The 268,090-nt window shown below is 44.0% G+C and overlaps 2 protein-coding genes across 7 annotated transcripts; both read left to right on the top strand.

The window, feature by feature from the left end:
- Positions 3,965-93,600, top strand: TSGA10 (testis specific 10). The gene is made up of 20 exons (XM_013967441.2): positions 3,965-4,222; positions 16,461-16,589; positions 26,842-27,057; positions 35,233-35,298; positions 36,392-36,559; positions 37,204-37,359; positions 40,004-40,174; positions 40,265-40,342; positions 41,293-41,444; positions 56,242-56,357; positions 58,606-58,760; positions 62,417-62,472; positions 63,565-63,733; positions 66,137-66,247; positions 68,122-68,307; positions 79,669-79,878; positions 82,622-82,824; positions 88,057-88,161; positions 88,326-88,475; positions 93,270-93,600. The coding sequence occupies exons 1-20, from the start codon at positions 4,166-4,168 to the stop codon at positions 93,292-93,294; spliced, it is 2,679 nt and encodes an 892-aa protein (XP_013822895.2). The 5' UTR covers positions 3,965-4,165; the 3' UTR covers positions 93,295-93,600.
- Positions 130,028-255,652, top strand: KIAA1211L (KIAA1211 like). Of its 6 annotated transcripts, none has more exons than XM_018054906.1 (10): positions 130,028-130,377; positions 205,847-205,926; positions 217,414-217,582; positions 227,200-227,335; positions 227,665-227,829; positions 233,380-233,607; positions 237,709-239,272; positions 252,355-252,527; positions 253,502-253,646; positions 254,871-255,652. In XM_018054906.1, the coding sequence occupies exons 2-10, from the start codon at positions 205,857-205,859 to the stop codon at positions 255,011-255,013; spliced, it is 2,793 nt and encodes a 930-aa protein (XP_017910395.1). In that variant the 5' UTR covers positions 130,028-130,377; positions 205,847-205,856; the 3' UTR covers positions 255,014-255,652. The 6 variants fall into 6 exon arrangements, with proteins under 6 accessions (XP_017910395.1, XP_017910396.1, XP_017910397.1 ...); XM_018054907.1 differs by lacking the exon at positions 130,028-130,377 and adding an exon at positions 130,851-131,041; XM_018054904.1 differs by lacking the exon at positions 130,028-130,377 and adding an exon at positions 186,019-186,347 and having other exon boundaries at positions 254,874-255,652.

Raw genomic sequence — 268,090 nt, 5'->3', positions numbered from 1 at the left:
CATAGCCTTGACTAGACAGACCTTTGTTGCCAAAGTAATGTCTGTGCTTTTGAATATGCTATCTAGGTTGCTCATAACTTTCCTTCCAAGGAGTAAGTGTCTTTTAATTTCATGGCTGCAATCACCATCTGCAGTGATTTTGGAGCCCCCCAAAATAAAAGTCTGACACTGTTTCCACTGTTTCCCCATCTATTTCCCATGAAGTGATGGGACCAGATGCCATGATCTTAGTTTTCTGAATGTTGAGCTTTAGGCCAAATTTTTCACTCTCCTCTTTCACTTTCATCAAGAGGCTTTTTAGTTCTTCTTCACTTTCTGCCATAAGGGTGGTGTCATCTGCATATCTGAGGTTATTTGATATTTCTCCCGGCAATCCTGATTCCAGCTTGTGCTTCTTCCAGCCCAGCGTTTCTCATGATGTCCTCTGCATATAAGTTAAATAAGCAAGATGACAATATACAGCCTTGACGTACTCCTTTTCCTATTTGGAACCAGTCTGTTGTTCCATGTCCAGTTCTAACTGTTGCTTCCTGATCTGCATACAGGTTTCTCAAGAGGCAGGTCAGGTGGTCTGGTATTCCCATCTCTTTCAGAATTTTCCACAGTTTATTGTGATCCACACCGTTAAAGGCTTTGGCATAGTCAAAAAAGCAGAAATAGATGTTTTTCTGGAACTCTCTTGCTTTTGCCATGATCCAGTGGATGTTGGCAATTTGATCTCTGGCTCCTCTGCCTTTTCTAAAGCCAGCTTAAACATCTGGAAGTTCACGTATTGCTAAAGCCTGGCTTGGAGAATTTTGAGCATTACTTCACTAGCGTGTGAGATGAGTGCAATTGTGCGGTAGTTTGAGCATTCTTTGGCATTGCCTTTCTTTGGGATTGGAATGAAAACTGACCTTTTCCAGTCCTGTGGCCACTGCTGAGTTTTCCAAATTTGCTGGCATATTGAGTGCAGCACTTTCACAGCATCATCTTTTAGAATTTGAAATAGCTCCACTGGAATGCCATCACCTCCACTAGCTTTGTTCGTAGTGATGCTTTCTAAGGCCCACTTGACTTCACACTCCAGGATGTCTGGTGCTAGGTGAGTGATCATACCAACGTGATTATCTTGGTCGTGAAGACCTTTTTTGTACAGTTCTTCTGTGTACTCTTGCCACCTCTTAATATCTTCTGCTTCTGTTAGGTCCATACTATTTCTGTCCTTTATCGAGCCCATCTTTGCATGAAATATTCCCTCGGTATCTCTAATTTTCTTGAAGAGATCTCTAGTCTTTCCCATTCTGTTGTTTTCCTCTATTTCTTTGCATTGATTGCTGAGGAAGGCTTTCTTATCTCTCCTTGCTATTCTATGGAACTCTTCATTCAGATGCTTATATCTTTCCTTTTCTCCTTTGCTTTTGGCTTCTCTTCTTTTCACAGCTATTTGTAAGGCCTCCTCAGACAGCCATTTTGCTTTTTTGTATTTCTTTTCCATGGGGATGGTCTTGATCCCTGTCTTCTGTACAATGTCACAAACCTCCATCCATAGTTTATCAGGCACTCTGTCTATCAGATCTATTCCCTTAAATCTATTTCTCACTTCCACTGTACAATCATAAGGGATTTGATTTAGGTCATACCTGAATGGTCTAGTGGTTTTCCCTACTTTCTTCAATTTAAGTCTAAATTTGGCAATAAGGAGTTCATGATCTGAGCCACAGTCAGCTCCCAGTCTTGTTTTTGCTGACTGTATAGAGCTACCCATGACCAAGGTAAGAGAAACCCAAGTAAGATGGTAGGTGTTGCAAGAGGGCATCAGAGGGCAGACACGCTGAAATCATAATCACAGAAAACTAGGCAATCTGATCACACAGACCACAGCCTTGTCTAACTCAATGAAACTAAGCCATGCCGTGTGGGGCCACCCAAGACAGACGGATCATGGTGGAGACGTCTGACAGAATGTGGAGAAGAGAAGGGAATGGCAAACTGGAGAAGGGAATGGCAAGCCACTTCAGTATTCTTGCCTTGAGAACCCCATGAACAGTATGAAAAGGCAAAATGATAGGATACTGAAAGAGGAACTCCCCAGGTCGGTAGGTGCCCTATATGCTACTGGAGATCAGTGGAGACATAACTCCAGAAAGAATGAAGGGATGGAGCCAAAGCAAAAACAATACCCAGTTGTGGATGTGACTGGTGATAGAAGCAAGGTCCGATGCTGTAAAGAGCAATATTGCATATGAACCTGGAATATTAGGTCCACAAATCAAGGCAAATTGGAAGTGGTCAAACAGGAGATAGCAAGAAACATCAACATTCTAGGAATCAGTGAACTAAGATGGACTGGAATGGGTGAATTTAACTCAGATGACCATTATATCTACTATTGTGGACAGGAATCCCTCAGAAGAAATGGAGTAGTCCTCATGGTCAACAGAAGAGCCTGAAATTCAGCACTTGGATGCAATCTCAAAAACGAAAGAATGATCTTTGTTCGTTTCCAAGGCAAACCATTCAATATCATGGTAATCCAAGCCTGTGACTCAACCAGTAATGCGGAAGAAGCTGAAGTTGAATGGTTCTATGAAGACCTACAAGACTTTTTAGAACTAACACCCAAAAAAGATGTCCTTTTCATTATAGGGGACTGGAATGCAAAAGTAGAAGTCGAAACACACCTGGAGGCAAATTTGGCCTTGGAATACGGAAGGAAGGAGGGCAAAGGCTAACAGAGTTTTGCCAAGAGAATGCACTGGTTATAGCAAACACCCTCTTCCAACAACACAAGAGAACACTCCATATATGGACATCACCAGATGGTGAGCACCGAAATCAGATTATTATATTCTTTGCCACCAAAGATGTTAAACATCAAGAAATGCTAAGAAGACTAAACATTTCTTTTCCAGTTGGCAGAATAATGCAATTTTCATTCTTTTTCACTAAAAAGCTCCTTTCTTCACTTTTAGCTAATATGGTCAACATTAACATAGTTGGATGGCCAAAAACAATATTATACCTGGTTGAGTTAAATGAGTGTTCCAAGACTGAAAGCTCCTAATAGAGAGGAGACAAGTTTAAACTGTATTAAATAGGAAAAGAATCGATACAGTATTAAATATCAAGTGAGATACTGTACCCTTTCGGTTTTTGTTTGTTAACCGTGATCAGTGTTTTGCGGGGGCTTGGAGAAGGCCTGGCTTGTGGAGAAGGTATCCAGGTCAGGAATCTGCACTGTCACTTTTCTCTCCCTGTCATTCCCATTTTCAACTCAGACTGGATGGTACAGGGCGGTCAGGGCTCCCCAGACTGTGCAGGCTGCGGCCGCTCACCCCAACAGGCCGGCTCTGTCTCGCGGGGCTGCAGCAGCAGAACCTCATCAAAGGAGGCTCCCCGCACAGCAGCCCCTCACCGTGGCTGGAGAGCGCACCACCCTCCCAGCGCCCAAAAGCAACTCTGCGGAGTAACGAATTCACTGATCTGTCCAGAATGGCGACCGACCCCTGTGAAAATAGCACACAAAAGCGGCAGTAAAGCAGCAAGCATCCTAGAGTTAAGGGGAAGACAGCCAGAGGGGGGGGGGAAAAAAAAAAAAAAGAGCTCTGCGCATGCGCACTCTACTCAGTTAAGGCGGCCACCCTCAGGAAGTAGGGAAAAAGTCTTGGAAAAGTGGGTGGAGGCTGGTTACTAGGAGACGGGACGCTCTGGAGGGTCGTCTAGGCGCTGCGTGGGCTTGCGCCTGCGCGGCGCGGATGGACCAGGAAGAAGCCTTTTCAGGGCGCCCTGTAAGGCAGACAGGCGGACGTACGCGACGCTACGTGCGTGTGTGCGCGCGCACGGCTTGTAGTCCCCGCGAGAGGGAGGGTCGAGCCAGGTACGCGTGCGCACAGGGACTTGGGGCGCGCGGGACGGAAGCGGAGTGAAGGCGCCGGGGAGGTGGAGGACGAGCCCCCTCAGGTACAGAGCGTGAGGGCGGGGCCGACGGCGACGCCGGCCGGTGCTAACCGCCCCCGCCTCCTTCCCGCCGGGTCCCGCCTCCCTCCTGTCCGGTCCCGCCTCCCACCGCCCCCGCGGGGCGGGGCCAAGTCGATTTGGGGCGGGAAGGGAGGAGGGGGCGGAGGATGGAGACCTTGAGGGATTCTGGATCCCAGGCGGAGACCGAGTCCTGGTAGTCGCCGGGATGAACTCCGGGGAGGACGGCGGGCCAAAAAGCCCGGGGAGGGACCCACCGCCCCAGGTAGAAGCACGGGGATGCGCCGGGTTGGGGTAAAGCATCTCCTGGGTCAGCAGGCCTTTGAGAGGGCAGCTGCAGGAGGCGGCTATGGCGGGGATTAGGGTCTGTGGGCGACCCCTGAGGTGGATTTCGGCTGCTGGCGCCGCCGTGAGGGGCGGTAGCGGGCAGAGTTGCGGTCCAGGGAAAGTCTCCTGGAACAAACTTTGCGCGTGTTGTCGTTTCTCGGGAGCTTAGGGTTGAGTTTATGTTCCTATGGTGACCGGTTCGCTTCCCGCCGCAGCTTTCGGCTTGGTTGTTGGGGGACTGTTCTGTTTAGAAACGCTCTGGAGTGGCGCTGAGGAATTTGGAAGTCAGAGATTTGGGGGTTCAACCAGGGTCTGCGTGATTTCCCAGATTCTCATTTTTGAGCCACTTTATAGACTTTGGGAAGTAAAGGGCCGAGATTACGTAGGCATTTGCACGAAAAATCTCGTATAATTACAGTAGAAATTATACACAAGAAAGGCAGGGTAAGCTGGCTTTCCTTTGAAAAAGTGTTTGAGATTTAAACTGAATAACTTTGCTGCGCGCATGGACATGATACCTAAACACGCAAAGGAATACCCTTTTTTTATTCTGTAAGTAAAGTCAAGGAGAGCGATTTCAGGAAACATTGCGTAGATGACAGTATCTCTGTGTTTGTTTTCCTTCTTCCAGTCTAGGTCATTATATCTCAGGATATTCGTTGTTTTAAATTTCCTCTAGTGGTTTTCAGAATTTCAAATAAACTTTTTTCTTTAACCCGTAAGGAAATAAATGGAATAATAATCGAGTTGAAATTATAAGAAAACAGATTAATTGTAACTATGAACTAATAGTTATAACGAATCTATTAGTTTCAGTTCAGTTCAGTCGCTCAGTTGTGTCCGACTCTTTGCGACCCCATGAATTGCAGCACGCCAGGCCTCCCTGTCCATCACCAACTCCCGAAGTCCACCGACTCACGTCCATCGAGTCGGTGATGCCATCCAGCCATCTCATCCTCTGTCGTCCCCTTCTCCTCCTGCCCCCAATCCCTCCCAGCATCAGAGTCTTTTCCAATGAGTCAACTCTTCGCATGAGGTGCCCTTTAGGACATAACTAATCTATTATAGTTTAGGAGAGGGATGCCTGTGCTACTGTTCATGGGGTCTCAAAGAGTGGGACACGAATGAGCAACTGAAGAACAGCATGACTATGAAAGCAAAGTGTCTATTGAAATCTGCCTCCAGGATAAAACTGATATTTTGTTCCTATTTGAATTGATCAAGTAACTAGACCATTTAGTCTTAATTAGTGGGTAATAACTAGGAAGGTACATTCATGAAATACTTATTTTAAACAATATACACTAGCAGTATTTAATGGCAACTTCCAAAATATATCTTGTTTCAGTTCAGTTGCTCAGTCGTGTCCGACTCTTTGTGACCCCATGAATCACAGCACGCCAGGCCTCCCTGTCCATCACCAACTCCCAGAGTTCACTCAGACTCATGTCCATCCTTCTGAAAAAAGTCACTGCTTATGACTCCTCTGAAGTAGACATTCTCAGTCTCTCTCAGTTTGTTTCAGGATAATTTGCTTTTAAAGTACTCCAGTTAAAAGCGATTAGAGCAGGTGTTTTGATTAAAATATTTATGTTTGTTTATTATTTATTTTCTTGGCTTTGACGGGTTTTAGTTGCAGCAATGCGATATAGTTCCCCTACCAGGGATGGAACCCACATCTCCTCCATTGGGAGTGCGCACTCTTAGTCACTGGACCACCAGGGAAGTCCTGGAGCAGGTGTGTTATTATTCATTCCCTTTTCCCAGCATGCATGCCTCCACGTCCCCAGATGGAGCCCCTATCATGACTTCTGTGGTAGCCACTTCTTGCTTTTCCTTAGATTTTCATTGTATGTGAAGTTGCACTTTCTAGCTTGGCTCGTTTTGAACTTTGTGTACATGGAGTTGTACTAAGTTCTCCTTTGTATTTAGCTTCATTACTCAACATTGTTTTTAAGGTTGATCCTAGTTACCACTTGTAATTAGTTTGTTGCTTGTTGTTCCATTGTAAGAGTATACCACAGTTTATCTACTGTGCTGTTGGTGAATGCTACAGTTTCTACAGTTTTTGGTAAATATGAACAGCACTGCTGTGAATTTTCCTACACATGTACCCATGATAATCTTTTGAAGTGAGCTAGTTAGTAAGGTGGGCTTCCCTGGTGGCTCAGTGGTAAAGAACCCACCTGCCAATGCAGGAGATGTGGGTTTGCTCCCTGGGTTGGAAAGATCCCCTGGAGAAGGAAACGGTAATGCACTCCAGTATTCTGGCCTGGGAAATCCTATGGGCAGAGGCACCTGGCTGGTTGCAGTGCATGGGTCGCAGAGTCAGACATGACTTAGCAACTGAAGAGCAAACAGAGTAAGGTGGTTCTGTTTGTCTTAGTTCTGTTGTTAACATCAAGTTACATTATTAAATGCTTTTGGTTCAGAAAAGCCTCTTGACAGCAAGAGGAAATGATAAGTGATACTTCTCCTAAGGCCTGTTTTAAGCTCCTTAAAAAAAGCAGGTTATTTCTTTACAGTAAGGTCTGGATTGGAGAGAAATGAGGAGCTTGGGCTTGGATGGAATGACTGGAGAGATTATTTCTTTTTAAGAAAAGTTATCAACTGACCTTACTATTTCATTTGAAGTGAATGCCTAAAACATTTATTCACTTATTTATTTCACTTACTGAGAATCTATCTCAAAATTATTCATAACATTTTATGTGGTTTTCTATGTCCTTCTCTGTTAGTGAAGCTATTCTTTCTTAACTCAAAGTGTCTTTCAGCCTAAACTTTTGGAGACAATTTTCTTCAAAGAAAACGAGTTGACCTTTTGTGGAACCAGACTTTAGAATCCCATATAGGATAACTCCAGTGTTTTCAATTATTCAATCAAAATATTTAATAGGCTTTTGTTGAACACATATTATATGCCTGATATTTTGCTCAATGCTGATGAATACATTTTAAATGCAACTGATTTTATTTATTTATTTTAAAATTTTATTTATTTTTAAATTTACTTTTGGCTGTGCTGGGTCTTTGTTGCTTTGTGGGCTTTCCTCTAGTTGCTGCGATTAGGGGCTGCTCTTTAGTTGTGTGAGGGCTCTCTTTGTAGCAGCTTCTCTTTGTATGGAGCACAGGCTCTAGGGTGCACCGGCTTCAGTAGTTGCAGACGTGGCCTCAGCAGTTGTGGTTCCTGGGCTCTAGAGCACAGGCTCAGTAGTGGTGGTGCACAGGCTTAGGGGCTTCGTGGCACGTGGGACTCTTTCCAGACCAGGGATTGAACCCATGTCTCCTGCATTGCCAGGTGGATTCTTTACCAGGGAGTCGCCAGCAAAGCCCCGATGATACTTTTAACACATGATCTTAACTCCTGTTTCACTGAAAAATTAAAACTCTGCCAGGCAGGAACTTCAAATTTCTACCCCTTCTTATTTAAATCTTCATTTGACCTTGCTTTTTTCTGTTTTGTCCCAAAGGACAGTGCACACCCCTTACCTGGTTTCCTCTTATTAACTCTGGCCTTTCTTCATCAACCCATATCTTAGGAGTCTTCGCTGTGTTTATACTGTAAGAATTCTTATCCTGGAGTACAAGAATTTTGGGGAATTCTTGAACCCCCTGGAATAGTTTGTAAACTTTTCTATGTGTCTGCATTTTCCTGAGATCAGGACTCAGGTGCAGGCTAAGTTGCTTTAGTCATGTCCAGCTCTTTGTGACCGCATGGACTATAGCCTGCCAGGGTCCTCTGTCCGTTGGATTTTCCAGGCAAGAATACTGAAGTAGGTTACCATGCCCTTCTCCAGGGGATCTTCCCAATCCAGGAATCAAACCTGCATCTCTTAGGTCTCCTTCAGTGGCAGGCAGTTTCTTTACCACTCACGCCACATGGGAAGTCCTAGGGCCCAGGGCTTTGCTTATTCCTGAAAGGGGTTCTTGACATACAGGAAATAAAGAAACAAGTTTTTCTCCCCTTGCGTTGGCCCTTCAACCTTTCTCTACCTCTTTTCTCACAGTCACACTTTGTAAAAGAAGTCTACATTTTCTATTTCTTTTTCTTTACTACTCCTTCATTTGTTAGTCCTCCTACCATTGAAACTACTTTATTTGAATCATCAAAATTGATTATTTGGGAATGGTTTTTTTGAGTGCCAACTTTGTGCTAGGCATTCCTCTAGACATTAGGGACGTAACAGTGACCAGACAAGTGCCTAGAATACTTGGAGCTTAATTCTGGTAGAGCGTGACAGACAGTAAACAAATGAAGGTATAAATGATATAATTTCAAATTGTGTTAAGTATGAATAACCTAATGGGAGAGTAAATAGGAGAGAGGGTACTTGAGGTAAAAAAAAAAATCAGGAAAGGCCCTTTGAATATTTGAGCTGAAGAGCTGAGGGTAAGAAGTAGCCATTCATACAAAGGGCTGGGGAAGAAAATGCTCTCAACAGAGGGAAATCAAGGGAGGAGGCCCCGAAGTGGAAAGAGATTGGCATGGTAGAGGAACAGGAGGAAAACCAATAAAGCTGGTGCGTGAACAAACAGGAGAGTAGGAGCTCTACTCTGGCATGTGAAGGCAGTGGCCAGATCAGTCAGACTTTAAAAAGTTTGCTTTTTATTCTGATTACAGTGGGGAGCCATTGGGGTGTTTTTACACAGGATCTCATTATTTTAAAGTGATTGTTTTGATTTTAGTTTGGAAAACAGTAGAAGCAAAAAGATCGCTTAGGAGACTACTTCAGTCATCCATGTGGGAGATGATGCTGATTTGAACCAATAAGAAGGCAATAATTAAAATGTACAGAAGTGGATGGATTGAGGATATATTTTGGAGATACATCCAAAAGGGCTTGTTGATGGGTTTGATGAGGTTCAGGGAAAAAAGAAACAAGGACAACTCCTCGGTTTTTTACCTCAGTTGCTGCACAAATGACTGTGCCATTTGACACAGGAAAGACCAGGAAGGAACATGGTGGAGGCAGGGTTGAGAGCAGGAGTGCAGGTGGGGAAATTAAAAGGTCTGCTTAACATGCTGAAGTTGGGATGACGGAGGACTTCCAATAAACCTAACAGTGTTAAGAGCTTCGGTAGGAATACGTTCACAGTTGGAGGGAAAGTGGAAAATATGTGCTGAGTCTTTTGGGGGGGAGTGAAAAAGTGAAAGTGTTAGTCATTCAGTCATGTCCGATTCTTTGCAACCCACGTTCCTCTGTCCATTGAATTCTCCAGGGAAGAATACTGGAGTGAGTAGCCATTTCCTTCTCTAGGGGATCATCGCCATCCAGGGATTGAACCTGGGTCTCCTCCACTGCAGGCAGATTCTTTACTGTCTGAACCACCAGGAGTCAGAAACACTTTTTTTGTAGTCCTGTATTGCCTTGTGTAGGCTTCCCTGATAGCTCAGTTGGTAAAGAATCCACCTGCAATGCGGGAGACCTGGGTTCGATCCCTGGGTTGGGAAGATCCCCTGCAGAAGGGAAAGGTTACCCACTCCAGTATTCTAGCCTGGAGAATTCTATGAACTGTATAGTCCATGGGGTCACAAACAGTCGGACACAACTGAACAACTTTCACTTTCACTTTTCATTCCCTTGTGTACATGTATTTGCATTTCTCTCGGATGATACCAATTATGCTGTACTGTAATTTCCAGTTTATTTGTTCTGGATTCTCTGGATTCACTATGGGTTGAAACTGTAAGTTTTTGCTTTCCATCTCTCTAGCTCCCAAATGTAATATAGTTCATCGTTTCCTGAAAGTGAAATTCGCTCGGTCGTGTCCAACTTTTTGCAGCCCCATGGACCATACAGTCCATCGAATTCTCCAGGCCAGAATACTGGAGTGAGTAGCCTGTCCCATCTCCAGGGAATCTTTCCAACCCAGGGATCAAACCCAGGTCTCCCACATTGCAGATGGATTCTTTACCAGCTGAGCCACAAGGCTGTTTATAAATTTGTTTGATAAGTGAATAAAGGTCACAGTCTGACAGTATGAACTGAAACAGTGATGGTCATGATGGAAGGCAGGTGTTTGAGAGATTTTGGTGAAGAGATCAGTAGGAAATGATGGCCAATTAAATAAGTTGAGTGGTGAGAGAAATTATTAATAATAGTAATTGTAAATAACAGTCAATATAACAATAATATTTAGTAGTTATTATTTATTGCCAAGCCCTATTCTAAGTGCTTTACATAAAATAAATCCTCACAACAACTCTGTGAAGCAAGTACTGTTATCATTCCTATTTTTATTCTTTAGATATTTATTTGTTTATTTGGCTGCTCTGGGTCTTGGTTGCGGCGTGTGGGATCTTCCGGTGCAACATGGGAACTCTTAGTTGCGGCGTGTGGGATCTAGTTCCCTCATCAGGGATTGAACCCACTCCCCCTGCATTGGGAGCACAGTCTTAGCCACTGAACCAGCTGGGAAGTCACTATCATCCCTATTTTAGAGATAAGGAAGCTGGGGCCAGAGTAGTAATTTGCCCATGGTCATGCAGCTGACAAGGGGCAAAACTGACATTATGAACCGAAGCAGACTGATGCTACAGAGCATGCTCTTAACGACCGTGCTGTGTTGCTTCCCCAGTGAGAAGGATTGGGATTCTAGCTTGGGTGACAACTGCTGCTCGGAAAGTACTCTGTACTTTACTTACATGCCTTCTCTGACCTCTGTTCCATCCAGAGGTCGTGGGAAGGTGGAAGATATTCAGGTGGCCCGAGGTGGAAAAACTGGCAGGCCAGGCATGGCCATTTCAGGTAGACTGATTCCTCTCCCTCTCTATTGCTTCCAAAGCTAGTCCAGGGGAAGCAGCAACTCTAATATGATGGCTCACAATTGTCAGGTAAACTCTTGGTCTCTATACTTTTAATTTCTAGACCTGACTGACAGTAAACTTGACTGTCCATCTTACCAAAAGAAGAGGGAAGCTTCCTTTTTTTAAATTAATTTTTATTGGAGTATAGTTGCTTTACAGTGTTGTGTTTCTTGCTGTGCAGCAAAGTGAATCAGTCACATGTATACACATATCCCCTCTTTTTTAGATTTCCTTCCCATTTAGGCCACCACAGAGCACTGAGTAGAGTTCCCTGTGCTGTACAATTGGTTCTCATTAGTTATCTATTGATACTTTGTACATCAGTTCAGTTCAGTCGCTCAGTCGTGTCCGACTCTTTGCGACCCCATGAATCGCAGCATGCCAGGCCTCCCTGTCCATCACCAACTCCCGGAGTTCACTCAGACTCACGTCCATTGAGTCCGTGATGCCATCCAGCCATCTCATCCTCCGTCGTCCCCTTCTCCTCCTGCCCCCAATCCCTCCCAGCATCAGAGTCTTTTCTGATGAGTCAACTCTTCGTATGAGGTGGCCAAAGTACTGGAGTTTCAGCTTTAGCATCATTCTTTCCAAAGAAATCCCAGGGCTGATCTCCTTCAGAATGGACTGGTTGGATCTCCTTGCAGTCCAAGGGACTCTCAAGAGTCTTCTCCAACACCACACTTCAAAAGCATCAATTCTTCAGCGCTCAGCCTTCTTCACAGTCCAGCTCTCACATCCATACATGACCACAGGAAAAACCATAGCCTTGACTAGACCGACCTTAGTCGGCATAGATATTTTGTACATAGTTGTGTATATATGTCAGTCCCAACTCCCAATTCTGCCCTTCCACCCTGGGAAAGTTCCCTTTTGTCTGCTTTAGTACACTGCTTCATTATCAAGCTCTACAAATTAGTATTGACACCTTCCTGTTATCCAAAGAACTCAGTGCAGATTTTGTGGGCATACAGAGAGCTCTAGCATATTGCTTGCTCTTAAGATACTAATCAAATCCCTTATGATTACACAGTGGAAGTGAGAAATAGATCTGATAGACAGAGTGCCTGATGAACTACGGACGGAGGTTCGTGACATTGTACAGAAGACAGGGATCAAGACTGTCCCCAAGAAAAAGAAATGCAGAAAAGCAAAATGGCTGTCTGAGGAGGCCTTACAAATAGGTGAGAAAAGAAGAGAAGTGAAAAGCAAAGGAGAAAAGGAAAGATATACCCATTTGAATGCGGAGTTCCAAAGAATGGCAAGGAGAGACAAGATAATGACTCAAAATTCTCCAAGCCAGGCTTCAACAATATTTGAACCATGAACTTTCAGATGTTCAAGCTGGTTTTAGAAAAGGGCAGAGGAACCAGAGATCAAATTGCCAACATCCGCTAGATCATCGAAAAAGCAAGAGAGTTACAGAAAAACATTTATTTCTGTTTTATTGACTAGGCCAAAGCCTTTGATTGTGTGGATCACAATAAACTGTGGAAAATTCTGAAAGAGATGGGAATAACTAGACCACCTGACCTGCTTCCTGAGAAACCTATATGCAAGTCAAGAAGCAACAGTTAGAACTGGACATGGAACAACAGACTAGTTCCAAATAGGAAAAGGAATATGTCAAAGTTGTATATTGTCACCTTGCTTATTTAACTTATATGCATCATAAGAAATGCTGGGCTGGATGAAGCACAAACTGGGATCAGGATTGCTGGGAGAAATAATAATCTCAGATATGCAGATGACACCACCCTTATGGCAGAAAGTGAAGAAAAACTAAAGAGCCTCTTGATGAAAGTGAAAGAGAGTGACAAAGTTGGCTTAAAACTCAGCATTCAGAAAATTAAGATCATGGCATCCGGTCCCATCACTTCATGGCAAATAGATGGAGAAACAATGGAAACAGTGACAGACTTTATTTTTTTTGGCTCCAAAATCACTGCAGATGGTGACTGCAGCCATGAAATTAAAAGACACTTACTCATTGGAAGAAAAGTTATGACCAACCTAGACAGCATATTAAAAAGCAGAGATGTTACTTTGGCAACAAAGGTCAGTCTAGTCAAGGCTGTGGTTTTTCCAGTAGTCATGTATGGATATGAGGGTTGGACTGTAATGAAAGCTGAGCACTGAAGAATTGATGCTTTTGAACTATGGTGTTGGAGAAGACTCTTGAGAGTCCCTTGGACTGCAAGGAGATCCAACTAGTACATCCTCAAGCCAATCAGTCCTGAATATTCATGGAAGGATTGATGTTGAAGCTGAAACTCCAATACTTTGGCCATGTGATGTGAAGAACTGACTCACTAGAAAAGACCCTGATGCTGGGAAAGATTGAAGACGGGAGGAGAAGGGAACGGCAGAGAATGAGGTGGTTGGGTGGCATCACCAACTCAATGAACATGAGTTTGAGTAAACTTCAGGAGTTGGTGATGGACAGGGAGGCCTGGCGTGCTGCAGTCCATGGGGTCGCAAAGAGTTGGACACGAATGAGCAACTGAACTAAATGAACCAAAATATACTAATAACTATGTGAGGAAGACCATAGAAAATGCATAGCTACATAAATTGAATTTATGTAGCCTAACCCATAAAGGCCTATCCAGTATCTTGGATGTCTCAAGGAAGAGGTGATCACTGTTTGATAGAGAAGACAGAGAAAACCTCCTGGTGAATTTGGAATTCAAGCCTTAAAAGTTTCTTTTACTTCGGTGGAGAAAAGGGTGAGGGCAGGTCTCATGAACAGAAGATAATATGAGGGCTTCCCTGACGGTCCTGTGGCTAAGACTTAATGCTTCTAATGCAGAGGTTCGATCCCTGGTCAGGGAATTAAGTCTCACTTAGCGCAACTAAGAGTTCTCAGCCACTCTTTTTTTTTAGTGTTTATCGGAGTAGAGTTGCTTTACAGTGTTCTGTTAGTTTCTGCTGTACAGCAACGTGAATCAGCCAAATGTATATATATCTCCTCTTTGTCACTGAATAGAGTTCCCTGTGCTTTACAGTAGGTATACAGTAGGTTCCTATAGAATAGGTTCTTATTAGTTATCTGTCTTATTCATAGGGTCAATAGTGTGTGTACGGTTTACTTGCTAAGTCATGTCCGACTCTCATGACCCATGGCCTGTAGCCCGCCAGGCTCCTCTGTCCATAGGATTTTCCAGGCAAGAATACTGGAGTGGGTTGCCATTTTCTTCTCCAGGGGATCTTCCTGACCCAGGGATAGAACCCAGGTCTCTTACGTCTCTTAGGCTTGCAGAATCTTAGTTCCCTGAACAGGGATTGAATCCCAGCCCCCTGCTTGGAAATAAGCAGTCCTAACCACTGGATCACCAGAGAATTCCTGCTGAGCAGTTTCTTGAAATGCAATATTTCAGATCGACTGTCAATTAAGAAAAAAAAGTCTGCATTTTTAACAAGATTCCCAAATTATTCATGTTTACTAAAATTTGAAAAGTAGTGAGGAGTCATTTGATTGTTATACTAAGTTGCATGTTTATAACTAGGAATATGTTTTTCAACAGAAAACACATTTCTTACAATTCTATGTAAGAAATGGTGGTTAGGATTTCAGCGTAACCCAGAAAGGCCTAAAATGATTCATAATTAGAAATGGTGTGTGAAAAATCTAACGCTTACGTTCTAGGACAGGCAGGAACTGCTGGACTGGAGAACAGAAAAAGCAAATTTGTGTCTTGGTTAGAGAAAGGGAGAAAGAAAAAACCTATCAGACTGCTGCAGACTGGTTTGCAGAGGGTGTGACACGAGGTCAATGACTGGGGATTCTGATCCTGTAATTTCCCAAGAATTGGATTCTGGAGCACAGCGTCTGTGTTGCTTTGCTTGTAGCAAATTCTCTCTTAACATAATGGCAGCCTTATGGAACAGATTATTTCCATAAATGATACAGGTTCTAAGATGCGTAGTCAAGTGAAAAAAGGCACGTGAAGAGTAGTATGCATGCGTGCGTTCCAAGCTTCAGTGCTGGCTGCCTGACTCTCTGCGACCCTGTGGACTGTGGCCTGCCAGGCTTCTCTGCCCTTGGGATTCTCCAGGCAAGAATACTGGAGTGGGTTGCCATGCCCTCCTCCTGGGGATCTTTCTGACCCAGGGATCGAACCCACGTCTCTTACGTCTACTGTATTGGCAGGTGGATTCTTTACCACTAGTGCCACGTGGGAAATCCCATGTGTAGTATGCTAAAGTGGAAAATCTTTAACACTTGTTATTTTCCCCATGTGTTGGGAAGATCTCCTGGAGGGATCTTCTACATACATATTTATGTATGTAGAAAAATTCCTAGAAATGGAATTATTTGTACAGAAGCTATGTGCATTTGTAACGTTGCTAGATTTTACCCAGTTGTTTCCATAAATATTGTATCTATTTACACTGCTACTAGTGATATTTAAGAATGCTAAGTTATATAGCCAACTTTATGATCTTTGCCAATGCGGTGGTTAAAAAATGGTATTTCATTGTTGTCTTAATTTGTATCCCTCTAAATGGTGAGATTAAATATCTTGAAATGTATTTAAAAGTCATTTCTGTGAAATATCCTGGTGCATGGGTGCTTGCTTAGTCGTGTCCAACTCTTTTCGACCCCATGAACTGTAGCCTGCCAGGCTCCTCTGTCCATGGGATTTCCCAGGTAAGAATACTGGAGTGGGATGCCATTTCTTCCTCCAGGGGATCTTCCCAACACAGGGATCGAACCAGGGTCTCCTGCATTGCAGGTAGATTCTTTACCACTGAGCCACCTGGGAAGCCCCTTATTCTTGGCCAGTTTTATGTTAGAGTATTTCTTTTTTTTTATTTATAGTAATTATTTATATATTAGGGAAGTTAGCCCTTTGTGATATGGGTAGCAATTCTTTTTGTTAATACACAAAAACAGCAATGAATAGATAGTTAGTGGCTGCTGTATTGAATATCATAGGCCTGGAAGTTGACCATATAATTTGCTGCTGACTGTAAGGAAATGGCAACCCACTCCAGTGTTCTTGCCTGGAGAATCCCAGGGATGGGGGAGTCTGGTGGGCTGCCGTCTATGGGGTCACACAGAGTCAAACACGACTGACGTGAGTTAGCAGCAGCAGCCTGTTTCCTTAGATAAGGTGGGGTATGTCTTTTTTTAAAATTGTGTTCAAGATTGTAGTTCCATATATAGGAGACACATGGAAAAAGTTTTGTAATATAAAGTTTTAAGAAACTAAAACTCGATGAAGTCCCTTTACCTGGTGGAACAAGGTTAAAAACATTTTTTTAATTGAATGGTACTAAATTTTCAAAATTTTAATTGTTGTGGGAAATCACATGGCTGTTTTAAACCTAAATGTCTTGATATTATTCTCATTCTTTCCACCAGGTTACCACCAAAGAACATGATTTTGGTCTAGGGGCTCCAGTTTCTGAAGCTGAAAAATACCAGAATATTCTCCAGCTAGAGCAAGAAGTGAGAAATCAAGACAAATTCATCTCTACACTGAAATTACAGGTTACACGTAGTTTCTGTGCATATGTCCCTAAGTTAATTTGGGATGGGGGCCTATATTAAAATAAGATAGTGAATAAATTCTCATTCAGTACTCATTTAAATTGTATGGGTCTAAAATCATTCCATTTTTATCTTAACCATCTTGAAAACACACAGGTTCAGAGTGAGTGAGTACAGATTATGTGCCAGGTATCGGATCAGATGCTTTTAAGTACATAATCTTACTTCATCATCCTGACCTTGTAAGACTGTGGTGTCATTCCCATTTTACAGATGTGGAAGCTAAAGTTCCAAGAGGTTAAAGAATTATTATATTTTGGCTAATGAGTGACAGAGCTCGGATTTCCCTGAACTCCCAGTTTAGCTAGAATTTGATTCCAGTTCTGTGAACTCCCAAATTCAGTACTGTTTCTGGTCTCCTGGTGTCTGACCTGTGGAATAGCTATTAATGAAGTGAAAAGTTAGTCACTGAGTCGTGGCCAACTCTTTGCAACCCCCTGGACTGTGGCCCACCAGGCCCCTCTGTATTTGGAATTCTCCAGACAGGAAACTGGACTGGGTTGCCATTTCCTTCTGCAAGGGATCTTCCTGACCCAGAGATTGAACCTGGGTCTCCTGCATTGCAGATAGATTCCTTACCATTTTTCCGAGCCAACAAGGCTGTTAAAAGAAACTTCCTCTTCTAGGAAAATGGAGTAGACTTGGCTTTTCCTTACTCTTCCCACTAAGTACAGCCGAAACCCTGAATATTATGTGTGATGCAAACCTAAAAACACTTTGACAGGTGAGCAGAAGGAAGACTTGCTAGGGATCTCAGCTCACAGTGACTGTTAGGATGTGGTAGGAAGTTTCTGGTTTTTCTTTGTGTTCCAGGTATCCCAGGCAGAGTGCTGGAAAAACTGGCAACCAGAAATAAGGGATGCAGTTTAAAAAAGGTGTCAGAAAAGCCATGCCTCCTAGCCAAAGGACTAGGAAATGGGCAGTCTAGGAAGGCAGATTACTCTTAGATAAGAACTGCCCACTCTTAGCAAATACCAAGGAGAAATCTAGCCCCATTCCTGCCAGCAAAGGCTGAATGAATAAGGAGCCTAAATGTCCACCCTTCTCATACTATAGCAAGGAGCCCACCTTGCCTCATCCCCTGCCACCCTGTCCCCCAAGGCCCCCATCCCACCAGTGTTGTATCAAAGAAGGCTGAGTGGGGAACTAAGGCTTTAGCATCCAGCAGGCAGTAAGGAAGTCCCCAACCCCACATTGTCAGCAGAGGCCATGTGGGGAGCCAGGAAGTCCACTGCCACTTGGTAGTAAGAGAAGCTTCCTTTTTCTGTTTGCCGGGGTGATAGCACAGGTGACCCAATGCAGAGTCAGAACCTTGACCACCCTACAGCAGTAACAAGTCCACCCACCCACAGTGGCAGTGGGGAGTACGTGGGAGCAGTAATAAGATGCCTCTGTTCCTGCTCTCTCTGGTAGAATCAGCCGAGGATGAATTCTCATCCCTGCCTAGCAGTCACAAGAAGCCCCACGTTTCCTGGGTGTTACCTGAGGCCTTGTGGAGAGATTGGATTTCCGTTCCTATCCACAGTAACAAGCCAGTGTCCCTCTTTTCCTGCTGGAGCAGTGTCACAGGAAGCCTCCCAAAAGGCACAAGTCGGTGTCTTAGACTACCAGACCTCAATAAAAGGAGGTCCCCTCATCCCCCAGATGCTCTCAACCTCTGTGAGAAAAGATAATGAAGAGACACCAATGCAGAGATGAATCAGATATGACAGTTATCTGACAAAGATTTTAAATTAGCCCTCAAATAAATGCTTTAACAGGCAATTTTGAGCGTGCTTGAAGCAAACAGAAAATCTCATCAAAGAAACAAAAGATACAAAGTATCTTTTAGATACTTTTTTTAATAGAGCCAAGTGAAATTTTGGCAGCAAATAAGATGTTCTTCAATAGGTGAATAGATAAACTGTGGTACACAGTAGAGTATTATTCATTGATAAAGAGAAGTGAGCCATCAAGCCATAGAAAGACATGAAAGAACCTTGAAAGGATATTGTGAGGTGTTAAAAGCCCATCTGAAAAGATTATGTACTCTGTGACTACAACTTCAGGACCATCTGGGAAAGACAAAGCAAAGACATTAGAAGATCACTGGTTGTCAGGGGTTTGGAGGGAGGGGTGAATGGAGCACAGTGGATTTTTAGGGCAGTATATATTCTGTATAATACAGTAACAATAGCCGCATGTCACTATACATTTGTGAAAACCCACAGAATCTACAGCCCAAGGAGTGAACCCTAATTAAACTCTGGACTTTAGTTAATAATAATTTATAATGTTGGTTCATCAGTTGTAACCAATGTACCACACTAAAACAAGATGTAAATAAGGGGAAATTGGGGTGAGTGGGAGAGGGGAGAAGGGGTGTGTGGAAACTCTGTACTTACTGGTCAATATTTCTGTAAACCTAAAACTGCTCTAAAAAAGTAATGTCTGTTAAAAAAAAAAACACATAGGAGAAAAGATTTCCAAATTATGTATCTGATAAGGAGTTAATATCCAGAGTATATAAAGAACTCCTACAACTCAACAACAAGAAAACCCAAAACACCTCAGTTCAAAAATGGGCAAAAGACTTGAGTAGGTGTTTCTCCAGAGAAGAGATACAGATGGCCAACAAGCACATGAAAAGATGATCAGCATCACAGTCTTTAAGGAAATGCAAATCAAAACCACAATGAGGTATCACTTCACACCAGTTAGGGCCACTAGCTATCATCACAAAGCAAAAAGTAACAAATATTGATGAGGATGTGGAGAATCTGGAGTTATTTATGCATTGCTAATGTAAAATGGTTTAACAAAAAAGTTTGATAATTCCTCAAAAAATTAAGGATAGAATTACCGTGTGATCCATCTATTCCACTCCCAGGAATATCCTCAAATGATTAAAAGCAGGGACTCAAACAGATACTTCTGCTCCAAAGTTCATGATAGCCAAAATGCAGAAAAAACCCAGATCTCCATCGACAGATGAATGCATAACCAAAGTGAGGTATACACAAGCAACGGAACTTTATTCAGCCTCAATTCAGATGGGAGACAAGAAGATGGATGAGCCCTGAAAACGGTGTGCTAATTGAAATAAGGTGCAGGGCAAATATTGTATGAGTCCACTTACCAGAGTTAGACAGATTCATAGGTGATTATTTAACGGGTACAGTCTCTGTTTATGATGATGAAAAAGTTCTGGGAATTAGACATGGGATGGTTGCACTGTGTTGTGAATGTACTTAATGCTACTGAATTTTACACTTACAAATGGTTGGAGTGGTAAATTTGGGGATGTACTATTTTACCACAAAAAAAGTTTTAAAAGTACAGTAACTGAAATTAAAAACTCAACAAACAAAAGCATGGAGAAGAGAAGAATGAATCACTGAACATGAGAGTAGAAGCAGAGAAATTACCTAATGTGAACAACAGAGAGAGAATAGATTGAAAAGAATGTGAGCAAAGCCTCTGCAACAGATGGGCCTGTAAGAAACACTCTGCGTTTGGATGGCTGGAGTCCCAGAAAAAGAGGTAAGAGAAGGTGGGGCTGAAAAAATATTTGAAGAAATAATGGCTAAATATTCCCCAAATTTGAAAGAAGGTGAGTGAAAACCTACTAGGGGTCTCCCAAAGAAATCTACCCTGAGACACTTCATATTCAAACTGAAAAGTAAAGACAAACAACATCCTGAAAGAAATAAGAGAAATAATTCATAATTTATAGGGGAACACCGATTTAAATGACTGCAAATCTAAAACCATGGACGTCGGAAGGAAGTGGCACATCTGTTCGTAGGTGAAGAAAGCTGAGTTTGTTGCCAGCAAAGCTACCCTAAAAGAATAGCTAAAGGAACTTCCCTAATGAAGAAGGAAGTGATAAAAGGTGTAGTCTTGGAAGGACAAGAGGGAAGGAGAACAATCCATAGAGCAAAAATAGGGGTAGCTTTGATAGAATTTCCTTCTCTACTTTCTGAATCATGTCTATCAAATGTCTTTCTCAATGTATGCAAAGGGAATATTTAAGACAATGATTTTATTAATAGAGGAAGGTAGGGAACATAAAGGGAGGTGATAATCTTCACTTCACTTGAACTAGTAGAATGTAGGCTGTGATGTGTGCTCAGTCACTCAGTTATATCTGATTCTTTGCAGCCCTGTGGACTCTAGCCCACCAGGCTCCTCTGTCCATGGAATTTTCCAGGCAGGAATACTGGAGTGGGCTGCCATTTCCTCCTCCAGGGAGTCTTCCCTACCCAGAGATCGAACTCGTGTCTCTTGCATTGGTAGGCGGATTCTTTACAAATTGTACCACCTGGAAAGCCCGTGGGCTGTGATAGCTTATGAATATAAATGAAACACCTAGAGCAACAACTAAGAATCTCTACAAAGAGATACACTGAAAATTGCTATGTATAAATCAAAATGGAATTCTAAAAAATGTTCAAGTAACTTAGAGGAAAGCAGGCAAAATAAAACAAAAATTAAAGAAACAGAAAATCACAAAAAAATCACACTTGAATCTTAGCATAAAAGTAAATACATTAAATATATGTAATCTAACTACACCAATTAAAAGATAGAAATTGTCACAGTAGATTAAAAAGAAACATGACCTAGCTTTATGCTGTCTGTGAGAAATCCACTTCAAATATAATGATATAGCTATCTTGAAAGGCATTCAGACCCGAATGAAGAAATAAAACTTTCCCTGTTTACAGATGATGTGATCTTTTTGCTGGAAAATCTTATAAAATCTACAGTGTAGAAACTGGAACTAAAAAATGAGTTCAAAAGGTCAGAATACAAGACAAACATTATATATTTGTATATTATAATTAAGTAGTAGAAATTAAAAAAAATGCAATACCATTTACAATCACTCAAAAAGAAAATGTAATCTTTGGATATAAATCTAGCTAAACAAGTATGCACTTACATTCTGAAAACTATGAAATGTTAATAAGAGAAATCAAAGTAGATCTAAACAAATGTTCAGGGATTGGAAGCCTCAACCTAATAAAGATATCAATTCTTTCCAAATTGATATATAGATTTAGTGTGAGTCCCATCAAAATCCCAGGAAAAAAAAATTTTGAAAAAGAACAAGGTGGGAAGAGTCATTCTCCTTGATTTCAAAACTTAACATATGGCTATGATAATCATGATTGTATGGTATTGCTAGAGTAATAGACACAGATCAATGATACAGAATAGAGAATCCAGAAATAGCCTTACACAAGTACAGCTAGATGATTTTTGGCAGAGGTACAAATGCAGTCTAATGAAGAAAGGGAGTCTTTTCAACAAAAGTTGTTGGGTATCTTTTAGGGAAAAAAATTAGCCTAGACCTAAAACTCATACCTTACACAAAGATTAACTCAAAGTGGATCAAATATAAAACAAAAACTATGAAACTTTTAAAAGATAACAGGAAAAAAATCTTCCGGATCTTGGACTTGCTGAAGAGCTTTTAGACATGAGAGCAGAAATATGATTCATAAAAGAAAAAGTTGATGATTTGAATTTCATCAAGATTTAAGCCCTTTGCTCTGCAAAAGACCCTGTTAATAGGATGAAAAGATAAGCCACAATCCCTGTTTCTGTCAAAGGACTCATATTGAGAAGAAATGTGGAGAACTCTCGAAACACAACAGGTTAAAAAAAAGCAAGCAATCCAAGTAGAAAGTGAACAAAGGATATGAAGATATATTTCACAGAATGAAATATTGTAGACAAACAAAAAAAATGTTCATCTTTTCTAACAGGGAAATACAAATTAAGACCATGATGATATAACAATGCATACTGTTGAGAGCAGTTAAAATGAAAAACAGTGACAATACGAAAAGCTGGCAAAGATGAGGATCACTCATATATTCCTGATGGCAATGGGGAATGGTACAGCCACTTTGGAAATAGTTTAGTTCTTAAAACACTAAACGTACATTTACCATACAACTCAGAAATTTTTCTCTTGGGAATTTTTTCCAGAGAAATGAAAATTATGTTCACTGAAAAACCTGTATACAGTTGTTCATAGCAGCTTTATTTGTTATAGTCCCAAACTAGAAACATCTAAAATTTTGCTTAATTGGTGAATGATTAAACAAACCACGGTAATCCATACTGTGAAATATTATTCAGCAATGACAAAGAACTGTTGCTCCACATAGCAATCAAGGGCACTGTTTTGAGTGAAAAAACCAGTGTCAACAGATAACGTACTGTGATCTGTATCACATGACTCTGTTTATGTTATATTGTTGTTGCTAAGTTGTGTCCAACCCCAGAGATTGCAGTGCGCCAGGCTTACCTGTTCTTCACTGTTCCTGTAGTTTGCTCAAACTCATGTCAATTGAGTCAGTGATGCCATCCAACCATCTCATTCTCTGTTGCCCCTCTCTCCTCCTGCCCTCACTCTTTCCTAGCATCGAGGTCTTTTCCAGTGCGTCGGCTCTTCACATCAGGTGACTGAAGTATTGGAGCTTCAGTTTCAGCATCAATCCTTCCAGTGAATATTCAGGGTTGATTTCCTTTTGGATTGCTTGGATTAATCTCCTTGCAGTCCAAGGAACTGTCAAGTCTTCTCCAGCACTGTAGTTCAAAAGCATCAATTCTTCGGCACTCAGTCTTCTTAATGGTCCAACTCTCACATCTGTGCATGACTACTGGAAAAACCGTAGCTTTCACTCTGTGGAATTTTGCCAGCATTTATTTATGTTATCTACCTATTTATGTTGCATTCTCCAAATGACAAAATTATAGAGATAATGATTGTTGACATTTAAGGGTGAGGAGGGAATGGCTGTGACTGTAAAGGAGTAATGGGAGGGTGATCTTTGTGGAGATGGAATAGTTCTGTATCTTACAGAGGTGGTAGTTACAGTAGTTCACACGTGATGAAATGATATAGACCAATAGACACACATGGTTCCAACGTCAAATCTCTGGGTTTGATACTGTGCTGTAATTATTTAAGATGTAACTGTTGGAAAAACTGGATTAAAGGCACATGAACCTTTCTGCTACCTTTGCAGCTTCCTGTGAACTTTTAGTTATTTCAAAATAAGTTTTGTTTTTTTTTAAATAAAAACTTTTGTTTGATTACCTGTCATCTGCCAGCAATTTTACTTGAACTTTTAGATCTTTCTAACTTTCCTTGGAAATTTTAGGTATTCTTCCCATTTAACAGTTGAGACTTAGGAGGCTTCATTGTTATTTTCTGAAATCAGATGCATCTCAGGATCAAGAAAATCTGGTAAATTGCCTGAGGTCAAGTGAGTGGTGAAGAACTATAGCAAGCGTTAAACGTGGCTGCCTTAGCCCAAAAGTTCATGTCCTTTCTCACCTCCTCCTCTAAGTACTTGTGTCTTGGAATTAAGTAAAAGTAGGGCTTAATGTTGAGATGAGGGAAGTATTTATTTATTTATAATGCTAAATAATAATTTAGCATTATAGGCTAGATATATGATAAATGATACAGAAATGAGAGGTATGTTGATCCAGAAATTAGAAACATGAGCCCTTTAAAGTTACTTAGAATTTAGTGGAAGGGTCAGGGAAGTAAAGACATGATTATAATACATCTTATAAAAATACTAAGATAAAACTATAAGAAGCTTTTTATATATATAAGAGGTTACAGATTTCTCCTCTTTAGAGGACAGATACCTGTAACCTCTCCTGGGGCAGTGGAAGGTTAGCAAACAGGTTTAGCATGTTCTTGTTGCTCAGAGACATGGCACTATAGAAGCCGTGAACAGAGACAAAAAGACAGACAAATTGAAGTTTGTTTGATTATCCCACATCCTATAGTTTAAGAAATATACTAGTAATGAAAGTAGGTAATGAGAGCAGGGGGAAAGGAAAGAAACTTAGTGCAATCATAGATGATTGCACAGGATATCATTGCCTGGTTTCTGTGCTAGTTACCAAAGGTGAGCGGCAGGTCGTTTTATAGTTCCTGGAGGCAAAGGCAACAACGAAATTGTAGTGAAATAATTTATGGTCCAAAGGATAAAAACAAACCAGGTATACAAAGAAGTACATTTTTTCCTGAAACTGGAGACCTGACCAAAGTTCTCCCTGAGGGTTCTGTCTTTTTTTAATTTATTGAAGTATAGTTGATTTATAATATGTTAGCTTCTGATGTGTACAGCAAAGTGATTCAGTTATATGTATATTATTTTTCAGTTTCTTTTCCATTATGGTCTATTACAGAATATTGAATATAATTCCCTGGGCTATACAATAGGGCCTTATTATATATCCATTCTATATCCCTGAGGATTCTTACAAAGAGGGTTCTGTAACATAGTATATAGCACTTTTCAATAAATTCCCTAATAGAGGTTTTGAAATCAGTTTAGCGAGATTGTTTCTTTTTTTTAAATTAATTTTTTTGGAATATAGTTGCTTTACAATGTTGTGTTAGTTTCTACTATACAGCAAAACGAATCAGCCATCCATATACAGGTATCTTCTCCCTTTTGGACTTGCTTTCTGTTCAGGTCACCACAGTGCATTAAGGCAGAGTCTGTGTGAGACTGTTTCTTACAGCCTGCCTAGAAGTTAGGTATATATTGAAGATGGTAGAAAGGGCTTTACAGGCAGTAGGCCTTGGATCACAGATGGAATTTGTTCGTCTCATTCTCAGTGCAATGAAGCACCATAAGGCTACAGGATTTACCTCAAATTTGCATTTTCAAAGAATTTTTAGCTGTAGTTGGGAGAAGACCCAAAAAGAAGAGAGTAGGAAGTATTGCTGCCATTCAGCCTGGTTGTGATAAAAACTCAACAAATAAGTGCATCTACAGTTACCTTTTTGCCTTTTTTTTTTTTAAAGTTTCTTCACATTTTTTCTCATGTCCTGGGTTTGACAACTTAAATTCTTTACATGTAAATCTCATAGGTTAAGGCGCCTTGTTTTGCTGTTTAGTTGCTCAGTTGTGTCCGACTCTTTGCAACCCCATGGACTATAGCCTGCCAGGCCCCTCTGTCCATGAGATTTCCCAGGCAAGAATACCAAAGTGAGAGTTGGGTTAAAATAATGACTTTTCTCGTCGTCTTGAGCATAATAAACGTCATTGTACTACACTTAGTTATATGTAACTCATGACCTTTAGGATGCTTCCTTATATGTGTGACAAATATTACAGTTTATATTTTTAAAGAAAACTTTGTTGATTTTGATGGTTTGGAAAGAGCTGTCTCTAGTTATTTGAAAAGGCCACGGTTATAACAATAAAAAAATAATGCTAGAGCTAAGAGTAATGTTAGATAAGGGGGTTAGCAATTTTAGATGCTCTTTAAGGACCCAAATTGTTTTTTCTTCTGTTTACGTCTTACACCAACACAGTACCTTGGATATAGTAGGTACTCAGTAAATATTTGTTCAATATACAAGACAGATCTTGTGGGAAAGGACCTTTGTGCCACCACTTTATCTCAGATATTTCTTTTATGGCATTTACATACTGTATATGTGTTTTCTTAAGTAAACAATACATTCTCCTTGAGCAGATACTTAACCTATCTTTGTATCTTTCGAAGTTAACGAAATTCTTAACGTATTATCCTTATTCAATGAGTCTAACATATTTTTTTTCCTTTAAAGGCATTTGGATACCTTCGTGATAGAAAAGGCCCTTTTCTTCATCCGTTGATGGTTTGCTAGTGGGCTGGGAAAGGAAGCTGTGGTCCTCCACTTTAGTCAGCAAATACTTGATTGATTTGGTATCAGTATTTAGCTTAGTCAAGTAAGTTACTGATATGTTCAAAAGAATTTTTCTAAAGAGTTAACATTTTGATAACAATAATTAGAAATTCAATATTAAAGAATGCCTAATTGGTGATTTTAATGATAATAAGATAACAATAATTACTTCAAGACTGGTTCCTTGTCTGCAGATACAAGTATTTGGCAATTTTTCTAAAAAATCAACAGTAAGTTTTTTTTGTTTCTAAGCTGAAAATTGTCTTGAGAGTTGTAGCTATATAAACCTTAAAATATTTATTTAGTATATATTTTTCAGATAGATAATATAGTCACATGGTACAAAATTCAGAAAAAAGATACATAGTTAAGTTTCCCTGCCAGGGAAGCAAACCTCCCTTCCTGAATCCAGTCACCTAGTTGTTCTCCTCAGAGGGAAGCTAAGGAAATCTTTTAACGTGATTATTTTCTTTCTCATTACAACAGATTGAAGATCTCAAACAGACAAATCATGGCTTGGAAGAATATGTTAAGAAACTCTTGGATAGTAAGGCGGTGGTAAGCAGTCAAGTAGATGATTTAACCAGCCACAATGAGCACCTTTGTCAAGAATTGATTAAAATTGACCAACTAGCAGAGCAACTGGAAAAAGAAAAAAATTTTGTGGTGGATACCGCTGACAAGGAACTTGAAGAAGCAAAGGTACTAGATTTGTCACTAATCAGGTTTTTTTTTTTTTAAATTGAGGTATAATAGACATATTCTGGAGAAGGCAATGGCACCCAACTCCGGTACTCTTGCCTAGAAAATCCCACGGACAGAGGAGTCTGGTGGGCTGCAGTCCATGGGGTCACTACGAGTCGGACACGACTGAGCGACTTCACTTTCACTTTTCACTTTCATGCATTGGAGAAGGAAATGGCAACCCACTCCAGTGTTCTTGCCTGGAGAATCCCAGGGACAGGGGAGCCAGGTGGGCTGCCGTCTCTGGGGTCGCACAGAGTCGGACACGACTGAAGCGACTTAGCAGCAGCAGCAGCAGACATATTCAGTTCAGTTCAGTTCAGTCGCTCAGTCGTGTCCGACTCTTTGAGACCCCATGAATTGCAGCACGCCAGGCCTCCCTGTCCATCACCAACTCCCGGAGTTCACTCAGACTCACGTCCATCGAGTCAGTGATGCCATCCAGCCATCTCATCCTCTGTCGTCCCCTTCTCCTCCTGCCCCAATCCCTCCCAGCATCAGAGTCTTTTCTAATGGGTCAACTCTTCACATGAGGTGGCCAAAGTACTGGAGTTTCAGCTTCAGCATCATTCCCTCCAAAGAAATCCCAGGGCTGATCTCCTTCAGAATGGACTGGTTGGATCTCCTAGCAGTCCAAGGGACTCTCAAGAGTCTTCTCCAGCACCACAGTTCAAAAGCATTAATTCTTCGGCACTCAGCCTTCTTCACAGTCCAACTCTCACATCCATACATGACTACTGGAAAAACCATGGCCTTGACTAGATGGATCTTTGTTGGCAAAGTAATGTCTCTGCTTTTCAATATGCTATCTAGATTGGTCATAACTTTTCTTCCAAGGAGTAAGCGTCTTTTAATTTCATGCCTGCAGTCACCATCTGCAGGGATTTTGGAGCCTAAAAAAAATAAAGTCTGTCACTGTTTCCATTGTATCCCCATCTGTTTGTCATGAAGTGATGGGACCAGATGCCATGATCTTCGTTTTCTGAATGTTGGTTGAACTTTAAGCCAACTTTTTCACTCTCCTCTTTCACTTTCATCAAGAGGCCTTTTAGTTCTTCTTCACTTTCTGCCATAAGGGTGGTGTCATCTGCATATCTGAGGTTTTTGATATTTCTCCCGGCAGTCTTGATTCCAGCTTGTGCTTCCTCCAGCCCAGCGTTTCTCATGATGTTCTCTGCATAGAAGTTAAATAAGCAGGGTGACAGGATACAGCCTTGACGTACTCCTTTTCCTATTTGGAACCAGTCTGTTGTTCCATGTCCAGTTCTAACTGTTGCTTCCTGACCTACATACAGATTTCTCAAGAGGCAGGTCAGGTGGTCTGGTATTCCCATCTCTTTCAGAATTTTCCACAGTTTATTGTGATCCACACAGTCAAAGGCTTTGGCATAGTCAATAAAGCAGAAATAGATGTTTTTCTGGAACTCTCTTCCTTTTTCCATGATCCAGCGGATGTTAGCAATTTGATTTCTGGTTCCTCTCCTTTTCTAAAACCAGCTTGAACATCTGGAAGTTCACGGTTCATGGTTCACCTCAAAAACAACAGGAATATCTTCTACAGTTTTAAGAGTTTTAAGATATATATATATTTAAAGTTTTAATCCTTCTGGAATTTCTTTTTGTTCTAGTATGAGATAGGGTTGATTGATCCTCTCTTCAGTCACTGATTTGAAGTGCCATTTTAACAGCCACTAAATTCTTATATGTGCATAGATATGTTTCTGGACTTTTTGGTTTCATTGATTCAGTTGTCATTTTCTATGCCATTGCCATATTATTTTAATAACTAGCTTTATGATTTTTTTAACATAAAAACATTTATTTATTTATTATTTTTTAATTTTGACCTTGCTGGGTCTTCGTTGTGGTACACAGGCTTCTCTTATTCTGGAGCATGGGTTCTAGAGCACATGGGGTCAGTAGTTGCAGTGTGCGGGCTTAGTCGCCCTGTGGCATGTGGGATCTTACTTCCCCAAATAGGGATCGAACCTGCATCCTCTGCATTGGCAGGCAGATTTTCAACCCCTGGACCACCAGGGAAGTCCCGTGATATTTTGATAAACATTTTATTTCTTGATTAAATTTTGATACTCCACCATGACCTTTAGAAGCTAGGAATTTAAGCAGTATTATAAACAGAAATTTTCATTTCTCTTTGCTGTCTAATAGCTTATAGGCAAGACACGGAGTATGTCTGAAAGCCAAAAACCAACCTATTGAATTTTTAAGTGAAAATGTGATTGATTTATTAATCACTAAATTAATAAATTGTGTCTGTGAGAGGATAATTTCCCAACGCTAATTGCTGTTGCATGTTAGTTCTTGAACATCCTTTTAATGTATTCTTGGTAGCATATGATAAAGCACTTAGGTAAATAAATGATCAAGCTGTGAACATAAGTTATTGAAGGCATTATTTATTATAGTAATTTGAAACATAAGAGCTGGTTATGAACACTAGGCTGGTATTTGTTTATCTGCAGTAACCTCACTTACTTCAAATGTGTAAAGGATAAGTAAGTCTGTAGTAGTAAAAAGTCTGAATAATGGAATACTCAAATACATGAAGTTTATTACACAATCTTCTTTAATAGTGTTGCCTAGAGGAGGTCCTTAGAATAACTACTTGAGAGAGTAGATAAGAATGATTTGATTTGTGTTTAATTTGCAATTTATCTTATAATGGTTGCTGCCGAAGTCTTGGAGGATATTTAAAAGTAACTTAGGACTTCCTGGCAGTCCAATGGTTAATACTCCTAGCTTCCTAGCTTCCAAGCTGGGAGCATGGGTTTGACCCCGGGTGGGAGAACTAAGTTCTCTCATGCCACATGGCCAAAAATATAAATAAATGTAGCTTACCTATTTTGTTATTTAAACATTCTTAATAAATGCTTTTGTTTGTATTGTTTCTTTTAAAATAATAGTTATCCTTCATTCACAGTTTAATGGTAAATTGAGTTCAGTCTTAATTATAAAAATTATCAAAAAACACTAAATTGATGTTTAATTATGTCTTTCTTGTTTTCTTCTTCAAATTTAAAATTAACAGCACTCCTTCCCAGACTGTGGGAAGCCTAGTTGGCCAAATTATTCTATAAGGAGAATGTCTAGTTTTGGAGTATTGATTTTAAAGGGTTGTTAGAGTCTGTGTTCTAGAGAGAGTCCTCTTTCAGAATGAACCTTCTGCTATCAGAAAAGGAGAATTTCAGGAATGGAAAACATCTAAAGTAAAAGATCTTGGATTTATCTAAAACTGAAAATATTAAATTTGTAAATGGAAATTCTGTCCATCTCAGAAGAGAGTGTCTTTAGGAAAGAGATATCCATATATGTATTATGTAGAAGGTCTGGTGTACTTGAGAATTAGAAAGCTATTTGTAGAAGAGGTGGGCTGCAGTTTTAGGGAAGAGAGAACATTGTTGATACAGGGAAAGTATTAAAAAGTTAACAGAGAAAGGACAAAATGGAAATAGGTCCTTTGTGTTGGTGAAAGATCGTGAAATGAAAGCACCATCCTCGATAAGCAAATGTTCCTCGTAGAATGGGGATTAGAAAAAATGCATGACCTGTGCTGGGAATACCAACCCCGGTGCATGTTGTCATCATCAAGTCACTGGGTATACAGTTTAGGCGTCCAATCCTTGGGGAGAGAGTCTCTGTCTGATTTGTGAGATGATACTTGAAACGAGAATTTCTAATCTGAGAGATGAGAATGTTTGGGTTCCTATACTGTTAAAAGATGGTGCTTTAGGTATGTGGAAGTAGAGTCTGAGGCTAAAGCTACTGTTAGTTCGTCTAGAATTGAGATAGTATTGAATTTATTTACTCAAAAGAGTTTACTTTTAGCTATGTTTTAAAAGTCCACTGAGTAACTTCTTCCATCATTTATTCCATTAAAATGTTTTGAGGGACTTCCCTGGTGGTCCAGTGGTTAACACTTTACCTTCCAGTGCAGAGGTTGCAGGTTCAATCCCTGGTCCAGGAGCTAAGACCCCACATGCCTTGAGGCCAAAAAACCAAAACACGAAACAGAAGCAGTATTCTAACAAATTCAGTAAAGGATTTAAAAATGGTCCACCTCAAAAAAAGTCTTAAAAAATAAATTAAAAAATGAAATGTTTTGTTTCTTCATACAATTTATATTTTTAATTAAAAATGAGGCCATTATTGGATAGCATGACCGATTCAATGGATATGAGTTTTAGCAAACTCCAGGAAATAGTGAAGGACAGGGAAGCCTATTATATTATCTATAGCCATATAACAAATTGCTATTGAACTTTAATGACTTCAAACAACAAATATGTACACCTTACAGTTTCCAGTGCAACTTAACTGAGTAGTTCTGGCTCACCATTTCTCAGGAAACTGTAATCAGATGATGGCCGGGCTTCGGTCATGGGTACTGGTAGATTTGCTTTTAAGATGACTTAGATGACTCTTGGCTTTTGGCAGGAAACTTAGTTCCTTGGGCTTCTCTGGTGGCTCAGTGGTAAAGACTCCATCTGCAATGCATGAGACTGGGGTTCGATCCCTGGGTCTGAAAGATCCACTGGAGAAGGGAATGGCAACCCACTCCAGAATTTCTGCCATGGACAGAGGAACCTGGCAGGCTACAGTCCACAGGGTCACAAAGAGTCGGACACAACTGATCAACTAACACTTTCACTTTTCACTTAGTTCCTTGCCAGGTGGACCTCTCCCTAGATTGTTTGATGTATTCTTTTTTGGCAGCTGGCTTCCCTCTGCCACAGTGATCCAAAAGAAACAAAAAGGAAGAGTTTCTAGTCTCAAAATTGACATGCTGTCTCTCCCACATATCTTGTTCATTAGAAGAGAGTCCCCAAGTATAGACAACACTTAAGGGGAGGGGAATTCAGCTCCATTTTATGAAGGCAAGAGGATCAGAATTTTGAGACATATTTTAAAGCTACCATGACCATAAGCCTCCTTTTATCTTTTCACCTTGAGTTGTTTATCATTCATGACTTAATGCAGTGTTTCCCAGAGTGGTGAACATGAGTTTCTGAAACATAAAGAAACAGAACTGTAATTTTATCATCACTAGTTTTGTCATATAATTTACATTTTTAATTAACATAGGGCCATTATTAGACTGGATCTCTGGTAACTCTTGTCATTACTGTTACTTTAGAACCTACCATGTGGAAGACAAAGCATAAAGCCTGTGTATGTGTCTAACCCACGCCCCCAGCCACACACACACTGATTCCCTCTCTCTCTCCCCTGCTTCATTTTTCTCTGGCACTTTCCTCCTTCCTCCCTCCCTCTGCTGTAGCCACAGTGACCTCCTTACTGTTCCCTGATTTAGCAAACAATCTTTTCCCTTTTGCTATGGCTGTATGCTTTGTCTGGAATATTTTTCTTAAATTTTTCAGTGGTTGACTCCCTCAATGTGGACTTCCCTGATCACCCCATTTTAAATTCTATTCTTTGTAAACACTCCTAATATTCTTAAGAATATTGCTTCTTTTTTGTAATGTACTGTATAATTTATTTTTAGGTTTATTTTTTGTCATCTACCAACTAGACTATAAGGTGTCCAAAGGCAAGGATCTTTGTCTATTCCATTCCCTTTTTAAAAATCTAAAGTATAGAGCAGGTGTGAGTGCTCATTAAATTTTTTCTTGAATGACATATTCACTATCTGATATATACTTTGCCTGTTATCTTTTATTTATCTCTTTTAACTAGAATGTTAGCTCCATGAGGGTAGAGGTTCCTGTTTTATTCCATGCTATAACCAGCATATGAGACAATGAGACACACAGTAAGATCCTCATTAAACAGTTGTCAAGTAAATGAAGGCAGTAGCATCTTTTCATTTGGGCCAGTTGTAAAATTTTTTTTCAGAGTGGAATAAGCATTAAATTTTTTATCTTGATAAAAGTAATACATTTTTTTGAAATAGAAGAGTATAATGAAGAAAACTCCAGTACTTTGGCCATCTCCTGCGAAGAGTTGACTCATTGGAAAAGACTCTGATGCTGAGATGGATTGGGGGCAGGAGGAGAAGGGGACGACAGGGGATGAGATGGCTGGATGGCATCACTGTCTCGATGGATGTGAGTCTGAGTGAACTCCGGGAGTTGGTGATGGACAGGGAGGCCTGGCGTCCTGCGATTCATGGAGTCACAAAGAGTCGGACACGACTGAGCGACTGAACTGAACTGAATGAAGAAACTAATATGTACCATAATCACACCTTGCTATACCTAGACATAATCTGTCTTGCTCAGTTTACATACTATTGATTATATTCCGTCTGTATTTGGGGATATGTATGTATAAATTCATTTTTTACCAGAATGTGTCTTACTAGATAAAATTTTTGGCAGTGTAAGTTTTTATACTTAAATTTTATGGACACCTTTACACATGCTATGGTTTTTCCAGTGGTCATGTATGGATGTGAGAGTTGGATTATAAAGAAAGCTGAGCGCCGAAGAATTGATGCTTTTGAACTATGGTGTTGGATAAGACTCTTCAGAGTCCCTTGGACTTCAAGGAGGTCCAACCAATCCATCCTAAAGGAGATCAGTCCTGGGTGTTCATTGGAAGGACTGATGCTAAAGCTGAAACTCCAGTACTTTGGCCCACCTCATGCGAAGAGTTGACTCATTGGAAAAGACCCTGATGCTGGGAGGGATTGGGGGCAGGAGGAGAAGGGGATGACAGAGGATGAGAGGCTGGATGGCATCACCAACTTTATGGACATGAGTTTGAGTAAACTCCAGGAGTTGGTGATGGACAGGGAGTCCTGGTGTGCTGCAGTTCATGGGGTCGCAAAGAGTCAGACACGACTGAGCAACTGAACTGAACTGAACTTACACATATATAGACCTATACCAACAAAGTTCCATCTAGTCAAAGCTATGGTTTTTCCAGTAGTCATGTATGGATGTGAGAGTTGGACTATAAAGAAAGCTGAGTGCCAAAGAATTGTTGCTTTTGAACTGTGGTGTTGGAGAAGATTCTTGAGAGTCCCTTGGACTGCAGGGAGATCAAACCAGTCAATCTTAAAGAAAATCAGTCCTGAATATTCATTGGAAGGACTGATGCTGAAGCTCCAATACTTTGGCCACCTAATGTGAAGAGCTGACTCTTTGGGAAAGGCCCTGATGCTGGGAAAGATTGAAGGCAGGAGGAGAAGGGGATGACAGAGAATGAGATGATTGGATGGCATCACCGACTCAATGGACATGAGTTTGAGCAAGCTCCAGGAGTTGGTGATGGACAGGGAAGCCTGGCGTGCTGCAGTCCATGGGGTCACAAGAAGTTGGACACGACTGAGTGACTGAACTTACACATAATCCAGAATAGATCCATATCTTTTTAGTGTCTAGATAGTAGTGAAAATTAAAGCATTGAAAATTATTCAAAATTATATATAAGCTTATCCAAAGTGTACTTGAGTTATATTCCATATTATAACTAACCCTTTAGTATTTCATAAACTAAAATATAACTGCTGGAGAAATCTTAGAATTTTGGTCTAAAAAATAAATGAGAAACAATAATTCCAGAAAATTCAAATTTTAATGGGAAACATTTTAGTCTGGAATAACAAAGAAGGAGGTTTTGCAGAGATCTATAGCTTTGCATAAAAACATAATCACTATTCCCTAGGAATGTATAATCTAGTCATAGCTAAATATATGACTACAAGGCTGTTAAGACTGTCATAAAACTGATACAAAAAGTATTTTGTTGGTTGGATTGAATTAAACTATTAAAAGAGTTCACAGGAAAGAGCAATCATTTCTAACTTGGGAAAACTTAACTTCATTCTAGTCATTCTTTTGACTTCCTTATTCTCTTCTTCAGAATTATAATTAGTATTAACATTTTCTTTCAGTTTATGAGGAGTAGTTTGACAAAATGAAATCAATTAGTATTTTATACAAAACATTAAAGGAACTGCTTCATTTCATTCTAGGTTCTTTTACCATCAAAAGTAGGTAAATATAAAGGAATAAATTATCTTTTCTCTCATAAAATATTTACTGTCTGCATGTTTTTAAGTGACTTCTGTTTCTGATGCTCTCTTTCCAACAAATCAATTTAGACATTTTCCACCTAAATAGCATTTTTTTCTGGCTTGTTTTTCAGATTGAACTCATTTGCCAGCAAAATAATATAATAGTATTGGAAGATACAATAAAAAGGCTTGGATCTGTAAGTACATTTTTCATAAATAAATGTTAAGGAATCACTTTCATTCTGTTAGTAGGACTGCAAAAAAGTATACTTATGTTTTGGCTCTCATGTAATTTGTGAAAAATAAAAAGTGTTTTGTTTTCTAAAATCAGCACTCTCCCTGGTGGACAAGGGTCCTCCCATCTGTAAGAACGAATCTGTTCTTGCTCCGTTTCCTTAGTCTGTCCTTTCTTAGAGCTGGAGAGAACTTTTGCTTGGTTTTATTAATGTCCTTAGCTGTTACTTGATTAAAATGATGTCTGTGAGTAATTTAATTCTCAAAATGTAAGCTGTATTTGTTTACACATTAACTCTCATCCCTGTTAATAATAAATATTTTAAAGTCAAATGTTGTTACTTAGTTCTGAGTAATATGTTCTCTTTAACAATGTGAAACGAAAGTCGCTCTGTTTAGGCATTTTAACGTTGTCACTTAAAATATTTGAAACACCCTCTCTAAAAGTATGTCTGTACTTTTATCCCAATAAAGTATTGGTAAATAAATGTTGTAAAGCAAATGCTTCTAAATATATTAAAGTGAATGGAAATGCACGAAAGTATATACAAACATAGAATATCCCGCATTCATTTAATTTATTCAATTAGTTTATTTTGTTCAGTAAATTTATTAAATTAATCCAACATTTAATTAATTTATTTGTTGAACAATTATTGAATAAAACTTGAAACTATGAATAGATGCTTTAATAGTAGCATACAAGTTTCTCTTAGCAAATTAATTTTATTTCTAGAACTTATAACTAGATCTCTTATAAGAAACAATTCAGGCCTCTGAAATTTTTTCTTAAAAATTATTGTGTCAACATAGGGACATTTTCAGTGAAATAAAAATACAGTACATTCAGAAATCCTGGAAAAGAAAGGCATCTAACTGCTTTTAATTTTTTTCTAACTGCTTTTTAGAAAGTATTGCTGAATTATTATATTTTGAATTATTTCAAAATACCAAATTTATTATTTTTAAGGATCCTGTTTGCTTTCAACTTTCATTTAGAAAATGATAATATAGTTTAGCTTGAAATAATGGCCTAATTTTTTCCTCCTTGGCAAGATAATTTTAGAGACTGAAAAAGCACAAAATAAATCTCCTTCCAGACTTGATTCCTTTGTCAAAACTTTAGAAGCAGACAGAGATTACTACAAGAGTGAAGCTCAAAATTTGAGAAGGATGATCAGAAGTAGATCTAAAAGCCCACGACGCCCATCTCCATCTTCTCGGGTAGGTTTCTGGAAACTTGTAAATGTTTTGGAATTTGTTGCTGAAGCAGTGGATTTTATTTTTGATTCACCTAATCTGGATATAATTCCTTTTAATTTGGCATGAATTGGTATCTCAAGGAAAATGGGAGATGGAGCTTTCTTTGGTGGCACCATGGACCATCAAAATTGGTCCTTTATCCCCAGCATTAGTAGTGGTTGGGGGGTAATCAGACAAATGTGGAGCAATTTGGGATGATGTTTAAAAGAGAAGTGATTAAAAAATTTTTTTTTCATTATTTCATTATATAATCATGTTTGCTTAACCAGAAATTGTGTGCTGCCATCAGTAGGACATTTCTATTAGTGTGTGTGTGTGTGTGTGTGTTAGTTGCTCAGTTGTGTCCAACTCCTTGCAACCCCATGGACTATATTAATAACACATGTCAAAGAAGAATTTCACATTTTAAAAAAAATTTTACTGAAGTATAGTTGATTTACAGTGTTGTGTTTAATTTCAGTCTGTACAGCAAAGTAACTCAGTTATACATACATATTTTGTTTTTCGTATTTTTTTCCATTATGGCTTATCATAGGATATTGAATGTAGTTTACCTGTGGTATATGGAAGGACCTGTATTCAGATTTCTCATGTAATAATTATAGGGTACAAACTGTGATGTAGAGCTTCTGAAGACAACAAGAGACCGTGAAGAACTCAAATGCATGCTGGAAAAATATGAGCGTCATTTGGCAGAAATTCAGGGCAATGTCAAGGTTCTCACATCTGAGAGAGACAAGACCTTTCTTCTGTATGAGCAGGTAAACTTACTTATACGTAAACAAGATATGTAAGTACTAGCATTCAGTTCTGCGTGCGTGTTTGTGCGTGCTCAGTCACTTCAGTTGTGTCCAACTCTTTGTGACTCTATGGACAGTAGCCCGCTAGTCTCCTCTGTCCATGGGATTCTCCAAGCAAGAATACTCGACTGGGTTGCTATTCCCTCCTCCAGGGGATCTTCCTGACCCAGGGATCGAACCCATGTCTCTTATGTCTCCTGCATTGGCAGGTGGGTTCTTTACCATTCAGTCCACCTGGGAAGCCAGCATTTAATTCCTAGAGATGGGTAAATTCTTTAAGTTCTGTGAGAATACTTAAATCTATTAATCAAATTAATCTAACATTTGAGAATTACCTTTGTTCTTATGATGTTCTTAATGAAGTATGAAGTATTTGTGTATGTGTACACACACGTGTTGTCCTCTTATCCTAGAAAGATGATATACATGCATAGAAATAACCTAATTTTTGGAATAAGAAATGAGAAAAGTAACCAGATACAGTGAGTTCATGGTGAAAAGATTTGGATATGGAGGTTAAAAAATATTAACACATAGCTTGTGGTGTACTGTCAATCACTTTAGGAATTGCCATAAAATTTGTTTAATTTCAGAGAGTAAAGTCAATTTGTTGTTTATCTGTATTTTTAGCTTACGATTGTACAACCCTTATTAAACAAATAGCTTCTTTACTCAATTAAACCCCATGTATCACCAACATAATTTTTTCAAAAATATCAAATTTTATTAAGAATTGCAGCTACTAAGTGTAAGGTTCTGGGCTTGTTACTCTAAAAGATAGAAAAAATAAGACACTGTTTCCTATGTTTACATTCTAGGTAGGAAGAGAAGTATATTGTGTTGTATCTATTTTTTGTTATTTTAGCATAAGTAGTCTAGAAGATATTATAAGAAATAGAAGAGATAGGTATTTTTTAGTTATGGCAATTAAGACCTTTGCTGGACTATATGGAGTTTAAGTCCTGAAGGAAAGATGGGGTTTCTCTTATCTTGAAAGGGGTAAGAAGGAACATTCAAACTAAAGGAATGACCTGAAACAAAGGGTAAAGGCAGGAAAAACAGTATGTGAATGAATCCATTTATGACTAGAACAAAAGGTGTATGTCCGTGGAGTGAGGTGGGAGCCAAGGCTTGAGAGGTGGATTGGACTAGAACAGAAGTTTTCAAACTTTTTCTCTGAAGGCCCGGGTAAAAAGCAGCCTGGGCCTTGCAGGCTGTGTGACCTCTGACACAGCTCTTCAGCTCTGTTGTTGTAGTGCAACAGCCCCAGTAGGTACGAACAAGAGAACGAGTGTGTTCCTGTTACTCAGTCGCTCAGGTGTGTCCAGCGTTTTGCAGCCCCATGGACTGCAGCACGCCAGGCTCCCCTGTGCGTCACTGTCTCCCTGAGTCTGTTCAAACTCATGTCCGTTGAATCAGTGATGCCGTTCAACCATCTCATCTTATGTTGTCCCCTTCTCCTCCTGCCTTCAATCTTTCCCAGGATCAGGGGCTTTCCCAGTGAGTAGGCTCTTTGCATCAGGGGGCCGAAGTATTGGAGCTTCAGCTGCAGCATCCGTCCTTCCAATGAGTATTCAGGGTTGATTTCCTTTAGGATTTGGCTGTGTTACAGTATAATTGATTTATAGAGACACAAGTACTTGAAATTCCATAGAGTGGTGGGTGTGGGAGCCAGGTTAGACTGGAGTAAGAGAATGGATGATAAGGAACAGGCAGGGTGTACAAACCATGACACTTTAAAAAAAAAACTGTCGAAGGAAAAAGAGACAGATGATGATAAACGGGACAGTAGGACTAAGTGACAGTTTTTCAAGATATGGGAGCCATGTGCATGGTTGAAGAAGTAGAGGAAGAGCCAGTGGAGAGGGTGGTATTTAAAGTGAGACAAGTAGTTAAAATTGAGTTAGGGGTATCTTAAAAGACACTTCAGAAAATGAGGTCCAGGAGTCTGGTCAAGGCTTACCTATGGAAATTGGAAAGTAATATTTCTTCTTCTGAGACTTAGATACTAGCTGAATAGTGAGCAAAATCGAGAGAAAGGATGATAAGGGAAGGAAGTAGCAAAGCAGGGTATGAAATCACCTGCAGATATGGAGTAGACTTGGAACCCAAGGATAGTTGTTGAACAAGTGTGTGAAGCATAGGTTGGGTTATCAGTAAGGATCAGTAGGCCTTTCTGTTGGGGTGAAAGTAGTCAAGACATGGAAAGGGCACATACGTTTTTGTAGAGAAATACTGGAACACTATGATAATATTTATTAAGCCAGTGTTCTGTCTAAATTGTACTGATTTCAAATTTATCACAAAATGGATGATATATATCGTAGATACCTCTTAGTAAAACACTCTCTCTTGCATTAACTGCCTCCAAATTAATTTGTTTTAATTTTCGGCAAAGATAGTGTAAACCAGACTTCTGTTTGTAGATATTTATTTACATTTGGGGCATCATTTGCATTTATTTGTGTAAGTTCATTAACGAATTATATCATTATCCTGCTGCATGCACATTAATTAATATAGGCTTGCATTTTATCTGGCTGGATAGAAGATAGCTGTCCTAAAGCTTGTTTAACAGAAGTCTATGTATGTATTTAAACAATAGGCACAGGAAGAAATTGCCCGACTTCGACGAGAAATGATGAAAAGCTGTAAGTCTCCTAAATCAACAACAGCACATGCTATCCTCCGGCGGGTGGAGACTGAGAGAGATGTGGCCTTCACTGACTTGCGAAGAATGACTACAGAGCGAGATAGTCTGAGGGAGAGGCTAAAGGTTTGAAAGAATTTTATCTCTATGAGGATCTGTGAAATGAAAAATAGCAACATTAAGAGCACCTTTGTTTTGTTTTTGTTTTTTAAACAGATTGCCCAAGAGACAGCGTTTAATGAGAAGGCTCACTTGGAACAAAGGATAGAGGAGCTGGAGTGTACAGTTCATAACGTAAAGAAAAGTCACTTTTGCACTTTGGGCTATAAACTGTCAGTGGCTCCCCACTTTCCCCTTTTTCTGTGTTCAGAAAAGTTGGTTTTCTCAGATAGCATTTGCAGTCCTAAAGATGTTTAAGGTGGTGTATATACTGTAAATTATCACTTTTTCATTATTTATTTTCTTCTAAAAAATGTGAGTAAAGTCTTTTCTGTGTTAGGTTGTGTATTCTTTTTGTGTATGTTCTTTAAAGAAAAAGCATTAGGGATGCATTCTCAGTGATTTTAACACTTATTCATCTCCCTGTTTCATTAATGATAGCATTGCCAGGGACAGAGAAACTGGCTTATTCTTCCTAAAGAGTAGCTAAGATAGAGAAAATTATAACAGAATGAAAACGAATGAGAAAAATATATTTAAACTAAATTTAATTGTGAAGCATCACCTTGTTACTAGTTAAGGCTTTGAGATGCTGTCCGTATATATTGGAGATATTCTGACTATATAAACAGAATTAAGGGAATCCAGCTTTCCATTACCAACTTTAATTGACTATATTTCTAAATTCATCTGTTTTATGTTATAATGAGTTGTTTTTTTTTTTAAGAAATCGACAGGAGTAGACAGAAAAAAACAGAGTTTTTTTCATGATCCCAGTTTGTATGTATAACTTGTTCATATTGAGCAACAAATAAGAAAGCTTCTTGCAGACAGGCTATGTGTGCTGTAGTCCAGCTGAACCAGATTGGAAATGTGGATCTGCTGTGACGGGCTTCATGGACAAGCCATGTGGCAGCGTGCCCAAGTTCCTGCTCTACAGCGCCTTGTCCATGCAGCCTCCCACAGGGTTCAAGTCTAACCTGATCATCTCATATACCAGTTTCTACAAAGACAGAATGTCTCTCCTGAAAGATTACTGAGATGTTTTTAGTGATGGCAGTAACCTTGTCATTCTGCTTGTATAGCTTGATGATGAACGTATGGAACAAATGTCAAATATGACTTTGATGAAGGAAACAATAACCACTGTGGAAAAAGAAATGAAATCACTAGCAAGAAAGGCGATGGATACTGAAAGTGAACTTGGCAGACAAAAAGCAGAGAATAATTCTTTGAGGTAAAGTCAATTACCATTAAACCAATGGTTTATTATAAATAGTAGCTCTGCTTTTTGAAGGATATTTTAGGGTGATAATTGAGTTATTTGTTGACTTTAATTTTTGAAAGGATTATTATGAAACAGTAGTGGACACCTCAGCACACATTAAATGATTTCCTAAAGGTCAGTCACAGACTGACAGACTGGGAGTGCCGCACCTATAGGAATCAAGCTTCTACTACTTTTAATCTTGTATTTGCAGGGAGCTTCAGTATTTAGCTGACATAGCTTTTACAAAGCCCTTCTGGGTAAAGAGCATATTTGACCTTGGCCTTTCACTGTTTAATTTACCTTATAACTTAAATTACGTCCTAGGATCTGAACAGTGTAAGAAAACACAAAGCACAGGTTTGACAACAGCTTAGAAAAGGGGTGGTTTGACATACAATAAAAGCCATAGCAAAGAAATAAGAACATGTAACAGAACTTCTGTTAACTGGATGCCACGTACTGTGTTTAGCTGTTCCTATGTACTGCTCTGTAGCAGGAAAATCCCAGTCAAAGCAACCCACAGGCAGTGGAGTAGGGGAACAAGTTTCTGAAGACTTCCATGTTAGCAGTTTCACTTGCAGTGTCTATTGACGTGAGAAACAGAAATTCTACACATTCACTCAGGTTGAATTTCAGTGTATCTATGAACATATGAAAAATAATAGTTCATGAGGGTGTGAAATACATTATTTAGTCTACAGATAATACTTGGTTCATATACAAATTCCCAAAGTCGCCTCTTTGGTCTTTCAAGGGTCTGTGGTATGTACTGATGCATTGGAATCACTTGTCAGGACAGAGAATTACTCAAATTCTTTCCCTTCATTTATTTATATATTTTTAATTAATTTATTTGTTTTAATTGGAGGCTAATTACTTTACAATATTGTAGTAGTTTTGCCATAAATTGACATGAATTAGCCATGGGTGTACATGTGTTCCCCATCCTGAATCCCCCTCCCACCTCCCTCCCTATCCCATCCCTCAGGGTCATCCCAGTGCACCGGCCCTGAGCGCCCTGTCTCATGCATCGAACCTGGCCTGGTGATCTATTTCACGTATGGTAATATACATGTTTCAATGCTATTCTCTCAAATCATCCCACCCTTGCCTTCTCCCACCGAGTCCAAAAGTCTGTTCTTTACGTCAGTGTCTCTTTTTCTGTCTTGCATACAGGGTCATCATTACCATCTTTCTAAATTTCATATGTATGCATTAATATACTGTATTGGTGTTTTTCTTTCTGACTTACTTCACTCTGTATAATAGGCTCCAATTTCATCCACTTTATTAGAACTGATTAAAATGCATTCTTTTTAATAGCTGAGTAATACTCCATTGTGTATATGTACCACAGCTTTCTTATCCATTCATCTGCCAGTGGACATCTAGGTTGCTTCCATGTCCTGGCTATTGTAAACAGTGCTGTGATGAACATTGGGGTACATGTGTCTCTTTCAATTCTGGTTTCCTCGGTGTGTATGCCCAGCAATGGGATTGCTGGGTCGTATGGGAGTTCTATTTCCAGTTTTTTAAGGAATCGCCACACTGTTCTCCATAGTGGCTGTACTAGTTTGCATTCCCTCCAACAGTGTAAGAGGGTTCCCTTTTCTCCACACCCTCTCCAGCATTTATTGTTTGTAGACTTTTGGATAGCAGCCATTCTGACCAGTGTGAGATGGTACCTCATTGTGGTTTTGATTTGCATTTCTCTGATAGGGAGTGATGTTGAGCATCTTTTCATGTGTTTGTTAGCCATCTGTATGTCTTCTTTGGAGAAATGTTTGTTTTTTGATTGGGTCATTTATTTTTCTGGCATTGAGCTGCATGAGCTGCTTGTGTGTTTTTGAGGTTAATTCTTTGTCAGTTGCTTCTTTTGCTATTATTTTCTCCCATTCTGAAGGCTGTCTTTCACTTTGCCCTTCATTTATTTTTTACTCTCTTGCTTGAAAGGATATTGCAGGTTCAGGTAAAATAAAAATAAAAATAATAATAAAATAAGAACAACAAAGAAAACCTTGAAAAACAGAGAAAAAGTTTCCAAGAAGTTTAAATCACCCATAATTCCATAGCCCAGTGAAAATGCAGTAAAATAGATTCGTTTTTCTAGCCAGAAGTGTTTATGTCTGTATATAAGCTTTCTATGTAATTGATATCATCCTATATTAAGTTATATATTTGGCCAATTTCACTTAATCCCATACCATAAATATTTTTGCATGTAGTTGGAAGTTCTTTGAAAGCATTTTAGTGGTTTATTAAAAATATTCTAAAAGATAAATATATAATAATTTTGAGGGCTTTGTGTACATTTGTTTTCTTCTAGCAGTATTCGTAAAGTGTAATTGACATACACATAGTAAAAATTGCACATACTTAAAGTGTTCAGTCTGGTAAGTTTTGACATTTGTTCGTACCTGTAAGGCTATCACCACACTCAAGATAGAGGCCCTGTCCATCACTCTCCAAAGTTTTCTCATGCCTGCCTATCCTCTTCCCCAGGCAACCACTGATTTGCTTTCTGTCACAGAGGTTTATTTGGATTTTCTAAAATGTTATTATATAAGTGAAATCATGCAGTGTATATTCTTTTATAGGGCTACTTTCATCAGCATAATTGTTTTGAGATTTATCCATGTTGTCACATATAATCAGTAGTTTACTCCTTTTTACTGCTGAGTAGTATTCCATTATATGGATGTACCACATAAACATTTCCATGTTTCCAACCTGGAACTATAATGGAAACCATTATGAGCATACACATATGAGTCTCTATATGGATGTGTGCTTTTACTTCCCTTGGCTAAATACCTGAGACTAGAGTGACTGAGTTATATGATGGAGGTATGTTTAACTTCTGACAAAACGATTAAACTGTTTTCAAAGTGGTTGTACTGTTTTATTCTACATTTTCACCAGCAATGTATGAGTGTGCCAGTTGTTACCTATCCTCATCAATACTTTATATACAGTATCTTTCTGGTTTTAGCCCTCCTAATAGGTATATACTGTGGTTTTGATTTGCCTTCTCTAATAACTAGTGATTTTGAGCATCTGTTCATGTCATTTTGTGCCATACATGTATCTTCTTTAGTGTCTGTTCAAAACTTTTGCAAACTTTTATTGAGTTATATGTACTAATAAGTTGTAAAAATCCTTTCTATATTCTGGATATAAATTCTTTGTCAGGTACAATATATGTTTGCCATATATTTTTTCCCAGTCTGTGGCTTGCCTTTTTATTTTCCTAAGCGTCTTTTAAAGAGAAAATATTTCTGATTATGTGAAACTTACTGCTTTTTAAAAATTTATTTCCAGCCCTTGTATTCTTTTAAAGAAATTGTCAAGCCTAAGGTGAAATTTTTCTCCTGGATTTTCTTTTAGCAGTTTTATAGTTTCAGTTCTTACATTTAAATCTATGATCCATTTCAAGTTAATTTTTGCATGTAGTAGAAGGTGTAGTTCAAAGTTCACTTTTTTTGCATATGAATATCCAATTGTTCCAGCACCATTTGTTGAAAAGCTTTCCTTTTTTTCACTAGATTGTTTTGTAGCTTTGTAGAATGTGTCAGTTGTCCATATATGTGAAGGTCTATTTTTTGAGTATCTGTTTCATTTGGTGGGTCTATTTGTATGTCTTGATGCCAGTATAACATTTCCTGATTACTTTTTTTGTCCTCAAATTAGGTAGTGTTAGTCCTCTAACTTTGTTCTTTCTTAAAGTTGTTTTGGATATTTTGGTTCCTTGCATTTTTGTTTAATTTTAGAATCAGGTTCATAGTATAAACAGAAAAGCCTTGGCAGTTTGGAATTGGTGAAAAACCCCTACTCATGAACACTCTCCATTTCTTTCTTTTTTTTTTTTTTTGGCTATGCTTAGTGGCTCATGGGGTCTTAGTTCCTGGACCAGGGATCGAACCTGGGCCACTACAATGAAAGCAGCAAGTCCTAACCACTGGACCATTACCAGGGAACTCCTGTCCATTTCTTTATTTAGATCTTCAATTTTTCTCATAATGTTTTATAATTTTCAGTGTATAGATCTTGTATTATTTTTGTCAATTTATCCCTAAATATTTTTTGCTTTTTGATACTGATGTAAATGGAATTTTAATTTCTGATTGCTTATTGCTTATATATGAAAATACAGATTTTTAAAAATAAAACTTTGTGTTATAGAACAGTTTTAGATTTACAGAAAATTTGTGAAAACCATGCAGAGTTCCTACATACCTCACACCCAGTTTCTTCTGTTAATAACATTTTGCATTAGTATGGTTCATTTGTTAAAATTAGCTGATCAGTATTGATACACTCTAATAAGCTAAAGTCTGTAATTTATTCAGATTTCCTTAGTTTTTCCATAATGTCCTTTTTCTGATCCAGGATCCCATATAGGACACCATATTACATTTAGCTGTCTTGTCTCCTTAGGCTTCTCTTGGCTATGAAAGTCTCAGACTTTCCTTGTTTTTGATGACCTTGACAGTTTTGAGGAATACTGATCACGTATTTTGTAGAATGTCTCTCAATTGGGGTTCGTCTAATGACTTTCTCGTGGTTAGACTGGGTTATATTTTTGAGAGGTCACAGTAGTAAGGTGCCGTTTTCGAGTACACAGATATTCAGATGTCATGAGTACATCTTATCAATATGATTTATCACTGTTGATTTTGACTTCAGTTGCCTGGCTGAGGTAATGTTTGCCTTTTCCAGAATGTCATATAATTGAAATCATATAGTACATAGCATTTTCACACTGGCTTCTTTCACTTAGTAATGTGCATTTAAGGTTCATCCATGTGCTTTTCATTCCTTGATAGTTCATTTCTTCTTATTGAATAATATTCTATCATGTATATGTATCACAGTGTGTTTATCCATGCACCTATTAAGAGTCATCTTGGTTGCTTCTAATTTTTGGCAATTGTAAATAAAGCTGCTATACACTTCCATGTGCATGTTTTTGTGTGGACAGAAGTTTTTTTTTTTTTAATCTAAATTTTTATTTTGGCTTCTCACAGTTTGCAGGATCTTAGTTCCCGACTAGGTGTTAAACCTGTGCCTTCAGCAGTGAAAATGCAGAGTCCTAACCACTGGGCTGCCAGAGAATCCCCAGAACAGAATTTTTTAGATCAATTCAGTAAATACCTAGGAGCACAACCGCTGAATCATACAGTAAAACTGCATTTAACTTTGTAAGAAACTACCAATTTGAAACTACTCACTTTCAAAGTGAGTATACCGTTTTACATTTCCATCAAAAGGAATGAAGGAGACTTTCTGTCAGCATTTATTATTGTCAAATTTCTGTATTTTAGGCATTAAAGTATGTGTGTAGTGATGTCTTGTCATAATTTGCAATTCTCTAATGACAAATAATGTGGAACTTCTCATATTGTTGCTTGCCATCTGTGTATTTTTGATGAGGTGTCTATTTAGATCTTTAGCTCAATTTTTCAATTGTTTATCCATTTAGTGTTGAACTGTAACATTTCTTTATATATTTCGGGTCATGTTTTTATCAGATAAAGTGAAAGAAAGTGAAAGTGTTAGTCACTCTGTCGTGTCTGATTTTTGCGACCCTATGGACTGTAGCCTGCCAGGCTCCTCTGTCCATGGGATTTTCCAGGCACGAATACTGGAATGGGTTGCCATGCCCTCCTCCAGGGGATCTTCACCGCCCAGGGACTGAACCTGGGTCACCTGTGTTGCAGGCAGATTCTTTTTGGTTAATTGAGGAAAGCAGGCCTGAAGAGGAGGATGTAGGGAAGCCTGCCATCAAGAAGAGAAACAGAAATGGGACAGTGGAGACGTTCAGCGTCTCTGGCATCTGCAGCTACAGCGGACATGGGCCAGAGCCCCAAATTTAGAAGCACACCAGATGACCTTGGGCATGCTGGTTACTTCTTAGATGTAATACTGAAGGCACAATCCATGAAAGAAATAATTGACAAACTCTACTTCATTAAAATTGAAGACTTAAGAGGCTCAATTGGGCGGAACAGAGCCAGGCAGCAAAGGGGAGCATGCCAAAGACTCTGGGCAGTGGCCCAGACGACGGAGCCCACCACCCTTCTTCTACTGACAGTGCTTCGTGTGAGGCACTTGGCCCCCAACCAGCAGCAGCCCACAGAGGGCAAGGATGGCATAGAACCCAAAGAGATAGCCCTGTTGGAGGAGACCAGCAGCAGGGCTTAAGCGGATACCCCCACCCAGATTCTGACCCAGGTAGTAAGGGCCTTGCCACCCCAGGCCACCCTAGCAGGCCACCACAGAAGGTGGGGGTGATGAGACCAAGCCCAGCCAAGGCCCCATGACAGCTCCCATCCTGAGCCCCAGCGCCCATGAAACTGCCCCTACTTCCAGCGGAGACTGCAGCGGTCCCTGGGACCCAGGCAGCCTACCACCCCAGAGGCCTCAGCACCCATCAACAGTGGGGACCCCCAGCCACCATCCTGGAGTGATTCCAACTCAAAGGACACCCAGAGTCACCATCTGGTATCTGCCAGTTTTTCCCACTGACCTGTATCCTACCTAGCACTTCTTCTGCTCTTTCCCATAATTCATGACATCAAAACGCTCGCTTTTCCCTCCTTTCCTTGAGACTCAGGAGGGCCAAAGCAACACCCTTTTGCTTTTTTTTTTTCTCTCTCCCCTACCAAGGGTTGAAGGAAGGGATCCATCCTTGTTGTTCAGAGGCACCAACTCCTTCCCCTAAATCAGGCTGAGAAGGAACCAGCCAAATCTTCCCTCCTCCTGGTGGTTTTTCTTTCCCACCCCAGTTTATTTTTTGTTTCCCTGCTCCTCCCTACCTCTGAAGCCATGTTATAAACTGTCATGTGCCACCTGAGCCTCCAGTAAAAAAAAATGGGGAAAAATATTGAAGGCTTAATACTGTGCTCAACATGATATCAAGTATATGAGAAGACAAGCCACAGACTGGAAGAAAATGTTTGCTGAAGACACCTCTGATAAAGAACTGCTATCTACAACTTAACTTTAAAAAGATAACCAACTCAATTAAAAAATGGGCAGAAGAACTTAATGGATATTTTTCCAAAGAAGACATACAGATGGCTAACAGGCACATGAAAAAGTGTTCAAAAATGTTGAACATCAGAGAAATGCTTATTAAAACCACAATGAGATACCACCTCACAGCTGTTAGAATGATTATCATCAGAAAGACCACAAATAACAAATGTTGGCCAGGATGTGGAGAAAAGGGAACGCTTATATACCGCTGATGTGAATGGAAATTGATGTAGCCACTGTGGAAAACAGTATGGAGGTTTCTCAAAAAGTTAAAAATAGAGCTACCATATGACCTAGCAATTCCACTCCTGGGTATTTATCTGAATAAAACAAAAATACTAATTTGAAAAGATACATGCAACCCAATGTACATAGAATCATTATTTACAATTGCCAATATATGGAAACAACCTAAATGTTACTCATCAACAGACAAGTGAATAAAGAAGATGGGTGTATAAATATATACACACATACAATGGGATACTACTCAACCATAAAAAAGAATGAAATGTTGCCATTTGCAACAACATGAATGGACATTGAGGGTATTATGCTAAGTGAAATAATTCAGATATCAGTTCAGTTCAGTCACTCAGCCATGTCCAACTCTTTGCAACCCCATGAATCACAGCACACCAGGCCTCCCTGTCCATCACTAACTCCCGGAGTTCACTCAAACTCATGTCCATCGATTTGGTGATGCCATCCAGCCATCTCATCCTCTGTCGTCCCCTTCTCCTCCTGCCCCCAATCCCTCCCAGCATCAGAGTCTTTTCCAATGAGTCAACTCTTCACATGAGGTGGCCAAAGTATTGGAATTTCAGCTTTAGCATCAGTCCTTCCAAAGAAATCCCAGGGCTAATCTCCTTTAGAATGGACTGGTTGGATCTCCTTGCAGTCAAAGGGACTCTCAAGAGTCTTCTCCAACACCAAAGTTCAAAACCATCAATTCTTCAGCACTCAGCTGTCTTCACAGTCCAACTCACATCCATACATGACCACTGGAAAAACCATAGCCTTGACTAGACGGACCTTTGTTGGCAAGGTAATGCCTTTTGAATATGCTATCTAGGTTGGTCATAACTTTCCTTCCAAGGAGTAAGTGTCTTTTAATTTCATGGCTGCAATCACCATCTGCAGTGATTTTGGAGCCCCCCAAAATAAAGGCAGATATACATGGCATATAACCTTTAAAAATTGTGAATCACTATATTATACACATGAAATATATAATATTATATATCAATTGTACCTTCGTAATAGATAGGTTATAGCTCAGATGGTAAAGCATCTGCCTGCAATGCAGGAGTCTCAGGTTTGATTCCTGATCTGGAAGATCCCCTGGAGAAGGAAATGGCAACCCACTATAGTATTCTTACCTGGTGAATCCCATGGGCAGAGGAACTGGTGGGCTACAGTCCATGGGGTCACAAGGAGTCACACACGACTGAGAAACTAACACACACATCCAAATTATATTTAGGGCTTTTAAAAAACTCAACAATAAGAACTCCCTTCAGTTCAGTTCATTCACTCAGTTCGTTGTTCATCACCAACTCCTGGAGCTTGCTCAAACTTACGTCCATTGAGCTGGTGATACCATCCAACCATCTCATCCTCTCTCATCCCCTTCTCCTGCCTTCTATCTTTTCCAGCATCAGGGTCGTTTCCAGTGAGTCAGTTTTTTGCATCAGGTGGCCAAAGTATTGGAGTTTCAGGGTCAGCATCAGTCCTTCCAATGAATATTCAGGACTGATTTCCTTTAGGATTGCCTGGTTTGATCTCCCTGCAGTCCAAGGGACTCTCAAGAGTCTTCTCCAGCACCACAGTTCAAAAGCATCAATTCTTCGGTGCTCAGCTTTCTTTATAGTCCAGCTCTCACATCTGTACGTGACTACTAGAAAACCCATAGCTTTGACTAGACAGACCTTTGTTGGCAAAGTAATGTGTCTGCTTTTCAAAATGCTGTCTAGGTTGGTCATAACTTTTTTTTCCAAGGAGCAAGCGTCATGAAATCTCTCACTGTTTCCATTTTTCCCCATCTATTTGTCGTGAAGTGATGGGACCAGATGCCACAATCTTAGGTTTTTTAATGTTTTTAAGCCAACTTTTTCACTCTCCTCTTTCACCTTCATCAAGAAGCTCTATAGTTCTTCTTTGCTTTCTGCCATAAGGGTAGTGTCATCTGTGTATCTGAGGTTATTGATATTTCTCCCAGCAATCGTGGTTCCAGCTTGTACTTCATCCAGCCTGGTGTTTTGCATGATGTGATGTACTCTGCATATAAGTTAAATAAGCAGGGTGACAATATACAGCCTTGACCTATTCCTCTCCCAATTTGGAGCCAGTCTGTTCCTGTTCTAACTGTTGGTTCTTGACCTGCATACAGATTTCTCAGGAGGCAGGTCAGGTGGTCTGGTACTCCCATCTCTTTCAGAATTTTCCACAGTTTCTTGTGATCCACACAGTCAAAAGCTTTGGCGTAGTCTATAAACCAGAAATAGATGTTTTTCTGGAACTCTCTTGCTTTTTCACTGATCCAACAGATGTTGGCAATTTGATCTCTGATTCCTCTGCGTTTTCTAAATCCAACTTGAACATCTGGAAGTTCACAGTTCATGTACTGTTGAAACCTGGCTTGGAGAATTTTGAGTATTTGCTGGTGTGTGAGATAAGTGCAATTGTGCGGTAGTCTAAACATTCTTTGGGATTGGAATGAAAACTGTTCTTTTCCAGTCTTGTGGCCACTGCTGAGTTTTCCAACTTTGCTGGCATATTAAGTGCAGCACTTTAACAGCATCATCTTTTAGGATTTGAAATAGCTCAACTGAATTCCATCACCTCAACTAGCTTTGTTCGTAGTGATGCTTCCTAAGGCCCACTTGACTTTACATTCTAGGATGTCTGGCTCTAGCTGAGTGAACACACCATCATGATTATCTGGGTCATTAACATCTTTTTTGTATAGTTCTTCTGTGTGTTCTTGCCACCTCTTTTTAATATCTTCTTCTGTTGGGTCCATACCATTTCTGTCCTTTATTGAGCCCATCTTTGCATGAAATGTTCCCTTGGAATCTCTAATTTTCTTGAAGAGATTTCTAGTCTTTCCCATTCTATTGTTTTCCTCTATTTCTTTGCATTGATCACTGAGGAAGGCTTTCTTATCTGTCCTTGCTATTCTTTGGAACTCTGCGTTCAAATAGGTATATCTTTCCTTTTCTCCTTTGCCTTTAGCATCTCCTCTTTTCTCAGCTATTTGTAAGGCATCCTTAGACAACCATTTTTGCCTTTTTGCATTTCTTTTTTCCTGGGAATGGTCTTGATCACTGCTTGCTATACAGTGTCACAAACCTCAGTCCATAGTTCTTCAGGCACTCTTTCTATCAGATCTGATATCTTGAATCTATTTGTCACTTCCACCATATAATCGTAAGGGATTTGATTTAGGTCATACCTGAATGGTCTAGTGGTTTTCCCGAGTTTCTTCAATTTAAGTCTGAATTTTGCAGTAAGGATTTTTTGAATTTTGCAACAACCCACTTAGAATGGGCCAAAGACCTTAACGAACATCTCATCAAAGAAGTTATAGAGATATCAAATAAGTATATAAAAAGATGCAACACATCATATATCATCTGAAAATGCAAATTAAAACAAGATATTAAAACATAGCTATTAGAATGGCCAAAATTGGAAGCACAACAAATACTGGTAAGAATGTAGATCAACAGGAGCTGATGGGAATTAAAAGTGGTACAGTCACTTTGTAAAGCTATTTGGCAGTTTCATACAAAACTAAACATACAGTTACATATGATCCACCAATCATGCTTATTGATATTTACCCAAAGGAGTTGAAAACGTCATGTACACACAAAAACCTACACATAGTGTTTGTAGCAGCTTTAATATAATTGCCCAAATTTGGAAGCAACCAAAATCTATAATAGGACTCTGAGCTAGAGATGGCAACTGTATGTCAGATCCCATATTAATGTTATACTGAGAACCTTTACTATCTGAGTTCTGGTCAGACAAGTTACCTGTCAAGACGTTTTTCCAAAATACTCTAAAAATCTATCATTTGGTTCTGATTATGTCATTTTGTGAAGGAAGCATTCTATTCTGTGGACTGAGTTTTATAATAGGTACAGATTTCTCATTTTGAATTTGAAGTCTTAGAGTCATTCTGAGGTAGCAAAGCATAAATTTCAGTCTCTGCTGTCAAACTTGCTCATATTATTTGGTAAAATGCTGAATGGAAACTATAAAACGCCATCACTATACACTGTAGCTTGGTTTATGAGTGCTGTCATCTGTAGAATTTTCTGTTTCACTAGTGTGAGTTTCTCTGGAGAATCTACTTAATTATAAACAATTATCTATAAAGGCATTATTTTGAGTGTCTCTGAGTGAGTGTTTCCTTAGAACTGGGCACTGATGGGGAGTGTAGTCTGAGAACCAAGTGGGAATTTGTTTTGAGAATAAGACCTTAAAGAGAAATCAGGAGAATTGCACGATATGCCAGAACCCTGATTTTTAACAGCTCCTGAGGGTGCACAGAGGAGTTGGTTTTAAGCTCCAAAATCACCATTCAAAAAAAGTACATCAGGTAGTTTATAACCTAAGCCCCTTTGGGCTTTGGTATAAAAACCTCCTAAACATATCTTGACTCCAGTACTCTTGCCTGGAAAATCCCATGGACGGAGGAGCCTGGTAGGCTGCAGTCCATGGGGCCGCTGAGAGTTGGACGTGACTCAGTGACTTCACTTTCACTTTTCACTTTCATGCATTGGAGAAGGAAATGGCAACCCACTCCAGTGTTCTTGCCTGGAGAATCCCAGGGACGGAGGAGCCTGGTAGACTGCTGTCTATGGGGTCACACAGAGTCGGACACGACTGAAGCAACTTAGCAGCAGCAGCAACAATGTAATAGGATTCATCTTTCTCCACACCCTCTCCAGCATTAACTATTTGTAGAGGTTTTGGTGATGGCCATTCTGACTGGTTTGACATGATGCCTGGTTGTAGTTTTGATTTGCAGTTCTCTAATAATTAGCAGTGTTGAGCATCTTTTCATGTACCTGTTGGCCATCTGTATGTCTTCTTTAGAGGAGTGTCTATTTAGAGATTCTGCCTAGTTTTTTTTTGCATTGTTGATGTAGAAATCTTGTCTCCCTTTAAGTCCTTTTACCCTCCCCCATTTACTAGATACAGATTTGTTTTCTGTTCTACCTATGATTTACATTCCCTTAAAGCTGGTTTTCATGTTTTTTATTGATATTTCTTTAGTGTGAGAGTTCATGTGTGAGATCAGCCATTGTTTCTTTGAATATTGTGTTTGTTCTTTCCTGGAATCCCTATTAGGTGAATATTGGACCTTTTCATTCTGTTGTTTATATCTCCTAAACTTTCCTTTGTATTTGTTCTGTCTTTTTATCTGTGCTCTATTATAGATAATTTTCTCTAATCTGGCTTTTTTTTTCTAGCTTACTAATTGTCTCTTTAGCTGTATCTATTTTATTTTTTTTTTTCTTTTTTTTTTTTTCTTTTTCTTTTTCTTTTTTTTCTTTTTTCTTCTTTTCTTTTTTCTCTTTTTTTCCTTTTTTTTTCTCCACAGATGTGTATACCAGACTTTTGGACTCAGAGGGAGAGGGAGAGGGTGGGATGATTTGGGAGAATGGGAATTCTAACATGTATACTGTCATGTAAGAATTGAATCGCCAGTCCATGTCTGACGTAGGGTGCAGCTTGCTTGGGGCTGGTGCATGGGGATGACCCAGAGAGATGTTGTGGGGAGGGAGGTGGGAGGGGGGTTCATGTTTGGGAACGCATGTAAGAATTAAAGATTTTAAAATTTAAAAAAAAAATAAAAAAAAATAAAAAAATAAAAAAAAATAAAAAATAAAAAACAATGACAACAAAAAAAAAATTAAAAAAAAATATTTTATTCTTAACCTTGTCATTTGATGTCCTTTTAAAATTTTTATTTCAATGCCTTTAGTTTAATTTCCTGAAGTTCTCTTTGGTTCTTTTTAAAATCTGCTGGCTCTTTTTATTATGAATTTGTATTACACTTTTTATGTATTAGTATTTAAAATTATTTTAAAATTTCTGTTTAATAAGGCTATAATCTGAAATTCTTTGAGTCTAATTTAGTTTGTGTATCTTTTGACTCCCACTAAGTTTGGGTTGTTTCTTAGTATGTTTTTAAGATTGAATTGTGAGCTCATTTTTTTTTAATTTATTTTTAATTGAAAGATAATTACAATATTGTGTTGGTTTGTGAGCTTATTTTCAACAGACCCTTGTCTGGGGTTTGGTTTTTGCCTGAGTTGAAGTCATGTCCCTCCAGAAAACTTTCATGTGTATTTCTACCAAGTTTTCTAGATTATATTACCATCCTGGAACCAGATTTTATTTTGATTTCTTATCTTGAGATTGAGATTGCCCAACGAAGATGTTTAGTTATTTTTGTTACCCTGCTTTAGCAATGTTTGGCAAGCTGACTTCCTCTAGTCTGGCCTCTCCACTAATAGTGTAGCTCTTAGTGGCTTAATGTGGGGGGATCTTATTTCTAAAACTTGTGTGGCAGACATTTCTGTGGCCTCATCTTCTGTTTCTGAGTTAAAAGACAAGACTCTAAGCTACTGAGACAGGTAAACCCCAACCATAGCTGATATGACATCAGTTCATAGACTTACTACTCTGATTTGGCACCAAGGGACTTCTCTTACAGATTGTTCTGAGTTTTGCTGTACATTTTAAAGGATGTGTCTTACATCTTGTTTAGTATGTGTGTTTTGTGGTGAGAGGACTTTCAGATTATCTAGCTTCCATATTTCCAGATATTATAGTCTGTCTATTTATTTGTTTATTGACTATGAATTGCATGAGATCAGGGTCCCTGCCCATCTAGTTCACCATAGTGCCTGCTACATACTTAGTATTTGTGGACTCAGTGAAATACTGTTCATTGTAGATTTATTTATACTAATGAAAACCTGAAATGAACCCAAATGTCTAATATTAGGGGAGTACTTTGGAGGGAATGATGCTGAAGCTGAAGCTCCAGTACTTTGGCCACCTCATGTGAAGAGTTGACTCATTGGAAAAGACTCTGATGCTGGGAAGGATTGGGGGCAGTAGGAGAAAGGGACGACTGAGGATGAGATGGCTGGACAGCATCACGGACTCGATGGACAGGAGTCTGAGTGAACTCCGGGAGATGGTGATGAACAGGGAGGCCTGGCGTGCTGCAATTCATGGGGTCGCAAAGAGTCGGACACGACTGAGCGACTGAACTGACTGAACTGACTGACTTAAGTAAATGGTTATATTTACTTGAAAGCAAATGCTATTGCTCATAGTTTTTCAGCAGAAAATGATAATTCGAAGGGCTAAATTATAAGACTGAAAAATGTTAAAGATTGAGTATAGGTGAAAAACATCTGAACTCAAGTTTGAATTTAGATTATGGTAACTTTATGCAAAGCAGAAAAATACTAATGAATACTAAAGTTGTTTATGTTACAGTGGTAGATTGAGTATCCCCTTTTACCCTTTATATTTCAAACCTCCTATAGTTTGTTTTTATGATGAAAATACTAAGAACAAAAAATGTGCATTAGTTTCCTTAAAAGTTCTTAGATTTAAATACACTAAAAAGTTGATAAAACATAAAATTTCAGAATTAGTTTTATTATTAAAATGTTTACAGACTTTTATATGAAAACACAGAGAAAGATCTTTCTGATACTCAGCGACACCTTGCTAAGAAAAAATATGAGCTACAGCTTACTCAGGAGAAAATTATGTGCTTGGATGAAAAAATTGGTGAGTTTTTCCTGATGTTCCTTTTTGTTTTTTAAGTCTGGAAAAAAAAGTTTTCTTCTCTTCAGTTATAACGTAGAGAAACTTAAAAATAGATCCTTAAGTTAAAAGTTTTTAGTCAAAAATCATGAGAATATGTATTTTTCTTTGATAGTAAAATATTTTACTTAAACTTAGATCCATAAATACTTAGACATGGCTTCATATTTTTCAGTGAAGGAATAGCTAAACAAAGTAACAGTACTTTGTAAATTTATGATGACCAATTTTAAATTTATAAGCTTTTATATTATGTCATGCCCATAGCTGTTGTAATGAAATGTATTACACGTATACTATTTTTGGTAGAAAGTATACATAGATTTGGATATATCTGTAGTTCATTTGAGTTTATAGAAAAAAATATTTTTATGAAGTCTCTTATTATTGTTTCTTACCAGTGTCCTTTATGAAAATATGGTCATAACTTAATCTTCTTATAACTTTAAATTAAAATTTTGGTCAGGACAATAAAAGTGCTCATTTTAAAACTGAATAAGATTTTTAAGGTTTGCTATTATGCAGATCAAAAATATCTGACATAAGCAATTAGGTGGGGTAGGGTGCTTTTTACTGAGGTAGAAAGCGTTAAAAGAAAATATAAAAGGAGAATATTGAGGAACTCATTTTTGGATTTTAAGTTCAAGTGAAAATGTAGGGTAAGTAGGTAAATAGATAAGTTAGTATCTCAGAAGAGAAATCTAAGCTAAAGATATACATTTAGGACACATCAGCATGTAAATGATATTTTAAAACCGTGAAATCACCTAGGGAAAATGTAGAGAATGAGAAGAGGATCCAGGACTGAGTAAGAAGAGCCAAAGAAGTAGGAAGAAAACCCGGAAGTGAGTGTCATTTGGGGAGGCAAGAGAGCAATATGTTTTAGAAAGGAGAATATGATCAATTGTCAGATAGTTTCAAGATGCAAAATAAGATGAGAATGAAAAAATATTGATTGGATGGACAAATTGGAGGTTTTGGAAACATGGGTCCCCCAAAAATTTGAATTATAGTGTTCGATGTGAAAGATGGAGTAGTCTGAGGAATGATTGGGAAATGAGATGGTGGAGACAGGAGAGAACAGAAGTCAAACAGAAGTTTGGCTATTAAGAGTAGCAGAAAAATGGGGTGGTAGCACAAATGGGATGTGGGGTTGACTTTTTTTTAATCTAGGAGATTCTAGAACTGGCTTAGAGTGTGTTTTCTGCCAATGGGAATGAACTCAGATATCGGAACACCCCAAACAAGCGGTTTGCCTGGAAAAGAAACAGGATTCATCCCTTTTGCATACATCACCCTCTGTGGTATGGAATTCTGCTCTCAGTGCTGCACTGGGTGGCCCTGGCAGTCATTTACCTAGTGGTCTAGTCACACTGAGTTTCTCTGGGTAGAGATGGTCTAGACCAGTGCTCCTCAAACTTCAGGAGAGCTAAGCTCACTGGAGCCGGGCTCCTCAGAGCAGGATATGCCAGGGCTTTTGTATCTTTCCCAGGGTGCTTGTTGAAACATAAATTGCTCTGCCCACTCAGAATTTCTAATTCAGTACGTCTAGCATGGGACCTAAGGATTTGTGTTTCTCACAAGTTCCCAGGTGATGCTGATGGTTCTGGTTGAGAAACCACCATTTGAAAACCACTTTTCTGTGCCAATTATACAAGACTTCAACACTGACACTGGCATCCCAGCATACTTACAAAGCAAATCAGACTTCCTGGGATGACTTTTGTCTAGGAAAGTTTGTGACAGTGCTGGGGAAAAAATCAGAATATTAGAAGATATTTGACTCCGATGATGACTTAACTCAATGTATTTTTAAGATCTGGTAGTTACCAATTTATATGCAACAGTGATTCGAAGCTAAAGGAAGGTGAGATTAGGAGAGGAAAAAATCAACATTCCATGTACTTCCTCCACACACCTTCCCCTCTCCCACCACACATTCTACTCTGAGAACTTGTTATATAGAACTTTCCTTTGCTGTTCTAATTCAGATGTGTTAATTGTGCTTTTTCATTTACAAGTCATTTAGAATGATTAATCTTCATTTTTAATCACTAACAACAAAAGCCATTTTAAAATTTGGGATAGAGTATTTTATCTTTAGTCATTGAATATAATATAGGAGAATTTACTTTGAAAAGTACTTCACTCTGCTTGAACTGGAAAAAATTTTATCTTGTTTAAAACAATGCCTTTATGATTACACATTTAGATAATTTTACAAGACAAAGTATTGCCCAGCGAGAAGAAATCAGCATTCTTGGTGCAACCCTCAATGATTTGGCTAAAGAAAAGGAATGCCTGCAAGCATGTTTGGATAAAAAATCTGAGAATATTGCATCCCTTGGAGAGAGTTTGGCAATGAAAGTATGTTCTGAGAACTGTGATTTAAAAGAAATGTTTGAACTTGAATCTGAATAAAATAATAGGATTTTCCCAATTTTTTTTCCTTAGAGAGGAGAAACTTTAAATCTAATTTTGAAATATTTCAAGATAGTCTTAGGAAATATATGTTCAAATTCACTAGCTAATATTTTTAAATAAATTTTTCTCTCATCAATTTCTACTTTGATCAACTTTTACTAACAATAACTAATTCAAACATCTCAAAATGTAAAGCATAATTTTAAAAAAGCAGTGAAACTGATTTCTTTTTAAAGGCACACCAGAACTTATATTTTCAAGTAGCCACCTTGGGAGGCAATATATTTCATAAATATAATGAAGTTTATATTCAAAATGAGGAGCGTGTTTCTCCATCATCTTCAGCCTTTGAGAGTAGATCATATGGAACTTGTGAAAAAGTTGGGTGATAAACTTCATCCCACAGTTTTGTTGTTCAAACAATAACAAATAAAGGTGTTTTATTTGTCATTGAAATATTGACCCCCTTTCTAGCTCATAAACTGATTCTGAAGGCAATTCCTAAGCTGTTTTCTACAAATGTCTTAAGCAAAGGCAGCATCCCTGGCTTAGGGTCTTTCCCCTCTCTAAGGGCACTAACTGAGTTAGAGGGTCTTTCCCTCCAAGGGAGCTAGTCCGTTCACTCGTTCACCCATCCATCCATTCAACAAACATTTATGGACATGTATCAGGTATTATGTTGAATACTGAGGCTGAGTGGGCATACCTTCCAAAGGCCGATGGTAAAATTCAAAGCAAGATAAAGAAAGATGCTGTTATGATGGAATATGCCAAGCGCCATAATGGCACATACATAATGTATGAGTGAAGTTTGGCAGAAACATCTGATTCAGGCCCGGGGGTGGATTAGGGGAGGAAGGAGATCTAGGAAGCCTTCCACACAGTGATGGTGCTTATACTGCCCTGAAAGATGACTAGAGATTAGCCAGGAAAAGATTTAGAGAAAGGAGTGATCCAGACAGGTAGAGCACTGTTTAGAGAAAAGGTACTCCAAACAAGTAGAACAACTTATATGGAAGCCCAGTGGCTTTCATAAGAGAATGTGGTGAGATTTCTTGATAGTTTAGTATGTCCAGAGAATAGAGTGCAAGGAGGGGAGTATGGGGCATGAAGGGGGGTAAAAGATAAGATGGGATAGACAAGCAACAAATAAAATACATGAGATGTTGCGTTTAGATACCATCATCATGGATGTATAGGATCATTGAAATCATGTAAATGAAATGTTACAATTGGATCTTTAAAGCATTATCCTGTCACTTGCTAATCCATGTAAAAAGTGGGCTGTAGGGAAATGAGAGTAGTGACAGGACACTAGTTAGGAGTAAAGTGAGAAGGACTGTATAGGAAGTGACAGTGAAAGAAACAGCTCTCTTTAGGAAGCAAGACTGACAGGGTGTGCTTTCTGACTTAGGAGCCAAATGGCTAGTTCCTGTGCGTGAAGTAGGAAACACAGGACACAGAGCAAGCTTAGTGAGGAAGGTTATCAACATGCCTTTGTGACATGAGTTGAATCTTGGATTTTAAGGTGTGGAGAGAAAATTGAAGTTAACAGATTGGAATAGCATGCGCATAATTGAAGCTATCAAAGTACACGAGGTAGTGAATTTTGGCTTAACTGGAAACGTCTGATTGATTAATTCACGTCTTCTACTCTGCTAACTGTACCAATGTTATCTTCTCCTTCACGAAGAATATTGAGTTGCAAGTCCATATCAAAACTGAGTATTATATAGGATTATGAATGTAAACACATCCATCCTATGAAGGGAAAACAGTGTTACACATTCAAAAGAGGAAATGTTCAATACAGTGGTATTACAGAGCTGAATTTATAATACCTTTCAGTGAATAATAGTAGTTTTATTAGTTTAATCTGGAGATTATATCAGAAAAGTAATTACTATGGAAAAGTCTATATTATAGTGAATAAAGTGAATTTTGTCTGGTAATCATAGTTTTTTAAACGTTGTTTTACTACTTGATACCAATTAAAGTTAGAAAATTCAATAGCAAGCTCACAGATTTTTGAATCATAAAAGTCAGAATTATTTGTATAAAATTTTAGTTTGTTTCTTTTTTCTGAGTAGATTTATGACCACCCTGTCCAGGTTGAATTTAACAATTAACTTGAATCTATGTCTCTGATTGGACAAATATATTGAGATTATACAAGGATTATCAAGTTGGTAATGATATAAATTTTAAGAAATGGTACTATCAGGGTCACATTAAGAGGAAAATAGTCTAGGAGGATATGTTATTGGATTCTATACAGTAATTTTGTTTGCCCTGAATACTTTTGCAGTATTTTTAGAGAATCTTTCAAGGAATTTCTGTTGATAAAAGAGAGATCTTTTTAGGCTTATAAGCCATGTTTAAATATTAACCAAGTAATAGCTGTCAGAAAAACTAGAAATTCAGTTAGCTTGTCAGAATTTATTTAGAAGTGTGTTAAGTTGTATTTCCAAAGCATTTGTAAATATTCCGTAGTAAGCAGTATTTTCTCTTTGAGTTTTTCCTCCATAGACTGTGATTCTTTAAGGGGTTTAACAGTTTTGCTAATGGATATTTTAACCATACTTCAGGATCCATTATGGCCAGATATGGAATCTGTGCAACCAGAGCTAAAAATACCCTAGAGAGGAACACAGGAGTAACGGAGGAACACACACACAGAGTTGTCTCTGATGGTAGGAGCAGCACTGGCTGGGAAATGCAGGCTTAATTTTCGTCTTGTTGCTTGGTTACTAGGATCTGAAAATTTAAAAGGCAAAGTGAAATCTGGTTATTTAGTGGAAGAATAATTTGTCTACTTTTTAAGGACTTATGTCAGTGCTAAGTATCTATGTATAGTATCTGTTACTAGTTCAGGATCAGCTAGTTTTTAAAGGAGGACATCTGGAAATGGCATTGATGGCTTTAAGATAGTCCCCCTCATCTCAGTCTTGATTGATTCCACTAATTGTGCTCCCTCTCCACACCCTTAAAAAAGAAAAATAGAAATAATTTATTTCTTACGCTTTTGCTTTACGCCTGCTTACTAGCTTACACCCAAAATCAATAGTACACTTCTATAAGTAATCCCACTGTAACAGCTTTTTCAAGGTGATGTTGATGACTGATATATATAGTGTCCTTTGTCAAGGTCATTATTCTTAATAACTAAATTTAGTTTTACATGATTCACTTTCCTGGGTTTTATAACGTGAAGAAGTAAATCAGTCCTATTTCCAGTAGAGAACCCAGTGCCAAATCATTGGGTTTCCTCCTAAAACAGGGTGCTTAAGGGGTTCTTCTGTTGCTGGGTCACTGCACAAAATATCTTTTAATGGTATTTGATGTGATGATCTCGTATCAATATACCTAAGTATAGTCTTTGTTTTGAGGAGCAAAATCAATTGTTTTTATCTAGTACATATACTCACATTGATATATTAAGCATTAATTTTAAAGTGTAGCAAAGAAGAATAGAACACAAGTGTTTAAAAACAACTGTAAATCAAAAAGGAGGTGGGAAATTCTTCTAATATATTCACTTTTAACAGAAATAACAGTTTAAGATAATTTTGTATTTAATACTTATATTATTTTTCAAGGAAAAGACCATTTCAGGCATGAAGAATATCATTGCTGAGATGGAACAGGCATCAAGGTAAATCACTTACTCAAGAAAGATTTGACCACTTTTTGGGGGGCAAAGTACTGTATTAGGTACGAAGATAGAAACAAGGGGCTTAGTGCTATGTATAAGATGCTAGCTCTCTAATGTTGAAAGGAGGCCTGAGTCTGAGAAAGTAAAGGGAAGATCTGGTGTTTGCCAAAGATAGGAAAGAGAAGAGCATTCAAGATAGAAAGAATAGCAAAGAGCCACAGAAAACCACAAGTGGGGTTCAGAAGTCTCTGGAATGACAAGTAGGTGAATATGTTGGAACCCAAAGCATAAGGAGAGAAACGAAGGAGAGGCTAGGCAGGCAGGCAGAGGCCTGTGACACAGACAGAGGAGCCTGTGGGCAGTGAGAAATCACTAAAGGCTGGTGAGATTCTTTTTGTCAGAGAGATTGCACAGGCTGAGTAGGTGATGAGAGACTGGCTTGGGAGGCTGAGGGACAGGGGTGTGGTGTTTGTGAGGGAAAGAATCTAGGAAAATGCCAAATGCTAGTGATGAATACTAGATATAATGAACCTACATGGAAAAAGATTTTTCTTTGAAGAGTTTACAAGACCTTCTTGTAGGTATGTCTAGTAAGCAGTCAAATATAAGAGTCTAGAGTGTAAGGAAGAGGCTGAGGCAGGGGTGATCATTTCAGAGTTGTCTGAGTGTAGATAGGGTTGGGAGCCTCGGATATGAATAGGAACTGTCAGAGGGAAAGAAGGGCTGGCATGAGAAGAATCAGGAGGCTAAGGGTTAAGCCCTGAGAACCACTCATTTTTACAAGGGCAGAGGAAGAGGAGCATCTAGCATCTAGAGGTAGGGCGATGACTTTCTTATATGTGAGCATCAGAATTTTTGAATCTGTAACAAATTGTTGACTACTGTGTATATTTATTTGGCATCTTTTTCATAGTGTAATGTTGGCAACACAGAGAAGCTTCAATGCACTATCTTTGCAAGTATTTATTCCTGGAAATCTAAATGTGTTCAAAACTCTTTAAATGTTTTCACGCTATCTTCTTTCTCATGAAAATTTGTTATTCTGTTTCGGTAAAATGTCTCTTCTCGTGTACTGCCTGATTTGTGGAATAGACAGTCTACTGAGGCCCTCATTATGTGTGAACAAGATATTTCCAGAATGCGCCGGCAGTTGGATGAGACAAATGATGAGCTGGCTCAAATAGCCAGGGAGAGGGACATCTTGGCTCATGAGAATGACAATCTCCAAGAACAGTTTGCTAAAGCTAAACAAGAAAACCAGGTATACTTGTTCCCAGAATCTTTTTCTCTGAGAAGGATATGTTTCTTCTGAGCCACAGCCCTCATTTCATTTCATAGCAAAGCTCAGGCTTTGGAACCAGCCATTTAAAAAATCTTTATTACGTAGAATATGCCATGTGGTTTCTAAATGAAATTTTCAAACATACAGTTAAATATTAGAGAAAAGAGAGAACAGGGTGTAACATTTGTATTAAATCTTAGGAAGTACTTCCTCAGTGAAGGATAAATATTGGAAAAACTAGCAAATGAAGATAACCTTCACAAATGGTTAAGAAAAGAGTAGGTTTATTTGATGGACTATTAATATGAGTGTATTGATCATGCCACGTTATTTGGTCCTCTTTAGAACTGTGATTCTTTTTAGGAAAATTTCTCTTATAATTAGTTCCTCTCTAAGCCAGTACAGTTCAGTTTTATCAAGAGCTCTCATTATCAGTATCACTTTTAATTTTATCTTTAGAAAATTTTCCTTGAAAACTTTCTTCCCCCATTGAAATTCTTCAATACAAATGATTTCCTTCACTTCGCTGTCACTCTCAATGTGTTCAGTTTGCATCATAAAAGTCTGTATTTTAAAACTGTTAAATGATTTACATAATCAGATATAAAGATGCCAAGCTTTGTTAATTATTAAAAGTTGTGTGAAGTGTTAAAGTAGTTTGTTCAAAAGTTGATGAACACTGGGATCCTGGAACAGAAAAAGGACATTCCATAAAAATGGAAGGAATAGGAATAAAATATGGACTTCAGTTAATAATTATCAACATTGGTTCATGAATTGTGACATGTAGTATACTAATATAAGATGTTAATAATAGAGAAAACTAAGTATAGCCTATATGGGTACTCTATACTATTTTAATAACTTTTCTATAAGTCTAAAACTTTTAAAATAAAGTTTAATTTTTAAAAGTTAATAGCAATAAAAACAAGAGATGTGAATTTATAGAATCTACTTTTGTGTGCTCTATTTATAGATAAAGCAAATAGGCTAAAGCTAACTATAAATAATATTTATGAAAATTAGATGAAAAGCTTTCATCTTTACCATGCAGTTATATGCTGTTAACATTTTTTTAACTGATTTTCAATGTAGTTTAAAAACTTTATTCTGTCTTTTACATGAACTTTTTAATGTAGCTGAGATAAAACCTCATACCACTTTACATTATGCTTTGTTCTACATGAGGAGACAACAGAGTGAAGTATTTAAGACTCACATGAGTGCAAGTCCCCCTCCTGGCTGTGTGATCATATCAACTGTGGAAATGGAGAGTAGACGAGAATATGCCTAGCAAGAACTTGGAGCATCTAGCATTATCACTTGATAAATATTTTGTAACTGTTATTAGCTTACTATAACATCATAGTTGTTTGTTATACCTTAATAAACATGTTTTATAATCAGAAGAAAATTATTACCATAACAATATACAAATGTTCAAGAGTAAATTTTTCCTATGTTTGGGTCATAGGGCCCAAATGTAGAATACGGACCCCTCTGTGGACTGCAGGTTGTTAAAAAACCCATATCATAGAAGATTTGGGAAACAGAAACCGTAAAATAATTTCTTGCTCAATACCATGATTTTAAACAAATTGAGATGTTTTTAGTGTTTAATCCTGATTTTTTCAAATATACATTAACATTTTTCTCTGTTACTAAAAATTTTTCCAAAAGTTTTCATGGGTATATAATATTCTGTGTGGTTTTACCACTAGGTGGATACTGTTATTTATTGCATCATTCACCTAATGAATAAATACTGTCACATAGCAAATAATTCCTTAGTAGACATTCTTTTTCATTAGATTTTATAGATTTGCTTTCAAGTGGAATCAAACGCTTATGAGGTGTCATTTTTAAATTAAGAAACCTTCTGAGTGGACATGAGCATAGTTAATACCAATGTATCCATCTCTTACCTTTAACAAAAAGCAGCATATTTGTCTTTCTTGTTTTTATGAGCTTTTAAAAATGTCTCTTAATACATCACCAGGTAGAAGATCACAGATTTGCTTTCCTCAAATTTACATTTATTCCAACAGTGCATCAAAATGTACATTCCTTGCCGTATCTTTGATTGCTAGTAAATTTTAACTTTAAGTATTATCCATTTGTGGTTCCTTTTCTGTGAATTGTGTTTGGGTTCTTTGTGCACTTACTTTTTGGACTCCTGTGTTTTCTCACTGTGTTTATATGAGATTTATGTACTAAGTATATTAATTTTATTTATCATCTTGTAAATATTTAAATATTTATGGTGGTTTTGATGTAGAACAATTTTTAGTTTTTTGTAAACTCTAAAACATTTAAATATTTATGGTGGTTTTGATGTAGAACAATTTTTAGTTTTTTGTAAAATCTGTCTTTTTCTCATAGGCACTGTCTAAAAAATTGAATGATACTCATAATGAACTTAGTGACATTAAACAGAAAGTTCAAGACACTAATCTGGAGGTTAATAAACTGAAGAATATATTAAAGTCTGAAGTACGTATATATTTATTTTCCCTTTGGCCCAAGATAGCTGAATTTTCACGAGAGCTATTGGTTGGTTGCACTCATAGGAATGGCTGCATCGAGTGCATTTCTTTAGTGCATAGCATATTCTAATGTGGACAGTTGCGTGTTAACTATATATTTAGAAGGTCACCAATATTCAGAAAGGTAACTCAAGGATGCACCCCTTTTGTTTTGCCACTTAGCCATTTTAGATAAGTAGAACCCTCCTACCTGGATGAAGGACAAGGGGCCAGAATCAACATGGGCTCACTTATATTTGGAAATGGTAATTGACAATTACAAACCTTTGACAAAAGAGGCTTCACCTGATTGTGTAGCAAATCAGAATTGATCACTCTGCTGTGGGACCATCTATTTCTTAGGGCCAGAGTGCAATGGCTGTCTTCTCCATTTCTCTGTTAGTAACCAATTGACATAAAGCTGTAGGGCAGTTTTAAAAGATTGATATACAGTAAGTGTTACAGAAAGTTAAAGAAGGTAAAAATTGATGTGAGTAAAATCCAGTTTATGTATACTGTACCATGTACCTCCCAAGTACATACTCTGTACACAACTGTTATTTTTAGTACAGCAATAGGACACACACATCTGATTCCTACTGGCACATTGGGAATATCTGAATCTTAAAAGCCAATACAGTAGATTAGTATGTTAACTTGTTAATCAACAGACTTGGCACAGATCCTTCCTATTGGTCAAGCTACCATTAGACCGCAAAGAGTCAGACACAACCGAGTGAGTTCACGTGACCTCTTCACCATTAGACCACAAGGTGGCGATATTAACTGAATTTCTACCGATCTCATGCTTAATCATATTTGTGAGAACTGAAATCTTGATTTGAAAGTCTTATACAATTAGAGGTGTTGTTTATTGTAATTTTGGCAATAAATTTAGCCCAGTGTTTCTGAACTGTTTACTAACAAGAAGGAGAGAAAGAGATCTAGGGTCTTTTAATTAATTACCAGAATTATAAATAAGTTTTTAGAATGAGTCAAACCATACTATTAAAATAATTTTTTTTAATATATTTTTAAAAAGTAGCTTCATGATTATTACTCAACATAGTATATTGTTTGTGGAGCTGATTGTTTTCTTTTAGAAATAAGCTCCTACTTTAGTCAGTCTATAGGGTCTAACAACGTGTTTCTTTATTGTATACCCAGTATATACCTGAATGTATATGTATGAAGAGTGTTTATCAGCATAGGTTTCATATTTTACTTCTGAGCAACTTCAGGCAAGTTGTTAGAACAGAGAGTAAAAGTGAATCATAGAACAACAGCCTGTGGTGGAGAAGATTAAGGCTTGGGTTATGAATGAAAGGCAGGAACCAGATAGGAAATACCAAACCCAGAGAATTATCAGAAGTTGATGCTTAAGATATGCAAGTGGTCAGAAGCTCTGTAGTCACCACAAGAGCAGCCAGAACACCGGAATACATAGATACAAAAGGTCAGGTCAAGGCAGAAACTCAGAAACCAGACCAGCAAGGAGTCAGCAAGCAGATATATAGGGAAAAGAGGCAATGAGCAGTTCTATTTAAACAAAAGCAAATGTAAAAACATATTCATTGAGGTCTGGAAGATAAAAGTAAAACCATAACCTTACTAGAGTGTGTGTGACTCAGGAACCAGGGCAGATCCTGGGCCCATTCCCTTTTGTTAATTATTGATTGACCAATTTTCTAAACTGAGAGTATAGACAGGATTCCTTGAGGTTATGCTATAGATGGTCCTCTTGACAAGTAAATTCCTAGTGACCTGGCAAATAATGTTTAATTTGCATCATATGCTTAACATTTTATTCTTTTAAAGTAACACCTAAGGTTTGCTTTTTAGGAATCTGAGAACAGGCAAATGATGGACCAACTCCGAAAAGCCAATGAAGATGCTGAAAACTGGGAAAATAAGGCCCGTCAAGCAGAGGCAGATAACAATACCCTCAAATTAGAACTAATCACTGCTGAGGCAGAGGGGAACAGATTAAAAGAAAAAGTAGATGCCCTCAATAGAGAGGTCGAGCAGGTAAGATTGGGAAAATATGCTTGTTGTACATCCTGCATCATATTTAAAGGAGTTTTGTTTGGCTTTACATAAATTAAGTGTATAACAAACACTTAGGTTGTCTAAGTATACTGTGAATTGTAGTCTCCACACTGGTTCTCTAATCTCTTACCTAACCTGCAACTATTAATAGAATAATCTTTAGCATTTTTAAAAATTAGAAACTATTTCAAGCACACAAAAACAGTGGCCTCCCCAAAAGTAATACAAAAGGCCCACATAAGCCCATGTCCAAGGATGGAGAACGCTAACATTTTGCCATATTTGTAAAGAATATATTTATCATTTAAATAAAGTGTCTTTATTTAAAGAAACAAAACATTGCAGACCCAGCTCCGCATCCTTTTCCTCCCCCGCTCTTGTGGTTGGTGTGTAGAACTTTCATGTCAGTTCTATAACTCTCTTGCATATGTTTGTACTTTATCTACATACCGATCACCCACAAATGATGTATAATGTTTTGTGTGCTTTGAGTTTTGTGAGGTTTGTTGTTTTTTAAAAAATTTTTTTAGGGTATAGTTGCTTAACAATGTTTTGTTGGTTTCTACTGTACAGCAGAATGAATCAGCTGTACGTATACATAGATCCCCTGTTTTCTGGATTTCCTTCCCATTCAGGTCACCACAGAGCACTGAGTAGAGTTCGCTGTGCTCTACATTAGGTTCTCATTAGTCGTCTATTTTATACATGGTGTCAGTGGTATAGAAGTGCCAATCCAAATCTCCCAGGTCATCCTATCTCCCCCTTTTCCCCCTTGGTACATATGTTGTTTTCTTTACATCTGTGTCTCTGTTTCTGCTTTGTAAATAAGATTGTCTATACCAATTTTTTTTTCAGATGCCACAAATATATGTTAATATATATTTGTTTTTCTCTTTTTTACTTACTTTGCTCTATAATAGGCTCTAGGTTCATCCCCCTCATTAGAACTAACTCAAATGTGTTCTTCTTTATAGCTGCGTAGTATTCCGTTGTAATATATGTACCACATCTGCTTTATCCATTCCTCTGTCAATGGACATTTAGGTTGCTTCCATGTCCTGGTTACTATAAACAGTGCTGCAGTAAACTCTGGGGTGCATGTATCTTTTGGAATTAAGATTTTATCTGGATATATGCCCAGGAGTGGGATTACTGGATCATATGGTAGCTCTATTTTTAGTTTTTAAAGGGAACACCCAAACTGTTTTCCATAGTGGCTATACCAATTTATTGAGATATTCCCTCCAAAAGTGTAGGAGGGCTCCTTTTTCTCCATACTCTCTATAGCATTTATTGTGTATAGATTTTTTTAATGATGGCTATTCTGACAGGTCTGAGCTGATACCTCATTGTAGTTTTGATATGCATCTCCCTAATAATTAGTGATGTTGAACATCTTTTTCATGTGCTTTTTAGCCATCTGTATGTCTTCTTTGGGAAAATGTCTATTTAGATCTTCTACCCATATTTTGATTGGGTTAATTGGCTTTTTTTTCTTTTTAAATATTGAGCTGCATTAACTTCTATATTTTAGAGATTAATCCTTTGTTGGTTGCTTCATTTGCAAGTATTTCCTCCCATTCTGAGGGTTGTCTTTTTGTTTTGTTCATGGTTTCCGTTGCTGTGCAAAAGCTTTTTAAGTTTATTTAGGTGCTACTTGTTTACTTTTGTTTTCATTTTCACTATTCTAGGAGGTGGATTGAAAAAGATCTTGCTGCAATTTATGTCAAAGAGTGTTCTATGTTTTCCACCAAGAGTTTTATAGTATCTGGCCTTACATTTAGGTCTTTAATCCATCTTGAGTTTACTTTTGTCTATGGTGTTAAGAAGTGTTCTAATTTCATTCTTTTACATGTAGCTGTCCAGTTTTAACTTCCTGTTTTAAATTTCATAGATTTTTTCCCTTATTTTTTTCTTTTCTTCTCCATCCTTTCAGTTTGCTTCTTTTCCAGTTTCCTAAGGTGGAAGTTTAGATTATTGACTTTAGAGCTTTCCTCTTTTCTAGTAAATGCATTCACTGTTACAAATTTCCTTTAACTACTGCTTTCACTGCGTGCCACTAGTTTTGATAAGTTATATTTTACTTTAGTTAAAATATCAAAATATTTCTCTTGAAATTTCTTTTCTGAGCCATGTGTTATTTAAAACTGTGTTGTTTAATCTCCACATATTTGGGGATTTTTCCAGTTACCTTTCTGTTATTGATTTCCAGTTCAATTTCACTGTGGTTGGAGAGCATACTTAATATGATTTAAATTTTAAAAAATTTGTTAGGCTGGAACTTTCCTGGCAGTCCAGTGGTTGGGACTTCACCTTCCAAAGTACAGGGAGTGTGGATTCAGTCTCTGTTCCAGGAGTTCAGATCCCACATGGCTCAGGGCCAAAATCTAAAGCATAAAAAAAGCATCAATGTTGTCACAAGTTCAATAAAGACTTTAACAATGGTCCACATCAAAGAAAATCTTTTTAAAAATTGTTAATGTATGTTTTATAGCCCATATGTAGTCTACTTAGAGAATATTCCACATGAGCTTTAGAAGAATGTGTATTCTGCTATTGTTGAATGAAGTTTCTAGACCTGTCAGTTCCAGCGATTGGTGCTGTCCAGTTGAGCTGTGTACGTATTCATTTTCTGCCTGCTAGATGGGTCAGTTACTGATAGGAGTGGTCAGTTGCTGATAGGAGCGGTCAGTTACTGATAGGAGCGGTCAGTTGCTGATAGGAGCGGTCAGTTGCTGATAGCCCCAGCTGCAGCTGCAGCCTGGCGTGCCTCTCCTTGCCATGCTAGTGCTCCTTCCTTTACGCGTGTTGACATATTGTGTTGTTAGATGCATACACGTTACGGGTTGTTATGTGCGGTGAATTAAGCTTTTTAATCATTATTTATTGTCTCCTCTTTATCTCTGGTAAGTGTCCTTGCTCTGAATCAGCATTGTTTAACATTCATCTGACTATTCCAGCCTTCTTTGATTTGTGTTTGCATCTTTATATTAAAGTGAGTTTCTTGTGAATACATATAGTTAAGTTTTGTTTTTTCCCCATTCTGACAGCCTGTATATATAAGTCCATTCACATTTGGAATGATTATAGATATAGTTGGGTTAATAATTATCATATTTGTGATTGTTTTCTATTATTGCCCTTGTTTTATATTTCTTTTCTGTCTTTTCCTCATTTATTGCTTTTCTGGCTTTGGTTGAGTATCTTTTATGATTATATTTTATCTTGTAAATTAACAGATCACTATACTTTTTTAAAACTTTTTAAGTAGTTACCCTACAATTTTCAGTATACACGTATGACTAAGTCTGCATTTTTAAATAGCTCTATATGACTGCAGGAATAGTGCAGGTGTCTTTAATGTTTATTTGAAATTCCTCTCTCCCATCCTTTATAACATTACTGTCCATCATTTTACTTAGCCATGAGCTATAATCACTGAATAAACTGTTGCTATTGTGTTGAACCCACTGTTTAACTAGTAACACTGTTATCTAGTGTTTACTAGATAACCCACTGTTATCTAGTAAATTAGTTAAAAATAAGAAAAATAAAAGATTTTATTTTACCTTCATTCATTCTGTCTCTAATGTCCTTCCTTTATTTGTGTAGATATGTTTCTCACATATGTTATGTTACTTATTTGAAACTCTTTTTTCAACTTTTCTGGCAAGGAAAAGTCTACTAATGACACAACCCAGGGATTGAACCTGGGTCTCCTGCATTGCAGGCAGATTCTTTACTGTCTAAGCCACCAGGGAAGCCCATGACCACCATCAGTTCAGTTCAGTTCACTTCAGTCCCTCAGTCATGTCTGACTCTTTGCAACCCCATGGACTGCAACACGTCAGGCCTCCCTGTCCATCACCAACTCCTGGAATTGACCCAAACTTACGCCCATTGAGTCGGTGATGACATCCAAACATCTCATCCTCTGTCATCCCCTTCTCCTCCCATCTTTTCCAACATCAAGATCTTTTCCAGTGAGTCAGCTCTTCGCATCAGGTGGCCAAAGTATTGGAGTTTCAGTTTCAACATCAATACTTCCAAGGAACACCCAGGACTGATCTCCTTTATGATGGACTGGTTGGATCTCCTCGCAGTCCAAGGAACTCTCAAGAGTCTTCTCCAACACCATAGTTCAAAAGCATCAATTCTTCGGCACTCAGCTTTCTTTAAAGTCCAACTCTCCCATCCATACATGACTACTGGAAAAACCATAGCCTTGACTAGACGGACCTTTGTTGGCAAAGTAATGTCTCTGCTTTTTAATATGCTGTCTAAGTTGGTCATAACTTTTCTTCCAAGGAGTAAGCGTCTTTTAATTTCGTGGCTGCAGTCACCATCTACAGTGATTTTGGAGCAAAAATAAATAAATAAATAAAGTCTGTCACTGTTTCCACTGTTTCCCCATCTATTTCCCAGGAAGTGATGGGATCAGATGCCATGATCTTTGTTGTCTGAATGCTGAGCTTTAAGCCACCTTTTCCACTCTCCTCTTTCACTTTTATCAAGAGGCTCTTTAGTTCTTCTTCACTTTCTGCCATAAGGGTGGTGTCATCTGCATATCTGAGGTTACTGATATTTCTCCCAGCAATCTTGATTCCAGCTTATGCTTCCTCCAGCCCAGTGTTTCTCATGATGTACTCTGCATATAAGTTAAATAAGCAGGGTGACAATATACAGCCTTGACATACTTCTTTTCCTATTTGGAACCAGTCTGTTGTTCCATGTCCAGTTCTAACTGTTGCTTCCTGACCTGTGTACAGATTTCTCAGGAGGTAGGTCAGATGGTCTGGTATTCCCATCTCTTTCAGAATTTTCCACACTTTATGGTGATTCACATGGTCAAAGACTTTGAAATCGTCAATAAAGCAGAAATAGATGTCTTTTTGGAACTCTCTTGCTTTTGTGATGATCCAGATGATGTTGGCAATTTGATCTCTGGGTCCTCTGCCTTTTTCTAAAACCAGCTTGAACATCTGGAAGTTCATGGTTCATGTATTGTTGAAGCCTGGCTTGGAGAATTTGAGCATTACTTTACTAGAGTGTGAGGTGAGAGCAGTTGAGCGGTAGTTTGAGCATTCTTTGGCATTGCCTTTCTTTGGGATTGGAATGAAAACTGACCTTTTCCAGTCCTGTGGCCACTGCTGAGTTTTCCAAATTTGCTGGCATATTGAGTGCAGCACTTTCACAGCATCATCTTTTAGGACTTGAAAGGGCTAAACTGGAATTCCATCACCTCCACTAGCTTTGTTTGTAGTGATGCTTCCTAAGGCCCACTTGACTTCACATTCAAGGATGTCTGGCTCTAGGTGAGGAATCACACCATCGTGATTATCTGGGTCATGAAGCTCTTTTTTGTACAGTTCTGTGTATTCTTGCCACCTCTTTTTAATATCTTCTGCTTCTGTTAGGTCCATACCATTTCTGTCCTTTCTGGAGCCCATCTTTGCATGAGGTGTTCCCTTGGTATCTCTAATTTTCTTGAAGAGATCTCTAGTGTTCCCCTTTCTATTGTTTTCCTCTGTTTCTTTTCACTGATCACTGAGGAAGGCTTTCTTATTTCTCCTTGCCATTCTTTGGAACTCAGCATTCAAATGAGTATATCTTTCCTTTTGTTCTTTGTTTTTTGCTTTTCTTCTTTTTCACAGCTATTTGTAAGGCCTCGTCAGACAGCCATTTTGTTTTTTTGCATTTCTTTTTCTTGGCGATGGTCTTGCTCCCTGTCTCCTATACAGTATCATGAATCTCCATCCGTAGTTCTTCAGGCACTCTATCAGATCTAGTCCCTTGAATCTATTTGTCGCTTCCACTGTATAATCGTTAGGGATTTGATTTAGGTCATACCTGAATGGTCTAGTGGTTTTCCCTACTTTCTTCAATTTAAGTCTGAATTTGGCAATTAGGTGTTCATGATCTGAGCCACAGTCAGCTCCCGGTCTTGTTTTTGCTGACTGTATAGAGCTTCTCCATCTTTGGCTGCAAAGAATACAATTAATCTGATTTCAGTGTTGACCATCTGGTGATGTCTATGTGTAGAGTCTTCTCTTGTGTTGTTGGAAGAGGGTGTTTGCTATGACCAGTGTGTTCTCTTGGCAAAACCCTATTAACCTTTGCCCTGCTTCATTCTGTACTCCAAGGCCAAATTTGCCTGTTACTCCAGGTGTTTCTTGACTTCCTACTTTTACATTCCAGTCCCCTATAATGAAGAGGACATCTTTTTGGGGTGTTAGTTCTAGAAGGTTTTGTAGGTCTTCATAGAACTGCTCAACTTCAGCTTCTTCAGCGTTACTCTTCAGGGCATAGACTTGGATTACCATGATATTGAATGGTTTGCCTTGGAAACAAACAGATCATTCTGTCGTTTTTGAGATTGCATCCATGTACTGCATTTCAGGCTCTTTTGTTGACTATGATGGCTACTCCATTTCTTCTAAGGGATTCCTGCCCGCAGTAGTAGATGTAACGGTCATCTGAGTTAAATTCACCCATTCCAGTCCAGTTTAGTTCACTGATTTCCTAAAATGTTGACGTTCACCCTTGCCATCTTGTTTGACTACTTCCAATTTGCCTTGATTCATGGACCTAACATTCCAGGTTCCTCTGCAATATTGCTCTTTACAGCATCGGACCTTGCTTCCCTCACCAGTCACGTACACAACTGGGTGTTGTTTTTGCTTTGGCTCCGTCTCTTCATTCTTTCTGGAGTTATTTCTCCACTGATCTCCAGTAGCATATCAGGCACCTACTTACCTGGGGAGTTCATCTTTCAGTGTCCTATCTTTTTGCCTTTTCCTACTGTTCATGGGGTTCTCAAGACAAGAATACTGAAGTGGTTTGCCATTGCTTTCTCCAGTGGACCACGTTTTGTCAGAACTCCCGTCTTAGGTGGCCCTACAAGGCATGGCTCATAGTTTCATTGAGTTAGACAAGGCTGTGGGCCATGTTATTAGACTGATTCATTTTCTGTGATTGTGATTTTCAGTCTGTATGCCCTCTGAGGGAGAAGGATAAGAGGCTTATGGAAGCTTCCTGATGGGAGAGAGTGACTGAGGGGGAAACTGGGTCTTGTTCTGATGGATGGGGCCATGCTCAGTAAATCTTTAAATCAATTTTCTGTTGATGGATGGAGCTGTGTTCCCTCCCTGCTATTTACCTGGGGAAAGCGTCTGCCTGCAATGCAGGAGACCTGGGTTCGATCCCTGGGTTGGGAAGATCCCCTGGAGAAGGAAATGGCAACCCACTCCAGTATTCTTGGCTGGAGAATTCCATGGACAGAGGAGCCTGGTGGGCTACAATCCACGGGGTTGCAAAGAGTCGAACACGACTGAGCGACTTCACTTTCAAACTATGGTCGAGGGCTTCCCTGGTGGCTCAGAGATTAAAGCGTCTGCCTGGAATGTGGGAGACCTGGGTTCGATCCCTGGGTTGGGAAGATCCCCTGGAGAAGGAAATAGCAACCCACTCCAGTATTCTTGCCTGGAGAATCCCATGGAGGGAGGAGCCTGGTAGGGTACAGTCCATGAGGTCACAAAGAGTTGGACACGACTGAGCGACTTCACTTCACTTCAATGAAGATAGTGGCGACTCCCTCAAAAGGTCCCCTGCATGCACTGCTGCACTCAGTGCCCCCAACCCTGCAGCAGGCCACCGCCGACCCACGCCTCCACTGGAGACTCCTGGACACCCACAGGCAAGTCCGGGGCAGGCTCCTATGGGGTCACTGCTCTTTTCTCCTGGGTCCTCGTGCACAAGGTTCGGTTGTGCCCTCCAAGAGTCTCTTTCCCAGTCCTGTGTAACTTCCAGCAGCTCTATGGTGGGGTTAATGGCGACCTCCTCCAAGAGGGCTTATGCCATACCCAAGTCTGCTGCATCCAGTGCCCCTGCCCCTGCAGCAGACCGCCGCTGGCTGTACCTCCACAGGAGATGCTCAGACACAGTTCTGTCTCAGTCTCTGTGGGGTCCCTGGGTCCTGGTGCGCACAAGGTTTGTTTGATCCCTCTGAGTGTCACTGGTGGGAATGGGGTTTGATGCTGAACGTGAATTCGCCCCTCCTACCATCTTGCTGGGGCTTTTCCTTTGCCCTTGGATGTGAGGTATTTCCTCACAGCCACTCCAGTGCTTACCGTCTTACTGGGGTTTCACTGACCTTGGACGTGGGGTATCTCCACATGGCTGGTCCAGCGAAGCACAGCTGCCGCTCCTGACCTTGGACATGGGGTATCTGATTTACCTAATTTGTTTTCCTTCCCAGAGATCATAGTTCTATGCTACCTTTTGTCTGTTGTCTGAAAACAGATTTTTCCCTCCTATATTTTGTTCATTTTTCTAGTTGCTTTTGGCAACAGGGTAATTCAGACCCTGTTAATCCCTCTTGTCTAGATAATAGCTGTTTTAAGGCCATGGTCTGCTAATACCATCTTTTGTCATTTTCCATCTGTTTACATCAACTAATTTGGATGCTCGTGGATCACTTTTCCTGTATCTTTACATGTCTGATATATATATTTTTAAACTGAATGCTGGACATTGTGGATTTTACTTTGTTGAATGTTAAATTTTGTTGTCTTCCTTTAGAGAGCGTTGGATTTGTTTTGGCAGGCTCTTAAATTACTTGAATATTAACTAATACTTTCAAGATTGTTTTTAAGCTTTGGTAGGGCAGATCTTAAGTAGCCTTTCCTGTAAGACTAGTTTAGCCTCACCCCTAGGTTGTGACCCTTCCAGATTCTCTATTAAATGCCCAGTCCAGGGTGTTCTACACTAAAGAGTTTCTTAATAAGGGTGAAAGAAGAGAGTGAAAAAGCTGACTTAAAACTCAACTTAAAAAAAACTGAGATCATGGCATCCAGTCCCATCACTTCATGACAAATAGAGGGGGAAAAAATGGAAACAATGGCAGATTTTATTTTATTTGTTTCCAAAATCACTGTGAACAGTGACTGAAGCCATGAAATTCAAAGACGCTTGCTCCTTGGAAGGAAAACTGTGACAAATCTAGACAGCACATTAAAAAGCAAAGACAACACTTTTCCAACAAAGGTCCGAATAATCAAAGCTATGGTTTTTCCTGTAGTCATGTATGGATGTGAGATGTGGACCATAAAGAAGGCTGAGTGCTAAAGAATTGATGCTTTCAAACTGTTGTATTGGAGAAGACTCTTGAGAGTCCCTTGGACTGCAAGGAGATCAAAGCAGTCAATCCTCAAGGCAATCAACCCTGAATATTCATTGGAAGGACTGATGGTGAAGCTCCAATACTTTGGCCACCTAATGCAAAGAGCTTACTCATTGGAAAAGACCCTGATGCTGGGAAAGGTTGGAGGCAAAAGGAAAAGAGGGTGGCAGAAGATGAGATGGTTAGATAACATCACTGACTCAACGGACATGAATCTGAGCAAACTCCAGGAGATGATAAAGGACAGGAAAGCCTGGTGTGCTATAGTCCACGGGGTCGCACAGTCGGCCACGACTTAGCAACTAAACAATGAACCACCAGGGTGTTCACTAAGAACTTTTCACTTTCACAGGCTCAAACTTTGTCCCTAGTTTTGGCACATTTGTTACCAGCTGACCTTGACTCATTTTCTTTGTTTTTGGCATGTGAGAATTTCTCTTTCTTACCTACAAGTTCAGCTATAAATTGCAAAAATAATTTTTTATTCTATTTTATCCAGAAGATTTTCCTCTTAGCTTAATCAGCAATTTTACTAGAACCTGAAACATTCCGTACATTCTTTTCAAAACTGATCGCAATAACCTCCTCTGTAAGATCTTTCAGTGGAGGTAAAGACCTAGATTTTGTTGATACCTGGGTTACCAGGCTTTGTTTTGTAAGTTGTATGTGTTTTCAACTGTGTCTCTTTTCACTCTTTTCTGTGGTCTCTGAGCTCGAGACATAGGAAGGAGCCTTCTCTCTGCTCTTGCTTCACACTTGGCATCCTCCAATTTGAAAAGCCACCTTCCCCTCACACATTGTGTATCCATTTGCTTTTCAGATCTCGGTTCAAGTGTCACTGACTCAGAGAAGGCTTTCTTGACTTCCCTGGTCCTCTCAGTCTAGGTCCCTTCCCTGTGTTACAGTTTTTTCTCTAGAATGTTTGCCTAATCTGTATCTACATAGTCATCTTTATGATTATTTTATTGACCGTGATTCCCCCATAGTCTGGAAGCCTCATGAGAACAAAGACCATTACCATTGGCTATGCATCTAGGCACATTGTTGGAACATAGAATATACATAAAAAGTATGTATGGAATGGATGGATAGGTGGATTAGTAGGGTGGATGGATGGATAGAAGTTTGTTTGAAGAATGTGTGAGTAATTGTATGAGTGAGGAAGGAAGGAGAGGAGAAAGGAGTGTATTTTGGCCAAATAACTTATTCCAGGAGCAATTTTTTGTGTGTTGTACTTGTGAAAACACTTATAAAATCAGAAAAATTTCTTTGCTTGCCTCTTAGTTCTCTTAGCCTCATATAATAGCAAATACTTCTCTGTAGGTGGCAGTGCACTTACATAAGAACTTTTTCTGAAAAAAAAAAGGGGGGGGATTATCTTGAATATTTGAAAGCATTTATATAACTTGAATCTCATATTACAGTGTTTAAAACATGCTCTCATTTTCTCTAATATGGATATATCCTTAATTTATAGTTATCCAGTCTGTTTCCCTCAGAGGTATTAGTAAGTGTTAGAGAGTTACCAGTCCTCATTTTATGAAATTATGATCCATATCAGCATGTCATTCAAGAATGGAAAAGTAGGCATAGTGAATGAAAGAGTGGCTAATGTTTTATCTTTAATAGCAACAATATTTACATTATAGAATAATTGTAACTGTGGCAAATATAGACAGAACTACAAAGATACATATATATCTCAACTAGCTTTGGGGCTGAGACTTCTAAGTTGTTTTCTGAGTACATTAAAAAGAATGATCAGCTGACCACTTTACTCATGGATTTTGTATATGAAAATTTGAAACCGGAATTTATCTTTCCCAGAATGTTTTGTACATACTCTTACCATCTATATCAACTATAGTTCTTTATAGGGACTTCCCTGTCCTTTGCCACTTCATGGAATGTCCTTTACCATTCCCTGTCCCGTGGTTAAGGCTACACGCTTCCACTGCAGGAGGTGCGGGTTTGATCCCAGGTTGGGGAATTAAGATCCCGCAAGCTGTTTGGCAAAGCAAAAAAAAAAAAAAAAGAGAGAGAGAGAGAAAGTTCCTTGTAATCTAAAAGTACTGTCATTAAAAGATTTGCCTCGCTTTGTTTTCTGTGTTGTGGGTTTTTCCCACATTAAAAAAATATATAATAATTTGTCCTTGCAGCACTTAAATGCAGAACGGTCTTACAAGTCCCAGATTGCTACTTTACATAAGTCTGTTGTAAAGATGGAAGAGGAGCTTCAGAAGGTTCAGTTTGAAAAAGTGTCTGCCCTTGCAGATTTGTCTTCTACAAGGGAACTTTGCATTAAACTTGACTCAAGCAAAGAACTTCTTAATCGACAGCTGGTTGCTAAAGATCAAGAGATAGAAATGGTACGTCATACATTTTTAAATGGTTCTTTTAATAATGCTATCACTGTAAAATTTTTATTTTAAGAAAACAAACTTTTTTTTTTAAACAAAATGCTACAGCAAAGGTATGTCTTTCAACTTTAGATTTTATTTTTAAAGTCCAGGGTATTAATTTCTGTTGTGTTTCAAACCATTCAAGACCATAACAGAGACTCTTCCTTTGTGTGCTCTGCATTTACTTTCAGTCAAAAGAATGATAAAACACACTGACATATCAGTCAGCAAAGAACCACGAGGTTGAGGTTTATATAGCTAAATTATAATTTTAATGATATTGTTTTAAGTTAAATTTACTATTTGGCTGAGTTCTTTTCAACTGTAATTCACTTCATTTTATCTATCGTGTGCCTGACGCCTGCCATCATCCTTGCCATGTGAATATAATGCTCAAAAGGTATAGTCCCCCTCCCTCAAAGACCTCCTGGTATTGACATACAAATAATTTGGGGTGAATGTGATACTAATAAGAAATACTGAAGGTTTCAGAGAGGAAATTCCCATTGGCCTGTGGGTGTCAGAGAGGAGTTCATAAGGGTGTACTACTGAACTCAAGAGGAATGAGGGAATAGCTTAGGCAATGGTATGGAGGTATAAATAAACTCTGGAGTGAGCAGTAAGTCATTTGCAGTGGCCAGTGTAGCATGCACAAGTGACTGAGATGCATCTGAAGAAATAGATGGGACCTGAATCCTAAAAGGATGTATGGTTAAGTTGCATAGTATAATTGAAATATCAACACATTTTGGCTATGTTTACATTTCTGTTATTATCACACTGAGTTGAACTCCTTATTTTGTTAGCCTACTGCTTGTTAGGAGGATATGATGCATTCGAGAATGATGTGTCTTGTTGGCTTCTGTAAGAAGTTCCATGTAAAAACGGATACACAATTGTCCTTAGCAGCATTCTTCATAATTGCTAAGAAGTGTAAATAACTCAAATATTCCTACATCTATGCAAGGGAATATTATTTGGCAGTAGCAGTAATGAAGGATTGATAGCTGCTAAAACATGGAAACTCTTGAAAACATTACACTAAGTGAAGGAAGTCAGTCATGTAAGACCACACACACACACACACACACACACACACACACACACACACACACAGAGTATGTTTCCATTTATGTGAAATGTTCAAAATAAAGCAGATCATAGAAAATAGATGAGTTACTGCCTAGGGCTAGTGCTGGGGCAGAGGTAAGGGAATGACTGCTAATGTGTACTGGGTTCCATTTTGGGATGATGAAAATGTTCTAACAATAAACTGTGAGAATGCGGTATGATCACATAACTCTGTTAATACTGTGTTGGCCGAAGAGTTTGAGTTTTTCCATAAGGGGTGTTACAGAAAAACTCAAACAGACTTTTTGGTCAACCCAATATACTAAAAACCATTGACTTGTACCTATTTTAAATGGGCGAGTTGTATGGTATGTGAATTACATCCCAATGACGCTGCTGCCAAAAAAGTGATGCTCCGTTTTGTATTCCGCCAGCATTGCCTATTTTAATGTTAATCAACACGCATTAAGACATTTGCCAATTTAATAAACTGCAGCATTGGTTCAACTGAAAGAGGTTTTTCTCCTCTGAATATTCAGCAATGTCTGGAGGTATTTTTGAATGTCACACCAGGGTTGAGGGGTGCTGTAGACCTCTAGTAAGTAGAGGCCAGGGATGCTGCTCTGCATCCTGTAAGGCACAGGGCAGCTCCCTATACCAAACAATTACCCAGCACAAAAGATCAGTAGGGTCAAGGTGAAGAAATCCTGGATTACAGATACCATTTTGCTTTAAGTTATGTTTCTTTGATTATTAATACAAGATATATTATTCTCTATGTTTACTAATTAGCTGGCTATATTTTGTAAATTTTCTGTTCATATCATTAATTCATATTTCTCATGAATTAGTTTATATTCCTTTTATTAGTAAGCTATAACTATTTACTGAGTTTATTTTCATCTGTTTTTTTTCCTCATAAATTTTGGTTGTTTATAATGACTGTAGATATGTTTATTTTTGCTATGGTCAGACATCATTTTTAACTGTATCTAGTCTAAAAAGTTGTTACCCTACCTGCCTGCCCCTCTCCTAATAATTCATTTTTATTAAACTTTCTTTTCTCAGTTTTACAGTAAATTTTTAAATATATATAATTTATTATAATGTGTATTATGAGATAAAGAATTTTTTTTTTCTAAATACTGATGTCTGGTTTCCCTCCTTTTGGAGAAGCATTTGGCTTACAGAATATATTTTAGGCTCAAGATAACCTTCAAAAAGTGAAGTGTTCCATAGGACCATACAAGAGAGGGAATGTGTGATTACTCCTTATCTTTCTTAACCATGGAGTATGATGACATTCCATCAGGAAGTTAGGCATTTATAACTCACCCAACTCAGACAAAGCAGTAGTCACAGATACTACCATGTCAGTCTTGCAAAAATATAAGAAATTTCAAAGCTGGACATAGAAATTGTTTGACATTTGGGATTAATAACTCTTAAATTAACAAACCTTCTGATACTATCAGAGAGTTGGGTAGTGATACTGTGTGTGTGTGCATTTATCTGCTAAGAAGGACACAATTTCAAATCTAGAAATTAAACGTGATTGTCAGTTCATAACAGAGAAATTAATACATGAGTTAAGTGAACAAGTGGGAATAAGTATAGATATCTTCTTATCATTGTGCAGATGGAAAATGAGTTGGATTCTGCTCGTTCTGAAATAGAACTCCTCAGGAGTCAGATGACAAATGAGAGAATCTCCATGCAGAATCTAGAAGCTTTGCTGGTGGCCAATAGAGACAAGGAATATCAGTCTCAGATAGCACTTCAGGAAAAAGAATCTGAAATTCAACTTCTCAAAGAACACCTTTGTTTGGCAGAAAACAAAATGTGAGTTGATTAGCACATTAAGTCAAGTTTCTTAAGTTTTCAGTACCTTATAGGTTAGTGGAATTTTAAAGCTGAAATGTAGACCATTTAATGTCATAGTTTGCTATTAATTAAACTGAAGACCCAAAATGTTGTAACTTGTCTAAGATTTAGTACCTATTTCTATTATGTGTCTCTAATGCATCTAAATTTAAATGTAACCATCTTTGTGTTGATTGTTTCCATTGGAGTTTTGGGTGCAATAGAACATTTACTGGAGAAGGGAATGGCAAACCACTTCAGTATTCTTGCCTTAAGAACCATATGAACAGTAGGAAAAGGCAAAATGATAGGATACTGAAAGAGGAACTCCCCAGGTCAGTAGGTACCCAGTATGCTACTGGAGATCAATGGAGAAATAACTCCAGAAAGAATGAAGGGATGGAGCCAAAGCAAAAACAATACCCAGTTGTGGATGTGACTGGTGATAGAAGCAAGGTCCGATGCTGTAAAGAGCAATATTGCAGAGGAACCTGGAATGTTAGGTCCACGAATCAAGGCAAATTGGAAGTGGTCAAAAAGGAGATGGCAAGAGTGAACGTCGACATTCTAGGAATCAGCAAACTAAAATGGACTGGAATGGGTGAATTTAACTCAGCTGACCATTATATCTACTACTGTGTGCAGGAATCCCTTAGAAGAAATGGAGTAGCCATGCATGGTCAACAAAAGAGTCCTAAATGCAGTACTTGGATGCAGTCTAAAAAATGACAGAATGATCTCTGTTCATTTCCAAGGCAAACCATTCAATATCACAGTAATCCAAGTCTATGCCCCAACCAGTAACACTGAAGAAGCTGAAGTTGAATGGTTCTATAAAGACCTACAAGAACTTCTAGAACTAACACTGCAAAAAGATGTCCTTTTCATTATAGGGGACTGGAATGCAAAAGTAGGAAGTCAAGAAACACCTAGAATAACAGGCAAATTTGGCCTGGGAATACATAATGAAGCAGGGCAAAGGCTAGTAGAATTTTGCCAAGAGAACACACTGGTCATAGCAAATACCCTCTTCCAACAACACAAGAGAAGATTCTACACATGGACATCACCAGATGGTCAACACCAAAATCAGATTGATATATTCTTTGCAGCCAAAGATGGAGAAGCTCTATACAGTCAGCAAAAACAAGACCAGGAGCTGACTGTGGCTCAGATCATGAGCTCCTTATTACCAAATTCAGACTTAAATTGAAGAAAGTAGGGAAAACCACTAGACCATTCAGGTATGACCTAAATCAAATCCTTTATGATTATACAGTGGAAGTGAGAAATAGATTTTAGGGACTAGATCTGATAGACAGAGTGCCTGATGAGCTATGGACTGATGTTCATGACACTGTAGAGGAAACAGGGATCAAGACCATCCCCATGGAAAAGAAATGCAAAAAAGCAAAATGGCTGTCTGAGGAGGCCTTACAAATAGCTGTGAAAAGAAGAGAAGCAAAAAACAAAGGACAAAAGGAAAGATATAAATATCTGAATGCAGAGTTCCAAAGAATAGCAGGAAGAGATAAGAAAGCCTTCCTCAGCAGTCAATGCAAAGAAATAGAGGAAAAGAACAGAATGGGAAACACTAGAGATCTCTTCAAGAAAATTAGAGATACCAAGGGAACATTTCATGCAAAGGTGGGCTCCATAAAGGACAGAAATTGTATGGACCTAACAGAAACAGAAGATATTAAGAAGAGGTGGCAAGAATATACAGAAGAACTGTACAGAAAAGATCTTCACGACCCAGATAATCACGATGGTGTGATCACTTATCTAGAGCCAGACGTCCTGGAATGTGAAGTCAAGTGGGCCTTAGAAAGCATCACTATGAACAAAGCTAGTGGAGGTGATGGAATTCCAGTTGAGCTGTTTGAAATCCTGAAAGATGATGCTGTGAAAGTGCTGCACTCAATATGCCAGCAAATTTGGAAAACTCAGCAGTGGCCACAGGACTGGAAAAGGTCAGTTTTCATTCCAATCCCAAAGAAAGGCAATGCCAAAGAATGCTCAAACTACTGCACAATTGCACTCATCTCACATACTAGTAAAGTAATGCTCAAAATTCTCCAAGCCAGGCTTCAGCAATACATGAACCATGAACTTCCAGATGTTCAAGCTGGTTTTAGAAAAAGGCAGAGGAGCCAGAGATCAAATTGCCAACATCCTCTGTATCATCACAAAACCAAGAGAGTTCCAGAAAAACATCTATTTCTTCTTTATTGACTATGCCAAAGCTTTTAACTGTGTGGATCACAATAAACTGTGGAAAATTCTGAAAGAGATGGGAACACTAGACCACCTGACCTACCTCCTGAGAAATCTGTACACAGGTCAGGAAGCAACAGTTAGAACTGGACATGGAACAACAGACTGGTTCCAGATAGGAAAAGGAGTATGTCAAGGCTGTATATTGTCACCCTGCTTATTTAACTTATATGCAGAGTACATCATGAGAAATGCTGGACTGGAAGAAACACAAGCTTGAATCAAGATTGCCGGGAGAAATATCAATAACCTCAGATATGCAGATGACACCACCCTTATGGCAGAAAGTGAAGAGGAACTCAAAAGCCTCTCGATGAAAGTGAAAGAGGAGAGTGAAAAAGTTGGCTTAAAGCTCAACATTCAGAAAACGAAGATCATGGCATCCGGTCCCATCACTTCATGGGAAATAGATGGGAAAACCGTGGAAACAGTGTCAGACTTTATTTTGGGGCTCTAAAATCACTGCAGATGGTGATTGCAGCCATGAAATTAAAAGACGCTTACTCCTTGGAAGAAAAGTTATGATCAACCTAGATAGCATGTTGAAAAGCAGAGACATTACTTTGCCAACAAAGGTCCGTCTAGTCAAGGCTATGGTTTTTCCAGTGGTCATGTATGGATGTGAGAGTTGGACTGTGAAGAAAGCTGAGTGCCGAAGAATTGATGCTTTTGAACTTTGGTGTTCGAGGAGACTCTTGAGAGTCCCTTGGACTGCAAGGAGATCCAACCAGTCCATTCTAAAGGAGATCAGCCCTGGGCGTTCCTTGGAAAGAATGATGCTAAAGCTGAAATTCCAATACTTTGGCCACCTCATGCAAAGAGTTGACTCATTGGAAAAGACTCTGACGCTGGGAGGGATTGGGGGCAGGAGGAGAAGGGGACGACAGAGGATGAGATGGCTGGATGGCATCACCAACTCGATGGACATAAGTTTGAGTGAACTCCGGGAGATGGTGATGGACAGGGAGGCCTGGCGTGCTGTGATTCATGGGGTCGCAAAGAGTCGGGCACAACTGAGTGACTGAACTGAACTGAACATATTGCCTTTGAGAAATATTATAACCAGATTAGAAAAAAAAGGAATTCTGAAAGCAGAAGGATTTTCCTATTTATGGGCCTGCTTGGTATTGCTACCCAGTCTTCTCATTTGTCACTTGGTATTTCCCTGTGTGCTGGGGACCTGGAAGCACTACTGCGTTCACTGAGTGCTGGAGACTTCCCCCAGAGCACTGATTGTGACTTAAAAAAAAAAAAAAGCCTGCCTAGCACTGCTAGCAGCTTATTACACCTCTGGAGAATTGGATGGGAGTGCCTGCCTGCGCGTGTGTGCTGCGCGTGCTTAGTCGCTCAGTCAGGTCTGACTCTTTGGGACGCCATGGACAGTGGCCCGCCAGGCCCCTCTGTCCATGAGGCTCCCCAGGCAAGAATGCTGGAGTGAGCTGCCATTCCCTTCTCCAGGGGATCTTCCCGACCCAGGGATCAAACCCCAGTCTCCTGCATTGAAAGAGGATTCTTCACCTTCTGACCCACCAGGGATGCCCCCCTGCCTGCATAGTAGATATTTCATCACCTTTGTCACCTGTCACAAAACCTGATGGGGACCCTGAGCCTCTGTTCTTATCCATCCCACCTGTAACACCTTTTCATCCAGCCTCAGCTCTGCCTTCCCGTCTGAGTAGAGAATGTGGGGAAGGTCAGGAATCATGGTCTCAGGAATTGGCCACTTGTGGGAGCCCCTGACTGAGCACAGACTGCGAAACCAGGGCTGATTTCCTTCAGAGACTGTTTTTAGGTTGTGGCAGCTGTAACTGAGTCACTCTTTCAGTCACTGCAGCTGGGCTTTAGACTGGACCTTCAGAATGATCCAGTTCTGTAGGATCATTTCCTCAGGCCACAGGTGGAAATTGCTTCAGTGAAGTATGCCAAAACTCCCTCCTTAAGGGGGTACACTCTGTTTTAGACTGGCTGGTGGTGATAAACTCTTGTGTTCCTAGTCTCTAGAGTTTAGCCTCCAGCAGTCCATATTGCAGTCCTGAAAGCCAGCAGAGAGGACAGAATGTTCTGGCAAGAGCGGTCACCTGTCATTATCTTCCTCATGGTAGTGTGCTTATCAGGGTTTTGGAGGCATTGTTTAGCCCTAAGGAAGATCCTGTTAAATTGAACAGACTTTTTGTCTTTAACAGTTGGATATATCAAATTTCATTATACCCATGTATAAGGCATTTGGTCAATTAGATATACATTTATGTACCCACTGCATATTCATCATGGTGTTAGTGAATTCCAGTGTTATATGCATTGGAATATGCACATCATACAGTGAAGTAAATTGTAAAAATGATCTGCAGTGAATTGATAATATAGGTAGATAATAGTATTACCATATCTAAAAATAGGGAAAATTAAGTTTAACTAATTGAATAGGGCTGAAGGCAATGGCACCCCACACCAGTACTCTTGCCTGGAAAATCCCATGGACAGAGGAGCCTGGTAGGCTGCCGTCCATGGGGTCATGAAGAGTTGGACACGACTGAGCGACTTCACTTTCACTTTTCACTTTCATGTATTGGAGAAGGAAATGGCACCCCACTCCAGTACTCTTGCCTGGAGAATCCCAGAGACGGGGGAGCCTGGTGGGCTGCCATCTATGGGGTCGCACAGTCGGACACGACTGAAGCGACTTAGCAGCAGCAGCAGAGACAGCTTAAAGGGCTTTTAGTAGACCATTTTGCACATTTACTGCATCTAAAGTTGGCATTTTTAATTTATTTTATTTGTGTGAAATTGACCTATTTTAGATGCACCGATACATCTGTAAAAACCAGAGTGTTGCTTGGCTTCAGCTGAGAAACCATGGCCAACATGGTTTTAGGTACCCTAGGAATACTTTGGTATTCTAGCTTTAATCAAACATCATTCACATTCTCTACACAGGGCCATCCAGAGTAGGGACGTGGCCCAGTTCAGGAACGTCGTGACGCAGCTGGAAGCTGACTTGGACATTACAAAGAGACAGCTAGGGACGGAGCGCTTTGAAAGGTAAGTTCAGCAGCCTGGAAAGCACTGTTTCTGGGATAACAACAGACTTTGGTTATTTCATGGTGATTAGATTTTAAAGTATGATTTAAACTGCAGTTTTACAACAGTGTTAGTAATGTTGCTGGATATAAAAGTTCAATTAAAGTGTCCCTATTTTGCTTTAGGGAGAGGGCTGTGCAAGAACTCCGCCGCCAGAATTACTCAAGTAATGCTTATCATTTGAGTTCCACAATAAAGCCAAATACAAAATGTCACTCACCAGAACGTACTCACCATCGATCTCCTGACCGAGGCCTAGATCGATCATTAGAAGAGTAAGTGGTTTAAGGATCCATTCTTTGGGGAACCATATAGCAGTAAGCACTGAATATTTGAGGGAGTAAGAAAACTCAGTAACCATCTACCATTAATAGTGCTATGTAAAACATCATTACATAATTGGATATGTTGACATTTTAAAAAAGTATTTTGATTATTAGTGTCATATAAATATGTTAAAGAAAGATGTCTATTTTATCTAAAGTTTACATAAATTATAATTTAAAAATCTGATTTTCTTTAACTTCTGTAACATACATTATTATATACTTTCATAAACAAACTATTGGTTAATTATTGTAGCACCAAAAATACGTACACTCTAAGGAAAGTAATAGGCTAATTTTTCAAAGGAGAATATTTTAGCTATATTCCTAAATGTTAGACATTTTGTAAAAACATTTCTATTTAGAAATAATTTCAAACTTATAAGAAGTTAAAAATAAAACAATGCAAAGAACATCTGTGCACCTTTTATGCCTACTCACTGTAATAAAACTTTCACTCCGTTTGCTTTTTCTGTGTTTATGAGGCAGTGGGAGCTGTCTCACGCATTCATGCTCCTGCATTTTCTGCTCCCTGTCTTTCTCTCTTGGCTTCCTCCTACCCGCCCACTCCCTGCAACAGACATTTTTAAACAATAACCAGTACCTCCAGTTGGAACCATCCTCATAGGTTTCTCCCTTGCCTCCTTCCTTTCCGTATTTGTATGACGTCCTTTTTTCTCCAGTGAGAGGCCTGGTCAACATTAAAATATTCACTCAACAACGGTAACACAGTTATTCCTTCGCTCAGTCCCAGAGTCTATCTAAAGTACTTTCAAGATTTCTTCACCTATGTCACTACAGTAAACAGGCCAACTTAGAAAAAAGTTCAAAATCTATTTACAATTCTTCCTTCCTGTTCCATACATGACCTTTCCAAAGTCTTGAGGGCATACAGTCAAATACTGTATTCATAAATTACTTGGATTATGTTTTTTCACTCTCACTGTGGTGATGGTATACATTTAAAATAACTATTAGATTCACTTGTTACAATTTGCTTTCATTTTTCTTTTTTCCTTATTATGCTGAGATGTCCTAACCAAGAAGAAGAGATGTCTTTCCATTGTTCAAATTTTGCTTTGTGTCTTTAAGGAATGACTTGTAGTTTTTCTTTATACAGGTTTTGAATATTTCTTGTAAAATTCACTCCTGAATATTTTATTACTTTTTTGTTACTATTGTAAATGGAGTTTCCTCCATATATTATGTCTTCAAATGATGCTACTTTTGCATGTTAATTTTTAAAAATGTTATCTTGCTTTTATTTCATTAAATTTCCTTATTAATTCTTTAGGGGTTTCTAGGTATGCTGTCATGTCATCTGCAGAAAGAGATATTTATTTCTTCTTTTCCTATTTTTATCTCTTGAATTACATTCTCTGGTTAATAGCATTTGTTAGTATCATCAGAATAATGACAGATAGTTGTGGCAAAAGTGGAATTCCTGTTTTAATTCTGACCTGTAGTAGGAATACCTCTTTTTTTTTTTTCTTGTTAATTAAGATACTAGTTTTATGATTCAGGTTTATGTATTTTATGGTATTAAGGAAATACCACTTATTCCTATTTTTTTTCAAGATTTTTTTTATTAGGAAACAGTGTTTGTGTCAAGGATTTTTTTAGCATCTATGAAGATATGGTCTTTCTCTTTAGAATTATTAATATGTGGATATATTAATTGATTTTTCAACTACTGAACCATGTTTGAATTTCTGACATAAATGAGAAATTGGTCATAGTCTGTTATTTTAATAGTGTTTGGTAATATTTTATTTATTTTAGATTTGTATATCAATATTCATAACTGATATTGACCTGTGCTTCTTCTATTAAGTTTAGATATCAATGTTTTATCTGCTTCTAAAAAATAATTTGTAAGTTTTTGTTTACTGTAGTTTGAAACAAGTTATACAGTTGGGGATTATCTGATTTCTGAGGAGCCTTGGCTCTTTTTTTGTGGGGTGTACTTCCTTGGTAGCTTTTTCTATTTCTTCTTTGGAAATTAGTCTTTTTAAGCTATATGTGTTTGTCTAAAAACTATCCAGGCTTTTAACTCTAGGTTTTCAGCTTTATTTGCATAGAAGTAACCGATGCAGTATCTTATAAACTTTTAAGTTTCTTCTGTGTCAATAGTTATATCCTGTTGCCATTTCTTATTTGTATGCTTGTGCTTCTCCCTTTTGTTTGTTGATTATCTTAGCCTGCGGTTTGTTTACTTAGTTCATTGCTTCAAAGAACCAGCATTTGATTTAATGATTTAATCTATTTTCTTTCTCTGCTTATTAATTTCTGTTTTTATTTATATTAGTTCCTTCCTTGTGCTGTTTTTTCATTTACTTTGTTGATTTTTTTCCCCTAGGTTTTTGAGTTAGAAATTTAATACATTTATTGCTGTTCTTTAACTTTTATCAATGTAGATATTCAGGGTTATAAATTTTTCTATGATTACTGCTTTAAATATATCCCACAGATTCTGATATATAGTGTTTTTGTGATCATTATTTTTAAGAATTTCTTTAATCTTTGTTTGTATTTTCATTTTTACCCAAGAGTTATCTGATAGAAAATCTTTTAATTTTCAGTGTGAAGTTTTTTGTTTGATTTGGTTTCATTTTTAATTCTCAGTGTTATTATGTATATTATTTGTAATATTTCTATTTTATGGAAACTACTGATGTTTTCTTTTTTAAATTTTTTTATTGATGTTTTCTTTATACTTTACTACGTGTTCAAGTTTGGTGAACAGTTCATGTACACTTGAGAAGATGTATTCTTTCTTATCAGGGTACAGTGCAATATATCCAGAAGATTTACCTTTTTAATTTTACTTTGTTCTTTTATAATGTCATTTAATTTTGTTCACTTGACTTGTTTTACTAAGAATGGCATTTTTAAATTTCCTATTATTGGTATGTTTTTATTCTTATATCTCCTATAAATTTTGTTTTATATAGGTGGTTTGCTGTTTTATCTGTTGCATAGATATTCTGAATTATCATATCTTCACTGTGAATGTGGCTTTTACAAAGTGTTATTTTCTGATGCACTTAATTTTTTTGGAAGGAGGAAGGACTTGTCGTCTACTTTGTCTGGTTTTAGAGTTACAACTCCTATTTCCTTATTGGGTCCACTTGCCTGGTAAATCTTTGTCCATCTCTTTTTTTAAATCTCTGCATTTTAAATGTCTCTCTTTAGGCAGTATGGATTTGAGTTTGACTTTATGAACCATTTTGAAATTCTTTTTTTTTGAAGTAGGTGAGTTAAGCTCCTTAACATTATTGATATAACTGTTAAATTTGGTCTCAACTCTGTCATATTATATTATGATAACTGTTTACTATGTGATATTTGCTCTAATTCTTTCTCTATTTGGTTATCCTTCTTTGCTTGTAACCATTTCTTTTGATATTCAGGAAGTTTTGTGTCTTATTATAATGGTTACCTTTCTATTAATACTTTTAATAGTGTCCTTAAAGTATCCCTTTAAAAATTTTTAAGCTTTAGCTGTTCATTTTAAATGGTACCTTTTGACTGCCATCTAATATCTAGACATGGGCTTCCCTGGTGGCTCAGCAGTAAAGAATCCACCTGTGAATGCAGGAGACGCAGGTTCAATCCTGCCTAAGTCGGAAAGATCCTCTGGAGAAGGAAATGGCAGTCCACTCCAGTATTCATGTCTGGGAAAATCTCATGAACAGAGGAGCCTGACAGATTACAGTCCATGGGGGTCAAAAGAGTTGAACACAACTTAGCGACTGAACAACATCATCTAGACAACAGTCAATGTGCTTAATTTACTTTTCCCAACAGCTGGTCTGTTTCCTGTTACTATAGTGTTGTCGTTTCAGGTCCATATAAATGGAATCATGTGGTATATAGTCTGCAGTGGCTGACTTTTACCCAGCCACTGGGTAAAATATTAGATTTTTATATTAAAGATTTATCCAGGTTGTTGTATATATCAGATATTACTGGATATTGCTTTTAACTGCTGAATAGTATTCCATTGTATGGCTGTAACACAGTTTTGTTTTGCTCTGTTTTACTCTTTATTTTGAAATGATTAGTCTCACAGGCAGATGCAAAAATAGTACAGAGTCCCACATATCCTCCGCCAGCTTCCCCAGTGGCCATGTCTTACAATCCATGAAATTGGCATTGGTATAGCTAACTAACTAGCAGACACACCTTATTCAGTTTTTGCTAGTGTGTGTGAAGTTTTGTTCTTTTTTTTTTTTTTTTTTACATACCACACTTAGAACAACACGGCAGTCAAGGTTCTGAATTGTCCCATCAGCCCCAGGGAGCTCATTCCTTCACGATACCCTTTCATGGGGACATCCTCCCGTCCTCCTCCCTGTCCCCTAGCAAACTCTACTTTCTTCTCTGTCTCTGTAATACTGTCTTTTTGAGAGTGTTGTGTAAATGGAATCACACACAGGATGTAATTTTGTGAGAGTGATTCTTCTCTCTTAGCACAGTGCCCGTGAGATCCATCCAGGTTGCTGTATAAAGTCAATACTTCTTTCTTTTTTATTGTTGAGTCCATATTATTGCATGATATAGATGGTTCACAGCTTCTGAAAACTGGGTGATAAAATACATTATATCTGATTTCCTTCACAGAAGCTGAGGGGAAAAAATTCCAAGTATTGCCAAAGTAACACTAGAATACATTTTTTAATATATCATAAAATCATTGAGTTAAAATATTAATCTACATAACTTTTTTCTCTCTTATAGGAATCTTTGCTATCGAGATTTCTGACACGTGGAAAGATTCTTCACATCCTTGGGAGAGGTCAAAGTTTCAAACTGATTTTTTTTTTGCTATATGATTGCATTTATCTTTTGAATGCTTGACAATGTTAAATGAATTTATTAACGTTGTGCCTCTGAATCTCTGTTTTCATGTGCCATGCCATATCACAGTGATCTGAGATGACTTATAAACAAAAATGTATATGGCCCTTTCTATCCATACAGTAATAGTGAGTGTAAAATCTGCTTACTTCACTATTGACAACTGTTGTGTTAACTATCCGGAGTAAATAAAGAAGCTTATAAAAAGAGGGCAAAGTGTTTTAACAAAACTGATTTTTTTTCCTTTGTGATTTATGCTTTCATGGCTGGACAAATTGTGCCAAAAGAGGCGCAGTTTACCACTCCTGGCCTGGGACCCCATATTCCATTTTGGAGCCAACCTGACATGAACTCCAGGCCATACTCTGACTCCAAAGCAGTATAGTAGGTGTGTGTCAGGGTTTTTAAATCCTTAGTGTTGTACCATTAATTAGCATACATTTTCTACAATTGTTTACCCCTACTGTTTTTAGAAGGTAGGTAATACTATCTCTGTCAAGAATGTAAGATTATTTTTTAAAATCTGTATTTTTCATACGTTTTCCTTTAAAATATTAAAATACTGCAATCAACTTAATTGCCATTTTATTTATTTATTTTTGCCCGTGGCAGCTGTCTATAATGTAGCGTAACAAGTTTAGTGATGTTTCCTTTTTTGCCTCAAAGTCTCCAAAATCCCTTACCTTTTCTGTCCATAGACTTCGATTTCATGTTGATATTATAGTCTGAACACTATTGTATTTTACTAATACAAGTTATTTGTACTCTTGCCATTTTAATGAAAAAAAAAGCCCTGTCATTAATAGTATTCATATGATGTAGACAGTTTCTCATTTTATATAGTCACTGCTCATTATGACTGCAGTAATGCAGGACAGTGCCCTGATTTAGGTTTTGTTTATTCGTTAGCACTCTGTTTCACCATAAATTCATGCTATATACTCACTTTACTTTGATTTTTAAAAACCTTGAGTTTTACTCTTCTACTGCAGGACAGTCATTATAGATTGGTTTTAAAAATTGAATAATTAAAAACATGTCCTTTTATAAATGTTGTATAGAATAATATGCAAAAAGTTGTTCTTGCTAGTATTAAATAATATACCAGTGAATATGCAAAATTAACCTTTGCTAGGTAGCAAAGCACTAGGTCATCACAGCAGTCATTTTAGTCTCTCCACCTCCTAAGAGGGCTGGCAAGGAGCTGAGTGTCAATCTGTTGTCTGCACTTAACACAGATTTTATGTGGAGAGGACAGTGTGAGGGATGGGGGCATGACAGAAAAAGGAAGATGTTTCCATGCTTGATGAAAAGTATACTGTACTTGACTTGTGCCATCAATTGCAGAATACTTAAAAGGAAAATTATATGGTGAGTATAAAGGGGCCAATGCTATCCAAAGGTAGGGAAACATTAACTGTATTCCATGTTAAAATTCAAAGAAAAGATGATTTCTTATGGTAATATTTAAAAACATTCTTTGTTTTAAATGAGATTCTAATTGCTTGAGGTAAACATATAATAGCCTATTGATATGGTAAATATGCAATGCAAAAAATGCAATAAAATTCACAATACAAAAGCTGTATCAAACATATTCTTTCTTGATGACAAAGAAGTCTCCTGGAAAAGAGCTCTCAGTTTTGAAATGCCATGTTTAATACAAAACATACACTTTTGCTGAAGTCAGTTCATTCAGTCAGTTCAGTTGCTCAGTCATGTCTGACTCTTTGCGACCCCATGAATTGCAACACACCAGCCCTCCCTGTCCATCACCAACTCCCAGAGTTCACTCAAACTCACGTCCATCGAGTCAGTGATGCCATCTTAAAAGAAGATTAACTATCTGGTCTCATAGGCACTGAGTCTGAATATGCCTAAACTCAACTCAGCAATGTTTCCTCCTATCAGTCTCTACCCTGGTTTCCCACGGTGGAATGCCACATCAGCCAGTGTGACAGATGCCTGAAAGTCCAAATGCCATCCCAGGTCACTCCCTTTCCTTCTCACTCCACACAGTCAACCTAAAGATCACTTCCTACTTTGCAACATTAATGAAAGAAATTAAGACCTAGATAAGTGGAAAGACATCCTGCATTCATGGATTGGAAGACTTAATATCCTTAAGAAGAAATATTCCCCCAAACCTGTTATTTTTGCAGAAATGGAAAAGCAAATCCTAAAACTCATGTGGAATTGCAAGTGCTGAAGTTATAGAACCCTTTGAAGAAAATATTGAAACAAATCTTCATGACTTTGTATTTCGTGGTGGTTTCTTAAATTGATGAACAACACCAAATACAGATAAATTGGACTTAATCAGAATTAAAAAACCTCTCCATCAAAGGACAGTATCAAGAAAGTAAAAGGGAACCCAAGTAATTTGAGCACATATTTGCAAATCATGTATCTGGTAAGGATGTCCTCTCCAAACTATATAAAGAATTTTTACAACTCAACAACAAAAGACAGGTATGCTTTCAGTCATACTTCCATCTAGTCCATTCTCCACACTAATCAGAGTTTAAAAGCACACGTAAGATCACTTCCCTCTCCACACATACATACTATGAGTACCAGATTTATCATTAGACTATAGTCCAAGCTCTTCAACATTTTATACAGACCTCTCTGATTTGTTGGGTTTTTAATCTCTTCAACATCATACCTCGCCATCCCCCGCTTAACATTATGTATTACAGTTTTTCTCAATTGCTTTCGGTAACAGTTTGTGCATTTTGTGCTCTTTTATCTCTTGGCCTTTGCACATGCACTCTGAATCACTCCTTTTTCTCTTTCCTATTCCCCTCCCAGCCTGGAAAATTCTTGTCTTAACACTGTGTCCTCAACACCAAGTACAGAGCCTGGCACCGATATGTGTTTAGTCAATATTTGTTTCTAAAAGTGAAAGTCTTTATTTATTGTCTGATTTCTATGTATTATTCTATTTACTATTAATGCACTAAAGAATGCATGTGCTCCATTGCATTCTTGTTTGTGTGTCATGCCATCGGACTGTGAGCTCATAAAGGCAAGAATAATTTGATTTAGTTGTCATGGTACAAACCATGCCTGACTAAAGGTGGCTGCCAGTTAACATATGTTTACTGAAAGAGGTTGAATTTTAGGTGGTTATGGTCATAGTTCTTGAGTCCCACTGCTTGACTTTACATAACTGTGTAGTTGGGCAAGTTAGCACTTTTTATACTTTATTTTCCATAACTGTAAAAAGTGTATTTATAATAGTACCTAATATCAGTTTTCATTCCAATCCCAAAGAAAGTCAGTGCCAAAGAATGCTCAAACTACTGCACAATTGCATTCATCTCATAAGCTAGTAAAATAATGCTCAAAATTCTCCAAGCCAGGCTTCAGCAATATGTGAACTGTGAACTTCCAGATATTCAAGCTGGTTTTAGAAAAGGCAGAGGAACCAAATATCAAATTCCCAACATCCACTGGATCATCAAAAAAGCAAGAGAATTCCAGAAAAAACATCTATTTCTGCTTTATTGACTATGCCAAAGCCTTTGACTGTGTGGATCACAATAAAGTGTGGAAAATTCTGAAAGAGATGGGAATACCAGACCACCTGGCCTGCCTCTTGAGAAACCTGTATGCAGGTCAGGAAGCAACAGCTAGAACTGGACATGCAACAACAGACTGGTTCCAAATAGGAAAGGAGTACATCAAGGCTGTATATTGTCACCCTGCTTATTTAACTTATATGCAGAGGACATCATGAGAAACGCTGGACTGGAAGAAGCACAAGCTGGAATCAAGATTGCCGGGAGAAATATCAATAACCTCAGATATGCAGATGACACCACCCTTATGGCAGAAAGCAAAGAAGAACTAAAGAGCCCTTTGATGAAAGTGAAAGAGGAGAGTGAAAGAGGAAAGTTAGCTTAAAGCTCAACATTCAGAAAATGAAGATCATGGCATCCGGTCTCATCACTTCACAGCAAATAGATGGGGAAACAGTGTCAGAATTTATATTTTGGGGCTCCAAAATCCCTACAGATGGTGACTGCAGCCGTGAAATTAAAAGATGCTTACACCTTGGAAGGAAAGTTATAACCCACCTAGACAGCATATTCAAAAGCAGAGACATTATTTTGCCAACAAAGATCAGTCTAGTCAAGGCTATGGTTTTTCCAGTAGTCATGTATGAATGCAAGAGTTGGGCTACAAAGAAAGATGAGTGCCAAAGAATTGATGCTTTTGATCTGTGGTTTTGGCGAAGACTCTTGCGAGTCCCTTGGACTGCAAGGAGATCCAACCAGTCGATCCTAAAGGAGATCAGTCCTGAGTATTCATTGGAAGGACTGATGTTGAAGCTGAAACTCCAATACTTTGGCCACCTGATGTGAAGAGCTGACTCATTTGAAAAGACCCTGATGTTGGGAAAGATTGAGGGATGAGGGCAGGAGGAAAATGGGATGACAGAGGATGAGATGGCTGGATGGCATCACTGACTCAATGGACATGAGTTTGGGTAAACTCCGGGAGTTGTTGATGGACAGGGAGGTCTGGCGTGCTACAGTCCATGGAGTCACAGAGTCAGACAGGACTGAGCGACTGAACTGAACTGAATATAAAAATAGAATCACGTGGTTTAACTGAGCCAATACATGCAAAGTGCTTAGTATCAGTAGAATGCCGGACATACAGTAGGTGGTCAGTTGATGTTTTTATGATGTTGTTGAATTTAAAAAGAAATCTGTAGGCCTCAGTATCAAGAGAGAAAACTTGGCTAGAAAAAGAGATCTGTTAGTCCTCAGCAGGTATGGTTCAGTTCAGTTCAGTTCATTCGCTCAGTCATGTCAGACAGGTATGGTAGTGGAGATCAAACAAATGAAAAGATATGGAAAAGGAAAAGCAGTTTAGGAAGGATAAGATTATTCATGGTTTACCAGATGGCTCGATTATAAATAGTAGGTCACAGTCTTAATAATGTAAACACTGAAATATAAATCTAGGCAAAATTACAAAATTAATTAATGAGAGGGTGAAGGAATGGGGAGGAAGCAATGTGTCATAAAGGCCTTGGAAATAAAACAAATTCTCTTTTGTAGTGGTAAGTTAATGCTAACACCTAAAACTGTAAAGCCAAGAAATAGTGATGTAAGTATATTATTTTTAAAAAAGGAAGCAATCAGCTAAAAGAGGTAAAACTGGTTGCCTCTGGGAGGGAAAAATGCAGGGATGGAAATGAGGCTGGCTGGAGTCTCTTCTTAACCTTGGGGAACTATCTGAATCTTTTGTGATTTTGATAAAAATTAAAATACATAAATATTAAAGTTTTTGTTCTCTTTTGTTTAAGAGAGAAGGTGAGAAACAGATCAGTAGCTGGAAGGCTTTTGAAATCTTCTCTAATTCCATTAGCCCTAAATTAGTTTGCCCTTCTCTGACCTCCCATTAAAATGTTTATCTTTTAGGTATTTATCACATAATGTATCATACCTATTTGTGTACTTGTTTTCATTTTCTAATATTTGAATATTTTTGAATATTTTAAGGAAGGGAATATAGTTTCACCCATTTTAATTTTTATCCCCAGGCTTCTCCTACTCAAAACAGTCCTTTGTACATCATAGGTAGTCTTTAAATATATGTTAAATGGGTGAAATTGTATTTAGCTAGGTTCCCGCTCTGTGTACCTTTGCTTTGTTTCACCAAATATAATACTGGGATCCAGTTTTTGTGTTTTTCCATCTCTAACCATCTGAAAATGTAAGTGAGTACTTAATAAATGCTAGGATGGTTCACAGAAGCAGTATCAGAGCTCTAAATTTTGAACAAGATAAGATTAATCAGTATGCCAAAACTAATTTTCCAAAAACAACCTACATTGCTCTAAAGTGCTAGAGATATAAAGTGGAACACACACCTATTATCCATTTACAGCACTTTAATTATCATTTAACATTCTTTCTGTTAATTTTACACATCATGATCTGTTTGTGGTGTTCTCTGGTGCTGAGAATATACACACTTGATTCCTGTCCTTCAAAACATTTCCTTTGAGTCAAACCTCCAGTTCCTCCAGCCCTCCTCTTTCCCTCCCTTTATCCTTCCTTTTAATGGCCTTGGATGTGAATGTGAGTGAATGTGAAGTCGCTCAGTCGTGTCCGACTCTTTGCGACCCCATGGACTATAGCCCACCAGGCTCCTGTGTCCATGGGATCCTCCAGGCAAGAATACTGGAGTGGGTTGCCATTTCCTTCTCCAGGGGATCTTCCCGACCCAGGGATCGAACCCAGGTCTCCTGCATTACAGGCAGATGCTTTAACCTCTGATCCACCTTGAGGTATAATTCACCTGCCATACATTTCACCTATTTATAAAGGATATAGTTTGATGATTTTCAGTCTATTCATAGAGTTGTGCCACCATTGTCACAATCTAATTTTAGAAAATTTTTGTCACCCAAAAATAACACCATGCCTGTTCCCCCATTGAATTCTACACACTCAACCCCCTGCCCTAGGCAGCCTTACTAATCATCTTTCTGCTTCTCCAATTTCCCTATCATGGACATTTCACATAAAAGAAACCATATAACACGTGGTCTTTTGTGGCTGGCTTCTTTCACACAGCATGTTTGTAAGGGCTTTTTGTGTTATAGCGGGTATTGGTTCTTTAACTTTTATTGCCAAAGTATGTTCCATTATATAAACATACTGTACACATTATCCATGCATGAGTTGATGAGCACTTAGATTGTTTCTAGAATGAACATTCATGTACGAATCTTTGTGTGAATGTGTGTTTTCTAACCTCATAGGTGTCTTTCTAGGTGGCACCTTTCTAGGTGTCTTTCTTAGTGGTGAAGAATCCACCTGCCAGTGCAGAAGACACAGGTTTGATCCCTGGGTCCGGAAGATTCCCTGGAGTATGGAATGGCAATCCACTCTAATATTCTTGCCTGGAAAATCCCATGGACAGTGGAGCCTGGCAAGCTATACTCCACTGGGTCACAGAGAGTTGGACACACTGAGCATACACATACAACCTCATAGGTAGGAGAGAACTTCCTAGTTCATATAGTAATTTAGGAAGAGCGACTGAACTGAACTGAACTGAACTGAATCCGTTTTCCAAGCAGCTGTGCTATTTTACATTTCCACTGGCAAGGTATAAGAGTTGCAGTTTCTCTGTATTCTCACCAACGCTTGTTATTATCAGCCTTTTTTTTTTTTTTTGCAATCATCGAACATTTTATTTTAAACTCTTACTTTAAATTTATTTTGTGTGTTTAGTTGTTCTCTTACCCCTGATGAAATTCAGGGCAGGTCACAAAACTGAGCATTACAAAATTATTTTTATTTATTTTTCTTTTTAAAAAATTTATTTTAATTGGAGGTTAATTACTTTACAATATTGTATTGGTTTTGCCATACATCAACATGAATCTGCCACAGGTATACACGTGTTCCCATCCTGAACCCCTCTCCCTCCTCCCTTCCCGTACCATCCCTCTGGGTCATCCCAGTGCACCAGCCCCAAGCATCCAGTATCATGTATCAAACCTGGACTGGCTGGATTCGTTTCATATATGATATTATACATGTTTCAATGCCATTCTCCCAAATCATCCCACCCTCTCCCTCTCCCACAGAGTCCAAAAGACTGTTCTATACATCTGTGTCTCTTTGGTGTCTCGCATACAGGGTTATCGTTACCATCTTTCTAAATTCCATATATATGTGTTAGTATACTGTATTGGTGTTTTTCTTCCTGGCTTACTTCATCTGTATAATAGGCTCCAGTTTCATCCACGTCATTAGAGCTGATTCAAATGTATTCTTTTTAATAGCTGAGTAATACTCCGTTGTGTATAAGTACCACAGCTTTCTTATCCATTCATCTGCTGATGGACATCTAGGTTGCTTCCATTCCATATTATAAACAGTGCTGAGATGAACATTGGGATACACATGTCTCTTTCAATTCTGGTTTCCTCGGTGTGTATGCCCAGCAATGGGATTGCCGGGTCATATGGCAGTTCTATTTGCAGTTTTTTAAGGAATCTCCACACTGTTCTCCATAGTGGCTGTACTAGTTGGCATTCCCACCAACAGTGTAAGAGGGTTCCCTTTTCTCCACACCCTCTCCAGCATGTATTGCTTGTAGACTTTTGGATTGCAGCCATCCTGACTGGCGTGAAATGGTACCTCATTGTGGTTTTGATTTGCAGTTCTCTGATAATGAGTGATGTTGAGCATCTTTTCATGTGTTTGTTAGCCATCTGTATGTCTTCTTTGGAGAAATGTCTATTAATTCTTTGGCTCATTTTTTTATTGGGTCGTTTATTTTTCTGGAATTGAGCTGCAGGAGTTGCTTGTATGTTTTTGGGATTAGTTGTTTGTCAGTTGCTTCATTTGCTATTATTTTCTCCCATTCTGAAGTCTATCTTTACCTTGCTTATAGTTTCCTTCGGTTTGCAGAGGCTTTTAAGTTTAATTAGGTCCCATTTGTGTATTTTTGCTTTTATTTCCAATATTCTGGGAGGTAGGTCATAGATGATCCTGTGTGATTTATGTCGGAGAGTGTTTTGCCTATGTTCTCCTCTAGGGGTTTTATAGTTTCTGGTCTTACGTTTAGATCTTTAATCCATTTTGGTTTATTCTTGTGTATGGTGTTAGAAAATGTTCTAGTTTCATTCTTTTACAAGTGGTTGACCAGTTTTCCCAGCACCACTGTTAAAGAGATTGTCTTTAATCCATTGTATATTCTTGCCTCTTTTGTCAAAGATAATGTGTCCATAGGTGTGTGGATTTATCTCTGGGCTTTCTGTTTTGTTCCATTGATCTATATTTCTGTCTTTGTGCTAGTACCATACTGTCTTGATGACTGTGGCTTTGTAGTAGAGCCTGAAGTCAGGCAGGTTGATTCCTCCAGTTTCATTCTTCTTTCTCAAGATTGCTTTGGCTATTCGAGGTTTTTTGTATTTCCGTACAAATTGTGAAATTATTTGTTCTAGCTCTGTGAAAAATACCATTGGTAGCTTGATACGGATTGCATTGAATCTATAGATTGCTTTGGATAGTATACTCATTTTCACTATATTGAGTCTTCTGACCCATGAACATGGCATATTTCTCCAGCCTTTATTTTTAATAGCCATTATGAAGTGATATTGTTTTGACTTACATTTCCCTAATGGCTACTGACTGGTTCCAAGTAGGAAAAGGAGTATGTCAAGGCTGTATATTGTCAACCTGCTTATTTAACTTCTATGCAAAGTACATCATGAGAAACGCTGGGTTGGATGAAGCACAAGCTGGAATCAGGATTGCCAGGAGAAATATCAATAACCTCAGATATGCAGATGAAACCACCCTTATGGCAGAAAGTGAAGAGGAACTAAAAAGCCTCTTGATAAAAGTGAAAGAGGAGAGGGAAAAAGTTGGCCTAAAGCTCAACATTCAGAAAACGAAGATCATGGCATCTGGTCCCATCACTTCATGGGAAATAGATGGGGAAATGGTGTCAGACTTTATTTTGGGGGGCTCCAAAATCACTGCAGATGGTGACTGCAGCCATGAAATTAAAAGATGCTTACTCTTGGAAGGAAAGTTATGACCAACCTAGATAGCATATTAAAAAGCAGAGACATTACTTTGGCAACAAAGGTCCATCTAGTCAACGCTGTTTTTTCCAGTGGTCATGTATGGATGTGAGAGTTGGACTGTGAAGAAAGCTGAGCGCCAAAGAATTGGTGCTTTTGAACTATGGTGTTGGAGAAGACTCTTGCGAGTCCCTTGGACTGCAAGGAGATCCAACCAGTCCGTTCTAAAGGAGATCAGCCCTGGGTGCTCTTTGGAAGGACTGATGCTAAAGCTGAAACTCCAATACTTTGGCCACCTCATGCAAAGAGTTGCCTCATTGGAAAAGGCTCTGATGCTGGGAGGGATTGAGGGCAGGAGGAGAAGGGGATGACAGAGGATGAGATGGCTGGATGGCATCACCAAATCAATGGACGTGAGTTTGAGTGAACTCCGAGAGTTGGTGATGGACAGGGAGGCCTGGCGTGCTGCAATTCATTGGGTCGCAAAGAGTCGTACACAACTGAGCGACTGAACTGAACTGAACTAAGTATCTTTTCTTGTGTTTATTGGTCATTTGTATGTCTTCTTTGGAGAAGTGTCTATTCAGATCCCCTGCTCACTTATTAATTAGGTTATCTTTTTATTATGTTGTAAGTTTTCTTTATGTATTCTAGATATCAGACCCTTATCAGATGTATTATTTGTAATTATTTCTCACATACTGTTGGCTCTCTTTTCACTCTCTTGATGGTATCACTTGTAGTACTAGGTTTTAATTGATCAAGTCCAATTTATCTATTTATTTCCTTTTGTTACGTGTACTTTTTGGTGTTGCATCTAAGAAGATACTGCCTAACTCAAGTCTTGAATATTGATTCCTATGTTTTCTGCTAAGAGTTTTATAGCTTCAGTTCTTAAGGTTAGTTCTATGTTGTTTTTCAATTGCTAAGTCACGTCCAACTCTTTTGCGATGTCATGGACTGTAGCCCACCAGGCTTCTCTGTCCATGGGATTTCCCAGGCAAGAATACTGGAGTGGATTGCCATTTTCTTCTCCAGTTCTATTATTAAGTTTTTTTGTGTGCAATGTGTGTGCACATTTTTATGTGTGCACATTTTTATGTGAAGTGTGAAGAAGGCATTTCGATTCATTCTTTTGCTTATGGATATTCAGTTGTCTGGGCAACGTTCATTATAAAGACCTTTCCCCTTCAAATTGCCTTTGTATCCTGATGAAAATAAGTTAACCATAAATGTGAAGGTTTATTTTTGGACTCTTCTGTTCTGCTGACCTATATGTCTCTCTATATGCCAGCACCACCCTGTCTCAATTACCAATATTGAAACCAGGAAGTTTGAGTCCTACAATTTATTTATTCTTTTTTAAAGACAGCTTTAGTTACTTTAAGTTGCTTTTACTTCCATATGAATTTTAGGATCAGTTTTTCAACACCTGCAGGAAAGAGTACCTTTTGATAGGCAGTGCATTGAACTCATAGATCACTCTGGGGAATATGGCCATCTTAACAATCTTCTGACCCATTAATATGTGATATGGATACCTTTCTGTTTATTTAAGTCTTCTTTAAGTCTTTCTTTTGACAGTGCTTTGCAGTTTTAAGTGCAGTCCTTTTGAAAAATTTATTCCAAATTTTTTTTGTCCAGTTTTATTGAGAAATGTAAAGAAAGCTAAGTGCCAAAGAATTGGTGCTTTTGAACTGTGGTGTTGGAGAAGACCCTTGCGAGTCCCTTGGACTGCAAGGAGATCCAACCAGTCCATTCTAAAGGAGATCAGTCCTCGTGTTCTTTGGAAGGACTGATGCTAAAGCTGAAACTCCAATATTTTGGCCAACTCACAGGAAGAGTTGACTCATTGGAAAAGACTCTGATGCTGGGAGGGATTGGGGGCAGGAGGAGAAGGAGATGACTGCCAGGAGCCAGCACAGGAGATCCCACCCATGACAAGGTCATGTGAAGGAGACCTGACAAGCAAGGCTTCAGGACTCGAGGGACTCCTTGGGCCGATCCCCCCTGAGACAAGGTCATGCGGAAGAGACCTGAAGAGCAAGGTGGATCAGGGCTCGAGGGACCCCCTGGACCTGTTTGAGCATCTACCCCAAAACCAGAATCTGTGTGTCTTACTATTTTATGCCTTTCACCAACTCTTCTGACATTAACAGGGGGCTATCCCTGACCACCTTTCTCTGGAAAAAATCAACTTAGGGCTCTAGTTGATAAATCTCCTGGGTATGAAAGGAGTATTTCAATTCAAACCCCCTGTTAGCATTCTAGCTTACTTGGCAGGTTTATCCAGACTCTTGCAACATTGTTGAGCCAATGCTTGCTGCCAAGTTCCCGCATTCTTTATCCACTGTGTTCCTGGGAGTGCATAGAGTTAGGATGTAGAAAAAACAAGTAGTAGCCTTAGCATTAGCAACATTAAACTTTGAGTTAATAAGTTCTTCTTTGCTGTAACCCACTGAACCTTTGCTCCATAAAAATGTAACTCTGTACTTTAAGGGTGACGCAGGCTAAGCAATTTAAGAAAAAACATTTCAAGGGAAAGTAAGTGTTCTAGCTGACCAACCGTTATCAAAAAGGGGTCATAAAATGTCAACAAGCCTCTGGGCCAGAAGATAATGTACAAAAAATAAGACCCTTGTTTGTGAAACGGTATGCAGGAAGAAACCTGGTATTGATAAAAGTTAATACTGATGGAATGTTGAGCTGATTCTGCATGACTCTGCATTTTTCACTTTGCTCAATGTACCACTCAGGGTATAAAAGCTCCCTCTGAAAATAAAGTGACGGGCCTCGCTCACCGAAGGTTGGTCACCCTGTGTCATTCTTTCTCTCTCTCTCTCTTCGCCAACGCTGTCCATCCTGAGGGTACCCCTGGATCCTGCTGGGGCTGGACCCCGGTAGATGACAGAGGATGAGATGGCTGGATGGCACCACCAACTTGATGGGCATGAGTTTGGGTGAACTCTGGGATTTGGTGATGGACAGGGAGGCCTGGTGTGCTGCATTGAACATGGGGTCGCAAAGAGTTGGACATGACTGAGCGACTGAACTGAACTGAATTGACATAATCACTATAAAAGTTTAAGGTATACAGTGTGATGGTTTGATTTACATATATTACATATATTGTGAAATAATTACCAAAATAGGCTTAGTTAACATCCCTCACTTCAATAAAAAGAAAAAGTATCCCCCTGTGAGAACTCTTGAGATGTACTCTCTTAACAACTTTCCTATAAATCATGTAGGAGTGTCGACTAAGGTCATCATGGTTGTACATTGCATCGTTAGTGTTTATTTATCTGGTCCAACATCTGTTGGATCATCGAAAAAGCAAGAGAGTTCCAGAAAAAACATCTGCTTCCTTGACTATGCCAAAGCCTTTGACTGTGTGGGTCACAACAAACTCTGGAAAATTCTGAAAGAGATGGGAATACCAGACCACCTGACCTACCTCCTGAGAAACCTGTATTCAGGTCAAGAAGTAACAGAGCCAGACATGGGACAACAGACTGCTTCCAAATTGGAAAGGAGTACGTCAAGGCTGTATATTGTCCCCCTGCTTATTTAACTTCTATGCAGAGGACATCATGAGAAATGCTGGGCTGAATGAAGCACAAGCTGGAATCAAGATTGCCGGGAGAAATATCAATAACCTCAGATACACAGATGACAGCACCCTAATGGCAGAAAGTGAAGAAGAACTAAAGAGCCCCTTGATGAAAGTGAAAGAGGAGAGTGAAAAAGTTGGCTTACAACTCAATATTCAGAAACTAAGATCATGGCATCCAGTCTCATCACTTCATGGTAAATAGGTGGGGAAACAGTGACAGACTTTATTTTTTTGTTCTCCAAAATCACTGCAGATGGTGATTGCAGCCATGAAAGAAAAAGACACTTGCTCCTTGGAAGAAAAGCTATGACCAACCTCATCACCATATTGAAAAGCAGAGATGTTACTTTGCCAACAAAGGTCCATATAGTCAAAGCTATGGTTTTTCCAGTAGTCATGTGAGAGTTGGACTGTAAAGAAAGCTAAGCAGCGAAGAATTGGTACTTTTGAACTGTGATGTTGGAGAAGACTCTCGAGAGTCCCTTGGACTGCAAGGAGATCAAACCAGTCAATCCTAAAGGAAATCAGTCCTGAATATTCATTGAAAAGACTGATGCTGAAGCTGAAACTCCAGTACTTTGGCCACCTGATGTGAAGAACTGACTCATTGGAAAAGACCCTGATGCTGGGAAAGATTGAAGGAAGGAAGAAAAGAGGATGACAGAGGATGAGATGGTTGGATGGCATCACCTATTCGATGGACATGAGTTTGAGTAAGCTCTGGGAGTTGGTGATGGACAGGGAGGCCTGGCGTGCTGCAGTCCATGGGGTTGCAAAGAATCAGACACAACTGAGAGGCTGAACTGAACTGAACTAATCTGGAAGCTAGAAGTTTATACCTTTTGATTACCTCTCATCAATCCCCCCTCCCCCAACCCTAGCCTCTGGTAACTGCAAATCTGACCTCTTATTTCTATAAATTTGTTGGGGGTGAGGATTGGAGGGTTTTTTTGCTTGTTTGTTTTGATTTTTTAAAATATTCTACATATAAGTGAGATCATTCTGCATTTGTCTTTCTCTGTCTGACATTTCACTTAGCACAGTGCCCTCAAGGTCCATTGTTGAAAATGGTAGAATTTGCTTATTTTTTATAATTGAATGATGTTCCATTGTATATTCATGCCACACTTCTTTATCCATTCATCCATTCATAGACACACAGGTTGTTTCCTTGTCTTGACTATTGCAAATAATGCTGCTATGAACATGGTTCCAATATCTTTTCGAGTTAATGTTTTCATCTGGATATATAGTCCCAGAAGTTGGATCTTATGGGAGTTCTATTTTTAATGATAAACCTTCAGAATATTTCAAAGTAGATTTTTTTACTTCTTCTTTTTATAAAAAGGGTATTTTGCTACATCTACTGCTTCCCTGATAGCTCAGTTGGTAAAGAATCTGCCTGCAAAGAAGGAGACCACAGTTCGATTCGTGGGTTGGGAAGATTCGCTGGAGAAGGGATAGGCCACCCACTCCAGTATTCTTGGGCTTCCCTTGTGGCTCAGCTGCCACCTGCAATGTGGGAGACCTGGGTTTGATCCCTGGATTGCAAAGATCCCCTGGAGAAGGGAAAGGCTATCCACTCCAGTAGGGGTCACAGAGTCAGGCCCAACTGAGCGACTTTCAGTTTCACTAATAAAAATAGAGGAATGAAACGATGGTGAGTTTCGGCTCTTGATGAGAAGTGAAAAGTGTTAGGCCTTTGACAAGTACATGCACTCAGTTCAGTTCAGTCTCTCAGTCGTGTCTGACTCTTTGCAACCCCATGGACTGCAGCATGCCAGGCTTCCCTGTCCATCACCAACTCCTGGAGCTTACTCATTCATGTCCATTGAATTGGTGATGCCATCCAACCATCTCATCCTCTGTCATCCCCTTCTCCTGCCTTCAATCTTTCCCAGCATCAGGGTCTTTTCCAATGAGTCAGTTCTTCACATCAGGTGGCCAAAGTACTGGAGTTTCAGCTTCAGCATCAGTCCTTCCAATGAATATTCAGGACTGATTTCCTTTAGGATTGTCTGGTTGGATCTCCGTGCAGTCCAAGGGACTCTCAACAGTCTTCTCCAACACCACAGTTCAAAAGCATCAGTTCTTCAGCACTAGCTTTCTTTATGGTCCAACTCTCACATCCATACATGACTACTGGAAAAACCATAGCTTTGACTATATGGACCTTTGTTGGCAAAGTAATGTCTCTGCTTTTTAATATGCTGTCTAGGTTTGTCATAGCTTTTCTTCCAAGGAGCAAGTGTTAGATGCGCACAAAAAGAAAAGAACCCAGATTCATGAATAATAGGAGTTCCTTTCCTTGAGAAGAGCTTATTATTTTACTTTCTGTTAAGGTGGGCAGAGGTGTGGCAAGGACAGTCAGACAAGGGGCTAGTGAAGCCAATTAAAGAAGTTCTAGAGGCCCCTGATGCATGGGGAAGCTCTCCTTGTGAGAAAGTTCAGCTTTTCAGCTGGAAACACACTCTTGGTGTCCTTGCTCAGCCACTTTTCTTTCTACAAGTCTGTAATTTAATGTTGGGGAGAAGCCTATGTCTCTAAAAATGTAGGTATAATTGATATATAGCATTGTATTAGTTTTAGGTGTGCAATGTGATGATTCATTATTTGTGTACTTTGTAAAATGAGTACTACAGTGAGTCTAGTTAACATCCACCACCATACATAATTACTAAAATTTCTTTCCTCATGATCAGAACTTTTAAGATTTAGTCTCTTAGCGACTTTCAAATATGCAGTCCAGTATTATTAACTACAGTCACCAGGCTGTACATTACACCCCCACGACTTATTTACTTTATAACTGAAAGTTTGTCCTCTTTGACCCTGTTCATGTATTTTGCCCACCCCTTCCCTTGCTCCCCACCTCTGGCAACCGCCAGTCTGTTCTCTTTATCTGTGAGCTCTTTTCTGTTTTGTTTTAGATTCCACATGTAAGTGAGATCATGCAGTATTTGTCTTTCTCTGATTTATTTCACTTAGCATAAGGCACTCAAGGTCTATCCATATTGTTGCAAATGGCCAGATTTCCTTCTTTTTATAGCTGAATAAGATTCCATTTTAGATATATACCACAACATCTTTATCCATTCATCCATCGGTGGACACTTGGGTTGTTTCCATATTTGGCTACTATAAATAATGCTGAAATGAACATGGGGGTTCAAGTTAGCATTTTCACCCCATTGGATAAATACCCAGAAATGGAATTGCTGGGTCATATGCTAATTCTGTTCTTAATTTTAGTATCTGCACCAATTTACATTCCCACCAACAGTACACATTCCTTCCCTTTTCTCCACATCCTCTCTAGCACTTACTGCTAGTCTTTTTGATAAAAGCTATTCTAACGAGTATGAGATGATATCCCATTGTAGTTTTGATTTGTATTTACCTGATAATTAGTGGTGCTGAGCATACTTTCATGTACTTGTTGACTATTTGTATGTCTTCTCTGGAAAAAGTGTCTATTCAGATCCGCCTTTTTTTTAATCAGGTTTTTTTTTTTAACTGTTAAGTTATATGGGTTCTTTATGTGTTTTTCATACTGACCCCTTGTCAGACATATGATTTGGAAATATTTTTTCCCATTTGGTAGGTTGCCTTTCCATTTTGTTAATGGTTTCCTTTGCCGTGCAAAAGCTTTCTATGTTTTAAATTTCTTGTTGCTATACTTACAGGAAATTTTACGTCTCATACTTGCACATTTAAGTGTAAAAAGAAGACCAAATTTCATAAAGCCTCAACAAACAAGAAAATACAAAATATATAAATATTTCACTTTTGCCCCTCAGGAAATTAATAATTTTTATGTTTATTTTGCTTTTGGCGAAAATGTTAATTATATGCATGGTGACATGAACTGTTATCTATTAGGACAAAATACAGCATCCTGTTTTAGATTTAAGGAAAAATTCTATCTTTTGCTTGCTACTTCTTTATATGTGTTTTGTTGAACTGGACTTGAACCAGTTTTATCTCAGTAGGAAACAGACAGTACAGTAATTATTAAGGCGTTTGCATCATCTCTTAGGCTATGGCATCTGATATAATAAAGAGGTCATTTTATAATATTCTGAATTAGAAGGCTTCAGACTCCTCAATAAGAAGAAATCTCTTCTGCTTCCTCAGTTTTCTTAACAGGCTATGGAATGTCAAAGATTGCTATTAAAGAGAGAGTTTCTTTAATGATATTTCCATAAAAGTCAAGGCAATTGAAGTTAGCCTGGCTGAAGGGAAGCTAATGAACTCCGTCTGTGCTTGTCTGTAATTCAGGATAACAGCCTCTGGACTAGTGGTCCCCAACATTTTTGGCACCAGGGACAGGTTTCATGGAAGACAGTTTTTCCTCGGACCAGAGAGAGGGGTGGTTTTGGATTAACTCAAGCACGTTACATTTACAGTGCACTTTATTTCTATTATTATTACATCAGCTCCACCTCAGATCATCAGGCATTAGATCCCAGAAATTGGAGACCCCTGCTCCAGACAAATAGACCTACACCTTGGCTCATTACTAATGAGAGTGATGGAGAGAAGCAGGGATATGCCTCATGGTCATCTTGTTTTCAAAGGAAAATGTTTTTATCTGTATTTAAGTGTAAGTCTAATTTGGTATTCACTTTCGTATAGTTCTTCCTACTTTTCTTTCATTGTACTGTTGCAACACTTTTCACCAATTCAGACTCAAGTACCAGTGACTCTGATCTAGCAGTGAAAGTGAAGCAAAGTGAGATGTGCAATAAATATTTGCCAAATGAACAAATGAGTGAAACCCATTTTTTACATTCATGAGGGTGAAAGGTTTACCTCAGAACTTCCCTGTAACTCTGAGAGCTCACTGGAATTGCGCTGCAGTACAGGCAACCTTCACGTGTTTCCCGAACTTCTGCCAAATGGCTGGTAAAGACTATGCTTAGCTGAGGGATTCTCTTCAACTGTACTTACATTTTTGAAACATGACCTATTTCTCTCCACCTTTGAAAAATTTCTAGCTAAGCAAAACATAGCTTAGGTACATCTATGTAGTTGTTGTTCAGTCACTAAGTCGTGTCTGACTCTTTGTGACTGGCTCTAGGCTCCTCTGTCCATGGGATTTCCCAGGCAAGAATACTGGAGTGGGTTGCCATTTCCTACTCCAGGGGATCTTCCCGATCCAGGCATTGAACCTGTGTCTCCTGCATTGGCAGGCGGATTCTTTATCACTGAGCCACCAGGGAAGCTCATCTAATGTAGTTACGTATTTAATACTTTCCTCAGAAAAAAGCAGACAGTGGGTCTTGGCAGAAGTGAGTGCTGGAGGCAGATCTGAAGAAGATGGTCACAGACAGGAAACAATTCAAGAATGCTTCCTTAGTGGCTCAGGGTTGTAAGATTCAGTAATCAAGCTAACCTATGATGAAACAAGTCCGTGACAATTTTCAGATCTTCTGTGCAGAAGCAGACAGTTCATCCTAGGTTTTGTAGGCACTGATGCAAGGATTTGATTGCCTCTAGTAGAAAAAAGCTATATTGAATGCCTTAAAAAAACACACACAAAAAACACCTTTAGTAGCTCCACAGACAAGTGAATACTTTTATAATAAGTAATTGAAAGTTTTGGTTTTCTGTATGAACTCACATAAATTTATATAGTATGTGTCCACATAAACCCACAACTTTCAGTTTCCTCTTGCAAGAACTTTCCACGTGTTTCCGTTCTGTGTTTGGGGTTTTTGGCCATGAGGCATCTGGGATCATAGCTTCCTGAACAGGAGTCGAACCTGCATTGGAAGGCAAAGCTTTAACCCCTGGACCATCAGGGAAGTGCCCTTCCATGTGTTAAAAAGTTCTAAGCTGTGTAATGGTTAGAATTTTACACTTGGTCCACGTAAAAGAAAAAACATTTTTTTTCTTCCAGTTCTGTCCCTTGATTGAATTATGGTGGCTGCTATAACTGACCTTTCATTTGATTATTGCACCCCCCCCAGCATCTTTCAAATCCCCCTGCTTACCTACACACCTCAGTCATTTGTGAAGTTTGAATTGTTCTGAGACAAGAGTTTTCTGCAAGTAGATCAAAGATAAATGACATCAGGTTTCACCAGGCTCCCATCTGGCAGTAGGTTAGCCTTCAAAGGTTTTGAAATAAACACCTTCACTGGGGCAAGTGGTTCATTCATACATGAAGCAAAAGAACAGTATCTCCCTTTGTAGCCGTGAATGGAAGATTTATGCAGGTTAGTTCTGATGAGAATGAATAGGAATCGCCTGTTTGAGGAGTTGTCACATCATCAGAACCAAACAGGGAAGACTGTCTCTCTCTGGGTGCTTCTCTGTGCTGTTCTCTTTGTTGCTTATTGTTTCAGAACTCTCTGGGTAAAAGGGAGCAGACATCTCTGGATTCTACAATGAGAAGTAGGACTTTTTCCTTTTCTGGCAAACAATGTCTTTGTGACCATGATCTTATAGGATCATAAGTCTAGTATCTGATAATGTCAGATATACTTAGAAAGGCTAGAAAATGTCACCTATAACAGGGGTCCCCAACCTCTGGGATCTAATGCCTGAGGTGGAGCTGATGAATAATATTAGAAATAAAGTGCACAAGAAATGTAATGTGCTTGAATCATCCCAAAACTATCCCCCGACCAACACCCCCACCCCGGTCCATGGAAAAATTGTCTTCCATGAAACTGGTACTTGGTGCAAAAAAGATTGGGGACTCCTGAATAGGGATGAGGGAAGAAGTATTTGATTCCACTTTTCTGTATTTCATTATTAGAAAACTCTAAATTAAAATCTTAGCAATACTTCATAGAGTGCATTTTTAGCTATAAAGTATAACCATATAGAAAAGAACAATGAAAAAATACCCATAAAGTCACTGCTTGGCTGGGTCAAGATCCAGGGAGCATCAGCATCGTAGCAGTTTCTGTGATGCCCTATAGCAGTCACTCTTCCTTTCTCACCAAGTAACCAGGGTCCTGATGTCTAAGACTCCTAGTTTAGTATAGCAAATTTGGAGACTTGTATAAATGGAATCCTAGTGTATGTATTATTTCCTTTTCTCCACTCAGTATTTTGTTTCTGAAATTTACTTACATTGTTAAACACAGTAATAGTTTCCATTTTTCATTTTCTTTGTTGTGTATTATTCCATTGTACAAATATGACACAATTTATGCATTCTCTGGTAGAGATATATGGATTGCTTCCTGATTGGGGCTCTTAAGAATGATGCTGGGGACTAACCTGAGGTCCAGTGGTTCATACTTCACTTTCCAATGCAGGGGGTATGGTTCGATCCCTGGTCAGGGAACTAAAATCCCACATACCTTAAGGCCAAAAACCAAAACATAAAGCAGAAGCAATATTGTAACAAATTCAATAAAAGGCTTTAACAATAGTCCACATCAAAAAAATCTTAGATGTGGTACATACATACAATGGAATATCACTCAGCCATTAAAAAGAATGAAATAATGCCTTTTACAGCAACATGAATAGTCACAGAGTGTCATACTGAGTGAAGTAAGTCAGACAGAGAAAGAGAAATACCATACGACATCCCTTATATGCAGAATCTAAAAATAAATTATGCAAATGAAGTTATTTACAAAACAGAAACAGACTCATAGACTTAGAAAGTGAACTTACAGTTGCCTGAGGGGAAGAGATAGTTAGGGAGTTTGGGATGGTCATGTACACACTCCTGTATTTAAAATGGATAAACAAGGACCTACTTGGAACTCTGCTTAATGTTATTTGGCAGCCTGGATGGGAGGGGAGTTTGGGAGAGAATGGATCCATGAATATGTATAGCTGAGTCCCTTTGCTGTTCCCCTGAAACTGTCATGACATTGTTAATTAGGTATACCCTAGTACAAAATTAAAAATTCAAAAAAATAGCAATACAAAACAAAAAATAGATATTAGAAAAAAAAGAATGCTGCTATGTGAACAGGTATGTACATGGCTTTTGGTGCACATATGATACATTTAGAAGTGGCATTACTGGGTTAAAGAGTATGAGTATGTTCACTTTAGTAAATAATAAGTAAAAACTTATTCAAGGTAATTGCACTAATTTACACACCCACCGACAGACCAAGGGAATTCACAGTGCTCCACAAGGTTGGTGGTATCCATCTTTTTATTTTTTGTCATGGTGGTGGGTATAAAGGGCTCCCCAGGCGGCGCTAATGGTAAAGAACACGCCTGCCCATGCAGAAGACATAAGACTCGGGTTCGATTCCTGGGTCGGGAAGATCCCCTGGAGGAGGCCATGGCAACCCACTCCAGTATTCTTGCCTGGAGAATCCCATGGACAGAGGAGCCTGGTGGGCTACAGTCCATGGAGTCACAGAAGAGTCAGACGAGACTGAAGCAACTTGGCAGCAACAGCAGTGGGTGTAAACTGGTATCGCACTGTGGCTGTGATTCACAATTCCCTAGGGACTTAATGTGGTTGAGTCCCTTTTCAGATGCTTATACCCAACTGGTTCTACTTGATTTTCTGTTGGGTTTTCTATCTTATTAATTTACAGTTCTATATATATTCTGGAAACAAGCCCATATATGTGTTGCAAATAACCTTCCGTTAAGGCTTGGTTTTTCGCTCACTTAATGGTATCTTTTAATAAACTTTAAAAATTTTTAATAATGCCCAACTTATCAATAATTTACTCTATGGATATGCATTTTTTTCTGCCATGTTTAAGAAAATTTTTCCTACCTTAAGGTTATACTGGTGTTTCATATTTTCATCTATAAACATTATTTTCTTGTTAGTTTTAGATATCTGGAATTGACTTTTATGTAGAATTGAGGTGTAAGTATTGAGATTTTTTAAAACTTCATATAGATGTCCAGTTAGCTCAGCACTGTGTGTTGAAAAGACTGTCTTTCTATTACTACCTCGTCCTCTTAAGTGCCTCAATGTATGTGTCTTTGTTTTGGGCTCCCTATACGATTCCAAGGGTCTGTTTTTCTACCTGGCAAACATCTCATCTTTATAATTATTGTATCTTTACAAAAAAGTCCTGCTACCCACTAGAGCGGGTCCTATCATATTGTTCTTCTTCAAAAGTATCTTGACTTTTACCTTCACATTTCCATATAATTTAAAAATCATTTCATGACATTCCATATAAAATATGTTATGATTTTTAACCTACTACATCAAATTATGGATACATTTGCGAGAATAGACATCTCTCTAATACTGAGTCTTCTAGTCCATGAACATATGTTCTTCTATTTATTTATTTTCTTGGTAGTATTTCATAGTTTTCTGTGTTAAGAGATTGATACACTAAATTTTAAGTATTTGTCACTAGGTATTTGAATTTTTTGATGCATTTATACATGAGTATGTGTCATTTAAAATGTTTAATTTTTAAATTCTTGCTGGCATATAAAATTCATTTGGATTTTGCATTTTGACCTTGTACTGTATTTAGCAACGTTACTAAAAGTCACTTACTCATTCTGATAATTTAGTGGTAAATTCTTTAGAACTTCATATATATTCAATCATATCATCTGTGGAAAAAAATATTACTCTGTCACAATTCTTATACATTTAATATTTCCTGATCGAGTACATTAGCTAAGACCACCTATATGAAGCTGAATAGAAGTGATGATAATGGATGTCTTTGTCTTTATAATCACAAAGGAAAAATTTTCAGCATTTCACCATTAAGCATGATACTTTGTGGGTTAATGTTCTTTTCTTTTTTTTTCTTCAAAGATACTGTTTATCAGATTAACAAAGTTAACTGCAGTTCCTAATTTAAGAGATTTAATCCTTGAATGGATGTTGAAATCTGTCAAATATTTTTCTGCATCTGTAAAAATATTTTGATTATCATATCACTTTCTCCTTTATTATGTTGATTGAGTTTCAGACGTTAATTTAACCATGTAGTGAACTTGGTTTTCACGTGGAACCTTTATATATACAGCTAGATTCGATTTGTTAATATTTAATTTGATAAAACTGAATGAAGTTGAGTTGTGTAAAATTTCATCCTTATAATGGCCTTGTCAGATTTTAGTATTAAGATTAAGCCAGGCTCAAAGAATAAATTAGGAACTTTCAGGAAGAGATCAGAGTGAAGTGATTTCTGCCTTAACCGTTCAGTAGAATTACAGTGGTGAAGCCATCTGAGCCTATAGTTTCCATTGTGGGAAGGTTTTCAATTACAAATTCATCTTTAATAGTAATAGGACTCTTGAGATATCATTCTTCTTAAGTTGGTGTTAGATATTTGAATTCCTTTAATAGGAATTTGACCACTTAATTGAGACACATTTTTAGACATAAAATTGTTTATGTGTGCATTTGTGTGCCCAGTTGCTCAGTCATGTCTGACTTTGCGACCCCATGGACTTTAGCATGGCAGGCTTCCCTCCCGTGGGATTTTCCAGGCTGGAACACTGGAGTGGGTTGCCAATTCCTCCTCCAGGGGATCTTTCCCACCCAGGGATCAAATCCACATCTCTTGTGTCTCCTACATTGGCAGGTGGAGTCTTTACTACCGCACCACCTGGGAAGCCCAATATTCGTAAAATCCTGTAATCATCTCTTTAACAGGATCTACATATTCCCTTTTTCATTCCTAATATTGACTATTTTTGCCTTCTGTCATTTTTTTTCAGTGTCACCAGGAATATATCAGTTTTATTGATCTTTTCAAAGAATCAAGTTTTAGCTTTGTAAATCCTTTCTACTGTGTTTTTTGTTTTCTATTTCATTAATTTCTCTTTTTTTCTATTTTCCATTTTCAGTATCATTTGCTAATATTCTGCCTAGATTTTTGAGGAGGGATGCTGAAATCAGGTTTTCAGTCTTCTTTTCTAACGTGTTTTGAACAAGTAATACTTTTCGACTAAGGCAACGTATTTAGGTGCATCTTATGTTTTGACATGTCATATTTTCATTAATGACTGGTTAAAAATAATTTCTAACTTCCATTGTGATTCCACTTTGACCCATGGATTATTTTATTTCTTAATTACCAAAGATCTAGAGGATATTTTATTATACCCGTTCTTTTTATTTAAAAAAGCGTTTATTTTTGGCTGTGCTGGGCCTTCGTTGCTGTGTGTGGGCTTTCCCCGGCTGCAGCAAGCAGGGGCTTCTCTCTAGCTGGGTTGTGTGGGCTTCTCATTGTGGCGGCTTCTCTTGTTGCAGAGCACAGACTCTAGGCACACGGGCTTCAGCAGCTGTGTCTTGCGAGCTCCAGAGCTTGGGCTTCAGTAGTTGTGTTGCATGGGCCCTGTTGTACGGGCTTAGTTGCATGGCAGGTGGGATCTTCCTGGACTAGTGGTGAACCCATGTGCCTGCCAGGCAGGTTCTTAACCACTGGACCAACAGGGAAGTCCCTATTATACCCATTCTTGTGCATGGGTAGTGGCTTTGATTTGCATTTCCCCAATGAAGAATCATGTTGAACATCTTTTAATATATTTATTAGCCATTCATAAAAGGAAATGACTGTTTAAATCTTGTGCCCACTTTTAATGGGGTTACTTTTTAAGATAGTGAATTATGAGTTCTTTTAATATTCTGCATGTAAATATTTTATCAAATATATAATTTGCAAATATTTTGGTTGCTTTTCTATTTTTCTGAATTAATTTTTTGGGATTCTAATGGCAGTTTACTGAACAGAGGTTCTGGTGATGTCTGTGGTATGTTACGAAATTCTGAGATGAAGAGGTAGTTTTGGAAGCAAAATTCAGCTGCTTAGTGGCCAGTACTTCCTCAAGATCCTTTTATGCAATATTTATGTAATGTTTTATATCCAGGAACTAAATAAGCCTGCTTTATATGCATTCATATAGTTCTATTAAAATATATCTGCTACAGTGGTTTCTGTACAATATGGTACAAAGAGTAAAACATAGTTTTAAATATTTTTTACATATTTACTTTTAAGTCAGATTTACTTAAAAGTAATATATATCACTTTTTACTTTCTTGATGGTGTAGTTTGAAACATGGAAGTTTATAATTTGTGATGAATTCCAACTTCTCTTTTACCACTTGTGACTTCTGGTGTCATATTTAAGAGATCAGTTCATAAATTAAGGTCACCAAGATTTAACTGTGTTTTCTGCTAACAGTTTTACAGTTTTAGTCTTACATTATGTCTATGATTCACTCGAGGTAATTTTTGTGCCTGATATGAGGAAGAATCTAAATCCATTCTTTGGCATATGAATACCCAGTTGTTCAGCAACATGTGTTGAAAAGACTATTCTTTTCTCATTGAATCATCTCAGCATTGTTGTCAAAAATAAATTAACCATGAGTGTTTATTTCTGTACTATCAGTTCTGTTCCCTCAATATATATGCCTGTCCATTGCCAGCACCACACCGTCTTGACTTCTGTAGTTCTGTAGAAATTCAGAATGAACTTAAAAAAAACTGAGCTATGAAGTCACCTGGGTTGATATAAAATTCACAACTTTGAAATGTCTTTGGAGCATGGACTCCTGGTTGTGTTCCTTGCGCATCACGGCTCAGCTCACAGAACGGCAGAGCATCTTCTGAGAGGTTCACGGGGGCTCATAACTGACCTTCATTGCGGGTTTTCTCTCCATCATAGTCTGTTTGTGGTGAGTGAGCAGAAATGTGTTAGTTTAGTGAAGTCTCTCAGGTCACAAGGGAAGACAAGCCACAGGACAACGCACCCCTTGTACCACTTTGTATGGGGCTTCCCAGGAGACACTAGTGGTGAAGAACCCGCCTGCCAATGCAGGAGACGTAAGAGATGCAGTTTCGATCCCTGGATCAGGAAGATCCCCTGGAACAGGAAATGGCAACCCACTCCAGTATTTTTGCCTGGAGAATCCCATGGACAGAGGAGCCTTGTGGGCTACAGTCCATGAAGTCGAAAAGAGTCAGACATGACTGAAGCAGGCATAGAAGCAACATGGATCAAACCATAGGCAACTAGATTAAAAAATACAGTCAATAGGGGCTTTCCTGGCGGTCCAGTGGTTAAAACTCTGTCCTCCCAATGCAGGGGGCACAAGTTCAATCCCTGGTCAGGGAACTAAGATCCCACATGCTGCACAGTGCAGCCTAAAAAAAAACCAAAAAACAAAATACAAGTAAAATGCAATCAATAAAACTTTCAAATATGTATGAAATAAATCAGATTCAAGACATGCAGAATAGCAAGAGATCGTAGAGCTGGCAGTGAAATGATGAGCAGCTGCCTAGAGAGTTATCATGTCAGAAAGAGGCCCTCCCATTCTTTGAAGAAAGTCTTCAGATCCACGAAGGCCTTGCAAGCCCATACATCATTCCCACTTTCCTCTTTTTCCATGGAAACAACGAAGAAATTAGTCCTCATCCTATTTTCATTCTAGACACTATTTTTAGTGTTACCATTTGCTATAGAAACACTCCCTTCATTCTTTCACCTGAATGTCATCATTTCACTGACAGAGCCACGGAAGAGCTGCTCTGGCAGTTAGCAGAAGAGGGTTGCCTTATGAACATGTTTTCGTTCTAACTCAAGCAAAAATAAGGAGCTACCCAAACAGTGACAGTTAGAAAATCTTTCTGTAATTAAGAAAAAAAAAAACAAACAACCTCTATGGTGGATGAACCTAGAGCCTGTTGTACAGACTGATGTAAGTCAAGAAAGAGAAAAACAAATACTGTATATTAATACATATATGTGCAGTCTAGAAGAATGGTACTGATGAACCTATTTGCAGGGCAGGAATAGAGACGCAGACAGAGAGGACAGACTTGTGGACACAGGGGTGGAAGGAGAGGGCAGGAGGAGCTGAGAGGGGAGCACTGGCATATCTGCACTACCGCATGTCAAGCAGCCAGCCCGTGGGACGCTGCTGTATAACACAGGGAGCTCAACTCGGCTAACAGCCTAGAGGGCTGGGAGGGAGGTTCAGAAGGGCGGAGATATATGTGTACTTAAGGTTGATTGGAGTTGTTGTATGGCAGAAACCAACACATTTAAAGCAATTATCCTCCAGTTATAAATTTTTAAAAATACATAAAAAACCTCCTTTACCTATTTATTATACTTTATTTATATTTACAATCTGTCAAATGAATAAGATGCTGCTGTCAAATAGTAAGCTCCTATTAAATGAATAGGAGTGTCTCTCATTTGTCCTACCAAGAAGCTAAGCTCTCTGTCAAATTTTGCTGGTGATTTCCAGAGATTCAGGAGGCTACAGAATCAGGCAGAGGTAAGCAGATGCTGTTAACACACCTGCCTTTAGCAAAGTCCAGCCATTGGCATGTAACCTTGGGCTGTTCTCGCCCCCTACAGCATGAGGTTGAAGAGTCTGATCACTAAGATCCTCGACAGATCTCATCTTCCAAACTGGAATTCCAGTCACGTAGCACATCGTGCTGGGGAGGCAAGACCAGCCCCAGGGAAGCTTCATCTAAATGAAAGTCGTGAACTGCACTGGGTACTCAGAAACACAGCAGTGTGTTCATTGGCAGGAAGGATCGCTCTTATTCAGTGCCTTGCATTTATACTCCCACATTTGTTCTCCTTGCTTCTAAATTAGTCAGTGTAAAGACTTTTAAAAGATTAGCTGGTTTAAAGCCACATTTGCAAAAGGAGCTATGTGGGCCAGCACATAAATCAGATACATGCTTATTTTATTTCTCTGGGATAAAACCAAAAGAAAAGTAGTGGTTTAGACTTTTTCTTTCTAAGAGTAATTAAAGTTCTCATTTTTCTTATGGAAAATATCATTCCATATAAACACAGCATCAGCACCAGGAGGGTTTCCAAAATAATCTTCCAGATTCAACCCCAGTCCAGAAAGCTGATATCTTTGGATAAGAAATTCTTTTGGGGTTAGAGTAAGGGTTAAATATGAAAGTGCAGAATTTCATGGAAAATAACATAACTACTGATTTAAAAAACCCAACAAAACTATGATTCTTAGAAGCTGTTACAAGAGAACACACTTTAAAAAAAAGGGAATAATTTAAAATAAATCTTATAAAATTGGGGTGAATTAAAATGGGAAGCATTTTTGAGTTATCAGAAGATACTGTTGTGGACATTACTGAAAGGTCTATAAATTGCTGTCTGTGTATGCTCAGTTGCTCAGTAGTGTCCAACTCTGTGACCCCATGGACTGTAGCCCACCAGGCTCCTCTGTCCGTGGGATTTCTCAGGCAAGAATACTGGAGTGGGTTGCTGTTTCCTTCTCCAATAAATTGCTGATGGTATTCAAATGACTGCCCAAGGCTTCAAAATTTCAGACTGTCAGTGTTCCGCATTTGCCACCTCCCCCCCAAAAAAGTGCATGGAAGAGCCTTAGTTAAGAGTCTGAAGCCTAGTTTGAATGATAACCTCCATTTAAAATATTAAGCCTGGAACTTCCCTGGTGGGCCAGTGTTAAGACTCCACACTCCCAATGCAAGGTGCTCAGGTTCAATCCCTGGTTGGGACACTAGATCCCAATTTTAAAATTTTAAAAATATTAAGCTTATGCAACTAGGCAGAGAAGGCAATGGCACCCCACTCCAGTACTCTTGCCTGGAAAATCCCACGGACGGAGCCTGGTGGGCTGCCATCTATGGGGTCGCGAAGAGTCGGACATGACTGAGCAACTTCACTTTCACTTTTCACTTTCATGCATTGCAGAAGGCAATGGCAACCCACTCCAGTGTTGTTGCCTGGAGAATCCCAGGGGTGGGGGAGCCTGGTGGGCTGCCGTCTATGGGGTCGCACAGAGTCGGACATGACTGGAGCGACTTAGCAGCAGCAGCAGCATGCAACTAGGATTCAGTCAATGCATGTCTAATGGGACCTCTTCTCTAGACTGTGCCAATGAGTAGGCATGGAGAAACAGACTTTCCAGCAAAAAGACAAGGGGATTCTAAAATAAATTGAGTATTAGTATCCTATTGTAGTAACAGATTGCCACAAACTTAAGAGGTTTAAACAACACAGTTCAATAACTTTACAGGTCTGGAGCGCCTTACAGGTCTGAACTCTGCTGTTTGTCTCATTAAGCTAAAAATCAAGGTGTCTGAAGGATTCTGTTCCTTCTGAATCCGGCAGGGGAGAATCCACTTCCTTGCCTTTTTCTTGAGCGTCTAGAGCCCACTTTTCATGGCTTGTGGCCCTTCCCTCCACCTTCAAGGTCAGCACTATTGAGCTGAGACCATCTCAGGCTCCATGCCTCTGGTCTCCACTGCCTACTTCCTTCCGTTTAGCACCCTTGTGATGATACTGGGCCCACCCAGGTCATCCAGGAAAATCTCCCTGTGCTAAGGCCAGCCGGAGCAGACTTACTTCTATGCCTGGTAACTCTAATTTTCTGTGGAACAAAGAAGCAGAGCCATTTGTTTGAAAGAGTGTGATGGGTGGTGCATGAGAGTGCTAAGAGCTATTGCTCTGAAGAACAGGAGAAGCTGCTGCCCAGGGAAGAATGGAAGTACTGTTCAGTTGTGTCATTCAGACCCTACAGCCTAAGAAGCCTTCACACCCTGTGACTCAGTAGTGCCTTCGACCCATTCACAGCCTTGGACCCAGGAACTCCTCTCTGGATCTCCCCTAAAGATGTAAATGCAGACAAATTATGGACAAGGCATTTGTCAGATAATTTTGTATTAGGCTTTCAAACTGGAAAACATGCAAAAGAGAGATAGTAAGATAAATGATGACATGTCTATCTAATGGATATCAGTCAGTTATTAAAAAGTAAATTTATGAATACCTGGTGATCACATGGGAAGATACTTGTGTTATGATGCAGCTGAAAAAATGAAGACACAAAATTGTATTGTATTTGGCTTAATCTCAACTAGGTAGGAGACATCTGAGTCTGCAGGCTAACCCTAGTGTCTTTTTATAAAAGAAAAATTGGAAGGAAAAACAATAAAATGCCAACAGCATTTTCAATATAAGAATTGAAGTTAAATATAAGAATCATATCTAGAATATATAAAGAATTCCTACTGCTATGGAAGTAAAAGATAGTCCAATAGAGGAGCCAAAGGCTTGAATAAGCACTTCAAAAACAGGATATCAAAACAGCCAATGACAAGATGCTCATCATTAGTTATTAGAGAAATGGAAATTAAAACCACAACGAGATAGCACTACAACACTGGAATGACCAAAATTAAACAAATGGACACGACCGTATATGCAAGGATGTGGAGAAACTGAAACTTGTGTGCATATCATGGTCACGTGAAATGGTCCAACCACTCCAGGAAAATGTTCGGTAGTATATACTAAAATTCAACCTACGTATGTCTCATGGTCCAGGATTCCACTCTTGGATCATAACCAGCAAAACTGAGTGCTTATGCCCACTAAAACATCTATGAGAATGTTAATAGCAGATTCGTTATAACATACCAAGCTTGGAAACAATCCAAATGCCTAAGAAGAGTCGAATGTGTAAGTTGTGGTATATCCATACAGTGGGGAACTGTGCAGCAATGCAAAAGGAATAAACTGATACAACACGGATGAATCTCACAGACATCATGGGGAATAACAGAGGCCAGATGCCAAAAGAAGACATGCTGTGTCAGTCTACATAAACCTATTCATGAGCCTTAACACCATAGGTCCCTAATCTGTGCTAACAGAACATGAGATAGTGGTTAGCTTAGGTGAGTACACTGACCGCAGAAGGGTACGAGGAAGCGTCCCAGGGTGCTAAGAATATTCTAGATCTTGATGTGGATGATGGTTGCATGAGAGAAATGATATGTAACTGAAAATTCAAGCTAAGTACAGAGATGTGTGTCCTTTAGGTCAGTTATACCTCAGAAAATAAAAACAAGATCAAATCCTGCAAACAACAACAGCAAAAACCACTGGCAAGATTTAGCCCACCCTGAGACTGTATACATGAACCGTGAACTTCCAGATGTTCAGGCTGGTTTTAGAAAAGGCAGAGGAACCAGAGATCAAATTGCCAACATCCGCTGGATCATCGAAAAAGCAAGAGAGTTCCAGAAAAACATCTATTTCTGCTTTAGTGACTATGCCAAAGCCTTTGACTGTGTGGATCACAATAAACTGGAAAATTCTGAAAGAGATGGGAATACCAGACCACCTGACCTGCCTCTTGAGAAACCTATATGCAGGTCAGGAAGCAACAGTTAGAACTGGACATGGAACAACAGACTGGTTCCAGATAGGAAAAGGAGTACGTCAAGGCTGTATATTGTCACCCTGCTTATTTAACTTATATGCAGAGGACATCATGAGAAATGCTGGACTGGAAGAAGCACAAGCTATAATCAAGATTGCCGGGAGAAATATCAATAACCTCAGATATGCAGATGGCACCACCCTTATGGCAGAAAGTGAAGAGGAACTAAAGAGCCTCTTGATGAAAGTGAAAGAGGAGAGTGAAAAAGTTGGCTTAAAGCTCAACATTCAGAAAACTAAATCTGGTCCCATCACTAGATGGGGAAATAGTGGAAACAGTGTCAGACCTTATTTTGGGGGGCTCCAAAATCACTGCAGATGGTGACTGCAGCCATGAAATTAAAAGACCCTTACTCCTTGGAAGGAAAGTTATGACCAACCTAAAGAGCATATTAAGAAGCAGAGACATTACTTTGCCAACAAAGGTCCATCTAGTCAAGGCTATGGTTTTTCCAGTGGTCATGTATGGATGTGAGAATTGGACTGTGAAGAAAGCTGAGCACCGAAGAATTGATGCTTTTGAACTGTGGTGTTGGAGAAGACTCTTGCGAGTCCCTTGGACTGCAAGGAGATCCAATCAGTTCATCCTAAAGGGGATCAGCCCTGGGTGTTCATTGGAAGGAATGATGCTAAAGCTGAAACTTCAATACTTTGGCCACCTCATGTGAAAAGTTGACTCATTGGAAAAAACCCTGATGCTGGGAGGGATTGGGGGCAGGAGGAGAAGGGGACAACAGAGGATGAGATGGCTGGATGGCATCACCAACTCGATGGACATGAGTTTGGGTGAACTCTGGGAGTTGGGGATGGACAGGGAGGTCTGGCGTGCTGCGATTCATGGAGTTGAAAAGAGTCGGACACGACTAAGCGACTGAACTGAACTGAACTGAGACCGTAAGATTTTATGAAACTTATCATCCATGATCAATTTCTAGCAGAAGTGTACCCTCCCAGCCCCAGCTAATGCTAAGCCAGAATTATCAAATATTCCTGCCTCACTAAACCTGAAATACCTTCCTACAGATCAATGAACTGGCCAAAAGGATAAATAGTATCTACATTAGGAAAAAAACATTCCATCAGGGAAAAAAATCAGAATTCCCTGAACTTGTTCTGAACATAAGCCCACTTGGTCTCTTAATGTGACATCTAATTTACAAAATAAAATGTTTTATATATTTATGAAAAAAACATTCAGAACCACTGAAATAAAGGTGTGATTTCACAAGGCTCTTGTGACTCTTGTACTGGTCTTGAAAATAGTTAATCACTAGTTAGAGCGAAAATGCACAAATGCATGAAGCTGCTTGATTGTGTGGACAAAAATGTACCTGACTGGGTATGTGGTGGCGGATGATGCCATGTGAATAACAAGCAAGGAAGGAGGACAGTGAGGCAGTTCAATTCCACTTCTGTCATCCAGGCTCACCCAGGCAACGGGCTTGTTGTCATGAGAAAGTTGACATCTTTTTTGACTAGTTGGCTCTTGGCTGGTCCTTGACTTGCCCAGATTGGGGGGGTGGGTCTGTATTTTTGGAACCCAAGGGGAAACAGGCAGAATGCGTGTCTTATGAAGACCCCAGAGCAGAAGCCTGGGGTGAAGCCGTTTCCTGCAGAAGAGTCTCTCGGTACCAGCCTGGGCTGATGAGCCTGGCGCCTCTGGTGGACCCCCTTCTCCATCCCACCAGTGACAGCCCTCTGGTCTAAGTGATTATTCAGTAGACAGCAGACTAGACTTAAATAATCTTTCTTTCTGAGATTTCAAAAGATGCTCCTTCCTGAGAGTGGGGAAGGGTGAATGTCCTTTCTTTTTTAAGCATTTTCAGTTTGCAGCAGTAGGTGCCATTGGTGGAAAGGTGGGCTTCCCAGGGGGCGCACTGGTAGAGAATCCTCCTGCCACTGCAGGAGACACAGGAGATGCAGGAGACACCGATTTGATCCCTGGGTCAGGAAGACCTCCTGGAGGAGAAACCTGCTCAAGTATTCTTGGCTGGAGAATCCCACAGACAGAGGAGCCTGGCGGGCTGCAGTCCACAGGGTCGCAGAGTTGGACATGACTGAATGACTGAGCACACAGCAGAAAGGCAGCCTATTCAGTGCCAGGACTGCAGACTGTGGCTTCAAATCCTGGCTCTGCCACTTCCTTCCTGCCCGACCTTGGGCACCCACCTTCTTTCTCCACAACAGGGAGATGATGGCAATGCCTCTTCTGTAAAGTGGGATAATAGTAGGTCTTGTTTGATAGAAATGCGTTCCCAAGTGAGATGCAACATATTCACTGATTGATACGGACCACATTTGAAGTTTTTTTTTAAATTGAATTTGTTACCATATTGTTTTTGTTTTATGTTTTGGCTTTTTGACTGTGAGGCATGTGGGATCATAGCTCCCCAACCAGGGATCGAACTCAGACACCCGTGCATTGGAAGACAAAGTCTTCACCACTGGACCACAGGGAAATCCTGAGATAGCACAGCTTTAGCTGTTTCTTTTGCCTTATCAGTGAGGTTCTCCTTCCCCAGGAGGGAGCGTTCAGGGATAGATGAGAGAGATTTTCCTGGAGTTCCAGGAAAAAAAAAAAAAAAGAAAAACCAAAACCAACCCTCTGCTCTTTGCTTTATGGTTGTCTGTGCAAGATTTCAGAAACTCTACGTGGGGGCCGTTTCCTTGAAACCGTTGGCAAATGGTTACTGACATTTTAGCCTTTTCTCAACCTGGCTTCAAGGTTTGGTCCAAGAGGCATTATAGAAGAAAAGAGCTCCCTTGAAGGGCACTGGAGGAGCTCAGTGGGCTGAGGGAGGGGGAGTGTATTTTTCCTTCCAACACTTTTAAAGTTTGCTCTACCAGGACCAGATATTTTCCCATTTTTCTAACATGTTCACAAAGTTCTCCTACCCTTGCTATTTTGGGTGTTGACACCATGTTCTTTCTCAGCCTTAACTAACCACCAAGAACTTTGGGTTTTGTCCTCTGAAAACCTCTAGGAACTTTTAAGCCACCCACAGCACACACAAATAAAGCCAGAAGTTTAAGATACTACAGAAACAAACGAAATCTTACTTAGAAAGGCAGTTTTATGGAGTCAGTAAATATTTAGGAGTTACAACAAAATAAATGCGATTTTTAACAGCAAGGAGCAGAGGCTCAGGATGGGAGAGAAGAAAAGAGGGTGCAGGTTTATTTGTAGTTGTTCAGTGTAATTTGAGGATTCTCAAAAAAGCACACACCCCCTAACAGTCCTTGTCTCTTATCTTCATGAGGCACCTATCCATTGTGAATGCAGGTTATTAAATTGGGGGCTATAGACTGATTCACAATATATTTTTATTCCTTCCACACAGGAAATTTAAGGCACTTAACAGCAAAAGGGGTTTTTAAGAGAATGGCTTATTCCAAAGGGATTATACAAATTTTATTTTCATAAGTAAACTTCTCTTTATTTGTTCAAATAACTGCAATCTGTCTTTAACTTCTTTCTGTGCCCTGAGTTGCTCAGTCGCTTTCAGCGTATCCAACTCTTTATGACCCCATGGGTTGTATGTAGCCCACCAGGCTCCTCTGTACATGAAATTTTCCAGGCAAGAATAGTGGAGTGGGTTACCATTTCCTCCTCCAGGGGATCGACCCGATCCAGGGACCGAACCCATGTCTCCTACATTGCAGGTGGATTCTTTACCACTGCACCACCTCAGAAGCCCCTTAACCTGCTTACCCTGCCTCTGATGCTTTTATTTGGGATTTTGCTCGAGTTAAAGCCAAGAGTGGAGAGAGACCCTTCCAAGCTTGTCCCCAGGCTCTTTGCAGATAGCGGTACAAACATGGGCTCCTTGGGTCTTCAGTGCCCGCAGGGAAAATCCCCAAACCCACCACCTAAGATGTGGTGCAGATTCCGAGTGTGCCCATATAAAGGCGCCAACATAGTTGAAGACTCGGACGTTGGTCATCAATCGAGGGCTGCTAGCATGAGCTCTTCTAGCTGGCATGGAAGCTTCTCAAGCGTCAGCAGCAGTGGCCTCCGTTCCCCGCGGGTCACAATTCACGTGGGTCTTGGTGGCTCAGACGGTAAAGTGTCTGCCTACAATGCGGGAGACCTGGGTTCGATCCCTGGGTCGCGAAGCTCCCCTGGAGAAGGAAATGGCAACCCACTCCAGTACTCTTGCCTGGAGAATCCCGTGGATGGAGGAGCCTGGTGGGCTGCAGTCCATGGGGTCGCAAAGAGTCGGACACGACTGAGCGACTTCACTTCTTCCCGCCCTGCGGATTAAGCTCCCTGCTCTTGTAGGCACGTGGCCGGGGCGGGGGCGTCTGGGGCTGTGTGACTGGCAGGCCCAGGCTTCCGGGCTGCTCTCTGGTCGCCGCTGAGCGACCGTCCGGGGCCAGCACGTTTCCTAAGACAATCTCCTTACCCGGACCGGCCGGCCTCCACAAGAAAGTAAGGAGAGGCTGCGAGGCCGCCGGCAGCCTTCCCCATCTGCAGTGTCACAGCAATGAGCTCACCCCACGACAGGGCGGCAGTTTCCCTAATTAGCCTGGAGACGCTCCGGACACACAAGGTTATAGAGAAAACAACTTTTACTTTTATTCAAACACACAATTCCCACTCGCGGCGCCCTCCCCCCGGCCCGTGGCCGCTTGGCGAGGCGAGTGATGAGCATCCCAGGCCTAGCGCCGTCGGCAGCGGAGCCCTCAGGTGACCCCCGAGGACGAGGGTGCAGTCGGGGCCGCAGGGCGCGGAGCGGGGGCACCTCGTCCGCGGGGCCGTCGGGGTCGCCTGGGGGAGGCGGCTGGAGGGGCTACGCCAGGCCCGGAGCTCCGACAGCGCCCCCGCGCGGGCCGGCTTAGGCGGGCTCCGCGCGGGCTGGTGAGGGGGGTCCCCGCCGGCAGCCGGGCCCGCGGGCGCCACCCCCACGAGCTGGCGGCCCAGCGCGGCCGGGCGGCGGGAGCGGCGCGCCGCGGGGGAGGTGCGCGCGGCGGGCGAGCGCGCGGAGCGAGAGGAGTGAGGGGAGCGGCGTCCGCCCCCGCCGTGCCGAGAGCCGCGGAGCCGAGCCGGCGCGCCCGGGCCGGGGAGCGCGCCCGAGGCCCCGCCAGCGCCCGCGCCGGCGCCGGAGGGTCGTGCCCGCGCCCGCGCCCGCGCCCGCGCTCGGGTCTCGGGGCCCCGACCCGGCGGCGGCGGCGGCGGCGAGGCCGGGCGGCCACCTGCTGCGCCGCGTGGGCCGCGCGTCCGCGCTCCCGGGGCCCCGCCGCCCCCGCCCCGCCGACCGAGAGCCTCCGGCGCTTCGCGGAGCCGCCCGCGCGCCCCTGCAGGTACCGGGGCTGGGGCCTGGGGCGCGGGTTTCGGAGCCGGGGAGCCCCTCAGCCACGCGGACGGAGCGCCCTCCCCGCGGCCGAGTGCGGCCGGACGCGCTCCCCCAAGTGCCCGAAGTTTCCCTTTGCTGACTTCGCCGGACTTAACTTTGAATCGTGAGGTGACGCCTCAGAAAACACACGAGGAGGGGAGTCGGTGTGCCGGGGGAAGTTGGTGGTGGACGAAGTGTCGGTGCCTCCTGGCGCCAGAGGCCGCGGCAGGGGAGAGGAATGGACGGTCGCTAACTCTTCTTCTGCTTCAGGTAATGCTTTATTTGTTATACGCGTTTTAGGCTTTGGTTGCCAGTAAGAAATGCTCACATTTTTAATCAACACTTATTTGTTGAACGGACGCTTCCTCTCAGATGGGGCGTTAATACGAGGTGAACAGTGAGCAAAGCCTGGGTGGTTGGTTACTCCAGTGGAGTAGTTACCAACCAGGCTTTGGCTTTTGAAATGCAAAGTGTAAAGGAATACCACCGTTGGGGTTAGACTCGTGTCGGTACAGGCGGCAGCTGGCACGATGTCCGTGCTGAATACTTAATTTTGAGCCATAAATCTATCAAGTGGGAGACGAGCAGCTGTGTGAGCCTCTCAGCGCCCACCCCACACCTTCCTCAACTGATAGCTTAAAATATCCCCACTCCCTATTCCAGCCGGCACGCTTCCTTCATTTACATAATTCGGGCACGTGACCGTGGAATAGACTCTGTTTAGACCCTGGTCTCCCTGGAGCTCACACCTGGATGATGGAGCGCCGTGATCACTCCTTAGAGCCATGTGAGGCGGTAGGATTGTGGGGAGCAGCTTATCTAGAGCCTGTGCGGTAACATCAGCGGTCCCTGACTGTGGGGCCTGTGGAGGACTGAGCTGGGCTGGTTTCTTCTCTCTGCCCCAGTGTTGTGCTGAGCCATATTGGAGCCTAAGGTAGAAGAAAAATCAGTACTACAGATCCTGTCTTTATTTAAAACTGTGGTGTGTTTTGTGCAGTGTGGATTCTGTGTTCATTTTGATGTTTTGAAACAGTCCATTGTACCATTTGTCTCCAGGAGTCTTTGGTACTCCCTGAAATTTTGTGCCTGGAGCGAGGGCCTCCCTTGGTCCAGACTTGCCTCCTGGTCAAGTTTCTTAGCTTCTCTGAGCAGCTGTTCTCAGTGAACAAATTAAAAAGTGGCACCTCCAAGGCTGCTGCGTGGCTCACACACGGCATATGGCCGCTGCGTGGGACCAGGCCCCTCGGGCTCAGGGAAGGGTGGATGTCCTATTCATATTGCTGTTCAGCTTGGTCATCTTGAGCCGGTCACTGAAGCTTGATAAGTCTTGGTTTGACTTAGCAGAATGCAAGTGCCGGTCGCCAGCTCAGGGGGTTAAATGAGACTGTGGGTGAAGGTGCATTGCCCTCCTGGAGGGTAAGTTTTCTGAGGTGGCACAGTAGGCTGGGTTTGCCTGGGCAACCTTGCAGCCATCTGCTCTTCCTTGGGAGGTTAGCTACGTGTCTGTGTGCAGACACGCTTATAAACTCTGCTTGTGTTGCATGGAAACCCCGAGGAAGCCTTTTGATCCGAGTGGAGATGTTTCTTGCCCGGGGTTTATTGTGGAGGGCTGAAGGTCACCAGCTTCCCAGTTGTGATGTGCAGAGTTTTTTAGGTCAACTTACTTTTTTAGGTGAACTTAATTTCACTGCTCTGAACAAGGGACTTTGGTTCCCTGTGATATGTCTAGTCCTAGGTCCTGATCGTGATTTTCCTGAGCCTAATTCAAAGGATTTTATCTGAGTCGCTATCTAGCTTATCAGTCTGCGTCTCCCCAGGTCACTGTCTGGGGCCCTTTCTCACTGCAGGTAGTTTCTGGGCTCCAGGAGAAGGTTGCAGCACCTCAAGGTGTGGGGAGCGTGGCTTCTTGCTGTCATCTGATGGCTTTCCCACCACAGAGCCTCGTTTTTCTGTTTCCATTGAGCATTGTCCAGCTGGCTGTCACTGGAGTGAGACACAGTTGGGGACCCGGCTCCTGCATCCGGCCCTGAGGTCTCCGCACCCTGTGTCTCCAACAGGTCCCTGCTGGGCATCTGGGAATCTGCCCAGTTTGTGTGGAATAGCCCAGGTCCCTAGTCTGAGCAGTCCTATGTTCCTAGCAGTAAGCAGGACAAACTCCCCCCAGCCTTCCATGTCCCTCTCAATCCCCTGGGGGTTTTCTTCCCTCACTAACCCCTCTGCTCCAGGCTGTGTGTAAAGGGGCTGGGGGCTCCAGGTTCCTCTCTCCCTGTATCGGAAGAGCTTTTTTTTTTTTTTTTTTGACATGAAAGGTAGGAATCTTTCTTAGGTTGTATCTCCTGTCCTCTGGACCTGGGGGCTTAGAGTAAAGCTCTTGATGTGTAGAGGGAATTTCAGCATCTTGTATATCTTAACTCCTCCCCTCCCTGGAGAAACCAGATGCACCCTGGAGATGTGGGAAGGAAGCAGGGGGCAGCAAACTGGGGAAATCGACTAGAAATTCCCTTTCCCCACCCCCTCATCTTCTGGGCAAGTCAACCTCCATTATCTGCACTGGACTTCTTATTACCTGAAAAGGACCGGAAAGACTGTAGGGCCTGTTGGAGTTACCAGTCAAGGATGGGGAGGAAATGGGGAAAGAGTAGCTTTGAAGCTTTGGTGGTTGGAGGACAGAAGAGTTGTCTGCCTACACACTCCCGAGCCCAGCCCAGTAGACCAGGTTCACACGCTTCGGTGTTTTCCAAACGGTCACGCTGTTTATGCCGCTGCTTCTTCATCATCACAACGATCCACTGTATGCTTGGCATTTACCAAAAGCAGCAGGAAAAATACCTAAAAATCCAAGTTGTAATTGAGTCTTCAGGATCCTTGGGAATTGTTTGGAGAACTTGATTAGCCCTTGTGAAGCCTAAAGCTTCACAAGTCCTGGGTTTTGTTCATACTTTGCGGGTAGAAGGCAAAGTGGTCAGGGAGGGCTTCTCAGAGGAGGTGGGACTTTAAGTAACATTAAGACCTGGCCACGTGTGAGATTAAAGAGAACTTCCCATGCGGAGGACTTTTTTTTTTTTTTCAACTTTTTAGTTTGTATTGGGGTATAGCCGATGAACAATGTTGTGATGTTTCTGGTGAGCAGCACAGGGACTCATATATATACATGTATCCATTCTCCCCCAACTCCCCTCCCACCCAGGCTGCCAAATAACATTAAGCAGAGTTCACTGTGCTATACAGTAGGTCCTTGTTGGTTATCCATTTTAAATATAGCATGTGTACCTGTCCATCCAAAACTCCCTTACTATCTCTTCCCCCCACTGGGAAGGACCTCTTGAATCCATAAAGACAGAAGACTCCCCAGGAGTGGTCTTTTGGGGCTCACCTCTTAGTTGACTCTTCCTGGTGTCGTGTTATCCCTTTTGTTGTCATGGTACCTGTATCTGTACGTTGGACCATAGGCACGGTCAGCTTTCTAAATGCCTGGCATTTTCCCCCAGCCGAATGGAAATCAGAGGAATTCTCATCTAATCCTGTTATTCTCAGTTATCTGCACCTGGAAGCGCATTTCAAACTTTCAGGTCAGGTAAATGGTCCTTAAGGCCCATCGATGATTCTGAGGAATTACTCTAGCATCCTTTGTATTCCTTTAATATGCTATGACCCATAACCCTGAGCTCAGTAGGACACTAACCAGTAGGTCCCAGGGAATGGTCAGCGAATTTAGCGGCAAATTGACAAGAAATGATCGGACAGGGTGGCCATGCAACCAGGGACACCCCTACCTGTGTCGGCTCCTTGTGGACACCGGCACTGTTCCTGTGCAGACCTGGGTAGGAAGAGCTCCCAGATATGTTGCTTATGATTAAGCTGTTTGTGAAAGAAATTGCAAAAGAGCCTTTTGAAAGGTGAGGAGTAGGATGTTGTTTATTTGCTCAAGTGTGTTCCTAGCCCCACTGTGGGATGGGCTTTTGAATGTATGAAGTTTGAGAACTTCTGGAATACCCACTCACCTCTGGGGTCCAGACAGTAGTCCCTCTTTTTTTCTGTCCCCAGATTTGCACGTCTGTGGGAGGCAGCAGAAGCCTTAGGTCAGGTGTGCGAGTTTCCCAAGAAACTACTCTTAGCATGGCTGGCTTGAGTGGGGGTCGTGAAAATGTCAGAGGTGTTTTGCTTTCTTAAAGCAAGTGGTCCAGCTGAGCGGGGCAGTCAGGGCTCTGGTTTCCACTCTGCCACCTAGAGTCCCTGTGACCCCATAGCATGGGGGTGGGGATTCACGTATACCAGCATCACTTGAGATCCTGTATCAGCGGAGAAAATGCCTCATGAATTATTTGTAGTGGTTACTCTTCCATTGTCTTTCTTAATAAGCAAAAGCGCATTTATTTTGATCCCAATTAGGACCCCCAAGGCGATGGCACCCCACTCCAGTACTCTTGCCTGGAAAATCCCGTGGACAGAGGAGCCTGGTAGGCTGCGGTCCATGGGGTCATGAAGAGTCGGACACGACTGAGCAACTTCCCTTTCACTTTTCACTTTCATGCATTGGAGCAGGAAATGGCAACCCGCTCCAGTGTTCTTGCCTGGAGAATCCCAGGGATCGGGGAGCCTGGTGGGCTGCCGTCTATGGGGCTGCACAGAGTTGGACACGACTGAAGTGACTTAGCAGCAGCAGGGGCTTCCCTGGTGGCTCAGATGGTAAAGAATCTAACTGCATTGCAGGAGACCTGGGTTCAATCCCTGGGTTGGGAAGATCCCCTGGGGAAGGGAATGGCAACTCACTGTAGTATTCTTGCCTGGGGAATTCCATGGACAGAGGAGCCTGCAGTTCATGGGGTTGCAAAGAGTCAGACACAGACTGAGCGACTAACACTATTACACATAAGACCCCCTGATAAAGGATCCTAAAGCAATGAAGGGTCTGAGATCTGATGGTGATCCAGGACAACGAGCAAGTCTGCTGTGTAGAGCACTGCTGAGCAGGGCTAGTGGTAGATGTCCTGTTGGGAATGACCTTATTGTGCTCAGTCATGTCCGACTCTCTTGTGACCCCATGGACTGTAGCCCGCCAGGCTCCTCTGTGCATGGGGTTTCCCAGGCAAGAATACTGGAGTGGGTTGCGATTTCCTCTTCCAGGTGGGAAATGAGCTTGATGCAGTTTCAAGTGAGAAGCCGGGGCAGAGAGATGGGGCAGGTAACAGAGGTAGGGAGGGTGCGAGCAGGGGGGATCCCCCTGGGGCCTGAGTCCTGGGGCACACAGGGCTCGCATGCTCTGTCTCCCTCTGCAGTGTCAGCTTTTCCTGCTAACATGGTTACAAGTACTAGCAGCCAGGCCACTGACAGGAGGTGCCCTGGACTAGTCACGTCCCCACCGCACGCACGCACGCACGCACGCACGCACGCACACGCACACACGCACACACGCACACACGCACACACACACACACACACACACACACACACTTGTTCCGCAGGCGAGATGTAGGGCCTGCTGCATCTGTGACCGGCCGATGAGCATGACAGACGGCGGTGGCTCCGAGGACCACTTTGAATGTCGCCCGTGGGTAACGGAATTACAGTCAATATCAAGTCCCTGTTGTATATTTAGTCTCCTGTAGATGAATATATTGTGAATATTTAGTACCTTTTCAGCACTGAGTGTATCATGAATATTTACTGCCCAGCTGCCTGGGTATATTTAGCGCCTCATGAATATCAGGTGTCTGTCTGTCCTTCCACGCCTCTCTGTCTTGCAGGCACACGTGCTCTCCTTACTGAGTGTTTGTCTCTGCTTAACCTATCTTATGAGAGTCCTTCATCCTGTTTCCTGTCCTCTCTGGACACGCTGCTCCGAGCCTGTGCAGACTGCTCTTGGCTCTTCTCTCTCTTGTTCGATGTGCAGCTCTGGGGCCAGGCACAGCCTCAGTACCTCATGGGGCAGGTGTGGTGGGTGTGGAGGCTTTGACCTGGGTTACTTGAGTTCCCTTCAGGGCTCTGCAGCCCAAGTGGCAAGTGCAGCGAGCTGCTCTGAAGCAGCGTCTCCACTGGCACCAGCTCGTCTAACCTGGGTTGGATACTTAACTCCTCACCCCCATGTTCCATCAGCTTGCCTGCTTAATTATTCATTCTTCCTCCCACCATGCTCCCCAAGGAGTGGTGGTTGGTCAGTCGCTCAGACGTGTCCCACTCTTTGTGACCCCATGGACCGCAGCATGCCAGGCTTCCCTGTCCTTCACCATCTGCTGGAGTTTGCTCAAATTCATGTCTGTTGAGTTGGTGATGCCATCGAACCATCTCATCCTCTGTTGCCCCCTTCTCCTCTTGCCCCCTATCTTTCCCAGTATCAGGGTCTTTTCCATTGAGTCGGCTCTTTGCATCAGGTGGGCCAAGTGTTGGAGCTTCAGCATCAGGCCTCCCAATGAATATTCAGGGTTGATTTCCTTTACGATTGACAGGTTTGATTTCTTTGCTATCCAGGGGACTCTCAAGAGTCTTCTTGAGCACCACCGTTTGAAAGCGTCAGTTCTTCAGCCTGGTAGCAGGAACTTTCTCTTGGGTTCTCCTGTGTGGAAGGTGCGTGACTTAGAAGCTGCACGGAGAGGAGCAGGCGGAGGATGGGGTTTGTTGGAGGTTTAGCCCCACCCACTCGATGTCTGAACCTGCAACACTCCACCTGGGGATCCACCCTCCTTGCCCTGGGGTCATTTCCACGGGGATAGACTCAGCCCTGTGTATTTGGTGTGTGTTACTGGGTGTCAGTTGTATGCACCATTGGAAATCAGATCTTTAAATCATCGCGTATTAGCGTTTCCAGTGTATTTTCAGGGTGTAAATGGATTCTTAATATACGAAACGTCTTGCAGATGTGAGTCACCTGTTTTCTGAGACTCAGCAATGTCATCTTAGCGAGTGTCATTGCACTGCGTCGGGCCTTCGTGGGCAAAGTCGAGTCTGTGCGTCAAGGGGTTCTGGTCAGCACGGCTTATTGGGCACCATGTTCTAGAGCTGAAGTTACCAGGAGCAGTTCATGGGCAACCTCGGGGTCTCTCGGTGGCAGCACAAGCACTGTAGACAAGACTTGGCCAGGCTGGCAAGCGGGAAAGGCCTGGAAGTTGGCGAGCCTGGCTCGGGGCCAGCCTGCCCGCTATCTGGGGCCCTGACCGGACTTGTGATTGGGCTCCGTCCTGGCAGCCTGCCCTTTGGCTGCCCCCCCGGGTGGCCCGAGGCCCGGTGTCGCTTCACAGACAGTCTCTTCCATCCGGCAGACCAGGAGGCAGAGCGTGAGCAGGTGTAGCAGCGACGTCTGCGGGCAGCGTCTCCTCCCGGTCTTGGTGCGTGCTGTGCCAGATGCGCAGGTACACGTGTGCCCACAGGGGTAGGTGTTGTTACGGTGGCCAGTAGGGAAGGATGGGAAGAAGGGATAGTTAGGGAGTCTGGGAGGGACGTGTACACACCGCTGTGTTGGATGACCAACAAGAACCTGCTGTGCCGCGCAGGGAACTCCACTCAGTGTTATGTGGCAGCTTGGAGGGGAGGGGAGTTTGGGGGAGAATGGGCACGTGTATGCATGGTGGAGTCCCTCTGCTGCTGACCTGAGACTACTGCAGCACTGTTAATCGGCTGTGCCCCGATACAAAAGAAAAAGTTTTTTTTACAAAGTATATATTAATGCAGAGAAGGAATGTCTACATTGTTTACTGGGCCACCTTTTCATGTGTTGAGTCTCCTCCACGCTATTGGATACACTTCCTATTGGATACACTTCCGTAGCACCAACTCTTCTGGCTGCAAAGGACTCCACGGGCAGGGTGGTCCCCACTTACTCACCCACCCTCTGTTGGATGGACGTGTACCTAGGCCATTTTCAGCCTTTTGTCCTTTAGCCCCATGAGAATGAAGGTCATTGTCTGTGCTCTTTTGTACATCTGTCTGGTTGGTTCCTTCCAAGTCCATCTCGAAAGATTGATTTCCTGTGTATACACAAGCCTCTTCCGTTGATATGTCCTGCCCAAAGTCTGTCTTTCTTTTCACGCTGAAGTTTTTTTCCCATGAGATTTCATGTATTTTGGTCAACAGCGTCTTCAGCGTTTGTGCTATTCTGGATTTGCTCCAGTTCCTTTAAGCAGAAGAGGATTTAGTGCAGGAAGTTCAAAGATAACAGAGTTATTGAAAGCTCAGCCTCCAACCAGACCTGCAGGGCTGTCCTGCTGGGAGCTGCCTCCCTCCTCAGACCTACCACACGGGGGGCAGGGGAGAGGAGATGGGGGTCCCCCCTGAGGCTCAGCGTCCATCCTGAAACTGTGGCCGAGGCTCTGGGACCCCCTACACCCCCTCATAAGAAAATGGATGCATCCACTGTGGTGCCTCTTAGCAAAGCAGGACAGTGGACTCTCCCAGGTGGGCAGTGTGGCCTGGACAGAGGCTAGAAGTGAGGTCTTGGTTTTCTAGCCTCAAGCAGGCAGTGAACAAGCCAGGTAGGGTGAACTGTATCTCAACCTCTCTCTCTCTCTTTTTCTTTTCTTCATAATTTGTACATTTTGTCTTTGATTTGATGCATACAGAGGTGAGATTCACAGAATTTAGCCTTGGATTCCAAGGGCCTGGTTCCTGCCTCGCAGAATCAGTCATTCGTCCTCTCCAGAGAATGTCAAGGTCGTTTCCCAGATAAGATTTTCATTTCAGTCCCCTTCTCTTCAGAGCTCTTTTGGCGTGACCCTAGCCCCCTTCCTGCTCTCTCTCAGAAACCAGATTGGAAGCTTTCCCAGCCTGAGCTTCAAATGGATTAAAAAAAAAAAAAGACCCACTATATATCTGTATCTGTATAGCTGTGTCTATCTCAAGGTAAACCCACATAGAAATAATTCTTGTAGACTTGCCTTTTAGCTAGACCAGGTATTTGAAAATCAACCCCCTGACCCCAGGCCTGCCTGCAGGATGGCATGGGCCAGGGTAGGGGCAGGGGCCATCTGGTTCTTTTCTCTTGTTGGGGAACGCTGGGTCGTGTTGCCCCTTCAGGCAATGTCACACTCCCATTGAACAGCCCTGAGCTCTCAGGCGTGGGTTGGAAGCAGGAGTTAGCTTACTGCTAAGTTAATAGCCAATTTTTCCCATGAGCCATAATTGATCAGCAGGTAATGTATGAACCATATTTCTCCCTGCCTTTTCCAGCAGGCTTTTGTGTGTAATTAGTGTGAATTTAGGTGTTTGTAGAGTTCCAAACTCCCCCTCTGAGTCGTTTCTATATTTTCAGTTGTTCCAGGAAAGGATTCTTGACGAAGGATTCCAGGAAAGACTACGTCCTTAGCAACCCAGAGTTCACCGGGGCGGGGGCGGGGGTGGCAGTGTAAAAGGTGTTTGGGTGACAGCAGGAGGGTAGCCACCAACCTGGGGGTGCACGCTCTCCTGACCCTCAACAGGTCCTCCGCCCCTTGTGGTCCTTGCCTGTCATTAGACAAGCACTGTTTAAAATGAGCTGATGCCCCCTAGCTGAAAGCTCTGGGGTGGAGGGGTGGTGAGGAGGGAGCCTGGCCCCCTAACTCCAGGTGGGAGCTAGCCCTTGGAGCGTCCAGCAGGTCATGCTGTCAGCAAGGCGCATCAAAGAACCCATGTCTTTTATGTATTATTTTCCCTTTTCTGTGGTTGTGCTGGGTGCTTGTTGCTGCGCTCCGGCTTCCGTGGTTGTGGCTCACAGGTTTAGTTGCTCAGTGGCAGGTGTGACTCTTAGTCCCCCGACCAGGGATAGAATCCTGTCCCCTGCATTGGCAGGCGGATTCGTAACCACGGGACTGCCAGGGAAGTCCTCCCCCAGGTCTTTTTTTTTTTTTTTTTAAAGGCAAAAATAACAGTGATTCACTCTCTCCCAGATGATGTGCCTTAGCTCTCAACAGCACCTGCTTTCCATGACTTATACGTGATAGGTATTTGCCGTTCTTGAATTTTAGGGGGTTGTACGTTGATTGTGTATTAGGAAGTACACTGAAATAATTGTTTTAGTGGCAACAGATGCTTTTCTTTCAGTTTTTTCTAAGCACGTACAGTGAGAGTCTGAATGGTGTGTGTAAGGCATATGATCGCTGGACAATTCAGGCTGCGCATTGCATGACCCCCCCCCCCGCAACCTTGTGCTTTCAATAGTTACTGAAGTTTGAGTCTGTGTGTGATCAGAACAGGCTCTTTCCCACCCAGAGAACAGGTGGTGTCGAAGCCTGTTCAACACCACGCATCATTTTGGGTCTTTCATCTGCAGCGTCTCATTCAGTCCTTGCGATCACCTTGTGCATTTTACAGAGAAGGACACTGAGGCCCAGGAAAATCGAGTAACTTGGCCAGGGCGCCTCAGCTAGTGAGCCGCAGAGACGTGAACTCCCCTCACTCTCCCTCCTCGCAGGATGCACACGTGCTCAATCGTGTGCTAGACTGTGGCCCGCTGGCTCCTCTGTCCGTGGGATTCTCCAGGCGAGAATGCTGGAGGGGGCTGCCATGTCCTTCTCTGGGATCTTCCCAACCCAGGGATCGAACCCGCGTCTCCTGCATTCGTAGGCAGATTCTTTACCACCGAGCTACTGGGGGAAACCCCTCAGGAGATGATTTCCTCCTGGAAATAGGCCGTTTGCTCATTAGCAGGTACTCCAGGTGCTGCCAGAATTGCTCCATGCCCCCGTTTTTACCCCCGATTTCCAGAGGAGCACGCAGGCACAGAGCGGTTATGAGCCTTACCGCGACAGCGGGCCACGCACTGGGGATTTGAACCCTGTGTCCTCTCCTCATCACCTGTTTTAACCTGTCTGGAACTCTTAACTTAGAAATGGCCAGGAAGTGTCCTTATAGCTGGCCCACTATAGTGTCCTATAGCTGGTTTCACTCAGTGGGAGTGAACATCCCTGGGCAAATTCCCCCACAGGGTGTGCACAAGGTCTGGGCACCTCCCCCCACAGTCACCGCCCTGATTCCCACCCAGGACTGGAGTCTCTGGGGACCCTCCTTTTTCTCTCCTGTCTGCACCACCTGCAGCGGCTTCTGCAGGACAGCAGAGCAGGGAGGTGGCCGGGAGCCAGGCTGACCCCTTGGGCCTTGGGCTCCCTTTCCTGCAGGGCTGTTGTAAGAAGCAAAGGCAGTTTGTGTGGAAGTGGCAGATATCTTGTGACCAGTGGACGAGAGTGAGTTAGAAAGGCTGTGTTATTGTAACTGAGCCTCACTTCTGTCTCTCTCTTACACAGCTATTTATTTATCTAGTTTTGGCTGTGCTGGGTCTTGGTCGTTGCTCGGGCTTCTCTTTAGTTGCGGTGAGTGGGGCCTCCTCTCCAGCTGTGGTGCTCCGGATTCTCACTGTGGTGACTTCTCTTGTTGCAGAGCACAGCCTCTGGGATGCATGGGCCCCCGTAGTTGTGGGACATGAACTCCGGAGTTGCAGTTCATGGGTTTAGTTGCTCCATGGCATGCGGGATCTTCTCGGATCAAGGATTGAAACAGTGTCCCCTTCATTGGCGGGTGGCTTCTTTACCGCTGAGCCACCGGGGAAGCCCACTCTCCCCCTCTCCCGCTCTCTTTTAATGTTAAAACGTTCCAGTTAAAATTGAGCAAGACCTCGTGACTGGGAGCTCTGGGTGCAAAGTCTGACTCTCCCGTTCTCCAGCTGTGAGGCCTCTCAGCACCTCTGTTCACATCTGGAAAATGGGGATGTGACGAGCCCCCCACCCCTGAGGGCCGTCGTGTGGGCCAGCTGGAGTCCTGGTGCCTGTAATGTGCCATCGGAGAGGGTAAAACCTGAACGAACTGGAGCCCCCAGGTAGCCGAGCCTGGGCTGTGCTCCAGGCACTCTTGGGTGCGTAAGGAATTACATGATCCCGCTGGTTCTTCCTACAGCTTTAAAGAATGGAGAGGATTATCCCTGTTTGGAGGTGAGGAACCCAAAGCTCAGGAGGTAGCTGTGGTGTGTGTGCCTGTCTCCATCCCGGGACCCCTGGCGGGTGTGACCATCTGAAACCTGGGGGTGGTGAAGGGCTCCAGAGCTCTGGGGGCCAGGCCCCCTGTCTCAGCACCACATCAGTGGTTGGGTGGCATCAGGGTGGCTGCCTCTCGAGTCTCTCTGGCTCCAGGGGGCAACCCCAAGTGAACTGTTCACCATGTGCTGGCAGGATTGGCTGAGGGAGCAGATACTGCCCAAACATCATCTGTTCTTGTTCCACCCCAATTCCCAAATAAACACTTCTGTTGTAACATCAACATGATATTACAGCAGTTCTTTGCTCTCCTCATGGCCATAGAGTCTTGTGTGCAGAGCTGCAGTTTAAGCTCCTTGCTGTCCATCAGAGTGGAATTCCCATCTGAATTTCACTTCAAGACACAACATCCAGGATGGCCAGCCGTGGTGTTTGGTTTCTTAAAGGTTGTCAGTTCTCCCCTAAAGCCAGGGTCCCTTTGTAACACTGAACAAGTAGAGAAACATTCAGCATGACAGCAGCTACATTTTCAATATATCAGTGTATCGATGAGGAAAATACATACAAACAAAAAGACAGTATGAATTTTGAGGCTCATCTGGATGACTTATTTTATTGATCACATCTGCATGTATTTAAGGGCTTCCAGGTGGTAAAGAACCCCTGCCAGTGCAGGAGACACAGGAGTCCCAGGTTCGATCCCTGGGTGGGGAAGATCCCCTGGAGGAGGGCATGGCAACCCATTCTAGTATTCTTGCCTGGAGAATCCCCATGGGCAGAGGAGCCTGGTGGGCGACAGTCCACAGGGTCTCAAAGAGTTGGAAAGGACAGAGCAACTAACACTTTGACTACTTTTTCACATGTATTTAAAAATAATAACCTGTGTATGTGTGTGACTTAACATTGATGCCATTTATAGATAATGCTTGTCCTTCAGGGATTCACATGTCAAGAACTGAGGATTTGTGTTTGGAGATTTCATTATTTATAGGCTTTCAAAAAAGTAGAAATGCCCTTTTGCAGTTTGTTTTTTCCTCCTGGGTACTTTGCTTGTAATTTCAGGAGGTTCCACCAGGGGGTGCTTGGGCTCATGATGCTTCTGCAGTGGATGAAGCTCCGCTCCTGCTATAAGACAAAGTGTAGTTTTCTACACCCAAGTGTTTCCTTTTTAGGACAAGCAGTATTCTTGCCTGGAAAATCCCTTGGGCAAAGAAGCCTGGCAGAGTGTATAGTCCATGGAGTTGCAAAAGAGTTGGACACTATTTAGCAACTAAACAACCTTAAATAAAAGAAAACATGATTTAAGCAAATGCAGTCTAAAAGAGTTGTAACTGAACATGAAGACAAATTTAAAAGATGTACTAGGCTAAATAATACTAAAATTCTAATTAATTACTGCTTAGTTTTCTCTGTTTCAGGCTTTATTTATTTGTCATGCCACGTGGCTTGCAGGATCTTAGTTCCCCAACCGGGGATCAAACCCAGGCCCCCAGCAGTAAAAGCACCGAGTCCTAACCACTGGACCAACCAGGGAATTCCCAGGATTTATTTTTTAAAAAGCAGTCCCTGAGCATCAGCTACCGCACTCACTTCCAAAGGGTCTGAAGTGTCACAGCCCAGAAGAGATTTAGGATTAGAAATATACAGGCTGCTTTAGCCGCATAGTGACTGTGAGGCACCGTGGACCCCACTGTTTTTCACCTGGACCCTAATAGAAGGTTCTGAGACTCTTGCAGACACATCCTTCTTTCAGCAGCTCTGTCTCACAGGCCGTCTTGGCCTGTTGACCTGTGAGGGAGCTGAGTGTCAAACTAATTTGAATATGATATATAGAGCCAAGAAAATCAGGCAAAAGCTCCTCAGACCACCTGTTGGTTCATTTAGTAGTCCCACTGATAAAAATTCACCGCTAATCCCTCTATTCCTGTTCCTTCAATACACGTTTATCAAGGTTCATGGCGCGCACGGGCTTCCTTGGTAGCTCAGCAGGTAAGGAATCCATCTGCAGTGCAGGAGACCTTGGTTCCGTTCCTGGGTTGGGAAGATCCCCTGGAGAAGGGATAGGCTACCCACTCCAGAATTCTTGCCTGGAGAGTCCCCATGAACAGAGGAGCCTGGCAGGTTACAGTCTCTGGGGTCACAAAGAGTTGGACACGACTGAGCGAGTAAGCAAAGCACAGCACGTGGCTCTCAGTCGACACAGCATCGGGATATCAGCGTAAGGGCAATGAATGACGGATGGGGGCAGCAGACGCTCTGGGGCGGGCCGTGTGGGGGCTGGGTCCTAGAGACCCTGGCCGTGCTGGAAGCTGCGTACCCTGGGGAGAGTCCAGGGAACCCTGTGGGGCTCATGGTGGGGCCGGGCCCACTGGCCCAGTGGACACATGGTTCTGAGGGTCCATCATAGTTCTAGGGGCCCACAAAATGTCTTCATTTCTTTTCCTTTTTTTAATTGAAGAAATTTAAAAAAAAATTTTTTTTTGGCTGCACTGGGTCTTTGTCGCTGTGTGCAGGCTTTCCTCTGGTTGCGGTGAGCAGAAGCCACTCCCCAGTTGCGTGTGTGGGCTCCCCACTGCAGTGGCTTCCCGGTGCAGAGCGCAGGCTCTGGGAGCTCGGGCTTCAGTAGCTGGGGCTCGTGGGCTTGTGGGCTGCGGCCCACGGGCTCAGCTGCTGCTCGGCACGTGGGAGCTTAGTTGCTGGACCAGGGTTCCACCTGCGTCCTCTGGGTTGGCAGGTGGATTCTTAACCACTGGACTACCAGCAAAGTCCCCAGAATGGTTTAACCTTTTAAAATCAGAAGGAAAACACGAACTTTAGGGTAAAGAAGGTGTCTTAATATACAATAATATATTCACCTTTATATCAAAAGATGGGCTTCCTTGGTGGCTCAGTGGTAAAGAATCCACTTGCCAAGCAGGAGACATGGGTTTGATCCCTGGGTTGGGAAGATCCCCTAGAGAAGGGCATGGCAACCCACTCCAGTATTCTTGCCTGGGAAATCCCATGGACAGAAGAGCCTGGCGGGCTACAGTCCATGGGGTCCCCAGCAGTTGGACACTACTTAGCAACTAAACAACAGCAACAAATTGTAAAATATATTTAAAGGAGGTTTTTAAATCGAGGAAGGGACCCACAAAGGCAGAAGTGCTTAGCGCCCCAGAAGTCACAGTGCAGTGTTTGGGAGTGTGACGAGGGACCTGCTGACCCTGGGAGATGCCTCAGCAGAGTCACAGAAGCGGGGCTGACCCAGGCAGGACGGGGCTGACCCAGGCAGGACGGGGCTGCTTGGTGGCTTGGCTTACCCACGCCCAGGTGCAGAAAGGGCCTGGAGAAAAAGCAGGGACCCTGAGAAGAGCCCCCCACACACACACCTTGCCCCAAACCTTGGCTGTAGCCCATTTGATGAAGGCAAACAACCCCTGTTTCTCAGGTTCAGGACCAAGTGCTTGGGTGCCTGAGGCTTCAGTGTCATTGGGATAGACACCCTTGGCACTCTTAGGCCCTTCAGAGTCTTAGCTAAACCAGAGAAGGGTGTATTTCTCAATTATGGGATTTTTGTTGTTGTTGTTGTTCTGGTTCCAGGCTGGTTGCTTGGGGCTGTGACTGCACCTCTGAATCTGTTTCCTCATCTGTAAGTTGGGGCAGTAACTGAATTAGACTGTGCATGTCAGGAGCCTTCCTAGCCCAGTGCCTGGCTTCCAGCCATTGTCAAATGTTTCCTTCTCCTTTGCTTGTCCACGTCACCTCATTCAAGGGAGGCCAAAGAGATGGAAGGCGCTGGCCTGGGCCATACGTGGTCTTGGTATCAGCCCGCTTGTGGCTGCCCTAGCTTCACCTGCCCGGATGACTCAGGAAGTCTGGGTGGGACTGGACTTTGTGTGAACAAGCTTTGCACGTGGACCTGCCCTGTGGCTGAGCCTGAAAGCCTTGGCCTTCACCTGAGCGTGTCTGGGCCGTGGTTGGGCAGATCTGATTTCTCAGACCGGAGCTCCCACTTTCCTGTGGGAGGGAGGAGCGCAGGTCCTCGTCTGGGGAGATTCCAGGCATGCTGGGCTGGCCTGCACCCCATCTGCTCCGAAGAGGCACAGGCTCTCCTTTGTGCTCAGCCCCAGAGGCCTCCCTGTCCGCCGGCAGCTGTTCTTCCTTTTGGCCTCTTGGCACCGAGAGCTTCCTTCCTCAGTTTGTCAGCACGCGGCACTGTGGGCCGGACCTTCCCGGCATCCCCTGATGGAGCACGAAAGTAGACGGGAGTAAGGCCTCCTCCATAGGGTGCAAACCCAGTGGAAATTTGTTTTAATTCCTAATATTTTATCTTATTTATTTTTTGCTTATTTTTAAATTGAGGCATAAGTGACACGTTAGTTTCAGGCACACAACATAATCGTCCAATATTTGTATGTATTTCAAAGTGATCACAATAACTCTTGTTAACATTCACTACATTTTTATGCATACATCTTTATCCCATACTTTTATGTAATGAGAACTTTTAAGAGCTACTCTCTTAGCAGCCCTTAACATGCAATGTAGTATTCTTTTGGGGGTGGGGGGCACTGGGCCTCTCTAGAGGCTCAGTGGTAAAGAATCAGCCTACCAGTGCAGGAGACTCCGGCTTGATCCATGCATTGGGAAGATCGCCTGGAGAAGGAAATGGCAGCCCACTCTGGTACTCTTGCCTGGAAAATCCCATGGACAGAGGAGCCTGGTGGGCTACAGTTCATAGGGTCGCACAGTCGGACATGACCTAGCAGCCAAACAACAACATTATTGATGAAATCAGACTATGGAGTGAGGGTCATTTCTACCGTAAGAGGCACCTCCAATTGCAGGATCTGGCGCGAGTGAGACAGGACATGGGCTGCATGGGCAATGGGGTTTAAAACAGGAGGCTGTAAAAACTGTGGAGGAAAGCGCTGGCGCCCCCTAGTGGTCACAGCCCTGGGCGTCTTCAGGAGTGGCCACAAGTGAAGGCTTCGGAACGAGATGTGCTTGGCTTGGGGGACATTGCAGAGACAGCACCTGCGGGATAAATGTGCAGTCAGCCTCTCTGCCCCTAAGAAAGTCAGGAAATGCGACGGGGAAGTCGTTCCACTCATGACAGAAGCAAAGATGGGGAGAATGCTAATGGAAAATGTATGGAACCTGCACGAAGAACAGAAAGTTGACCTGGAGACCCGAGAGAATGGTTCTGTAAATGAAGGTATTTAACACTTTCCGGTACTTTGGCCACCTCATGCGAAGAGCTGACTCATTGGAAAAGACTCTGATGCTGGGAGGGGTTGGGGGCAGGAGGAGAAGGGGACGACAGAGGATGAGATGGCTGGATGGCATCATGGACTCGATGGACGTGAGTCTGAGTGAACTCCGGGAGTTGGTGATGGACAGGGAGGCCTGGCATGCTGCAATTCATGGGGTCACAAAGAGTCGGACATGCCTGAGCAGCTGAACTGAACTGAACTGAGCTGAACACTTTCCTGCAAGTGCTAAACAATTTCCTGTAATACTATTTTGTGTATTCATGTTGTTCCCCAGTTAATTCATGCATTTAATGCAATTCCCAGCCAGCATCTGCATGGATAACCTATCCAATATTAAAACATATTATACATTTGTAAGTATCTAAACATTTTAATCTGGGGCCAGGAATTGAAATCATACCCATGGAACAGAATAGAAAGTCTGGAAAATAGGAGTTACTATTTAACCACTTGGAAAACCATCATGTTTCTCACTCATGTCAAACCCCAAAATATATTCCATGTGGGTTACAATTGTAAATGTACAAATGAAGTTATTCAATCCACTTTAGATAAGAGCTTGAGAAATTATAAGACGAAATGCACGCAACAACAACAATAAAGATGCCGCATGCTGCAACAAAGACCGAAGACCCTGCTTGCTGCAGCTGAGGCCTGGCGTCGCCAAATAAATACATGAACTTCTTAAGAGAAATTGTGGGATGAGAAACATTTTTCTACATGTACCATCAGAAGCAGAAGCCACGAGGCCAAAATTGTTTTGCTTGTTCACCTGGGGGAACCAAAACTTTAGTATGCCAAAAGGAGAAAAAATTCCAAAACAAAATAAAAGTTCACTTGATAAACTGAGAAAACAATTTAGCAACGTGTATGAAAAATAGCCTTACATAAACAACTCTGATAGTAAATATGAAGAACTGTTTCTTTTTTAAAGATTTTTTTTATGTGAACCATTTTCAAAGGCTTTATGGAACTTGTTACAATATTATTTTGTTTCTAGTCTATGTTTTTTGCTTTGTGGGCTTCCTCATGGCTCAGATGGTAAAGAATCTTCCTGCAATGCAGGAGACCCAGGTTCTATCCCTGGGTTGGGAAGATCCCCTGGAAAAGGAAATGGCTACCCACTCCAGTATTCTTGCCTGGAGAATTTCATGGACAGAGGAGCCTGGCGAGCTATAGTCAGTGGGGCTGCAAAGAGTCAGACACAACTGAGTGACTAACACAAGAGGCCCGTGGGAGCCTAGCTCCCTGACCAGGGATTGAACCCTCACCCCGAGCATTAGAAGGCAGTGTCTTAACTGCTGGACCACCAGGGAAGTCCCATGAAGAACTCTTTCTATGAATGAACTGGCCAGTAGGAAAGTGGGTGAAGGATGTGAATTCATTCACATGAGGAAAAGCGAATACCAGGACGTGTGAGAAAGTAGTAAAGCAATAGGTACATAATAAAATTAGATACTTTTTATTGCTATCAAATTAGCTATCAAATCTAAACAGTGTATTAAAAAGCAGAGACATCACTTTGCCAACAAAGGTCCATATAGTAAAAGCTATGGTCTTTCCAATAGTCGTGTATGGATGTGAGAGCTGGACCATAAAGAAGGCTGAGCACTGAAGAATTGATGCTTTTGAACTGTGGTGTTGAAGAAGACTCTTGAGAGTCCCTTGGACTGCAGGGAGATCCAACCAGTCAATTCTAAAGGGAATCAATGCTGAATATTCATTGGAAGGGCTGATGTGGAAACTGAAGCTCCAATCCTTCGGCCACCTGATGCGAAGAGCCAACTCATTGGAAAAGACCCTGATACTGGGAAAGATTGAAGGCAACAGGAGAAGGGGACAACAGAGGATGAGATGGTTGGATGGCATCACCGACTCAATGGGCATGAGTTTGAGCACCCAGGAGATGATGAAGGACAGGGAAGCCTGGTGTGCTGCAGTCCATGGGGTCGAAAAGTTGGACACAACTGAGTGACTGAACGAAAAAAACAGTCAAATCAGCAAATTTTGGGGTGCGTACTGTTTCTGTTTGTTCCTGCGGGGGATAGTACTTGGTGCAAGTGTGTGGCGCGGACTCTCATACACCTTTCGGAGGGGAAGAAGGTACACAGTTTCTGCCGAACTATTTGGCAGCTGTCATAAAAGCCTTGGAAGAATTCCCCTTAAAAGAATCCCTTCATTCTGGTGATTTTAGTCCTAGGGATTTTTCCCGAGGGAACAATTAAATCTGCCATCAAAAGATTTCTATGCAGGGATGTTCATCACAATGTAATTTATAAAGATGAAAATTTGGAAGCAAGGTTAAACACTCAGTAATGGGGAGTGAGTCATTCACTACTGGAACCCTTAGGAGTGTTTCTGAAGGATGCTTAGTCACTAGGGCACTTCATGAGCTGTGGGTAAATGAAGAAGGCAGGAGGGACAGTGGGTGAGTGCTGGCGAGCGAGCTGGACCTGCGGCAAAGAGCCCGGGGCCAGAGTGAAGATGAGAGATGTGTTGGGGGGATAGGCGGGTCTTCTCTTTCGTCAGAGCAGATACTGGGTGCGAGGCACTGTCACACAGGCTCGGTTTGGAGAACAGGAAGCTTTGGGTGGGCTGAACAAAGGAGTGCCCACGACCAGGAGGCGCTCACTCAGGGTGGTTGACCACCTCTCTGCTCTGAGGCCCACGTTCCACCCGGCCCCTCCAGAGGCTTGCCCTCAGGGACTCCGCCCCCTTCCCACCCCACCCCACCCCCAGTCCCCTACCGCCCCACCTCACCCCCCACCGCCCACCCCATTGGGGCTGCTTGCCCCTGCTCCATACTCAGTGTGTCTGAGGCATGGAGTTCAAAACCAAACAAATCTCAGTATATACAATTTTTTAAAAATCAAAATGTAAAAACTTTTAAAAGAGGGGTTGTAGTCTCTAGAGGCTTCCCTGTGGCTCAGATGGTGAAGAATCTGCTTGCAATGAAGGAGACCCAGGTTTGATTCCTGGGTTGGAAAGATCCCCTGGAGAAGGAAACGACAACCCACTCCAGTATTCTTGCCTGGACAATTCCATGGACAGAGGCGCCTGGCGGGCTACAGTCCTTGGAGTCCCAAAGAGTTGGACACAACTGAGTGACTCACACAGGCAGCTCCTGAAGGACTCCAGACAGTCATATCCGCCCCAGTCCCCAAGCAGCCCTGGTCCCTGTGGTCCAGTAACAGGCATGATGGGCACACGCCTACCATGCTCAGCCCGGAGGACCCCGGGAGCGGCCTCCCGTGTGCTCAGGAGCCAGTCCACTGTGGTGTTCTGCTCCGGCCGCCCAGGTACTCCTGGGCTCAAAGGAGGGACTTAGCCACCTCTGGTTCCGTGCAGAAAGGGGGTGGCCAGGGGCAGCCCCTCTCCCACACGCTTGTACCCCCTTGTCCCTGAGCCTTAGTCCCCTAAGCCCTGTGAGGTGATGCCCTTTTCAGTCTTTGTCACTTTGATCACCCAGTCCCTGGGCCAGGTCAGGAAGTGGACACTCCCATACAGGCTGACCACCCCCCCACCACCGATTTCTCTACCCTCTGAGCCCCAATGCCAGTTCCTTCACCCAAGCTACCCACACTGACGGAGGCCCGAGACTGGTTAGGGAGCTGATGCCCGCTACTGGGTCTCTGCTCTGGACCACCCACTCCTCGTCCACTGGCAGCCGATGATTGCCGGTCACTGCTCCCAGGGCTGGGGATGGGCCCTGGGAGCCGCCTGGGCCGAGATTCAGCCTTCCTTCCTTCTCAGGGATCTAACTCTAGGGACAAGACTCTCAAAACCGGAACCAGGAGGAAGGGCAGGTGGCTGGGTCCCCTAACCCCACGGGGCACAGCGCACCAGGCCAGCTGGCTTCCCCTTCTGTTTGAGCAGAGATAAACGGGGGCCAGAGGCTGAAGGGCCCTTGAACTCCTGAACTCAGGAACCCGATCCCTGAGAGCTGAGAAGGGGGCAGGACAGGGCTCCCCTTCCTGTTTTTAAAGACGTCTCCTTGGAAGAGGGAGGAAGGAAACAGCAGGTTCACCTGGCCCGCGTCCACCCCGGATAATCTTAGAGCCCCGGTGGGGTGGTGGCGGGACCCAGCCTCCGCAGCCCCAGGTGGGAAGGGTGAGCCTCAGGGAAGCCCTTTCGGAAGCGGGCTCAGCCCCGGGGACCTTGCGTTGCTGTGGCCAGGGGGAAGGGGCGGAGGAGCCGCCTGGGGCCGGAGCCTGGGGGCTGCGGGGGTGCGGCTGGGAGGGACGGGATTGGGAGAGGGTGGGGGAGGGGGGGAGGGGGGGGTGCGGTGGATGAGAGGGCAGCGGGAGGATCCGGGTGCGGGGAGGCCCTTACAGACGTCAGGGGTGGGTGGGGCCGGCCCTTGGGCTTCGCTGGAGCCCTTGTGTGCGCCTTTCCTGCGTGTTTTCACTGGCGGCGTCCAGGTGTCCGGGGGTGTGACGCCCCTACACAGCGGGGCGCCTCCCGCTGCAAACCTGGCTGCTGTTTGCACTGACTGGGTGGCTGTGCAGTGCCTGAGGCGGCGGAGGGGAGACCAACTTCCGGAGTGGACGGTCCATTAGAGGAGCTCCAGGATCACCGGTCCCTGGGTTTGCTGGTTCTGACCTCCGCCCCCTGGCTGTTTCCTGACTTTGATTCCTGGCTTCTGACCGCAAGTGGGGCACATCGACAAGGTGGCCAGCCCCACACTGGTCCGTGGCTCAGGGGGAACGACACATGATAATAAAACCTGCAATACAGAGCTGATTTCTAAGCCTGTGAATAACAGGGCACCATTACATCTTGTGGAAGGGGCTTAGAGGTTTCAGGTAACTTCTCCCAGGCCCTACTGCTTCTGAATGGTGGAGTTGGCGTTTGATACCCCCTGCACCCCAACCTGTCTGTTGCTAAACTGTATTCCCCCACCACCTTACACCTGGGCACTGCAGGATCACCAGCCACAGGCAGGTGCTTTGTCCACAGCTTCCATGTAGCTTATCTAATCCTCAGAACATCCCTGCAGTAGGTTTTGTTCTGATTGTTTCTTCTGATCATCCTGAGGTTCAGAGTGTGTAAGTAACTTGCCCAGCCACACGCAGTGGTTAGGGTCCTTTTGCCATTTCAGAGCACACTCTTCAGTGACTGATGGATGCCTGGACCTGCCCTCAGATGGGAGGTGTGGTCCTTGGTTACTAAGGGGCTTGGCCCCCCAAGTCTGACCAGCATTCCTTGCATCTAAGCACGCCTGATACCTGCTCCTCCCCTCAGTGCCTTGAGACTTCCTGTTCCCCAAACATCCCCAGATGCTGCAGACCTCAGACCCGTGTCCTCTGCATGCCCTCCCTCACGTCCTGGGTAGAGGTAACTGTCCCTGTACCTCCCCCTAGAGCCCTGTAGCCGTCTCTCCCCCCCCAACCCCCCACCCCGCCGACTATGGGCAGGACAGAAACATCTCTGAAGTTCTTTGAGGTTGGAGACTCTGCCTGAGGTCCCAGGGACAAGGAAGAATAGATGTTCAGGAAATGGTTTTGAATTAGGCTGAATTGAACTTATAGATGTAAAATCTCCCTGCTTTTCTGATCTAATGCCTTTTAGGTTTGAGAATGTTGGCAATAGGGTGAGAAATTTTCATGTGCCATACGGGTCCCGATGGTAAACAGTAAGACAGGTTCAATTTTTAACTCCAGATTTTAGCTCTCAGACTGTGTACTATCAGCATATAGCTGGACATCTCAAGGCATCCATGGAGTTCAAAATCGGAGCTCATGCCCCACTCAGTGTGATTTGTGGAGGTGATGACAGGCCTCCTTGCAGGCCCAAGGACCCCTGGCCCAGGGCTAATGGGGCACCCGTGGGTGCCTTGCGGCCTGTCTCCTGGCCCCTGCTTCTAGGCGCCTCCAAAATGAGTCAGAGCATGTGCAGCGTGGGCTTGTGCGGGTGGCAGGGAGCCCAGAATTAGCTCAGCTGCTTCAGCAGGGCTGCAGTGGGGAGGGGGCAGCTATGCCAGGCAGGGGTGAAAGGCAGGCGGCCTGGAGCCACAGCAGGGGTCTCTCTTGGGGGGCCATCCTGGGCCTGGGAAGGTTGCGGGGAAGAAGACTGTCTGTACCTGGCACTCGCCCAGCTGGATGAGCAGGAGGTCTGAGCAGCACGTCAGCTGCTGATGTGACCCCAGCCCACCTGAGACAGAGCTGGGCCGAGTGGACATGGCCAGGTCACCCCCGAGGTGCAAGTGGCAGACAGGAGAGGCATCAGCGGGCTCGCTGTTGACCTTCAGTCCGCAGCACACCTGGGTGGCTGAGCCTTCCTGAACCCATGCCTGTCCACCCCCCCGACAGCCCGCCCTCCTCCAACTGCTGTCCTTACTGTGTTGTTGCATGGTGAAAGTCGCTTGGTCATGTCCAGTTCTTTGAGACCCCGTGGACTATAGCCCGCCAGGCTCCTCTGTCTGTGGGATTCTCCAGGAGAGAATACTGGAGTGGGTTGCCATTCCCGTCTCCATTTTGCAAACTACCTTTTTGTTCAAAGGAACCTTAATAAATTGCCAAATGCTTTGAGGTCCCTTGCACCTTGCCCACTCTCCCCAACCTCTGGCACAGGTGTGTGGTCCCAGGTACTGGTGGGTGTCACTCCCAGCTACAGCAAAACAAGGGGTGGGGAGGGGCCTGGCACTTGGGTTACCATCAGATGAGTCAGCCAGGTGGAACCGTAAAGCATCTAATCACATGGGTGTCAGCGTTGTTCTTGAAAGAACATTTTTCCAGGACCTGGTATGCAGGATGGGCACACGCTGTTACCTCTGCGGTTTTCACATTGCCATGTGAGAGGCATGCGAGCTGAGCTATCAGTGTGCTCGGGGTTTTTGTGGTTTAATCATGTGAATTGAACAGTTTGGGGAAGAAAGCAAAGTGTCTGCAGGTTTTCAGGCTGGCCCAGCTTTGAGGCTCAGCAGGTAATTTCTGCTTTGGAGTGCCGGCCTGGCCTTGGGCACCAACTGTTGGGTTCAGGAGGCCACGGGGGGCCATGGGCACCCTGTCCGGCAGAGGCTGGGCAGCTGCTGTTCCTGCAGTCACCTCCCTCCTGACCCTGGCACTGATCTGGGCATGATGTTGGACACACCTGGACCTCACACACTAAGGGGGCACAGTGTCAGCTGTGGGCATCCCAGGGCATGGACCATGTCTGGTCAGCTTCGTCCATTTGGTGCTTGACCTTGTGCTCTGTCCACGGAGAAGGCCCAGGCTCCTCAGGCAGTGCTGTGGGTTGGCACCTGAGGCCAAGCCTCGGGGGCATCCGTCGCGCGAAGGGTCCCACAGTCTGGAGAAACCTCTCCATCTATACAACCGTCTCTTTCTTCCTCCCTCCCTGTTTGCTTCCTTTCTTGCCATTCCCTTTGGCATGCGGTATCTTAGTTCCCTGACCAGGGATTGAACCTGTGCCCCCTGCAGTGGAGGTTCGGAGTCTTAACCACTGGACAGCCAGGGAGGTTCTCAGAACCATCTTTTTTTTTTCATGGCACAGCTTGCACCCCACAGTCTTGTCAGGGCCCCCATTAACTGTGACGTGAGTAGAGCCAGAATTACCGAGCCCCTCTGAAGGGCGAGCCATCTGAGCTCAGGAAGCGTTAGGGGTGTGCTGTGTTGGAAGCAGACTCACAGGTGTGGTGGGGCCCCCGCCTCTCAGATCCACACCCAGCCCAGGTACCTGGGCTTGTCCCACCAGGACCCCTTCCCACCAGGCCGCCTCCAGAACTCTGGGTGTAAACACCCCATAAGTGAGACCCCACTTGTGGAATCTTAGAGCAAGAATAGACCCAACTTCTGTGTTTTCCAGATGTGAACACTGAAGCTGAGATGAGTGAGGAATTTGCAGTAGGCTTAATATTGGAAAAATTATTTGGAAAGAATTAAAAAAAAAAAAATCCCAGTCAAAGTTTATAATACTCAGCCAGCAACATAGGTGTGACATTTGTCTCCTAGCTGCTTTGCACAAACACAGCTGTGTGAGCCTCAGGCCTGGAGGCTGGACGTGCACTGCTGTGTCCTCCCCTTCCTGGCAGCCATATGGTGTTGAGGACAACTTCTCACCCTTTCTTGACAAGTGAACAGTTTCTTAGATTTTTCTAATTCTCTCTTTTCTGCAAGGTCACCGGAACCTGAGTCCTGAATGGCCCCTTTTGCTGAGAGGTCATTGTGTGCACCCTTGAGCTGAACAGTGGGTCTGCATCACCCGATTCAGTCCTGCCAACTCCTTGGGTGCAGTTATCAGCGCCACTTGGCAGCAAAGCAGCCATGTGCACTGGGGGTGGCCCTGGTTGGGGTGCCCCTCTAAACAGGCCTGGGCCTGGAGGACGCTAAGCCCACACTCTGGCAGGGGTGGGGTGGGAGGGAGGAACACCTTAACCCCAACCTGACCTGCGTGGCTTCCAGGCTGCTCCTTGTTTGGGGAGAACTGTCATGGTGAGCCAGAGCTGACTGGTTCCAGGGGTCCTGGGAGTGGTGGTTTGGAAAACAAGGGACTTCTCAGGATGCATTCCAGAGAAAATAGCTGCTCTTCATAAAAAGCATGTGGGGGTGTCCTGCCCCGGGGTGGTCCTGCACACCCCCTCTACCAGAGATCTCTGAAATCTGCTCCCGTGGGTGGAGCCTCCGGAGGAGGGCATGGAGCCCAGGTGGGAGGTGGTGCCAGGCTCACGGAGGGAACAGCGTTCCCCCCAGTGCGATGTGGAGGAGGAAGGACAGATGACAAGACGGGCTTACTGCTGGTGGATGTTTAATTAAGCCGGAGGGTTGAGAGCCTGCGCAAAATGCATCCATTTCCTCCTTCCAGATTCAGTCACCCCTTTTGAAAGCTGCTGAGCCCTGCTACCCGTTCTCTTTCTTGCTGTCATCTCTCAGCCAGATCACTGCCCCTTTCTCATGCCCGCCCATGGGCTTTGGGCCTGGGGACAGGTTCTGTGAGTTCACAGGTGGCGCAGAAACAGGATTCCTCTGGCCAAAAGGAAGGCGGGGAGAAGAGCAGCTGGCCAGGTGCTCGGTGAGCTGGCAGATGGAGGATTCAGAGCCTGGCTGGGTTCCCTGGGAGGCCAGCTTAGCCTGGAGTCAGATTTCAAAGGGCCTTCGCAGGTCAGAGCTGGAATGTGCAGGGGAGGGGCGGCTCCCTTGTGCCAGGCCCCGCTTGCTCCTGTCGCGCAGCCTGACAGCTCAGCTCACTGCCTCCGGAGGCTTCCTGAGTGGTTTGATGACAGTTTGTTGTTTAGTCACTAAGTCGTGTCCACCTCTTTGAGACCCCATGGACTATGTAGCCTGCCAGGCTCCTCTGTCCGTGGGATTGCCCAGGCAAGAATACTGGAGTGGGTTGCCCTTTCCTTCTCCAGGGCAACCAACCAGGGATTGAACCTGGCAGACGGATTCTTTACTGCCGAGCCACCAGGGAAGTCCCTGATGACAGCTGCCCAGGTCCAGATGACATGGAAACAAATGAACCTCCTCCGGGACCCTTTATCTAAAGATAATGATGGCATTCTCAGACTCTAGGAACAGGAATTCTTCCCTACCTGCCTACCTCTTTCTATGAAAGTGAAAGTCGCTCAGTCGTGTCCAACTCTTTGTGACCCCATGGACTATACAGTCCATGGAATTCTGCAGGCCAGAATACTGGAATGGGTAGCCGTTCCCTTCTCCAGGGGATCTTCCCAACCCAGGGATCGAACCCAGGTCTCTCGCATTGCAAGTGGACTCTCTACTAACTGAGCTACCAGGGAACAATGCACAGCTGTTACGTGTAAATCAAAAGAAAAGTGAACCAAATAAAGAAAATAATTTCATGAACAAATAAGCTCCCCATGAGGAGCCCAGGGAATCTAATATCATAAGGGAAATACCGTGAGGAAAATTTAAGAGTTTGCTACTGTTGTCTGGGGCTCTGGAAAATATGAATTTTGTGGCATACACAGAAACCTCATGCAGAAATTGCCTGACAGCTCTCTGCCAATCTCTTCTAAATCTTCGCCAGATAGCTCTCACAGGAGTGTCTGAGGAAGCAGAGTTTCTGAAACGCTGATTCACTGTGTGAGGCTTAAATTCAGGACATACTTGTCCAGCCTCTGCTGTTAGCATCTCCATTAAGCTTTGAAACATAGCATCATTTAAAAGCTTGGAGCAGATTTGGGGCAGTGGGCTGCTTCTGTGTAGACTTTTGAGCCTTTAGGATTCTTCTCTCTCTCTCTGTTAGTCGCTTAGTCATGTTCGACTCTGTGACCCCATGGACTGTAGCTCGCCAGGCTCTTCTGTCCATGGAATTCTCCAGGCAAGAATACTGGAGTGGGTAGCCAGTCCCTGCTCCAGGGGATCTTCCCAACCCAGGGATCTGACCTGAGTCTCCCAGGCAGATTCTTTGCCATCTGAGCCACCAGGATCCAGCCTTAGGATTCTTCTGGCTGGTCCTAAAAATGAATGTAGGGACTCGGTCCAGGCTGAGCGAAGACAGGCAAGGTGTAAGTGACATTCACTTCTGCACACACGATTTGTACTGGAAATTGTGAGGTTCAGGCCACTGCTCAAGTGGATTCTGGACATTGCCACTCTGCTGATGGAGGCAGTGCCGGGAGTGGCGGCGGGGAAGGTCATTGGACCTGGGAGCCACTTGACACCCGAGCCTTGGTCTCCTGTCTGGGGCAGGTGGCAGCTTGTAACCAGGGAAGGAAGGGGGCGGCTCTTTCAGGTGTTTCGTCTTCTGCCTGATTGACATTCGCAGCAACAGGGTGAGTATGAGTTTGGGTTTCTATTTGGCTGGTAAAATCTTCCTGTTCCCTGACAAACCGTTAGGGCGGCAAGCCGTTGGCAGGCTGTGGATGGGAGAAGCCCTGGTGTCAGCCGGCAGGGTAGCCGGGGAAGACTGCCAGTTTCCCCGTACCCAGACCCCTGTTTGCAGTGAGGGGCAGACATTTGCTCAGAAAATAACTTGTTGAGGGTTGACCTGGTCCTGTCCTTGCAGGAGTAATAGCGTGTGACCCATTTCTGCCCCAAAGCTGAGGATTTGAAATTGCCTCAATGAGACTCAAGGACTTCCCTGGCAGTCCAGTAGTTAAGACTTTGCTTTCTAACACAGGGGGTGCAGGTTCGGTTCCTTGTTGGGGTGCTAAGATCTCACCTGCCTTGCGGCCACAAAACCAAAACATGATGCAAACAGTATTATAAAAAATTCAACAAAGGCTTTAAAAATGGTCCACATAAAAAAAAAAATCTTGAATAAATGAGAACCTGCCTCTTGAGTGTGACCTTGGAGCTCTCCAGTCCACACATTTGGGCTCCTCTGTGCTCATGGTGGATTTCCTGGATGAGATGGCCAGCTTTGAATGGGGAGGGAGCGCTGCCCACTTCTGCTCTGGCTGTGGCTGAGCTCAACCAGAAAAGCTCTGGAAGCATGTCCTCGTACTCCAGCCTTCCAAACCGCGGGTCTCTACCTGGTGACAGAGATGAGGACTGGCTTCACGCGCCCATGGGTTTATCTGAAAGTATATTTTACTCCTGATGTCTTGCCGGATTTGCGCAGGTGTTTAGCAGGTGTCAAAGCATTGCATTTCCTGTTCGAAGAAAAACTCCCTCATCGGCCTTCTTAGGTGGTCTTAGGGTAGGTCGTTGATTTGGCAGTTTTCTTCCACACAGCAGCCGGAGTCAGAATATGAAAAGACTGCCAGTCCCAGGCATGGTGGAGTAATAAATATTGAATTTACTCTTTTCCCAACCATTTTGATGATTGATTTGATTTAGTTGCTTAGTTGTATCCAACTCTTGCGACCCCATGGACTGTCGCCTGCCAGGCTCCTCTGTCCGTGGAATATCCCAGGCAAGAATACTGGAGTAGTTGCCATTTTCTTCTCCAGGAGATCTTCCCGACCCAGGGATCGAACCCGGGTCTCCTGCATTGCTGGCACTCTCCTGAAGTGCAGGTGGATTCTTTACTGACTGAGCCTCTGGGGAAGCCCCAATTTTTGGTACTGGGCAAAATATATGAAGCAAGTGTTTTCAGGAATGGAGCAATACTGAGTGGTCTGTGATTCAAGTGAAAGTATGTGGGGCAAGCTCCACATCCTCCCTGGCTTGCTGTTGAGCAGAAACCAAGGCAGAGTGGAGCAGAGACCAATAGAGAGCTGGGCAGAGGAAACAGAGGTCAGGATTTGGGGGTGCTGTCGCAGCTGGAATCTGTGGGACACAGTTTGTTGGACAGGAAGGTTCTGAGCAGAGACTTCAGAAACCTTCAAAGTGGTTGCCTGGAGACTCACATAATACTGAGCTGTGTTTACACAGGCCATGGTGCTTGGAGGCTCAGCAGAGAGCAATTACTCAGGAGCAAACAGTGAGCTAAACAAAGGTTCTGGAGGTCACGCAGTCTTTGGAGACCTAGAGCTCTATCCTGCCAGACTAAGGAGCTCTTACTAAACACTGGAGATGACGGGGACATCGCACCTTAGGGACAGGGTTGCTTTAGTCTATAGAAAGGACCACGCGCAACCTGTAATATTGATAACAAGACCTACAGACAAGCCTCATTAGGATTAGGGTGATGTACCAGTCAACCAGCTTCTGCCAGAATAAAACTCAACACTATTTAAGCTAAGTGTTATCTACAATATCCAGCATGCAATAAAAAATCGCAAGACGTAAGCAATATGACTGATAGCGAAAAGAAAAAAGCTCATTAGATATACACTCACAGAAACATAATGAGTAAGCAGATAGGAATTTGAGTGAAAAAATGGAAATTTAAGAAACAACCAAATTGAAATTCTAGAACCCAAAAATAGAGCATCTGAAATGAAAAATTCACCAGATGATTCCACAGCAGTTTGGGCTCTATAGAAGAAATATCAGTGAACTTTAGGGTAGATCAATAGTAACCATTCAAACGGAAATACAGAGTGAAAAATAATTGAAAATAAATGAACAGAGCCTCAGTGCCATGTGAGAGACAATATCAAGTAATCTGACGTTTAATTGGAATTCTAGAAGGAGAGAGATTGGGGCAGAAAAAATGTTTGAAGAAGTATCATCAAATTTGATGGAAAAAAAGAAAAATCTCGACACACAGATTTTAGAATTTCAAGTAACCCCAGGCAGGGTATACCCAGAGAAAACCACACCTAGGCACATCAGGATTGGGTTGCTAAAAACAAAGGTTTAAAAGCAGCCAGAAGAAAAAAGATATACAGTTGACCCTTGAACAACATGGGTTGGGACCGTGTGGGTTCACTTACACATGGATATTTTTAAGTAGTAAATACTGTAGTACATGGTCTGTGCTTGGTTGAATCCATGGATGCAGAGGAACCACAGATATGGAGGGATGCCTGTAAGTTATACACAGATTAACCCCCAGGTCATTCAGAGCTTAAGTGTATTACATATAAGGCAACAAAAATAATGATATAATTGACTCCTTACCCAAGACAAGGCAAACTAGAAGACGATGGGATGCCGTCTTTAAAGTTCTGAAAAAAACTGTCTTTCAAAAAATACATATAAAACAAAGACATTTTCAGATTGACAGAAATTGAGAAAAAATTGTTCCCTGGAGACTGTCAGTATAGGAATCATTAAAGGAGTCTTTAGCCTGAAGGGAAGTGCCACCAGATGTCAAATGGATCTGTATAAAGGAATGAAAAGTGCCAGAAATTAGAAATATGTGGTAAATATAAAATAATTTTTTTTTATTTTAGAGTTCCTTTGAAAGACAATTGATGGTTTAAAGCAAAAATAATAAGCTGTTTGAGCTTCCCTGGTGGCCTAGTGATTGAGAATCTAGCTGCCAGTGCAAGGGACGTGGGTTTGATCCCTGGTCCTGGAAGATTCCACATGCCTAGCAGCTATGAAGCTTGTGCATCACTCTGCTAAAGCCCACACACCCTAGAGCCTGCTGTGGGAACAAGAGAAGCCACCTCAGTGAGAAGCCTGTGCACCGCAATGAAGAGTGGCCCCCACGTGCCGCTAGAGAAAGCCCACTCACAGCAGTGAAGACCCAGCACAGCCAAAAATTGAAATAAAATAGTTTAAAAAGGCAGCCAGGAGAAATAAAAGGCAAGAAGTTTGGACAGAAAGGAAGAAGGGAAATGATCTTGTTTGCAGCAGACCTAATTCTAAGTAATCTATCCAAATGCCACTAGAAGTAAGAAGTGAATCTAGCGAAATCGCAGGATAGGTGGTAAGTATGCAAAAATTAATCATGGTTCTATGTACTAGCCAGAGAAATTGGGAAATGAAATTTAAATATGTGTCGTATTGTGCCAGCCCTCTGCTCAGAACCTTCTGATGGCTTCCTACTTCACTCAGAATAAAATCCAAAGTCCTGTCCGCGGGCTTCAAGGCCCTCCTGCTGTGCGCCCTCCTCCCCACCCAGCGCGGCTCTGACCTGTCCGCAGCCTCCCCCACCACCTCCCCACGGTACACTGTCCCCTCCTTCCTTTGCGTCTCGGCTCTACGATCACCTTCTCAGAAAAGGCCTCTCATCACCTGGTATAAAAGCACTTCCCTTACTGTGCTCCGGGTTGTTTTTTAAATTTTTATCGATCTGTTTATCTGTGTCAGGTCTTACTGGGGCATGTGGGATTTTCATTGCGGTGCGTGGACTCTTTAGTTCCGGCTCGCGGGCCCAGTAGTTGCGGTGCACAGGCTTGGTTGCCCCGAGACACATAGGACCTTAGTTCCCCGACAGGCATGGAAGCCGTGTGCCCTGCATTGCTAGGTGGCTTCTTAACCGCTGGACCACCAGGGAAGCCCCGCTTTGGGTTTTACAGCCCTCACCGCCGACATACTGGATGTTGGTTTGTTTGCTGTCTCTCCCCTTGTGAGAACAAGGACGCTGTCTTCTGTGGCTGTCCACGGCTGGATCTGCAGCGCCTAGTGTGGTGCCTGAAGCTTAGTGAGCATTTGTTTCATGAATGATTCAGAACAAGGTATAATGCTGATCGGGACGAGATACTGGAGAGTACTGCTGGGGACACTCTGGTTACTGGAGGATAACTGTACTGAAATGGCAGTTGTTGGTTCAGGAGGCTCTTGAGTTCCCTTTGATCTTTTTTGAAAACCTATGTAATTTTACCGTGACAGAAACATTTCCGTTTAAAATCGTGATGTCTTGCCAAGTCCTGAAGCAGAACAGGGCTCATCTGTAGGGCAGGTGTCTCCAACCTCTGGTATCTGATCCTGGATGATCCGAGGTGGAGCTGATGGAATAATAATAGAAATAAAGTGCACCGTAAATGTAATATGCTTGAATTATCCTGAAACCGCCCCCCCACCCACACACATCCCGGTCCGTGGAAAAATTGTCTTTCCACGAGTCCACTCCCTGGTGCCAGAAAGGTTGTGGACCGCTGCTGTCGGGCACCTCTTCTCTGCATGACACCTCATCACTTGCAGAGTACTCTCCTGGGCTTTGCCACACCGGACGGCACAGGGCCCGGGGGTACAGGGGATATGACAGGGAGGCAGAATTTCAGGTACCTGCCTATGGCCGCCGTGCAGACGAGCTGAAGCCAGGAGACTGGATTTCAGTCCCACTTTCCTTTCCACTGCACCCCATGATGGGAATCGGGCCCCATCACGGTTTTCGCATGGTCGCTTATGGACAAGGCAGCCCTTGGGGTCTGATCTTGATGAGGATAAGCGTTCTGCTGTCTGTGGTCTGTGCACCTGAGGCAGCAGGTGGAGAAAAAATTTTCCAGATTTTTGGGTTCTGTTGTGGAGGCAGGATCTGGGGGAATGGAGACCGGACCAACATCAGTCAGGCCTCAGGTGTATTGCATAAAAGGGCTCCGGAAGGGCCCTGCCGGCCCTGGGGTGGAGTGAGGGCCCCACAGACCCCTCCTGAGGACTCTGGAATGTGCACTGGCTTCAGCTACGAGGAGGAGAGGCCTGGAGGGGCCCCGGTCTTGTCACACATGCCACTTTGAGCTGCAGGGAGGCCGGTGGGGAGACATAAATGCTTCTCTGATTGAAGTTTGTGTTAGTAAACAAGGTCGATGGCAGACGGAAGGCTGGGCATCTGTGTGCAGTCTCCCACCCGCTGGGTCCTCAGAATGGACGAGACAAATGCCTCTTCCACCTTCCCGGCTGAAGAAGCAGGCAGAGAGTGATCCTGTGGGTGTCTGAGACTATTCCCATGGTAGATAGAAGGCCCGGCCTTAGGTCCTGGGTCTTGGGCTTGAGCTCCAGGTCAGCTGCGCTCTGGGGGAATCCCCTGGTGGCCCGGTAGTTGTGTAAGACCCTGGGCCTCCACTGCAGGAGCTCCGGGTTTGATCCCTGCTTAGGGAGCTAATTTAAATACGTGTTCTCCAGGACAGCTGCAGATCTCCATGGGGAGTGAGTGGGACGGAGAGTGATGCGTGACAACTCTAATACCGTAATCGTGAGGAGGCAGCTTCCCGGGGACTGTTCTGGAGGAAAGATGAATGAGGTGGCCCCAAGTGAGGACAGGACTGGACTGAACTCGTGTGGGTGTGTGTGAAGGCATGGGCACATCAGTTCTTCCCCTTGTGCGTTTGGTACCTGCCTTCTCCATGGCCCCTCACTTTGTGTGACTCTCTCCCGGGGATCGTTTTACTTGTCCTCCCTGGGTTTAAGGCTCTGACTCCACAGGGAGGCTATTGGGAACTCAGGGTATCGCCGACAGCAGGTTGAAGGCAGCTCCAGGCTCCCCTGCAGGAGGCTGGTGCCCCATGCTCTGCAGGTGTCATTCTGGGAGTCAGACATCAGGCAGGCGAGCACCACGCAGGGAAGCAGGACTGATGGCTGCAATAGCGTTTCTGACCGCAGGACCACATGCCTCTGTGTGTGTGTGTGTGTGTACCTGTGTGTGTCTCTGTGTGTCTTTGTGTAGAGATAATGCTGGAAAGAATGCTTTTTTTTTTTTTTCCTAACTCAGTGATGCATCAGAAATAAAAATTACTACTAAGATCCACTTGCAGAAAAACTGCAGGGTGAGGCATGTTAAGAAGCCGTAGCTCATCCTCAGTGCTCAGACTTAATGAAAATACAAATGTTTTTCATCAAAAGTATATTGTTGCTTTAGGGGGAAAAAAAAATCTGTTCCTGCAGTTAAGCATTTGCAGTGGTGTAAACTTGTCTCTCTCCCATGAGCCTGTGGAGCTGTGGCCTCTTCCTACAGGTGGAGTTGTTTGACACAGTGAAGCCTGTTGTTGTTGTTTAGTCACCAAGTCATGTCTGCTTTTTGTAACCCCGTAGATTGTAGCCCCGAAGAAGGCCATGGCACCCCACTCCAGTACTCTTGCCTGGAAAATCCCATGGACAGAGGAGCCTGGTGGGCTGCAGTCCATGGGGTCGCGAAGAGTCGGACACGACTGAGCGACTCCACTTTCACTTTCCACTTTCATGCATTGGAGAAGGAAATGGCAACCCACTCCAGTGTTGTTGCCTGGAGAATCCCAGGGACGGGGGAGCCTGATGGGCTGCCGTCTACGGGATCACACAGGGTCGAACATGACTGAAGCAACTTAGCAACAGCAGACTGTAGCCCACCAGGCTTCTCTGTCCATGGGATTTCCCAGGCAAGAATCCTGGGAGTGGCTTTCTTTGTTGACATCTAGCTTGGTGTTATCTGTGACTCCTAATGAGTTCCTAGCTGTAATCATGGTAGAAATGTTTGTTGTTCAGTCTCTCAGTTGTGTCCGACTTTTCGTGACCCCATGGACTAGAGCATGCCAGGCTTCCCTGTCCACTGATTTTTTGCTCACGCTCACGTCCACTGAGTTGGTGATGCCATCCAGCAGTCTCATCCTCAGTTGCCCTCTTCTCCTCTTGCCCTCAGTTTTTCCCAGCGTCAGAGTCTATTCCAGTGAGTTGACGCAAATATATGTTTGCAGTGCTGTCAGTGCTTCGTGTTTCATGCCAGAAGGGCAGAAGGAGCCAGCTCTGGGTACATGCAGCAGCTTGGCTGAACCTCAGAATCATCATGCTCAGTGAAAGAGGCCAGCCTCAAAATGTTATGTGCTGTGCCGTTCCACTTTTGTGACATTCTCGAAAAGACAGGAGCACAGCGGGAGAGAGCAGATCAGTGGTTGCCAGGGGATGGGGGGTGGATGGTGGAGCAGCATGGGGGAGGGTTTTCGGGGTGATGGAGCAGTTCTGTGTCCTGGCAGTGGCTGCATGAATCTAGGCAGGTGTCGAAACTCAAGGGACAAAAAAATAATTTTAAAATAATTTATTTCAGAAGGTTGTCCAGTCCCTGAGGACAGGCTCGAGTCCCCTCTGCTCCTGGAAGTAATTACCTCTGTACTGAGAGGTTTAGGAAGATTCCCCAACCCAAGTTCCCTTCCGCATCGCTGGTATCCTTTGGCTGATGTTGTCAGGATGCATGAAAGGTCACAGTCTGATATTCTCTCTTCTATGAAATATCGTGGAGGGACTTCCCTGACGGTCCATCAGTTAAGATTCCGAGCTTCCAGGGCAGGAGATGGGGTTGATCCCTGGGAGGGGCTTTCCTGGTGACTCAGACGGTAAAGGCTCTGTCTGCAGTGCAGGAGACCAGGGTTTGATCCCTGGTCAGGAAGATCCCCTGGAGAAGGGAATGGCTACCCAGTCCAGTATTCTTGCCTGGAGAATCCCCATGGACAGAGGAGCCTGGCAGGCTATAGTCCATGGGGTACAAAGAGTCAGACACAACTGAGCAACTAACACTTTCACTTGGGGTCCTAAAATCCCACATGCTGCCCAGTGTGTCCAAAAAAAATGTCACAGCGTTTGCACCTCTGCTTCAGACCTGCCCCTCGGAATACATTTAGGATGCACATTTAAGTGATTTTTTTTTTTTTTTTGCCACTTTCAAGATTTCCTTTTGTGTGAGTATTTATATGAATGTTTATATGATTGTGTGAAAGTCGCTCAGTCGTGTCCAGCTCTTTGTGACCCCATGGACTGTATAGTCCATGGAATTCTTCAGGCCAGAATATTGGGGTGGGTAGCCTTTCCCTTCTCCAGGGGATCTTCCCAACCCAGGGATCAAACCCAGGTCTCCCACATTGCAGGCGGATTCTTTACCAGCTGAGCCACAACAGAAGCCCAGGAATACTGGAGTGGGTAGCCTATCCTTCTCCAGAGGATCTTCCTGACCCAGGAATCGAATGGGGGTCTCCTGCGTTGCAGATGGATTCTTTACCAACTGAGCTATATATGATTGTAAGCAATTCTATGAAACTGATAAATTGAGAACAGTGATTCCTTTTCCACTGTTAGTTTATTCCTTTGAAATCTTTTCTCCTTTGGAAACATGTCCAGAAGGGTGAACCACCTTCACGTCTCTCTCTCCAGCAAAGCCAAGTCTCCTGTCTTGAACAGACTCCACCGTCCACGCATTTGCCTGAATTTGAAACCCGGGGTGCATCCTTGCCATCTCTTTCACGCCCTTCGTTAGGCACCGTGCTCTGTATATTCTGTCTCCTAAATAGCCCTGCAATCGACCCCTTTCCTTTCCACCCAGCTCACCACCCTGCTCTCCCCTTTAGCTGAGATCTTTCTGATACTCACATGCATTCAGCTCATTCTCCTGCTGAATTCAGCTCATTCTCCTCCTCCTTGTCAAGCTCTCATTCCCTTTATTATTGAATTTACTTATTCATTTTGGGCCCTGCTGGGTCTTCACTGCTGCACGGGCTTTCCCCATCAGGTCTCTGTGGTCCTCCGCCTTCCCCTGCTCAGACCCTAGACCCGAGTGGCTGGGTGACTGGGGAAGCCCTCTGCCCCATCAGGTCTCTGTAGTCCTCCGCCTTCCCCTGCTCAGACCCTAGACCCGAGTGGCTGGGTGACTGGGGAAGCCCTCTGCCCCATCAGGTCTCTGTGGTCCTCCGCCTTCCCCTGCTCAGACCCTAGTCTTGGGCAGCTGGGGGACTGGGGGCGGGCTCTCTGCGGTCCTCCACCTTCCCCTGCTCAGACCCTAGTCTTGGGCGGCTGGGGGACTGGGGAAGCTCTCTGCCCCATCAGGTCTCTGTGGTCCTCCGCCTTCCCTTGTTGGACAGGGGAGGGGTGTGCCTTGTACCCAGGACTGACTCTGCTGTCTCTAAAGTTGTGTCTGGCCAGCCTGGTCAAGGATGGTTTGCCCTGCATCCCACAGCCATCCAGACTGCCACAGAGAGGGATCCTGGAGCGCTGACAGGCTCTGCTGACTTCACAGTTCTGCCAAGCCAAGGGCCTACCCGCTCTTGTTTGAAGCCTCGTCTGATTTCCTGATTAAAGCAGACTACCAGGAACATGGAAGTCCCATGGTCTCAGCTTATGGGCACTGCCTGTGTGTCCCAGCCCCTCCTTCCCCACTGACCAACCAGTGTGGCACGTGGACAGGTCACTGGCTTTTCTGGGCCTTTTTCCTCTTCTCTTTAATGAGGAATTTGCATGAGGCAGTGATCACTGATTCTCTCCAGAAGTTTGATTTAATAAAGTCACTATTATATCTACTGGGAGTTAGTGTCCGGGCTGGTAGATGAGGCCTGCACATCTACTTTCTTACCTCACTGGGTCCCAAAGAAATGATAGACAATGAGGTGGGGAAAAAGAGAAGGAAGTGACAATACCCTCAGTGAACCAGAAATGCAGAGGAGTCCCTGGAAGGTAACAAAGGAATGGGTTGCCAAGGAAACCAGAGCAGAGGATGCAGCGGCTCAAGACCCTGGAGAGAGACGTGAGTGAGCTTTTCATGGAGCCCTGGAGAAGCTCCAAGCTCCTTAAACACAAAGAACGGGAACTGCAACCGCCTGGAGCAGCTGCCCCACCTCCAGGAATCCCCAGCGGCACTTGCTGCAGAGCAGAGCAGCCCAGAGCGGATCTTGCCTCCAGGATGAAACCAAGCGTTCTCTAAAGAAGGTGGGCAGACTACCTGGACAGTTCCTGGCAATGGTGCTGGGCTCTGAGGTAACCTGAGACCTCAGAACAGACAGAGGAGAGATGATGCTCTCCAGGCTCCCCAGGTGATGCTTGTGGTAAAGAACTCACCTGCCAGTGCAGGAGATGTAAGACACGCGGGTTCGATCCCTGGGTCAGGAAGATCCCCTGGAGGAGGGCATGGCAACCCACTCCAGTATTCTTGCCTGGAGAGTCCCCATGGACAGAGGAGCCTGGCGGGCTGCAGTCCATAGGGTCGCAAAGAGTTCAACACGACTGAAGCGACTTAGCACACACACACAGGAGCAAAAGACATCATGTGCTTTACACCCAGAATAACGCTTTCTTATTTTCAGCAGCCATGAGTGAGAGTCCCGGCTGCCAACCTCCTTCCCACCTACCCAGCCTCCCATCGAAAGGAGAGGCCTGAGGGAAATAAATTCTAACCAATCTTCAGAATTTTAAGAAACATACTGCTAAGCTTCTGGAGAGAAGAAACATCTTACCAAAAAGAACAGAATCAAACTGGCAGCAGACTTCTCCTCAGCCCCACTGGTGGTGCCGTGTCTGCCACGTTTGAGGGAGATAAACTCCAACTGAGAAAGCTACTCCTAGCCACATTATTAATCAAAGCGTGAAGATCCATAAGGATGTTTCTGTGCCTTGAGGAACTCAGAAATTCATCTTTACATCCCATATGGGGGGGGAAAAAAAGAAGTCAAAGAGGTCCTCCAGGTAAAGCAAAAGAAAAAGCAACAATCTAACAACAAAAACAGAGATTGCTTGGTGGGCAAGAAACAGTGGCGGCCAGTGATCCAGAAGAAGGGAAGATGCCTGGAGAAAAGTGGAAATGCTTCAATAGACCCTGACTTTTTAGAAAGTTAATTAATTAATCTATTAATGGCTCTGCTAGGTCTTTGTTGCCTCAAAGCCTTTTTCTGGTTGTGGCAAATGGGGGCTACTTTCTAGCTGCGGTGCTCGGGGCCTTTCATTGCACTGGATTCTCTTGTTGCAGAGCATGGCTCTAGGCAAGGGGAGTTGGTGGTTGTGGAGCACAGACTTGGTTGCCTCATAACACAGGGAATCTTTCTAGACCAGAGATTGAACCCAGGTTCCCTACATTGGCATTCAGATTCTTAACCACTAGACCACCAGGAAAGTCCAAATAGACCCTGACTGTTGGAGGTTCTTGGACTGCAAGGAGATAAAACCAGTGAATCCTAAAGAAAATCAGCTTTGTATATTCATTGGAAGGACTGATGCCGAATCTGAAGCTCCAGTACTTTGGCCACCTGATGCTATGAGCCAACTTATTGGAAAAGACCCTGATGCTGGGAAAGATTGAAGGCAGACGGAGAAAGGGGTGGCAGAGGATGAGATGGTTAGATAGCATCACCGACTCAATGGACATGAGTTTGAGTGAACTCTGGAAAATAGTGAAGGAAGGACAGGGAAGTCTGGGGTGCTGCAGGCCGGGGGGTTACAGAGTAAGGCACAACTTAGCCACTGAACAACAACAGTTGAAACGTCTCAGGTCTGGTGGAGAGGTTTCCTTTGCAGTGGACTGGTCACGCCATTTGCTGTCCAGTGAGTGGTCCTCTGGCATTGCCCTGCCAGCCCTCCCGGTCCTGGCTGTGGGCCCTCACGTCGTCCCCTCCTCACCAGGTGCTGTTGTTTCTACCTCTGCGGCATGTTCCCAGCTCCCCTGGGAGGAGGGGAGATGGTGTTGACACAGTCGGGGCGAGGAGGGCGGGAGCGGGGAGAGCTGGGCGTGGTTTGGGAAAGGAGCATGCCCACGGCTTCCTAAGCCGGCTGCACTTTGTCACTTGGGGAGCTTTAACATGCCTGATGCCCACACCCATTCCTGGCTGATTGCATCAGAAGTCCTGGGGACAGCGCCCAGTGACTCTGCTGTGTAGCCCCTGGGAGGTCAGGTGAATTCAGATGGAAGTGAGGATTCAGAGCCTTCAGTGGGCTCCTGTGGGGCTTCCGCAGTGAAAGACAAGCTGTTCACACTGAGAAGATCAGAAATAGGCCCCAGAGATGTTTTTCTTTTTAATTATCCTTTCATTTACATGAGTAATTAAAAATAAAAGTAAACACAGCATATAGAGTAAAAAGCTCTTATCCATCCCCCAGAGATAAGCCAGTGTGTGTCTCTCCAGGTCTTTTCTGTGCATTTACCCAAAAGGGTGTGGAACTAGAGCTTGTCTGCACTCTGACTGAGGACGGATTGGTGGTGCTGCCATAGGTCCCTTATACAGGTGTCGAGGGGGCAGCAGGCCCCCTAGTCCCAGCCACCTGCTGGCACAGGAGCTGGGATCGTAGTAGGAGAGAAGGTTCTTGGAGATGTTTTCAGCAGCTCCTTTCCCTCTCCGCACCCCGCCCCACCCTGTGCTCCTGGAGGTGGGGGGGGCCACCTGGGAACGGCCTCTCTGGACGGATGGCCCTCCTGCCAGGGCCATGGCCAGCGTGAGGGCTGCACAAGAGGAGCCTGGCCCAAGGGGTCCCCAGGAGCGTGTTGACCTACAGTCAGGAGGTGGGCACAGGCCAAGGGCAGTGTTGCTGGAGGGAGGCGGGAATGGGGGTGGGGAGGCGGGCCGACATCACCAGAGGGCCCTGGCCCCAGTTGGGCTGGACCTGTCCTTGGCGGCCCTTTGTCCAGGTCCAGGCCAGGTGCTGAGCTGGACAGGTGTGCACACGGCTTCCCCCATAGGCCTGTGGGCCACTGCTAGCCAGGGAGTAGAGGCCCTTCCTTGTGGAAAGGACTGTACCCTGAGGTCCCTGGATTGCACTGGAGTGTTTGGTGCTAAAAGGGATGGGCTAATTAGCTGCTATTTCAGAGAGCCTGGAAAAACTATGGCCAAGATGCAGGGAGGTGGTAGGAGCAGGTGGATTCTGCTTCACTCTGAGGAGTCCAGCTTGTCTGTGACTGGTTCTACATGTATATGTATATGTGTATATACACACACATGTGTGTGTGTGTGTATAATATATACATGTTATAGATGAAAGCATGCGATGTACACATTGTATATTCAGATACACACATGCATGCATATTAGGGTTTACATTTTTTGCAAATTTAGATCATACTACATTTGCATGCTTTTCTGTAGATCTTTATTGACATTTCATACTTTATAAATACTTCCAAGTCAGTAAATGGATCTACTTCATTTCTTTTAATCACTCTTTAGTATTCTAAATAGTTAACTATTCCCAAATCAAGTGTTTATGATACAGTTTTTTTTAATTTCATTTTGTATTAAATTTTTATTTTGTTTAGCTGATTAACAAACAATGTGATAGTTTCAGGTGAACAGCTAAGGAACTCAGCCCTTCCTATACATGTATCCATTCTCCCCCAAACTCCTCTCCCATCAAGGCTGCCACATAACATTGAGCAGAGTTCCCAATGCTATGCAGTAGGTCCTTGTTAACCATTTTAAATATAGTAGTGTGTACATTGATATGACTAAATTTTTAATACAGATCTGGCTGCAGGGAATATATTTGCTCATTTATCTATTTGCTTCTATAGAATAAATTCCCAGAAGCGTAATTGCTGTGTCATAGGATGAAAACATTTAAGATTTTCATAGAAACATAAGCGATGCCAAATGGCTGTCCAACAAAGTTGGGCCATGTTTAAACTACCAGCAGCATATGGGTGTGCCCATTTCTCACACTCTGCCAACGATGAATAGCACTTGCCTTTTAAAATTTCCAGGTGTCTGATTGTTGCATTTGGTTTTGAGTGAGGATGTTTTTCTATGCTTACTGGCTATTTCTTACTGTGTGAATTGTTTTTCCATATCCTTCGCCCACTTTTTAATGGAATGTTTGCATTTTCTGTATTGCTTTATAAGAGCTCTTTATAAGTCAGGAATATATATTTCCTGTCTTATGTATATTGCATATATTTTTTCTTAGGATAACTCAAATCTTCAGCTTTATTGAAAGCTTTCACAGTGTAGAAAAGGTTTGGAAGAGATGAAATAAGAAGCCACCTACTTTTAGGACTGGAAAAAAAAAAAAAAGATGAAAGGGCTTAGCATTCACATACAACTTTTCAAATAGGGTTTAACTTTACCGATTAAAAAAAAATCCAAGAGTCCCATTGTTAGAATTACTAGCTGGCTTTTGCTTTGCTTCTCCTTCTACTTTTAAAATACTTGAGATATAATTCACATATCCCTACATATTTTTCACTACCACAGTCTAATTCCAGAACATTTTCTTTGCCTCAAAAAGAAACTGCAGTTCATTAGTAGTCTCCTTTAAACATTCGATGAAATATGCCAGTGAAGCCTTCTGGAACGGGGCTTTTCTTTGTGGACAGTTTCAAACTTCCTAATTCAATCTTTTTAGTCATAATCAGTCAATTAAAATTTTCTTCTTGATTCAGTTTGGTAGTTTGTTTCTTTCTAGGAATATGTCTGTGTCATCTAGGTTATCTAGTTTGTTGACACCCAGTTGTTCATAAAATTCCTTTATAATCCTTTTTACTTCTGTACAGTCAGCAGTGATGGTCCCTCTTTCATTCTTGATTTTAGTAATTTGAGTCTTTTCATTTCTCTTGGTCAGTTCAGCTAAAGGTTTGTCAATTTTGTCGATCTTGTCAAAGAACCGGCTTTTGGTTTTGTTGATTTTCTCCATTGTTTTTCTGTTCTCAGTTTCATTCATTTCTTCTCTAATCTTTATCATTTTTTCCCTTCTGTTGTTGCTTTCAGTTTCATTTGCTTTTTTAAAACGATATCTAACATAGAATGTTTCAGCATTCAAAAATTTAACATCACATGATATCCAGTCCCATCACTTTATGGCAACTATAAAGGGAAAAATTAGCAGTGACAGATTTTATTTTCTTGGACTCCAAAATCACTGTGGATGGTGACTGCAGCCATGAAATTAAAAGATAATTTTAATTGCTCCTTGGAAGGAAAGTATGACAAATCTAGATAGCGTATTGAAAAGGAGAGACATCACTTTGTCAACAAAGATCTGTATAGTCAAAGCTATGGTTTTTCCAGTAGTCATGTGTAGATGTGAGAGTTGGACCATGATAAGAAGGCTGAGCACCGAAGAATTGATGCTTTTGGATTGTGGTGCTGGAGAAAACTCTTGGAGAGTCCCTTGGGCAGCAGTGAGATTAAATCAGTCCATCCTGAAGGGAATCGACCCTGAATATTCATTGGCAGGACGGGTGCTGAAGCAGCTCCCGCTAGTTACCTGCTTCACACACGACAGTGTGCGTGAGGCAGTGCTGCTTCAGTCCCGCCTTTCCCTTCCCGCTGTGTGCTCCAGCGCACCGTTCAAGTCCCTTGTCGTTTCTTTACCTCCTTTAGGTTTTATCTTCTCAGTAGTTGCCCTTGGCGATTTGAATTTATAACAATCTGGTATAGATTAATTCCAGCGTAATTTAATAGTGTATCGACAGTTTGTTCTTTTATAATCCCGTCTCCTCACCCCTGTTTAGTTGCTGTGCAAACGGTATCTTCACACACCATGTGCCTGTTAACACAGAGTTATGGTTATTGCTTTATACAGCTGTCTTTTAAATGGAAGGAAAAAAGAGTTACAAACAATACATTTCTATTATTATAGATGACTTTGATATTTACCTATGTAATTACCATTACTGGCGCTCACTTATTTTGTGTGGTTTTGAGTTCCCATCTAGTAGTGCCCATTAGTATTTCCTGTAGGGCAGGTTTGCTAGTGTTTACCCGAGTATGTCTTAATTTGTCTTATTTTTTTTCCCCCTTCGTTTTTAGCAATTGAGGTGAAATTTATATAACATAAAATAAACCATTTTAAAGGGAACCGTTCAGAGGCGTTCAGTACACTCACCACCCCTCTCTACTTTCAAAGCATTTTTTTTTTTTCACTCCAAATGGATATTCTGTACCTGTTAAGCAGTTGTCCCCATTCTTTCACTGTTTTTTTTCTCTTTTTTCAAATACTGCTTCTGCTTTGTTCTTTTGACTGTGCTGGGTCTTTGTTGCAGTGCGTGGGCTCTTCATTGTGGTTCTTCGCTGCAGGATGTGGGCCTAGTTGCCCCACGGCATGTGGGTTCTTAGTTCCCTTCCAGGGATTGAACCCACGTCCCCTGCATTGGAAGGCGCATTCTTAAACACTGGACCACAGGGAAGTGCCCCCGTTCTCTCATTGTTGTAGAATAGTTTGCTGGATCTAGTGTTGTTCATCCATAGTCTCATTCTTTTTAAAAATTTTTTATTTTTTTAAATTATGAAACCATGAAGACACATTTACAGGAGACTTGGAAAATACAGACCAGAGTTACATATAGTTCCACTATGTATTACAATTATTTTTTAAGTAGATAAATTAAGATTTTTAGTTGGAGTTTCAATATCAAACTCTCAAAAATTAATAGGATGAATAAACAGAGAAGTAGAAGGATATAGTAGGCCTGAAAAGCCCTATGACCCGATTCAGCGGAACTAAGACTTATACAGTTTTCGCACAATGATAGGATACGAATTCTGTTCACGTTCCCATTGCACAGTCTTTGCTTTTAGCAGGTTGAATAGTTCATCCCGCTGCTTTCTGGCCTTGTGACTTACGACGAGAAATCAGCCATGAATCTTACTTTGGTGCCAGTCTCTCAGTCGTGTCTGACTCTTCAGGACCCCATTGACTGTAGTCAGCCAGGCTCCTCTGCCCATGGAATTTCCCAGGCAAGAATCCTGGAGTGGGGGGTGCCATTTCCTTCTCCAGGGGATCTTCTCGGCCCAGGGATCAAACCTTCTTGTGTCTCCCTGCATTGGCAGGTGGATTCTTTACGACTGAAGCCACCTGGGAAGCCCATTACTCTCCCTGAGGACCCCTTAGGATATGAGTGCTTTCAGGATTTTCCCTTGTCTTTGGCAGTTTGATTATGATGTGTTGCAGAATGGATCCTTTGAGTTCGTCCTACTTGGAGTGTGTTGAACTTCTTAGATGTGTAGATAAATGTTGTCCTCAAATTTTACAAGTGTCCAACTGTTAGTTCTTCAGATATTCTTCCTGCACCATTCTCTTCTCTCCTTCTCAGATTCCTGATACGCGTATGTTCGCATGTTCAGTGATATGAGTTTTACTTCATTGTATCTCTTTCTGTTTCTCAGGCTGGTTAATCTCAACAGATGGATCTTCACATTCATTGAATCCATTTGAATATGCTCTTGAGTCCCTCTAGTGATTTTTAAAAAATTTGTTATTGTACTTTTCAAGTCCAGTTTCTATTTGGTTTTCTTTTATAATTTCTTTCTCTTTATTCTTAGATATTTGGTGAAACATCATTCTCATACTTTGCTTAATACACAGTTTCTTGGTTCTTTGAACATATTTAAAGTAGCTGATTTAAGTTCTTCGTCAAGTAAGTCCCAACATCTGGGTATCCAGTATATGGATCACACTTATTTTCCTTTGTATGTTTAGTAAGTTTGTGGAACATTTAAAATATATAATGTGGCAACTTTGAATTTCAGATTCTCTCTAATTCCCCAGCATTTGTTGTTGTTGTTTGTATTGACTTTTCTGAATAAATTTTATAAACTCTGTATTTTTTGTCATGTGTGGCCACTGAAGTCTCTACTTTGGTTGGTTTAGTAATCAGCTAGTGATTGGACAGAGACGTCCTTAGACATTTAGAGTCAGCCATCCTCCCAGTCTTTGCTGAGGGACTCTGTACTCAGACAGATGACAGCTCTGTCTAAACCCTGACTTCCTCCTTGCACAAGGACAGCAGAGGTGAGAGCTTAGCGCCTTCTCAGGCCTCTCCTGAGTGTATGCATAGCCCTTCATGTGGACTTCTAGATTCCTAGGAGCATGTTGGGCTTTTCCTTTTAAGCGTTTTAAATAGTCTATTGTTTGCCCCTAGGGGGCTTCCCTGGTGGCACAGTGGTAAAGAATCTGCCTGCCCATGCAGCAGACGCAGGAGATGCAGTTTTGACCCCTGGGTCAGGAAGATCCCCTGGAGAAGGAAACGGCACCCCACTCCAGTATTCTTGCCTGGAGAATCTCATGGACAGAGGAGCCTGGTGGGGCTGCAGTCCATGGGGTCGCAAAAGAGTCCGACACGACCGAGCGCAGCACGGCATAGTATTTGCCCTAACTGTATCCACTTGCCTCGGCAAAGTTGAATATTTACCTTTAGGGGGAAAAGAGCTTTTTATATCGAGTGAACACTGACTCAGGTCAGACTGGGCTTTTTTCCCCTGTAGGCAGGCTTCTCCAGGGAACCACTAAACAGATTAAACAGTGACAATTCTCTGAGAGTGGAGCTTTGAGGACACTCCAACCCAGGTCTTCCCCATCTGTTGGCTGCCAAGCTACTCATTTACACAGTAATTGTGAACCTGTTGATTTTCAAGGCTACCAGGGTGATGGAAAGCCAGAATAAGGCAAGTTAAAATGCCACAGCACTCACTGTTTTAACTGAGATTCAGCCATGGAATAGATGCTCCGTGGAATGGTAAAGACTTTGGCTAATTTCTAGAGTTCTGACAAAGTTGACTCTAACTTTTTGTTTATTTATTTTTTTCCAGTTTTTAAATTGCTTTTGTGGAGGAGAGATTTTTGAAGGTCCTTATACCACCATTCTTGATGTCATTTGCTCTTGTTTTTTTTTTTAATTATTATTAATAAAAATGTTTAGAATCACATTGAATGTTTGGTATCGTCATATTTGGTTAGCCAAGAGAGCTCAGTTTTGCCACTAATTCACTGTGTCCTGGGGCAAGGTACAGAATCTGTCAGCCTCAGTTCCACATCTTGAAAAATGGTTGGTTGCCTAGCAAAAGCTTCAGTTTTTCTGAGATTCTGAGCTTCTAAAGGCCATATTTCCATCCTCATTTTCAGTTCTTTCTTATGCAGCTTTACTGAGTTAATTTTTAAAAATTCTTACCATACCCTGTCAGTCATATTTTTGTGATAATTATTTCATTCTGAATTGTAAACATCCTTCTGATAACATCCTTATGGCTCTTGGCTGTTATCTATTCCTGCTGAGAGACTTTAAAAATGCAGTTGCTATGTATCTTACCATAGAAAAGGGGGTTACTCTTCTCGCTGTTGTCCGCCCCCACCGCCCTGGGTTAGCAGCTCTTTAGCTTGAAGTAGAAGATGCTTTTAAATGGGCCTTGGTACAGGGTAATGGTACCCAGGTCTGGAAGTAAAATGCCATAGCAACTGAGCCACACATCCCATGCCCTAATATAACTGCTGATGAATTGACCCCAATGGCAGATTTCAGCCTGCCTTGATCATACCATCTTTGTAAACCATAGCCTCTGTGCTTGGTCTTCAGCTGCCTTCTGATGCCTAATTGCCATGGACACCCACCCCCTCCCCACACTCCTGCGCCTCTGGGTGCCAGGTGCCCTCTCCCTGCCCTCCTTGCATCCAGCTCAGTGAGTGTTGGTTCGCTGTGTCCGACTCTTTTATGACCCCATGGACTGTAGCCTGCCAGGCTCCTCTGTCCATGGGATTCTCCAGGCAAGAGTACTGGAGTGGGTTGCCATTCCCTTCTCCAGGGGATCTTCCCGACCCAGGGATCAAATCCAGGTCTCCCTCATTGCAGGCAGGTTCCTTAGCACCTGAGCCACCAGGGAAGCCCCGATCAGCCGACACTGGATTCCAGGGCAGGAGGGCACAGCAGGGGCACAGCAGGGGCAGGGGCACAGCATCTGGCACTACTCCCCTGAAAGCCCACCTCACGTTTCTCAGGCACCTGCAGGTGGGCACCAGATTGACACTCATGCCTCCCTGTTTGCGCTGAAGTGGGCCTGGGTGGCAGGAGTGGGACAGGGGTGTCCTGGTGGTTTGGCTAGGCTGGCCGGCTTGCAGGGAGAAGGTGGGGTTCCAGTCCAGCCCCGCCATCTTATCTTTCCTCTCTTCCTCTCTGCCTGTCCTGGTCTCTGACTCAGAGCTGCTCATCCTGGCAGGAAGGGGCAGATGTCTGCCCTGTGCTTCCAGGGCCCCCGTTGCACCAGGTTCTAACCCACAGTCCCGCTCACGACCCCTGCTGGCCTCTGTCTCCAGGCGGAATGGGTCCCTGGGGGTCTGCAGCCCACCCCCCCAGCCCCAGACGGGCTCCCGTGGGCGCGCTGTCTCCACATCCCAGCGAGCTGAGCACGGGACAGCCAGAGCAGGCCTTGCGTGGAGGTGGTGTGCGTGGGCGCCATGTGCTGCGTTCTGAGAGATGCCAAAAATATCGGTGAGCTGCACGCCCTCCCCTTGGCTCCGAGCGCCTCAGGCATTACATCATTTCATCGGGGCCTGCGCGGCGGGTCCAGCGACAGGCGGGACACAGAGGGCCGGCCACTGAGTGACAGCCAGGGCTCCCATGCAGACAGCAACTCGGAGCTCTTCCCGTCCTACTCAGGCCCAGGCTCCTCCCTCTGGGGTAGAATTTTGGCACCTCTGGTTGGTCTCCCGATCGTGCTTGGTGTTAGTGTAAAGACACGTTCCTCAGGCGGTGCGGGACCGGGGGCGCGGCGCGTGCCTGCTGGGGGCCGAGCCCAGGCGGGCCTGCCCACGCGCAGGCCTCAGGCCGCCAGGGTAGGCGCCCACGGAGCAACTCGGCTTTCCTACAGCTCGGCTTCATGCGCACTCTGAGCCCTGGGAGCGCAGAGCTGCCCAGCTTACTCTCACAGCTATGGTGTCTCTCGCAGCCCTCAGCACCTGGCTGCGCCGGCTGGGCTGTGGCGCGGCGTCCAGGCGGGTGGAGCGGGCGGAACGCTGCTGGCCGCAGTGCCTCTGTGCAGTCCACGGAGACCGCCTCCTCCTGCCTCTGCGCCAGGGGCTCTGCCAGGCCTCGGGGTTCGCGTAGTCTTCCTTTTCTGTGGTCCCTCTGAGTTTGGTGAACTGCCCCACCCAGGCCTCCCCTGGGGTCATTCTGGAGCTCTGATCCTATGGGGACCCAAGACACCGTGACACGTCAAAGACTGGCTTTCCTGACCACCTCTCCTCAGCCGTTTTCATCCACGGATCTTGCTGTCACTGCTTGTCAGCTGGATCTGTCTCCTGAAGCCCTAGCCCTTCCTTCTTTGCCAGACTGTTTTCCACCCAAAGGAAGAAGCGTTTGCACCAGAGGACACTGAGCGTGTGCAGAAAGTGGGACAGACCTCAGCCATGGCTTATTCCGCTGGTTACCCAGCTGCTCCGAGGTGATTCTGAGGGACTTCCCTGGTACCGATCCAGGGGTGGACACTTCGTCTTTCAGTACAAGGGGTGCGGGTTCAATCCCTGGTCAGGGAGCTAAGATCCTACATGCCTCTCAGCCAAAAAACCGAAACATGAACCAGAAGCAGTGCTGTAACAGATTCAATAAAGGTTTTTAAAATGATCCACATTAAAAAAAACCTTTTTTAAAAAATGCGATTCTCCAAAAAGAAACGGTACAAATGAACTGACAAAACGGGAAGCGACTCACAGACTTACAGAACCAGCTTATGGGGGAAAAGGATGGGTGGAAGGGATAGGGAGAGTGGGATGGACATTGCTCTATTTAAAATGGATAGTCAGCAGGGACCTACTGCCTAGCACAGGGAACTCTGCTCAATGTTACGTGGCAGCCTGGGTGGTAGAGGAGTTTGGAGGAGAATGGATACATGTATATGTGTGGCTGAGTCCCTTGCTGTTCACCTGAAACCATCACAACATTGTTTGCTACTTGGCTATACCCCAGTGCAAAATAAAAAGCTTTTTAAAAAAGAAAAATAAAAGGAAAAAAAAAAAGATTCTGATATAGAGGGGTCACACCTCTGCCCTTTGTAAATCTGCTATGAACAGACTTTCTTTACTGATACCAGCCTTTCGTTTGCCCCCAGGCCTTTCCTGTCCAGAAAGTGTATCTAACTGCTTTGTCCTAAAGATCTAAAAATAGAACCAAACAAAGCATGTCCCTGTGGCTTGACCTCACTCATACGGTTCCTGTTTGCTCCGGGAATTAGTTGGGACTCTTTATTTTGCAAATAAGGCTTGCAAAGTTTTGTTGGCTTTTTAAAAACCCAAGAGACAGACTTTGTAGCTTAGTAACTGGAAAATCACTGGTAACTGCCTTCAGGAACAGTTTGATCCAGGACTCTCAGCAGAGTCCCCAGGTGCCTTGCTTTTCCTCTTTACCTCTTGGTACTTCTTTCCTCTCTAAACTCATACCCTTCCAGACCCAAAAGAAAAGAAGTCGTCTCTTTCAACAATTCCATAAAAGCCCTGAGCCTCACTCTCCTGGGCCTGAAATGAGTCACATGCCTGTCCCTGAAACAACTACTCTTGCCAGGGTGTAGAGCTGCATTGACCAACTGTAGCTCCTGACTTGGGCCACATCATATGTTGAGTCAGGCCTTGGCAGGTTCTTACTGAGTTCCTGGGTGTCTGGGCCTGAGTGAACCCAGTTTCCACCCGTGCTGGAAGAGTAGGCCCCTGTACTCAGTTGTTGTTCAATCGCTAAGTTGTGTCCAACTCTTTGTGACCCCATGGACTGCAGCACTCCCGGCTACCCTGTCCTTCACTATCTTCCAGAGTTTGCTCAAACTCATGTCCATTGAGTCGGTTATGGCATCCAACCATCTCATCCTCTGTTGTCCCCTTCTCCTCCTGCCTTCACTCTTGCCCAGCATCAGGGTCTTTTCCAGTGAGTCAGCTCTTTGCATCCGGTGGCCAGAGTACGGGAGCTTCAGCATCAGTCCTTCCAGTGAATATTCAGGCCGATCTCCTTTAGGGGTGATGGGTTTCAGATCCAGGGATGGAGCCGCTGCCTCTGCCTTCAGTTTCTAGTGACAGGCAGCCTGAATGGTCTTTAACCCTCTCTGCCCCAGGTGGGTTCCTATTTGTAAAAAGTTGTATTCCCTCAGTTCTCCTGTGTTTGACCTTCTGTGACTTGAAGGAAAACCGTTTGTTACTGAAACTGTAGAATTGAATGCAGAAGTGTGCTTTCTTTTTCAAAGTATTTTTTAGTGTAATTGCTTTACAGTGTTGTGTTGGTTTCTGCTGTACAACAACATGAATCAGCTATAAGTATACGTATATCCCCTCCGTCTTGAGCCTCCCTGCCACCTCCCACCCCTCTAGGTCATCACTGAGTACCAGTCTGAGCGCCTACAGCAGCTCCCACTAGCTGTGTGTTTTATACCCGGTAGTGTATACATGTATCAGTGCCACTCTCTCAATTCGTCCCCTCCTCCCATTCGCACCCTGTGTCCTCAAGTCATTCTCTCTGTCTGCGGCTCTGTTCCTGCCCTGCGGCTAGGTTCATCAGTACCAGAGGTGGGGAACAACAGTTCTCTCCCCGCCTGCATCTGAAGTGGCCTGGGGTACTCTGAGAGCGATTGGGCCAGGGCATGATCTGAAGAGCAGGAGTTTTTAAAGCTCCCCAGGGGATTTTGATGTGCAGCCAGGGCCGAGAACAACTGCTGTAAAGCAGTGGTTCCCAAACATGAACATGCAGAGGGGTCACCAGGGGCCCTTGGCCCAGGGCGGACTTTGAGGCCATAGATCCGGGTGGATGGAGTTGGAGATTCTGCGCCTCTCATCAGCTCCCAGGCGATGCCGAGGCCGCAGGTCCCCTGGCTGCCCTTGGAGCGGCAGGGCCACCGGGTTCCATTCATGAGGCCTCCCAGCATCTCTGGCAGGTGCACACACGCCCGTCGGCCCCTGCTCACCCTCAGACTCCATGCCGCTGGGCTGCCTCCAGGAGAAAGCGGAACCACAGGCTTCTCAGACACCCTGCCCACAGCCGCTGTCCCGGGGGTGGGCTTCCAGGCAGGTGAGGCACAAGCCTCCCAGGTTGGGCAGCCTGTCAGCGCCTCACGCCATTAAGCTGAACGCTTGGTAAGTTTTCCTCTCCGAGAAGCAGAGTCAGTAGGGTGCTCTCCTCTGTTGCTCAGTGGGAGACGTATCAGACGGGACCACAGGATTCCCTGAGCCACCTGCCCAGGAACTCAGAGCCCGGGACTGAGTGGGACTGTGTCTACCAGGGACTTGGGGCTGCCCTTCTGGGTGCAGCTGGGTGCTGCACCCTTGCCTTTGGGGAAAAATGTGACTCAGTGGAGATGGAAGAGGGGCCCCTGTCTGTTCGGCCACCTGGTTTAGCTGCCTTTCAGCAGGAAAGCCTGAACCCATCCCAGGAGCAGGCACCCGGAAACAGGAGTCCCCCAGGCTCCACCCTCCACCTGGAGCCTGTGCTGGTGCCTCGTGCTGCCGCCGACCGTCACCTGGTGACACTCCTCCTTCCAGTGCACGACTCCGAGTGGCCTGGCTTGGGTGGAATTCTCGTAATATTCAGTTCCGCTGACGTTTAAAGAAGAAATGCATGTGGAATATGTACAGCAGCTCTTGGCACGTGTAAGCTCCGCCGGCATCATGCCTTGGCTTGCTAGGAGGTGAAGTGCGAGAAATTCCCGGAGTCCTCGTTTGTTCACGGGGCCCCACGTGTCTGCACAGCCTTCCTTCCTCTCTCCCGTGCGTCCGTCAGCTGAGGACTTCACGGGTGCTCCCTTTCTGGCTGTGGCGCCGTGCCTGTCGCTGTGTGCACTGATGGCCCTGGCTAGTCCCGGAGGATGTGGCTTGTGTGTTGCGCCGTACTAATCAGTCACGCGATATCCTCACATGCTTAGTTGACTCTTTGTGACCCCATGGACTGTAGCCCACCTGGTTCCTCTGTCTGTGGAATTTTCTGGGCAAGGATAACTGGAATGGGTTACCGTTTCCTCCTCCAGGAGATTTTTCCAACCCAGGGATCAAACTCAAGTCTTCTGCATTGCAGGCAGATTGTTTACTGCTGAGCCACTGGGGAAGCCCTGTATTAATTAATCACTATGCACTTATTAAGCACCTACTGCATATTTGGCTTCTTGGAATACATAAAACAATCTAGTTGATTGACATTGTGCTTAGAGAATTTGCAATCTGATTGAGGAGACCAGCTATGCACGTTAACTACCAACTGGTATGGGGCATCTATTAATATATATACACAACACCCTCCTCCCACCATGGCAGTATTGAAGAAAATGGGAACTTGGCTGCTTCTCCAAGGCCTTTAAAATACCGAGAGGCTGGAAAAATTTGGAATATTAGATGTCCTCACATAATGAGCCAAATGTGTGTTCAGATTGCTCCATGTTCTCACTCTCCAAATGTGATGTCTCCAAATTGCAAAATAGGAAGATATTTATGTCAAACCCAGCCAGCCCACACATCTGAATCACACAGGAGCACTTTGTCAGAGCATCTTACCAAATGGCTCAAACGGAAGCCAACTATTTGAGAATCCCCCCGCTCCTTAGGAGGGACTTAATAAAGCAAATTACCTTATTAAAAGTGATTTTGTCCTTTATTATTAAAAATTTTTGGCCATACCACATATCATGTGGGATCTTAGCTCCCCAATTAGGGAATTGAACCCGGGGCCCCTGCATTAGAAAGGTGGAGTCTTAATCCCTGGACCACCAGGGAAGTCCCTGCCCTTAGATTTTTATAAGCACAGGTGATGAGGCTCACTCGTTCATTAAATATTTCCAGGCATCTACTCTGTGTAGATATCAGAGCTACAGAGATGAAAAGAGCTTATCTCTTCCCTTAAGAAGTTCACATTCCAGTTGGGGAAATAATGTGAGTGGGCAGGGGCTCAGAGGAAGAATGTGAGGTGCCCAGCAAGTTCTGAGGTGTCTTAGGGTCGCGGGCAGAGGCACTGATGCGTGTGCATGAGGCGTTCCCTCAGGTAGCAGAGTGTCAAGTGTGGCTACGTGGGCGGGGGTGGTGGCAGCAGGAGGTGAGGTGGCCAGGCCAGACTGAGGGACTTCCTGTGATGTTCTCATTGCCACTTCATTTTTCTGGCTCGCAGACAAGCAGTATAGTGACTAGATTTTGAAACTATATTTTCCATAGATGTTGTTCTCAGCTCGAGCACGTCTTTTCCTCTGTTGGTTAACTTCAGAAAAATGAAGTTTGGGCCAATTTTACAGACCTTTATTTTTCCTGAGGTAATCCGATAGACTGTCAGGTATCAGAGTTCAAACCACTCATATTGGATTTGAGACAGAGGCCCAGAGAGGGAAGTGGTTTGCCCCGAGTCATTCAGCTGGTTAGTAGCTTGTTAGTGGCAGACAAGGCGAGAATCCAGCTCTATAGATTTACTGCAATTTCTGCCAATGATGTCGACAGGCTTCTAGCCAAGTGCTGCTCCAGGCAACTGGCAGGAGCTCCCCAGAGGGCTGTGTGGTGAGCAGTTCTGAGAATGATGCTGTGGTTGACTACTGATGTCTGCCAAGGACAGGTGATAGGAGACACCTTGACCTGGGCTTCTTAGGAGGCAGCTGCCCTCATGGGGCTCACAGCTGGATGAGGTACAGGCCTTGATTTCAGCATCAGATTTTCCACTTACACCATCCTGGACCTGCAGGGACACTGACCAGGCGCAGAGCAGGGCTGGCCGTAGCAAGCGGCAGGGTGGCTCAGGTTCAATGCGCTGAGTGCTGAGCTGGCCTCCAGTGGGGTGAGTTGCAGCTGTGGGTCTGTTGGACTTGGCCTCTGGGGAGAGAGGGCTACTGGCTGGGATCACTTCTCAGAGACATCCACCCTGAAGCCAAGCCCATCCTGACCCTTCTGCCCCTGACTTGCCTCATGGGAGACAGGGACACCCCCGCCAGTCCGTTGTCCCTTTCCCCAGAGAAGGCTGAGCTGTTGGCAACATCCAGGCAGCTGAGAGCATCTTTAGAAGATTCTAAAGAGTCCATGGGCAGGTGGGTGTAAACTGCCAGCAGAACACTCAGCAGTCATTTTTCCCCAAGTTCATTAAACTCACTGCTTTCTTTAGTTACCATCAAATACACTGGTTATGCTTTATTATTTCAATTATAAACAAGTCAATCAGAACTTTCTTTGGAAGTGTTGATGCTGAAGCTGAAGCTCTGATACTTTGGTCACCTGATATGAGAACCAACTCACTGGAAGAGACCCTGATGCTGGGAAAGATTGAAGGCAGGAGGAGAAGGAGGCAACAGAAGGTGAGATGGTTAGCTAGCATCACCAACTCAACATGCATTTGAGCAAACTCTTGGAGATAGTGAAGGACAGAGGAGCCTGGCGTGCTGCAATCCACAGGGTCGTAAAGAGTCAAACATGACTAACAATAACCAGGACCAGAGGGTCGTAAAGAGTCAAACATGACTAACAATAACAAGGACCAGAACTTTATATATATGGATGCGTTTCGGAAAATAGAAGAGGAATCTAGGACTTCTTCAGTACCGTCTTCAGAAGTCGCCCCTGCTGCCTGCTGCTCCGCAGTTTTCATAATACAGAGTCACACTTGTCATCCAGAGCCTTCTGTCAGCCCTCTAGATGTTGCCTGGAAACCGCCGACAGTGCGGTTAGCAGTCTTTAGACTTTGCAGGAACTCAGGTGCAGTTGCAAGGCTGGGCGGCAGGAGTCTGTTATTTTGAAGTGGCAGCTGCAGGTCATCAGAGAAGACGTCACCAGGAGGTGGCTTTGTGGAGGGGGCGGGCGTAGCCTGTGCACCTGCCAGGTGTGGTCACCAGCTGGGAGTGCTGCAGCTCTGGCTGCCACAGCAAGCCCTGGGGCAGGTGCCTGCCTGAAAGGAGGAGCCTTGGGAAGGTCCCAGGAAAGTTCACCAAACACATCCAGGCCCTGCGGCAACAAGCTTGAAGAGGGAATAAGGAGAAAGCCAGAGCAAGGGAACAAACGGCTGTGGGGCGGGGGCCTTAGACATTCCCCCAGGGCCTGAACCCTCACTCCGATGGGGCGATTAGTGCCCTTTGCCCGACTCTGTCGGGAGCACAGGGAGGCAGAGCCCGGGCTTGTCGATTTCCACCCTCAGCAGTTGGGGAGGGAGGCGGCGGCAGCTCCAGCCCCACCCTGGCCGTCCACGTGGATGGAGGAAAGGAGGAAGTGGTTGTGTGTCTGAGTTCCCAGGGCCCTGTGCTGCACACCTGCCCGGAGGCCCCGCGGGGCTGCAGGAGTTGGGAGAAGCCTCCGTGTGCTCGGGCCCCGAGGTGCTGCTCTGGAAGCGGGAGCAAGGCTCTTGATCAGCACCCAGGGGTGACCCGAGGGCCCCTTTGGGGAAGGGGAGGCCTTCTGTCCTTCCGGAGAATGAAAGTGCCGAAGGCCCCCTCCATGTTCATGAAGATGGCTGCCTTTTACCAGTGCATCAAGCCTGAGCCCAGGTGCGCCCCTGAGAGCTGAGAGGTGGTGGGGTAGAAGGAGGGGCTGAGAGGGAGGGGGGCCCGAGCTCGCACCCCAGCCCCTGGGGCCTGAGGGCATGTTCAGTATCTGTGGTCATTGATGACCCCCTTCCTTACAGACGTCACTATATATATATAATATATCTCCTTCAATTGTGTGAGTTCTGAACAAACTAATGATTTTCTTTATTTTCTTTGTGACACATGCATATATTGAAACCGAGGGGAGCAGGGTGCTAAGGTGAAGGGGATGGGGAGCAAAAGGAAGAGAGAAGGGGAGGGGAAGGGGGCTGGAAGACAGAGTGTTTTCCTCTGGACATCCTCTGGACATCGCATGCCTGTATAAGGGGTCCACATGGCACAGTCTGTGTCCTTTTGGTGGAGAGAAGGCAGCGAAGGGCAACATAAAAGATCACTAGAATTGTTCCTGGAACTAACAATCAGCACCGAAGGGCTTGTTTTTTTCTTTTTTTTTTTAAATTTTTTTAAAATGAAGTATAGTTGACATACCATATTCTGTAAGTTACAGGTGTACAATGTGGCGGTTCACAATGTTAAAGTTTATACTCCGTTTCTAGTTATTATAAAATACTGGGTATGTTGCCTGTGCTGCACGGCCTACCCGTGGAGCTCATTTTATGCCCAGTCGTGTGTGCCTCTTAATGCCCTCGCTATCCATCGCTTCCACTCCCCTCGCCCCGCTGGTAACCACTCGTTTGTCCTGTGTGAGTCTGCTGTTTGTTGTGTTGTTTAGATTCTGCATGTAAGTGAGGTCATACAGTGCTTGTCTTTCTCTTCACATAACGCCAAAGGGCTTGGTATTAACTGGCAGGCTTGCGGAGAGTGGTGGCCTGCCCAAGTTCTTCGGGAGCAGAGGCCAGTGGACCTGCAAAGCCACCTCGCCCTGCTGCAGGTGAACTCATCCTTTGAAAATGTTTGGCCTTTGGTGCACTGTGCTTCCACCATGACAGTACAAAGGGAAGCAGAGCTCCAGTGTGGTGGAAATGCCTTGCAAGTATAAGTAAACAGCTTGCGTGTCTCATAACCAAATGGAAAATTCCAGTATGGCAACCTCTATCCAACCAAGTGATGGTCATGTCTGCACATCACCTGGGCTGGGTGGTCTTGGGAAACAAATATTCCCACTTCGTCAGCATACATCTGGAGGTGTGAGGGATGCTGGGAGACCTGGCAGACCATCCACTCCCCGCCAAGCCTCACTTGCTTCTTTTGCTACACAGGGACAGGAACCCAACAACCAAAGGCTTCCTTGTGAACACATATCTTTGTACTGTTGCAAAGCCCTATGCAGGAAAGTCACCATCACTGTTATTGTTTCATTAAAATCTTTTTTTTAACTTATAATTATTCAACCTCAGTGTCTGATGCTGCCTGTTTTGAATGGGCCAGAGTAGAGCGGTGGTGTGATGTCTCTTCATTAATAGACTTTGGAGCATGACTTCCTAATTAAAAAAGAAAAACAAACAAATCAAAACTTCAGCTCTGCGTCTGCTGTGCTACAGAACTGCCAATCACATATGGAACATCCTAGATAAATTTAGCCTTAAGAACTTTCTTCATGTCCTTATTTTTGGTAGACATGCAGAAAAGAGGGGAATTTACTACCTAAAAAAATTCAAGTTAAAAACAGACCAGCCCTCATAAAGTTTCCCCGCGCCCCAGGGTTTGGGTCCATTCATCCCATTAGGGTAGTGATTAGCACAATTCACAGCTCACTCAGAGATTGAAAGTTTCCACGTTAGATCACATCTTGGCAAGACACCCCAGCGTTAGAATGTTTTCCCAGGAATTGTACAAATGCAGTTTCTGAGGTTGCAAAGTTCAGTGCTCGCCTCTTTTATTTTTTTATTTTCGGCCGTGCCGGTTTTTCGTGGCTGCGAGGGCTTTTTCTCCAAGTTGCGGCTAGAGGGGGCTGCTCTCTCATTGCGGAGCACGGGCTCTGTGACATGCAGCTTTCACTAGTCTCGACTCCTGGGCTCTGGAGCACAGACGGTAGTTGTGGTTCACAGGCTTAGTTGCTCCACAGCTTGTGGGATCTTTCCAGATCAGGGATCAAATGAGCGTCTCTGGCATTGGCACACAGATTCTATACCACTGAGTCGCCAGGGAAGCCCCTTACCTATCTTTGAAATTACGGTCTTGTAAACAGTGGCACCCCACTCCAGTACTCTTGCCTGGAAAATCCCATGGACAGAGGGGCCTGGTAGGCTGCAGTCTTTGGGGTGCCAAAGGTAGGACACGACTGAGCGACTTCACTTTCACTTTTCACTTTCATGCATTGGAGAAGGAATTGGCAGTCCACTCCAGTGCTCTTGCCTGGAGAATCCCAGAGCCTGGTAGGCTGCCGTCTCTGGGGTCGCACAGAGTCGGACACGACTGAAGCAACTTAGCAGCAGCAGCAAACATACCTCATAGATTTGTTTTATTCTATTAACATACAAACGCCTGAAGTAGCGTTTTAAAAATCTCATTTGAAAACATTCATTTATAAGCGAGTGAAAGCAGGTAACTCAAGTGAAAGCTGTCATGTATTGCATGAGCTTCATTGAGGAGCATCCATGTAGACACAGGCTGCATACTTGAACGCAGGTTCCTGTGTGTCTGTCTATATATGTCTATAGGAGGGTATGCATTCCCAGCTAAGTAACTTACCAGTGTCCTTCTTCATAAGTATTGCAAAATCAACTGTTACATAAGTTTCAAATCAATGGTATAGTTTGAGACACTACATATATGCTTATAAACTATGCTGTTTGTCTGGCAAAGAAACAGGCTAACCACTTGTGGTCCACTGCCTCATTCTCTCTGGAACCTCTCACTGTCCCTGTCAGGACTGTCCCCAAGGACAGGAACCAGGCATCTGAAGCAAGGTCCTCCTTGCATCCATGTTCCTTGACTCCCAAAGGCTCTGCATGGTTCTAGGGCAGGTGATGTCTAGGGAGCCAGGGACAAGAAATCAGACTGAAGAAATGTGACATCATTTAGCTAAGTCATGGACTTTTTAAAAAAAATCAATTGATTTCTGGCTGTGCTGAGTCCTCGTTGCTGGGTGGGCTCTAGGGCTCGTGAGCTCAGTAGTTGCGGTGCATGGGATGAGTTGCTCTGAAGCATGTGGAATCCTCCCAGAACAGGGATTGAACCCGTGTCCCTTGCACTGGCAAGTGAATTCTTAACCAGTGGACCAATGGGAAGTCCTAAGTCATGAGCTTCGAGAGATGTCTGTCTTGGAGACGGGAGTGTCGCCTGGTCTTGGGAACTGTGACTGGGTAGTGGATGCCGTGTCATTTTTCTCAGAAGGTGAATCCTTTGTCTAACAAGCGTCGTGAGTGCCTCTGACTCATTTGCTCATTCATCCATTCAACAGTCTTTTTGGGGGACCTCCTGTGTGGCAGTACCATGCTGGTACGTGTTCCCTATTCGCAAGGAGTTAGTCTTCAAGTTTTACACCTTTAGCCAGATTGGAGATGACGCACTTCTCTAGGTCAAGCCGAATTTTAGGTTTTTTAAAGACTGTCAGTTACTGGTCTCTAGGAAACTGACCTCCCTGTAAGTTCCTTTGCTCCCCTCCTGCTGTCCTCTGAGCACTATGACTCTGTTTGAGTTCTCGGTTTTCAGCCCTTTGCTCATCTGATTGCTTTGCTTTCGTTTTTTCAAGCAGTGTTTTAACTGTAGTTGATTTACAGTGCGGTGTTACTTTCTAGGGTATAGCAAAGTGATTCACATATATATTCCTGTAATATATATATGCACACACATACCTACACACTGAGTTGTTGTTCAGTCGTTAAATCGTGTCCAACTCTTTGCAGCCGCATGGACTGCAGCACACCAGGCTTCCCTGTCTTTCACCATCTCCCGGAGGTTGCTCAGATTCATGCCCATTGAGTCGGTGATGCCATCCAACCATCTCATCTCAGTCTTTCCAGGCATCAGAGTCTTTTCCAGTGAGTCAGCTCTTCACCTTAGGTGACCAAAGTATTGAAGCTTCAGCTTCGGCATCAGCCCTTTCAATGAATATTCAGGGTTGATTTCCTTTAGGATTGACTGGTAGTATTCCATTGTGTGTATACATACACCACATCCTTATCCATTCATCTGTTGATGGTAGGTTGTTTCCATATCTTGGCTATGGTAAATAGTGCTGTCATGAACATGGTGGGTGCATATCTTTTTGAATTATAGTTTTCTCTAGATATATGCCCAGGAGTGGGGTTGCTGGATCATATGGAAGCTCTATTTTTAGCTTTTTAAGGAACCCCCATACTATTCTCCATAGTGGCTGTACCAGTTTACATTCTCATCCACAGTGTAAGAGAGGGTTCCCTATTTGCCACACCCTCTGCCTATTTCAGGGAGAAGGCAATGGCACCCCACTCCAGTACTCTTGCCCGGAAAATCCCACGGACGGAGGAGCCTGGAAGGCTGCAGTCCATGGGGTCGCTGAGGGTCGGACATGACTGAGTGACTTCACTTTCACTTTTCACTTTCATGCATTGGAGAAGGAAATGGCAACCCACTCCAGTGTTCCTGCCTGGAGAATCCTAGGGACGGGGGAGCTTGGTGGGCTGCCGTCTGTGGGGTCGCACAGAGTCGGACACGACTGAAGCGACTTAGCAGCAGCAGGAGCTGCTGCCTATTTCGAGCCTTTTTAATGATGGTCGTTGTGACTGATATAAGGTGATAATTCCTTGTAGTTTTGACTTGCATTTCTCTGACAATTATCGATGCCGATCATCTTTTCCTGTGCCTGTTGGCCGTCTTCTTTGGAGACATGTCTATTTGGGTCCTCTGCTTGTGTTTTGATTGGGTTGTTTTCTGTTTTTGTTGAGGCGTATGAGCTATCTGTATGTTTTGGAAATCAAGCGCTTGTCAGTTGCATCATTTGCAAATATGTTCTCTCAGCCTGCAAGATTGTCTTTTCATTTTATTTATGATTCCCTTTGCTGTGCAAAATCTTATAAATTTCATTAGGTCTCGTTTGTTTATCTTCACTCTTGTTTCTGTTGCCTTGGGAGACTGACCTAAGGGAGCATTGCTACAATTTATGTCGGAGAAAGTTTTGCCCGTGTTCTTTTCTAGGCGTATTATGGTGTCAGGTCTTATATTTAGTCTTTAAGCCATTTTGCTCGTCTTTGGGTATGGTGTGTGGGTGAGTTCTAATTTCAGTGATTTACATGCAGTTGTCCAGCCTTCTCAGCACCGTTTGCCGAGGTAACTGTCCCTCATTGTGTATTATTTCCTCCTCTGTCAAAGATTAACTGACCGTAGGTGTGTGGGTTTATTTCTGGGCAATTTCTTTGCTTTCTTTTCTCCATATGTCAGAGTGGCTCTACTTTTTCTCCTCCCGTTGTTCCCAACTAGTGAATGAAGCAGGTTTTATGCTCACACCTCGAGGTGTACTCTGAAAGGTCAAATCCTCTGGTTTTGGGCATAAAAGTGTCTATCATGAGGCAGTAAAGCCGGCACAATTTTCGAGCAGAGATTTCTCACAGGAACTTTACAAGCCTTACACATTCTGTTGCCTCAGTAATGTGAAACTGCTTTTCCTAAAAAAAAGTACAGGCAGATCTTGGTGTGACTCACTAGAGAACAATAGTCAAGTCACAGTTTATTTTCGTCTTTTTCCCCCCAAAAAGGAAAAATTGATTAAATGTGTAGGGAAGGTGAGCAGGCTTAAATCCATAAAGGGGAACCAGATCACAGAATTGTGCAAACAGAGATGTGATGAAAACTGGCGAATGCGGTGAACAAAAAGGTCCGGACTTCCTACTGTGCATTGTGGAAGGTGCTGGCTCCTCTGATCAGACGCGCCAGTGGGACTGAGGGCTGAGCAGAAGTTGATGAGAAGAAAGGGGAGCATGAGAGCAGGGAAGAGATTTCAGGCAGAGGGAACAGCATCTGCAAAGGCCCTGGGCTGGAGGGAGATGAAGCCTGCAAGGCAGGGAGAGCAGGGCGGGCGCATTGGTGCCGACTGTGTGTGTGACTGAGATCCTGCTCGTCTGTCCATGCTTAGATTTACCCGGATAAATACTGGGTAAGGTCATATTCTTCCTCCTTTCATATCAGCTCTGCTGTGGGATTGCTAGAGACACATTGTATCATGTCTTCTTTCCCAAAATGTCTTTACTTCACCTTTTTATCTAGTCATTCTTCTTTCCCCAGCAGCTTTATTACCGTATAACTTTATATAACCATAGAGTTCACCTTTAGGAGTGTGCAGTCTACCAGTCTATTTCCAGAGTCGTGCAACTGTGAACAGAATGTGATTTGAGAATGTATTCATCTCCCCCAAAGAAATATTCACCTCCCCTTCTGCTCATTAGCATCTCTTCCCATTCTGCCTCCCTCTCCAGAGCACCCCACTCCCGACCTTGGCAGACACTAACTTACTGTCTGTCTCAATGGATTTGCCTATTATGGGTGTTTTTAAAACACTGTGCTGTGCTGCGTGTGGGCTTTCTCTAGTTGCAGAGAGCAGGGGCTACTTGCTCGCTGTGGTGCGTGGACTCCTTTTGTGGTGGATTCTCTTATCGCGGAGTGTGGGCTCTCGGGCGGGAGGGCTTCAGTGGTTCTGTCACACCAGCTTAGCTGTCTGGCAGCATGTGGGGTCTTCGCAGACCAGGAATCTGAACCGGCATCCCCTGCATGGCAAGGCAGGTTCTTAACCACTGAACCACCAGGGAAGCCTTGTTCTGGGTATTTCATATAGGTGAAATCATTCAGTATGCGGACTTCTGTGTCTGGTTTCCTTTGATGTAGCATGATGTGTTCAAAAGTAACCCATACTGTAGCATGTGTTAATGCTTCATTCCTTTTTATGGCTGGATAATATTCTGTTGTATGTATGTATCATATTTTAAATGTATTCATCAGTTGTTGAGCTGTTTCCACTTTCTGATTATAAATAATGCTGAACATTGGTGAATACATTTTTTGTGTGCATTTCCCCCATTTTTATTGTTGTAGAATACACGTAATATAAAATGTTGCCATCTTGAGCATTTTTAAACATCCAGGTCAGTGGTATTAAGTACATCCATCTTGTTGTGCAAGCACCACCACCCATCTTCAGAACTCTTTTCATCTTGCAAAACACAGACTCTGTACTCATGAAACTAACCGCCCCCCCTCACCGCTGCCCTGGCGCAGTTCACTCCTTCCCCAGCCCCTGGTAGCCACCATTCTGCTCTCTGAATCTGTGATTTTGATTCCCCAACATAAGTAGCGGAGTCATCCAGCATTTGTCTTTCTGCGACTGGTCTATTTCACTTCGCATAACATCCTCCAGGTTCATCCACGTGGCAGCCTATTTTAGAATTTCTGTCCTTTTTGCAGTTGATAAGAAGATACTTGCTTCTGTCATTTCGCTATTTGTTTTCTCTATGCTTATAGGTTTTTTATCCTTCATTTCCTATATTACTGTCCCCTTTGAGTTGATCTTTAATATTTATTTTTATTTATTTATTTTTCTGCATCAGGTCTTAGTTGTGGCATTGGGGATCCCTGACCAGGGATCAAACCTGGGCCCGCTGCCGTGAGAATGTGGAATCTTAGCCACTGGACCACCGGGGACGTCCTGAGTTGGGTTTTTTGGTTGTTGTTGTGAAACTTTAAAGTTCCTTTCTCATTTTCTTCTGTGCTACAGCTGTTTTGTGGTTACCACAGGGATTACATCGGAGAAGGCAATGGCACCCCACTCCAGTACTCTTGCCTGGAAAATCCCATGGATGGAGGAGCCTGGTGGGCTGCAGTCCATGGGGTCGCACAGAGTCGGACACGACTGAGCGACTTAGCAGCAGCAGCAGGGATTACACTGAACATCCTAAAGTTATAACACTCTGATTTGCATTTGTTCCAGCTTAACTTCCATGACACACAGAGCCTCTGCCCCTTTTCGCTTCTGTTCCTCTTCCTTTCAGTTGTTGATGCCACAGAATAAGATCTTTAAGCATTGTGTGTCTAAAAACATAAATTAATAATTTGAAAAAATACAGTAACCTCTTAAATTAGAAAGAAAACGAAATGTGGAGTCACATACAAAAGTTACAATAATACTAGCTCTTAGACTACTAATTGCTCTTTAAAAAGGTGTAAGTGTCTTAAATTATGTGGAAAACAAAAAGTGGAGTCATGAATCAACCATAAACCAGTGTTGACCCTTGAACAGTGAGGGTTGTTGTTAGGAACAGCGGCCCTCCACACAGTCTAAAATCTGAGTGTAGCTTTACAGTTGGCCCTTCATATCTGTGGCCTATCCAGGGATTCCACCAGACATGGGTCATGTAGTACTACAATGCATATTTGCTGAAAAAAAAAAAATCCACATATAAGTGGACCTGGGCAGTTCAAACCCATCTCGTTAAAGGGTCATCTGTACTGGCTTTTATAATTGCCCATGTATTTCCCTCTACTAAGTTTTTAAGTTGGTTTTTTTAAATTGAAGTATAGTTGATTTACAGTATTATGTTACAGGTGTATAATATAGTGAATCACAAATTTTAAAGTTTATACTTCATTGATCATAGAATAGCAGCTATATTCCCTGTGTTGTACAATGTGTCTTTGTAACTTGTTTCGTACCTAACAGTTTGTACCTCTTACCTACTTCCATAGTACCCCTTCCCCCTTCTCCACTGGTAACCACTTGCTTGTTCTCTATATCTGTGAGTCTGCTTCTTTTTTGTTATATTCACTAAATCTTGTATATTTTAGATTCCACGTATAAGTGATGTCATACAGTATTTGTCTTTGATTTATTCTTCCAAGTCCATCTGTGCTGTTGCAGATGACAAAGTTTCATTCTTCTTTATGGCTGAGAAGTATTCTGTTGTGTTTATCTTCTTTATCCATCTTTAAAATGCGGTTTCAAGTTACTGTCTAGCTCCCTTTTATTCCAGCCTGCAGGACTCCCTTGAACATTTCCTGCAGGGCATGTGTAGCGGTAATGGACCCCTTCATCTTTTATTTATCTGGAAATGTCTTCATTTCTTACCATACTTTTCAAGGACAGCTTTGCCACATTTAGGGTTAGTGGTTGACATTTTTTTCCTTTTAGCACTTTGACTCTATCCCGTTCCTGCCTTCTACATTCCAGAATTTCTGATGAGAAATTTGCTGATAATCTTACTGGGGATTCTGTGTATGTGATGATTTGCTGCTCTCTTGCTGCTTTCAAGATTCTTTATCTCTGGCTTTCAACTGTTTACAATGTATCTCAATTCATTGAGCTCGTTAGATGTTGTTATTTGTGTCTTTCATCAAATGCGGGAGGTGTGGGGCCATTATTTTTTCAGATATTCTCTTTACCCCTTTTTCTCTCCCCCACCTCCTTCTGGGACCCCTACAATGGTATTTTGATCCATCTGATGGTGTCCCGTAGGTCCCTTGCACTTCCCTGGTGTCTCAGACAGTAAAGAATCTGTCTTCTATGCAGGAGACCTGGGTTTGATCCCTGGGTTGGGAAGATCCCCTGGAGAAGGGAATGGCCACCCGCTCCAGTGTTCTTTCCTGGAGAATCCCATGGACAGAGGAGCCTGGTGGGCTACAGTCCATGGGGTGGCAAAGAACCAGGCACTACTGAGTGACTAACACTTTCATTTTCGTAGGTCCCTTACGCTCTATTCAGTTTACGTCAATGTTTTTCTTTCTATTCCTCAGACTCTAATGATCACGACCTGTCTTCAAGTTTCCTGATTCTTCTGCATGCTGAAATCTGTCTTGGAAACCCTCTACTGAATCTTTCCTTCCAGTTACTATTTCAGTCGTCTTTTTTTTTAGCCCCAGACTTTTTCTTCCTTTTTAGGCTTCCTCTCCTTTTATTAACACTTCCATTTTGTCCGTACGTTATCTCCTTGAGTTTCTCTATGTCTCTAGTTCCCTGAGCATCTTTAAGATCATTGGTTTTGAGTCTTTGTCTAGTAGATCAGCCACCAGACCTTCTTCAGGGACAGATTCAAAACTGGACATTTGAACCTAGTAATATGGTAACTCTGGAAATCAGTTCTCCCCCTTCATCTGGGCTTGCTAGGCTTTATTTTTTGTGCCAAGGAGTGGCCTGAGGTATAATCTTAAGGGCTTCTAAGATGTTTTATAAGCCTGTGAGTTTCCCTGGGCATATGCAGTATCTCTCATTTCCCCCATATATACAATAGCTTTTGAATGTCCTAGGAGTCAATGTCAGGCTCCCAAAAGGGGAAATCAGAAAACTGAAGTGGGGAAGGGGGACGTGGGGCACCCAGCCCAGCCCTTTAAACCTCCTAGAAGTTAGTGCAGCTAGAAGGGGAGGGGCTTGCAGCAGTAGGGGAGGTGCAGCAACAGTGGCAGCCCACCACCTGCAACTCTGTCATCGTGAGCACTGATCACAGCACAGACCTCTAGTATTTGCAGAACTGGGTTCTTTTGCCCACCATGGTTCCTTCAAGCTGTGTGCAAGCTGCTTTCAGATGCATGGCTGCCTGTCAAGAGAGCTGGGAATGGGAGTGAGTAGATGCTATTGAATTAAGAGCTGAAATTGACTGAAATTACCAGCAGTTTACATACCAGCTCTCCTCTGGGAGTTGCGAGCCTTAGATGGACTCCGAAATAGCTACACCAAACAGATTCTGCCAGTGTAGTTGTTGTCTAGGTGGGAGAGAGATTCCTGGTGCCTCCTACTCCATGGTATTCCTAGAATCTTTCATAGACATATGTGTTTATTTCTCTAAGGTAAATACCTAGGAATGGAATTGCCAGACTGTATGGTATCTTTATGCTTTATGAGGTTTCTTCCCCAAGGAGCTGTTTTCCAAAGTGTCTGTAATGTTTTGCATTTCCATCAACAATGAATGAGGGTTTCAATTTCTAAATGCGCTTGCAGACACTTGTTATTGTCTGTCTTTCTATTGAGCCAGTCTGGCGAGTGTCGAGTAGTATCTCACTTTGGTTTCAGCTTGCAGTTCCCTAGTGATGGGTTTCCTTGGTGGCTCAGTGGTAAAGAATCCACCTGGAACGCGGGAGACGGGGAGGATCCCCTGGAGAAGAAGTGACAACCCTTTCCAGTATTCTTATTTGGGAAATCCCATGGACAGAGGAGCCTGGCGGATTGTAGTCCATGGGATTGCGAAGAGTTGGGCACGGCTTAGCGACTAAACAACCAACGATGGTCAAACATCTTTTCATATGCTTATTGGCTGTCTGTTTTCTTTCTTGTACAAGTATCTGTTTAAATCTTTCATCTACTTTAAAATGGATGTCTTTTATTATTGTTATAAGAATTATTTTTGCATTCTGGATACAAATCACTTACCAGATACACGATTTGCAAAAATTTCTCACAGTATGTGGGCTCCCTTCACACTTTCTTGATAGATGGGTTTGAAACAAAAAGTTTATAAATTTGGTAAAGTCCAACTTATGTTATCTTCCCTTTTAGTGCTATATCTCAGTAATCATTGCGTAGCCCAAGATATAAATTTATTCCAATGTTTTCTTCTAAGAGTTTTTATAGATTTAACACTTACATTTAAGTCTGTGATCCACTGTGAGGCAATTTTTATGTGTAGTATGAGGTGGGAATATAACATGTTTTGGATGTGAATGTCCAGTTGTTCCAGCATTTGTTGAAAAGACTGATTCTTCCCACACTGAATTATCTTGGAACCCATGGTCAAAATCAATTGGCCATAAATATATTTTATTTCTGAACTCTGAATTCGTTTTACCTATATGTCTATCTGTATGCCAGTATCATGCATCCCTTTTTTATTTTTTAGTTGGAGGATAATTGTTTTACAATGTTACAATGTGTTGATTTCTGCTGTGCCATAATGGGAATCGGTCATAAGTATATACATATATATCCCCTCCTTCTTGAGCCTCCCTCCCACCTACACCTCTAGTTGTCACAGAGCGCCAGGCTGGGCTCCCTGTGTTATATAGCAGCTTCCCACTTTCATTTATTTTTAATCAGAGGATAATTGCTTTACAGTGTTGTGTTGCTTTCTGCTGTACAACAATGTGAATCAGCCATAAGTATACATATGTCCCCTCCCTCTTGAACCCCCATCCCACCTGCCCCCCAGTCCCAACCCTGTCGGTTGTCACAGGGCACAGGGCTGAGCTGCCTGTGTTATACAGCAGCTTCCCTCTTGCTGTTTTACGTATGACAGTACCATGCATTCTTGACTGCTGTAGATTTGTGTCAGTTTTGAAACCGAGAAGTATGAATCCTCCATCTTTGTTTTTCACTTTCAAGATTGTTTTGGGTCCTTTGTTTTTCCATATGGATTTTCAGATCAACTTGCCAATTTCTGCAGAAAGAAAAACAAAACAAAAATTTCTGGGGAAAAACAATCCACATGGGATTTTGATAAGGATTGCATTGGATCTGTTTTATCAATTTGGGAAGTATCGCCATCTTAAACATGTTTTCTCATCTGTGAACACTGGATAACGTTCTGTTTATTTGTGTCTTCTTTAATTTCTTTTAGCAATGGTTTGTAGTTTCCAGAGTATTCTGCCCCCTTGGTTAAATTTGTTCCTGAGTAGTTTATTCTTTTGCATGCTATTGTCAGTGGAATTTGCTTTTTCAGACTTCATTTTCGGGTTGCTTACTCCTGGTGAGAGAGCAGTGGATGTGACAGGCATCGCAGCTCACAGCTTTGAACGCAAGGGCAGTGGTGGGCAGCTACCTTACAAACAAGTTGCTGTTGGCGGTTGTGGTGAGCATTGTAAAGACAGGTCCAGGGGCTGAGAAAGAATATCAAGCGGAGGCAAGCATAGCCTGAAGGGTGCTGTGGAATGAGTGGGTCTGTAAGGGTGAACACGAAGGCTTTTTTGTACATAATTATGGGCTCAGGGTCGTGTACTCAGGATACAGATGTTTTTTCTTGGCATTGTGTAGAGTATAATGCATGGGTCTCTTTAAAATATCATAGTTAAAACCTGTTCTCATTCTTCACGTGCATAAACTTCTGTAGAATTTTTTAGTATGAGCTGCAGCTAATGATAGAATTCTGCCAAAAACTGGGGAGATGCCTGGGGTGAGTTAGGGTTCAGAGAGCAGGAGTGGGAGCAGCCCCCACAGGATCTTTCTTTGGATCCAGGAAACCCTTGGATTCTGTAGGCGCCCAGTGCACACTGATGAGTGCTGTGTGGAGGGGGCTGGAGGCCAAGCACCTTCTGGAGTTAATGAGAACCCCTGAAGAGGCCCCCTCAGGCCCAGATTTGAAGAACAAGTTTTTCTGTTCTTGGACTTGCGCTGTCAGAGCAGCAGAGTGGGAGGGGGGAGGGCAAAAGCTGGTTGAAGGAGTGTTGGGACCACTTGATCTGAACCTTTAGTTCCAGCAAGAAGCAGGAGGGATCCTGGGAGATAACGGTATTTAACACATTGCTTTTCTATATAAAAGGGCTTCCCTGGTGGCTGAAGTGGTAAAGAATCAGTCTGCAGTGCAGGCGATCTGGGTTCAATCCCTGGGTTGGGAAGATCCCCTGGAAGAGGGCATGGCAACCCACTCCAGTATTCTTGCCTGGAGAATCCCCATGGACAGAGGAGCCTGGTGGGCTACAGTCCATGAGGTCCCAAAGAGTTGGACACGACTGAGCGACTAACATTTTCTAATTAAGGTTCTCCTGGCTTTTTCTTGAACTTTACTCAGGTCGGGGAACGTGTATTCAGCAGTACAGGTTATTGGGCTCAACAGAGAAGACATTCCCTTTATAATAGCTGCAGAGTGTTTGCGCCTGAAGCATCCAAGTGGAGGGGCCGGTTCTCCGTCCTTGCACCCCAAAGTCTCAGGGTGGGTGGGCATGCCTCCGTGGCCTGGAATATAGTTTTTCTGTTACTTGGCAGCAGTTTTATTCATGGTCCATCGAGCTATGGGGGCATTGGGAAGATCAGGGCTCATTTAGGAGCCCAGGTGTTTTCATCTCTGACACTGGTGGCTCTGAAGTGACCTGTTTGCCCAAGGAGACTGTGCCTTCACGGGACAGAATGGACCATCCCCAGGCTATACCTCTTGTGTATATTCTTGTCTGCAGTTGTGCAGAGGGGTGAGCCTGTGGTGGGAAACGAGGTGTAGAAACCAACAGCTCTTCTCAGCGGGTGCTTCTATATGCTGTATTCTCAGTCCCATTCAGTTAAAGTGTTACTGCCTGTGTTTTGTAGATGAGGAAACTGAGGCTCGGCCCTCATCAGTGCTAGGGTGCAGCTTCAGCTCCAGGCCTGCCTCACTTTCAAGTCTTTCCCTTTTCTTCTGCACCATATTGACTGGTTCAGTCATTCTTGAAGGAAATCAACCCTGAATATTCATTGGAAGGACTGATGTTGAAGCGCCAATCCTTTGGGCACTTGATGTGAACAGCCAACTCATTGAACAAGTCCCTGATGCTGAGAAAGATTGAGGGCAGGAGGAGAACGGGGTGACAGAGGATGAGCTGGCTGGACAGCATCTCACCACCAAGGCAATGGACATGAACTTGGGCAAACACTGGGAAATGGTGAGGGACAGGGAGGCCTGGCGTACTGCAGCCCATGGGGTCGGACACGACTCGGTGATTGAACACCAACAAGCACACCATATTGCATTCTTATTCATAAGAAGATGAACGAGCAGGTTTTCAGACCTCCCACGTGCGGTGAGCCTGGCTTGCCATCCCTTCATCTGTGGGGTGACTTTTGCCTCTGAGCGTGAGTCTGTGAGCAGCCTTGCATCTGGTGCTGCTCTCTGCATCCGGGTCCAACGAGAAGAGCCCCGGGCTCTCCTCTAGGGTCCCCTGCCCTCCTTCCAACCTGCTCCTGAGCCCTCTGCCCTGGCACAAGGCTTTATCACAGCCACATCACTCAACTCAGGGAGCAGCATGTCAGAGCTCCTGGGTCTGTTCCACACTCAGTGGGGTGGACACCCTCCTGCACACCCACCTCAGAGGTTTGTGCACACACTCACGTATGCCTTCACATTCTCAGCCCTTTCCAGAAAGGAGCCTTTTATAAAATGTGTGGATTTTGTGGCAAGTTTTCCATTTGAATTCTCAAAGTTTATAAATTTATAGCAGTAAACTATTGGGTACTGATTTCCCTGGCGGTGCAGTGGTTAAGACTTCACCTTCCAATGCAGGGGGTAAGGTTTGATCCCTGGTTGGGAAGCTAAGATCCCATGTGCCCCCTGGCCAGAGAACCAAAGCGCAAAACAGAAGCAGTACTCTAACAAATTCAATAAAGACTTTAAAAAAATATTGTGCAACAACAACAAAAAATGTGCCGAGGTGGACATTTTGAAGGTAATCGCATGGTTTCTCAAAGGCGTTAGTTGATAAGTCATGGCAGCCTCAACCCCCGTTCTCTGGACTAAGATGCCCCGTCTGACCCAATGGATGGTCTCATGGGGCTCTTTCAGCCTCTGGACTCGGGCCTGATCCTAGACAGGGGCTACTCGGCAGGCGGAGCCATCTCCATGGTAGACCAGTGTCTTTTGGATTTCCCAGCTCCCCTTAAGCTTCTCTGGGGACAGCTCAGGATGCTCCTCTCCACTGGGTCAACATCGGTCTCACACAGCCCTGCAGCCCCAGGCTTCAGAAGTGCCTTCCCATGCCGGGGATGCAGGCAACATGCATGTACAAGCTAGCATCTCTGCTTCACTATTTGGGACCAGTTAATAAATTTTTGTTGTTGTTGTTCAGTCCCTAAGTCGTGTCTGACTCTTTGTGACCGCAGGGACTGCAGCATGCCAGGCTCCTCTGTCCTCCACTACGACCACAGAGTTTGCTCAAATTCATGTTCATTGAGTCAGTGATGCCATCCAACCATTTTGTCCTCTGCCACCCTCTTCTCCTCCTGCCTTCAATCTTTCCCAGCATCAGGGTCTTTTCCAATGAGTCAGTTCTTCGCATCAGGTGGCAAAAGTATTGGAGCTTCAACATCAGTCCTTCCAATGAATATTCAGAAGTGATTTCCTTTAGGATTGACTGGTGTGATCTGCTTGCAGTCCAAGGGACTCACAAGAGTCTCCTCCAACACCACAGTTCAAAGGCATCAATTCCTTGTTGCACCACCAAGGAAATCCCTACCCAATAGTTTTACTACTATAAATTTATTAACTTTGAGAATTCAAATGGAAGCTTGCCACAAAATCCGCACATTTTATAAAACACTCCTTTCTGGGCAAGGCTTGGTGCCCTTTATGAACATCTCTCACATCCAAACGACTCCTGGAAAAACCATAGCTTTGACTATACAGACCTTTGTCAGCAAAGTGATGTCTCTGCTGTTAATAAACTTACCTGATACCTAATACATGATCTCAATTTCAAAATGAGAATACTTAGAGTTCTTGGGGATTAAATGAGATAATTCAGTTGATAAGTCATTGCCGTGGTTAACTACAAATTCAAACAATAGAAAGCTCAAGCACTTGTACTTTCTAGCTCACTGGCAACATAGAAGATGGTACCCAAGGTAGTAGTTGGCACTTAACCAATCCTCACCATTTTTATTCTTCTTGCTCCTTGTATTTTTCTGCTTTTCCTTCTTTAATGCATCTTCCTTCAAATACTCTGGTAGCTGCCCCTTCCCCTATGGTAACTTTAAGCAGCAGGAGTCTGTGGGATCAAGGATTTTGATGGAGTGCATTCAGTCTGTAGATTGCTTTGGGTAGTATGGACATCATAACAATAATAAGTCTTCCGTTCTATGAACATGGGATGTCTTTGCACTTATTGACATTATTTTCAGTCTTTTGGCAACATGTTTTAGTTTTCAGGTTATAAGTCTTTTGTCTCTTTGCTTAAATTTATTCCTAAGTACTTTATTCTTTTTGATACTATTGTAAATGAAATTACTTTTTGAATTTCCTTTTTGGATTGTTCATTGTTATTTTATAGAAACAACTGATTTTTTTGTGTTCATTTTGTGTTCTGCAGCTTTGCTGAATTCATGTATTTGTTCTAATAGTTTTTTGTTTGTAGGGTGTGGATCTTTAGGATATAAGATCATTTCATCTATGAACAGATATAATTTAATTTTTTCCTTTTCAACCTGTATGCCTTTTATTTATTTTTCTTGTCTGTGTGCTCCAGCTAGAACTTTAGTACTGTGTTGAGTAGATATGGTGAGAGTGTCTTGTTCCTGATGTTTCAGTTTTTCACTGTTGAGTATGATGTTAGCTATGGCCTTTTCATATATGGCCTTATTACATCAAGGTAGTTTTCCTTTATTTCTAGTTTTTAAAATTTTTTGTCATAAAAGGTGTTGAGTTTTGTCAAATGGCTTTTTTGCATCAGTTGAAATGATCATTTTTTTTTTCTTCATCCTGTTGCTCCAACATTTTTGTAACGTCAAATTATATCAAAATCAGGAAGCAAGACTTATGAATGCTTATTCACCTCTTAAGGAGTTGGCTGATCAGGGATGGACTGTTTGACATTAATATTAAAGGAGACCTAAATATTAGACTCAACTCTAGCAAAGACCTGCAACTTCTTTCCTCTGTTAAATATTTTTTAAAAATTTCTCCCATCATTTCCTGTTGTGTATTGTGTATAAGTGATAAATGTTAATTCATTAGTTAAATATTTTAGCTCCCTTTTAAAGTAGGAAAATTCATAATGATTGCCAATAAGAAATAGCTTTCCAAGTAAATGATGAGTTAGTCTGTGTAGGACAGAATGTGCTGTTTTAAAAGTTAGCTATGGGGACTTCCTGCTAATTCAGGGGACACAGGTTCGATTCCTGATGTGGGAAGATCCCATGTGCTCGCCAGACAGCTAAGCCCCTGTGCCACAACTACCGAGCCTTCGCTCTAGAGCCCACGCGCTGCAGCTGCTGGAGCCCTCTTGCTCCAGAGCCTGTGCTCCGCAACAAGCGAAGCCGCCGCAGTGAGAGGCCTGCAGCCCCTGCTCCCTGCAAGCAGAGAAAGCCCATGCACAGCAGTGAAGACCCAGCGCAGCCAAGATAAACATATTAATTTCTTTAAAAAGTCAGCTATGGGAGGCAGGGGCACAGCTCAGTACTCTCTGGCAGGAATATTGGCCAGTAATCATTTTGCAGCCCACCAGGCTCCTCCATCCAGGGGATTTTCCAGGCAAGAGTACTGGAGTGGGTTACCATTGCCTTCTCCTCCATGAAAAGTCAGAGGTTTTTAATTTAGGAAGAAGCCAAGTCCTTATGAATTAAAGGATGATAGTGTCTGGGATGATTCACTTTGAAATGACCTGGCGGAAGTGGGAGGGGATAAGGAGTTAAGATGAGCAAGAGTCATATGTATTAGGTTCATTACACATTCTGTGTACTTTTGTTTGAAATTTTTCATAAAAAGTTCTAAAAAGAAATGAGGTAAATAAATGATGGTGCAGCATCCATCCAAACATTATGTAGCCATTACAATAACACATCAAGGATTTTACTGATGTGGGGTAAGAAAATCAGGAAGTCAGTCTTACTAATGTGGTGCATGTGTGCTTGGCACATAAATATTTGCATAGAAAAATATTGGAAGGAAAAATATTAAAACATTGGCTGTGGTTAGTCTTCCTTGATTGGTGAGATAGTGATTTTCTTTCTCTGTGTCTTTCAAACTTTCTACAGTGAACAAGAGAAAAACGTAATTCCTTTTTTTTTAATATTTATTTATTTTAATTGGAGGTTAATTACTTTACAATATTGTATTGGTTTTGCCATGCATCAACATGAATCTGCCACAGGTATACACGTGTTCCCCATCCTGAACCCCCCTCCCACCTCCCTCCCCGTACCATCCCTCTGGGTCGTCCCAGTGCACCAGCCCCAAGCATCCAGTATCATGCGTCAAACCTGGACTGGCGATTCGTTTCATATATGTAATTTCTGTTCAAGTTTTCTTAGGTTGGATTACAATTGCTTTACAGTGTTGTGTTGGTTTCTGCTGTACGGCAGCACGAGTCGGCTGTGTGCACACATGCGTCCCCTCACTCCTGAGCCTCCCTCCCACCCCGGCGCGCCAGCTCTCTAGGCCCTCACAGGGCACCGAGCTGAGCTCTGTGTGCTGCCCAGCAGCATGCCACGGGCTGGCTGCTTGACATGCGGTGGTGCGGATATGCCAGTGCTCCCCTCTCAGCTCCTCCCGCCCTCTCCTTCCCCCGCTGTGTCCACAAGTCTGTCCTCTCTGTCTGCGTCCCTATTCCTGCCCTGCAGATAGGTTCATCAGGGCATAGATTCCATATTAATACCCAGCATTTGAGCAAAACATAATTTCTGAAAATTTTTCTTTCAAAGAAAGAAACCAAATCTGCATTGTATAAATTGGTGAAGCTTTCCCAGCTTTCTGTTTTCCATTAAATGGGTCTGGTCAGTGGTTAGATAAACACTGATGTGGTTACTAATCTTGAGCCCTGGACCTGTTTTTTGGCCTCTGTCTTTGCCAGGGTCATGGGCAAAAGTCAGTCACCACCATCTCAGTCATTAACTTCAGTTAGACTTGTTCCTCTCACATGGCTTTCTCCCTGATTTTTAGTGAGCTGGACATGATTTCCACGAGGGTGATGGACATTAAGCTTCGGGAGGCTGCAGAAGGCCTTGGGGAGGACAGCACAGGTAAGGCCTTCTTTCACTCTCCCTGCTCTGGGAGGACCCTTGTTGGGTTGTGGGGCTGGCCGAGGGGCTTCTGAAGAAGGGCTCCGGGTTCTCCGCGTGGAGAGTGGGTTCAGTTCAGGGTGTTCAGACACCCCCAGAGGCCTCCCAGGGGCTGGAGAGCCCGTCCAAGACTGTGGATGGCCACTTGAGGGCCGTGCTCCTTTGCTTCTCCATCAGACACACCAGGGACAACGTGTGTGTGTGTGTGTGTGTGTGTGTGTGAGAGAGAGAGAGAGAGAGAGACCAAGAAAGAGATTAAGTCCTTTTCCTCGTTCTTGAAGGTGAACATATCCCTGGGTTTAGTTGACAGAAGCAGAGGAAGAGAGAGGCAGTGGAATCATTCCTCATCCAGGAACATCCAGAGGTTTCAGTGAGACACTGGGCAAAGCCTTGGGTGGTCTAAACATCCAGAAGAAATAACAGTATCAAGAGAGAGCCTTTGGTGCCTCTTTTATGGCTTTATTCTCCTTCCAGAGACCTTTATTGTGCTTTTCTATGGAGCTGAATTCCAAGTCCATGAATCATCATCTCAAAACACACTCCACGAGTTACCCAGTTATGTGGTTGGTTTACTGTTATCTGTAGATTGCTCTGTGTGTCTTGACAGAGGTGGAAAATTGACCTTAGGAAACACATGTGATCTCCCCACATGAGCCTCATATCAGCTATTTGTATTCACCTTTTTTTTTTGTGGCAGAGGTTTCCATTTCTCTCTCTGTTGTTTTAAGTCAAAGTACTAGTAGTGATTGTCTTTAGGTAGTTCAGGTGAACAGCTTCCAAAAATATTAAACCCTAGCTCTTAACTCTTAGCTTCAGATACTAATTTCGTTAAAGAATTTATTTCATATAATACAGATAGATTTTTCTTATTATCCTATATATTAGGATTACTTTTTTCTCTCACATTTCAGTACATGCAGTGGTAATTTTCAACAAATGGTGCTAAAGCAGTTGGACATTCGTATGTAAAAAAAAAAAATGAAATTTGAAAGTTCACAGTTGGTTTGAATTCAAATGAGGGTACAAAAATTAATTCAAATGTATAATTGGCATAAATGTAATACTATAAATCTTTTATTAAAAGAAAACATAGGAGCAAATATTTATAACCTAGGATTAGATAAGAGTTCTTAGATATGATACCTCAGACTCTAAAAGAAAAGGTTGATAAATGGAACTTTCTCAAAATTTAAAACTTTTGTTCTGTGAAAGATACTGTTAAGAAAATGGAAAGTCAAGTCACAGACTGGGAGAAAATATTCACAAATCACATTTGACAAGAGCACTCAAAATTTGACAGTAAGAAAACTAACAACCCAATTAAAAATAGGTAAAGAATTTTTAAAGATGTTCTACTTAAGAGGATATGCAAGTGGCAAAAAGCACATGACAAAGCACTTAACATCAATAGCCATGAGTTAGTGCAAATTAAAGCTATGATCAGATACCACCATACACCGATTCAAATGGGGAAAAAACCAACAGAAACACACTTGACAGCAGCAAATGCTAGGAGAACTCAAAGCAGCTGAAACCCTCTTATACTGCCGATGGAAATGCAAATGGTACAGCCACTTTGGAAAGTACTTGTCAGTTTCTTGTAAAATTAAACACGCACTTAGTCTGTGATTCGCCGGTCCGACTCCTGGGTATTTACCTAAGAGAAATGAAACTGTATGGTTACACAAAAGCCTATGGCAGTTTTACTTTTGTTTACCACTTTGTTTATATCTATACAATGGAACCAACTCTTTGGGACCCCATGGACTATAGCCTGCTTGCCAGGCTCCTCTGTCCATGGAATTCTCCAGGCAAGTATACCAGAATACCAGAATGGGTTGCCGTTTCCTGCTCCAGAGGATCTTCCTGACCCAGGGATGGAACCCGCGTCTCCTGCATCTCCTGCCTTGGTAGGCGAGTTCTTTATCCACTGTCCCACCTGGGGAGCCCCACGCAATGGGACAGGACTCAGCAGTAGGTAGGAACAAGCTGTTGATTGATGTAACAACATGGAGGAATCTCTAGCGTGTGGTGATAAGTTTAAAATGCCAAATCAAAAGGATGCATGCTGTCTGAATGACTCTGGAAAAGGAAAAACAACAAGAGCAGAGAAGATATTAGTGGTTTCCAGGGGTTACAAGATAGGGGAAAGGTTTGACTATAAAAGACAGCACAAGAGGGTGATGTGTGATTTTGGTGGTGATTATTCAACTCTGTGTACCCCTGAAAGAGTTCATTTTATTGATAAAAATTTTAAAACAACTTTCAAATGATGTACAGTAAGTCCCCTACATACAAACCTTCAACTTTCAACTTTCAAAGATGGGAACGTGTGTGCCACCCCCTGTATGGCAGCTGTTGTACTTTTTAAGGTACGGTGCTGTAATTTTGGACTTCCCTGGTGGCTCAATAGTAAAGAATCCACCTGCAATGCAGAAAACACAGGAGACACGGCTTCAGTCCCTGGGTCAGGAGGATCCCCTGGAGGGGGGCACAGAACTCACTCCAGTGCTCTTGCCTGAAGAATCCCATGGACAAAGAATCCTGGTGGCCTACAGTCTGCAGGGCCGCAAAGAGTCGGACACGACTGAAGTGACTCAGCACAGACACTCACGCATGCGCTATTAATAATAGCCAATTGTGTTAGTTGGGGCCCTGGACTAACTTTGTTGAACTTATGAAAGAAAAGTTTACTTATGAACACATTCTTGGAACAGAACTCATTAGTATGTAAATGGGCTGGATTTGAAAAATAATCAACTGGGTTTTTTAGAAATAAGTAAAACTATTACGATGAAAGATTCAATTGATGAGTTTATTAGCAGATTATATCAGCTTGAGGGAGATCACAAGGAAGTACACAGAATGTATCATAAGACAGTAAAAGGAAGGAAAATACAGAGAGAGGACAAGAAGCATGGAGATAAATGAAAGGGTATAACGTGCATTTGAGCACTGTCTTAGGAGAGGAGAGCGTAGCTGAGAATTTTCTGGAATTCAGTTAAAAAAAAAAAAAAGATGATCCAATCTACAGATTTAACAAACTGAATGACACCCAGGAAGGATAAATAAAAGGAAATCCACAAAGAATGAAAATATAGAAAACTAAAGACAAAAGTGAAAAATCTTAAAATTAGTCTGAGAGAGAAAAAAAAAAAGGACCTTCAGAGGAGCAAGAAACTGACTTCTTGACCACACAACAGAAGCCACAAAACAGTAAAATGATGTCTTCAATATTATTAAAAGAATAACTTAGAAAAAGTAACTGCCAGCCTAGAATGTGAAACCTAGAAAAACGATGTTTCAGGAAGGAGCTTCAGGAATAAAGTCATTTTCAGATAAACAAAAACTGAGTGTGTCACCAGGAGATCCTCAGATTCCAAAGGAATCTGCCTTCAGGCAGAAGGAAAATCATACCCTGTGGAGGGTCTGGACAAAGAAGGAGTGGCAAGCAGAGAAGATAAGAAACAAGCAGATACGTCCAAACAAACATAGAGCGACCTCCCTGGCGGTCCAGTGGTTAAGATTCTGCACTTCCAACGCAGAGGGCACAGGTTCAGTCCCTGGTCCCGGAACTAATATCCACCTGATGTGTGGCATGGCCAAAAATTAAACAAAATAAAAATTTAGCAATAAACAAAAGCAAATGAATATGGAATAGTATCTGTGGATTTTTAAAGATCAGAATGAAAACAGTAGGGTATGAAATAGGATGAAAGTATTCTAACTGACTAAAGAACTGACTTATTTGAAAAGACCCTGATGCTGGGAAAGATTGAAGGTGGGAGAAGGGGACGACAGAGGATGAGATGGCTGGATGGCATCACTGACTCGATGGACGTGAGTCTGAGTGAACTCCGGGAGTTGGTGATGGACAGGGAGGCCTGGTGTGCTGCAGTCCATGGGGTCTCAAAGAGTCGGACATGACTGAGCGACTGAACTGAACTGAACTGATTCTAACTTTCTTATTTTGTTCCATAATAGAATGTGTAGTATAATTTCTAGGGTAACCCCTGAAAGAACAGAGATAAAAGACAAAGTTTACAAACTAGAAGTGGGAAAAAATGGAATGTTCTTTTAAAGTCAGTTAATCCAAAAGACAGAAAGAAAGATTTTAAAAGACCACAAAGATGGTAGACTTGTTTTTTATTAACATGGAAGTAACTAGAGTAAGGGCTTCCCAAGTGCCTCAGCTGGTAAAGAATCTACCTGCAATGTGGGAGACCTGGGTTTGATCCCTGGGTTGGAAAGATCCCCTGGAGAAGGGAAAAGCTACCCACCCCAGTATTCTTGCCTAGAGAACAGTCCATGGGGTTGAAAAGAGTCAGACCTGACTGAGCGGCTTTCACTTTTCAAGTGATTCACTGGTAAAGAAGCTGCCTGCCAATGCAGGAGAAGTGAGTTTGAGCCCTGGGTGGGGAAGATCTCGTGGAGGAGGAAATGGCAACCCACTCCAGTATTCTTGACTGGGAGATCCCATGGAGAGGAGTCTGGTGGGCTGCAGTGCATGGGGTTTCAAAAGAGTTGGACGTGACTTTGCAACTAAACAACAACAAACTAGAGGAAGTGGCAGTAGCTAATTATACTAATGTTCCAGTCAGAAGTTAAAGGTCAGATTGGTTTTCTGAAACTCTGGTGGTGGTTTAGTCTCTAAGTTGTATCTGACTCTGTGACCCCATGGGCCCCTCCAGGCTCTTCTGTCCATGGGATTCTCCAGGCAAGAATAACTAGAGCGGTTTGCCATTTCCTTCTCCAGGGGATCTTCCCGACCCAGGGATGGTACTTGTGTCTCCTGCATTGAAGGCAGATTCTTTACCACTGAGCCACCAGGGAAACCCACTCTGAAACTCTAAATCTCTTAAATATAAGGATTTGAAAAGTTTAAGATAAAAGGATGGAAGAAAATGAAACTTACTAACACTGGGCCAAAGGAAGCTGGAGTGGTTCTATCAATAGCAATCAAAATTAAGTTTAAGGCAAAAAGCATTACTATTAATAAAGAGGGTCATTTCACAAAACGTTCACTTCTACAGGAAGATATTAATTCTACCTTTCTATGACATTTATCTGGAGAATAAAATGGCAACCCACTCCAGTGTTCTTGCTTGGAAAATCCCACGGACGGAGGAGCCTGGTAGGCTGCAGTCCATGGGATCGCTAAGAGTCGAACACGGCTGAGCAACTTCACTTTCACTTTTCACTTTCATGCACTGGAGAAGGAAATGGCAACCCACTCCAGTGTTCTCGCCTGGAGACTCCCAGGGACGGGGGAGCCTGGTGGGCTGCCGTCTGTGGGGTTGCACAGAGTCGGACACGACTGAAACGACTTCGCAGATGACATTTATCAACATAATGTCCAAAGTTATAGAGTAGAAATTGGCAGTTAAGTAAAAAGATAACTCTACAATCAAAGTGGATTATTTTTAATACACCTAATTGATAGGACAAGTGTATTAAAAATTAAAGACATAAAGTACTTGGACAGCACAATTAAAAAGAAAAAGACCTTGTCCTAATTGATGTGTGTGGGCCAGTGAAGAGAATGCATTATTTTCAAGCACTCTAGGAGCATTTTCAAATTTATGGTAAGCCATAAAGCAAGTCTGAACAAATTTCAATGGATTCAAATCGTGTAATGTGTTCACTGACCGCAATGCAATTAAGCTAGAGTTCAATAACAAAGATTATAAGAAAATTCCCAAGTGCTTGGATATTAAGACGTACTTTTCTAAATAACCTATAGGTCTAACAAGGTATTATAATGAAAATTAGAAAATATTTTACCAAATATAAAGAAACTACATATTGGAACGTGTGAACGCAGCTAAAATAGATTTAGCAGATGTGTTGCCTTGAAAGTGAAAGTGTTGGCCGATCATTTGTGTCTGACTCTTTGCAGCCCCATGGACTATAGCCTGCCAGGCTCCTCTGTCCATGGAATTCTCCAGGCAAGGATACTGAAGTGGGTCGCCATTTTATTCTCCAGGGGATCTTCCCAACCCAAGGACTGAACCAGGGTTTCATGCATTATGGGCAGATTCTTTACCATCTGAGCCACCAGGGAAGCTATATTGCCTTAAATGTGTGTGTATATTATAAAAACAGAGAACCTAAAAATTAATTAGCTAAGTATTCATCTCACTTCAGTTCAGTTGCTCAGTCGTGTCCGACTCTTTGCGACCCCATGAAAGATAGCAAAGTAAACCCAAAGGAAAGTAGGAGAAAGGAAAGAAAAACTAACACAGAAATTAGTGAAATTAAAAAAATATTGCATTCATATTGTTAATGCAATAAAAATATTGCACTAAATTTTTAGTGCAAAAATCTTGCACTTATTCTTTTCTCATGTGAAAAGAATTAACAAAGCCAGACTTTTTTTTTTTAAGGCAAATGAAATTGACAAACCTCCTATGTGATTGATCCAGGAGAAAAGGAGGTGCAGATAATACCAGGGCCAAGAAAAGGGGGCTATATTATAGATAGTACAGATGCTAAAGTAAAAAGCTGTTATTAATAACTATATGCCAATACATGTGAAAATGTGGGAACCTAGAGTCGTCATACAGAGTTACATTGTCAGAGAAAAACAAATAAACATATATTAACACATTATATGAAACGGAGAAAAGTGGTACTGATGAACTTATTTGCAGGGCAGGAATAGTGATGCAGACAGAGAGAATGGAATTGTGGACAGAGTGGGGAAGAGAGAGTGGGAAGAACTGAGAGAGTAACACTGAAATATATACACTCAGTTCAGTTCAGTTCAGTTCAGTTCAGTCGCTCAGTCGTGTCTGACTCTTTACGACCCCATGAATCGCAGCACGCCAGGCCTCCCTGTCCATCACCAACTCCTGGAGTTCACTCAGATTCACGTCCATCGAGTCAGTGATGCCATCCAGCCATCTCATCCTCTGTCGTCCCCTTCTCCTCCTGCCCCCAGTCCCTTCCAGCATCAGAGTCTTTTCCAATGAGTAAACTCTTTGCATGAGGTAGCCAAAGTATTGGAGTTTCAGCTTCAGCATCATTCCCTCCAAAGAAATCCCAGGGTTGATCTCCTTCAGAATGGACTGGTTGCATCTCCTTGCAGTCCAGGGGACTCTCAAGAGTCTTCTCCAACACCACACTTCAAAAGCATCAATTCTTCGGCGCTCAGCCTTCTTCACAGTCCAACTCTCACATCCATACATGACCACAGGAAAAACCGTAGCCTTGACTAGATGGACCTTTGTTGGCAAAGTAATGTCTCTGCTTTTCAATATGCTATCTAGGTTGGTCATAACTTTTCTTCCAAGGAGTAAGCGTCTTTTAATTTCATGGCTGCAGTCACCATCTGCAGTGATTTTGGAGCCCAAGAAAATAAAGTCTGACGCTGTTTCCACTGTTTCCCCATCTATTTGCCATGAAGTGATGGGACCAGATGCCATGATCTTCGTTTTCTGAATGTTGAGCTTTAAGCCAACTTTTTCACTCTCCTCTTTCACTTTCATCAAGAGGCTTTTTAGCTCCTCTTCACTTTCTGCCATAAGGGTGGCGTCATCTGCATATCTGAGGTTATTGATATTTCTCCGGGCAATCTTGATTCCAGCTTGTGGTTCTTCCAGCCCAGCGTTTCTCATGATGTCCTCTGCATAGAAGTTAAATAAGCAGGGTGACAATATACACTACCGTGTATGAAGTAGACAGCTAGTGGAAAGCTGCTGTATAGCGCAGGGGGCTCAGCTCGGTGCTCCGTGATGACCTAGAGGTGTGTGGTGGGGGGAGTGGGTGGGAGGGAGGCTCAAGAAAGAGGATATATATATTTCCATATAGCTGATTCACAATGTTGCACAGCAGAAACTAACACAACATTGTAAATCTACTGTATCCCAATTACAAAATAAACAATAAAATAAAATTAGTGATGGACCTGGGGGAAAAATGAAAAAAGTCAGATAGTTAGAAAAATAAAATAATAAAGTGAGTTCAAGAAGCAGGAAACCCAAACAGTTCCTATAACCATTAAAGAAATTCAATTAAAAAGCCTAGTAGGTGAACAGATATAACACACAGGCCCCCACTGTATGGCCAACTAATCACGACAAATCAGTGTTCAGCCACTATACTGATCTTTGTAGCCACTCCCTTTAATCCCGAAGCACTGTCTTCAGCTGTAAAGGACTGTGAGGCTGCATGTTTGTTCCACCCTTCTGGGATGCATATCTGCCTGTCAACTGGCAAAGGCCAGGTAGTGTCCCATGATTCAGAAAACTCTGAGGAGCCTTTCCAAATAAGCTCTCTCTGAGGCCCATCAGGCTTCCCTGATGGCTCAGTTGGTAAAGAATCCACCTGCAATGTGGGAAATCTGGGTTCGATCCCTGGGTTGGGAAGATCTCCTGGAGAAGGAAAAAGCTATCCACTCCAGTATTCTTGGGCTTTCCTTGTGGCTCAGCTGGTAAAGAATTTGCCTGCAATGCGGGAGACCTGGGTTCGATCCCTGGGTTGGGAAGATTCCCTGGAGAAGAGAAAGGCTACCCTACCCACTCCAGTATTCTGGCCTGGAGAATTCCATCGACTGTACAGTCCATGGGGTCGCAAAGAGTCAGACACGACTGAGCGAAGACCCATCAGTTAATAGCATGAACATTTTGAGGTTATAAAGGTTAAGGAAACTTCCACTAGAAGTTAAGAAAGGGTTTCCTGGATGGCCCAGTAGTCAAGAATACACCTGCCAATGCAAGGGACAGGGCTTCCATCCCTGGTCTGGGAAGACTCCATAGGCCCTGGGGCAGCTAAGCCCTTCAAAGCCCTAGAGCCCTGGCGCCGGCTCCCCAGGAGGGACCGCTGCAGTGAGAAGCCTGAGCACCACAAGTAGAGAGTAGCCCTGTTGCTGCCACTGGAGAAAGATGGCAAGACCCGGAGCAGCCAAAACGTAATTAATTAAGTAACACTTTAAAAAAGAAGTTAAGAAAACTTGACTGAACTGAGTAACACTCTAAAAAAGAAGTTAAGGAAAGTTAACTGTAGAACTCGTTTCTTTTGGGGTACGGATATACTCCCCTTAAGGTAATACAGTAGGTCTTCCTGCTATAGGATAATCCTAAGAAATTCTCCACGTGAAGGCAAGATCATGTAAACTTCCCAAGGCAGGCATTAATGTAAACAAATTATAAAGATCCTACTTTTTCTAGAAAGGAATTCGCCTTACAAAATGATCTGCTTATCAAATGAATCAACTGTGAGCGAATTTTCAGAATATACTAGACAGCGTCCTGATAACCGGAGATGTTCCATCCTTCTATTAGTTCTCATATTCAGAAGGAAAGGGATCAACGTTGCTGAGCTACTGAAATCTCAGGATCCTGAATATGGTGGGAATTTGTGGGTGAGGATGAAGGCGACGTCAGAGAAGAGATCACGAAACGTTTAGAAGTATAGACCAGCAGTCCCCAGCCTTTTCGGCACCAGGGACCGGATTCTTGGACAACAGTTTTCCTATGGACCGGGGTGGGAGGGATGGTTTGGGGATGATTCAGACACATCATATTTATTGTGTACTTTATTTCTATTATTATTATATCAACTCCACCTCAGATGATCAGGCATTAGATTCCAGAGGTTGGGGACCCCTGGTGTAGATTCTGACACTCCAGGCAGGAAGCATGACAGAGCCAGCTCTACCATCACCAGTTGATGGGTTTTCTCCCCAAACGTTGTTAGCTCATCACAGCACTTGGCACTCCAGCAGCCCCTCCTGCCCCTGAGGTTGGGCCTCCTCTGATTGTCCATGATGCTCACATCCATGCTAAATGAAGCACTCGAGGATTTTTTAAAATTTTATTTTATTGAAGTATAGTTGATTTACGTTGTTGGGTTAATTTCTGCTGACTCACCTTATATACACACACACACACATTCTTAGCACTTGAGGATTGTTTTGAAAAATGATTTGAGTTATCATTATGGTCTTTACCTCGGCAAGACTGTTTGTTTTTGACTATTTTTATTTTAGGGATTAAAATCTGATTTTGCTTATACACTGGAATATTGCTCAGCATTTAGAGAAAGGAAGACTGGAAAATGCATGCATCTCCATACAAAATCTCAAACACAGTATATGGAGGGAAAGAAGCAACACACAAGCATATATGCTGTATGATTCTACCCAGAATGTGCTGTGTGGATTCGAGAAGGGGCAAAACAAATATGGTGCTATCAATAAGAACAGTGGTTGCATCAAAACAGTTGGGGATGGACATGTACACACTGCTGTATTTAGGATGGGTAACCAATAAGGACCTACTGTATAGCACAGGGAACTCTGCCCAATGTCATGTGGCAGCCTGGGTGGGAGGGGAGTTTGGGGGAGAATGGATACCTGTGTATGTACGGTTGAGTCCCTTTGCTACTCACCTGAAACTATCACAACATTGTTAATTGACAGTGTGAAGTGAAAGTTGCTCAGTCATGTCTGACTCTTTGTAACTCCAGGGACTGTACAGTTCATTAAGTTCTCCAGGCCAGAAGACCGGAGTGGGTAGCTCTTCCCTTCTCCAGGGGATCTTCTGAACCCAGGGTTTGAACCCAGGTCTCCCACATTGCAGGCAGATTCTTTACCAGCTGAGCCACAAGGAAAGTCCAAGAATCCTGGAGTGGGTAGCCTATCCCTTCTCCAGTGGATCTTCCTGACCCAGGAATTGAACTGGGGTCTCCTGCATTTTATACCCCGAGACAAAATGCAAAGTTTTTGAAAACAAACTCAGAATAAATTTAAGGACTTCCCTGTCGGGCTTCCCTTATAGCTCAGTTGGGAAAGAATCTGCCTAAAATGCAGGAGGCCTGGGTTTGATTCCTGGGTTGGGAAGATCCCCTGGAGAAAGAAATGGCAACCCACTCCAGTATCCTTGCCTGGAGAATTCCATGGACAGAGGAGCCTGGTGGGCTACAGTTCATGGGGTTCCAAAGATCGGACACACCTGAGCAACTAACACACACTGCTGGCCCAGTGTTTAAGACTCCACACTGCCAATACAGGGGGCCCAGGCTCGAGCCGTGGTTGGGGAACTGAGATGCCGTATGCCATGTGGCAAGACCCAGGGATAAAAATAAATAGATCAATTTGGGAAGGAGTAATACAAATTTTTAAAAAGAATAAATTTAATAACCAAGGAAGTGAAAGACCTGTTGAAAATGATTCATTTTAAGTAAGAGGAAATTTGCTTGTGCTTTTGACTCTGTGATTCATGTTCCAAAGCTTTCTTGACTCCTTCATTCAATGTCCAGAATAGAAATCAAGGTTTGTTTTCAGGTGTGAAAAAAAATGGCATGCTGTGTGCTTTGTGTCCTCCTGTGTGGGAAAAGGACTTACCGGAAGTGAATAATTTATGTTTGGACAGAAATCTTACTTTCTCTCCTTGCACACATCTCATCCATGTTTGGCAGATACTTACATGCATTCTTTCTGTGTAGGAAAGAAAAAGTCCAAATTCAAAACGTTTAAGAAGTTCTTTGGGAAGAAGAAGAGAAAGGAGTCGTCTTCTTCCACAGGAAGTAGCACCTGGAAGCAAAGTCAGGCGAAGAACGAGGTCATGGCCATTGAGTCAGGACCAGTGGGCTACGACTCAGAGGACGAGCTGGAGTGAGTTGTCTTTTCCGTCCTTCAGGCTTGTGTGTTCCAGGGAGCAGAGGAGGACACAGGAGGACCCCAGAACTCAGGCTTGTTGTCATGGTTACTCGATGGACTTCTGAGCCCCTCTCCTCCTAAATAATTTCACAGAAGGTGTTTGAGATTCTTCCATAGAAGTGGTGTTTTCTGTCTTTTTGTACACAGGGATGCAGAAAGTTGGTGGGGGGAGATTATTAGGTACCTGTTATGTGCCAGGTGTGTATATATCAAAAGTCTGCAATAAATGTAGGAGGGGAGGTAAGAGATACCATCTTATAAGCGAGTAAACCAAGCTTGGGAGAAATTTCAGAAAATCCGCCCAGTGTCCTGCTCTGCAGAGTGGCAAGATTAGGATGTAATCCCTGATTTCATTTGACTTAAAACCCTTTTTGAGGACCTGGATATTATACCAGAGAAATACATCTGTCTAAGCCTAAACCTTGAATAACCGAATAAGAAAATTTTCCATTAGAGAGGAGTAGGGGGAGGGCTTCTTACTTTACTTCTTAGAAAAATCATCCAAAAAACATTGTTGCCTACAAAATCTGGGAAAGTTGCTTGGTCGTGTCTGACTCTTTGCGACCCCAGGGACTATACAGTCCATGGAATTCTTGAGGCCAGAATACTGGAGTGGGTAGCCTTTTCCTTCTCCAGGAGATCTTCCCAACCCAGGGATCAAACCCAGGGATCAAACCCAAGCCTCCCGCATTGCAGGTGGATTCTTTACCAGCTGAGCTACAAGGGAAGACCCTCCCCCCAAAAAAAACATTGTTAGGAAGAACAAAACCAATAGGTATAAAATATGGAAAAGTCTAGTGAAGAAATCCTTATTATTTCCTAACTTGTATTTCATCAAGATATAGTTATAATGCACATGCTTCAGTTATTCTAGCAGTTATTTCTGTGAGTAAAAGGAGGGGAAAAAAACAGATCGTTGCCTTGTCAGGTTTTATGTTTCTTTTAAACAACCTTGACACCATAATTTGAGAATAAAACTCTTTGGGAGGCATAATGACCCTGGTGGGTCACAGACCATGCTGAGATGGGTTCACCGGCTCTTGCATCCCTGGGAGGGGTCCTGTCTCCTCCCTCCTCACCAGTCTCTTCGCCCATTTCTAGAGTAGAAATTACACTAGAGTGTTCCATTCCCAGGTGGCACTAGTGGTAAAGAACCTGCCTGCCTGTCAGTGCAGGAGATGTGAGAGATGTGAGTTCGATCCCTGGGTTGTAAAGTTCCCCTGGAGGAGGGCATGGCAACCCACCCCAGTGTCTCCTGTCCTGGAGGATCCCGCGGACAGAAGAGCCTGCAGGGCTACAGTCCACTCTTCAACAGAGTCAAACGAAACTTAAGGAGCTCTGCACACAGGTGCAGAAGTCACACTGACCGCTTGGTGGCAGCAAATGACTAAAGAGGAGAGGTTTGAGTTAGTCTTCCAGTGTTTCTCCTGCTGTGGGCGGGGAGCAAGAAGCACCCACATGGTAGCTTGGGAAGAGCGAGCTCTACACGCATTTTTTAAAGGCAGCTCCAGACTCTTGGGGAGCAAGAGATGATAATATTGCTCACTTTTACATGTCTTCACTGGGTCAGCCCCAGGGACATTATAACACTTGTGCCCCCGCCCCTCCCAACACACAGCCTGTCTCTCCACCAAAACACAGACAAGGAACGAGAGCATGGCTGGAGGGGTGAGCTGGGCTGAAATGACCTGTCCACTTGCCCATCTTCTGTCGCTAGAGTCTGTGGACGGTGCCCTTTTCATCTTTGTATTCTCGGCACCTGGCGGGGGCCAGTCCTGGTGGAGGTTCCCTGGAGTGCTGCTAGGAGAGGAAGTTTGCTGTGGGGTGGGAAACGTACTTTGAGAGCAGAGATGAAACAACATCTTCTCTCTTTTATCCCAGATTTACTGGGAGTTCGCTGATACATAACACTGTGGGAGTTCTAAAGCGTGCACTGTGTTGATTTAATGCACTTTACACGCTGCCAAATGATCACCACCATAGCATTCCCTAATTCCGGCATCACGTCACCTAGTTACTATTTCCCTTTCGTGGTGAGAGTCTTTAAGATCTACGCTCGTCGCAGTTTTCGAGTCTGTAATATGGCATAATTACCTTTAATCGTGCTGCAGCAGCTGTGCTGTCGCCCCTGAACTTACTCACCTTGTGGCTGGAAGTTTGTACCCTTTGACAACAACTCCCTGTTCCCCCTACCCCCCAGCCCCTGGTAACCACCGTTTAATCTTTGTGTCTGTGTTTGCGAAGTCATTTCAGTCGTGTCCGACTCTTTACGACCCTGGAGACCATAGCCCCCCAGGCTCCCCTGTCCATGGGGTTCTCCAGGCAAGAATACTGGAATGTGTTGCTTTCTTTTTTAGATTCCACATGTGCAATCATAGAGTATTTGTCTTTCTCTGTCTGACATATTTCACTTAGCCTAATGCCTTCAGCATCCGTCCATGTTGTTGAAAATGGAAGGATGTCCTTCCTTCTCATGAATAAATAATATTCCATTGTACATATGTATCCCACCTTCTTTACCCACTCACCCATTGATGGACCCCTAATTTGTTTCCGTAGTTTGGCTGTTGTGAATAGTGCTACAATGAACGTGGGAATTCAGATGTCTCTTCAAGATCCTGTTTTCATTTCCTTCAGATAAATACCCAAAAGCGGAGTTGCTGGATCATATGATAGTTCTGTTGATACTTTTAACTTTTTGAGGAACCTCTATACCGTTCTCCATAGTGACTGCCCCAACTTACATTCTCAGCAACAGTGCAAAAGGGTTCACTTTTCTCCACATCCTTACTATCACTTCTCTCCTTTAATTTTTGTAAAAGCCATTGTCGCAGATCTGAAGTGACGTCCCTTTGGTTTTGATTTGCATTTCCTTGATGGTTGGGGATGTTGAGTACCTTGTCACATGCCCGTTGGCCATCTGTTGTCTTTGACAAAATGTCTGTTTAGATCTTCTCATTTTGTATTTCGATTGGGTTTTTGCTGTTGAGTTGTATGAGTCCTTTATATATGTTACTATTTTGGATATTATCCCCTTACCAAATACAAGCTTGCAAATACTTTTTCCCATTCTGCAAATTGCCTTTTCATTTCAGTGATGGTTTCCTTTGCTGTGCAGAAGCTACTTAATGTGTTGTATTCCTATTTGTTTATTTTTTATTTTGTTTCCTTTGCTTTGATGTCAGATTCAGTAACTCATTTCCAGATGTCAGGGCACCTACTCCCTATTTTTTCTTCTGGTTTTTCAGTTTCAGGCCTTACATTCAAGTCTTTAATCCATTTTTATTTCTGTATATGGTGTGAGATAGTGATCCATTTCATTCTTTTGCCTGCGACTGTCCAAGTTTTCCAAACACTGTTTACTGAAGAGACTGTCCTTTCCCCATGGTATATTCTTGGTTTCTATGTTGTGGAGTAATTGACAGTACAAGAAACAAAAATTTAAAGGTGCTCTTTAGTCTCTGCAAAGAGTCCATAAGCCTGCTAGACTTTGTAGAAACTTCTCATCAATCACTATGGGCAAAAAGGTCCACTCACTGGGGTTTCCCTGGTGGCTTAGAGGTAAAGAATCTGCCAGTCAGTGCAGGGGACACGGGTTCGTTGGCTGGTCCAGGAAGATCCTCCGTGCCCCAGATCTGCTAAGCCTGTGTGCCACAACTGATGAGCCTGTGCTTCAGAGCCCAGGAGCTGCAGCTGCTGAAGCCTGCATGCTCCGCAGCCTGTGCTCCACAGCAAGAGGAGCCGCTGCAATGAGAAGCCTGCGCACCGCAACTGGAGAATAGCCTGAGCTCTCCACAACCAGGGAGAGCCCACATACAGCAACAAAGACCCAGCACAGCCAAATAAAAGAAAACAAAGTTATAAAGAAAAAAGTTCCACTTACCAAGGTGCATGGATGCTGGCAAACCACATGAAGCCCTGTAGATTTGAAAAAGTTGATGCCCGTGTATTGAGTCAACGTGGTTATGCTTCTTGAGTCTCTTAATCTATTGGCTTGGCCAAAAAGTTTGCTCGGGTTTTCCTCACGCTCGTATAGAGGGGACTCCTGTGGTGGTCCAGTGGCTCAGACTCTGTGCTCCGAATGCGGGAGGCCATGGTCTGATTCCTGGTCAGGGAACTGGATCCCACGCGCTACAGCTGCAAGTTTGCATGCTGCAACTAAAGATCACGCATACTGCAGCTAAGACCAAGTGTAGCCAGGCGAATAAAATTTTTTTTTTAAAAGACCCCATAGAAAACCCTGACCAACTTTTTGGCCAACCCGATGTAGCAATTTTACTTCACCACCACCCCCCACCCCCAGCTTTGTTTCATGTCACTGATGTGATGGAGACTATCCCACAATCTGCATCTGTTTTCTTTTCATGTGGTTGATCTCATCCCTATATTCTCTGAATTTCTTGTAGAGCAGTAGATGGACCTAGATACTTGATTAGCAGTGGATTCGATGGCGCTGGCACTTACTGCCCCATCACACCATCAGGCACATACTTTCTGCTTGTCTCACTTCTGGTGATGCCTAGGCTGAGTCGTGGACTTGGGGGTTCTTTCTTATCTGATCCCGCCATCAACCCTCATCTGGTGGTTTTTACACCTGCTGATGGTCACTCCGTGCTTATCTACTCTTGCTTTATTGACTGCGTCAAAGCCTTTGACTGTGTGGATCACAACAAACACTGGAAAATTCTTAAAGAGATGGGAATACCAGACCACCTGACCTACCTCCTGAGAAATCTGTATGCGGGTCAAGAGGCAACAGTTAGAGCTGGGCATGGAACAACAGACTGGTTCCAAATAGGAAAAGGAGTACATCAAGGCTGTATACTGTCACCTGCTTGTTTAACTTATATGCAGAGTACATCATGAGAAATACTGGGCTGGAAGAAGCACAAGCTGGAATCAAGATTTCCAGGAGAAATATCAATAACCTCAGATACACAGATGACACTACCCTTATGGCAGAAAGGGAAGAAGAACTAAAGAGCCTCTTGATGAAAGTGAAAGAGGAGAGTGAAAAAGTTGGCTTAAAGCTCAACATTCAGAAAACGAAGATCATGGCATCTGGTCCCATCACTTCATGGCAAATAGATGGGGAAACAATGGAAACAGTGAGAGACTTTATTTTCTTGGGCTCCAAAATCACTGCAGATGGTGACTGCAGCCATGAAATTAAAAGATGCTTGCTCCTTGGAAGGAAAGTTATGACTAACCTAGACAGCATATTTAAAAGCAGAGACATTACTTTGCCAACAAAGGTCCATCTAGTCAAAGCTATAGTTTTTCCAGTAGTCATGTATGGATGTGAGAGTTGGACTGTAAAGCTGAGCGCTAAAGAATTGATGCTTTTGAACTGTGGTGTTGGAGAAGATTCTTGAGAGTCCCTTGGACTGAAGGAGATCCAACCAGTCAATCCAGGCTCCTCTGTCCATGAAAACTCTCCAGGCAAGAATCCTGGAGTGGGTTGCCATATCCTCCTCCAGCGGATCTTCTCAACCCAGGGATCAAACCCAGGTCTCCTGAATTGCAGGCAGATTCTTTACCAGCTGAGCTACCAGGGAAGCCCAATATGAGACTATCAGTTACTAATATTAGACTTAGAATTACACTGAATCACCAGGGAAGTCCCAATCCTTATTTATTTTTATGTTCACATTGTCCCGTCTTATGCTACTGAGGGTCACTTCAGATTAGTTCCTTGTTCTTTTGATGTTTTGACATTCCATTTGTTTCTGAAGGGGTCTTTTCTTTCTTGCCTGTTGAGAAATTTTCGATTATTTTGCACATTTCCTGCCCTAGACCTGTAATCAGCCATTTCCTCACAGGTTCCTTTAGCGTGAAGTGGTTTTTAGAGACCACAGAGAGGTGATGGTTGCTAGTTGTTGTTCAGTCACTCAGTCGTGTCCGACTCTTTGCCACCCCGTGGACTACAGCACATCAGACTTCCCTGTCCTTCACCATCTCCCAGAGTTTGCTCAAACTCATGTTCATTGAGTCGGTGATGCCATCCACCCATCTCATCCTCTGTTGCCCCGTTCTCCTCCTGCCCCCAATGTTTCCCAGCATCAGGGTTTTTCCAGTGAGTTGGCTCTTTGCATCAGGTGGCCAAAGTATTGCTCCATCTTCATCTTCAACATCAGTCCTTCCAATGAATATTCAGGGTTGATTTCCTTTAGGATTGACTAGTCAGCTATCATTGCTTCTAAGCCTTTCCAGTAGATATAGCCAGGAAATATTTCTTTTTAAGAGAGAAAAATAAATCATTAATTCACTGATATTTCCAGTTCAGATTTAATTGTACAAAAATTTTACTTCCTTAATTCTTTGTTTGAATTCATTTTTCTCTAATACTGGAAATCTTGGCTCTTAATGAGACTAACAAAATTATTTTCTTCATCATATAATAATCTTATTACTCCCTTCCCCACACAGAGGTATTACATACTATAAAGATTGTTCTGTGTTGTTTTTTTTAAAATCAACATTGCTACTGATATAAGAACTACAATTTGCTGTCTTTGTGCTTTTTGGTCTTAGAATGTATCCTATTACGGATATAGAGTCAAAAGTAAAAAGTCTCTTGAAATCATTCTTTTCTCTGTGTGGTTATGCCAACAACCTGATATAAAATTAGACTTGTTTGTTTTCTGGTTTTAGAGACCAATTGATTTCCCTTTCCCTTTTTTTTTGGTTTTAACTATGCCAAATGTTTACATAGTTTCAAAGACAAAATTGTACTTGTAAGTAAATACTGTGGCACCCTGTCTGCCCATCTTGTTCTGTCCTTCCCCTTCAAGGAGACTATTTTTATTCATTTGTTCCTTATCCTCCATTTTTTATTTTTTAAAAAATACACATGGGATCTTTCCTGGAGGTCCAGTGGTTGAAACTCCATGCTTCCAATATAGGGGGTGCACGTTCAAGCCCTGGTCAGGGAATTAAGATCCCACATGCTGCGCAGTGCAGCCAAGGTATTAAAAAAACAAAAACAAAAAACCTTTTAAAAAATACACACAAACACACGTATGTTCATGTATGTTCACAGCCCTTTCCCAGGCAGAGCTAACCCACCATAAACACTGCTCCGTGTTTATCTTTCACTTAGTAGGCTCTGATGTCGCCTGTACCCAAGGATGCGCCTCACCCCTCAGTCACCTGCAGAGCCTCTGTTGTCTGTTGCATGACGTCCACCTGCTGGGGGACACGTGGCCTGCCTCCAGCCTCTTGCGCGTATGAACGCTGCTGTTGTCAGTGGCCTCAGGCACAGGGCATTTCCACACTGTCTTGAATTCTAGTTACACGCAGCACGGAGGTGTTTGGGCAGTGATTATGGTTTCCAGAGGGCATGGCCACAGGCTGCCCACTGCGGGAGGGAGCCCCAGGTGTGCATGTGACCTCTGGGACAAGAGTTATTGGCAGAGGGGCCCTCCTGGTTCTCTCACTGGGCCTCACTCTCTCCCAGACACGTGCGGGCACTTGGGAACTCCAAGTTCCCCACTGACACACTTACTGCCGTGGCTGGAAGTGTTGCTGACCAGGGCTCTGGGCCTCCTTAAGCAATAGAAGTGGGCTTCCCAGGTGGTGCTAGTGGCAAAGAACCCAGCCGCCAATGCAGGAGATGCAGGGGATGCGGATTCCATCCTCGGGTCGGGAAGATCCCTTCGAGAAGGAAATAGCAACCCGCTCCAGTATTCTTGCCTGGGAAATCCCATGGACAGAGGAGCCTGGTGGGCTACAGTCCATAGGGTCGCAAAGAGTCCGAAATGACTGAGCGACTTAGCACAATCAATAGAAATAGAGGCCAGAGAAGAAGTTCAGGCAAGGCTTTATGTGGGCCCCTGCTAAAACAGGGGGAAATGAAAAGAAGCAATAATTTCTCTTGCTTGCTGGCTCCTTGAGAAGGATGAACTTGTTCCTTATATGAGGTGAGGGTAGAGGTGTGTCCAGGGATCGGGCTACAGGGGTGGCTTAGCTGGTGCCGGGTGCAAGGGACATGCGCGGCCCCCTGCTTTTGCGTCCCTCTCTTCAAAAGTAGCAGTCGGGTTTTCTGGTCTCTCCGTATCTTTTGTCCAGAATTGGCCCCAGCTGCGCATGCATGCAGTTATTTTCAGTCCGTACGTTTCCTTGTATTTTGTTCCTCTCGAGGAGGTGTGCCCAGGTGCAAGCGTCGCAGCTCTACAGCGCAGGGCCCCAGGGCCCAGGCGTCTCACGTCACTAACCAGCACAGTTAGGTCTGTGGGGAGCAAGGGCACACCCAGGAGTCCCCAGGGTCTCCCAGGGGACAGGATGCCCAGGGCAGGGTCGGGGGCAGCTGGTGCTGAAGATGGCAGTGTCTGCGGGCCAGGCTTTCCTTCCTTCGTCTCGTCTGAGTCACCTCCTTCCACCTATTGTTCAGGTTGCCACTGCCACTAGGAACATCTGACACGAACTACCACAGCCTCTTAGGATGTTTTGTGAACATCCTGTGGGTTCCGTCTCCAACTGGAGCCTGGAGCCTGGGGCCGGGGAACGGGCTGCGCCGATGACGCCCGAAGGGCCTACCACCTACACGCTGGCCGAGTTGCACTAGTATCATTATCAGCAGTGAGGGGGGCGTGGCTTTGCACTTGGCAGTTTTCGTTTCGTAAATTATTTATTTACTTATTTATTTTTGGCTGTGCTCGGCCTTCCTTGCTGCCCAGGCTTTTACTCTGGTCGTGTGGAGTGAGCAGGGCAGGGGGGGTGCCTCCTCTCGAGTCGCAGCACTCACTTCTCACTGCGGTGGCTTCTCTTGCCGCAGAGCACGGGATCCAGGCTCTTGGGCTCAGGAGCTGCTGCTCAGGAGCGTGGCTCAGGGGCTTAGTTGCTGCGAGACATGCAGGATCTTCCTGATCTGTCCTTTTGCTCTTGGTCACCCAGTCATCTCTGACTCTTTGAAACCCCATGAGCTCTAACCTGCCAGGCTCCTCTGTCCTTGGGATTTTCCAGGCGAGAAATTGGGATGCCATTCCCTTCTCCAGGCTATCTTCCCAACCCAGGGACTGAACCTGCATCTCCTGCATTGGCAGGCGGATTCTTTACCACCTGGGAGCCACCTGGGAAGCCCGCCATCCTCATTTCAAATTCATGGTTGTGTATGTCCTGGACCACATGGTGAGGATGCCTCTGTCCAGCAGGCCCTCATTCTCCTGTGCAAACACGGCCTCCGGCCCCCCAAGGGAGTGCATGCTCGCCCACAGGGGACGACCTGACCCTCCCCGGGCGTGCAGCACAGCCCACTTCACAGCCTGCCAGCCAGCCCAGGCCCCCTGCCAGCCCTTCCTCTCTGCAGGCCTACTGTTCTGGGCCTCTCACCTCATCAGACCTCGGTTTTCCCCTTAATGAAAAGAATTCACACCTCCTTCAGATATGTCAGGAAAATTCCTAGCCCTGCAGAGCTTCAGATAGTTGACTGTGGTATTTGATGGAATGAGCTGAGTCAGGGCAGTTACAAACAAAATACGGCTGGACGGTTGCTGGAGGGTGTGCCCTTACCCTCATACCCGTAGGTTGATCCCGAGCCCAAACCCATAGTTGCAGTGCCTCTTTCTTCCTAGGGACTCGAGGGGCGCGCTGGGGAGCCGGGCCCTCTCCCACGACAGTATTTTCATCCCCGAATCGGGGCAGGACCCTCCTCGGCCGGTGCGGGTGTTTTCCCAAGAAAACGTGTGTGACCGGATTAAAGCGCTGCAGGTAAACTTTCCTGGGCAGCGGATATGCATTGGGAAGTCTTAAAATGATACCTGCTTTTCCTTGATATATTTTAAAGCCTAATCGAATGCACGTCACAGCTCTCCCAAGACTCGCCCAGTTAGTTACAGACGGGCCATGTCTCCTCATTCATAACCACTCACTTTCAAGATGACAGCAGGGGAACTGGTGGCAGACACTGAGTTTATTTAGCTCCCCGGCCTGGGCAAGGATGTTAAAAATACCTCCGGAATGAATGAATTACAGCAGGGGAATTTGGGGAGAAAAGTCACTGATGAAAACTACAGCAAATGTTCTTTATTCCAACCTAGTTAAAAATACAGTGTAATGTGAAAATGGGGCCGCCACCTCCTCCCGGGAGCCTTCCAACCAAGCGGGGAGATGATGCCGGCATGAGCTCTGAGGATGACGGTCTGCCCAGGAGCCCCCCCGAGATGTCCCTGCTCCATGACATTGGTTCCAGCACTACCATAAAGGCAAGTACCACCTGCGCCACCCAGCTCCCTCCACCTCCTCCCCCTGCCTCCACACAGGGCCGTCGGGCTCTGGTGGCCCCTGTGTGTGTTCCCCGAAGATTCCTGTGAAGACTCCCGCTCAGTGTGCCTGGAGGGGTTCCAGCCAGCTCACTGGAGCCCACTGTCCGTCCTTGGGCTGTATTTATTTTCATTCTTTGAGCAGAAATTCAAGTCTCATTCAGGGATACGGTTTGGGGAGCATTTTCCACGGTGGTTGTGGATCTCATGCAGTCAACCTCATTCTTCCTGTCTGAGCAGATGACCAGAGCAGGTATCCCATTTGAAAACGGAAAACAGTTTGAGTCTGCTTTCTGTCCTCATGATATTTGGCTGGAGGGAGAAGGGAGCTTCCCAGGTGGCTCAGTGGTAAAGAATCTGCCTGCCAATGCAGGAGACACGAGTTTGATGCCTGGATCTGAAAGAGCCCCTGGAAGAAGGTATGGGAACCCACTCTGGTATTCTTTCCTGGGAAATCCCCTGGAGAGAGGAGCCTGGCAGGCTTCAGTCCGTGAGGTCACAAAGAGCTGGACACGACTGAGTGACTGCGCACAAGCAGCGAGTGGTAACACATCCGATTTAGTCTAGGCTCCTGCGTCTGCGTTTGGGACTCTGAGAACTTGTTGGTTTAGGGCTAGAAATGTGAGATGTGGCACTGGGGGACAGGGCAACAGAGAAAGTTTGACAAGCAGGAGAGGTGTCTCTGACCCCATAAGGGGGGAGACTGATCCCAGAAGCCCCCCATCCGCTTTGAAATCCAGGAGGAAGAACTGAGCCTTTTTCCCTTGTATACAAACAGCACGGCTCACACTGCCACCACCTGACTCCCTAGGGCGGGCTGAGTGATGAAATATATGTCACTGGTGTTACACAAATGCATAAGTGACCAAACAGACGACCATTTTCCCCTTGTAGACAAGCCGCCTGGTGGGGTGGGTGGAGCTGGCATTACCAGGGCCATCATCCGTTATCTAGAGCCACATCCCTGCCCTGTGTGCCCACGGAGGGTCCGAGTGCCCTGGTCAAGGGCCATCCTTGGGGGATTTCTGCAGATTCTGTGCTGCTCTGAATAGCTTCAGCAGTCAGCTCAGCTGGGAAGCTCAGAAGTTCCCCTGCGAAGGCAGATTGTCACTGTTCAGTCACTCAATCATGTTGACTCTTTGCAACCCCATGGACTGCAGCACACCAGGCTTCCCTATCTTCCACTCTCCCAGAGTTTGCTCAGACTCATGTCCATTGAGTCGAGGATGCCATCCAGCTCATCCTCTGTCATCCGCTTCTCTTCCTGCCTTCAGTCTTTCCCAGCATCAGGGTCTTCTCCAATGAGTTGGTTCTTCACATCAGGTAGCCAAAGTTTTGGAGCTGCAACTGCAGCATCAGTGTTTCCTGTGAATATTCAGGGTTGATTTCCTTTAGGATTGATTGGTTTGATCTCCTAGCAGTCCAAGGGGCTCTCAAGAGTCTTCTCCAGCACCAGAGTTCAAAAGCAGGAAAAGGAGTATTTACCTGACTTGGGTGTGGCTGTGGGTTCTCAGAAGGCAGAGGAAGGGCTGTGGTATAGCTGAAGTGTGAACACACCCAGGGCAGGGGCTCCCACATAGCAGGCCAGAGAATGACTCCTTCCAGAATTCTGCCCTGCTTGCTCCATGAGCAGGTCAGAGGGCAGTGGGCCACCCGTACCTGCTCTCCCAGCTGGACGAGAAAGCAGAGGAGACACGGAGAAAGGTGTGGCCCATTTCCTGGACTCCAAGCTCACCCTGCACCCTTCAGGTGCCGGGGAAAGGTGACAGGCTGATGGCCGTGTAAGGTGTCGTCACCAGGTAACACACATATCTCGGCATCTTCATTGGCGGAGCCTCAGGAGTGGATGTGATTTTGTGTTTGTACCATGTGGTGGGGGAACGTGAACCACCACAGGCTGACTCACCTCCACTCCATCCCGTGGTTCTCTGACGTTCCCAGCAACGTGGTTCTCTGCATTTAGCTGGGACAGTCAGCTGGGATAGACAGTATAGGAGAGTTGGTAGCTTCTAAATCTGTTAAGGATTCAAGTGTGAACCCAGCCTCAAACCCATAAAGTGCCACGATGCACAAATTTCATAGTCTGACTAGGAGCCATTCATATAGGGCAGGGCTGACCTTGTCTTCAACATCCCTCCTTTCGTGGTGACATTCTTTTTTTTTTTTTTTAAATTGGGTAATAGGACCCATTCGCTGGCATCATCGGTAACCAAAATTTGAGCCTTTAAGACTTAAAAAAAAATAAAATATTTATTACTGTGGTTTTGAAGATGCAATGACCATATTTTGTGCCCTGAAAGTTTTTAGGGCCCAGTGAGTCGACCAAGAGGGGAAAACAACACACAGCATTTGATATAATGGAACCATAAACCCCAAAAGGATGGGACTATGGGCTGTTTGATCTTTTCCTGTTGTGACACCTCACACAGGCCCACTTGCTCGACAGAGAAACTTAGGGAAGATTATTATGAAAAAAAGGTCTTCAGTAAAATGTGTTTGGTGACACTGCCAAGATAACATTTCCTGGTGAATGGGTTTTTCAGAAAATATATGGGATTATTTTTAAGTTGCATTAGCATGTGAGGTAACAATGGATAATGTTTGCTTAGTGATGTTTAAGGTAAAATTACACCTAAGAGGTCCTTGTCTAGGTTTCCTGCCATTAAGTAAGAAACAGGGGGTCAAGGGTGGCAGACTGGCAGGTCTCATTTGCTCTGGGTGATAAGGAAGAGAGCAAGGGAGACGGCCCAGCTCTGCCAGCCAAAGGCTGCACAGCCATCACTGCTGGTGAGGCCGCAGCCTGGCCCGTTGCCTCTGGGACCTGGGGGAGAACGGAGTGGGCTCAGGCAGCTCTGTGCCTCCCCGCGCGGGGACCCATTCCCCGCGCACCACACTCCACCCCTTCCTCAGTGTCAGGGCCCCTGTTTTTGAGGACGGTTAGGGTGAAGCAGCTGTCACCCAGGGTCACCCCACAGAAGCCTCTGAACCCCAGGCTACTTCCTCGGGCTTTGATCCACAGTCCCCCAACAAAGAGCAACTTGTTAGACTCCTATTAAATGCTCCACTTCCAGAATCATCTAGAAGCACAGATTCCAGGAATACTGGAGAACTGGGAGCAAGCAGTGTAAACATGAGCTCCAGAAGCTGCCGGCCCGCAGATAAAAAGACAAGTCAGCTTCTCCTCCTCTCCCGAATCTCAGCCCAGCTCACGTAGTTGCCTCACCGATCAGAGACAGAGCTTGATTCTTCTTAATCAGGAAGGGGCCCCAAGGACTTTCAGAACGACAGCTCAGACAGAGGCGAGGGCCCAGTCCCCTTTCAGGAAGATGAGCTGTGGTGGCCAGCAGGTGGGTTTTCGGGGACAGAGGCCCAAGTTCAGGGTCAGAGACGTTCAGCTCCTTCCCAGACACCCACCTCAGAGCCAGGGTGGACCATCTGCTCGGACGGTGCACACTCGGGAGCCCCATGAAGAGCAGGCAGGGAATGCTGGCCCTTCAGGTTTACAGAGGGGTGACCCCGGCCCACGTCGCCGCTGGGGATCATTCTTACTCATGGAGTCACCCCATGTGCAGAGCAGTTCATCTTGTTTGCTCTCTTGAGTCCAAGACAGTAAGAAAGAAAACCCAAATCTCAGCAAGTGTGGATATCACTGTCCCTCCAGACAAGGGCACAGGGTTCTAACATGGACTCAGAGTGACATGGACACATCCTGCCATGACTTTAAGGAGAACTACCTGGGGAAGACATCACCTGTCCAGTCGCAGGTAACTTCCCGAGGCATCAGCGACTGGGTGGGAGTCAAGGCCACAGGCATAGAGGGAGACATGGCCGTGAGTCCTGTGGTTCATTTAGAAATTTTTCCTATTTTATTCCCCTAAGAACTCGAATCGATAAAGCCACAGAACTAAAAGAGATTATGTTCACTTAGATTCCTCTCCTCATTTTATCTATTTTTACAAATAGTTTTGTTTTTGTTATTTTTAATTTTTGGCTGCACAGCATGTGGGATCTTAGTTGCTCGAGCAGGGATTGAACCCGTGCCTCCTGCAGTGGAAGCTTGGAGTCTTAAACCAGTGGCCTTCCAGGAAAGTCCCACCCCCTCATTTTAGTAATTGTCTTCTCCCAGTCGACAGGGATAAACTTTGTACTTGCATCAGATCAGTTCAGTTCAGTCACTCAGTCATGTCTGACCCTTTGTGACCCCATGGACTGCAGCACACCAGGCTTCCATGTCCATCACCAACTCCCAGAGCTTACTCAAACTCATGTCCATCAAGTTGGTAATGCCATCCAACCATCTCATCCTCTGTCGTCCCCTTCTCCTCCCACCTTCAACCTTTCCCAGCATCAGGGTCTTTTCCAGTGAGTCAGTTCTTCACATCAAGTGGCCAAAGTATTGGAGTTTCAGCTTCAGCATCAGTCCTTCCAATGAACACCCAGGACTGGTCTCCTTTAGGATGGACTGGTTGGATCTTGCAGTCCAAGGGACCCTCAAGAGTCTTCTCCAAAACCACAGTTCAAAAGCATCAATTCTTTGGCACTCAGCTTTCTTTATGTTCCAACTCTCACATCCATACGTGACCACTGGAAAAACCATAGCTTTGACTAGACAGACTTTTGCAGGCAAAGTAATGTCTCTGCTTTTTAATATGCTGTCTAGGTTGGTCATAGCTTTTCTTCCAAGGAGCAGGCATCTTTTAATTTCAAGGCATCAGACAGTAGGAGATAATTATGTTAGCAGGCCGCTGGCCACCCGCGTCGTCCTGTTGCTGCCTCATTCCTGAGAAGACCATCGACTAAATCATATTGAGGTGCATAAACTTATGATCTTGAGTTAAAATGTAAACATTGTACCACCTCACACCCATTATGACAGCTACTATTAAAAAAAAACCCAGAAAATAACAAGTGTTGGTGGAGAGAATACAGACATTGATACCCTTGTGCAGTGTTAGTGGAAATATAAAATAGTGTAGCCACTATGGAAATCAGTATGATGGTTCCTGAAAAAAATTAAACATGATGTTACCTAGTGTTAGAAGCGTTAGTTGCTTAGTCATGTCTGATTCTTTGCAACCCCATGGACTATATAGCCCGCCAGGCTCCCCTGTCCATGGGATTCTCCAGGCAAGAATACTGGAGTATTCTTTCTCTTTTTTCACACCCCTGGGCCTTGCCCATGACTTTCAGAGATGGGGCCAAGCCTGACCCCACCCTCGGAGGAATCGGGCTGGTCAGTTTCATGGGAGAAAGTTCCTTGTCTGAAGCACCTATGCAGCTGCTGTGGGCGGGTGAAGGCAGAGTTACCCATTCATGGAGCACCTCGGACTCAGGTTCTTGGAAATGAGTGATGGGCCTGCAGGGTTGACCCACCATTTCAAGCCCCGAGCCCGGAGATGAACATGATGAAAGGGGAGGCTGATGTGCTGGCTGTGCTGTTTGCTGTCTGTCAAGAGGCTGATGCTTGGCCTGTCTGCTCCTTGTCCCCTGAAGGTCTGTGTGGTTTCCTCATCCCGGCCGCAGTCTCCAGACCAGCTCTTCTCCAGGCAAGCGAGCGAAACTTCCGCCTCCCCTAGGACCTCGGACAGCAGCATGGTGCCCGTGGCTGACTTCGATTACCCCCCAGAGTTCTCCTCCTGCCTGGACAACTCTGCGGCCAAGCACAAGCTCCTCGTCAAGCCCCGCAACCAGCGGTCCAGCAAGATGAGGCGGCTGTCCTCGGTAACCGGCCAGAGGCAGGGTGGGCAGGCTCCAAGCACCCAGACACCCGGCTCCTTCCCTGTAGGGTCCCCATCCTCTGAACCACCACCTACCCCTGTGGGACCATGACCAGACTCCAGAAGCTGGGGGTGCTCGGGGTTTCAACATAAGTCAGATAAGCCCCTCCCAACAAAAGCACTTACTTATTTGTTCGGTCATTCATTCTACAACGCGTGCCAAGAGCCTGCTGTGAGCCATGGGGCGCCTCCTTCCCACTGCCTTCCGTGTGATGTCCACGCTGCAGGCCTGGCACAACCAGGCCCTGCCTGTTTACCTCTTCCTGTCCTCACCAAACATGTTTTGGCTTCCTTTCTTCTTTTGGAGCTCACCAGGCTGTCTCCCATCCCAGGCCTTAGGACCTGCTGTTGTATCCCCTGCTTGGGATACCCCCTATTCAGCCCTTGAGGGGATGGGCTTCCAGGTCCTCCCTATGAGGTTCCCCCTGAGCATCCTGTGGAAAGCAGCCCACCTGCCAATCACTGTGGGCACTTTCTCCACGGCACTGGCCACACACAGATGTGACCTTTGTCAATGGAGGCGCTTGGGTTTCACTGGTGGTTGAGATGGTAAAGAATCTGCCTGCAATGCAGAAGACCTGGATTCAATCCCTGGGTCAGGAAGATCCCCTAGAGAAGGAAATGGCAGCCCACTCCAGTATTCTTGCCTGGAGAATTCCATGGACAGAGGAGCCTGGCGGGCTTCAGTCCACGGGGTCACAGAGTCGGGCATGACTGAGCGACTAGCACTTTTTCACTTTCTGTGAGAAGACTGTGCTTCTAGCTTCTAGTCACAGAGATGCCATCCCCATGGGTGTTAGTGGAACGCCTGAATGAATGACCAAACGTGTGTGAGTGAACGACCGGGAAGAAGCTGAACAGCTAGAATGGACACTGCCTGGGGTGAGGACCCACCCAGCAGCGGAGGAGTGGTGCCCTGTAAGGACGTGCTGCCCAGGGCAGGCATCAGCCGGTCCCCCGGGAGCTGAGAGCACACTCGTGCAGTGCATCAGGTTCACGGGACAGTTGTCCCCCTCACCACTGCCACGCCTCATCCCCAGATGAGCTGAGAAGCAGGGTGTGGGGCCAGCCTGGCCACCCAGAATGACAGGGCTAAGGAAGGGATACTCAGAGACTGACATCCCTTCCTCCTTCCCTCAGGACAAGACCATGAGGTGTTGATGAGGTACCAGGGCAAGCTGGACACTGCAGCTGGAGGCAGTGGGCGGGCTCTCTCAGATTTCAGAGACCCCCTAGAGAGAGTGGCTTTTCTTCTGGGCATGTGGAAGGCGCTTTCCTTTTTTTTCTCCCTGTCTGTCTCTTGCTTATTATATTATGGAAGTGGCTTATAATTTATGTTCCAGAATCAGAATTCTAGACTTGATATAATTGGTTTACAGACTAGATTTTAAATAAAGGGAATAGCGATGAACTCAGAGATGTTATAATTTACCCCAAGTCATACAGTAACTTTTGTTCCTCATCTAAAGGTTTACATGAAGTAATGTAGGATTTTCACATTCTTTAATTGTGGAAGGTGCTTTTTAAACTCATGCCAGCAGGATTGAATTCTGAGAGAGAGAACGCTGCAGAAAGAAGGAGGCCATGTTACCCTCGGGCTAATGGCCTGTGCCCCCCTGCAGACTGGGGGGACCTAGGTGTTTGGGCAAATGCTTCTGTGTGCAGTGTCTCTCCAGTTAAAGGCTCAGTGCCACTGGGACTTGCAAGACCCACTGACTCCAATCTGCCTACCCTCATGCCGAGCGCGGTCACAGGACAAGGCAAAGCCAGCTCCCTCTGGCCCAGGTCTGAGCTTCCTTCCCATGGGGATGTCTTTTGCCCTGGAAGGGTGTGTGTGTGGCCAGCCACTGCCTGCCCAGGATTTGGCAGCAGGAAGCCCAGCTTGTACTCCGGGTGGAAATGCATCATCCTCTCTTACTGTCCCCTGGGCAGAGCTCTTCCTCTTTCTTTACTTTTCAACTTGGCTTAGCTCTTGAACCCCATCTTTTAGGATAAGAAGATTTCAGGCTGATTTACTGATTTACACAGACTGATTTAGGCAGTCTGTGTAAACTTGGTCATTCCTCGATTTAAACTCCACCTTCTGCACATCTTGCCCCCTTTCTGGGTTGGGAGCAGACGTTTTTGGAGGTGTCTGTATTTTCTGGATTGCACAGAGGTGTCACTGGTGTCACTGTTGGGTCCATGCCAGCTTCCTCCTTCCTGGTCCCCCACTGTAACCCCCTTGGAGCTGCCAGTGGCTCAAGCTGGATGTACCCAAGCCAGGCCTGCTCCTCAACTTTATGTGGACTTAGCCTGAGTTCCAGTCATTTTAAAACATGACCCATATCCTAAAGGATTTCCACATCAAGGATTTCCCTCAGTAACAAAAGACAAGTAAAACCTTGCATGCTTGCTAAGTTGCTTCAGTCGTGGCCGACTCTTTGCAACGCTATGGACCGTAGCCCTCCAGGCTCCTCTGTCCATGGGGATTCTCCAGGCAAGAATACTGGGATGGGTTGCCAAGCCCTCCTCCAGGGGACCTTCCCAACCCAGGGATCAAACCCACATCTCTAATGTCTCCTGCATTGGCAGGTAGGTTCTTTATCACTAGCACCACCTGAGACACCCCAATAACATCTTAGGAACCTGAAACCTTTGAAAATTCTTCTGGAAATTTCACATATTCCTCTTTTCAAAACCTTAGGAATAGGATTGTGCATCATGGCATGGCTAGCTTTGGTGTCGTCACAAACATCCCGGTTATCTTGTGTTAGCAAGCAGATGCCAGCTGGGAAGTGTTAAAATAACAACAAAAACCTATTGCAGGCAGTCCCCTGGGTGTTTCTTAAAAAGACAGACGGAGGTCACTGCACGTGTGCAGCAGCCAGGGTGATGCTTGAAAAATCTAAAGACAGGTCTAAAGTCTTGTTGAAAACACCAGCATCAGTGCTCTCGGCCTTTTGGTCCTTTTCACATTTGCTTTTGAGTGATCCTGATTACCTTGATCTCCTTTCCTTCCTAAAAGAGCAGGAAATGACTTTGTGGATAGCAGGGAGGAAGTAGACTAACTGTAGATTCCAGAGACCTTTCGGAAGAAAAATAGCACAAGTGTTAGTCTCTCAGTTGTGGCTGACTCTTTGTGACCCCATGGACTGTAGCCTGCCAGGCTCCTCTGTCTGTGGGATATTCCAGGCAGGAAAACTGGAGTGGGTAGTCATTCCCTTCTCCAGGGGATCTTTCTGACCCAGGTCTCCTGCATTGCTGGCAGATTCTTTGCTGTCTGAGCCACAAGGGAAGGCCCAAGGCCATGTCTTATTGTCACACCACACCAGGCAAGGGTTTCTTCAGGAGTGAAATTGGAGATAGCTCTGGAGGTCCTGGGGGAGCCCTGGAGGTGAGCGGGGAGCAGCCAGCTGACCAGTCGCTCAGATCCAGAATCTGGCACATACAGTGGCAGGGGCTTGGCTTGCCCTGAGTAGGGAGTGGGAGAAATATTTTAAAATGGAAGAATATACGACTTCAAATTTAGCTGAAAAGTTTGGGCTTTGTCCTAACAGAGGTGGTTTGCTGCTGACTGTGTTGGACCTGGTATGAACTGGCTTTTAGGCAAACCAGCCTGCCTTCACTATGAGCGTACAGCCCTGGAGAGAGAGGGTACTGACATGGGGCACGGGCTCGGGGCAGCATGGGGGTCAGACGGGACAGCTTTGCCCTTCAGCCACCTATTAGCTCAGTCTTGGCGGAACCGGGGACCTCTTTGAGCTTCCAGTTCTCCAAGTGCAAAGAGGACATGGAAAGAAAGTGAAAGTGTTAGTCGCTTAGTCGTGCCCAGCTCCTCGCAACTCCATGGACTTTCTGTCCATGGGATTTCCCAGGGAAGAACGCTGGAGTGGGTTGCCATTCCCTTCTCCAGGGCACCTTCCAGACCCAAGAGTGGAAGCCATGTCTCCTGCATTGGCAGCTGGGTTCTTTACCACTGGGCCACCTGGGAAGCCCTATGGGGAGGCCACAGGCTTCCTAATATTCGTCCTAACGCTGCTGTCCATTGTCCCTTTACTTTCAGAGAGCACAGTCAGAATCTCTGAGTGATCTGACCTGCACCCCAGAGGAGGAGGAAGTCGATGAGAAACCGCCACTCCAAGTCAGCACGGAGGAGCAGCCCAGTTCTGGGCAGCAGGAGGCAGGTCAGGACGGAGGCTCTGAGCCAGAGAGGCCCGCCGCTGTGTTGCCACCCGTGGGGCCCCGTGTGCGCCGGGCGCGCCTGCAGCACTGCCCGGCGCTCACTGCAAGCACCGAGGAGGAGAGCCCCCCAGGGGAGAACTCCTCCAGCCGCCCGGCCACCCCAGAGGACACCCCGCAGGGCACGCTGGAAGCCACCCTGGAGGTCATGGAGGTCACGGAGCCCCTATCAGGCCGAACTCCCCACTCGGAGTCCCCATCTCGCCCAGAAGGCTCCCCAGACCCTAATCCCAACAGCGAGAACCAGAGGGAGGACCTGTCCTCGGAAAGCGCGTGTCCCCCAGGTGGGGACACAGCGGATGAGGCGGTTTGTGCGTCGGGAGACAACCTCGAGGGTCGACTGTCTCCCTGCGTCCCCGAGGGGGACACGACCCCTCCTGAGCCAGGCCCAGCCGCCACCCAGGAGACGCCCCCTGGTCTGGACGGAACAGACAAGGCCGGCCAGAAGGAGCCGCTGCCGGCGCTGGACTTGCCGACGCCAGGGGGTGCAGGGCCGGAAAGCCCGGCGGCGGCCCCGAGCCCGCCGCCCCCCAAGAGCTGCTTGAAGCACAAGGCCCCCTCGCCACCCGCCTCCGCCTCCGAGGCGCCTCCCCAGGCGCCCGCGCCCCGATCCCCGGAGCAGGGACCCGCCCCCCGGGGGCCCCCAAAGACCGAGCGGGCGGGGTCCCCCTCGGGGGCCGCGGAGCGCAAGACAGAGCGCGGAGGCTGCGAGGCGCGCGGGGCCGCCAAGAAGTTCTCGGTGTCGTCTGGCCGGGAGTGGCCGCGCGCGGGAGGCCGCCTGCTGGAGCCCCGTGGCCCCGCCGTCCGGCTGCCGCTTCTCCGGAGCGGCCCGGCCTGGAAAAGCGAGGCCGCCCTCGACGACCTCCCGGCGCCCCCCGAGCCCCAGGGCCCCAAGCCCGGCCCTCGGAAGCCGCCTACCCCGGCCGAGCGCGGCTCTCCGGACACGGCCGACCCGGCTGCCCAGGAGCGGGCGGCAGGCGGGGAAGGAGGCCCGTTCCCCGTCAAGCTCCGCTCCACGTCTCTGTCCTTCAAACACAGAGAAGCTCCCTGCCCGGAGGGGAAGGCCATCAAGAGGTACAGTGCGGAGGTCAGGCTGGAGAGAGGAGGGCTGAGCTTGCTGTCCAGGGACGACAAGGGGCCTCCGGGGAGCGGCCCCTCCACCCGAGGCGCCAGGCCCCCCAGTGAGCCGGGGAAGGCCAAGACCCTGCCCACGGAGCAGCTCAGTTCCAAGCCGCCCCTGCCCAGGAAGCCCTTGCTACAGACCCTCACCCTCCCGCAGCTGCCGGCGCCCCCTGACACCAGCTCTGGGGACCCCGAGAAGGTGGGGCTGCCCATGGATCCTCGGAAGGAGAGCCGGGCTGAGAGGAGGTCACCGCACAGGGCAGTTGGTAAGAGACCAGGTGGAGTGTCCCGGGGAGGGTGTGTGCAGAGGGGTAGGGGGAAATCAGGTCAGCTGGACCGTCTCTCTGGGCATCTCTAAGGTATGTAAATGCATTGGGTGAAAACCTTGCTGCTGGAGAACTGGAAAAAAAAAAAAATTTCTGTTGATAGCACTAACATATTTGATCAAGAGTTAGGAATGGAGAGAACTTCCCTGGTGGTCACTGGTTAATACTCCTTGCCTCCAGTGCAGAAGGCACCAGTTCCATCCCTGGTTGGTGAACTAAGATCCCACATGCCCTGTTCAGAGAAGTCAGGAAAATGTGGAAACATTCCGGGAGGAGGTGGGGTCTTCAGTGGACCACTCACATGCTTCTTCCTCTAGAGGCCCAGACTCCGGGACATGTGTGTTCTCTGGATGGAGGTCCTCCTGGGGCCTGAGCTGGTTCTTTGTAATAAATGAAGCATCTGGCTCTGCTGTCACTTAGCATCATTCTGACCTTTCCTCTCAAGGAAAAACCTCCTCCTATTTAGCAGTCAGGCTCCCAGGGCCCAGCCTCACACAGAAAGCATCTCCTCTACTGGAGTCGTGAGTCTGTGAGTTCCTCCACAGGTTAGGCGTGCACTGTCCCCAAAGGGAGATGGTGTTAAGGTAGGGGTAGAAAGTAAGAAACTTCTAAAGCAACTGCCTTTTAAAATAAGACACAAAATAGATGACCTTTCTGTGTCTTTGACATGCATCACTATTTATAGAAATAGTGTTGGAAACAGATCTGTTGGAAACAGATATATTCGGCAGAGCTAAAGAATCTCTCATGGCTGATTTCTTTTATTAATGGCAGTTGGTGTGCCAAAGATGGAACTAGGCATGCAAGGTGTGTGTGTGTGTGTGTGTGTGTGTGTGTGTGATATGGGAGGCAAAGGAGAAATTTCTCCATGGTAGGTTTTATAAAACAGCACAACTTACAGGATGTTTTAAGTGGGTGCTCTAAGTCTGGCACTGCTTTAGGACTCATTGTGTGACAGCTGAGATAGAAGCCAGTTCTTCAGGATCTCACACCCTGAAAGAGCGATGAAGGGCACACACGAGACAGGTTCAAAGACGTTGTGGTCTTTCTCCTAAGATATTAGTAAAAGTGCCTTGTATAAAGTTCTCTGTGGAAGAACTTGTATAAAGTTCTTCCCCCCAGTGGGGGAAGGAGAGGGTGGGACAAATTGAGAGAGCAGCGTTGAAACACAGACATCACCGTATATGAAGTGTTAATGATGGCTAGTGGGAAGTTGCTCTGTAACACCCGGAGCGCCGCCTGGTGTTCCCTGACCACCTAGATTGGGTGGGGGTGGGAGGGAGGTTCAAGAGGGAGGGGTCTTATGTATACTTAAGGCTGATTCATGCTGTTATATGGCAGAAACCAACACAACGTGGTAAAGTAATTATTTGCCAATTAAAAATAAATTTTAAAAAATCAGAAAATTATATTTAAAAAAAGATAATCAGGGGCTTTAAATTCCTAAGGCAACACCCAAAGATGCAGGTGTTTCCAGGGTGAAGATTCCAGAATAACATCCCCGAAAGAGCCGCCACAGGTAATCTTTCCTGATTCAGACCCCTTGGCTGTAATTTGCGCTGCTGCTGTTGTATTAGAATAATAGGGAGCTTTGGGGGAGCTTCAAACTGTAACTGGTGATCCACTCTGCAGATTTCCAGATTACAGAAGCTATTATAGAGTGACTCAAAGAGCCACTGAACTAGCCACGGAGGAGGGGGCTGCAGATGGAACCCTGACCTCAGCATCATCCACCTTCGTGGCCTAGAATTGAAGGTGTCTTCTGCCACGGGTTTGCCAAATGAATGGATCTTAAACACAGGATACTCAGCTTCGTGGTCAGAGCTGGAAAAGAAACTTCAGAGCACGATGCTTGACACACTGATAATTTATAGCTTCCTTGGCCCAAGCTGGGAGGGTTATTGTCAAGAACAGCTGGCTGGAATGGTCTGTAGTCACAGACCATAGGAAAAACCATCAGTGTTTTTCTTTTGATTATGGTGGCGCTAGTGGTACAGAGCCCACCTGCCACCGCAGGAGGCGTAAGAGACGCGGGTTCCCTCCCTGGGTTGAAGCGCAGCTGAGCACACTGAAGCGACTTAGCGCAGCGCATAAAATGCAATATCATACTTACTCATTTCTTTGCTTTAACAGTGGAAGAGAATTGTCTCATCTGTCTAACTTTGTTAGTGTTCCCTAAGCCTTAGAAATAACTGACTCAGGTGAATTCTGGAAGGGAAGAGTCCTGGTCACTATAGGGGGCACAGGGAGTGATTTTCATATCAGTGCAAAGAGAGGAGATAATTCTTACATGCTTTTGGGAACTGACCCTCTCGGTTGTGGTTTAGTCACTCAGTCGTGTCCAACTCTTTGCGACCCTGTGGACTGTAGCCTGCCAGGCTCCTCTGTCCATGGGATTCTCTAGGCAAGAATAGTGGAGTAGGTTGCCATTTCCTTCTCCAGACTCAAGGCACGAGAGCCAACAGAGGGTGGGGCTGCTCTCTCGTCCCACCTGGGACCGTGGAGTCCAGAGGCTGCCTCCCACAGGCCAGAGCGGAGTCTCAGAGCCCCGGCTCCTGGAGCCCATTAAGTAAAGTGGTCTCCACTCCTTCCCCAGACACTGAGTCTGCTTGTAGTTCAATTTGTTATTATAACTTTTGCTACCATCCTTGCCCCCAAATTACAGCAGCTAAAGGCAATTAAATTCACATAAAACATACAGATAATAAAAAGTTGTAATAACATATTATCCAGTTTTCTAGAAAGGCCTAACTGTTGCTGTTCATTATCTCATTATGAGCACTTTACCCAGAGCCCCCCGATGGGCTGCCACCTCCCCTGTCCCCCTGAGGGGGTGCAACCATAAGGTGGGTGATGGCAGGGCCCCAAGTGGGCCCCGTTCTGCCTCGGGGACTCCAGCTCCTTCCCTTCCTCTCCTCGCATCCTGTCTGTCTGCTCTCAAGATGAAGAAACCCCAGGATGTGGTATTCAGGGAGAATATGATGGTTGTTGCAATAAACAGGAGCCCATCTTGCCACCTGGGCTGAGTCTCATGGGGCCCCTTGGGGTGTTCACTGTGAGCCCAGCACGTTTGTGCACGCAGGAGACTGGTGAACCTGCTCACCTCACTGCCGTAGCCGGTGAATGGCCCTGGGTTAGGAGCCCTGCTCGTGTGCAGGACAGCTCCCACGCCTCTGCTGGACCAGTCTGTGGAAGTGAAAGTAGTAGTCACTCAGCTGTGTCCAACCCTGCCATCCCATGGACAGTAGCCCGCCAGGCTCCTCTGTCCACAGAACTCTCCAGGCAAGAAGACTGAGCTAGATGGCCGTTCCCTTCTCCAGGGCATCTCCTCAACCCAGGGATTAAACCTGGGTCTCTTGCCTTGCAGGCAGATTCTTTATTGTCTGACCCAACAGGGAAGCCCAAATATTGAGGAGCAACCACCCACCATGGGGCTAGAACCCATGACCCTGGGATTAAGAATCCCATGCTCTGCTGACTGAGCTGGCCGGGACCAATCTGTCCCACGGTCTAAATTACCAAGCTGGAAGCACCTTTCTGCTCACAGGATTAGAATTACCATAGGAAAAATGGTGAAATACTGGACACACATAGAAAAAGTCATCACTTTTCAGTTCATTCTCTGGATGTTATTCCTGTTGGCCTGCCTTCTAGTCGTGTGTGTGTGACTTATCTTCCGTGGAGTGGTGGACACTTAGTGGATATTTTGGAGAGTGGCTGGACAATGTGCTGTTCTTACCAGGGGCCTTGTTGGATAACCGGTCTCCACCTCCAGTCCAAACTCATTCCTTCCAGGCAGGGCTGTGGCACAGCAGGCCCTGGAGCCAGGCTCACTCATTCATGCATCTGGTCTTTTAGCAAACATTCACATACTCCTGCCTCACACACGGTGCTGTTCCGACCCCGAAAGGCAGTCAGGAGGAGCAGGGCAGCCTTGCCGTCCGGGAACTTAGGGCCCAGGGAGGCAGCAGGTGGTGAGTGTAGGTAGATGACCCTCTTGTCTTTGGATGTCAGGGACATTTTCTGAAGGAAATGAGCTCAAAGAGGTTGTTACCTTCTCTAATGGCAGTTATTTCAGTGTATTCAAGTTTGTTTACGTAGAATACAAGGAGTTTGGTGGTTTGTTTTTTTTTAATCTTTTTGGTATCCTAAAAATATATTCATGTCTTTTATTGTTAAAGAAAACCAACTTCATTCACGCCTACCCTTCTTTTTATCCTCCTCCTTCCCCCCATGGCCCCTTCCTGGCAAGTAAGCGCGGTGCACACTCTGTGCCTCAGTTCCCCTGCCGCCTCTGGGCTCCTCAGACCGTGTGCAGCTGCTCACGCCCGCCTGCTGCCCAGCGTGGTGACTCTCCCCCAGCAGAGCCGGGATGGACGCCGACCCCCTCGCGGGTGCGGTGCCGGCGTCCTGAAGCTCGCCTGCTCTCAGCACGCTGAAGCTCCAGCGCTTTGAGCACCTGAGCGAAGAGCCAACTCACTGGAAAAGACCCTGGTGCAGGGAAAGATTGAGGGCAGGGGGAGAAGGAGGAGACGGAGGATGAGCTGGTTGGATGGCGTCACCGACTCCGTGGACGTGCGTGCGTGATCGCTTGCTTCAGTCGTGTCTGACTCTGTCACCCCGTGGACTGCAGCCTGCCAGCCTCCTCTGTCCGTGGGATTCTCTAGGCAGGAATGGGAGATGACGGAAGACAGGAAAGCCTGGTATGCTGCAGTCCGTGGAGTCACAAAGAGTCGGGCACCACTGAGGGACTGAATAAGTGGCTGCAAAGGGAGAGAGTTTTGGGGGGTGTTGGCATTGTTCTGTGGCCCATTTGTGGTGGCTGTCACAAGAATCTTAAGTCTGTATTCAAACTCATAGAACTGTATGGCAGAAAAATGAATTTCACTGTATGTACATTTTAAAATAATCTTTTAAATGATAGAAAAAGATGTAGTAGCCTCCTCTCCACGCACCTCTGAACCTCCCTAAGCCCCTCCCACACACATATACACAGCACCACGCACCACCACTAAGAGATTCATCCCTACTGTTTCTCATGCCAGTTGTGGTCAGAATTACATCAATGTTGACAGGTAGGTGCAACGATCTTTTTTGTTTTTTTGAGTTTTTATTTATTTTGGGGGCCACACCAGTGGGCATGCAGGATCTTAGCTCCCTAATCAGGAACTGAACCCACGCTCCCTTTAGTGAATGCACAGGATTTCAACCATTGGACTGCCAGTGAAGTCCCCAGCAATCTTTTTTTTTATCATAAAAATGCTATCCATGTTAGCTTGCAATTAGACATTTTCACTCCGCAATAAGGAGTGGGCATCTTTTCTGATCAGAGTGAGCCACTTGGCCTCATTCTTTTTAAGGGCAACGTGTGTGTGTGTGTGTGTGTGTGTGTGTGTGTGTGTGTGTGTGTGTGTGTGTGTGTGTGTGTGTGTGTGTGTGTGTGTGTGTGTGTGTGTGTGTGTGTGTGTGTGTGTGTGTGTGTGTGTGTGTGTGTGTGTGTGTGTGTGTGTGTGTGTGGTCACTCAGTTGTGTCTAACTCTTTGCAACCCCATGGACTTTAGCCCACCAGGCTCCTCTGCCCATGGAATTCTCCAGGCAAGAATACGGGAATGGGTTGCCCTTCCCTTCTCCAGGGGATCGTCTCCACCCAGGGATCTAACCAGGGTCTCCTACATTGCAGGCTGATTCTTTACCATCTGAGCCACCAGAGTACATATACCATGTATTCTTTAGCCATTCCCCTGCCGAAGGGCATTCCGATTGTTGAGAGAGGTTTTGTTTTTTCCTTTTGCTAACACTGCTGCAGTAACCATCCTTGCTCATTTTAGTTCTGTGTGTTCACACAATCATTTCTCTAAGCTAGGCTAGACTGTTCTTTTGTTTTGTTTTGTTTTTTGGCCATGCCATGAGACTTGTGGGATCTTAGTTTCCTGACCAGGGGTCAAACAGTTCCCTGACCAGGGGTCAAAACTGGGCCCTCAGCAGTGAAAATTTGGAGTCATAACCAGTGGGGAATTCTATCTCTAGGACAGATGTTTTTTTTTTTTTTTTTTTTAAGATTCATCTATTTTTGGCCGTGCTGGGTCTTGGTTGCCGCTCGGGCTTTTGTCTGATTGTGGCGAGCGGGGGCCGCTCTCGAGTTGCATGTGCGGGCCTTTCATTGCAGCGGCTTCTCCTGTCGCAGAGCACAGACCCTGGGCGCACGGGCTTCAGTGACTGCAGCAAGCAGGCTCAGTAGCTGTGGCGCCCAGGCTTGGTTGCTCTGTGGCGTGTGGGCTCTTCCCGGACCGGAGATCAAGCCCATGTCCCCTGCCTTGGCAGGCGGATTCTCAGCCACTGGACCACCAGGGAAGCCATAGGGTAGGTTCTTAAAAGCGGATTTTCTGGCTCACAGAGCTGGAAAGTTTTAATGTAGTAGCCAACTTCAGATGGCCCTGATAAAGGCTGCGCAAGTTTGCACTTCTGAGAGCAGAGATGAGACTGGTTTTGCACCTCTCATCTGCACTAGGTGTTGTCAGTCTGTTTTTAGTTTCTTTTCTTCCATCTGATGGGTGGAGAAGATCAGTCATGTTTTACACCTTGGTCAGCGCGTCCTGGTCATCCTAATGTGCAGATCTTTGTCCTCCCCTACCTGCCCCCAGGCCAGCTCTCAGCACCTTTAACCTGACCCCTGCAGCACCCTCTCCTTCCAGCTCCTCACTCTCTCTTCCCAAGTCACAGGTCTAACCCTAGAACTTTCAAACTTGTGAATGTCAGTGGCTGTCTAGGCTGCTTCTGTGTGCTGGCTATTGTAAATAGTGCCACTGTGAACACTGGGGTACATGTGCCTTTTTGAATTACAGTTTTCTCAGGGTGTCACTAGTGAGAAGTTGTTGTATAACAAAAGGGGCCTAGCTTGGTGCTCTGTGATGACCTCGAGGGGGTGGCGTGGGAGAGAGGCTCAAAGGGGAGGTGATACATGTATACACGTGGCTGCTGTGCGTTGTGAGGCAGAAACCAACACATTGTGAAGCAATGTTCCTCCAATTAAAACAAATTTTTTACATCCTCTGGATGCCTCCCCATTATGTTTAGAATAAAATTCACACTCCTGTGTAAGGCATTTAAGGCAGTTTAGATTCTGGCCAAAGTCAACATTTCTGCCTCCCCAAGTTCATCTGCCATGCCTTCCCTCCCTCTGACGTCTCCTCCAGCGCCCCCCGCCCCCTGCCAGCAGCTCCGAGAACATCACCGACTTCACTTCTCTGTAGGACATCTGTACCAGGGGCGGGATGGGAGGGGTGGCCCCTGACCTGCAGCGGGTGGCCCTCCGCCTTGTTTGTGCGACCAGGGGCAGGGATGAGGTAGGGAAGTGAGCCAGGCAGGCACTGGGTGGGGAGACGGAAGAGCCTGGGTTTGGAGGTGTGATTCTGGGGTCCACCCCTCAAGGGCTGTGAGACTCTGAGCAAATGAGTTTGTCAACTGCTGTGTCTTAGCTTCCTCCTTTGTAAAATGAGGTTAGTCGTAACTCACAGGGCAGCAAGAGCATTTTAACTGCAGACTGTGATGCGGTTTCATACCATACAGTCACGCTTCCCAGGGACGTACTGAAACCTCCTCTTGGCTGTGTGGGAGGGTGCGGGAATGGGATTCTCCTGTCCCAGCTTTTTAAAAATTAATCTATTAATTTAATTTTGGCTGTGCTGGGTCTTCATTGCTGCGCACGGACTTTCTCTAGTTGCAGAGAGGTGGGGGTCACTGTCTAGTTGCAGCGTGCAGACTTCTCGCTGCGGCGTCTTCTCTCACTGCAGTGCGCGGGCTCTAGGGTTAGCGGGCTGCAGCTGTTTCGGCTCCCGTGCTCTGGAGCACAGGCCTGGTAGTTGCGGTGCTCATCCTCGGTTGCTCCGAAGCATGTGGTTTCTTCCCTGGTCGGGGCTCAAACCCATGTGTCCTGCACTGGCAGGTGGGCTCTTTACCACTGAGCTGCCAGGGAAGCCCTCAAAATTGTTTTCAAATTACAGTGTCCTTCTGTCCTCATTGGAGAAGGCAATGGCACCCCACTCCAGTACTCTTGCCTGGAAAATCCCATGGACGAAGGAGCCTGATGGGCTGCAGTCCATGGGGTCACTAAGAGTCGGACACGACTGAGCGACTTCACTTTCTTTCTGTCCTCATACCCATATGAGGTCCTGGCTCCATCACTGGCAGGACAGGGAGATGGGTTGTCTCTGTGCTCAGAAGACTCTGGTGTTGTCTTCTGCTTAGAGACTGTCCTAATTGCACAGACAGTGGTGGTTGAGCAAATGAGCTTTCGATCCAGGTTCCTCCGTGTCAGCTCTGTGCCCTGGAGCCTGTTGCTGGCTCCCAGGTCACCACCATGAGGTGTGGGAGTTGGGCTGGATGTTGGTACAAGGTCTGCCAGCCCTTACATGCTGAGGCCTGCGCTCAGGCCCTGAACTCAAGCAAAGAGCCTGGCCAAGCGTCTGACCCTTGGAGCCTCCAGTTCACACTCCCTTGGGTGACCAGATGCCCAGCCCTGCACATCCAGATCTAGATGTGGTTCACACATTGATTTTTCTCTAAAAATGCTTTTTCACAAATTTTACCTACGAGTCACAGAGCCTTAAAAGAGTTATACGAGTGAGTGAGTGGGTTAGTGTTAGTTGCTTAGTTGGGTCCGACTCTTTGTGACCCCATGGACTGTAGCCACCAGGCTCCTCTGTCCATGGAATTCTCCAGGCAAGAATATAGGAATGGTAGCCATTCCCTACTCCAGGGGATCTTCCCAACCGAGGGATTGAACCCGGGTTTCCTGCACTGCAGGTGGATTCTTTACCATCTGAGCCACCAGGGAGGCCCCACCCCAAACTGTTATAGTTGGCGCTTTGGAGCCTGCACAAACCCCGGCCCTGGACATGGACTGCCCATCTGTCCCCTCCACGAATATGTTGGGTTACCAGACCCTGGGCAGTGTTGACCCAGAACACTGTTTAACTCCATCAGCCCATCACCCCTTTTCACCAGGACCAGATTCGTTGTAAAACCTTGACACACTGATAGTTATCATCACAGTTTAACTGTGTCCTATGTGGGTCAGTGGGCACGAGATGCTGTACTGACCTGTCCGTAAGCCGGGGGCAGAGGGCACTGTCCAGGCCTTTCCAGCACTCATTTGTTATGATGTAAACACTCCAGGGGGAGACAGTGAAAGCAGCAGGGGCTTTTTTTCCCGGACGGGGGCTTGGAGGTTGTGAGAAAGGTGATGAGTAGGCGAAGGGAAGGTGGGTTCAGAGGAGCTGGGATGAGAGCAGTGCCTCCTGACCCAGGAGGAGGGGAGCGGCGTATGGACGGTCTGCCCGCCGCACCCGAGAAGAAGGCTGGCAGACACAGCAGCACTTCTCTGGGAGCTGCATCGTACCATTGAGTTCAGAGAGGCAGGTTCCCTGCCCCTGCTGGTCTGGGGTCTTAGTTAGGAAATGGAAGTGGGAGGGGGGCTTCTGGGTAAGCCTTCAGAGAATTGCAGACAAGGAGTAGGAGGGCGGGGGCCAACTGTCGAAAAGACAAGCGCAGAGTTACACCTTGGATAAGCTGGTGTCAGCACCCCAGACAGCGCGGAGGCCCAAGGGGGCGTGAAGAGGGTGAGCAGGGACCGACTTCCTCCCCTGGTCACCGCCCAAGCACCGCGTGCGTCCTGATTAATTTGGAGTGCCTTTTTTTTTTAATGTTTTTAAAAAGATTACATGATAAAGTAGGGGCTTCCCTGGTAGCTCAGTGGGTAAGGAATCACCTGCAGTGCAGATGAGCCAGGTTCGATCACTCAAAATAATTTTATTGAGTGAGATAGTGAGTTTCAAGCCCTGTCAAAGCCCTGCTTTTCTCCAGTCTCCTTGTCCGAGGTGGAGGCTGGCATGTGCTGGCTGTTTCCGGGAGAACTGTGTGGGCAGATGTCAGGGGCCAAGAGAGAGCAGAGAGCATGACCAGCCAGTGAGTGTGAAGAGAAGGTCTGAGAGGAATAAAAGGACCCCTCCCTGCAGGAGAACTCCAGAAAGACAGAGGTTATGAGTACACTCTGGAAGGAGGAGTTGGGAAAGAGGGATGAGACATGCAGATTTTCGGTGAAATGAGCCACGCTGCCTGCCTCTGTGCCGAGCGACGGCTCGGTTCTCTGGACGAGAAGCAAAGCGCAGAGTTACACCTTAGATAAGCTAATATTAGAACAGCACTTGGTGTGTAGTTATTGCTGGCTGTTTGTTAAGTAAATAAGCAGTTCTGGTGACCAAAAGCATATGTCAGTGGGGTGGTCGGTCAGCTGGCAGTTGTGTTTAGTACCAAACAGTGGAGGAAACGTCTCAGGAGAGTTCCAGCAGGGTTAGAAGGGGGAATGTGTCCAACTGAGTGACCAGAACAGGCTTCCTGGAGGAGGCGATATCCAGATGGGAGCTTGGCGGACTTGAAGGGACGATCCTGGAGTCGCTGTCCAACCTCTCCTGGACCGTGGCCACAGCCTCCCACCCCTCTCCCCGCCTCCAGCCCCACTCACACTTACTCTCCATGCAGTCTCCTCCAGAGTATACCCAGTGTTTAAACCTGTAATGGACAAGAAAAAGGCCAGGAAGACCCCTCAGTTGGCCCACCCTGTCCTTCAGCCCCTCTAAGCTGGCCTGCCAGCGTCGCTGTCTTTTGTCCCCTTTCCTTGCCCGTCTTCTCAGCCTAGAAGTTTCCTTCTTGGTCCCAGTTGCAGGCAGTATCCTCAGCTCCCACCCATCGGTGTTACCCCGCGTCCACAGCACGTTGTGAAGTGCAGCGAGTTCCAGTCTTCGCCACGTATTTGTTTTTGGCTGCACTGGGTCTTCGTTGCCGCACACAGGCTTTCTCCAGTTGCGGCGAGTGGGGGCCTACTCTGTACTTGTGGCGTGCGGGCTGCTCATTGCAGAGCGTGGGCTCTGGAGCACAGACGCTGTAGTTGTGGTGCAGGGGGTTAGTTGCCACGTGGCATGTGGGATCTTCCCGGACCAGGGATCAAACCTGTGTCCCCAGCATTGGCAGGCAGATTCTTAACCACTGGACCGCCGGGGAAGCCCAGAGCTCTTTAAAGAAACAATTTTCTCTTTACCGTCTTGGTTTTTAAGCACAATCCCTGCCCATAGCCAACAAGGGGTGGATGAATGAAGGGAGGAATGAGTGGGAGGAAGGGAGAAAGGAAGGAGGGGTGGGGAGTAGAAGGTAGGGCTGGGTTACACATTTAGAAGCAATCTAAGCAACTGTGAGTGCTGAAGTTAGGAGCTGAACAAAGAATACTTGGGAAGGAAGAGAGAAAGGCTGAGGATCAGGAACAAGGGGGAATTCCAGGTTTATGAGCAAGAGTCTGGCAGGGTCCTGGAGGTGGGGTGCCCACAGCGGGCTACGTGGTCCCAGCTGAGCTGCAGGGGTGAAACAGCTGGAGGAAAGGCGAGGCCCCGGATCTGCGGCCCAGTGGTTGGGCGGATGGATAGCGTGGTATTCACATTGTGTCTGAGTCCGGGGTTAGCTGAAGAGACACGGGCAGAGGAGAGTGGAGAACAGGGGCTGCAGGGAAGTGGCGAGGTTCTGGAGACGTTTTTCTCTGAGCTGTGGGAGACCTGAGCGTTTTGCAGAGTGATCGGGAAGAGATGGGGAAGAGCCTGAGAGGGCTGAGGGGACTAGGGGCGAGTCGAGGCAATGGAGCAGGTTCACGGGGGCCAAGGGCAGGTCCGTGCGGTGCAACCCTGGTGGGAGAAGCAGCTCACAGGGCGGTGGCTCTCACCCCTCCTTGGTGACCGGGGGTGGGAGAAGGGGACTCCACGTTGAACTGGAGGCAGAAGCCAAACCAGACAGTAAAATTCTAAACACACCCGATCAAGGGGTGGTGTCTGTCAGGCCACAGAGAATAAGGGCACTGTCCCACCCTGGATATCCCCATGTGTGCTGTGTCACGGTACGGCCTGTGCCTGCTGACGGGGGCGCGCTGTGGACACGGGAAGCAGGAAGAAGCCAGGCTGGAGATGGGGATTCGTGGCCGTCTGCTCTGTGGGTGGTGGGCAGATGCTCAGGGAGGCCAGCTCATGGGCCTTGAGCTCAATGAACTTTCCAGACACCCATGAGAAGCCACTTATTTAATCACTTGGTTTCCTTGAAAAAAAAAAAAAAACAAACTGGCTTCTTTTTTCTGTTGACGAAGGTAATAAATTCTCATCATAGGAAATATAAAAATACAGAAGAGTTGAAAGGAAAGGGAAAGGGGGAACGACCCACAGTTTTACCACCCAAAGCAAGCTCTGTGAACATGGAAGGAAACTCATCACAATGTTTTGTTTTAAAAGCATTTTTTTTTCTCTTCTCTCCCAAACATCAAGGAAAATAGTTGTGGCTTATTCTTGGTGTCAGTGTCCACAGGGGAAGATTGTGCTTACAATTTTTAAAAGAAAAGAGAAGCATAGTGTTCCAAGCATATCGAGTATTGGGTAGTGTATACTGGTCCCAAGGGACAGGCCTGTCTTAGAGAAATCTTCTCTGTCTAGGTACTGACTCTTATCTCATTCCCTAACATCCCATAGGACGAAGGTTGCTTTTAAATGTGTGTATGGGAGCAGTTGCATTTGATTTTTTTGTGGCTCGGACAGGAGAGGCATAATCTCTTCGAATCATCTTTAACTAAGACCCTGATGCTGGGAAAGATTGAAGGCAGGAGGAGAAGGAGGCGACAGAGGATGAGATGGTTGGATGGCATCACCAATTCAATGGACATGAGTTTAAGCAAACTCCGGGAGATTGTGAAGGACAGGGAAGCCTGGTGTGCTGCAGTCCATGGAGTCGCAAAGAGCCAGATATGACTTAGTGACTGAACATAACATAACTGAGAAAACAAAGTCCCCGAAAGAAAAGGACTAGTGTCTCCAAGGAGGCTTGCAGACCCCCACCCACACACCCACCCCAGAGCCCCTGTGCAGTGTGCTGTGGGTGGGAGAAGTCAGGCCAGGCTGGAGGTGACCAGGATTGCTTTGTATGACCTGTGTCTTTACCCATAGAGAAGGTAGCAGGGCCTGGAACCAACAGCCAGCCCGTGCCTCCGTGGACCACCGTGGGGCGCCAGAAGCGCCGAGGACCTCTGGAGCAGCCCCCCAGCCAGGAAGACAAACCTGCGGCCCGGACCTTGAAGTCTGACACAGGAAGGCCCGCCAAGGTACCTGAGAAAACCCAGGTGCTTAGAGTGGACCCTCTGTCTCTCTGTGTATGCAGGGGAGCGCCCCAGGTGGGGGCTGGGGGCTGGGACCCCCTGATGGCCCCATGTCCTGCACGGTCATTATAGCGACCCTCGCGTGTGATGACAGCTGATGTCTGCCCCGTGCATGTGCCCGGCGCCCAGGGCAGCAGAGGAGCCGTGGGCCACTCGGGCAGTGCAGACAACCCTCTGTTTCCCGGCTCCTTGGCAACATAGCTCAACATCTGGAGAAAGGGACCTGGGGTGAAAATAACTTCCCATTTGGATGCTAGGCAACCATGTCAGCAGCCCCATCTTGACTCATTTTGCAGTAAATGACCAAGCCCTGCACGTGCTGCTGCCCTGGCTGCCCACTGGGGTCCATACTCTTCACCAACGTCCGTAGGGCTGGACCCCGGGGGTCCCTTGTACACTCCAGACTGAAAACAGTTTTCTCCAACGCAAACAATGGTGCTTAAAAGCAGGCTGACACTCACAGCTTTTGGGTTCCCCCCAGTCACCACGGTAAAAATCCCAAATCGTGTTGCAGCCGTGTGGGGAAGTGAGCTTGAGCTTGCAGTTGAACCTGCTTCTCTTCATCTTCACCAAAACCGCTGCTGTAGCCAAGCAGGCTTAGGGAATTCATAAAACAAATAGTCACCAGTGATCCTGGCATCCACGGTCATCCCAAGTGTCCTACAAGTCATAAAACTATCTCCAAACATGGTTCCTTTCGCCTTTCCAGTGGAACCTGGCCAGGACCAAGGACAGGTCAGGAATCAGGAGCAGGCCATGAGCAAGTCCATCCTGGAGGCTGGGTGGCAGCCAGTTGTGAACCAGAGCATCCCAGGGAGGTGCCAGCAGTGTTAGCCACGTCGGTGGAGGAGCCTTTATGGCTCGTCACCTGTGGGTATGCTTGTCCCCATCTGAATCTCAGGTGAGGGACCGCGTGTGTCTGTCTTGTGTCCTGACAGGAGCCCGGGAAGCATGCCGACTTTGTCCGCAGCAAGTCTTTCCTGCTGGCCCCGGCCAAGCCTCCTGCGGACCAGAGGCCGGGGGCAAAGCTCCGCCTCCAGGAGGGCCTGCAAAGAGGAGTCTCCCTGTCCCATCAGAATTTGGGTATGAAACCCGAAAATAGTGCTGAGCCCTTAGAAATGCATTTCCAGGTCTGGTCCTGCGTTGTTTTGTCTTTTCTGAATTATTTGCTGCCGCATTAATTTTCTAAGAAATTTTTATTTATTTTACTGCACCGAGTCTTCGTTGTAGCACATGGAATCTTTAGTTGCGGCATGTGAGATCCAGTTCCCTGACCAGGAATTGGACCCAGGCCCCCTGCACTGAGAATCCAGAGTCTTATCACCGGACCACCAAGGAAGTCCTGCCACATTGATCTTTCAGTTATTTATTATTATTATTTTTTAACTTACAGAAGAGTGACTTGATTTCTCTGGTGGCTCAGTGATAAAGAATCTGCCTGCTAAAGCAGGAGATTAGGTTCAGTCCCTGGGTCAGGATGATCCCCTGGAGGAGGAAATGGCAACCCACTCCAGTATTCTTGCCTGGGAAATCACATGGAAAGAGGAGCCTGGCAGGCTGCAGTCCACGTGGTCTTGAAAAGAGTCATCATCTAAACGGCAGTAATAATTGCTTTATAATGTTGTATGTTGATTTTTTTTAAAACAGCTTTTATTGAGATAATCATTCACACGGCCCCCTAAAAAATCTCACCCATTTTAAGCATACAATTCAGTGAGTATATATTTATCAAGTTGTCCAACCATCACAGTCCAATTTTGGACCATTTCCTTCACCTTAAAGAGCTACCCCACACCCATTCACAGTCATTCACCATGACCCCCTCCAGCTTAAGCAACTGCTAATCTCTTTTCTGTCTCTCTGTATATTTGCCTTTTGCGGGGGCCTTTCTTATAAATGGCATCATAAAATATGTGTTCTCTTGTTTCTGGCTGCTTTCGCTGAGCATAATGTTTCTAGATTCAGCTTTCTTGTGGCATGTAACCGTAATTTTTCAGTTTAGTTTTCATTTTGCTAAAATATATATAACACAATTCACCATCTTAACCCTATCTTAAGTGTCCCTTTCAGTGGTGTTAAGAATATTTACACACAGAGTTCCTGCAGTTTTATCATGAAAGTTTCTCTCAACTCACCACATTGCTGGAACTGTAAATTATCCTATGCCGACATCTTCACACATTTGCACGTTTTATGCTTGAGACCATGGTTAAGACTCTAGACATGTTTTTTAAAAGGCCTCCAAGAAGCTTAAGTGCAAATCCAAACTCTTTTCTCACGTTTCTGTTTGTTTTGTCTTCTCTCCAGCAGCCCCGTCGGCAGTGATGATGGAGAAAGAATTGCATCAGCTGAAGCGAGCCAGCTACAGCAGCACAGATCAGCCCTCCTGGATGGAGCTGGCCAGAAAGAAATCGCAAGCTTGGAGTGACATGCCCCAAATTATAAAATAGGTTTAACAGTGCTTGGGTAAAGAATGTCTACTTCCTTGACGAGTCACTTCCTTTCGAACTGCCACTCAATCAAGGCAAACAAACTGTGAAACTGAAGAGAGATTTTATCATCAGGTTTCGAGAGATCGAGCTCAGGGAAGAGGGAGGAACCAGGCAAGCAAGTCAGACGGACGCACGGCCCCGGGCCCCAGGCCAGAGACGCCCGAAGACAAGAACACCATTGAAAAGGGCCAGGGACGAGGTTCTGTGCCCGCAGGTATGAATGTGAGTCTTTCAGAATCCCCCAGAGAGAGAGGGCTCAGGCAGGGAAGAAACTGCGGATGAAGCGCGGATACAGAACTCAGGTTGCCTTCCAGGAGAACGTGTGCCCGCGCCTCCACCAGAGATCAGCTTGTGTCTCTGGGCCCCTGTCCTGCCTGCGGAGTTCGTCTTCTCCTTTCACGTTTACCGTTAGGCATGACATTCATGGTGAAACGCAGACGTTTTTTCCAAGAGCAGCTATCACACGGTCCGCTTCCCTGAAGGCAGCCACTCCACGGAGGAGTGGAAGGAACACAGCGGGCTCCATCGATTCATAGACTCCTTCCAAAATTAGTTTGAACAATGCATTGCCTGTCGAATAAAAGGTTTCAGACCTGACACGTGTAAGTGTGATTTTTACTCAGGCTGTGACAGTGTCCTCCAGCAACTGAGTTAACTGCAGTGTGTGGAATTTTGTTGAATAAGAGAGTTCATGGTCAAACCTCATGTTGGGTTGATTGGGGAGTTTGGGTTGTATGAGATTCTCCCCGCCCCAGGAAAACTTTGGTGTTCATTTTTGGAAATCAGAAGTTACTGTAGATTTTTGGCTCTTTATAACTATTTGATACAATGTATTAAAAATATAAGATTTCTTTTAAAGCTGACATTTTTCAGCATCTCATTCATCTAACCTGTTTGTTTCTGTTGAAATCTAGGTTCTCAGTACATTAAGCAGGAGGAATGTGCAGCAGCCAGCAGAGTAAGAGCATATATTTGAAATCTCAGAATTATGTGTCAATTATATAACGCCTTTCTTTTTAAAAACCTTTCCAATTTGTTCCTGTGAACAAGCCAATCTCCATGGGAATGTGTGTAACTGTCCCTTCAGAATAAAAAAGATCTCATATATAGTATAATTTGATTTTATATACCCTAAGTTCTGCTCCTTTTATTGTATTTTTCCATCCTCATGAATATTTTTCTGTTAGAACTACACTGCTTCGTTGAGTCTACTGTATTGAAAAAGTCCTGGAGTAGTTGTTTTCTCCCCCAATCAAATTGACCTATTAATTGCATTCTCTTAGAGAACACCAAGGTGGAATTCGCTGGGGCACGTGCTCTAAGCAAGAACTCCCTTCATCCAGTCTTGCTCCAAAAGCTTGGACATGAATAGCTTTAACTAAGAAAAAACTGTGTTGGCTATTACTGCTCAACGCCATGGTTTCTCCTGTTAGCAGAACATTTCAGATGAACCATTGTGAGGCAACGGATTTCACTGTGAGAGCAAAGGTATTTGGTTCCATTTTGTTCAAATACAGGTTGATACCCTCTCTGTGTTTCAGGACTGGCTTTTGTTCTCTCTGGCACCTGAGAAGTTAGGAGAGTATAGAGTTTTCAGTTCAGTTCAGTTGCTCAGTCGTGTCCGACTCTTTGCGACCCCATGAATCACAGCACACCAGGCCTCCCTGTCCATCACCATCTCCCGGAGTTCACTCAGACTCACATCCACCGAGTCAGTGATGCCATCCAGCCATCTCATCCTTGGTCGTCCCCTTCTCCTCCTGCCCCCAATCCCTCCCAGCATCAGAGTCTTTTCCAATGAGTCAAGACTCAGGGAATTCACTGGTAGGGGGTGGCAGTGATATTGCAGCTGCCTCCCTTCCCTCTGCCCTGCGTGGAGGTGGTGACCCTCTTCCCTAGCAAGAGGAGTTGAGACAGAGACCAAAACTTAAGATGATGTGGGCAGTCTAGAATGGCAGCAGAGATGGTAAAAGCCTGAATGGAATCGTCAGCCTCGGTTTTCCTAAAAGACAGCAGTTCCTGAGTCTCTCCTCTGTCCCAGGCACTGCTCTGATTGCTTCTCAGATTATTGTTTATAATCCTCTCCACAATCCTTCAGAGATAAGAACCTATCTCCACTTTGCAGATAAGGAAACAAAAGGTACTTTATTGCGATTAAGGTCACCTGTCCAAGATCTCATAGCAGAGTGCCTGGAAGTGACCCCAGGCCCCATGCTTTTAACTACAACCCTTGAGTGGATCCCCATTTTTAAAAAGTAGTAGTGTGGAAGTGAGTGTGTCCTCAGAGATGTAACACAAAAGGAGCACTAAACTTGCCTTGAGGGCTCTTGTGTGGCTAGAGGCTGAATTTTTGTGTCTTCCCCAAATTCATAGGTTAAATCTGAAGGCCCAGTGCAACGGTGTTAGGAGGTGGGGCTTTGGGGAGATGATTAGATCATGAGGATGGAGCCCTTATGAATGGGATTAGTGCCCTCCTTGTCCCTTCTGCCATGTGAGGAGATGGCCGTGCACATCCAAAAAGAGGGCTTTCACCAGGTGCTGAGTCTGCAGGCATCTGGATCTTGGATTTCCTGGCCTCCAGCACTATGAGAGACCAGTTTCTGTTGTTCATAAGCCATTCATTCTGTTATAGCAGCCGAAACAGACTAAGACGTGTGTCCTGGGGATAAGGTATCATGATGCTTCCCCTGCTGACCACCTTCACTCCCGCCCTTCAATTCCATAAAAGGACTGGAGAAAGTGTGAGGATTCTTTTGTTAGTTTGTAATCCTGATCACCTACATAGACAAAGGGTGTTTCCATTCATTCCTTCACTTCATGTAGTGCCCCACCTGTGCGTGGACGCTCTACCAGGGGACTCGGGGCAGCCTGAGGAGCAAATGGGCAACCTGCCTTCTATTTATGGAAGGCGCCCTGCATAAATAACCATGAAAATGAGGAAAACGTAACAAGAGAGCCGCATGCAATGGTGGGCCCGAAACAGAGGGACTTGGTTGTGGCCGAAAGTCTCCTGGAGACTGGGTGGTTAGGAAAGGGTCTGCTCGAGAGATACGTGTGTGCTCAGTGGCTTCAGTCACGTCTGACTCTTTGCAACCCTACGGACTATAGCCCGCCAGGCTCCTCTGTCCATGGGATTCTCCAGTTAAGAATACTGGAGTGGGTTGTCATGACCTCCTCCAGGAGACCTTCCTGACCCAGGGATTGAACCCGAGTCTCTTGTGTCTCACGTATTCTTTACCACTAGTGCCACCTGGGAAGCCCTTGCTCAAGAGATGACTTAATTATAGAAGTGAGCCAGCCGTGCAGAGATCTGGGGGAAGACACTCCAGGAAGAAGGAGCCACTCTACCAAGTCCCAGTCCCTTGAACTTGGCCTGTTCTAAAACAGTGTTTCTAGCATGCTCGGGATGAGGGGAAGAAGGTGTGGACATCAAGAAGCAGGCCATGTGAGGAGACAGATTTGTTCTGAGTGCTTTGGAAGTCAGTGGAGGTGAATGATGGAGGGGATGGGATTTATATTTGAAGAAGATGGCTGTAGCTGATGGATGGGAATGGTTTGTGTGGAGACACAGTGGAAGCAGGAGGCTGGGAGGCTGTTGCCATGGTCCATGGTCCGTGCTCCATGGTGGTCTAGAGTCATGGTGGAGGTGGAGAGAAGTGGGTGGTGCAAAATGCTTTTAAAAGGGCAACATTCGTGTGCTGCTGGATATGATTTTGAAAAGGAAAGTGTGGAAATGACACCTACTTTTTTAATTTGAGTGTTTGATGCTGGAATTTCAGTTCTGCGCTATTTATGCGCTCCTTTTTGCCTACGCTGTCTTGGTTCCCAGCCGCAGGCTCTCTCTAGTTGCAGTGAGCAAGGCTGCTCTCCCCTCGCAAGGCGCAGGCTTCTTGCTGCAGTGCTTCTCCTGTTGCAGAACACAGGCTCTAGGCACCTGGGCTCCAGCAGCTGCAGCACGCCGGCTCAGTAGTTGTAGGGCATGGTCTTAGTTGCTCCAAAGCATGTGGAATCTTAGCTCCCCAACCAGGGGTCGAACCATGTCCCCTGCCTTGGCAGGCAGATTCTTAACCACTGGACCACCAGGGAAGTCCAATACGTACATTTTTGTTTCAAGATCCTGATGACTCATATCATTTACAGAAATGGCGGGGAGGGGGCTGATATACCACCAAAAAGGAGTTCAGTTGTGGACATCTTAAAGTTGCGGTTCCCATTACACCTGTAAGGGGAAATATAAAATAGAGTTACAGACTGAGGCAAAATCAGGATTAGATGGGCTAGGAATGCAAGGCCTGAAAGGAGGAGAGAAGAGTCCCTGGATTGACCTGAGGATTGGTGAACACTTCTAGATCCTCAGAAAGAGGAGCGAGCAATGGAGACAGGGAGGGTCTGTGAAGGAGGAGGAGGCAAGAGAAGGAGGTGTTGGCAGGAGGGAGGCATAAGTTGTGTAGGGGAGTATCTTCCAAGAGATGGGGATAAGGGTGATCCCTGACCCCGGGAACATGGAGGTCACAGGTGACCTTTTCCATTTCAGTGGAACATTGAGAGCAGAAGCACAGGTAGAGTGGGTCAAAGCCAACCAGCCTGTTGACGCAGGAGCTACACTCAACTTTCAAGAACTATTGCTGTGAATGTGTGTGTGCGTGCTCAGTTGCTTTAGTCATGTCCAACTCTTTGTGACCCCATGGACCGCAGCCCACCAGGCTCCTCTGTCCATGGGATTTTCCAGGCAAAAATACTGGAGTGGGTTGCCATTTTCCTCCTCCAGGGGATGTTCCCAACCCAGGGATTGAACTCACATCTCCTGCATTGCAGGCAGATTCTTTACGGCTGAGTCATCAAGGAAGTGTGAACAAAAACAAGACCAGGAGCTGACTGTGGCTCAGATCATGAACTCCTTATTGCCAAATTCAGACTTAAATCGAAGAAAGGAGGGAAAACCACTAGACCATTCAGGTATGACCTAAATCAAATCCCTTATGACTATACAGTGGAAGTGAGAAACAGATTTAAGGGCCTAGATCTGATAGATGGAGTGCCTGATGAACTATGGACAGAGGTTCATGACATTGTATAGGAGACAGTGATCAAGACCATCCCCATGGAAAAGAAATGCAAAAAAGCAAGATGGCTGTCTGAGGAGGCCTTACAAATAGCTGTGAAAAGAAGAGAAGCAAAAAGCAAAGGAGAAAAGGAAAGATATAAGCATCTGGATGCAGAGTTCCAGAGAATAGCAAGAAGAGATAAGAAAGCCTTCCTCAGCAATCAATGCAAAGAAATAGAGGAAAACAACAGAATGGGAAAGACTAGAGATCTCTTCAAGAAAATTAGAGACACCAAGGGAACATTTCATGCAAAGATGGGCTCCATAAAGGACAAAAATTGTAGGGACCTAACAGAAGCAGAAGATATTAAGAAGTGGCAAGAATACACAGAAGAACTGTACAAAAAAGATCTTCATGACCCAGATAATCACGATGGTGTGATCACTCATCTAGAGCCAGACATCCTGGAATGTGAAGTCAAGTGGGCCTTAGAAAGCATCACTACAAACAAAGCTAGTGGAGGTGATGGAATTCCAGTTGAGCTCTTTCAAATCCTGAAAGATGATGCTGTGAAAGTGCTGCACTCAATATGCCAGCGCATTTGGAAAACTCAGCAGCGGCCACAGGACTGGAAAAGGTCAGTTTTCATTCCAATCCCAAAGAAAGGCAATGCCAAAGAATGCTCAAACTACCGCACAATTGCACTCATCTCACATGCTAGTAAAATAATGCTCAAAAGTCTCCAAGTCAGGCTTCAGCAATAGGTGAACCGTGAACTCCCAGATGTTCAAGCTGGTTTTAGAAAAGGCAGAGGAACCAGAGATCAAATTGCCAACATCTGCTGGATCATGGAAAAAGCAAGAGAGTTCCAGAAAAACATCTATTTCTGCTTTAGTGACTATGCCAAAGCCTTTGACTGTGTGGATCACAAAAACTGGAAAATTCTGAAAGAGATGGGAATAACAGAGCACCTGATCTGCCTCTTGAGAAACCTATATGCAGGTCAAGAAGCAACAGTTAGAACTGGGCATGGAACAACAGACTGGTTCCAAATAGGAAAAGGAGTATGTCAAGGCTGTATATTGTCACCCTGCTTATTTAACTTATATGCAGAGTACATCATGAGAAACGCTGGGCTGGAGGAAGCACAAGCTGGAATCAAGATTGCCGGGAGAAATATCAATAACTTCAGATATGCAGATGACACCACCCTTATGGCAGAAAGTGAAGAGGAACTAAAAAGCCTCTTGATGAAAGTGAAAGAGGAGAGTGAAAAAGTTGGCTTAAAGCTCAGCATTCAGAAAACGAAGATCATGGCATCTGGTCCCATCACTTCATGGGAAATAGATGGGGAAACCGTAGAAACAGTGTCAGACTTTATTTTTGGGGGCTCCAAAATCACTGCAGATGGTGATTGCAGCCATGAAATTAAAAGATGCTTACTCCTTGGAAGGAAAGTTATGACCAACCTAGACAGCATATTCAAAAGCAGAGACATTACTTTGCCAACAAAGGTCCATCTAGTCAAGGCTATGGTTTTTCCAGTAGTCATGTATGGATGTGAGAGTTGGACTGTGAAGAAGGCTGAGTGCCGAAGAATTGATGCTTTTGAACTGTGGTGTTGGAGAAGACTCTTGAGAGTCCCTTGGACTGCAAGGAGTTCCAACCAGTCCATTCTGAAGATCAGTCCTGGGATTTCTTTGGAAGGACTGATGCTAAAGCTGAAACTCCAGTACTTTGGCCACCTCATGCGAAGAGTTGACTCATTGGAAAAGATCCTGATGCTGGGAGGGATTGGGGGCAGGAGGAGAAGGGGATGACAAAGGATGAGATGGCTGGATGGCATCACCGACTCAATGGACATGAGTTTGAGTGAACTCTGGGAACTGGTGATGGACAGGGAGGCCTGGAGTGCTCCCTGGTGTAATTCATGGGGTCACAAGGAGTCGGACAAGACTGAGCAACTGAACTGAGACGTGGGAGACCTGTGTGGCCAGCAGAGGGCTTGTGGTTAGTTGGTTACAAGGGACATACAGAACTGTGTTCATGCGTGGAAGAAAGTGAACTTGCAGGAGAGGAGAATTGCTGATCTTTGTGAAGCACACCTCACCTTCCAGGGCTTCCAACAGGATGTAATGCCTGCACGTGTGGGCTGCTCTTGTTCCTAGAGCCAGGAGCCCCCCATTTTGATCCAGCTGCCAGGGGAGGCCCCATTGTGATGGCAGTGCCCTAGTCACTTCCTCCCCTGCCTTTCCTGGGTCTACTGTTCCAGTTGAGTGCATTTTAGGGGGTTGTTGCTATCTTTTCGCAGAACTTAGCCCCTTGACAATCTGCAGAAGGAATCCAGGCACACCTGGCATTCTTTGTCTTGGTCAGACCTATTAAATATTTGGGGCCGGGATGGGGGTCTCCTGGAGGGGAAGCAGCCTCTCTAGCTTCCTCATCCCATAGTCTGCCCCCACCAGGGGGACAGGTTGCTCTTGATTTTTTTAAATTTAAGTTTACATTTTTTTCCATTTGGCTGCACCAGATATTTAGTTGTGACATGGGGGATCTAGTTCCCTGACCGAGGATCAAACCTGGGACCCTGCATTGGGATCACAGAATCTTATCCAGTGGGCCACCAGGGAAGTCCCAGATTGCTCCTGATTATCTCAAGTGCAAAGGTCCATATAGTCAAAACCATATTTTTTCCAGTAGTCATATATGGATGTGAGAGTTGGACCATAAAGAAGGCTGAGTGCTGAAGAATTAATGCTTTTGAACTGTGGTGTTGGAGAAAACTCTTGAGAGTCCCTTGGACAGCAAGGAGATCAAACCAGTCAATCTTAAAGGAAATCAACCCTGAATATTCATTGGAAGTACTGATGCTGATGCTGAAGCTGAAGCTCCAAAACTTTGGCCACCTGATGAGAAAAGCCAGCTCACTGGAAAAGACCTTGATGCTGGGAAAGACTGAGTGCAGGAGGAGAAGGGGCAACAGAGGATGAGGTGGTTGGATGGCATCCCTGGTTCCCTGGACATGAGTTTGAGCAAACTCCAGGAGACAGTGAAGGACAGGGAACCTGATGTGCTGCAGTCCATGGGGTCGCAAAGAGTCAGACACGACTTATCGACTGAACAACAACAATCAGACCTGCCTTGGTCCCTCCAGTCACTCACCCTCCAAGCAGCTTAACAGAATTTCTCCAAAACAAATGGAGTTATCTTACTGAGGGGAATTTCAATGAATAAAATTTTCTCCACTTCAAGCCGATCCGGTTGTTTGAAGAAAGAAGAGAGAATTGACTTATTCTGACTCCAGGGAACAAACCAAGACCAGAAATGAAAGTTCAAGAGGAAGACAAATAAGGAAACATTTTAACACTCACAGTTGTCTAGCATGGGACAGGATGCCTGGTCAAGGGTGAGCTCCCTGACACCTGAAGTAAGCAAGCAGAGGGAAGATGGCTGTCCCTCCAGGATGATGAACCTGTGCCTGCCCTGGAAAGGACTTTGGACTGGATGGCCTCCCCAGCCTGGAGCTTCTCTGGATCTATAACACGTCATTAGTTTTCTAATATGATTACATTACATTGCTCTTAATACTAATGACTGTGGGCTTTCCAGGTGGCCTAGTGGTGAAGAATCTGCCTGCCAATGCAGGAGACGTGAGTTTGACCCCTGGATCTGAAAGATCCCCTGAAAGAGGATATGGCAACCCACTCTGGTATTCTTTCCTGGGAAATCCCATGGACAGAGGAGCCTGGCAGGCTACAGTCCACAGGGCCACAAAAAAACCCGGTATGACTGAGGTGATTGAGCATGATTTACTAATTATTACCGAGAAGTAATCATCTAGAAAATAACCCCAGTGGACTTCCATGCAGAATGTAGTTTTCCCGAGCACTTTGGAAGCTTTCTACCACTGGAGAAGGAGGCCAGGTGGAACCAGCCAAGCAGAAGATGGTCCTTTCCGGTCGTCTCTAGAGATGCTCGTGACGTGGGAGAGAGGCAGGCCTGCCCCTCCCCCACCCCAGTCCGGAATCTTCTGGTCGGTTTTCTTTAAGTCTCATGTGGAGAGAGATACTAATTTATTCCTTGGTAGATGAAAATAATCTCTAGTAAAGAGGCTTTTCAGGACCAAGTAGCAGAAATAATGCAAGCTGAATGGGTGTGTTTGGGGGAATAGCACAGGTGTTCAGGCAGTGGTTGACGTTTGCTTTATCCATGTGGTCCAGCTTTCTTCCTGCCTCCTCCATAGGGAAATTATCCTCATTAACATGGAGATAAAAGGTTGATGTGTTTGTCATGCCCAGAAGGTTCTCAAAAACAATAGCAGTCGGGATGGCTGTGGGGTGTCCTCTAAAAGCTTGCTTACTGACTTCTCCTAAGAGCACCCAGAAATATCTGCAGAGAGACCAGAGACCTCTAGACCTGCACGCCCCTGAGCTCAAACAAACCTCCCTGCCAAGAACCTTGCTCAACAGTTGCTATTACATTTTGAAAAAAAAAAAAAACAAAGTCACCATTTATCTCACTATCCAGTTAAAAAACAAAACGAAACAAATTGTCCCTGAAAGAGTCCCCACAGGGACAAGAATTCTGCTATCAAACTTAGGAAAATAACAAAATTGCTACTAAGATGGAGGAAACTAGAGGCAAGTCATCAGGGAGTCCTTTAGGCAAAATAACCCCAGTCTTTCAGAAGCTGAAGTCTTTGAAAGGAGATGCTCCATCTTTCTTCCCAAAGGAGGAGGAGGAGGGAATATGAGCAGATTGCTTTCACTGTTGCCCACTCTCCCCACTTCATCCGCCAACTCATCCGCAAGGATCAGTTCCTCCCACCTGGTGGGCTTCCCAGGCTCTCCTGAGGGCCGAGCAGGAGGCAAGGTCTGGACGCTCACAACCCTGCCAGGTGCAGGGCAGCCCCCAGGAGCCCCTGCCTCAGATCGCCATGCCACTGCTGGTGCTGAAATGCCTTGAGCCCCTGGAAAGTTCCCAAAGGGTGGGGTCAAGGCACTAAATTCAAAGGTGCCAAGTTGGGAGCTGGCTTTTCTGGCAGTGGCTGGAGCCAGACGTGTCCTGGGTCACCTGGGGATCCTGGAGGTCTCAGCAGCTCCTGCTCTGACAGGCTGCCGTTCTGTGCATCGACGGGCCACCTTTGCACAGCTGGTAGCCAGTTTTCAGGGCTTTCTTCTATGTATGGCCTCTTCCCAGGGGCTGCTGGGTCATAGACTGAATCGTGTCCCCACATTCAACTGTTGAAGTCCTAACCCCCGTATCTCAGAATGTGACTGTACTTGATAGACCTTTAAAGAGGCGATTAAGATGAATGATTTCACTATGAAAGTGAAAGTGTTAGTTGCTCAGTCATCTCTGACTCTGCAGTCCCATGGGCTGTAGCCTGTCAGGCTCCTCTGTCCATGGGATTTCCCAGGCAAGAATACTGGAGTGGGTTGCCATTCCCCAACTGGGGATAGAACCCATGTCTTATGCACTGGCAAGTGGTTCTTTACTGAGGAGCTACCTGGGAAGCCCAATGCAAGTTAACGAGACTTACTGTGGTGGTCATTATGCAATATAAACAAATATGTCATATACCTAAAACTAATATGTCAATCATATCTCAAATTTTAAAAAATTTAAATCTCCGCCCTAGAATTTATAATATACATTTAGAATAATCTGAGTCTTTCTTCAAATAATATACTATTTCACAAGTATTGTAAGGATTTTATAACAGTATATTTTCAATTCTTCCCTCGCATCTCTGTGCCATTGTTATCATAAAGTATACTTTTACATATGCTATAAACATATTTTGTTGTTATTGTATTTGCTTTGAATAGTTATCTTTTGGAGCAAATAAAAATAAAGGATTTTACTTAACCTTCATTTATTTATGACACTCTTTTGAACTTTATCATATTCTTCTGCATAAAGAATTTCCTTTCCACCACTTTTATGGCAGAAAGTGAAAAGGAACTAAAAAGCCTCTTGATGAAAGTGAAAGAGGAGAGTGAAAAAGTTGGCTTAAAGCTCAACATTCAGAAAACTAAGATCATGGCATCTGGTCCCATCACTTCATGGGAAATAGATGGGGAAACAGTGGAAACAGTGGCTGAGTTTACTTTTTTTTGGCTCCAAAATCACTGCAGCTGGTGATTGCAGCCATGAAATTAAAAGATGCTTATTCCTTGGAAGGAAAGTTATGACCAACCTAGACAGCATATTCAAAAGCAGAGACATTACTTTGTCAACAAAGGTCCATCTAGTCAAGGCTATGGTTTTTCCAGTGGTCATGTATGGATGTGAGAGTTGGACTGTGAAGAAAGCTGAGCGCCAAAGAATTGATGCTTTTGAACTGTGGTGTTGGAGAAGACTCTTGAGAGTCCCTTGGACTGCGAGGAGATCCAACCAGTCCATTCTAAGGGAGATCAATCCTGGGTGTTCATTGGAAGGACTGATGCTGAAGCTGAAACTCCAGTACTTTGGCCACCTCATGCGAAGAGTTGACTCATTGGAAAAGATCCTGATGCTGGGAGGGATTGGGGGCAGGAGGAGAAGGGGACAACAGAGGATGAGATGGCTGGATGCCATCACTGACTTGATGGACATGAGTTTGAGTAAACTCCAGAAATTGGTGATGGACAGAGAGGATTGGCATGCTGTAATTCATGGGGTCAGAAAGAGTCGGACATGACTGAGCGACTGAACTGAACTGAACTGAAAGAACTTCTTTTAACATTTATGGCAGGGTAGGTTTGCTGGCAATTCCTCAATTTTTCTGTCTGAGAAAATTTTGAATTTCATTGTCATTTATTTTTTAAGGCTATTTTAACTAGGTATAGAATTTTGTATTGTGAGATTTTTTTCTCCCAGAACTTTAAAGATATTAATCCACTGTCTTCTGGCGGGCATGGTTTCTGACAAGAAGCCTGTTGTGGTTATTACCCTTGTCCCATGTATACTTGCTTTTTTGACTGCCTTTAAGATTTTCCCTTTGTCTTTGGTTTGCAACAGTTTGTATATGATACACCTAGGTATGTTTGTTTTTGGTACTTATCTTGTTTTTCTCTAATGTTCTTGGATCTGTGCTTTTGTGTCTGTTGTTAATTTTGGACAGTTCTCAGCCTTGTTTTCCCCCCAGGTTATATCTTCTGCTCATTTTCTCTTTTTATCCTGTGATTTCAATTATGTTTATGTTATAACTGAATGATCTGTTCTTCTGCTTGCTTGTTTTCACCATTTTCCCCCTTTGGTTTCAATTTGGGTAATATCTATTGAATTTCTTCAAGTTCATTCCTTATTCAGTTCAATGAGTTCTAATGATGAACCCATCAAAAGTGCTCTTCATCTCTGTTTCTGTGGGTTTGTGTGTTTAAAAAATTTTTAGCATTTCCATTTAATACTTTCTCATGGTTTCCATTTCTCTACTGAGATTACCTATTTGGTATTGCATCTACTTTTTCCTTTAGGTCTTTTAAAATATTTATCACAGTTAATGTCTGATCTTCAACTTGTGGGTCTGGTTCTCATGATTGCTTCATCTTTACAGACTATGTTGTTTCTTGCCTTTTTGGGTGTATATAATTTTTTATTAGAAATTGGGAATGCTGAATAAGACAGTAGATACTAAGGTAAGTGTTTTTTTTTTTTAATATTCGAAGATAGACCTACTTTGCCTTTGCCTAGGGCTTTAGTATGGTGAGTTGTGTTAATCTAGCCAGGAAGCGGGCTGATTTGAAGTTTCTATTTGATTTATTGCACTAGAGGCTTTAAGTCTTCTAGCTATCTATATTTATGGTGTGGGTTAATTTGCCAGTGAGTTTTTCTGAATTTTTGTTCTCCATTTGGTTTGGGGTCTTCCTCTACTCCCCAGAGAGAATCTATCTCAAGTAGCTTTCCCTACTGTTGTTGTTGCTGTTCAGTAACCAAGTCCTGTCCGACTCCGCAACCCTGTGGACTGTAGCACAACAGGCTTCCCTGTCCCTCACCTCCCTGCTCT

Source organism: Capra hircus, chromosome 11 (genome assembly GCF_001704415.2).
Source record: "Capra hircus breed San Clemente chromosome 11, ASM170441v1, whole genome shotgun sequence".
In the NCBI taxonomy this organism is placed as follows: domain Eukaryota; kingdom Metazoa; phylum Chordata; class Mammalia; order Artiodactyla; family Bovidae; genus Capra; species Capra hircus.
The sequence above is the reverse complement of the archived record's forward strand: the minus strand, read 5'-3'. Positions and strand labels throughout refer to the sequence as shown.

Coding starts and splice junctions, on each gene's coding strand:
- TSGA10 (XM_013967441.2), top strand. CDS start 4,166: ATGAACTCCGGGGAGGACGGCGGGCCAAAAAGCCCGGGGAGGGACCCA. Junction 58,761..62,416: donor GAGAGAGTTTGGCAATGAAA/GTATGTTCTGAG, acceptor TTATTTTTCAAG/GAAAAGACCATTTCAGGCAT. Junction 88,476..93,269: donor CTAGATCGATCATTAGAAGA/GTAAGTGGTTTA, acceptor TCTCTCTTATAG/GAATCTTTGCTATCGAGATT.
- KIAA1211L (XM_018054903.1), top strand. CDS start 186,274: ATGAAAGTGCCGAAGGCCCCCTCCATGTTCATGAAGATGGCTGCCTTT. Junction 186,348..205,846: donor TGCATCAAGCCTGAGCCCAG/GTGCGCCCCTGA, acceptor CCTGATTTTTAG/TGAGCTGGACATGATTTCCA. Junction 227,830..233,379: donor GTTCCAGCACTACCATAAAG/GCAAGTACCACC, acceptor TGTCCCCTGAAG/GTCTGTGTGGTTTCCTCATC.